This window comes from Oxyura jamaicensis, chromosome 5 (genome assembly GCF_011077185.1).
Source record: "Oxyura jamaicensis isolate SHBP4307 breed ruddy duck chromosome 5, BPBGC_Ojam_1.0, whole genome shotgun sequence".
Classification (NCBI taxonomy): Eukaryota; Metazoa; Chordata; class Aves; order Anseriformes; family Anatidae; genus Oxyura; species Oxyura jamaicensis.
Window position 1 is genome coordinate 47,357,528 of NC_048897.1, and position 286,031 is coordinate 47,643,558.

At 42.0% G+C, this 286,031-nt stretch overlaps 7 protein-coding genes and 2 long non-coding RNA genes across 36 annotated transcripts in view; 5 read left to right on the forward strand and 4 right to left on the reverse strand.

The window, feature by feature from the left end:
* Window positions 1–57,649, reverse strand: part of SYNE2 (spectrin repeat containing nuclear envelope protein 2) — a 187,877-nt gene extending 130,228 nt beyond the window's left edge. For 3 of the 6 annotated variants that reach the window (XM_035326789.1, XM_035326790.1, XM_035326787.1), the window contains exons 1-31: window positions 57,500–57,647; window positions 38,317–38,432; window positions 27,425–27,486; window positions 26,372–26,467; window positions 26,029–26,106; window positions 25,845–25,937; window positions 24,405–24,586; window positions 23,256–23,452; window positions 22,683–22,780; window positions 21,823–21,924; window positions 20,953–21,090; window positions 19,916–20,080; window positions 18,204–18,316; window positions 17,366–17,522; window positions 15,224–15,320; window positions 14,878–15,065; window positions 14,547–14,711; window positions 13,709–13,882; window positions 11,776–11,934; window positions 11,333–11,506; window positions 10,257–10,391; window positions 9,947–10,102; window positions 8,538–8,749; window positions 8,206–8,281; window positions 6,937–7,055; window positions 6,210–6,333; window positions 5,268–5,425; window positions 4,656–4,803; window positions 2,626–3,224; window positions 1,574–1,753; window positions 1,089–1,239 (exon numbers count right to left, since the gene is read on the reverse strand). In XM_035326789.1, the coding sequence (XP_035182680.1) occupies window positions 1,089–1,239; window positions 1,574–1,753; window positions 2,626–3,224; window positions 4,656–4,803; window positions 5,268–5,425; window positions 6,210–6,333; window positions 6,937–7,055; window positions 8,206–8,281; window positions 8,538–8,749; window positions 9,947–10,102; window positions 10,257–10,391; window positions 11,333–11,506; window positions 11,776–11,934; window positions 13,709–13,882; window positions 14,547–14,711; window positions 14,878–15,065; window positions 15,224–15,320; window positions 17,366–17,522; window positions 18,204–18,316; window positions 19,916–20,080; window positions 20,953–21,090; window positions 21,823–21,924; window positions 22,683–22,780; window positions 23,256–23,452; window positions 24,405–24,586; window positions 25,845–25,937; window positions 26,029–26,106; window positions 26,372–26,467; window positions 27,425–27,486; window positions 38,317–38,395 (4,575 nt within the window). In that variant the 5' untranslated portion in view covers window positions 38,396–38,432; window positions 57,500–57,647. Of the gene's footprint in view, window positions 1–1,088; window positions 1,240–1,573; window positions 1,754–2,625; window positions 3,225–4,655; window positions 4,804–5,267; window positions 5,426–6,209; window positions 6,334–6,936; window positions 7,056–8,205; window positions 8,282–8,537; window positions 8,750–9,946; window positions 10,103–10,256; window positions 10,392–11,332; window positions 11,507–11,775; window positions 11,935–13,708; window positions 13,883–14,546; window positions 14,712–14,877; window positions 15,066–15,223; window positions 15,321–17,365; window positions 17,523–18,203; window positions 18,317–19,915; window positions 20,081–20,952; window positions 21,091–21,822; window positions 21,925–22,682; window positions 22,781–23,255; window positions 23,453–24,404; window positions 24,587–25,844; window positions 25,938–26,028; window positions 26,107–26,371; window positions 26,468–27,424; window positions 27,487–38,316; window positions 38,433–50,387; window positions 50,506–57,499 lie in introns of those variants that run through there. The other 3 variants (XM_035326791.1, XM_035326788.1, XM_035326792.1) reach the window with 3 other exon arrangements.
* Window positions 57,650–88,101: 30,452 nt separating this feature from the next.
* Window positions 88,102–107,141, forward strand: SGPP1 (sphingosine-1-phosphate phosphatase 1). Its single transcript, XM_035328057.1, has 3 exons — window positions 88,102–88,791; window positions 98,930–99,019; window positions 100,986–107,141. Exons 1-3 carry the CDS (start codon window positions 88,213–88,215, stop codon window positions 101,535–101,537), a joined length of 1,221 nt encoding a protein of 406 aa, XP_035183948.1. The 5' UTR covers window positions 88,102–88,212; the 3' UTR covers window positions 101,538–107,141.
* A 1,458-nt stretch (window positions 107,142–108,599) lies between these two features.
* Window positions 108,600–126,802, forward strand: WDR89 (WD repeat domain 89). 5 transcript variants are annotated; one of them, XM_035328052.1, is made up of 3 exons: window positions 108,600–108,816; window positions 109,822–109,986; window positions 125,149–126,802. In XM_035328052.1, the coding sequence occupies exons 2-3, from the start codon at window positions 109,970–109,972 to the stop codon at window positions 126,347–126,349; spliced, it is 1,218 nt and encodes a 405-aa protein (XP_035183943.1). In that variant the 5' UTR covers window positions 108,600–108,816; window positions 109,822–109,969; the 3' UTR covers window positions 126,350–126,802. The 5 variants fall into 5 exon arrangements, with proteins under 5 accessions (XP_035183943.1, XP_035183942.1, XP_035183945.1 ...); XM_035328054.1 differs by lacking the exons at window positions 108,600–108,816; window positions 109,822–109,986 and adding exons at window positions 112,486–112,501; window positions 120,059–120,108; XM_035328051.1 differs by lacking the exons at window positions 108,600–108,816; window positions 109,822–109,986 and adding an exon at window positions 112,404–112,501.
* On the reverse strand, window positions 126,517–154,174 carry LOC118168023. Of its 6 annotated transcripts, XM_035328059.1 has the most exons (4): window positions 153,837–154,174; window positions 149,179–149,291; window positions 140,864–141,058; window positions 134,468–135,012 (listed from the first exon to the last, which is right to left on the reverse strand). In XM_035328059.1, exons 1-4 carry the CDS (start codon window positions 154,149–154,151, stop codon window positions 135,009–135,011), a joined length of 627 nt encoding a protein of 208 aa, XP_035183950.1. In that variant the 5' UTR covers window positions 154,152–154,174; the 3' UTR covers window positions 134,468–135,008. The 6 variants fall into 6 exon arrangements, 4 of the variants coding, with proteins under 4 accessions (XP_035183950.1, XP_035183949.1, XP_035183951.1 ...); XR_004751331.1 differs by lacking the exons at window positions 134,468–135,012; window positions 140,864–141,058; window positions 149,179–149,291 and adding exons at window positions 126,517–127,916; window positions 130,445–130,610 and having other exon boundaries at window positions 153,837–153,990; XM_035328061.1 differs by lacking the exons at window positions 134,468–135,012; window positions 140,864–141,058 and adding an exon at window positions 146,946–148,174 and having other exon boundaries at window positions 149,093–149,291.
* On the forward strand, window positions 154,114–228,735 carry PPP2R5E (protein phosphatase 2 regulatory subunit B'epsilon). 4 transcript variants are annotated; one of them, XM_035328049.1, is made up of 14 exons: window positions 154,114–154,796; window positions 157,397–157,560; window positions 195,240–195,436; window positions 208,082–208,183; window positions 210,120–210,212; window positions 214,528–214,658; window positions 214,745–214,804; window positions 215,412–215,520; window positions 216,514–216,567; window positions 216,669–216,719; window positions 217,601–217,720; window positions 218,774–218,901; window positions 221,391–221,477; window positions 224,210–228,735. In XM_035328049.1, exons 2-14 carry the CDS (start codon window positions 157,404–157,406, stop codon window positions 224,307–224,309), a joined length of 1,389 nt encoding a protein of 462 aa, XP_035183940.1. In that variant the 5' UTR covers window positions 154,114–154,796; window positions 157,397–157,403; the 3' UTR covers window positions 224,310–228,735. The 4 variants fall into 4 exon arrangements, with proteins under 4 accessions (XP_035183940.1, XP_035183938.1, XP_035183939.1 ...); XM_035328047.1 differs by having other exon boundaries at window positions 154,116–154,796; window positions 221,391–221,492; XM_035328048.1 differs by having other exon boundaries at window positions 154,116–154,796; window positions 157,400–157,560; window positions 221,391–221,492.
* Window positions 228,736–232,602: 3,867 nt separating this feature from the next.
* GPHB5 (glycoprotein hormone subunit beta 5) lies at window positions 232,603–253,218 on the forward strand. Of its 10 annotated transcripts, XM_035326863.1 has the most exons (5): window positions 232,603–232,760; window positions 234,094–234,328; window positions 242,674–242,767; window positions 249,033–249,237; window positions 251,066–253,218. In XM_035326863.1, the coding sequence occupies exons 4-5, from the start codon at window positions 249,034–249,036 to the stop codon at window positions 251,252–251,254; spliced, it is 393 nt and encodes a 130-aa protein (XP_035182754.1). In that variant the 5' UTR covers window positions 232,603–232,760; window positions 234,094–234,328; window positions 242,674–242,767; window position 249,033; the 3' UTR covers window positions 251,255–253,218. The 10 variants fall into 10 exon arrangements, with proteins under 10 accessions (XP_035182754.1, XP_035182751.1, XP_035182753.1 ...); XM_035326860.1 differs by having other exon boundaries at window positions 232,603–234,328; window positions 242,674–242,743; XM_035326862.1 differs by lacking the exon at window positions 242,674–242,767 and having other exon boundaries at window positions 232,603–234,328.
* LOC118167472 lies at window positions 245,618–247,286 on the reverse strand. 2 transcript variants are annotated; one of them, XR_004751155.1, is made up of 3 exons: window positions 247,132–247,286; window positions 246,836–246,912; window positions 245,618–245,758 (listed from the first exon to the last, which is right to left on the reverse strand). It is a non-coding gene; the product is annotated as an uncharacterized LOC118167472 (long non-coding RNA). The 2 variants fall into 2 exon arrangements; XR_004751154.1 differs by having other exon boundaries at window positions 245,618–245,938.
* Window positions 253,219–262,711: 9,493 nt separating the features above from the next.
* Window positions 262,712–286,031, reverse strand: part of RHOJ (ras homolog family member J) — a 47,846-nt gene continuing 24,526 nt past the window's right edge. The window contains exons 2-5 of the mRNA XM_035326856.1: window positions 269,498–269,556; window positions 266,084–266,248; window positions 264,729–264,824; window positions 262,712–264,174 (exon numbers count right to left, since the gene is read on the reverse strand). Of these exons, the coding sequence (XP_035182747.1) occupies window positions 264,028–264,174; window positions 264,729–264,824; window positions 266,084–266,248; window positions 269,498–269,556 (467 nt within the window). The 3' untranslated portion in view covers window positions 262,712–264,027. The remainder of the gene's footprint in view (window positions 264,175–264,728; window positions 264,825–266,083; window positions 266,249–269,497; window positions 269,557–286,031) is intronic.
* LOC118167474 overlaps window positions 283,293–286,031 on the forward strand; it is a 15,230-nt gene continuing 12,491 nt past the window's right edge. Inside the window, exons 1-3 of the long non-coding RNA XR_004751156.1 lie at window positions 283,293–283,754; window positions 283,842–283,902; window positions 285,747–286,031. The exon at window positions 285,747–286,031 is cut by the window's right edge and continues 4,021 nt beyond it. This is a non-coding gene — a long non-coding RNA (uncharacterized LOC118167474). The remainder of the gene's footprint in view (window positions 283,755–283,841; window positions 283,903–285,746) is intronic.

The window sequence follows — 286,031 nt, forward strand, 5'->3', positions numbered from 1 at the left end:
AATGGAATCTGAACAACTTGTCACACAACCCAGCCAGGGAAGGTGAAAACTGTACAGTAATGGCCGCAACGGAGATGCTGCTCTTCCCTAATCCATTAGCTGCGGACACCTATGTCCAGTGGTTGTATTCATGTGGCTAAAGAAGAATGTAGCTGGCAGCCAACTTTTTGTCTGACCAAGAGGTAACTTTTGAAAACGGGAGTGTTCAGCAGTACTTGCTGGTTCAGTCTCATCACCGAATGTATAAGCTACTGTAAATGTTTAACTGTTACCAAAGACAGCATGGACTAGATGTTGTTTACAGAGGCCAAACCTCTTACACAGAAGGTCTGTCTTATAGGTAGGTTTTTAGCAGAGGAAAGGAGGGAAATATGTTATTATGGCTTCTAACCGCAGCACAGTTTGGTCAGCAATCACAGTTACATCAGAGATCCATGTTGCCAACAGAGCCAGCTCAAGGAAGTACTGTATTGACAGCCCACTCAAAACTGTTTTGGCCTCCAGAAGCCCACATCCCAGTGCAGCACCATGCTGGCAATCTCGCTGGCTCTGAGCAAGGTGGCAATGACACGCAGCAATGTACACAAGTTCCAGCCCGGGAAGCATTAGAGCTGCATTACATACTATTTTGGCTTGAAGTGGTACAATGTTTTAAACTATCCATTTAGGAGTGAATGAATTTGCTGCTTTGGTATATTTGCAAACTACACACTAGAAGTAGAAGAAGGAAGAAGGTTTCTAACTAGGTAGAAAATAAAGAACTATTCTAATGAGTATGTGTGAAATAAGTCTTGCTGAGTTCAACGTGTGTTTTTGGTAGGTCAGGATTTCATCTTATTTTGGTAATAGATCAAAACAGATTTTCTATTTTAGATCAAAATCCCCTTAACAAGTCCTTGATTCACTAAGTAAACTTAGATATCAACTTAAAACCAGCGTATGGACCCTAAACGTAGTTTGGAAGCCAAAGTAAAAGCAAGGACTTCACATTTACCCTGAGGCCCAGACATACAAGGTCAACCCTCCACCTGAACACTTAGCTTGTTTGATGTGTTTTTTAAATTTCTCATTAAATGTCTTTTACTCACCTTTGTTATCAGTCTGCTCAAATTCTCTTTCCCCATGTAAGAATTTTGCTGTGAAAGGACAATCTCCAGTTTCTGGATGATGCTGGTCAGACTACTTTTGCAGCTTTGATACTGCTTCAGGAGCTCCAGAGCCCTTGCACACTGCTCCTGACTATTAAAAACAGAGATATACTATTTATTGGCTATGCATAAAGGAGCAGCCTAAGCTTCCTGTCCACTCCCTTCTCCTGTACTCAAACACGTGAGGAGTTTGACTATTCTGTTTGGAAGAAAGTAAATGGGTGGGATAAATTGCACTAGCACAAACTCTGTAACACTGTGTGACACCTGCTGTGGTAAATGGACAGGTTTTTTAGAAACAGAAATGACAGTCACTGTTCTATGCCTCTGATTCATATTTAACAAAGCAAACCTCTTGTACATATTTAACAAAGCAAACCTCTTACTTGTACAATACTATTTTAAAACACAACTTTGCTTCTCACCATTCAGCAAGCAAGAGTTTTGTATCCTCCCATAACCTCTCTGTAACTCTGCACTGCTCATTTGCTTCCTCTGCTTTTTCCTCTTTCATCTGCAGGAGCTTATTAGTGATTTCTCGCATAGATTTCATTTCAACAGCAGCACAATCTAATTCCTTTTCCAATTCCATTAATGATTTTACCCTTTATTAGAAAAAAAAATGAAATACAGACATATTAAAGCAAGTCTTTGATATTTTTTCACCAATGTAATTACTAAGTTCTCTAGAAATTCATCCTGAGCTGCACATACTTACTGTATTAAAGTACACCATAAAAAAATGTAATTTGACACAGTCCTGCTGATGAGTTACACTGACCTAAGAGCTGTTTGAGAAAGTAATCCAAGATCCTAAAGGCCAATAGGATTAGTTTGTTTTAAAATGTTTAAAATTTGTATTAGTTTGTATTAAAATGTTAAGCGCATTCTGGCTATCTTAAAATAAGGTCTAAGAAAGGAAGTTATGCCATAGTGTGTGGGATTTGACAACACACATAAATAAATAAATAAATCACAGCTTAAAAACTCCTTTCCCTTCCTATTTTCCCCACACACAGACAGTTTATTCATCCTTTGTGTGGCTGCAGAGAGCTCCTCTGAAACAGTATCAGAGTGACACAAGTTATGTTAGTGACTTTCTGAGGGTTTGGTAAAATAACACAAAGCTTCTACAACTCAGGGGTTTAGATCACGTCACTGCTCGGCAAGATCTGTCTCCGTTTGAGAATTAGCTTACCAAAAACTAAGATCATAACAATCAACTTCCTTCTATTTCTTCTTCATCAGTGCTGTTTCAAACAAGCACATACATAGTATTTTAAAATAATAAAAACCGGAGAAGGCTTCCTTATTTAGGTTGTAAGGCAGAGAATAAAAGACAAACTCACAATTTTCTTCAGTGCTACAAAGATGTTTTTAGACACATTCAGGTTTCAATGCTCTACCACAAAGGGGTCATAGGCCCTCTGAGTTCACTGAAATTATGCAATTACAAGAGCTTCGAAAAAGAATTCACCTTTGTTGAATCGCTGGAATCGTTGGATCCTTCAAGCCTATTTTGTTAATTCTCTCACGTAGATCCTGAATGTTTTTAAGGAGTTCACTATTCCTTGTGGAAAATATCTTGTATAAATCATTTTCCTCTGTAAGCATCTGATCACTTGATTGACCACAAGTCAGAGTTAGCTCTTCAGATAAATTCAGAACAAGTTTTTCACACCAGGTCTCTCCCCCACACTCAGCATCTTCCAAGCAAATATCAACTGCTTTCAGGCGTTCATCCAAACATTTAGCCTCTTTTGCCATATGAGAAACTTCTTGTGCAGCCTCTCTCAATGCTTTTCCCTGCATTTCAGGTTGACCCGAGGAATCTGTGAGACGTCTCATCGAATTCTGAATCTTCCTCAATGAGGCCATAAAAGCTTCCAGATCTTTAAGGACTGTTTCTCGGATCTGCATTTTATGGCTCATTTCTTCAAGCTGGCTTTGATAATAAAACATAATTTTACTTGCAGCTTGCAGATCTATTGGATTAAATTCATCTCTTGCTGAACTGTCTAGATGCTCCAATTGTTTGCACACTTCAATCTGATTTATTATGGACCTCTGGAGCTCCTGAAATTGAGAGAACCACCAACAGTGTTAGCAAGTGAATGAAAATCTTTATGCTCTATTCAAGCTGAACCTATGACTGAAAAACAAATTATACTGATCCAAATAGAATATATGTATACATTGTTAAAAGAGTAAAAAACATTTTTAAGATTTGGGTGTTTGGAATTTTCATTGCAATTCAGGACTGCGGGAGATCTAGCTATGAAAACAACATTAAAAGCAATCGAGTTTACTAAATCTGGATCATTACGCCTATACATTCAATTAGCCATTTGCTAAGAGATAATATCATATTACGAACACAGACATAAGCCACTACAAGGCAATCAGATTAAGGCAGAATGACTTTGTCATGGAAATACAGTAAATATGCTAAATGGGGTAGTTGAGAAAGAAAAACATTTTTTGTAGTCTGGATATTGGTGGAGCAGGGGGTAAAAAAGAAAAATCAAATAAAATGGTATTCCACAGACAAGGAATATGATCTGCACTATAAAAAAACACAATTCTCTTGCCAGCAACCTCAAAAACAGGAGAAAAAGATTATGAGAGTCCTGGGATTGAAACCAGCAAGCTACCATAGTGGATGGCTACTTCTGCCACCTCTTAAGTTCTTTTTTTGCGATATTCTTGGAGGAGACTTACACACATGTAAAAATCTCTCAGTGAAGCCTGCACACTATCTGGTTAAAGAATTACGCAGCCCTCAGGCAAACAGCAGTACATCAGCGTTGTGAAACTTAGAAGTGCAGTGCTAGGAAAAAATGCAGGACGCTTCCAGGCAAAAAGAGTCATTTCAGACAAAGAGTGCACATGCACTCTGCCCAAGAGCTTGAGAGACCTAAACCCTACTCAGCTTGAGAGCCAAGGGCAGACAAACACAAACTTTCAGTTTGTGTAGCAGTCCACGTGTTAAGCAGGGACAGAATATCAGGAAAAAAACAACATCCACTCTGCCTAGTAGACAGGCCAGAGTCTAGGCACAAGATAATGATAACAGCAGAATAAATTATTGCATACATGCAGACCTTCCAAAGCCATCCTGAGGCATGCTCAGATCCCTCAACAGATGTGACACAAGGCAGCTTAGTTTAGCTCACTAGTTAACACTGCATTATTTATATCACTCCACAAAGTGACAGGTGGGAACAGCATAAATCTGTAACGAAGAAAAGTCCTAACCTAAGATGAAATATTCACGGCTACACTTTTTACAGTGGAGACTATCAAGGGTGCCCGCCTGACTCTACAGGAGCAATGGAGTTTAAAGTGAATGGATTAAAATGCTGTTAGATGTCAGAAGTTTTAGGAAGTCCTGTGAATTGTTCCGAAGTACTAAGAGAGAAATCCCATGAAGTTCACTAGTTCCTATAGATATTAAGAACTATTCTGGTTAGGGTGTTGTCTCTGCGTCTCTGCCTTTCCCCTTACCTTTAGCTCCCTGTAAGCAAGATCACTATTCATCAGATTAAACTGCTGGATGTCCTTTTTGTTCAGCCGCTGATCTAATTCGTTTAGAAGAATGGATTCGTTTTCTATTGGCAAAACGATTTCCAAAGCAGTCCTTAAAGAGTTCGTTCTACAAGAAACATAAAGAAACACAAACTAGGAAAGCCAGCAAGAAAAGACACTTGACATTTTACAGCACAAAAAGCCATAGATATATTGTAATTGATTGTCTAATTGATCTAATCCTCCTCCTCTGGGGTCAAAGGAGTTTTTCTATTGATTAGTAATAAAAGCAGTGTGAATCCGGGTACATTTAACCAGAAGGTTGAAGGAAATAAAAATAAGCTTGGGAATACTGCACAACAATGTTACAAAGATCTGGCTCTGAATTTCTTGGGGAGATCCACACTATCTGCAAGATATATATGAACCATGTATAATTAAGAAAAAGATTAATTTTATGCAATTTTTTATAAAAAGAGAGAATTTAAAATACACAGATAACTTTCTCTAAACCACACTATTTCCTCCGCAAGCATGCTTCACATACAATGAACTATTCCTTTGCCAATATCACAAAATATTGTTTTATACCTGGTATTTATAATATCCTGAAGTTCTTTCCATTCTCCTTCTAGCTTGCTTCTTGTCTCAGAGATAGCAGCCCTCTCCACTTCATCCACAAGGTTTTCTAAGGTAGATGAGATGTTTCCCAATTGTGTCCAACCAGAAGTGATATCATTCTCTATCACCTAAAAGATATACACAGTTAGTTGAATTAATACGATTCTGCATTTTACAACAGACTGGCCAGTTCATAAAATGACAATCACAAGAGTTTCTGCAGAAAAAGTTGAACGTGTCAGCCTTAGTTAAGTTGTTGTTGTTGTTGTTGTTGTTTAAGACAATTCAGCTGTGTGTAAATCTCCATTAGCTTTTTATACTGAAATTTTCTATGTTAGATATATGCCTGGGCTACATTTTATAAAGGTTCAATAAATATGGCTCAGCCATTTTTACACAAGAGTGAATGGAAAATATCTCATTTTAGCTGTGTTCAAAAGAACAAAAAACAGACTTAGAACTAAACCAAGATCTAACATGCTAGATAACTTTTGTGCTCCATTCTGTAAAAGACTTGGAAAATTTTAATAATAAAAGTCCCAGCCATTAGCATTTGATGGTTCAACTTTGAAGACTTCTCCAGCCTTGGGTTTGGTCCATCATTTACCATTCCCACTGACAACAGAGCTGTTTTCCACAGTTATTTTTTCCATTAGATCCATTTCAGCCTGCAGACCACAAACTGATAGCCCCCAATTTCTTCTTTCAGCAATACTGGCAAAACTCCACTGCTAAGTTGCAATTCAGTTCTGCTAAATGCTGAACCCTTCATTCCCCTCTACTTCTAATAAATCTGGTTGTAAGGATGTTCCTTATCCCTCAGCAATACACACAACACATAGAAGGTGATGGCTCTACATGGAAAAGTAACAATTTAGGCACCTAATACATTTTTAAAAGATGAAAACTTACTTGTAGTTCAAGCAGTTTATTCTGAAGACAAGAAGTATCTTTTATTTCATCAGTAAAGCCAGATGCTACTTTCTCTCTGCTGATTTGTAACAGCTCCTCCAGGTTACTTCTTGTTGTGTTACAGCTAAAGAAAGATGTAATCACTTTCAGAGAGAGAATTACTCCTAATTTAATGGAACATGGCAGAGGTTGAGACTTGCTAACCAAGACTGCCATATAAAATAAGCAGATTCTATTGCAAATGCTTATCGTTACTGAAGTTCTAACTGAATGGGCATAAACTAGCAATATATATAAGCACTGAGAAGTTGCTCACCTGACTGATTTTCATCTGGGAATGCCTGCTGGCATTCCCCAAATTCAGTTTTATGAATGTAAAAATGTCAGTTCTTTAAAAACTTGCCACATTTTTTATTTTACACTATTTGCAGTTATTAGTAAGGCAGATTTTTGATGATACAGATTTTTCTGTCCCAATAAAAGAGCAGAAAAATCTTTTTTTTATAGATTTACGTTTTCTTCCTACAACGCCCTGATGTTTGAAATTTTTACCTACTACAGTGTTTCCTTATTAATCACAAAGCAATATTAAGTAAAATGTAGTAGAACGAGAACAGGTTTTTGCACAATTAAAGTGTGCCTTATGTTTGACACATTCAATTAATTTATGAATGTCTAGCACTGTATCATCTCTAAATACACATACATTTTATCCTTTAAAAATTACCTCTCTAATAAATCTGGTGAGGGCAAACCACTGTCTTCCTCAAACATCTTTTCACAGGTTTCTCCATTGTGATGTTCCACATCTGTCTCCAAAACTGTTTCTGCAGCAGGTATTGATGTCTAAATAAACATAAAAAGGTGACAATGACTTTTGCATCATGCTGTGTCAATACAGATCAACCTGCAGCTGTAACCTCCCAAAAGAAGCCATTGCTTCATGTCTGCCAAAGACGATGAGAGATAACCATTCACCAATACAAGATGTGTTTTAACTCAATGATGAACCAAAAGAACAGATCTTGGAAGACTTGCTGCCATTCATTCCTTCCACGCTAACGCTGGGTCTCTGCACACGCAACCACCCCATCATAACTTGGGCAATCACAAGCTGTGTGTGTGAATTTTTGCTGCAGCTCCATGGATATCTTTGAGCAACCACAAGGCACTGCCTTCTACAGCTTTCTCAGGCTGCTTACAGCGCATGGCTTTGCATGTCCCTAGCCCTTGATTCCAGGATATACTCTCCTCAGTCTGAGACCAGCTGATGTTAGTTACACACTTCATACTTCGATTATCCATGAGGGAACAGATTTACTGTTGAATCAGGGACAAATATCAATAGTCTAGCAAGACTCCCTTGATAACAAACACTTCCTCTGCAACTTCTACATAACATAAATGCAAAGGGTCCCTTCCAATAAACTACCAGTCCGGATGCTGTCTGATGAACTATTGGCAGCTGTTCTTCCATGAACGTTTATCCCAAATGAGACAGCTTCTGTGGCATCCAAATGATAAAGAGTAATATCTTCCCTCTCTGAAATTTGATCTAAGAAATTACATATATTCTGTTTTTTTTTTTTTGTTTGTTTGTTTTTTTTTTTCCCATATTTTACTAAAGCAAATGCCTCCAACTCTTCACTATTTTTTCTCTCTGTCCTTTAAAACTTGTTCAAATTACTGGGCCACTATGTGGGATTTACACTTGAACAAAGCTTCACATGAGGCTCTTTCCAGATGAAAAGCATTCTTTAGCAAAATATAATGCAAGGTTGGAGATTCTATCTTTTCAGGATGCCTAGGGCCATTCCCTGCATGTTACTTTTAATATTTACTTAGTCTAAGTTCCCACATAGAATGGGTTTTTGCTCTGTGACCAGAGGCCTGAAGTCCTGCCACAGTAAGAGTAGTAACGGAAATAATTAGTTTTTCCTTTTGCCAATGATCTCTCTAGACAGAGCAGTGTTTCTTAACACTGTTGACTTCTTACCTCCTGCACTGTAAGTCTGTCAATTTGTTGAGAAGAACCAGGCTCTTCTCCATTCTCAGAAGCAACAATGGAGTCCCTGTGGGTTAAAAGAAATTTCGGCTTAAGAACAAAATATGGAACACAAGGGGAAGAAATGAAACCTTAGCTAATAATTAAACACTAACAGCACAGCTGTGCAGGAAAGTTATCAAACATGCTAGTTTATGAAACTTAATGTTAAATGTTTAGAAAGTACAGTTGCCCGTAGTAATGTAGTTGTCAGTATATTTACATGTCACAACACCTACCGATACACCTGATTTCTATGAGGCTACAACACATCATGCACTCACTGTTTCTTAGACAGCTCTCTTTTTCCAGCACGAGACAGCAAGGCTGTGTGAGTATCTGACACAATTTGTTGAAGCTTTTCTAGCTTTTGTTCGCAGTCTGCAATGAATGCCTGTATGTCTGGGACAGTTTCTTTTGCTAGTCTTCCCAGTATTTTAAGGTCTTCTAATGACTTGCTAAGTTCTCTCAGGCTGCCTTCCTGTGAAAAAAAGGCCTAAACAAAGAAAAACAATACAATAAACTCATGTTAACCCATAAGAATATGCAATTATAATTATTCACATCTTATTTTTTTTTCTTTTTCTATTGCCTTCTTGGATGAATGCACTTAAAGTGTAAGCTGTCAAACCAGGAGAGGAACATTTATTTTCCTTGAATCTTTTTCAAATAAAGCCAGGAAAGAAACTGAGATTTCTGGGAATGTGTTCCCCAGCTGCATTCCCAAGACTATACTGACTCCTGCTTGATTTTTAAATTCCTTTTGTTACAATTCTTGCTATTTTTGATCCCAAGTCCTCTGCATGCTTACATTGAAAATACATGTTCTATTGACTAGAGAAAAAATAGAATTGGAAAATTTATTATAAGTATTCCCCATCAATAATTCTACTTTTCAGTGTAAAATTAAGCTATTAAAAAATGTAACAAACATATGAGCAGAAGGAATTGACCTAAGGATGCTTATTTCTCTTTTCGCTTGTATATGTAATATGTGTTCAGAATGAACTCATGAGAAGCAAACACAAAAACTACACTTAATTCAGCAAAGACCAGAATTTCAACAAGAGAGCATTTTCCTACCCTTCTAAGTGGTAAACTGGCCACATCAATGCGTATCAATGAGAGTGGAAGAAAATAATAATAGCAATGAAGTAGAAAAAACATTGCTTACAGAATATGTAAGATTCGCTATGGCTCACCCCAATAAGTAAAAAATGAAAGTCTTATGTCTAACTGGATAATTTGTATGTGGCACAAACACAAAGGTAAAGTGGGACTATTGCACTGTGAGAAGTCACTCTCACTTGAAGGCACCTAAACCAGCTGTACAACTGTAACAAAATAAGCATAGCAAATCAAGAACACAGAAACATTTCTTATTTTTACACTTTGCAGATCTCAATCTGTTTTGTGCTCCAAGGCTGTACTAAAAAAAAAAAATAATAATAATAATGAAAAAGATACCACGCATGCAACAAGGAGATAACTCTAACAAAGAAACTAATATCTGCAGTCAAAAAGGCAATGAGGTAATTTGGGTGGCCTCTTTGTTCTGTGTTTACATAACACCAAGCACAAATTTCCACAAACACAGGCTGCAACACTGTATATTAAGGAAGCAGGAACAGGAAGGACAGACAATGCATTCACAAAGAGAAGTAGGTGAGCAGAAAAGGAATGGGTCAGGTACCTCGTGTTCCTTGATAAGCCCTTTAGTTTTATCCATACTTAGGAGTTTCTTCTCTTTACCTAGTTGCTTATTGATTTTTTTTAAGGTTGTGTTAAATTTCTTTTTTTCCCTTTCTAACATGAGCTGGACATAGGACATAATTTCATGATGAACTGCCTGCAAAATTCAGAACGCATTATCAATATAAGATGGCCAGACAGTATTATAAAGCAAACAAAAGCCTCAGAACATACTGTGGAAAAAATTGTTTTTCCAAGATGCCAGGCCTAATGAGAACAGACAGTGGATTCTCCTTCCTTTATTATCTCACCTCCCATCTTTTACGGACATCTTTACTCTTTTCTTCTACTACCAGCTTTTCATGATCAGACGAAATATTTTTCAGTTGTTCAGCTGCTTTCAAAAATTTGTCTAGAACTTTGTTGTCCAGAGCATTAAAGGCTTCCTGCAAAAAAGCACCATAAAGAAAAATAAACAGAACCAAATGTAGCTTATTTATCTAGTTAAATGGCTTGACGTAACATATAAAAACCATGTATGGAGCATATATGAATGGCATGTATGGGCTACAATCACCCTTGAGTGGATGAATACAAGGGCATTCTCCACTCTCACGTATCTGCCAAGAAGCTGCACACGACAACATCAGGGTATGCTTTTTGGAGAAAAGCAGATGCTGTTCCTGTAATAACTTTTTTTAAGGGCAAATTTGGTAGCAAACAAGAAAGATTAAGGTTCCTGAACTCTGCTTCATTTCCAGGGAACATACATGGCCATGTCCCACGTCTGCCAGGAGGCAAGTGAAAGGTCTGCCCAGCTGCGATGTGACCCTGTGAGCAGACCCAGAAGCTCTGTGCTGCCCTGGCCCATGGCTGCCCAGGACTCGCTGTGCAATGTGAAGCAGTACAGATTTTGGGCACTTCAAATATTCCTGCCTCAATAAGGACCTCTTTAAGAGATCTGAATTCTGAGATCAGGCACTTTCTTTACAATTTACTCTCTGGGGAAAAAGAAAAAGTGGAGATTCAGCATTTATAGTCATGCTTCAATAACTTGTCCAACAATTCAGACATATGATTCAAGATGGGAATCTTATTTATTAATCAGGCAAAAAAATGGCTGTAGCTCAAAACAGGAATCTGTGGATGATGGAATAATTTAAGGCAGGGCACTGACTAAACTGGTATACAGCTTTTTATTTTCTCATTCAAATAGTGTGCCAAGTCAGTATAGGTTAAAATACTAAACCAAAAAGTTGAGAAAAAAACATTAATAGCTACCAAAAAAAATCTCTCTTATTTTTCTCACTGTGGTACCTTAACTTTTCAGATGCCAAATAACACAAAAAGAAATATTCCATTCAGCTCATTCAGAAAAGGAACCTACCTTGTATCTTGAAATATGCTCTTCAGGACTTAATTTTTGACTGACAAGTTGCACAGCCTTTGAAATGGAGGCCTCAAGATCTATCTGTGATTCTTCAAAATGGAGCAAAGCTTCCTTTTCTGAGGGACTCTTCTCAGATTTGGGCAGGATGTTGTTCATGTCACCCATGACAGCCTTGGAAGAAAGAGACTTTTCAGAATACATACAAGTTTCATTAATTACATAATGTGATTGCTTCATTACATCACTCAAGTTTTTCAAGTTGAGATACTGATCTTTGAAATGATCTAATTTTTGCCCCTGGCAAGAGTCTGGGAGTCTTAATCCAGTAGTCTGAAACCTTTTTTGTCTTACACGAAAGAAAACGACTCTTCCTAATCAGACAATGCTAAAATTAGAGATGTCTGTGTATACAAAGTCTAATAACAATAAAGAAGGAGTACCTCTATTTTATCTCTGGCTTCTTTAACTCGTGCCTGCAACCCGGTAGTGTGAGAATGCTGTTGGGACACCTGATCCGAAGCATTTTGCATCAGGGATTGCAATATTTCTTCTGCTGCTGCAACTTGTTCTTGGCACGAGGTTCCCCTTGCAGCCAAGCTCTGGTTAAATGAAAAGCATTAGAGTGTGCACAGTATTTATGTTAAAAGAAACTGAATGAAAAAGGCAGTATTGATCATGGACAGTCAATATTTGGTCAAGGAAAAATCTTGTGTTTCAGTTATGGTCAGTGTATCTCACTGCAAAATTTCAGTGTAGAGAGAAAGAAGTCTGCTGCCATCCACAGGGGATTCTGTTTGCTGACACATTCTTTCTGACAATGTGATATCTTCAGTACTTTGCCTCAGAGTCAATTAGAAGTATTTTTTAAACATGCACTCTCACCTGAACAGCTTTCCAAATGAATGTACAAATCACACATTTGGATATGCATCATCTGATTTGCAGACACCCAAAATTAAGTGCATATCAAGACTCAGATTTTGTAGTGGTATATTGAATCCTAAAAGGCAGGAAGCAGCTGGGTATTTTGCATGCAAAAGTAGTGTGCCATATTTGAATATTTATCATGACAGTCCCTATTAGGGCTGTTTTGATCTATGAATATTCAACACATTTTCCTGTTAGAAGTTGTCAGTTAGCATTCTTTAAATTAAAATCAGTGTTTTATTCTGGATCTTGACCTATTGTAATGCAGGTAACAAGGAACCTGATCTCTTCTGCTCACAGACACAAAGACACGTTACCACTCACATTTTGGAGGCTATATTTCAGGGTGTCTTTTGTTACACCCTTGTTTTTAAGGAACTATTGTCATACTGCAAAATGAGGCTTAATTTATAAACATATGCCCACAAAAAGATGAATATATTCTATTCATAACCTCATACCTCCTAATTCTGTAAACTAAACGCAGTGCAAGAAGGCACAACTCAAAGTAAACAAGCACAAGGACCGGTTTGCAGTTATTGTATGGGGATTTAATGTACTGAAGAACCTCTGTGTTTAATCTTAGCACTTAGACAGAGGAACTCCAATGAAACCTGCTTCTGGTGGTCACCTTCCTACCACTAGACTATACTGCCACTGTTGCAGAAACAACAAAAGGGAACATAAGACAATGCTTTAGCTTCCCCAGTGCAAAGCCTGGCATCTCTGTTCAATCTCACCTTCACTGGCTAGTGAAGAAAATAATATCAGACTTTGCACTGAAGTTGCTGAGTTCCATGTATATATTTCAACCTGCCATTTGCTGGGAAGGAACAATAACCCACGTAAGAGAGACAGGGGAGTCAACATAATGAAAGTAACAGAAAAAAAATTATCACTGCTCATTGTGGATGTTTAGAACAACAGCTTATAAGCTAAGATACACAAATTACCTAGCATGCTGCTGAAAATACTTCCAAGTATTCCATTTTTTTGACACAGACGCTTTGACTACAGCCAAGCCATTCCAAATCTCCTGCTTGAATGGGAAAATACATGATAGAAAGCACTGTATGACCAGGGGAAATTCTAGTCTCAGCACCTTGCAAACTTTTAGTCTGCTGTGAGTGCTGTGCTGGACCAGAGCAATTAATACCACTAGAGAGCACACTGATTAACAGCACCAGTGGCACTTCATTGGCACTTGCTTGTCATTTGGATGCACTGATGCTGGAAGTCACTTGTAGCTAGCTTGTCAGGGACTGATCCTGGGAAATAACATCAAAATACTAGAATTGGCTGACTTTTTACCACCTTGTGTTACAGTACGAAATCCACATTCATTTCTGCTTCACCAATGAACGTGTTTTACTCCAGCAACTAATCCGGGCCAAAAGATGAGAATCTGATAAATGAGTATTTTAAGCTATGTATTTCCATTTTCACCTGCAAATATTCCTCTGTCTGAGGTTCCATGGGCTCCTTGTGACCGATCTCACCAAGCAGGCATCCAACCTCTGCTGCCCAGCTGTCCACCCCTCCAAGAAGCTCTTCAATTTTCTCCACACTCCCCGGAAGCTCCCTGGCCTTTTCTGCAGTATCTGTGCTTTCTTCACCAAGCTATGAACAAAGAGCAATATGTTGCATTTTTTCACCACCATTTATCATCACAGCAGTAGCGTTAATAAATGTCACTGAAAGGCCCAATTTATAAAATTAAGAGCTCTAATAGTCCCAAGCAAATAAGTAATGTTGTTCTTGTGTAAGCATTCTAGGAAATGTAATATATGTAACATTAAGCAGATTGTACAGGGATTTACAGCCACCTAAAAACCTGTCAAGTGAACTGGTGTGAAGTTGCATAATCCTAGAAATACCTATGCAGCATTTCTTCTAGGTGAGGCAGAGATTATACAATTTAGAAAAGGCTCACAAGCTCTCAATATGTTGATTACATCCACCTCTAGAACTAGATAGAGTTTTATCCTGCAAAAAGATATCCCTTTGTAGGTGGTTTTAAAATTTCAATTTTAAAAATTGAGTATTTTCCAGAGTGTTGTAAAGAGCATTTAACCGGGTTGCAAAGACTCATGAGTGGGATGGGATGTCCCCAGGTATTCTCTGTTCCTCCTGTTTTAAAGCTGGCAATACTGAGTTGACTGAAAAACTTAGTGATGTTTAACTTATAGAGTTGACTGAAAGACTTATTGATAAGCTGGTAAGTTTAGAAAAGATGATTTTGAAGGCTGCTTGTTGAAAGAGTAGTATGAAACTGGTGACTTACAAAGTGTGTCCTCTTGATAAACTTAGCCCACCTCCTGTTCAGTTTCTTCAACTCTTTGGCAATATTCGATCCAACTTGCTCTTTGCTGACTTCGATGAGATAGTTTCCAGCTTCATTTAAGGAACCATGCACTGAATTCCAGCTTGCTAGGATCTCAGCAGGGATCTAGAGAGAGGCATTGAAATAATTTAAAGCACAACCCTGCCATGACTTTACTTCCAAAATGAGGAATGGAAAAACAACAACCATAACTATCATGTATAATGCTTTCCTTCCAGGAGGCTTCCAAGTACCTCTGTCTGCCAAGACAAAAACAAATCCAACGGTATACCTCTTTTGGATGCTCATGTCGTTTTTCTTCCAGCCACGTCTTTAGTAAGTGGAGATTTTCTGTATAATTACTCCAGGAAGACAGGACTTTCTGTAGGGTAGTATTTACATTGGAAATATAATCTCTGCACATAGAAATCTTTGACTCCACCATCTTAAAAAGTTTGCTAATTTCTTGAGGATCACCATCTAGGACATCAAAAAAGGGATACCATCACACATTTGGAAATATATATATACACATATAGACAGTATTTTACACAACACTTAAGTGGGAATTAAAACTGGTGATGGCACATCAGTTCAAAATAGAGGTTTTCATTATCAGTTTTTGAGGAGGAACTTACCTAAGTCAGGACTGCTTACGTTTTTATTTTTCAAATCTTCACAGATGTGAGTAGCAGTTTCTAGCTGTGTTTCAAGTCTCTTTTCTTCAACGAAATTCTGCCCAAAGTTAAAAAAGGAATTGGCATGGGTAACACTGACCCACATAAAATTTAATGGTAGAAAATACAGTACGGGACATTTTTTTGGGATATGTGTCTACAACCTGTAGGTTAAATGTAAACTGAGCCAAGCCCATCCAGCAATTCATCTGCACCTTTTAGTCTGAATTTGACCCGTTTGTTTTCTGCTCATGCAGAGAGTATCTTAAATGGGAAATATTAACTCCTGAATAGCATTAACTGAGTCACAGTCCTGAAGGAGTCAGAACTACTTATTTCAAAACATTAAGGATGTAGGGCAATGCTGAGAAATGACACCTAGAACAATTCTGGCACAATTGAGTCCCATAAGTTAGAAAAGTCATGAAAGTAAAAGGTGGGTTTTCCTGCATGCACAGAAATATCATTGTGCATAGTCCCTGCCGCAGATCAAATAAGATCCAAACTAGGGACGGAAAGGGTCAGGAAGGAAGGAATGGGAGCAGAGGAAGAGACTTGCGGTTTGAACGTCCACTCAGAAATAAGAGGGTTGGTCCTCAGCCCCTGTTAACCTAAGGTGCATCTCAACCCATAGCAAATCTTACACTCCTAAGGAAAGGTCCCTATGTTCTATCAGCTTAAGAAAGACCAGAAATTACACCCATAGAAATAACATGATAATAAGTATTTATGAAACCAACTGAATTAAGAAACTCAGCACAGGTTAATGCTGTACTCCCACCTCACCACAGGGTTAATACTACTCAAGAAAATTAAGATTTTATAACTTCACTTTGCCTCCTTCTACAGTTCTGATGCTGGTGAAATTCCACCTAGTGGATGGAAAATCTCTAGGATTTTCCAGCTCTAAAAGCTCCCAAGCAACTTTTTAGAAACTCCACAGTTTCAAAAGGACGTTAAAGTACTTGAACGCATTCAGAAGAGGGCAATAAATCTGGTAAAGGAGCTGGAAGGCATGTCTTAACAGGAGAGGGTGAGGACATTTGGTTTGTCTAGTTTGGAGAAAAAGAGGCTAAAAGACAACCTCCTTGCTGTCTACAATTTCCTGCAGAGCGCAAGTGGAGAAGGAGACGGGGGTCTCTTCTCCCTGGTAACCAAAGACTGAATGTGAGGGAACGGCACAAAGCTGCACTGGGGCAGGTTCAGACTGAACATTAGGAAAAGTTTCTTTAGTGTCAGAGTGGTCAAACACCGGAACAGGCTTCCTAGAGAGGCCCCATGTCTGTCAGTGTTCAAGAGACGTTTGGATAATGACCTCAGTAACATGCTTTAACTTTTGGATAGCCCTGAAATGGTCAGGCCATTGGACTAGAGATGATGTTCGAAGGCCCTTTCCAAGTGAGCTATTCTATGCTATTCTAAGATGGAATTCTCAAGGAGTCCTGTTAACTGGAGATGGGGAAATTTTTTTCATCTCTCAGCCTCTTGATGCATCTTTGGCAGTACCTGGGGCAGGGTAATCCATCCCCATCTATAGGCTCTATAGGACTACATGTGGCATCATTTTGCCGTATTTTTGCACCCCAGAAGCTCGGCTAAGCATAAAATATAACTAAACAAAACAACTTGTATTCACCAGGAAGCATAAGGAGGTAAGGAAGCTGGAAAAAGGAAGAGCAGAATTAGCCAGCACTGCCAATAATGGTTGATTTTGAAAATAGTAACTACTGAACTACTCCAGAGAGGTTTGTATGGATTTGAGCTAGGGAAGGGCTGCTACTGCTGGCTCTATAAAAAGCCCATAAAGAAAGAAAACTTCCCAGTAAAGAACTGAAAAGGGAAGTGAGAAAATTACAGTCACAGTTGTGTCCATTCCTCTAAACTGAAGAATGTTCATTCAGAGCAAAACTGGAGGACACAAGGGGAAAGAAAACTTCTATGGAATCTATGCGCCCTCTTTTGTCTAAGTCACAGAACTCAGAAACCTACCACGCTTCTACTAACCATCACAGTATCTTCATATGAGGACAGGCACATGTTTAGAGAATGGATAGAAGAGGAAATATTGTCAGGGTGTGATTATGAAATACGAATTAAACTTACATTCCAATTTTCTAGCAGTGATTCCACGGACTCCTTTGTCCCATATTTCATGTCCCAGATATTTAGCTTTAACATCACCTCATTGGCAATGGCTGAGCACAGTCCATAGTGATATTCAAGAAGGGTGTTGGAGTTTGTGAAACACGTATTGCTGAGTCTGCAAACAGTGAAATGTTCCAAAAGTTGACTCAAATCATTAGATGTAGGAGGCATTAATGTATAGGGGTTTTAGCCTAAAAACTCTGAATTACGTATATTATATGTAAACATCCATTTCGTTATGGTGGGAGTAAAATTTTAAGATAACTGTTCACTTTTTTTAAGTAATAGCAGTTTTGAGTCAATACTGACTGCTACATTTATAGAAAATCTTAAATGGTCAGAAAAGGGGCATCTGCTATTTGTACGTCAGCGGATCTCAGACTACAGACACAGATTCACTAGTAATTAAAAAAAAATCCCCCAAAAGCTTAATACGGTTGTACAACCTGTAAATCTTGGTGATTTGAAAAAGTGGAAATTTAAAATTGGACAGAGAATCTCCACCCACAGAAAAATCTTTATGTTCAAAATATTTGTGTTTCCTACCCACACTTGCATAGGGCACCTGAAAAGCTCCTGCTAATGAGCTCCATCTTGCACACATAATTAAGACTTTCATTGGACCAATGACTGGACATGTCTGCTCTGCATGCCAGTCAATCTGTGCTTAAATGGAAAATACTGTTTTTCTTCAAGACATAGATAAATTATGTGCTTTGTTCACAATAAAAGAGGAAGTCATTTGCAGAACTAGACCATAATATAGTCAAAGTAGAGGGAATTTGAGACTCATAACCTTCTTTTCATTTCCTCTAGCTTTTCAGGAACTACCAGCGGCATATTCTTCTCATCTTTATTCTCGAATGATTGAAGGGTGTCCAAGTGAGAATCAAAACAATCCATCAAGCCCTGGGGAGAAAGGGAAATAGTAAGTCATTCATTTCAATGCTAAAGTCACCTAGCATTGAACCTTATTTGACTCTGCAAGTCACCTGCCATTGGAGTAAGAGCTATTAAGAACCATTCAGCACAAGGCAAGCTTTCAGTGTCATTATTCATTAAAGTGCAATGAAAGTATTTATCTCATCCCCTTCTAAAGTGGGTATTTACAGCAAAGCATAATCTCGTCTATCCCTGGGCATCTAGTTAGATATAACGAACATGGAACTATTGTACCTATGCTATCATTTTTTCCCCACTTTTACTACCATCTTTAGAACAAAAATGAGTCATTTTAACAGTTTCAGGATATTGCTATTCTTTGCTATGCGATAGCAAATACTGACAGCAAAACCTGCTGAATAAATTTATTATGTCACAATTGCTTAATGTCTTATTTGAATGTCCAATAAATTCCATTTAATAGCATGCTGATAACATGTCATATTAATTAGTTGTGAGCATTGGTGGGTAATATCCTGAATCTTGAGAGAAAGTACAATTTCCATCATGAAACACCACTGTAGCCACAAGACCCATATATGAGCCATATTAATAAGGCTGGTTTAATGGAAGGAGGTGGAAAATCTCTCAGCAGAATGTCTTCCCATTCCATCAAAAGAGATTTGACAGAAATTAAGTATCTTGGGCTTCTTCTTCTTAACAAATTAATTATTTTTCTACATGTTCAATAGGGTAAAAAAAATAATCCTAAACCAACATCATCCTCTGTCTCATTCTTACAAATGCTTTAACTGCTTATTCTGAAAACAAAAATCATAGATCAAATGGCTAATGTATGGCAAAGCCGTTATCAGTAAAAAAGCCACCTCTCATACTAGGAACTAACTAGCAACAGTACAAAAGAGTGGTGTTATCAAGCCATCACAAGACCCTCTAGATCTCATTCTTTCAAAATCATATCAATGACATGTCACAAAAACATCCAACTTACCCTTGTTCATACAAAAACAAGTAGAGAACCACAATGATCAACCACGCATTGACACACCTATGCTTTTTAAAGTTTTCAAACTCAAAAGAACATTTAAAATATTATCAGTGTAAAGATTTCAAGATCAGAATAAATAACTTGCATGGTACTGAGGTATCAGAATACCTCCCAGTGCTTTAAATGGAGTAACAGAGTGATTCAGCAAATACTTAACTTTAAATACATAAGCTGTGTGAACTCAATGGAATGTAACCCTGAGCCCAAGTGCTTTTCTGAATAGATATGTATTAAGCATAGATTTGAAGATAAGGATGCAATTACCCTGTGTTATTACTTAACAAACAAGTTGCAGGAGCCACATAAAAAAGAATGCCATAATTTATTCATTCAGATAGTATTCAGTTTTAATCTCACTCCAGTGAAGTCAGAAAACTTCCTTATAGACCCGTGTAATTATTTAAACAAACTCATCAAAATCAAAGATATCTTCAGAAGGGCTTTTCATCTTCAGAAGATAAACACATCTATACTACTTCCTAAAATGTCAAACAGCAATTCCATAACAAGTGCTTTAGGTCAGACTTAAGCAGAATATTCCTTTGTGAGCTGCTTACCTTAAATATCACAATTATTTCTCTGAAGAAAGACATTGCTTTAAATGGGTCCTGCAAATCAGGCAAATCTTCTGCTTGCAGATGTTCTACCTCCTGAAGCCAGGCCTCAATACCATCCAGAGGCGGAGGCAACATCTGGTCCAGCTCTGCTTTCCATTCATTAATCTTTAAAAGGAAAACAAGTGATTAAATTTTGTCACCACTATTTTCTTCCCCATGCCCAATATGGAGACATATGTTCTGTAAGCTGATGCTTTAGACACCCCAGAAAATAAAAACAAAAAAATCTGTCACCGTTCAGAAAAGGAGCTTCCAGCTGAGTCAGCTGCAAATCGGCTATGTTCACCTGAGACCCACGTTTTCTCACCAGCCTGTAAACTCTGTAACACTACAGAGAGCTCAGCTGGTGGTCAGCTCAAGGCCTTGCAACAGAGATGTACAGTAAATTACTTGCAAAGTGGAGGGGAACAACGGATGCTCTGGATGGCTTTCTATCCTTGGAACTGACAGATGAACATCTCTTCCATAAAGAGCTATTGCCAGCAAGACCCAATGCATCCCCAGTTGCAACAGATGGAGGCAACACAGCCAACCTCACTGAAAAGCACTGACCAACCAGATCTAACTGTATCACTATCTGTGCCACGGGGAAGAGGGTATTATCACACTTCTCCTGGCTGCACCATTATCTGAGCCATAATTATGTCCCAAAAGAATTTTTTAAGCATAAATAGGCTCAAACCTTTGATCTGAAGACTGCTCAGAAATAATCAGACGCATGCCATTTTTTGCAGACCTCTCAAAATCTTGATGCTCAGGAGGCAGAAGGGTAATACGCAGCCTGCTTCTTACTCCTCTTGGGCACTGTACACTACTCAGCTTGTCAGAGCTTCAGGTTCAGGGTCAATATTGTTTTTATCAATGCAAATAAAGTATCACCTCCCCACTTGCCCCTGGGCATATTCCTGGGGTAAACTTAGGCTTCTTCACCAAACACGTTCACATTGGTAACAAGGTGAGCTAGAAATGCCTCTGACCTGAGCAACCAGTTTACTCCACTCTTCTCTCATCTGCTGCTGGCCTTCACTCAGCTCAGCTTCACTTCTTTTTGATGACAACAGGGGCAGGAACGCTTTTTTTTCTTGGTTAAATGCTTCCATAAATGACATCATTTCCTAGGGATAAAAAAGAACAGTAATCAATAGAAGAAGACTTAGATGGAAACTCATGAAATCAAGTACTGGCTTTGAATGCATTAGTATAAATTCCATTAACATCAAAGGTTGTGATGCATGGAAAGGCAAGAGTAGCTCTGAAAGTACAGGTGCTATTCACTAGCAAAATTTGTGTTTGACATCATGTCAGTGACATCAAGACCTGGGTCTCCTCTTCCACCAAGAGAAAGAGAAAATTCCTCCCTTAATGGTCCTGCAGACAATTTTATTACAAACTCTGACTACAATATAAACCAAAGGACATTTTACTTCAGGTACAATGTATACCTAGCATTTCTAGTAATCCTCTATTTCATTAGCTGGGAAAACCTACCATTATTGTTATCACAGGAATAGAGAAGCTGACTCTGAGAAGGGCCTAGGAGTTTGATTCGTGTCCAAGTCTTGAACTACGTCTTTAAATTAATAATACATTACCATACTCTCTCCGAAAACCCAGTCTTTGTTCAAAAACCAAACAGCATATATCTGTTTTCTAAGAGAAATAACTTTATCCTATCCTTCCCTCTATCATTTGAGAGCATTTACCAAATTCATTGTCAGGTTTCCAACTCTCGTTAAAAAGTTTATTTAAAATTTAGGCTTAGGCAATGAAAGAGAAAAGAGTTTGTTTCTGGGAATATTTTTTAAATGTATTTTTGCAAAAGCGGTTAAATACAAAATGCAACTTACTTTGTACTTCTGGTAATGTGTTTCATTTTCTGTGTCCATCAGCAACTTTGCTAACTTCTTCCCTTGAGCAGCCAACCAGCTCACAGCCTCCGTTAATTTTCCCTAGTAATTAGAGCAGAAAATTTAATGTTTCCATTTTGCAAGCCTTGTTTTATAATTCACATTGTGCCATGAAATAACACATATTGAGTATTCAAAGCTAATGAGAAACAAATAATATTTCCTGGGGACTCCAACAAGTTTGGGTCAGCCACTATTATAAAACAAGATCGAAGTCTTAAACTTGGCTCCTGGATATATGAAGGCATCTTAAATAAAAGAAGAGACTGATTGCAGTCCTGTCGAAAGGAGATTATCGGTATGAAAATATGTGAATAGGCAATTAGTATATAAATTCTAATAGGAATATATACAGAATAAGCATCTTGTTTTTCCAACCAGCGCAGTCTGTGAGTGACGACTTTTGTCTGCTCTCAGCTATTAAATTTAAAGCTGATTGTTCTGTAAATTTGCAAATCTGTCTGTCTCCTCCCCAGTACTTGCATACACACTTGAGAGAGCACACAAAGACAGCCAGGCTTAAAACTGTCCTCTTCAATAATTAAATGAGAAAAAAAAAAAAAAACACAAGCAAACAAACAAACAAAACAAACAAACAAACAAAAAACAGGCTGCACAGCATTTCCACCAGTACCATCAAAAATCTATCGCATTGAGTGATAGCTACCATACAGGAGCATCAGAAGGTTCAAGTCAATTCATCCCTGTCAGTGGCTAAATCAGAGTGTCCAACCATTATTCCTGGCATTCATGATGCACATTAATTAAAAAAAGCCTCAGTGATAAACCTCATGACATACCTGCATGTCTTCAGTCTCCGGCATATTTCTGGAGTATTGCAAAAACTGAGCCACGTATGTCATGATTGATTTTTCATCCGGATTTGTAATGTCAATATCTATGAGAGTCAATATGACATTTACATAATTATGCAGCCCTCTAGACTTGATCACATAATTACACACTATATTGCAGTTATTAAAACACATTACCATAAACATGTTTATTTTGCAGTACCTCAGTCAATATACCACTGACAGAAATTAATATGTAATGAACATTTTTTCCTTGGGAATACTTCAGTATAACATGATGAGCTAATGAACAAGTTTCTCCTATGAATGGGAAAAGTTTTATATTCTTTCTTCGTCATATTCCAGTGTATGCTGCCAATTCAAATATCCTAAAAATCCTAAGTACACTTTAAATTATATAATAAAGAACCACATTAGAGTTAGAGCATTACAGTAATGATCAATGTTTCATTTCAAACATGAACACAGGCTTACTTTTTCCTGTATTACAAGTCAAAACATGCAGGATTATATTAATCTCACTCCTTACAGCAAAGACATAAAAAGCAGATCACTTACCTTCAGGTTCAAGAAGCCGTGGAATATTGAGCTCCGATTCTGCAATTCTGAAAGCCTCATCCAGGTTTTCCTTATTACTTCTAGCTTTTGCCTTCTCCAAATCAACTAGACCTGGTCTTAAAGCATTGATGATAGCTAAAAAAGGCAGTCCGCTTCTCCAGCTTGACTTGAAATCAGTCACACTGATAGAACCATGCCTATCCCAAAAACAATTAGAAACAAAATGTCACAGCAAGTTTACTCAGATGGCCTAAGTACAAATTTAGAAATACAAGAAAAATTTGGTAAAATGGGGTACGAAACAAATCCAAGGAGTTGCAGAGAATCTTGCCACTAAATTTCTGCAGAGGTTGGGTCAGAAAAAAATACAGACAGTACTAACAATCATTGCAACCATATGTGTGTGTGTGTGTGTAGTTTTATTTATATGCGGCATATAAAAAAGAAAATATATACATTACTTTTTTGCAAAATTGGAGCGTTTCTATCCTACATTGCATTCTGAACCTACAGTCTTACTGTTCCAATATCCTTTCTGAATATCACCTTTGCTCTCACTGTCGACACATTCTATAATCTACAACGTCTCCTACACAATGGAAAAATAAGCAAAGCACTGAAGTTGCTGCAATAGATGTTATGCTCTTATCTTCACTAGAATCCTTCTTGGCAATCGTGCAGTGTTTTGACAGAATGTTTGTAATTCTGTTTGTCTCACGTTCCACATGAGATGTGGGAATCCTAGAAATGCTACAGTTTCCATTTTTTTTAATATAAATAATTATTGAAAGTTTGTTAACCAATGCCAACCATAAGGATTAAAACTAGCAAATCATGTAAGCATTCTGCTAGACTTATCACGCAGGAAACTAAGTCCCTAAAAGAGAAAAGTGAAACAAGCCAAGTTACACTGGGGTGTTTTATTAGTAGGATTAGCCTCACTTCATTATATTTAAAGGGCTTATATCAAAACATTTAGGGCCTGATTGATGCTAGAAGTGCTGATAACATCATACAAATCTGAAAGCATTTTCTGCTCATCTGTCACTAAGTAACATTAAAAAAAAGGCAAGGAAAAATACCACATTTAGAGAAAAGTAGTAAACACAAAACGTAACACACTGTTTGTAAGACTTGGATGGAACTTACAGTGAACACTGATCTTTTGCCCACAACAAAAGAGCCTTTGTAGCAGAGATCTTCCACCGTTCCTTAATTTTAGCACTTTTTTTAGCAGATCTGCTTGCCTTTGGAGAAGAGTCAATAGTACTTGAGCAATCAAGAGAAGGCTGATTGTAAGTGCAAGCAAGTGTCCTGGCAAGTTCTTCAATCTATCAGGGATGATGGGAAAGTTTAATCAGGTTTCAGTGAAAACTCACCAAGACAGCAATGGCAGAAAACCACAGAGAATTAGAAAGGACTCAGTTACAGCTGTAATAGCAGTCCTCTACCCCCAAAGCTCAGATCAGGTTTCCCAACCATTGCCAAATTTTATCTGTTCAAGATGAATTATTTCATGCTGAATCATCAATTGATTTTTTGGCAGGAAATATTCACCCACGACATCCATGGGATACTGTGGGTACCAGCACTGGCATCAAGACATCTCCTCAGTCAGTGCACTTTCCTACTTCTACCAGTGAAAGTAGCCCTCGGCAGCTGTGTTTTGTGCTGTCATGCCTTGTACTAGGCATGCTGAGATTTTGCCTGCTCACTCAGAGTGCAGGAAAACCTAATCAATTGGCCTCAGAGATCTACAGTTGGTTAGAAAGGCTTGGCTTAGGTAAAGATAATGTATACAGCCATGTGCAGCACAATAACCATCAGCACCAAAGTACCCTTACCAAGAAAAATGTGGGCTACGTCTACTACAGTCAAATAACTCTTGACTCCTTCCTGAGCCCGTCACCAGCTCATTCCCAGTGCGCCTATGTTAATTCACTGTGGGGCTCTTGCTAGAAGACAGTTTGGCTCCATCATTCTCTACAGTTCTACAACAGGACTCCAGTAAGGCCTTGTGCTTTCAAACACCCCTTCCATCCCATAACTTCATGCCACACAAGATGCACAAGCAGTATCTTGCGTAAGAAACAGCACTACAACAGTTTTCATATTATTTCAGGTACATAGTAATGAAAAAAACAAATAGCAAGAATTACAGTAGCAAGAATTATAAACACAGCCAACACTGAATGAAGAGGAGTCTGCCCCTGAGGGATATGGATGTGAACCACTTTGCACTACTTGCTCTATTTGGTGCTCTACTTAGAGCTTAATCATGACAGGCCTTAGACATATTAGGCAAAGTTTAGCCTATTTTTTAACTAGTTACTGAAAAAAATCTCAGTATGCTACCATTTTCAATTAGATGTTGTTCATCAAGCTGTAACGCTATCATTGCATTGGAGAAGCCACTCAGAGACACAGGCAAGATGCACTGGTGCATCTCTTCTCTGAGTTGTCACTTCAAGATGTCAGAAAATAATCTGCTTTGTACTAATTCATCTCTTTGGGCAACCACGTATGTCAACACATTTTTGTGCTCTTTCCGTCTACTGAAATATTCCCTTACATTGTTGAAATACTTACATGAAAATGAAATATAATTGTCCAAATTAGGCCAAGCACAATGGAAGGTTTTCCTTCAATAATGTCAGCAACATGAATATTTATGAGCTTGAGCTAGTGGGGAAAAAAAAGGACCATTGTTAACAAGGAAAATGTTCCACCAGCTAAGCGGGCTTTACTTGTGAATTTTTAAGTTAATACTCACTGATTTGCTCCTTAAAAATGTCAAGGCATTTTCTATGTTGCTTCTGCACTGAAAGGTATTAAATCCTTTTTCTCGTGGCTGTGAAGCAAAAAGAATTTGTTACAACCTCAGCCATAAAAATTAATCTTATTTTCATTTTGATAAGAAAAGTCTTGCAATGATTTATGAATGACTAGAATAACTTCTTTCAATGTATTTCAGTGTCAATGATGTAAGATTAAGTTACTTGCAAATAGTTCTGTGACTGTAGAGGGATCGCTCATGATCTTACAGCTTAGCATATCCCAAATTCTCTTCTGGGTTTGACAAGTACTGGGTTAATATTTTTATTGTTCTGTCTTACCAGTTGTTGACCTGAAAGCACTTCCAACAGATCCAAAAGCATATGTCCTTGCTGTATGTCTGTATACAGGTCTGAGATAACAGAAGGAGGTGTGTGCTGCAAAATAAATTTCAGTGCTGGTCACACCATCTTTAGCTATTTTGAATTCACCACACTATTGAACATGGCAGATTGTTCTACTTTATTGTTAAAATAATATTGTTAGCATCTTTTTGTTCACAATAAGCTGAAATATAAATCCTGCATCTAATCAGCTATACCCTGCTCATTCTAACCCACTATTACATTTCTTTCTTACTCTCTCTTGCCCTGTCTCTGAGTTTTTTTTAAGAGTTATATTAGGCCTTATTTTCCAGTATTTATTATATTTTTGGAGGAGGTATGTTGCAAAAAACAGTAATGTTGTACAAAAGGAAAGTTATGAGCAGCAGTTAATTCATTTTTTGACTTCCTAATCAATGTACCCTGAGTACAAATTTGACTATAGTGCTTAATAACTAAATCTTCACTCTTTTTACCTACTTGCAAACAACATAAACCTATCATGAGCTCAATGGCTTCTGCTCAAGTAGGGATCAAACCAGGATTTTTTACCTGAGCAAGTCCCAGTCCCAGCATATGCTGCTCAAATTGCTTTGTGAATCTACCTACGCTACTAGGCTGCCTGTCTTAATAGCTACTAGTCCCTAGGTCATCCCATTAAATTCACGTTCTTGGATTGCATAAGAGAAAAACACTTCTCTAAAGACAGTAAACTAAACATAAATATAGAACCTCATAAAACCCTGAGACATGTGCCACAATCTAGCTAAAGGATGTTTCTACACAGTGAGAAAGATACTGCCATCTATTTACAAACTCTCTCTTAAAAACAGCTTCAGACTACCACCAATGTAACACCTATTAAACAAATACTTTCTAGGAGCTTTTTTTCCAGACAGTACCTAAAATCTTTAATTAATTTTGTTTATTCCAAAAAATGTTAATCTCCACAGAACACATCTGAAACAAAAAGGCAAAAATCATGTGTTTCCTGAAGAATACCATTCTTACCTTTGACAATATTGAATTTATCCAGGTAGTGAAGGTTTTCTTCTGAGTACACTCTCGTTGCACTGGGGAAAAAAGAAAAAAAAAAAGGTTAGTTAAACAAAATTATTTGTTTTTCTTTTTCAAAAATCTAAGATCTCTTCTTCCAGATATGACACTAGATACAGTTTAGTATTAGTTTTCCTCAACTCTTATTTTAGTGATGATATTTTCTTGTTTGTGGAGATGATAACACAAGGATCTCCGCAACCATCGACATCTACTGGATACAGCAAAAATCTCAGCAAATGCGAACAGTGGTGTGAACATATCATCCTATAGAGCAATCCATCTAGAATAATTCCATTTATTCCTAACTTTTCCTTAAAAAACTCAGAACAATCATCGGTACAATATCCATTCTTGAAACTCAAGAAAATCTGTGCATAGGGCTGGGTGATGAGACCAGGAGGGAGGCTAGGGTTAGGTGATGCACATGCACATCTGTAGGTGAAGCCATATAATGAGATGTCTTAGCTAACTGAAGGGATGGAGAGAGATATTAGAATGTCGTTGGGATAAATACCCTCTAATAGGATTTATTTCACTGATGGGCCCTCCCTTGAGTGCAGAGATCATTAATCTGGCCAAACAGGAGCACCTGGAACCTTAAAATAGGAGGGAGTAGGACGGAAGTGCTTGAACTTGTGCTTTGGTAAAGAACAATGAAATGGAACACAGAGTGTGACCAGGCCACTGAGGGATTCAGCTCGTCACCAAGGTCCTATAGACTGTTAACGCAGTGAAAAACTGCCAGCAGTTGTGAAGGGAGATAAAAATGGTTTAAGCCCTACTTTCAAAAACTGGAATATTTAAACCATTTCTCACACAAAGCTAGAATTCAGAAGTGGAGGAAGCCTTTCTCTGTGGTTTGTGGGTGGCAGAGATAAAGAAAAGGGATTTCTTTGCCTGGTTTCACTTCACTGCAGATATCAAGCTGCCCATTCCCTTCCCCAGACAGCACAAAGGCTGAGCAGCACACAACCAGACCAGCCCCCTGTGGTGGTTTGACTCGGGTGGGCAGCCGAGTTCCACCACGGCCGCTCTCTCACTCCCCCTCCTCAAAGAGGAGGGGGGAGAAAATAGGACACAAAGAGCTCAAGGTTTGAGATAAGGATGACTGAATTAAAAGGAAAAGGGAGGGGGGAAAAAAGGAAAAAAAAAAAAAAAAAAAAAGCACAGGCCAGTATTGTGCAGCAGCAGATACAACACTGGAGTGATACCAGTGCTGTTCTAGCTACAAGTGCAGAGCACAGCACTCTATGGGCTGCCACAGGGAAGGTGAACTCCATCCCAGCCAGACCCAGCACACCCTCCTATCTGCCTCCTGACCATCACAAGACTCCCCCCCAAGAAAGACGCCCTTCCCCATCTCCACGAAAAGCCTAAGTCCCTGCTGTCACTGTGCACGCAAGGCTGAGGTAAGGGCAGGTGTTGGCCAGAAAGATGACAGCCTTTCGATCCTCACTGCTAAGCCAGGAGCTGCACAGGCCCTGCTGCCTGCACAACCCACAGCACGTCAGCGCCAGCCATCCCAGTGGCTCTGTGCGTGAACACAACCTCCTTTCTCTCTCCCTTTCCGCATCAGCGTTGACTGTAAGCATTAGGGTTGGCTGCTCAAAAAGCAGGCCAAAAAGCACTGCCTGCCCCTGGGACCTGCCTGGAGCTGCAGAAGGGCGGTTGTCTCCTCCCTCTTCCCTTCCCCCTTACCGTTTGAATAAACACCCAGAAGGCTGCACTGGTTTCACACAGACACTACAAAGCACATCAAATAGACTCTTAACTGAGGGAGGGCAAGCTTACACTGGTACACTGTGTCCCCTTCCCCTGCTGCTGAGGCAGATGACCGGCCTGGCCCCTCTGTGCATGGCTATACGGCTGCCCCAGGCACGGCTCCTGCCCCTCCTGTCTGCTTGCCTCTAGCCTTCTCCTCAGGCAGCAAGGAGGCAAGGTGTGCCTAATGGGAGAGGTGAAAAGTGGAGAGATAGCACAAAGCCTCTCCCTGCTGCTCTTGGCAGCCAGGAGCAGAGGATGGGGCTTTGGGAGCTGCAGTCAGTGCAGTCCTGATGGGTGGTGGGATGCCAGCCCACTGCCCGGCCGGGGAGACACGAGAGGACATTATTTGTCTCACCATGGTGAGAAGTCAGGGCTGGGTGCAGCTCTAGCCTCACCTTATAGTCCCCTGGGGACTGGCAAGCGGTGGGGCAGGGTGTGAGGTGTGTGCCTGGAGAGGTGGAAATGGCGGGCAAGAAGGCTGCAGGGTACTCACTGCCGGCTTCCCCGCTGAGGTAAAACTTCTCACTGCGGCGGTCAGGCAACAAGAGACTCTGGACAAGCAGTCACCTTGCAAGAAGAAACTAATCCAGGGGGATCGGGTAAGGCTGAACAGCCTATTCTGCCCCCAAAACCATGCTCTTGCACAAAAGATTAATGTGAAGGGATGTTTAACACTCTAAGAGAAGTGCAAAACTGCTCAGCAATAGATACATGTATTTGTGTAGGCTGGGATGGATGAAAGATACAAGAAACATCAAGCACCTTGGGGGAAAAATAAAAGCAAACAACCCGTCCCTGCTCCGACCATAAAAATGAAATGCTACTTACAGGGAAGCACCACACGTTTAATTAGGATCAAGGAATTTGGCAAAGACAAACCCCAGTCCCAGGTGGCTTCGCATCAGCCAAGACAGACTGTATGGCTGCGTGCAAACTCTTAGTTTCATTAGCTGGCAGAGCAGAGAGAGAGCTGCTTAAGGAGATGGCAGCGTCCTGCTCCTAACCTTCCAGCTGACCCAAAGACCTCCTGGCTCACCAGGTGGGTGAACGGCAAGAAAAACGTTCATGCATCACACGTATCAAATGCTGCTGTGCATCTCAGAGATGACACGTCTTTTAACACTTTTCCTTTAATCTATAATACCACAGTCCTGAGGGAACATGAAGCAGTCGATTTCCCCTGCTTGCTCAACTGTTTTATGCTTCTTTTAAATTACACAGAGATGGTGGTAAACATCAAGGCAGTCTTAAATACATGGTGACGATCAGGGCAGTCTTAAAGACATGGACAAAAATGCAATCTCAAAATTCTGTGTTGTTTGGAAAACAGAAAGTTATTGCAAACGTGCCACACAGGCCAGTCATTATCGCAATGCTAGCCTACAGGACACAAATAGCACGGAGTTAGTGCATTCGTGTTAGCACAGGACCCAACCACGCCCTTTGGTTGAATACCCATGTGGGAGCCATTCCAATTACCTAATGAGTGATTATTGAGTAGCTGCACTCAGTTTTTATCAGGAGGGCAAGGCTGGTATTTCTGGCACTTGAAAAGGGGCAGAAAGCAAATATTAAATACTTTGCCTGACGTCGGTGACTGCAACTTGCCAGAGGCTGATACTGATCTGGAGAACTTGCTTTTGGGGTTGGTAATAGAAAGACCATTAGGATGAGGATATTTGGTCTTGTGTTGGTTGAATCTCTCCATATTAGCATGCAGACACATTACAAAACGTGGGCCAGATACTGCAAGTGTTGATTCACACGGGTGGCTCTCAGGCAAACGTCTCACGTGGTGAAAGTACAAAGCGGTTATTTTGCTGCACACACCTAAGCACAACTTACACCCCCATAACCTACAGCTGCTGCTTAATGCAAACACCAGGCTGCCTTTCTGGCAGCCTCAGCTGAAGCCCGGCTTATTTCACTACCAAAATAAAAATATATACCCACATGAATCAATAACAAAACTCAATGCCTGCCAATACCTCCCCAGACTGCAGTGCAGCAGCTCGTCTCTTTCCATCTAGCCCACACAACACAGCTCATTACAGATGTGTTTCTGGCACAGCAGCAGGTGGTTTTATTTCAATTTTCAGGCTGAGTGTATTTTCCCCTCCCAGCTCCCCCTGACTTTACTCCTCGGAGGCTCTAATGATTTAATCAAGGTCTCAAATTCTTATCTCTACCACGTGGTTAATTAATACGGATTTTTATTTTTATGAGGATGAATGGATTCTTTGTCAGGCCTTTTTATAGGACTCTAAGTGACCTTGGTTTTATCTTGTCCTAGTTTATGAGATATCATTGACCCAGAATAGAAAAACTATCAAAAATCCTGATCATTTACTTCACTTTAGGCCAAAACTCACCAAGACACAAAGTAGATCTGAGAGAACAAAATAAGAACCTGCTAATCTGGAAACATCCAAGATCTATCACATTTCACTCTGCATTTTAAAGCTAATCTTCAGAACAACACTTCAGAAAGGAATGACATAGAAGAAGTGTGTCACATAGACTAGCTGAAAATCAATAGGCTCTGCTGGACAATGACTGTTTTATCCTGTAACAAGCTATCAGCCAGTGCTACAAAATAGGCTAATCGTTAAGAGCTGGAGCATGGGACATGACAGGAATTGCAGCAGGGACCACAGCAGTGCTGAGTTCTCCCAGGAGGAAGAAGAAAAGGCAGAAATGTTGCCAGCCATGGTTTCGCTCTCAGCCTTCCTCTAACAGTGATACAGAAAAGCCAGAGTTAAAATTAACCTCCTCTCCACAGCTGCCCTTCATGCTTTCTTCCCTGACCCGGGAGATGACTCCAAGGAAACTACTACCTCCTCCCTCAGCAGCAAGCTGGGGAAGCAAACCATGGCACTGCAGATGTAGCCTGTCCGTCCATGCCTGCCAAAAAACATCATCAAACAGCAAAGAGGTCTTCTTCTACCATGAGGACTGGTACCTCACTGCCAGTGAACCATTTACAACTGCATGGCCTTCTTTATTTTAAACTCAAGCAATTATTTGAAATTAATGAACACAATTCTGTCTGTCACCCTCCCATCTCTGTTTTGACAGATGGAATTACCACTTGTGTATGCTATTTTTGCATCTTCCTTCCACCCTTCAGGTCACCCGAGGCTACATCCACAAGAGCAAGCAGTACAGATCAATGGGGCAGGAGATGAGAAGGTGGTCAGAAGCTGGCATACCCATATCTGTCAGGGGAAGAAAGTTTGTGCTCAACCAGCTCTAGCTTGAATGCCCATAGATAGCCAGGATATCTTTTTGGAGCGTGTATTTCAGTTTCATCCAAAATAACCATTTCCACACTGATGATTCAGCAAAATAAGCTAGAGGATGGCCAGCAGGGGTAACTTGGAGAGCTCCTTCCAAACACCACTCCTACCATAATCTAAAACACCCAGCAGGTACATGAGTAAATGGTAGTAACTATCAGAAGGACTGTTACGTATTTGTCAGCCTGGAGACAGGGTGAGGAATTCACCCCTAGCCCATTACATTGTTTCTTCCCTTCCACCCCATAACACAGCTTCATTTACAGCAGACAGGAAAGCAGGGGAAAAAGAGTTATTTCCAGCACTTATGTTCTGTAATGCGGTGTTAACCAAACATGGTATTTTTCTTCCTCAAGATTTAGTGGTTTATCCAAAGTCCAATGAACAGGATGAAAATATTTCTACAGAAAAGGATCTTTTCAAATCCAAATATTGTATAAGCTAATTAACTACTACTTGTCCGTGCAGCAACTGGGACCTTTCCTATTTCCTTTCAACCTCCTTTTCCTTTTGAAAGCAAATTATCCAGCTTATCAAAAGTGCTGCTAACTCAGGAAGCCTGTTCGAATTGAATATTGTCCTCCCGGCTTTCTGAAATATTTTTGCTCCTCTCATTGCCAGGATCCTGGAGCAGCTCTGAGTCACCGCTGTGTTTACTACCGCAAGAGCCCCTGGAGTGAGGCACTGCAGTACTTGGGGGCACAGGCGGAGGCTGTAGGTGAAATTCTTCAAGAAAATAAGTCACATCATTTAGGTATCAACACACCTTTACAGATAAGGGCTTAAGTGGCTTTTCTAACATTTTTTTAAACAATTCAAGGTGGAGCAGGGACTTGAACGTAAGTGACCTTCAGCATCCTATAGTGGTGCCTGAGAAGCGACCCACTCCTTAATCACAGTAATGCCAGATTTTAACCAGTTACGCACCCAACAATGCCTTCAACAAATTGAAATTTATCTAACAGAGAACACATTTACCCAACAATGCCATCTACTTTTTTCATTAGGCATGACAGACAAAAATAATACCCACGAGTGATTTTTTTTCAAGCCAGTCTTATGTGTTGGCTGCCTCTCCAGTCCCACCAGCCCCATCACATGCCGTGACGCCGTGCAGTTACGGGAACTGCAGACCAGCTCCTCACCCAGGCAGCATAAACAGGGCGTAAATTGCAGTGCAGCTCCTTCGGGAGCTTTTTGGTTTGTAAAAGTCACCCTTGAAAAACCATAAGCATGGAGTTTTTTGATCATTCTGTTTTAAAAAACAACAAGAAGCAACAAACAAATGTGTTCACCAGCCTCAACAAATGAAGCATACAGCTGGAATTAAATTTAAAAAAAAAGGTCGGGTAAGAATTCTTAGTATCCCTGACCTCTGGAAGAATTAAGTGTGCCTCAGAGAGATATCCTCCTTTAAGTCAATTACTCGGAGATAAGGGAAATCTACTACAAGTTCCACAATAAAATCCATACATACATATCACTGCATTTAATTTCAGTTGAAGAGAAAATGGATTTTTGATCATTCATAATGGGTATGTCCTAACTGCATGAGAATAGCATAATGTACTTATCTCATTACACATTCTTCAAAAACAGTCTCACCAGCCACTTTCTTATGTTATCCTTTGGGTTACAAACAGTAACATGCACACAGGTCAATAAGCAGAGCCAAAATTAAGACCCCTGCAATTAATCAAACAGTCAAGCAGGTACGTGCCCCAGACTCTGAGAGCTAAAACACACATTCTTGTGTCTGAATTAGCTCAGCAAGTATGGAAAGAAAATGGAAAACAACATTCTGCACAGGCTTGATGGAAAAGGCCACACCTAGGGTCAGTCTGCTGTCTCAGGCAGGAAAGGGAAAGGATTTGAGCACTGGAGGGAAGGTGAAGGTTGCAACTTCCCCCAGGTAACAGATTTAAATCCTGAAAGCAAAAAATATCTCCTGCTCCAGAGCAGAACTAACCTGCTCAGTTTCTGATGCAGCTACTCACCCACGAGTGGCTGCACGGCCCCCTCGCAGCAGCCCCATGCTCACGCTTGTCAGCAAGCAGTCGTCGCATCCCCAACAGCTCTCAAAATGCCAACAGCCCTTGTCTTACCAAAGGAGAGGGATCTCCTCATTTCAGGTAGCTGAAAACAATTTTGGACCCCAGCCGTGCCTCTTCCATTCACAGAAGGGTAATCACCAGGCTGGACACCTCTTCAGAGGAAATTATGGAAGGAGACACAGGACAGGACTCCTGCGCTACTCCTGTGCTGACGGCCAGCCAGCCCCTGAGCTCCTGCCTGCTCCCTCAGTATCCGCAGAAAAAGTGGCTTCAGGTTCCAAAGACATGTCACAAAGGAACATCTCTCTGGAAAGCATTCTCTGTTCACCAAAACGTTTGCAGCCTGCCTGGCAGGAGCAACCCTTCCCTTATACATAATTTATATAATATTTCCCCATAGAAGGCACCCAGAGCAGGTCCAGCTCCAAGCTTTTTACCTGCACCGTTAGGTGGCTGTGAAAGGACACGAAACAGCTTTGCAGCTGCCCTAAGTTCCTCTGCATCAGAAAACTGGGAGAAAGCAGAAAGATGCTGGAGGAAAGGGCACAAATAATGTTGATCTTATTCTAATTTCATTTTATTATCTAGGAAAAAGGGAAGGAAAAAAAGAACAGGAAAAAAAAAAAAAAAAAGGAGCCCAAGTCCTGACATCATGCAATTTCAGTTTTCTTGGCAAGGAGGAAGGGGGGTAACTGTTTCTCTTCTGGCTGTTGAGATCATCTTGAAAAGCGGAAAAAAGAGCTACAAATAAATCTTAAAAGATATACATAAAGGTTTATACTCTTGCAGCTCTTACTTCAGCCTCATGATATTGCAACTACCATCATTTGAAAAAGCCTAGAGTTGGGAACATTAGAAACCATATTGCTTTCATTTCTTCACCTATTTTCTTCATGCTTTTAAAGCTTCATTACATCTCCTTAAATATTTACCTGGAAAGATGCATTAAGAACAAAATTGCATTTTTACTTCTATTCCAGTGACTTTCTTTATTGCATTTTTTTTAGGCTGAATACTATTAAGAAAAGTGAACGCTCATCCTTGAGAACTCTTCTACCTGAAAACCCACGAACAGAAATCCCACTAAAGCAGGTTTCTACAATTTTAAGCCACTGACATTAATTTAATAGGCTTTGTATAATAATTAGATCTAGTAAGAAGTAACCTCTTTATTAGGTATTTTAAGGTGGTGGTTCTTCCCCCTTTCCCTTCCTTTTCTTCCCAAAAGTACCTAAGTCTCCTCACAGAAGATTTTGACCTAATTCACAATCAGATCTTACCTAAACAAAGTGTTTGGTTTTACATACAGTAGGAAAAAAAGCTAACCGTTTTGTTACATTTTTTAGGCATGTAACTTCGCAATTACCAAACTGAATGGTTAATTAGGACAAGATCCACTGAATGTGCCAGACAAGCACGGTAACATCACTAGATGCCATTCAGAAATAACAGAAGATTGAAGAACTTAAATGTGGAATAAAATATGAGCAATCCAGACTAAATCTCATGCCTACTTTTTTCTCCTGTGTCAACTATTTACACATAGCTCCAGTTATGCTATTACACAACAATGAATATACTCTCAAGTTATAACCTAACAGCCTGAGAAGCAGATCGTAACCAGTATTACAAACATCTTTAATCACCCACAAAGTGAGCTGCTTTTCAAGATAAGAGCAGCCTTTTCATGAATCTGTCATTTCTCTAACATTTGTCCTGGTGAACCTGACGAGTTACAGTAATCAAAGTCTGTCTGCTTAACAAACCTAATCCCAAGATTCTTATCATGTGTACTGGGTCTGAGCGGTTGTGGTGTTCAGCTGCCTAGCATGGTAAAGCCACCACATCGTGTAAAAAAAAAAAAACAAAAACAAAAAACAGCTTTTCAATGAGTGACCCTATTATTATTTGATCTTTTCTACTATAGAACTGCAGGTAGGCTTACTAATGGTTTCTGTACGTCACGTCAGGGAACATGTTTTCTGTGCTTCATCACAGCTGCATTTCCATTTGCCTGTTTGACCCAGACACATGCTGCAGCATCACTGCTCCATACATCAGATGTGTCTGCACCATTTGTTGCATCTTCAGTCATCAGAAAAATTGCTTATGCCACCTATAAGGGATCTCTACAGCGTCCAAGCACACACAGCTTGGCTCTCCAGATTTGCACTGTGTTCATGTCAGCATCATCCAGGAGCTCAAATTATTACAGCATAGAACTATGATTTAGTCATTTCAATTTTAATAAACCGGGCTCTTTTAATTTAATTATTGATCAAAAACACTACTTTCACCCGACATATCTGACTTTTCACCAAATAACATAATAATTTCAAACTAAAACTTTTGTCTAAAATCCCAAGTAACTAATTTGTTATCTACTGCCTTAAAACTAGACGGTGTTTTCCAAATGCATTTCATGACTACCAAAAGCTGAGTTTGACAGGCACAAGAAACGTGCCTGTGTCTGTGCTTGGTGTTACGGCCAGACTAGTTCCTGTCTGCTAGGAGTTTTTGCTTGCTCTTCTGAAAACATAGCGCTGAAACAAATGGAAGAAAATTCACCATTAAAGACATTTGGCTTTAGACCACTGTTAACACTCACTCATCAAAACACATGGCTTCAATGACAATATTAGTGCAAATATGGATTGTAAGTGACTTGTAAGAATATTCTTTTGCACCATCTGTCTTAAACATATTTACTCTCAATTAAGCACCATAGTCATTTCATCGAAAGTGATCTAAAAGGAAATAGCTCTGTGGAAACATGACTTAGCCTATCCATCCTAAAATAACCAGGCTTTAAACACATTGAAAACAGGCTTTCCAGCAGTGCTCACCCTGCTGCCTAGACTGGACTCCCCAGTAAAACCTCCATGAATATTTTCATGAGTACATTCAGAGCAAAACCAGTCTTCCCAGGAAATTCTTATAAAATAAAATTAAACACAGGATTAAGGAAAATGCAGAAAGACTATGCGATAAGCCAGCTCTGATGCACTGATTAGCTCTTAACTGTACAGGTAGCTGCCATTAATATAGAACAATTAAAAATCACTAGGTGAGTGCTTGCTTCACTCAGTCAATAAGTGAAAGCAAGCGAAAACAAGGTACAGCTCATTGCAAATAAGGATGAATGATGAAAGACTTTGACCTGTAAGAAATTTGTTTAGAAGCCACAAAAATGTTCTGCTTGTTTTGGCCACAAGCTATCTTTCTACACGTGCATGTGATAAAATCATAATAAGGCTGAAAAATAAAGAAAATTAAAAGAAATGAAAAGAAATAGTACTGTAGTTGATAGCCTCATTAAGACAGCTCAGTGCAACCAACTAATTGTCAGCAAATTGAAAACAAGGAAACTAATCAAATACCACAAATGTTTTCATGCTGGCAATTCCCTTGAAAACAGTTTACAGTAACATGTATTCTGAGTAACAAAGCATAAGAACCAGTGAGAACATCTGCACCAAAAAAGGCAACAGCTCTGAAAATACCATGAGAAAGTACTACGAGAGCTGTAATCTTTCATTTCTGAGCTGAAATGTTTTTCACCAAACAGGAACATCAGAAGAGAAACACTGACAAGAACAAACTACGCTGATCGTAACACTAGTTTTATATTTTAACAGGTTTCTCAGAATTTCCTTCAACCTGTGCATGGTCACAGGTTTTACCAAAAGTCCACATTAAAAAGGCACAGAAATCTACAGTAACCTACCTTGCAGCGATAGATGGAGATCATCTATTTCGGAGGAAGCCTGCTCCTCTGTTGAGGGAGATGACTGCATTGATGCCATATTAAATCCTATGGAGATTCTTCACTCAGTTTCCAAACTGAAATTATAAAGAATAAATAAATAGACAAATAAGCCAGTACAGTTTTACATTAAAATTGCTGATATCAAAGATAAGGCATGCACAGAGACATGGGTTTTGTTTGGGGTTTTCTTCCCTTGGTTTCTGTAGCTCACAAGTGTCATAATGTTCCTACTGCATGAATCAAAGTTTTTGTCCCTTGGCTTGCTCACTTAATTTTAAATGGGGGCCAGCAGTACTCCACAGCAGTACACCACGGGCTTAAGTGCACCTAGCCATTGAAACAAAAGCACTATGATGAGGAGAATTCAAACTCTGTCACTTTCTTTAAGAAAGCCAAATTGACAAAGGCGCACAGTGCCTGCAGCAGATTTGCTACTGACAAACCTCCAAGGTTTTCTTTAAATTGTTGTATTTTTCTTCCTGCCCAGATGATAGCGGCAGAATGGAAACACTGAATGCAGAATCTGCAAAGATTCAGTTGAAATGAAAAAGCAGCAGTTAACACAAGTGGATAATCACAGCTGCTGATTCTACCTGGTACTTTTGTTACTTCTCATCCCCTATGAAGGAGTATTTTTTTCTCTTCCTGGATATGTTCCCTATCTCCAATGCAATTTCTGTGAATAATATGCTCTGTCTTTCTTAAAAGTATAACACCATTTCTGCTACTGCAGTAGCAATATTGTTCAATTTGCCACTGTAGGATACTGAACTAGAGGCTCTTTTTTTCTTTTTTTTTTTTTTTAAATGAAGAACTTTAAACAAGTTCAAAAATTAATAAAGCTGAAAATTAAATAAGGGCTCAAGTTAAACAAGCTTTGTTACCTAAAAATCTATACCCTTTCCATCAGAAGTACGAGGATTAATACACCAGATGCTAGCAATTCATTCATACATCAAAATACAGGGCGTGAATAGATGAGTAAAGAAATACAACATTAAAGAATGCCAGAGAAATTTTCATTCAGTCCCTTGTGCATATGAATCATGATGCAGTCTCTGGTTACTCCACTGTATATTACTTTTCCTCACTCCCTGCACAGAAGGAACACCAGTCATTTAACGAGGAGCTATTCAGTGCTTTGTTTTCCTCATCCTGAACAATGCACGTCCTTGTGCTTTATTCAAGAGCTGCTTTGATGACAGGATTGTTAAGTTCCTCACAAGATTCTCCGTGGCATTCATCACCACAGTATCTGCACACTTCACAAATATCAATCAATTCACATTTACAGCACCTACTGAATCAGGGGTTGTTGCCCACATTTTATCAACGACAAGCAAAGACACAGAGAGAATAAAGGGGCAAAAAATGCTAATTTGACTCTGGTTTTCCAGTAAAATAGATGCTATTTCATATGTACAAAGTACTGATTCCAACTGCGGATACACTGTTTCTACAAGTCATCACTAACTTAAAAGTAAAATTTAAGCCACCAGATACCAGAAAAGGGAAATCTAGCTGGGGTAGGTAAAGATAGGAGCTATCTAGATTATCAGAGAAAATGAAAAAATAGTTTAGAAGAGTTTGGCTTGCTTAGCCTAGCAAGAAGTGGAGGAAAAGGACTCCTTAATTTCTGGCAGGCACAAGAACAAAACAGTATAAATAAATCATGCCTTGAGGTTAGGATGGAAATCGGAAGAAGATTACTAAATACTGGGTTCTAACAAAGGCTCCCAACACATGCAACTGCCACAAAGGCCTGACATGATTTTAAGATTGGAATTGTTCAGAAACAGACAACATAAAGTAGTTGCTTTTATTGAAGTACACTGGTACTTGCAGTCATATAGATATCTCAGAAGCCTACTGTTCCCAAGCTATGAGTCTCAAGTCAGACAACCAGAAAAAAAGCACACAGTTAGCTGCCACTGATAAAAGATGGGGTTTAAGTGCCAGAGCTAGCATCTCACAGGAACTCAAGGGTAGGTGTTGGACAAGAATCCAGTTCTCCCAGCAGCACTGCCTATGCCCAAGGCTATGCAATCTTTCCTGGGAAACTCCTTCGTTTTCCTCTCAAGATCAAGCAACACAAAACCAAATCCTAAAAATGCAAAATGCCAGGCAGCCCTAGTATTTTGTGGTTATCACTGTATGTCTTGAATTTGATTTTGTGATTGCCACCTGGAAAGCTACCAGGTAAGCACAAAGAGCCAAATGGGGGGTATGTAAACAACATCCAAACCCACCATCAGACCTGTTGCTGTTTGCTCCCAGGGCACAGGCAGTTACCTGCATTCCCTCTGCCTTGAACTTTCCAGTGACAAAGTGTAGACCTTCAGAGATATATAAGAAATAGAAAATACTGGGCAACAATGAATCCACATGTGAAAGCAATGAGCTTGACTGAATTTGGACCTAGGGTGTTCTGGGTTTATGTGGCAAGGTTTTGGTAGCACTGGGCTGCAGGGTGGTCTCTGAGAAGAATCCAGAAGCTGCCCTGTGTTAGATATGGGTCAGTTTCAGCTGGCTCCAATAGGGATCCGCTGCTGGCCAGAGCCAAGCCAATAAGTGATGTTGTTTGCACCTCTGTGAAAGTATATTTGAAAAAGGGGAGAAAAACAAACTGCTGCACCACGGCAGCTGGGAGATCAAGGAGTGAGAACCCTTCCTGCAGCCTCTCAGGTCAGTGGAGCAGGAGAGCAGGAGGTGCTTCAGGCAGGCAGCAGCAGTTCTCCTGCGGCCTGTGGAGAGGCCCCTGGTGGAGCAGGCTGTCCCCCTGCAGCCCATGGGTCCCACATGGAGCAGATCTCCACGCTGCAGCCCGTGGAGGAGCCCCCGGTAGAGCAGGTGGATGTGGCCTGGAGGAGGCTGCGGCCCATGGAGAGCCCCCGCAGGAGCAGGCCCCGGGCTGGAGCTGCAGCCCGTGGAGAGGAGCCCACGCAGGAGCAGGGGGTCTGGGGGGAGCTGCCACCTGTGGGCAACTTGTGCTGAAGTAGTTTGCTCCTGGGGGATGGATGAACCCTGTGGTAGAGATCCATAGAGGAGCAGCTCTTGAAGACTTTGGGAAGGATGGCGTTCCATGGGACGGACCCCACATGGAGCAGGGGCAGAGAGTGACTGTGAAGGAGCAGTGGAGACAAAGTGTCAGGGACTGACCGGAGCCTCCATTCCCCTGCACCGCTTGGGGGGAGGAGGTAGAAGGTGGATGGGGGGAAGGTGTCTTTAGCTTGTTTTTAGTTTCTCACTGCTCTAGTTTGTTAGTAATAGGCAATAAATTACATTAATCTCCCTATGCTGTGTCTGTTTTGCCCATGACAAGAACTGGTGATCAATCTCCCTTATCCTTATCTCAACCCTTGAACCATTTCCATCATATTTTCTCCCCCTTTCCCTTTGAGGAGGGGAGTGAAAGAGCAGTTGTGGTGGAGCTTGGCTGCCCCGCTGGGTAAAACCACCACATAAGGTTATAACTCGGATTGGGTGCCCATGTAAAGGACGAGTGATAGGACTAGAAGCACAGACACTGACACACCAGCATAAACTACAAACAACTCCCAAAACCGTGAACCAGTCCCTGCTGCTCTGGGGCATACACTCAATATCAGTTACAATGCACATTTTCTTTCTCTTTAACACAAATTTATTCCCATTTTAACCTTATTTTCAAGTAAACACTGCTTAAGGGTTTTCTTTTACAGGCATGCAATGCAGCACAAAATCACCAGCGGCGAAAACACACGTTTAATGCATCCAGATCTGAGAAGATGACATAGGCAGAGCCAAATCATGTTCACCTGCCTTGCATAATACTAAAGACATTGGGAGAATAGTCCAGAAAAAAGGAACGGGATCTGGCATGAACATTCCTCTATGATAATAGGAAAAGATGCAAGAGCCATGAACATCACTGATGGAAGTTTCAGAGGAAAAAAAAGCAGTTTTAACGTTTTTGTGACCATTCCTCCTCTGTCCTCACCCCTTGCCAGCTACAGCAACCACATAGTTGGTTTTAAGTCCTTTTATGTCCTTGTATGGAACTTCATGTGATAGGACCCCAATATCAGTTCAGATCTGTGGACATTAAATTGGTAAAAGTTAAAGTTTTCAGGTTTTAAAGAAGAAAATACGTTAAATTTAAAGCATTAATGCTTTGAGCAGGGGATGTCAGACCAGATGACTTCCAGAGGTTCCTTTCAGCTAAATCATGGCACATGATCATAGAATACACATAAATGGGGGAAAGAAAAAAAAAAAAAGCATATGGTCCCATTCTGTTTTAAGGGCAAATGAAGGCCTGCCTCTTTATCCAGAGAACAGAATACACTTACACATCTTTTTTTAAACATAAAAATCCACTCACCAAATCCTCAATGCAGGTTATAAAATTGCAGAGCTTTCACTGCCCCTAAACCATCTTTTCACCATCTAACACAGCGCACACATCTTACCCTGCCTCCAATTCCTGCCCTGCCCCAGCAGAAGACTCCACAGCTGCTTTGAAAGGGAAGCACACACTGCTGGAGGGCATCCCTGCAAGGATTAGTATTCTTTAAAAGGTACAAGGGGCAGATTGTCTGAGACGGGATTACATAGGGACAATACGCTAGTCCCTTTGCCCTCCCACCCAGAATTTCATTCCAATAAAGCATCTTAAGTGTTAACTGTATCATATCCACCTCCAAAGAGTTTTAAACTGTCAAGATATTGGTAAAATTGCTTAGGAATGTTTTTCATAGGCTTTACAAACTATCGCCTTTTCTACTTCATATTTTAGTTTATTATATTGTTCTATAACAACTCAATGAACCTGAAGAGCTAAACCAAATCCTCCAGTCCTGTGAAACACCAAGTAACTCTAAAATATATATATCCACAGTGCTGAAAACAAAGCGCATGCTTTCAAATGAAAACGTGCCCTTTCAGGGAGATAAACCAAAGGTGAAGAGAATGCCCTCGTCTTTCCATCTTTCTGAAGAGGCTGTCGTTAATACAGGAAAGTGTTTAAGTGCTTATACCTTGGGATAGACTGTGAAATAACCTGTGAAGAGCACAGAGCCAAAGAGACAGCTCCAGGAATGCTGGGGCCTTGTTTCTAATGGATTTGTTTCTCGTTGATTAACTTTAAGTGAATTGCTCCTTAGCTGTTGTGTGAGCTCCTCCTGTCTTGGACACACGAGGAGTCACGCAAGAAAGCAGCATTACAAATGTCCTACTCAGAGGAAAGGCTTTTAACTGGTGTTTTCCAAAGGAGCAGTTTCTTGACCACCTGAGCTCAGCCTGTAGCTCAGATGGTTCAATCACCAACAAAAGCTTTCCCCATGACAAGGACACTTACAAGACTCAAACCCAGGCCTTCTGCTAGTGGGTATGGGTAGGGAACTTCTTGCCCTACCTCTCCAGTTGCTTGCACAATGGACACCTATGAACACTGGTGGAAATTGGATCAGCACAGTTATATCACATAATTTCAGCCTAACTTCCTTGGAATCTCTCTTCGTTTCTCAAATTCAGCTGAAATTATTCAGCCAATTAAAAAAATATAATGGGCATTAACACAGAGTCATAGGCACACTGACTGAGAGATAAAGAAACCTAAGAGGAGGGACCAGACTGGAAATCTCAAGAAACTAACCTAAAAATAATCATATCTCAGCCTTAAATTCCAGAGAGATCATCATGAGAATAAGCAATACTGATTTAAATACCACATCTCCAGTAAGACTTAAGTCCCAATGAATCTTAAGAGATGCTCTTCTTAATCAATCTTTATTAAACCATGATTGTCTCAGAAGAAAAGAGGGGGAAAAGCTTCAGATGGATTTTGGTAGATTGACTAGCAAGCATTTCATAGCATTAATGTTTCAGTTTGGATCAGTGTGGATTACAGATTTCATCCTTCAGTTACTCCAATCACAGAATTCAGTAGGATTTCACCATATGAAAAATTAAAATAAAATAGTTTAAGAGAACGCTCCTCTACAGTGAAACTACTGCTGTTTTCCAAAGAACATGTACAACTACAGTTAAAATATAAACGCACATTTCATTAATTCTGAAAACACAAAAAACAGTAGTGCACACTAACAAGGAAGCAAGATAAATTAGCTGGCATGATTTCCATATTGCCCCATGTCCACAGAGAGTTACAGCCACATCCCACACGTCCCCGTATACGCTGCAGCCTGCTGCACAGCTGTATGCTCAGAGTCCTCCTTACGAGCCAAACTTGAAATCCCCTTGCATGACTTTAGCTCACAAGCGCGCTCCTTAGAGCTGAAGGCAGCAGCTACTCTGCAAACAAGCCTGTCTAGAGGCTGGTGAGCATTCTAGCCCACTGCTGGTAAGTCCCTACTTCGACGTTTTTGCCTTTGCAGACACATGTCCTCTATTTCCTCAGTTATGTTGGCTACGTGTTCTCCATCGGTGCTGCAAGAGGGATTCCAGTCGTCTTTGCATGGCATCTCGAACCACTTGTTTTTACTTTTCCTTCTTTGAAGTGCCACTGATTATTTATGACCTACTCCGGGACTCCAAAGCCTTTCCCTCCATAGAGGCCTCTGGATGTAAACTGGAGGCTGCTCCTAGCAACAGATTATTATTACTCATGTCTTCAGTCGAGCCAACGTCATGACTCAAACAGCAGATTTTTATCTTCGGTGAACGGGCCCAAAGGAAGTGGAGCTCCACAATGCAGGCTGACTGAAGACCCTTTTCCGTATTAACAAAGATCTTAGTTTATTTTGCATTCAGAGAGAAGCAGTAATGTTCAAAACTGCAAGTCCTGAGCCTTGCAAAGAGCTGCTGGACATTCTTTTGGCAAGCAATCCTTCTGTAAGTCTGTCGCAGTCTCCATAAAGGCAAATTGTTGGGATCCAAATCGTGATAATGTGACCTGAAGAATTATCAAAGAAAACCTCTTTGATCAAGTTGGGGTTTGGGTTTTGGTTTGTGTTTTGTGGGTGTTTTTTTGTTTGTTTGTTCATTTGGTTGTTTTGTTTTTACAGTGTTTGTTATTACAGCGCACTTCCCACAGCACTGAAATTCGACGGCCACACTTCCTACCCAACCTCCTCAGTGGTTTCACCATTTTTAAGTACCAGGTTTGGGGCTGTGGGTGCCTACATTTTTCAGTATCTTTCCACTTTGACATCCTCTCTGCTGAAAGTCCAAAGCAAAGTTCATCACTTTCACATTTAAATTGCTTGCAAATGTTGCTCTTGTGGGTGGCCTCAGATTGCATACGTGTCCACAGCTGGAACGCGATCACCCTGCAAGCACACTGATCCCCTTCTCTTCAAAGCCAGATCCCCAGGTAGGAAAACTCAGAACACCACCATTGACAGATCCGTCCTGATTTCCACTACTCGAGGAGCTACTACTCTCATAGAAAAAAAAAATAAAAAAAAAATCACAGAATCACTGAATGAGGGAATGGCTGAGGTTGGAAGGGACCTCTGGAGATCATCTACTCCAACCCCCCTGCCAAGCTGGGTCACCTAGAGCATGTTGTACAGGATGGCATCCAGAGGGGTTTGAATATCTCCAGGGAAGGAAACTCCACAGCCTTTCTGGGCAACCTGTGCCAGTGCTCTGTCACCCTCCCAGTAAAAAAGTGCCCCCTCATATGGAGCCAGGACCTCCTGTGCTCATTTGTGCCCATTGCCTCTCGTCCTGTCGCTGGGCACCACTGAAAAGATTTGTCATCTTCCAGTAAGCGGCATATTCTCTGGGCTTTTCTGGAGGAAAAAAGTGGTCTTCCCTTAGGTTTCTGTGACTTTCAAGGTGATAGGGAAAAGAGGCTATAGCTTTCTGATCCCACATAATACCCTACTGCCATCAGACGGGTATCAGCCAGTCCTTTAAGAGGTGGCATTAGAGACACCCTGGACTGGGACAATGCTGAAACCAGTCCGGCCATGGGCGTTGCTAAGCTATCAGTACCAGGAGATGAAGGAATCAAGAAAGACAAAGTTTGGAAAAGGCTGAACAACTCTGCTCAGAAAAAAAAACAAGCCCAGAGAACATTGGATCTGCGAGAAATACAGAGATAGACACAGAGCTACACCCCGTTACCGCAGAAATAGTCTTAACTCATGTGAACCGACACACTGAAGTTATATGCACAAGTAAGGACTCCTCCAAACAGTAAGAGCTGAAAGACCAAGACATTTCTTATTAGTTTATTTATGACAACCAGCAACAGCACATTTTTCTTATCCAGGGACTTCCCAGTGATCTATTTATAATCTTGAAAATGTGCCAGGACAAGCGCATGAGTATACAAAAGCAACACCACTTTTTAAGGCCAGCAAATGTTGCTGGTTTGTCTTTGATTTACACATCTGTAACACTTCCTGCTACAGAAGCACAATGGAGCTTCTCATTGCGTTAATCAATTTCCAAACGTGGTTAGAAAAGTGTCTTTCTTGACCTTTTCTGTTTTTTGTGGGTGGCAATATATCAGTCATCCTGGTACAATTGCATAGTTTGAAAATGGCAGTAACTCCATGCTGTTGTTAACACACACAAATGCTGTTATTAACAGAGCTAAGCCTTGTTCACACATGCATCATGCACCTCCATGGGTCAAATTTTATGAATTTGCTTGCACTCGCAACAAGAGCCTGTCTCACATTTATCTGTTTCCAAGTGGAGACGCAACGCTGAAGCATACTTTAAGAAGTTGACGAAAACGTGAATTTTTAACTGGTTTCCAAGATTTCTGCATCATTAATAAAAACAAGAACTGCTTAGAACTCAAAGTCACAACTGTTCATGTAAAAAGAGAGACTGATGGGGCTCCGAAAGGGCTCAGAAGGCCAATGCATGCCCAGCACACTACTACGTAGGAAGCCAAAAATACCATGGTGACTTCATGCCTTTGCTGAAGTCATGGGCTAGGATGACAATTCAATCTCTAAGTCACAGCCCAAAAGCAATTCCCAGCCCAAACCTAGCTGTGCACTACCCCAAAGTCTCCTACCAGGTGCAAAAAGTCATACCCGTCATATGGTGCGTTGCTGCTGCTGCCACAGAGCCCGAAGGAAAAAGCTTTTCCAAAGCAGGGCATGGCTGCACGCTTCCCTGCCGCTCCATGGGCTGCCCGTGCCCAAGCTCCAAGGCCACCTCCTGCAGATAAGAGGGCTGCAGGGAAGGGTTATTGTAAAAATAACATGAGAAACACAATGTGGCCTGGGATCTGGACCTGGGAAGTACATCCAGTGCATACACACCTCTTCCTACCCTCGCTGTTTGCTAGCATGGCAGGCACGCTCCATCCGGCACTTGCCATGGCACCCGCTGAGGCTTATGACCACAGGAGGCCTCGATGTGACTGTTCTTTGGCCATGACCACGAACAAAGGATGGTGCTGCCTTAAAGCAGATACTCACTGTAATCTCTCGTGGGGAAATGATGGATCACATCAAAGTTCAAAAACAGCATGGTAAGGAATCCGAGTTTGACTGCAAGTCAATCATTTAAGCTTATAAATACAATGGCTGAAGAAAAAAAATGTGGTGGAGTGGTTTTTCCCTGACTCAGCTATGGTTCAGGATCAACTAATGCTACATCAGCCCTCCATTGTCAGCAGGCAGAATGGGTGAGTACCAATGGGCACTCCCTGATCGTGCCTTGGACCTTGCAGCCTGGGCTCCGGGCAGCACCAGAAGCGTCCGTGCCGGGAGGGACCAGAAGGGCAGGCTTGGTGGAAGATCCCTGAGGGGACGTGCGCCTCAGGGCTGACCCTTTGAAGAACAAGCTCGTCTGTGGGCAAACGCCAACGAGGGAGTAGGGTGAATAATTTACTGTAGGGGGTAATTTGGAAGCCCACAAGTGGATTTAGACACCTACGAGGACCCTGCAGGAAGTTTCGGGTGAACCTTGCCATTCTTGAATCTTTAACTCAGTTGCTGTTCCTATTGTAGCAAATTCTGTTTAAATCATGTTGTTAGATTTGCTGCTGATCAAACACTGATTAAGTGCTGTTAAAACCATGCAACCTAACCTTGCTATTTACAAAATAAATCCTAAATTGCTGCTACATTCAAGTTGTGTAAAATCTTTGCCATGCCCCACAAGATGAAAAGCACCATCGTTGTGCTCCTAGAAGCCCCTCTCCATCTGCAGACGAAAGCTGCCCTATGTGATGGCAGCCAGGAACAATCCCTGGGCTCCTTTCAGCAGTGGGTGCACTGCAGCCACAGCAGTCCCAGCGCCACGGGGCACAGGCAGACCTCTGACCTTCGGGCACGCTGCTCCCCTCCTGCGAGCAAACGGCTCCGCAAGCAGCTCATCACGGCCCTTCCTCAGCGCTTCCTGGACCCGGGTCGCTTCTCACAATTGGAAGGGAAGGGGCAGGGCATCGGCTGCAATCACAGCGAGTTTAACTCTCACCGAGGGGACTGCCTGGTCCGAACAGACCGGAAAACACTGCCTGCTCTGACCAAGTGCGCTGCAATAATTTTGTTCTTTGATTTATTTTACTCATCCTTCTTTCCTTCAGATTGCAACTGAAATTCTTTGCTTAGTGCCTTTGTAGAGACTCATAACCAGCCTCCCATTAACACTGAAACCACTTTACATGGTGTAAAAGGTATTTAAAATAGCACTAGGTAGTAATTACACCCACTTTGTATGAATGACATTATATTAATGAGAATCGGGCTCCTAGTAATATTCTGCCTTTGAAGGAACACAAATGTTTCCTTCCCACTGCCTTCCTAATTCCCTTCTTCCCTGAATAAAGGAAACAGTCAGATGGTTAACAAGCAGATTGCGCTGTTGAGTGAACCTCGCCTAAGCAGTAAAGGCCTGGAGTTTCCCAATTAAATCATAAGGCTGTTCTCAGTCAGGAGGATCTTTCTGAAAAGCAGTAAGCTGCTTTTTCAGGACACTAAGAGAAGGGAAAGGTGGGGACAGCGGTGATCTAAACGCAGGAGTTTTCGCTGGGGCAGGGCTTGCTCTTACAGCAACATCACTGGAAATGGCAGCGCAATGTTTGCACAACAGATCTCGGCAGACAGATCCATTGACGGTGTCAGGAGAGGGGAGGAAAGTGAAATGCAATGTGTGTTTGGGAGCCAAATGAGACAGGGCTTGTCTCATGCGAGTCCTATCTGCTTTGGCAGTATTCCTGTACAGATCACGGACTTGTTTTGATCACTAAATATAGCAGAGAAGAGGAATCCTGCTGCAAGTAGCTCTCCGCCAGCGCTTGCTGTTTTATGCAGACGGAAGGGGAACACAAAAGAGAGGTTTGTCCAGCAAACGGCAACTGAAGCTTGCCAGCATCTGAAGGGCAAATTACAATTTTAATGATACGTCCTAGCCTGGCAGCTGTGAATTCATCAGATTTTCTCTCAAGCACGTCCAGCCCGGGCTGCAACAAGGCAAATTGCTGTTTTCCCCCACATACCTCTGTTCTGACCCAAAGGGGCTGCCTCTCCAAAGGGCGAGCTTCTCTTTTCCATGTAATTCTTTCAACTGAAGGTTCCCCCAGAAATGCTACAGGGGGTCTTTTTAGACACCTACCTGTCAAAATCTGCATGCTCACATGCCTGTGTGGGTTTGGGACATGTGAAAAGAGGCCTTCGACCACACTGTCTCCCACACTGGACGTGCAGGGACCCTCCATGGTGGGAGAAAACCTGCACTTCGCTCAGCGAAATGGAACACTTTTGTTTTCTGCTTAAGACAAAATGTCTTTTGCTTTGCTTTCAAAGAATCGGTTGCTTTAGGAAAAAAAAAAATCCACACACAAGCCTAAATCTCTAATTTATAGCATAGTTCCAACCTTCAGAATAACTTTTTGTGTGCAGCGAAAAGCACGCCAAACACCCTTATTCCTACCAGTGCTGCTGCCAGAGAGGACCAAACAGCCAAACTGTGCAGAGAAAACCCAGGAGAAAGAACTTGGTGCTACGCGTTAGCCTGCTACAATAAATCACTATACCAACACAACACAGTTGCAATTGCAAAACCAAGGACTCCAAACTGGAAATAGTTCAGAATGAAGGATCCCTTACTTGTTCCGTGCACTCCCCCTCTGCATGTGCAGGATGAGAAGTCTTCTCACCAGGGCCCGAACCACGGAGCTGCCCAGCTCGCTTTCTTTTTGAATCAGGATTTCTCACACCGGAGACAACACAGGAGGAATGCCTTGCGAGCCCCGCGCATCTCCCTCGCTGAAAAGCAGCAAGATTACTAACACCGAGTTACTTATGGACAAGTTCAGTCAAGCAACAGAGAACGTGCGTTGCGCAAGCACCGCCGCTGCGCCACGGCCAAGCAGGTGAGGTAAGCCACGAGCCACGTCTGGCATCCCTGGCCAACTCCAGCACACCAGCACGTGTTTCGGTACAGTTTTCTCCCAGAGCCACCGTCCTGGATGAAAGTCCAGTAAGGAGCTGGCGTGTGACCACAAACACACATCCTTGGCACGGGATGTGCCTCGGTTTCCTTACAATCCCTGCACAGCTTTCAGTACAGTGAAATGGCGGACTGGCTTTTCTGAGAACCTTTCCAAGAAGAAACACGTTAAGAGTCCCTTCCAAACCATTCGAAGGGGAAGCCTTCACCTGCAGAGGATACCTACAAAGCCTGCCTGCAGCACCAGAAAGGCACAGCCGCTCTGCAGGAACACCGTCAGCTCACACCTTCGTTGCGCAAGTATCTGCTTCCTGCCCCTCAGAAACTGCTGGGGTGCCCCTGGCACACCAATGGGAAGAAAATTCTAATTTTTCCCTACTCCAACATGAAGCCAGCTGTGCTCTTACTTCCCTCTTACAATAACAAGCTCTGCCTCCTCCATCCCAGGGGTATTTCATCACCAACATCCCACCCAGATCTGCGTAAGAAACAGTTTTGCAAACAATCTATCTGAAACCTTTCTTTCCCACCCCCTTTTTTTAAAGAAAAACAACTGTAAACCTGTCAGTCTGCTATCTTTGAAACCACTTGTTACAGTCCAAGTGGTTGATGAAGCAGGATGACAATACCAGGAAATACCTGGAATTGATCTTCAACGTGTATTTTTGGAGACTGGCTTTTCTCCCAGCTCCTATTTAATAGGTTGCTCCTTCCCTCCTCTTCCCATTTGTGCTCCCTGGAATCAGATTGCAATCCTCTCAGAGTTCAACCGTGGACCCCCTATGCAGAACTTTAGGATTCAAATCCAGGCTCGTACAATACGCTCTTTCTATTCCCCTATCATATTCTTTCTCTCTTATCAGAAAGGATAAGGGAATGCTCTGGTATTTGTCTGAAACTGGAGATGCCGCCGATCCATGCAACGCTCAGTACTTGCCTGTACTCCCTGTCTCTGTTACACCAGCAAATTCCTTCAGCAAATTCCTCCCCAGACGCCCAGCTCATTTGGCAAAGGAAGCCTTTCTGCTGCAAACCAGTTCTCCACACAGGAGAAATTTCATCCTTCTCCTACATGGCTCACCTGTGCAGGGAAGTTAAGCTTTTTGCAGAAGAGATGGTGTTTTTTTATATCATGCCGCTAAATAACACAGCGGCAGCAGCCACGCTTCAGGTCACAGCTCCCCACGAGCCTCCAAAGCTCCCCAAGGTCCAACAGGGTGTTTGATTGCAAGTTTCATATAGGTCAGTTTAAAGAGTTTCCACAGACCATTAAATAATCCTACATGCTGCCTTATGCCGCTGCAAGCCTGAGGTGAAGCAAATTTAACCCTAAAGGTTAAACCCTAACGTTTAACCATTTTAAAGCACGCGTGCAATCATCCACACCAGCCCAGTGGACACACAATAATTCAGCTGTATTAACACCTATGGCATTTTGCTAGTCCCTTTTACAAACGGCACGGGTACCTACCGGGTGCCATCCGCCACCAAGAGCCGAGCAGGCGGTGTCCCCCCTGGGACAGTGGCAGGTTGCGAGGCAGCTGCAGGGCGCACGGGCACACCTCTGGGATCCTGCTGTCATCGCCACTGCCTCCACCCTGGTGGGCGACCTTGAAAAAGTGCAAATCCTCCTTGGCCTCTTATTTATAGCAGAAGATTGTCTCTTTCTGAATCCGCTGAGTGGCCAGGGGAGGAGGACGGCGCTGTGTGGGACATCGCTGCCCGCTCCCTGCTCCCAGGTACAGCCTTCCAGGCTCCACTGCCCCAAGCCACACAGAGGCTGGGTCTGACAGAAACGAGGACACGAGCAGCCCTCCCAGAACCTGTGCTGTGGTACGAGACGCTTTGGCTGAGGTTCAGCTCTCCTGACATTAAACAGCTACAACAGAGATGCCTCCGTGTGCCTCCATTGTTTGGACAGTGGAGAAACAATGGAGAGAAACAGGCACTTTTAGGGCAGTTTGTCCGGTGTATTTTTAGACGTCCAATTCACCGTGGATGAATCATGGCCCAGAAGTGTTTGTTCCTCTCTGGTGACTATGAAAGGAGTCTGGACAACTGTCTCCCGTGCAGACAGCTATGCTGTAGTTCGGCAAGATGAATCTCACACTTTTAAGCTGGGGGAAAGGACATAAACAGAGAAGCACTCCTGGCTTTCCACAGAGGTGAGAAATATCGCCTCCACCAGAGACACAAGGTGCAAGTGTCCCGTGATTCCCTCCCTCGTAAACATCTTGCAATTCAACAAGACACAACCACCTTCACTGAGAGTTTAGCTTTGCTGGAAGAGCCTCGTTTAATCGCTGAACTTCGAGCTTCCATGAAACGCTCCTACAAACAGAGCTCCACGTTGCTCACTGCACGAGAGCTTCTAAGAAGCAGGGCACGTTGCTTGTGGGGCAGCTTTCATTTCACTCCCTGTGTCAGTGGTTATTAGGTGGTTATTACCACCACAAACCAACCCAACAAAAAACAGAGCCCTCACTAGCACAAACCAACACAAAGCCATTTCTGAAGCTGTCCAGGTGCAGCGTCTTTACAACTCTTCGTGGCCAGTCGTACATTGGCCACTAGCCACAGACCCACAAGGCACAGTCAGCCATACGTTCCCCTCTCCGCCTCCACCTTTTACCTCATCATTCACCAACTTCTTGTGTTTCTCCTGGCAACCAACAAGTCAAATGACCCAGAAAGTAAAACTTCTTCCTGTACAATCCACATTTCTGCCTCCTCCCTACGCTTTCATGAAAGTAATTACAAGTGCTTTGTTTTCCATCTTAATTGTCATTTCCTTTGATAGAACTTGCAGCCTGAGCCTTAAAGCTCAAACACTTCATACTATTCTTTCCTCTTTTTCCCCATCCCCGGCCACAAATGGTACTGCTTGTATCAGGGTAAGCAATTCCTTCAAGTCGTCTCGAGCCAATCTGCGCGGCCGCATTGTGTGGGGAGTTATCAGCAGGCTGCAGGAAGGCAAGAAAGCAAACATGCCTCCCTGCAAGACACCAGAGGCCGGAGTTCAGTGGAGTGGAGCTCTGCCCGATTTCCCCTCCTGTGGGGAGATAACAGCCTACCCTGCACCAGCCCTTTCCCCAGCACAGATTTCTTTTCCCTTCCAGTGTGCTCAGCTAAGTGAAACACAGGTTTTCCCCCACACTCTTCTGCCCCTTTCCTGGCCCTCCAGCATCTCCATAGAAGCAGCTTTCTTCATCTCCTGCTGTGAAAACGGTGAGCCAGGTGATCTATAGAGGATGTCTTCCTCACAGCCTTCCCATCACCACTCTGCAATCCCTTTACAAACAAAATGCCCCAGACATCTTCCCCCTCCCGGCATTACCCCCAGCCAAAATGTGTTCATCCTTCACAGCAGCTACTCGCTGCTGACACCCTTCACGCTCTGCGGGACACGAGTCAGTCCAGGAAGGGTAGGCAGTCGGATCCACGTTCCGTGGGGTAATACACACTATCGGTTTATGATTCATGGTCCAGTAGCTGCAGGTGCTGCTGTAATTGTAATTTCCTCCTTCTCCCGGGCAAGCAGCAGGTCTGCACAGGAGGGAGCAGGGTGAACGTGGCCTGGACATGCCACTTGTACTCTCAGACATGCATTTGGGGTCCAGACCAATTCAGCCTTAGCTGAAGTAATAACCTACCCCAGACCTAATCCCGGTATCGACCCTCTCCACAGAGCACAGCTGACAAAACCCAGATAAACCTGATCTCCCAGCAGCTGCATGGCCACCTCTGTCTCAGTTACAGGAGTCTCCCACCCACACTGGTCAGGGATGAAACTCAGGAGAAGGAAGATTAGGTGAGAGGTATACGAAATGTCACCTTCCCTTTAATCACAGCTTATGGATCCGGTCCCAAAGCGTTACTCATACTGCTCCACACTCCACACGTATAATCCCACCGACTAATCGGGCTGCTTGTTCAAACAGGCACGTTGCTGGGAGTGTTCCCTTGCAATCGCTGGCTCCCTTTCCAGTGTTTCTCCAAGTTCGCAAGCAGAGACTACATCCTCTCCCACATCTAAAGCCCCGTGACAGTTCAAAACAAACTGCAGGAAAGCTAGGAAAGTGCGGTGGCACACATGGCACACTTTCAAAACGAGAAACTTCACAACCAATTGGTAGGTCCTCTCTCCACCGCTGCCAGATAACACTGGGGAAACACTTCAGTTGTGGTAAGCAGCAGATAAGCATCTCTTCGCACATATACATATAAGCATCCCAGCTGCTAGACTTTTAAAACCAGTATTCACCGTGCCCCAGGGAGGAAAAGGAATGGGGTAGACTGGCTGAAAGGCACAGCTTCGCTAGTAGGAGTCTGGATCATCCCTTCGCATCTCCCTATACAAACCCGGCCATTGAGAGCCCAGATCTAAAACAGAGTCGCAGTTGCTAAGAAAACAGTGCTGCAAACAGATGCCAGGAGATGATTCATGAAGTAAGGGCATATCCCTGTACTACAGATAAACCCAGATGAATGGGGCTCTTTATACCTGATCTTTCAAGCTGTGCCTCTTCTTGCCCTCTTTGGGATTTCTTCTTTCATTCATTTCTACGTTCAGATGGCGAGGAAACCAAACGGAGCTGAACTCACTGTTTATGGAATTAATTACTGGTAAGGGGAGGTTACAATGCTTACAATGAAATCCGTAAAAGGGCTAAACTGTGGCCCATTTTTCCACCCAAAGACTTAACAACACTTACCAACTTTGCCTAAAACCTGCCAAAAGAAGGAACATAAAATCCCCAGTAGAACACTGCAAAGGAGGGAATAGTAGCAATTTTGCTCTTGCTACTTTCATTTATAACACAAAACTAACAGCTAGGGAGATAAAGCATTTTAAACCTATTAGATCATTAAGGCATGCTGCTTCTTGAATTACTTCATTGGGTCTATGCTTAAAATCTTCGCCCGACAAATAAATAAAAAATAGCAAGCACACTCCGGGACTGACTGTGTGCTGACACCACCAAAGTTCTCCTTTACTTTAATGAACTTTTGATGAGATTTAATTAGAGAGAAGTTCCTTTGCTCCTCTTAAACTGTCCTGCTCGGTTCTTATTAAGGTCTGATATCAATGGCACTTAAAATGTAGTTTCCTGATGTTATTTGTAAATAGCCATTTAAATAAAGGAGCTTTCATACAGATAGCTGTATGGCTTTGCTATAGATAGCTACAGTAAAGCCAGTTATCATTCGTCACCCTTCGTGATGAGGAAGAGAAGAACAACCACCATTTATACACTTCTGAATACGTATTTGTACAGCATCTAGCACAAGGGGGACCCAAACATTGCCACAGAACAAATCAGCACTGCTCACTGCAGTCACTGCTAGTTTTTCCCTCCAAGCTCCCGTGTGCCACTGCCTATCCCCCTAGTCCTTGCAACCCATCCCCATCCTCGCTGGCAGGTGCCAGGGCCTCTTCCACAGCAGGTCCAAGTGGCCCCACAGCACCCCTCCACAACGTGCCCTGCTTTGTCCTGGAAATCTGTAACTTCGGCTGCCCTGATTCTGATGTGAGGTGGTTGTGTGAGTGCCCGTGGCGTGGCGGGTACTGTTACTGTCTGCAGAGTTAGCAGTCACCACCGTGCTCCTTCCTGAGCTGTACTAACAGCCACAGAGGGGTTAGGAGCCCGCGGCTCAGCTCACCAGGCACCAGAGGCCAGGAGCGTCCCTTTTTCAGGTATAACATTTCAACCACAGGCATACACAGAGGTTTGGTTAGTTTGACCAACAAACAGTCGCAATAACTAGCCAAGGTCCTGCATGTGGCACTTCTGTCTTTGCCTGTCCTGTGATGGGAAAGTGCTCCTGAAAGCAGAGATGGAGAAAAATGACTGAATGATGGAAAGAGAGGGCAGAGGACAGGTGGAACACAGGGCACCCTGAAAGGGGGAAGCAGAGGCACGAGGAACGTGCATCTACTGAGCTAACAAAGGATGGAGAGGCAGTGAAAAGCCCTCAAACAAACTCACCCAAAGTTTTTTTCTGGGTGTTTTGAGGAAGTCGAGAAGCACGCACCTGCTCTGCCTCCCTGCTCCTGTGGCAGCTCTCAGGCAAAGAGAAGGGGCAGGAGAAGGAGCGTTTGGGGGGACAGGGAGGGGACCGAGCCCTGGGTTTGTCACAGAGGAGTCTTCCCTCGGAGCCCTGAGCCTGTCACAAGTCAGTGCCAAGCCAGGGACCACCATCCCCACACGCTGCACCCCATGTGCAGCGGGGCAGTAACTAATGACTGCTGCAAAAGCAAGCAGGGGGTGCCTGGGAGCCGGGATGGAGGCGAGGGCGGAGAAGAAAAAGGAGCCCAGGAGCAGCGCGGGAAGCACAGACAGGGCTCAGCGCCTCACCCGGGAGAGCAGCGCTGCCCTGGCGCCGCTAACACAGCACCCCTCACAGCACATCGCTACTTTTCGCTCCGGAGACAACTTTGCCCCAACGAGCAGCCACAAGGTCTCTCCGCACCGACTTCAGGCGGGACGCCCCTCGCCGCTCGCCGCCCCCCGTCCTCCCGCCGCTCCCCGCCGCCTCACGGCGCCCCGGGACCCCCCCTCCCCGGCTTTCCTGAGCCGGGCTTTGGGGCGACAAAACCCTCCCGCGGCCCTCCGAGGGAACAAAGGCGGCGGGGAACAAAGGCGGGCAGGTACCTCCGCGGCGGAGCCCAGCCGAGCCGAGCCCAGCCGAGCCGAGCCCGGCCGCCGCTCCCCACACAAAGGCGCGGCCGCGCCGCAACTCGGGGTGCCCGGCGGGGCAGACTCACCGCGGCGGCGGGTCCGGGTGGCGGCGCTGAGGGCTGGGCGGCGGGACGACGAGGAGGAGGAGGAGGAGGAGGAGGAGAAGGAGGAGGAGGAGGAAGGGGAGGAGGAGGGCCCAGGCACCGGCCGCTCCCCGCCCGCGGCCGGGAAGGCGGCGAGGCCGCAGCCCCCGCACCCCCGGGGCGGTGCGGCCCGGCCCCTGCTCCGCCTCCAGCCGCGGCCGGGCGAAGGAGGAGCGGGGCCCCGCTGGGCTGGCTGGACACTGAGGGGGGGGTCTCCTGCCACCCTGACGGACAGCTGGAGCTGTTTTCGTTTCACGCGGTTTTGTTTTTGCCTCTCATCCCGGCCCAAGCAAGCTTGCTCCCTCAGCAACACTTGCACCCCTCAGCTTGCTCCTTCGCCTCACTTGCACCCCTCGCCAGCCCCAGCTGTGGGACTTGCCGGTGTTTTCCCTCCCAGGCTGAGCAGGGCACCGCTGTTCCCCCTGCCCCAGCCGCTGGAAGCGGGCAGGCAACGCCACAGTGTGTGTGTGTCTGTGTGTTTGGGGCGAAGGGTCGCGCTGGAGGTAAACAAGGGCACGAAAGACGTGTCCGTAATGATAAGCTGGTCTGGGATGGTCTGGGCTCGCAGATGATACAAAGAAGTAAAACATTTTTGCACTGCCACAAACCTGCAGCACCCTTAGATCATGTTTAGAAAATCAGAAACCCAAGAAGGCAGAAATTGGAGACCTTTCCAGCTCCTACTCCAACCTACGTGGCCGCAGCATCCTTCCCCGCGCTCAGCTCCCTGCAGCCGCACACGGACGTCCAGCCTGGTCTCAGGGGCACATCACCTGCCTTTGCCTAGCCAGAGCTCCCAAAGTGTAAATGGGGACCACTTATGTGAACATGGAGCAACTCAGGAGGTTTTTTACAAACTTCAAGAAAGGGTTTTAGTTTTCTGGGGATAGGGAGAAATTCCTTATTCCCTTTGGGACTGGGTAGCTTTTGGCTATAGACTTCATAAAGTGAGAAGATACAGCTAATGAGTACATTTGCTTTACACACTTGGAGTTCAGCTAGCTATCCAAAGAAAAATGTAACTTTCCAAAAGCCACTTCCTGTCATTGCCAATGCATCAGTTTTCTCATGAATCTGTGCTGATAAAACATTGACTGACTTAAATAAGTGGAAACAAGCAAGGTCCTATATTGAAAGGCTACAGAGCCAAACGTTCCACTCCTTCCTGCCCTCCTCCTTATAACTGCAGATGCATCTAAAGAAGCTCTGCTGGATTTGGACTCCTGATTTTTTTTTTTTTATTTTTATTTTTATTTTTTCCCTCCAGGCAGAAATGAATCTTGCACCTAAGTGCTATTTTAGTTGGAGTCAAAGAACACAACACGTTGCAGAAGCACCAGTCAAAGCTAGTTACAACCTGACTGCCCAGCCTTGGCAAACACCTGCTCTGATTCATGCTGCCTGTGTGACAAATCAACCCACAAGTGCTTTTTGTGAGGTTGCTGGGGTTTCTATAGCATTTGCATAACGGTGGTGTTGTCTTTGATATTCCATGCACACAGATTAAGGCAGAGGGATACATTCAGGCTGTCTGCCGCAGCTTCCTAACTTCTGTGTTATGGCTACTGTAGTGCATTGCTCAGAGTGAAAAAAGCATTTCCAACTTATTTACTACACTGCCAAATTTCAGTCTTGTGTTTAAGTAAGGGAGAGAAGAAGATGTAACATCAAAACTAAGCTCTGTTCCTTCAAGAGTTATTCCAAAACTCTTGCTCACTTGGAGACTCCTCCCCACCCCATCAAATTCAGCAGAAAATGTCTCATGGAGTCTCGACCTGTTGTGCCATGGAGCATTATCGCTCCATGCTTTTCCCGCTGGCTTAACCCCGACATGAATCACACAGCTCCTCGTTCCAGCTTACACAGTGCTGCAGCTATCTGTCATGCTTTGTCAAACACGAGCACAGGTCCCAGCCCAAGGTGCTTGTTTTCACTTAAATTATTCATTTCATAATTAGCTTGTAAAGCACTTTGAAGTCACAACACAAAGTATTATTAATGCTAAGTGGTATTATTGGACAGGCATAATGCAGGCAATTAAATAATAATACTGTCAGAAAAATGGTGTGAGACACAAAGGTAAAATTAAGTCCTAGATGTCTACTTTATATCCAGATCTTCCGGCTGTAGATTACTCGGTACAACCTGAAACTCTGAAAATAAGCTTTCATCTCTCCTTTTATACCCAGCCCTCCAGCTAGGAACTGGAAGAGCCCTGTGCTCAGACTAATGCTCTGACAGGTGAATGGGTGCTACCGGTGACACTAGCAAGCTGCTGCTGTGGATCAGTCTTACTGATGAGCAACTGCTGGAAGCTGTGTGATCAGGGCTCTCAGCTACCAGCCACGGGTGTCCAAAATGAGCTGACAGGTTCCTAGGGCACTAGAGGAAAGTCCCACAGAGCAGCACTGCAGGCTACAACCAGCAATGGTGAAGCTAACCACGGTGGGCACGATAAGCTCTCACAACTCCTGTGTGCCTTCTGGATGAGCATATCATCAGTTCTGCGGTGTGTCCTGCCTCAGTGTTTCCATACCACTCAGCCCAGCAAACACAGAGCTGGGTGCTGCAGGATATGTCTCACACAAGGCATCCAGGTATCTCACACTTGCAGGTTCCATGTGGGTGAGGGACACGAGCTCCATGGTAGGACATCCCTTCTGCAATGGAGAATTTGCATGACTGGAATTCTGCATTGGAGGGAGATTAAATTCCCTGAGTCCACTGGATAAAGTGTTAACTCTGAAGGATAGCAGTGGCTGTGTAAACTAGGTTTGTTTGGATACTACAAGTCATGTTTACCCTCTGGCGTGCCAGAACAAACCTTTGGCCTGGTGACCCTCCTCCTTCAGAAATTTCTGACCGGGGCCCCCCGGGCACAGTCCAAACGCTTCTTAAACTCTGACAGGCCTAGTGCAGTGACTACTTCCCTGGAGCCTGTTCCAGCGTGCGACCACCGTCTCAGTGAAGAACCTCTTCCTGATGTCTAGCCTAAACTTCCCCTGCCTCAGCTTGACACCATTCCCGCAGGTCCTATCACTGGTGACTAAAGAGAATAGATGGGTGCCTGTCCCCTCGTGAGGAAGCTGTAGACCGCGATGAGGTCTCCCCTCAGCCTCCTCTTTTCCAGGCTGAGCAGGCCAAGTGACCTCAGCCGCTCCTCATACATCTTCCCCTCTAGGCCCTTCACCATCTTTGTAGCCCAGTATCTTACTGACTTGAAGAAAGAGGCTTTAATCTATGGTGGTTTGTTTACTAACGAAGGAGCACGAAAGAGACGCGTGTCCTTGTCTCTGAAGAGGAGGTGAAGGAACAGCTAGTGCAAGGAACACAAAAATCAGTTGCACCAGACTAATACGTGGTTGTATCTGAGCTTGGAGACTGCAACCCTCTTCAGACTTCCACATCTAGAGGAACACTTTGGCTGCAGCCTAAAAGCCACATGTCCATAAGTTCCCCCAAGCCAGCCAATCTTCTTCCCATGACCTTCTAGGAAACAGCAATGTAGGCATGGAACCAAATTAAAGCCCAAACCTTCAGCCCAGTCCTTGACCTGAATAGTGAGTGAGGATCCAGATCCTGGCATTTATACGTGATAGTTTATACGCAGCCAAAGCAAATGGGGTAGTCAGAGGTCAAGGGGCTAAATTTTGAAAAGTCCTATGTAAAGAAGAGATCTCAGAAAAGTAAATTTAAATAACAATCACGTCAAGAAAAGTAATTCTGATTGCTATATTCTTTATCTGTTTATCTGCTGGCCCCCCCCGGCAGAAATTTATTCTCAGGACATTTGCAGATTTGGCAGGTTTTTTGGCACTTTGTGGAGCTTACCTGTACTTCAGTGAGAAGAATGTCTTCTGGTGTCAACTGAAATTATACCTCTATGCCACAATGACCTTTGTTTTTTGGGTGGGGGGTTGCGGGAGGACGGGGTCAAAATTCCTTGTGGACACCTGAGGGAGTTGCAAAAGAATAATAAAATTTAGGTGAAGGAGAATTTCCTTCTCTGTTGTTGTTGGTTTTGTTTTCTTTTCCATATAGTCTTAAAATGAAGGTCCCATTCTCTGACCTTTGGAAGACTGTAAGCGTGCTGGAACACTTCACATTACATAGATCGTATTTGTCTGAAATGATAATATCATACCGATAGTCTGCTGCAGGCTGAAAAGTAGCTTATGCCTCAGGTGCCGTTTTATGCCTTTGCTTTTTTTACTACATCCTTGTAAGTCTTCAAAAGGGAAATGAAATTATCCTATTCAGAGGAAACACCATCCAGAAGCAACTTCAGTTGTTAGGGCCTGAATTCTCGCTGAAATCAAAGGCGGGTAAAGAATCATAGAATAGCCTGAGTTGGAACGGTCCCGTGAGGATCATTGAGTCCAACTCCTGGCACCACACAGGTCTACCCAAAAATTCACACCGTGTGACTAAGTGCACAGTCCAAACTCTTCTTAAACTCTGACAGGCTTGCATGCAGCCCCTCGTGCTGTGCTAACATGCTGTGTGCTGGAGCTGGGAGGTAGATAAAAACTAGCCCAGAAGAAGAACATTTTGTTTTTATCTGGATCACGCCTAGGATTTGATGGTGGTAAATGCACACAAACAGGTACAGCTGAGGAGACAGCAGGATGCAGCGGAGAGATGGGTATGAACAGTACAAGCTGGAGCTGGGAACAGACTGGTACAGCAAGAGAACAAGGGGCCAGCACCATGCCAGAAATCTCTGCCTCCACGCCTGGCTGCACTCCTCTCACCCCATCCCTTGCAGGAGAGAGAAGAAATGGGAAAGGGGAAGGAGAGGTGAGAGTAGAAACTCTTGGACCTTCCTACCCTCCTCCCTGCTGATGCAGCAACAAGGAGGAAACAGGGTGGTTTTTCAGGTGTCATTTTTGGTGGCAGCGCTCTGATGGAGAGGTTGGCTTACGCTCCCTCCATTGTGCTGGTGCAGCTCTTTGTGCGGTTGCGTAGTCAACCAGATCTGGAGATGGCTTTAAAAAAGCAGCACCCTCCCCATCCCTGTTAATTTCACCCTGGCTCAGCGCCCAGGTGCGATTCACCTCCTCCCTGCAGAGGTGCAGCTGGAGCAACAGCGCTGGAGGATGAAAGGAGCTGGCAAGCAGCGGTCAGCCTAAATCCACAGTGCCCCCCAAAATGGCCCGTGGCACAGCCCCTGGAGGAAGGTTTCTCTCACTCAGCAATCACAGGCAATGTGTTTGTCAGAACTGGGGAGATCAAAAAAGAAGAAAGAATGGTTGAATCCACTCTGGCACGTGCAGGATTTGCATACTTTTTTCCTCTGCAAAACCTAAAAGGAAGCCTGAATGTAATCATGTTAGAAATGCTCCCTTTCCCCCTCCCATTTAATCTGAACATTATGTATGACAGAGTATAAACCCAGCAGACCACTTAGGCAGAGACTTGCCTTTAACACCTGACTGTTCTGCTGAAGTCAGTGACAACACTTGCATGTTTAAAGTTACACATGCTTAAATGCTGCGTGAGGTCACCAGCTAATTTAAGGACAGAGAAGCACAGCTCCAGAAGAGAAAAATAGGTTAATAAACTCATGGCAATTCTGTAGGAAAACTGGAGTAGGTTCATAATTATTAAATCTACACTCTTCAAGGTAAATACCTTCACTTTTTCTGTAGTTCCCTTTTCCCTCTGATTTTGCTCATAGTCTATGTTTCCTAACTAAATACAAGACTGTTCTACACCTAAAATGAGGAACTGAGCCTTATAGCAGCCTCCAGAAATCTGCACCACACACTTACATCTTCCTGTACAGTATTCTGTGTGAGATGTTTCAAAGGGGAAAAAATGTATCCAAGAGGAAATACTGAGCACGCTGGTCAGAGTGAACTCCCACCTTTCTCACATTGGAGGTACCAGTCTCTGCTCATAAGACACAGCCCAGGCTACTCTCATGAAGACAGGTACCTGCAATCTGAACTGATCAGGGCTCTTTTTGTTCCACTTACGATGCATGTCCTGTGCATGAATAAAGGTTTTCAGTCCACATTTTCCCATCTCTCAAATTGCACCAGCTCCTTGGTTGCAGGCAAGGTGGATTTGTTAGGCAAAGCGGCCCAATTTTAGGTTCCACCCTGAAAATTAGAAAGTCAAAGCCAAGCACTTCCAGCCCTCGGTGCCAGCTGAGCGGAGTTTCACATGTTTTTACTGAGGTACCTCAAACCCCTCTGAGTCGTGCTTTCAAGTAATCAAGTGCCTTTCTGGATCCCGCTAAAAACCCTGCATTTCTTCATGGTCTCCGTGGGCTGTTTTAGGAGCCTGTTTGACACTAAGACCTTGACCTTGTCTTATCAGTAAACTCAGGCAAGGTTTTGGGCTCAGAATCCCCTTATCTCAAACTCTAAAGTTTATCCACTTTTTTTTCACTTTAGTTAGCCTAATGAAAAATATTGCCTCTTCTGCCCTCAGCCTGTCGCTGCTGTAGCACCTGTACTGTGACATGTTTGCCTCTGCTTCCATTGCAGCACCTCCAGCTCTGGGGAGGCTGCAGCCCACTTTCCAATATGACTCAATGGAGAACAAAAAAAAACCCTCAATGGAAGGAAGTGGGGTTAAGGATTCTTTGGAAGCAGGATTCAGTAATCCCAATCCCAATCACCACCTTTAATAATGTGTGCCCTTGGGCCCCGGCCAGCCGTCCACTCTGTCAACATCTTCACTGCCAACTTTACTAACAGAGGTGCACAAATGTAAATCTAGTGTGAGAAGGGGATTAAGCCCATTCTGTTTTATGGCCTAAGAAATGCCTGCTGCCCTGCTGTCACTATACAGTTGTAAATGAAAAAGGGAATTCAGGTTGATATGGCATCTTCAGAATTGTAAAGGAAAAAAATGTAATCCCAGAAACTTTACCAGCCAGTAAATCATATATGCATACAAGGTTTCTTCTAAGTCAGAGGCTACAAGCCTGTATCGTGCCAGATGCTGGTTGAGGTACATTAATTTTTTTCCTGCAAAATAAGATTAGCAACACCAATTTTGCATGCATTCAAGTTTGGGATTTCATCTGCAAGGGGATTAAATCTCAAGCAAACATGAGTCTGCCTGGATACTACCCTACCCTATGCATGGCTCTCACTTGGGATGAGACCTGTACTATTTAGGAACCCCACTACAAAGATTATTTCTTCACCAATAACTCAGTTAGCTGAGATTTGCAAGAAGGACTGAGTGAATTAGTTGCCCAGTTTCTTAAATTTCAGTATGCATCTGACTCCCTTAGGCTGACACTTTTATACATGTGTAAAGACTAGAAAGGTTTTTGTTTTGTTTTGCTTTGTTTTACTATAACATTTATAATTGGATTTCAGGCAATATATTTTGATTCCAGGTTTCTATAATCTTAGCATATGGCTCAGATCTCATAGTAGGATCTCAATGTAAATACCACTAAATAATTGTTGTGATTATTAATAGTGTAACTCCACAGAGCTGTCAGCAGAAAAGCAGCCAAGCTTTGTACTTGTTCAATGAAAGGCACAGAATTATGAGTATTTATGCACAAACCTGAAAAGCAGACAATATTTAAAACGTACTCCAGGGCAGAACATATAATTAACGTTTCATTACCTTTATTGTTTTCCAATTTATACTGGTCTAGCTCAAAAGTCTCATTCAGTCCTTAAGTGTGTGAAGTTGCCATTGCCTTTAGTGTAGTATTTTCTGTAGGACCGTGGCTTTTTTGGTCACTGAGGATATGTAGGGACTCTGATGAGATATTACACCAATGATGGCATTTGCTAAAGTGAAAATCCAGCTTCCTGGCAGACACTCAGGTACATTCTACCTCTTTACTTCATTTTTCGATCCTCACAGCTAAAATTTTGTGCAGACCAGAGAGAAAACCGATAGACTGCAGTGAGCCCTTGTTTTGGTAGTTACTGCTGTTTATTTTGGCATCAGGGCTATATTTAGTAAACTGTCTTCTGTTATAATTTGTGTGGGGCAGCTCTGATGTTTTGAGAAGCGTTCACTCTTCGGCATCACACGGAGTCTTTAAATTGCTCTTTCATTTATGCACCCGTCTATTTTAAAAGCAGCTTTAGGGGCTGTGTCATCTCCCTTGAACCCTCTACAAGGATCCTGAGCTGCTGAACCCTTCTGCAGCAGTACAGCAAGCTGTTATCTCCTGAGTAAACAGCTTTGTATTTATTTGTAATTGTAAATAGTTTTCCTGAAACCAGGGGAAAAGTGTATGAAATAAGTCACTGACATGTTTTCTGACTGTGACAGACTCTCCCTGCAGCATGGCCCAGTATCCCCGGTGGTGTCACCCTTCTCATGACAAATCTAGCTATTTTTGGCCATCGAGGGCCTGGTGCTGGGCACGGGGGGACTGTCTGCTCCTCTTGGCCCCGCTCTGCCAAGGACAGCCACCAGCAATGTGCCAATACCCGTCACGTGCCTGCTTTCTCCAGCCCTCCCGGGGTTGCGTACGTGCCAGGGCCTCACTTGGTACTGGAGTGGAAAACAAACAAACATGTTATTTTGTGTTTTGCCTTAACTGGCTGTTGGCAATCAGCATCTCAAAGGGAGGGAAGGAAAATGACAACAACAAGAGCCCACAGCAGCACAAAGCTTGGGTTAAACCAGCTGCATCCACGGGCAGGACCCCATAGCCCCTGCTCCCCACAGGCCTCCTCACCACATCCTGCCCCTCAGGTGCAGTTTGCCCTCTGTGTGGCTGCCAGACCCTGGCTCATGGGGAGTCCATCGCCCCTTCTGAAGCCAGCTTTGGGCTTTCTCAGCCTGGTGGGGCAGCAGCAACCCCTTATCCCTCTCACTTCATCCCTAACTGCTCCTCACACAGGTTTGTCCTGTGGCACGGCCCAGGCCTCTCACTCAGGGATATGACCAAGGCCTTGGCATGCAGCTGAGCTGCCCCTTCCAGCTTTGGGCACCATCTCCCATCTTCTGTACAGACAATTTCTCATCCTTGTTCTGCAGAAATAAATATTTTTTTCCAAATTTCAGTTTCTGGAGAATATGTATGGATGTGCAGGCCAGCATGATATGCTACTATGTATCACATATACTGCTGGTGTGTAAAAAAAAACAAGGTCAAAGAGGCAGACTTTGCAGGCAGGGGGGAAAATTTGTGATGATTGCAGTTCTGGAAGTTATTATTATTAGGGTTTGTAGTGCCGGGTGTAACAGATTTGTTCAGGGTGCCTGTGCTCATTGCTGCTGGAGGTGGGCAGGGCTGGGACCGGCTCCAGCCTCTGCTGGTTAAAGCGATGCCGAAGCCTCACCGGGGTTTGGTGGTTAAAATGTTCCCAGGGAGCAGCCTGAGGAAGAGGTGTCCCTGGCAGAGCAGAAGCTCACACATGATAAGGAGCAGCAGAAAAATGAGCAAATGTGGGTGTGCAGAGTAATGAAGTCCTGGCAGAGCTAGGATTTGGATGTGGTATGGTTGACATAAGACCTCACTGCTGCTCCAGGAGGCATTTCTGTCCTTCCCCACCACCTCCAGCTGCATGGTCTTCATTTCTGCTCAGCACCAGGACTGGCACTTGTGGGAGCCATAAATCCCAGCCTAAATGAGCGAACATAGCTGAAAAATGGCCATGAGGAAAGCATGTAGGTGGTTTTTAATTGGGTGACCAGATCCAGCACATGGTTGCATGGCTGATGGATCAGAAAAGGGGGAATGGGCTGCAGCTCCTTGAAGCTCTATCCATGTATTTGAGCTTGAGCCACTTTTGTTCAAGATGATTTAAGCAGGGTGGTCACAGAGGGGGGATACCATGCCAAGCTGCCCCGTCTGTGCCCCCTCCTTCCTTCTTACACCAGGTCTAGTGATGAGAGGCCTCTGAGTGGGTCAGCTCAACCAGCAGATCCAACAGAAAACAACTCTTCCATGGAGGTAGTTTCTGGGATGTTTTCTGATCAATCTGACGGCACGTGTGGCTGAGCAGTACTCGCTAACCGCACTGAGATCTCACCACCCAGGGAGCTAAAACAGCCAACAGCTCCTTGCAAAGAATAGAATCAGCTTCTGGCTAGGCTGGTTTAGCTCCCTGACTCACCGTGCCGGTGTGCACCAAAGCAAAGTGGGGATCAGAAGAACTGGATTCACTGGTGGGTGGTTCGATGAGCTGAGCCATACCCTAAAGTCACCCCTCTGGCATGGCTGGGTTCAGGCACAGCAGAGTGGGACCACAGTAAGAGCTGCAATGCTGGCCAGCAGGAGGACACCAAAGGTGACAATTAGGCAGATGTGTCACCAACCTGGGATGAGGAGCCAGGTCAAGGTCTCTCCAGGTGATACAAAACAAGCTGCAGGCAGACGTGCACACTGTATTTCTATAAATAGTAACTGATAAAAGAAAATATCTTATGATAAAACTCAACTCTTTCCTGTCTAAGCAAAGGTAAACAGGATGTGGGGGAACATGCTTGTTGGAGCAATGAGATCGGTCAATTGCACGTGCCACCAAGAAAGCCCTGTGTGACACAGAGATGCTTTTATTCCACTTCTACCATGGACCAAAACAAAATGTAAATATATCTCAAGTATTTCAACTCCAAAGTATTATTCCACACTGTTTTAATAACAAAGTTCACTGCATAATTTGGCTCCGTGCTCCTTGTTCACTTCAGGCGAGTCCAGAAGTGAAATGGGAATGGGGTGAAAAGCCCGAAGTGCAAAGAGAAGTTGTTCACAGCTGATATTTAGTTCATGCCATTAAACCTTCATTTTCAATGCTGCTAATCCTTCATTTTGATGGCAACTTTGAAGATTGCTTATAATTACAATTTAATGAAAAGGCTGAATCCAGATATGTAGATGCAAAAGGGTAATTGCCTACTGTGCATTGTGTTTAGAAGAGGCAATTAACTGTATATTCCAGGGACAGATTGAAAAGATGATTTTGCAATGACAGAGTTCAACAATCAGGAAGCCTTGGTTAAAATAAAGATAAAAATCTGTCTGGTATATTTATTTTAATTTTCATTTTATGTTGAGTCTCCATGGTTATTTCAATTGTTAAAGAAGGATAGATTTCAGTGACAGCTAGCATTAATTAGGTGTGACTAACAAGGAGGGTAAATGTAGCTTTTACTTATTCAAGAGTCTGCATTTTATATGCATTTATTCAGATTCCTAATTATCTTTTAAATAAAACTATTAGAAATGGTGAATGGTGCTTTTTTTAAAAGGAAGATTAATTTCCACGTGGGTCAGACTGGGTGGAGGTTGAGTTACAATTTAAAATGAGCAAACATCTGCTTTAAAATTTATTTTTACTATACAACATATCTTAAGTGTCTTGAATATATACAGAAGTTACCCTTTTAAAATATTAAAACGAGTGGACTTATTAAATAAAGGAACATTTTCTGTAATCGGATTTGGACTTTTTTGATGGATTTCAGTACTTGAGAAATGATAACTCTCAGCCTCATCTGTCTTCCTTCCTTTCTTAGGTTAAGAGGAGGAAAACAAATTTTCTTTCTTTTTCCATTTTCAAGCACTTTCTTGAGCTCTCCTTAACCAGGTATCGAGCAAACTCTGATCAATGGACGGGCTCTGTCGGTTCCTGCCGGGCAGGCTCTTGCAGAAGGCAGCACCCCCCTCCTCCAGGACACAGCCACTGCAGACGTCGGGGTTTTACAGCGAGGTTAAACCGAGGCGGCTGTGGCTCGTATTTAGTTACAAACAGCCCCATTTCCAAAAGAGCAAATCCAGTTAAGAGCCGCAAGGATCCTGCTGTTGTGTCGGGTCCTGCAGTTTGCAGAAGCAACGCTGACACCTAGCGGGGCCGCGCCGAGGAGTCACCAGCTCTCTTGCTAGCTGATGGAGGGGCACCTACCGAAACGATGTAGGTACAAACCCAGCTGGTTTACAAGTGGTGCCTGGCCCTGGGTTCCTCCACGCAGTAAGGGAAGAAGGGCTGGAGGGCCGGTTCCCAGCACTAAGACGCACCACTCTGTTTTTTGCTCTGTCTGAAACAACACAGGATCAAACTTTCTTCTCCTGGCCTGAAAACTCACAGGTTAAAACAGAAGGAAGTGATCTCATTGATGAGTTTAAAGCTATCTTTTGCCCATTTCATGACTCCATGGCTTGTGTAAACAAGGACCAGTGGCACACGCTGTGCATCACTCCCCTGCAGTCATGTCTGGGATTAGCTGTGAAAAGCTGAGGCGGGATTTTTTATGAATGTGCTCCGTGCCTCCCTGGGTGCCTTTGAAGGATGACTTGCCAAGAAGTTGGATCAGAAGAGAAATTAAAGAGGAAGTGTTTCCCTAGAAACCTGTAAAAGCAAGAGGGGGATTTATAGCCCTGTAAAAGAGAACGATGTGGAAGGGAATGGGAAGCCTCCTGTGGCTCAGAAACGTGAGAGACCAAGGTGGGAAAGCCCACAGTGGGGTACCAGGAAAACGTGCTCCACTCTGCTGTCTGTCATGCCAGGGCATGGACAGACACCGAGAATCAGCAAGGGAGGTTGGAAAAACAGGACAGATCTGGGGTGTTTAGGATTTGTAGTGCTTTTGCAACTCAAACTGCATAAGGTCTAGCCATAAGCATCCTGCTTGGAAAATGCTGTTGCGTGTCAGGCCTTTAAACTGTATTAACCCCTTTCTGGTTAAATTTGCCTCCAAGCTCCAGATTTCCTACAAGAGAAATGCAGACAGATGCAGCTTCCACAGGCAGCACCAGGGGCTTCCCCAAGGAAAGGTGACTGAGAGGCAGAGGTGGTGGGGATGTTGGTCCCATGAGCTGTGCAAAGAGCATGGCCTGGGAACCTGTGAAAACTCTGTTTTTTTTTGCCTTGACTTGTAAGAAACCTGTAATCAAATAGGGCATACACTTTAACAATGTGTAGAAGAAAATGTCTGGCTTTCATGTATTTAAGGAATTCCTTAAAAAGAAGATTCTTATGGCAGCAAAGAGAATTTAGAAATCATGAGCTTTTTTTTTTTTTTTTTTTTGACAAATTAAAAAATAAGGTGCTATCTCCACATTTAATCACACATTTAATCATGGCCTTAAATAATGATTTCAGTTACACAGAGAGCTAAAACATTCCTCAGTTCAGATTAAAACCTAAAACAAATATAAAATGTTGGGATTACTCAGCATTACTATAGCATTCAGGCTAAATCTCTGGGTAAATACTTGACTCATGTTTTCTGCTCTGCAAGTGTATTAAATAGGTAATAAAGCCTCTCCCGGAATAAGGAGTCCTGAGTCTCACAATACCCCTTTTCAGTGCTGCAGCAAGCTCACAGACCCTGAAAGGTCCCTGCCTGCCTTTGAGAGCAGCAGGACATAAATACAGAGGGATGCTGCACCATAAATACAGAGGGATGCTCATCCATACCTTGTGGACAGCTCATGGAAACGTGGGCATCAGGAGGGGGTTTCTGAAGTGATTTCCACTGCAATAGCTTCTTTCAAAGCAAATTGTCCTCAATAGCAGTTCCCAGTGTCCCATGTCCTTGCAACCATACGTGTTTTTACTTGTTATATCCCCATGTCTTTTTTTTTTTTCTTCTTCTTCTTCTTCTTTTGTTTGTCTTTGCTGTTGGATGCTTTGTTAAGGCTTTACTGGGACACTGACCCAATACTTCATCAGCAAAACCTCACACAAAGCAAAGATTCAGCTGCTGAAAGAAGCCAAAAGTATCCCTGGTCCACAGCAAGTTTTGTTTGCTTGGAGCAGAGCAGAGTGAACTGCATGGAAATAGCGATGCACATCAAAGAGGCAATCATGCCTGCCTTTGAGTGCCTTATAGTATTCACTTCTGGTCTCAAACACCAGATCTGGAGACTGAACACCAACTCCCAGCATCGTCTCTGTGCAGAAAGGTGTCAGTGTTTCAGACGTACCATATACACTTCTGTGCTTTCTGTTTGCAGAAGCCCACGCTGGCATGCCAGCACCCACCCAGGCACACAGCAGACATACACACACTGGCACTGCACAACACAAACAGGGAGGCTGGAAGAGCTGCTGCCATCCTCCGACTGCTGGCTGGTGCCTCGCAGCTCCCCGCAGCCTGCAGGCAGCCTGAGCACTACTGAGCGAACACCTCTCGGTCCCACCCCTCTTTTCCATCGCTGTTATCGCTCAGCTCACAAATGCAGAGCTCCCCTTGCTTCTGCACAGCTGCTTGCACTGATAACTGAGTTGGCTGCCGAGAGTCAGGAAATCTCTCACATTTCCCGCTAGAGGTGGCCAAGAAGCAGAGCTCCTTTTTGCTTATTTTCATCCCCACCTTGTGCCCATAAAGCACAATAAATACAGAGTCCCCATGTCAGCGAGGGGATCTGCAGACAAGAGCATGGCTTAGCATAATGCTTGGGGGCTACCTGCAGCGTGTGAGGTTTCCTTCATGCCTCTGGTGCCCACGTGGATGAGACTTGATAATAAATCCCCCCATTTTGGGGATGGGAATGAAGCAGTTGTACTGAACGTGCAGCCAGGGCCTGAGGGGTTGCGGAGAGCAGAGGACCAGCTGCACGTGTCCTGTGGTCACGCAGGGATTTGGGCATGTGGGAAGTGTTTGTGGGGACAGTTCACCAAATTTCAGCTGCTGCACCCCTGGAAATATTCAGTGAACAGAAAGGTTGAGTCTGTGTACCGCTGCCAGAGCTTCCAGGCACTCTGACACACAGACACCCACACCCATCCCCTAAATTAGCCTCCCATTCTAATTAACTTAAATGAGCACAGAAAGCCAAAGGTGAGTGTTCTGAGAGGCTCGCGTGTGCCTTCTCACTCACACAAGTTTCTCTTTACCTCCATGTGGAAAGCAGCCGAACTTACTCCAAGCAATATACAAAGCTTTTGCACACAGGCTGGGAATGCTGCTCCTCACAACCCTACAAACGGGGCACATTTCCAGAATTTTCATCCCTGGTCCCTTTTATTTTTTGCCACAGATTTCCATCCCACCGGTTTAGGTTTCTCCTCGCCCACACTGTACCTGCCTCAGGACGCCTGAAGGGCTTTCTGTGGCCATGTGCTGCAGGAAGAAGAAAGAAACAAGGTGTCTTCAGAGCAACACCCCATGACCCTGAGCAGGTTGCAGTGTGCACAAGCCAGATGTTGGGTTAGTTTTCCTTGCTCCCCGCTCCCATATCCCGTGCCGGCCGGGGCAATGCCGGTGCTGCTGGATATTTTCCTACATGTCTCCCCTCCTCCTTTAGCTCCACTGATGCAATTCTGTCAGCACGATTTCATAAATGCTGTGATTTATTTGACACTGGGATCGGCACATTTTATGCACTTACTACCTGTAGCGACCATCGGGCCTGGGGTGTGTGTACAGACATATTTAAAAAACTGAACATTTACAGGTTAATTACTCTAATTGCCTAGCTTGACTTGTTAGGCCTCCCATTCTGAAGATGAAATTCATTTGCCTAAAGAGGTCCCATCTTCAGAGTCTCCCTTTCTGTGCTGCAATGTTGGAGGTAGGTGGCAGTGAGCTTTGCCGCATTCCCAGAGCTGGATCCACTTCTCAGAGGTTGCAGGAAGGTTGCTTGCATGATTCCACATTTCTAGCAGGCATACAACCAAGCTGCAGCTTGGCGTGGTGTCCCCCTTCTCCCTCCATCTGCCCCTACAGGCTGAAGGATCCTGCAAGGTCTGTCTGTGCAATTCGGGTATTTGCATACCTATGTGAGCTAATCCCCCCGTGTTTGCAAAACTCCCCAATCTGGCTGTTCACCCACAGTTTATGAGCCTGCAGATGAGAAAACAGTACAGTTTGAGCACATAGCTGCAAACACCTTGACATTATGAAAACCAAGCCTCCAGCATACAAGTTGCAACTTCACATTTTGACGATCATACACCATTTAGATAAGAGCACACCACCTATTCTGTTACTCTTTACAAAGGCTCGGGTTTAATCATTGATATACTGAGAGGGGTTGTTTGCACAAATGTGAAGAATTCCGAAGAAATGGAGCTGTTGTGATCATTCACTGGCTCTTCTCAGCCCCTCTTCAGAGGTAGACTTTCTTGTGCTGTCCTGATCCATCTCACCACCCAGCCTTCTGCTAGGAGGGTGAATTTGTTTTGTTTTCCCAAATTGGATGGCTTTCCCAATTCTCTTTAAGAGATGTAGAAATTATCTTCAAGAAAGTAATCAGTGGTATCCAGAGCTGGGATACAGCTTTCAGACAGTGCTTTTCCTGAGCTGATCTGGCAAAAAAATAAAATAAAATAAAATAACACAGGCTCATTTCATGCTCTTTTAACTCTCTGAAACAGATCTAAACAATTTTGTTGTTTACACAACATATTTAAATCAGGCAGCAAGCCAACACATGGCTTTGTAGTGCTGTCCTTTGGACGATTTATTTAACATGTTTGTGGGTTTCCTGTTTGTGTATAAGATGCATTCCAGACTCCAACGAGTAACAGCAAATAGCCCTCGTGGCATGCCAAGGCATGGTGCCCCTGTGTGAGACCCAACCTGTCCCTGTAGCTCAGATGCACGCCTTCCTGCTTGGCACGATGTCCCCGTACCACCAGATTCAGCTTTTCTACCCAGGGTTTTACCCTGCCTTCTTCAAAGTCCCTGCTCTCACATGCAGGCAGCAAACTGCTGAAAAGCAGAGAAGGAAACTGAGACATCATTCAGCACGTGAACACTTAAAGTCTCCACATGCTTATGGTGATATCTTCTCATATCCCTTGTCTGTCCCTCTGATGTTCTGTTTCATTAGTTAATAGCTAGCTAGCTATAGCTCTAGATTTTGAGTAGCACAAGGTATCTGCTCAGACGTTTTTCTCCAGAACTATGAAAATTTGCAAAGTATTTTATAATAATTTGCAAAAATTTTTGCATGCATCTAATATTATTATAGACATTTAGTAGTGCATCAGAATAAACCAGTGGGTAACACAGAAACAGGATGGGTACTGTTTAATGAACTGCACTGTCTCACTCGCAATGTACTCAGAATAAAAAAGAATAAATCTAGGCTTCATATTTCAGGGATTTTACTTTGCTGCAGACATCTTTCTAACTACAGAACTTTACTCTCTTATAAACCCTGAAAATGTCTGGTTTTCAATAGTTATCTTTTTTTTCCAGTTATACCTTTTTCCACTTGATATCTCAATATTTTTCCAAAAACAAAAGCTCTGATGAGCTCATTGGTAAGAGGTGAGGAATACAGAACAGGTCTGGGGGAAGGAGAAGAGCCAAAAATCCACATTCACATAAAAACTAAAACAAAACAAAAAATATTTTTTCTGTAAGTTTGGCCATGTCACATAGCAAGTATTTTATTGGAAGCACAACCCTGCTGAGTTGTTCACATAGAGACCAGAGAGACATCAAAAGTTTGGCAGATGAGTTCAGACTTTACCTTGCTCATAAACTCCAGATATATATATTTTTTCCTTTCACATATTTGACTCCTTTTCTATTACAAAAATGGCTGCACATTGGCAGAAAAGAAGCCCAGAGCACTCTCCTGACAAGTACACTTCAGTGGCATGGAAATCCGCATCAATAGCTCTTCGAGGCAGAACTCAGCGACACACGTGGGATTCACACGCAGATTTTAAGGGGGGCTAAGCCTGCAACTGATTTTACACTCATCAGGTAGCATTTCAAAGAGGAAAGCCAGCTTCTGCCGGAAAGGCTGGAAAGCTCCTGTTTTAGAAAATAGCACAGAGAGCAGGGTTTGGACTTGATTACCCACGTAATAGATGGCTCCCACCTCCAGATAATCAGCAGAGATGGGCACAGCCTGGCAAAAGAATGCAAAAATCTGAGAACTTCTTTGCCTTGATGCAGTGCTGCTTGCTGCGTGTTGCTGCGTGAAAGCTCTAACCAGAACTCAAACCAGAAGTCCTTGGCAGCTTTCATTTGTCGTGCTGGGGTCCCTGCTCCCCAGCGGGTGCCCTTGCTCTGCCCCCGTGCAGTTCCAGCACCTGCCCGGCGTGGAGCTCCTGGCTGCTGGGGTGCTGCAGCGCCTGGCTTCACTGGGGGAAAGGCACTGGCCGACTGGTGACTACCTCTGATCTCTTGGCTGTCCCTCCAGCTCTATTATCTCTGCGAACATGCCTTTCCCTTCATCTCCATATAATATTTTCCCAGACAGGGTAATTAAAAACCCATTCCGTGACTTTTCAATGCCTTCTTTTAGCTAAGCAATTTGTGGCTGCCCCCCTTGTGCACACAGTCTGCAAATGTTGTCCTGTGATTTTTGTTTTTTAAACCAGACTTTGCACTCCTCTGTCAGCTGGGCTCTTTATACCATTTATTTTATTTTTTTCAGGTGAAATGCCATCTTCTCCCTTCTCTACCTCACGGGGCTTTGCTCATGTGCCTGAAGCCTCCTTTGGAAGGATGTTGTGCTTAAAAACTCCTTAAGCAAGCTCCTTAAAACCCAGTTCTGCCTGGTTTTTAAACACTTCACGGATTTCTTCCCTGTCTTCTGAGCTGGTCATGGCCACAGGCCAGAGCAGATGGTGCAGGGAGAAGTGGGGCCTGCACGCCAAGGGCTGGCTCCTGACCCGCAGCAAACCTGGGTGTGCAGAGTTTGGTTGAGGGCTGTGGGGAAGTGTAAGCCCTGGGAGATGGATACTTCTCCAGAGAAACACTTCTCCAGAGGGACACCTCTCCAGAGGGACACCTCTCCAGAGGGACACCTCTCCCAGTGTGGCCAGGGCCACCTCCTGCACCCAAGGCCTGCCCTCTCCAAGCCCTCAGAGATGCCCACCATGGACTCTGTCGTTCCTGGCCAAGAGAAAATGGAGTACACTGCTGGGGGTTTGGTATTTCTGACAGCAGGTGTTCCTCTCGAAACCTCCCCTCCTGTCACCTTCAGAATGACCTGCTCTGGCTGTGTGCCTCTGTGAAGGATTCCGATGCCAAGCACGGGATGGGTGCATGCTCTGGTGCACTGGTTTTTATGGTTTTGGCATAGTTAGCTGGCGTGAATAGGAGTTTGACAGCAATGTTCCAGCACAAGGAACAAACGTTATAATCTTGTACCCTCTGCACTTCTCCTTCCAGTGCTGTCAGATCATATGGGGAAGAGTTTGAAAACTGCTCTTACCAAGAGCATTACCATTTTGTTTTGGACTGTGTGGCAGTTTGTACCTCAGATTTCAATTGTCGATGGCAAGGATACATGGGCAGTTTCAGTGAAATCATGTTTTTGTACAGGGGAATGAAGGCTCCTGTGTCTGAAAGGCTATGTGGAAATTATTCACAAATGTGGCTGAGAAATTGATTGAAAACAGCTTTTCTGGCAATCCTCATCAGCTGATCTACAAAGGAAATTGTGTCCTCATTTCCCTGCTATTGGCACAGAAGCACAGAGGGGAGAAAGCACTTGATAAGGTTTTCACCTCCTAGTAACAACATAACGCCTTTCAGAGGTGTTAAAGACTTCTGGCTCCTCTAAGCTTTATTTAGAGCTAGGAGGGCCCCAGAGGCCCATTAAGCAACTCTCAACCTGGGCCTAAATAATTTCTTTATATCTCAACCTATTTATAGTTCTTACCTTAACCATCTTTGCAGAGAGCATTTCAACACTAAGAAAGGAAATTGCATCTTCGTTCTCGCAGCAGGAGTCCCACGGGCTTCCCAAAGCTTATTTCAAACATTTTATGCCCTTGCCAAGGTTCAGATGTTTTCAGCCCCCTGGACTTCAAGGGGACCTGTGAGCCTGATGCATAAAGATAAGTCCTTGCAAAGGTAGGGCACTGGTCAGTATCTGCATTGGAAATTAAATATTTCATGAGAAAGTGTTACAAAGAGGTGGTGTCTATTTTTATTTTTTGTAATTATGCATGTGGGAACTCAATGTGCCTGCTGTACTTCAGACATCACGTTGTACTAAAAACCTACAGTGCGCCCCAAACTTTCAAGAAATAACTCTTAAAGTAAAAGGTGATTTTCTAAGTTTATTTATTTATTTTTCCTAAGGTTCACGCATACAGGCTTTCTCCATCTCTGCATGAAAAGAGCATTTGTATTACTAAACATATGTGGCCAAAAATGCAGCAGAAACCAGAAGGCAATAAATGACTATTTATATAAACATTTTAAACTTGAGTTTTTAATCCAGTTAAGCCAAAATCTGTAAGTCATGCCAGATTTTTTGAAGACATAGCCCAGGTTCAGGGATACAGATAATAAAACTTAGCCAGACTTACAGAGAATCTGATCGGAATTTTGGATTTGTGATTTACTCTGGTTTCAGGCTGCCCTGCAAGTATTTTGCATGCCCTGGCAAATACAGCTGCATTTTAGTTTAGGGGCTGATCTACTCAGGTTGTTGGGGTGTTGTAAGACTGTGTCCTGGCAGACATCGAGCTCACGTTAAGAGAGGCTGACATCTGGTAGTGTAACTTTTCCAAGCACTTGTTTCAAAAATCAAACCAGCTTGTTAAGATATAGAAAAAATACTGTGTTTTTGTCTAAACAAGAAAGCTAGAGTCAGCCACTTGGGCGAAGGGCGGTTTGCCAGGATTTTACTGAAGGTGGTGTGCAATAGCAGCATGATGAATGGCCTCTTGCACCATCTAGATGCCATTTCTTTCTGGGTACAAAAGTCCTGGTTCTGCTCTAGCAAGCATTCTGTGGGAGGGCAGTGGTTTTGCTGAGCTAAGAAGGTGTTCTTACTAAATCTGCATTTAAAAGAGGGCTGCTAGTCATCGCCGCGCTGGGTTTTTCTTGTTCTCTCCATTATTCTCTGGACATAACATAGAGCAAGCTGGCGTTACGGTGACCTCAAAGCTTGTGGACTCAGAGGCTGCAGGTTTCTCTAGGACAGGAGGGTCAGCTATTTTCATACTGGATAATGCGCACAAACCTGTGATCCTATCCAAAAAGCTTTATCATTTTAGTTAAGCTTTGTTTATGATTTGGTTTTGTAAATTATATTGGATAATTATTGTCATGCTCATCGAAGGACTCATGATTGTCCTCAAGTAACTGGGTCACTCTGCATCTCCTGCATCTTAACAAAGTCCAAGTTAAGCAGAAAAAAAAAGGAATATCCTGCCCCAGGCAGAACTTACAAGCCATAGCCAGCAAAGAAACAACACTATTAAGAATGATTCTGCCTGGATTTTTATTTTATGTTTTCCAGAACAAACCAAATTTTGCTCTTGCTGCTGTCATTGTCACCAAGGCTCTGCCAGTGCCCTTCTTCAGCTGGCAGTTAAGCAGTGAGAAAAAACATGATGAAATATAATAATCCAGCCCTGGTACCACCCTGTGACCAGGAATTTGAGTGCTCCACTGGTCCTGGTAGGACTAAAGAGTAGCACAGAAGTGGTTGTAAAGTTTGTATGCAAAACCAGATAGCGTGTTAGGAGTTCTCCTGACTGCACGCTTGGGTTAAGTTTCCACCAAACAAAATCAGGTGAGAAAGCAGATGGAGCTAATGATAATAAAACACACTAAAAGAGGTGTACATGCGTATGTATACATCTATATCTAGATGTAAAGAGGTGGACAGCAGGACCGCCATACAAGGCAAAACCACATAACTGAAAGCAAGCATTTCAAACTGCAAGAAATAAGGAGAAAAACATGAGGTTAGCAAAAAAATGGCAAAATCAATATGAGGTGAGTGTGATGACTCCAGCCCCTTCATGAATAGCATTTGGTCTTCCTTTTTTTGTCAGCTAAGCTGATTTTAAAAGCTCCTTCATCAACAGTATGTAGTTTCTAGCACAGTAAAGGTGCAAAACCAAACAATCCCGAGAACGCTAGCCTCTCATCTGTTGAACCTATATTCCAAGTTCCTCCAGTCATGGCTTGTTATTAACAATTCATTTCTAAATACAAAGATCAAACAGATATACAATCTCACACCCCCTCCAAAATGAATAACTGTTTCAAAATGTGCTTCCCTTACTGTACATCACATTTTACTGCTTGCTTCTCAGCAGCCACAGCAGATCACCAGGGGGGCATTAGAAGATGTGCAGGCAAATTAACGCAGAGCTCCCGCATCCTGGTTGTGCTTTAAGCACGGTTGCATCACAGCTCTGTGAATCAGCAGCCTTATGTTCTTGGCCAGTTCCAGCCACTTACATACCCTGACTCCAAACCTACGGCTGCTTAACTTTCTTCGCATGACTAATCCCAGCGAGGTCCAAGGGCAGGATTTAGGAGGGCTCCAATACAAGTATTGCAACTCCCAGTACCTGTTGGTTCACATCACCTAACCGAGTGTCTCCGCTCCCTTTTCAGCCAAAGGAATTAAGCTCCATCAAATAAGGAGCTCCTACATCCCTGATTGCCAAACTGCAAATCATGCACTGTCTTGCTGGATCTCCTTCTGGCCCTCTGCATTTTACAGCCAACAGTCTAAATTCAGGAGGAGGGATGCAAGATGCAATGCCCTGCATTATGCCACAGCCTGGTGGCTACAGCATTCTTCTGAGCCCTGAGTAGGTTGCATCCCATGAGGCCCAGTTGAAACTAAACTTAGATTTCCCACTCCCTAGGTGACAACTCTCACTAAGCTGTTATGAGAAGAACGATCCCTGGTGCTTCTCTTCTCATGGCTTCTCTAAAGCACGTGCTGAACTCCATGCTACGAGGCTCCGAGCTGCCCAGCCGAGGGGGATTCCCCAGGGTTTCAGGCAAACCATGGACGCGTCTTTGTTTTGTGCCTGGCCCTACCTGTCACTGCTGGTTGGGCAGTCCAGGGCACTACGGTTTAGTGACCTGGGCACTCTGGTTTAGTGACCTGGGCAGCTGCCAGGACAAACAAGTAGGTGGTGGGAATTCTCACTATCCCTGGGGTCAGGCAGCTGCCCCAGCAGGAGATTTCCAGGTAGTTTTCTTGAACCTGGCCCAGTGGATCCAACTGAGTCCCATTTCTGGTATGCAAAGCGGTACTGTGGAAGCCATCCATCGTGACAGTGCACTTAAGAACTAGGATGTCTGAGGGCAAGTTGTAGAACTCTCCTCTGTATTTTAACTCAACTACCCCTAAAATTGTAATTACTCACCTCGTTATTATATTTTAAGGCTTAATTTACATTCAAGGAAATATCACAGACACCCACATAATTCTAAGCACTTTCTGTGTAATTAAGAAAAACAGCAATGATCATGCTACCCGGAGAGCTCGAGCCTGCAGAACTACTGGCTACATTCAAAATACTCGTTACACAGGTTCTGAATTGCCCTGGGATGCGTGGGTTCCATTACCTGGAAAAGGGTGCAGTGGTAAGGCAAGTCCATTGTTGTGAGCGGCCTCGGGAGTGCTGAGAGCACCTGGCCTTTTCCTGAGGCCCTCCCCAGGACAGGGAGCATGTAATATCCCAAAGATGGGAGATCAAGAGGGGTGGCTCGCTGGCATTTTCAGCAGATTGAAGGAGAAGACTCTTGGTGGTGTTGTGGATATTCTCAATTCACCTGCAATGCACAGAACCATAGCGAGAATGAATTAATATTGGCAAGCACAGTTTTAAAAAGTCTTAGAAAGAGCCTTCCCAGGCAAGAGCTCTAGCCACCAAGCAGTTACACTAAAAGCGGGCATCCTACCCTGCAAAACAGTGAGGTCTGCCCAATTATTTATAAGAATACTCCTAACTAATTACCATCAGTAGTTGTGCTAGATCCAGTGTGGCACGTAACTCAAGTTATCTCATCTATAGCCCTGCCTGAGGTGTGGGACAGGGTTTCAGATCCCTCCTCATATCTGTTTTGCTATCAGCTGGCTCCCAGCAGCTCCCTCATCAGCCTGTAGACTGCCTGGACTGCCTGTCAAGGGACCTGCCTTCCCCTTTGCATTGCAGAGGGAGTCTACAGGCTTAACTTTGACCTCTAGATTGTAGTTTGAAGGTTAAATTGAAAATACTACAGTGCTTCATGTGCTCACACACTTTTTTTTGGCTGCAGATCAGATCTTTGTTATAATATGGATGACCTCATTTGTAATAACATCTATGGTTACAAATAGTGCTTCTGAAACCCAGGCGAATTCGTAATTAGCATGATTTATGAACATATTCCACAAATTGTGGCTTCTTTTTCACCTCTGAACAGAAAATGAACAAACGTTGTCAGAAAGAACCCTAGGGAAGCTTTCGCTCCTACTCTGGTGATGAGTAACTTGACACACCCTTAAACATGAATCCATTTCATAATCTCAGCAATTTGGGATTTTCCAAGAAAAAAGCCCAGAACTGATTAAAACATGGAACTGTGCATGCTAAGGCAAATTCCCATCTGCTGCGTATCTTACGCTTCACATCCCAATCCTCATATCGTGTAAAATCTCCCTTCCCTCCTGACTTCTTGCAGCGTACTTGCCTTGCCTAGTTTATCCCACACGAACTTCTGAGCTTGATGGCAGGATTTGAACTCACTGCCTTTCTCCTCCCTTTGATGTCCTTGGATGCCACTCAGTAAACTCTCCTGCTCCTGCGATGCAGCTTGATTCCCAAGATTTCCTTTCCAGCAGTGTAGCGTGGGGTGTATCCCACTGATGACTTCCAGTAATTAGAACATGTCTAGCCTCTTGAAAAGGCACCTCTTCTTTTTGGTGTAGCCGTAACTCCTGCAGTGTGAGGGTCTGACCTGATCCCTGAGAGCTCCAACAAGAAGCCGCTTCCCGCTGTCAGGGGTGCTGGGCAGTCATTTCCCCCACAGCACAGCACCGATGTGACCCCTGCTCTTGCACCCAAAATTCCACCGAACATGCAGGAATTGCAGTTGATGGGAGTATGCATGAGAGAACTGACCCGTCTTAATGAGAACAAAGATCTTTGAAGGATCTGCAGAAATTACAGCGATAGAAAGGCTGCAAGAACTGTATAACGACAAACGCTCAGATGATGTGCGGAAGAAGGAACCCTCAAATTCCGGGTTCTGGCTTGATTAAGAGTATTTTTTACAATACAAGTGTATTTTTTACAATACAAGAGTATTTTTTATTCTATCCCTTCTCTGATATTTTGTTAGTGACAAAAAAGAGCTATAAAATAATGTAGAGCTGGATGCTACCTACACAGGTGCACACACTGGGTTAGTAACTTGTTTGTCCCTCCCATGCACAAATGTTGTGGATAATAAAGGAGAACATGGGAACGAAGGCAGACAGTTATTCCAAGTGGAAACAAACAATTCTGCTGTTTAACCCCCGGTAGCCAGAGTGAAGAAACACCTTTTAGAAATGAGAGTTTCACATCCACCACTAAGATTATCCCAAGCATTTGAAGAAGCCAAAATGTAAACCTTCTCCTCTCTTTATGATTCCTTCTTTCTGAAAAAAAAAAAAAAGAAAAGAAAAAAAAAAGAGCAAACAAACCCCAACCACCACCCACAAAGCAACCAACCTCTCCCCAGCTTTCCCAAATGTAATTGTTTTGAGTCCCAAATCCTGGGCCTAAGAGGCAAAAAGACCCGGGTTTCTGTTTGTTTGCTTGTTGGTTGCTTCAAGACTTGCTAGTCTCTTTGAGACACCCCAGGAGGCAAATTTCCATTTTCCCACCACATTAGATTACACAGTTAAAATAATTAAAACTACGGGTACCTGGGAAATTGGAAGAAATGGAAGCGTAATGAAATTATTACAGGCCTGTATCTCTTTCCAAGTTGTAAAATGGAGGGGGGAGGAATTACGTCTTCCAATCCCTCCTGAAGTAGTTCTGAGGAGTCACCAGTAAAGGACTGAAAGACAATCTGATGCTACTGTCGAGGACATATAAGAATTTAAAATACTGTGAAAAAAAAAAATGAAATAATCTCATTTTTAATAAAACAGAAACATGCCTTACCTAATTTGAGTTAGGTTTGAGTTGGTACGTGACATGGTTAAATGCATGGATTTAACTTCACAAAAGAATGAAAACGAATATAACAGCTGCATTCCTAGAAGGACTTTGCTGAGGAGATCTGGTGCCACTGATGCCACCTTTCTCCGTTCCCTGGAAAATCCGGGCCTGTAGCTCTGAAGCAAAACATTCTCCATTTAAACACAGCTTGGGCTTTCTGCTTTTGTTGCTGTCACCAAGTTAATGTTCCTCGGGCCATCGTGACTCAGGTTATCTGGCCTGCCAACAGATCAGATTTCCCAGGCACCCAGTGACCTCCCCCTGTCATACCGAAATACGGCAGCAATTTCGTAGTGTGTGAACAGTGATACTCGCCTGAAGAATTCAGCAAATTTACAAAAGCCAATTGCGTAGTGAAAGTGTTTTAAAAGCAAACAAAGAATGAAAAGGCACTCTTACATATGGAACCCTTAGCCTCACCCATTGAGAACAGCATAGCCGTTACATGCCTTGTACTCAGGAATAAATGAAAGCACACTGTTTTGTTTGTTTGTTTTTGCTTACAGTAAGCCACATGAATTGGAAACAACACCATTTCCTTATTCTCCCATATATTTTTCAAGATTAAATCTTGTGAGGAATCAAATCTGGGTATTCAACTCACCAAATTTCCTAAAAAAAATAATAACCCTGGTAGGATTACCATATATTTTTTCATTTATATTTTAAATTACTTAAAAGGAAGCCTGCCTCTGACTCTAGGCACTTTAATATCATTAGCACTACAACAAAACCCTAGAAGCCTTAGAATAATCATTTCACCAGGAATCGAGCCATTTAGACCTCTACAGACACTCCGTTGTAACCTTCCTCATGCTGGGAAATGACTTTAATTCTCTTCAAAAATTGCTACCAAATAGATGCTTTTTGCACAAAAAGATGACCAAATTCGAGCAATTTCAGTTAATGACAGAAAACAAGTCCCACAGTCCTGGAGAATGCCCTGCCACCTGCTCCTTCAATTATGTTGGGAGAGAAAACCAGCTGGCTGCCGATGGTGCAGATAAACTCTTCCCCAAGTGTTAGAGCTTCATAAGGCAGAACCAGCACCTTAAATACAAGCAGTAACCAGTGGCCATCCACACGGATACCAAGCGAAGTTTTCTGCTTAATAAATGAAGTACTGATTCTGCTTCTGTCACGTTGGCAGGGTGGCCGCAGCAGCTGTGAGTGTGCCGTGTTCTGCACCTCCTCTGCCAGCCCTTCCCGCAGCTGTCTGGGCGAATACCTATGGCCCGTGGGAATGAGGCTGCGAGCACGCTGGTTTGCCAGGCATCTGTGAAAGTGCATGCTCAGAGGGCACTTGCACAGTAAGCTGTAAGGTATTCAGAACGGTTTTGGGGCCACCTATTGCAGCCAGCACGAGGAGACATTTTCTGGGAAAGCTCAGTTGCAGGGAGTGCTCCACGCTCCTCCTGAGTGCCCACTGCAGCAGTTACGCACTTCAAATACACAAAGGTAATATAAAAGCTTCTTCAGTTTCAATGATGTGCAGTTTTCACACTACTAGTTCAAAGACAAAGTAAACAAGTTTCAACCACACATGCAAACACTTCCAGCTTTTTTTTAAGAGGTACCAAGTGCATACCATAAAGACAAGTCTCACTACATCTTTTGTAACCACTGTGATTTTTTTCCCTGCACAGTTATTCAGATCTTATTCCAAAGTTCAGATCTCATTCCAGAATTCATCATTAAATTAATTAACAGATTTCAGTTTGTTCTGGGTTTAAGGGGAGATTGTGGCTTGACTCTGGGAAGAAAACACAAAAGAAGAAGGCAGCTTGTTTTTCAGCTCCCGTTTTTGCATTTTCTGCTCAAGAGCCAGAAAGAAGGGAAGCATTTAAATTAGGAAGCACATACGTCTTGCAGGATTAGCATTACACGTTTCTCAGGAGGCAGAGAAATTGGAAGATGGAAAAATTATCATGTACAATTTCAGGGCTTTTTTTTTTTTTTTTTTTTTTTCTGTTTCTCTGCCAAGCTGCTGAACTGAAATCTTACTTATATTTCATTCATCCCTCTTTCTGTAATAGCAGCTGCTCCGTTGGTAATATAATTGCTTATATCATGATAAAGCCTCAAGTGAGGTTAAGACTCTGTAATGCAAACATATGCAACATATATATAACGTACAAAACATGAAATCTATCAGGATTCATTTGGGGTGTTCTGAGTCTCTTGGCCTCAAGGCAATTTTACATAATTGATATGCATGGTGTGAAAAGTTTATTGGATTATTATGATACAGATTTTATATGAAATTTCCAGGCAACTATCTATTATTACTTCAAAAATTTAAATGGAAAAGGAGAGATTTTTTTTTTTTTTTTTTTTAAAGTAATCCCAAGAAGGTAAATTTGGGAATCAAATGGCCAAAACCTCCAGATCGTGTCTCAGTAAGTATATTCTGCAGTCAAATGCTTAATTCAGATCAGCTTTTTATGGAACCGAAGTATTTCAAGGGGAAAAAAAAAAAAAAAAAAAGTGATTCTAATGCTCATGGTTATTAATGAAATGTCTCCTTCTGGCATTTACAATTTAAACCATGAAGGTCCCACTAGATTAACCTGACACGATGCATATCATGGACCATCAGATTTCAACTCGTATTCATCCAATAAACTGAAATGTAACTTCTGCTTGACTAAAAAATGATTTTCAGAAATATATCTAATCTCCAGCAGAAGACATAAAACGATGGAAAATCCTCAGCTTCTCTTGGGAATGCTTTCTGGTGGTTAACCATATAAAATGTGTGTCTTATTTCCTACTTGAATTTGTCTGGCTTTTGCCTCCAGCCACTGCTGCTTATTATGCCTTTCTTCAATAGATTAAAGAGCCCTTTAATATCCTGTACTTTCCCCCAGGAATGTTCTTATACACTACAATCAAGTCACCTCTCAATCCTTTTAGATAACTTTTAACAGCTTGAGCTCTTAAAGCCTCCCAGTGTAATGCATTTTCTCCAACCACCAGAACATTTTGCTTCAGTGTTTTACACTCTCTTATTTTCCAATATTCTTCTTCAGAAAACGAAAACCAGAACTGTATGCACTGTCCCGCAGATGGTGTTGAGGCCAAACATGAGAAGTACAATAAACGTTGGTTTATTCCATTGCGTATACATCGATTAATCTTTTCTTTCTGCCACAGCATTGTACAGAAGAGCCCTTATTTAATTGCTTCTTTATTGCGACCCTTAAATCCTTCTCAGAGCCATTACTTTCCCAGGGTTTAATCTCTTCTTTGACAGTTACAGCCTTCACACTTGGTTCTTTGACAGACAGCTTTATGTTTGGCTGGGTTAAAGCTCAATAAGTTTGGGCAGGACGCTTCTACCAACCCTTCTGGCCATCATTATTTGGGACTTCACTAATCCTTGACCTGAATTTTTGCAGCAGCTCCCAGGCCACTGCTAGAGATGTAGTACAAGGTAGGGATCTCCTTGGGATCAGGCCACCAGCTTCACACACAGAATTTACTGGCACAGCATTAATGAGACAGCACAAAAGTTATTTTTGTCAAATAATTTTTGTGATCTCAAAGCAGCACAAAGTTATTTTTGCTATAAAACTGTGTAGACTTCTGTAAGGTTCCTTCAAATTTTTATTCATAGAATCACTAAGATTGGAAAAGACCTCCAAGGACATGTGGTCGAAAGATATTATTATTTGAATTCCACACCATATTTGAGTTATTATTTGAATTCCACACAGGAATTGTTTCGGTTAGGATTGCTGTTAGGCTAACTGTTAGCGTAGCAGACACATAATCACAGCGTGATTATATGAAGGTGCTTTATTCAGCGCTGGAAACCAGGGGCAGGTGCCCAAATCTGGCTTCAAGTCCCGTTACATCCCGATCGCTATTAATATCCTAAAAGTTACATATTCATTAGTATTTATTAATATTTACAACATCAGCCTCGCTTCGTATGCTAATTATCTCTCCTCCCATTTGCACATGCGTGGTGCTCTCTGGTGGTCATCCCGGGGGTCTTCCAGATGAAGTAAGGAGTCATCCTCAGGGTTAAACTTTTCACCTCTTCTCCTTGGCGCATGCTCCTTTTCAGTTCTTGACTTTAATTAGTTCTTGGCTTCAGTCCTAACCCACCTTATCCATCTTATCTTCCTAACAAGGCTCAAGTTGTTCCTGTTCTATCTCTCAAGGTCCGTCTTGTCACTCCTCCATCCTTCTATCATTTATTTATGTTTTCCTTTATTATATACATGATAATATTTGGCTATGAATCTCCCATCTCATTATCAAAAGTTGTTTCTTAACCCTAACATAACCAGCCACTTGTGTCATGCCTTTACACAGACGGCGTGAAGCGGCTCATTTCCCACTTCTTTAACCTTGTGATTTTAAGGCAGGGTACAGATGTGTTGGGATATCAAGGCAGGGAACAGAACTGTTGGGCAGCGGGGAGCATGGAGGTTAAGCTGAGGGAGAGGGGCTCGGCCTGGGGCAGCAGGAAGGACAATCGAAGAGCTCCTGGGCACGGCCGTGGGGACTGGGCGGCCGCGCCTCACGCTCGAGGCTGAAGTGGAGACTGAGGCACAGGCACGCCGCCCGCTGCCTCCCTCACCACCCCTTCCTGATTGGCTCCCCCTTCCCTGGCGGGCGGGACCGGCAGCCCACCACGACCAATCCGCGCCGCGAGCAGCTTTGGCGGGGAGCGCCCCACCCGTCAGGCCGGCAGTTGCGCGCAGGCGCCGAGGGGGGGCGGTGACGCCAGGCTGCGGGCGGGCAGGCGGGCGGGCAGGGAGCCGAGGGCGGCGGCGAGCGGCGGGGGGGTCCCGGTGCAGCGCGGTGCCCGCTATGGCTGCGTGCCGCCGCCTGGCCGCCGCGCTGCGGGACCCGCAGAAGGTGGCCGCCTTCCAGCGGCTGTGCGGCGTGGAGGGGCCCTGCGGCTGGCCCGACGCGGAGCAGCGAGCCGGGGGCCGGGGGCCGGTGGCTAACGGCGGCCCCGCGGGCGGCGGGCGACGGGAGACGGCGGGGGACGGCGGCCCTCGGGGGTGGCGGCGGCGGCCCCGGCGCAACTCCCTGTCAGAGGAGGAGGAGGGCTGCCAGGAGTTCTCGACCCGCAGCCGCCTCCTGTACTACCTGTTCAGCCTGGGCACGGAGCTGGGCAACGAGCTCTTCTACATCCTCTTCTTCCCCTTCTGCATCTGGAACGTGGACGCGTGGCTGGGCCGGCGGCTGGTCATCGTCTGGGTGTGGGTGATGTACGTGGGGCAGTGCACCAAGGACGTGGTCCGCTGGCCGCGGCCCTCCTCGCCGCCCGTGGTGAAGCTGGAGGTGTTCTACAGCTCCGAGTACAGCATGCCCTCCACGCACGCCATGTCGGGCACCGCCATCCCCCTGGCGCTGCTGCTGCTCAGCTACGGCCGCTGGCAGGTACCGGCTGTGCCCCCCTACCCTGGGGTACATGCACCCCCAGGGGGGCTTTATGGATGGGGGAGGAAGGGCTTGGGTGGGGCTGAAATGTGAAATCCCTGCTCCTTTCCGCTGCACAATCACTGCTTCGTTTTTCTGGCATCCCGGCGAGCGCTCGGGTCGGAAGAGCAGTTGTAATATTTCCAACCAGTTCCAGTATTCCAAGATTTCTGCCCTATTTCTGAGCAGTTCCAATATTTCTGTCTTCTGAGCCTTACTCAGAGCGATCACCTCATCTTTTAAGCCCAGGTCTTACTGCGAGCGATCACCTCGCTGTGCCCTAAATACGAGCCCTAGGAATGTGCACGCCTTTCTCGAGGTTTTCCAGGTTAGCTCTTGTAAGGCAGGGTGGTTTGCATGCACGCCGTTTGCATAGGATGTTTTTGCAGGCTTTTGGTCCTGCTGACTGAGAATGGGGTGGCGAGGCAGGATCTAAAGTTTTTTTTTTTTTTCTGATTCTTTTTTTCTTTGAGGCACTTTGTAGCTTGAATCAGTTTGCCTTTTCTTTAACTCTGTTTTTTTAGGTTAATTGCCTGTAAACTGGAGATGCTTATTTTTGCTTTGAGGAGTACGTGTACTTCCAGGTGGCTTTACACATATTAAGGTGTCAATAATTAGCAGGAACCGATCTCCGAACCTTTTCAGAGCCTTCATTCAGCGAAGTCTGGAGATGTGTCTATTGCACTTGGAGTCAGTGTGTGTTAAGTTGCAGTAACACAGAACATCTGGTGTATGCAGGCTGTGCTCTTGGTTCGGTGCTGGCCGCTCGCGGTACGGGCGGCACAACTCCAAAGAAAGCACAACACGTACATGGTTTTTCTAAATCACTGTACCAATTCCAGTAGTAAATGGAGGAGAGGAGAGCGTTTTCCAGGCAACGAATGTCAGATTTTAGCATTCTGTGCATAATGTTTAACAAGTGAAGCAATAAGTCTACTTTTAAGCTGTTAATATTTACAAATTCATATTAAAATACCTGGCTATCTTAAGTCCCATGTGTCACCTGTGCAGAGAACTCTTTTCTTAAGCTTTATGCAGGAGCTAAACCCTTATCTTCCAGTTATTACTAGCGGTCACCACTTGTCTGCTGTCACTTTGTGGCTTTATCTTAGTATATCAAATGGGTGCCTGAAAGGAAAGACAGACCTGAGGGTTGGACACTGAGTGGTATTTGGCCTCTATTTATCAAAGCTTATGTATCTGTTTGTGTAAGGTGATACCGTGTGCCCAAAAGAAAGCCCTTAGGGATTCGTATTCTTTGCTAGGAAAATGTGAAATCCTACTCTGCTACATCTGTGCAGGCATCGGGTGTCACAGTTCGTGGGCGTTTACAGAATAAATGTTTGGAGTTCTGTCTCTGAGATGCTTGCTTAAAATTGTTTTTTTATGACTGACAGCGATCTGAATATTTGATTAGTGGCGTTAGTTGTGTGGGACTGAAGTCACTTAAAGAATGAACGGGATTTCTTCTTGGCAGTATCAGTCAGTTATTTTGCACACGCTGTTAGGTGTACAAAGGACAGCCTGGCTTGATTGCTTTTATACAACTGGCAAACTGACAAAGTGTTAAATATTATTTTTATAACTTAACTAAATTATTTCTGTAGACTGCAGTTAAACTTACTGTGCTAATTACCCAGATGCATTATTAATGAATGCATATTAAGAAATTATAAATATTCAGCCTTAATGTTCTTCACTTAAAACCACACTTCAGAAATCGGGGAGCAATTTGATTCTTCAGATGAATTGATTTTTGTCTACGAAACAGGTCTGAAAAATGACCTTTCTGAAACAAACTTTCACTATTTCAAAGCTTCCATTTAATGCTTCTGCTGTTCTCCAGATTTCCTACATTGAAAAGGAGTAGAATCTATATGACAACCGTTGTGCCACACTGTTCTGGATTTAGGATTTAAAAAAAGAATGAAACAACTGACATCCTGCCTTCTTGGAAAACTATTAATGATGAGAGAGCTTGTCGCAGCCCTTCTATTAAATTGCAGCCATGCATCAGCACCTAAAGGTGGTGAGATTTAAACTTGTTGGCAGATGTTGGGGTGCAGTTTTCCTGACCGTTCAGGCAAGCATTACTTGGACTCTGACTGCAGTAAATGAGTCCACATCGTAGCATTATTTGTTCAGAAAAATCGTAGTGGAGTGAGCCTTAGTGAATTTAAGGAGATACAGCTATAACTCTGTGCAGAGATCTCCTGCTGGAGTAAAGGTAACATTAGTTGTGTTTGACAATTTAAGGTTTAGAATAGACCAAAGAAAGCCACTCTCTAGAAGAGATTACTAGATGAAAAGGGAATCACTTTCCTGTATAGCTTATTTGGAGCTTGCTTTCAGTGGGTTATGACTTCCTAGTATTGTGTAATAATTTTCTATCAAATGCAGTCTGTGAGTCTTTCCCTTGAACAATCTGGAGGACAAAGAAAATCTGCTCTTAATTTTGTAGGTATGGCCCAAATTACCCATTTAAAAACAACAATTTTAGTTTCCAGTTGGTTTTCTTTTAACCTGTTGAATTAAGTTTCTGATTTCCTATTTTTCAATGTCTTTCTAATCCTGTTACAATTCCATGCCTTTCACAAAGCATTCAGAAGGATGTGGGGCTATATGTAGAAAAACTAAAATATTTTCTAATAAATGCAATTTTTCAGGTGATTTTTTTCAGAGATTCTGTATTTTAAAGATGATTGTGATGAATTGCTTGTTAGAGACTTTGCACATAAGGTATGATCAATGTAAATGATGTGCTTTGGGATGAAAGATGTTAAGATAATTTTCATTACAGCTAACTGTTCTGTCTCTTGTAGAACGTAATTTTTCAGTTTCTCCTTGTGTTATGAGAGCTTGCCTGAATCGTTTGATTCTACTTGCATCATACGTTAAATATTATTTTATTATTTTCAAATCTCATCAGGGAACACTGCCTGTTTCAAAGACACTTCAGCAACCTCGAATTGCAAAGCTCAAGTCGAAAACTGACTAGAATTTATGAGCATTATAGACACTGATATTTTTCTTTCCATCTTTGAAGCTCTGATACCCTGAAATAAGAGGGCAAACACTTAAGACAGTGAGGTTACAGATCTTGATACGGTGTAGGAAACACTAAGCCTGTATCACAATGGGGAGAACCTGCTTGCTTTGAAATACTGGCAGCTCGATGCAGGTTGGCTTATACAGTGTGCTGAGCAGGGAGGAAGAGGTGGTGTGAGGTGCTAATTGTTATCTGCAGAATCTCCAAAAGCCTAAGTCTGAGGCTATTGGAAAAACCCTTTTTTGTTTGTTTTTCAATTTTATTTGATGGCTTTGAACTGCTGCCCTGGGATAGACATCAACTCGTACTTCATAAGAAGCACTGCTTGGGTTTGGATGGTACCTGAATGTGTCACAACCCCGTGTCTTGTTTTGAGGGGGGGGGGGGGGGGGACACAGAAAAGGCTTTTTTCTGCCTGACTTCCTGCAGTGCCCAGCCTGGCTCAGCAGCTGCTGGGCTGGGGCAGTGATGGGTTCTGAGCCCTGCCTTAATGAGCTGAGGCTCCTGCTGTAGGCCGCAGAACAAACCTCGTTAAGTTGATACTCACTCAGCAGGAGCCTGGAGCCTTGACTGATGAGCAGCTTGCCTCTGTAATGACATTAACCAACCTCTGTGGAAAGGGCTTATCTCGGGTCGCAGTTGAAAGCGTTGAATATGGCAGCATTGTCCTCCCTGTGTGCTGGCAAGCCAGTGTTTTAAACAGAAATCCTGTCCACGATGACTCTTTCCACTCCACTGAGGATAATGGTGACCCTAATAAGCACTGCAGCTGAACTTCCAGTAGTCATCCATTCTGTAATCATTTCTGTGACACATCTCCAAGTATTTTCCAGTTTTCATCTACTTAATGCTCTGATTCTTCATGCTCCTAATTGTGTATAATGTGGCACCAGGTCAAAAACCCGTCCAGAAGTCTTTCATCTGCACCGTGACTTTTATCGACCAAAGCTGATGAATCCAGTAACACGAGATGGGTTTGACAGGATCTGCATTGGGATTTCAGAGAGTTGGGCATCACTGTGATTGACCACTGCTAAGTTTTCCCCCTAGATTTGCCTGCCTGCTATCCCATTTCTAAAGGGTAACTTCTGTCAGGTTCCCCTGGGCAGGGGGATTAATTAGCTGTTGGGGTTAGATGAACAGTCCCATCACAACGCTGCTATAGTGGGAATTTTACAGTAAGCAAGTTGTATGCTTGTCTAATGAGTTTTTTTACATGGTTTGCTTAAAATGAGCCAACAAAAGCTCTTCTGCCTTGAAAAGCGTAGAAGAGGTGATCTGAAAGCCCCAGATACCACAGTCAGGAGGCCTGGAGAAAGAGCTGGGAATTGGAAGGGTCAGCGTTGGCCTTGTGTAGTTGAATTGTGACGTCGTGTTTTCTAGGCTCTGTTAATATTGTCAGCGTATTGGTAGGGGAAGCTGGAAGAAATGGTGTGTCTTTTTTGATTCAGGTACTCTGACAAGTTTGAATTACACCGAGCAAGCAACCTATTACAAATCCCACCGGGGAATATCTGCTTGGGCTGCGCACCAGCCTGTCCTATTGAGTCGTGTTGATTGGCATTTAACATTTTTCAGTTTTGCATAAGCAAATCTTTGAGTGGAGCATCTTGGGGGACTGTGCAAAATCAAATATGGTAAGGTTAGAGGCCGAGTCCTTGGTGCAGAAGGGATTCAAAGGGAACACCTCACTTCTGAAGCCATTTTTTTTTTTCTTGGTGGATTTCAAACTCCTGCTTTGACACAAAGTCTTTTGGTTGAACTGAGAGAGCTTCAGTTTGCAGGAAAACATTTCTAGGTTTTGAGGGCATAAAAAGAGGAAGTTCTTGGTGATTCTTACTGGGTGTGCCGAGGGAGGGACTGCTGCTTGTGATGGTTGCGAGGAGAAGCAGTAACAGGCTGCAGCTCCTGTTGCAACTCTTGATGTCTTTTCAGATGTGTAGCAGCAAATTAAACCTTTAGCTCTCTGCGAGGCTGGCTTTGAAATGTTTTTGTTGGAATTTAAAGAAGAGGCATGTATCACTCAGATTTTTGTGCCTTTTTATGTTAAGGTTGGTCAGTGGAAGAAAGTATTGACAAATGTAGCTAAATCAGAGTTATTTACCCCTTAGCATCTTCTGAAGAGACCATTTTTTTGTCTTTATTTTTCCTAAAATGACTCTAAGTGGTATTTCCTTTTCTTTTAAACATCCTTTTCTCCATTTTCTGCCTTCTCCAAAAACTGTGTGTTGTGCTCAGCTGGCCCAGCAGTGCCTCGGTCATCTTGTAAACATTGCTAACAGCTTTTGGACAGGCTTTTTGCCCACACACAGCCCAAGCCTCTTGGTAAAGGCACGATGCTCCGAGTATTGCTTGGGTTCTTCCTACTAACTGTCCCACTATAATTGTTTCAAGCTCAGGCTGAACTTCTTAGTCGATCTTTTCTGATCATTCTGCAGAACACTGGGAATGTTTGGAACCCGTTGTGGACATGGAAAACTTCTCTGGTACAGAATGTGCTCGAGGGGTATAAAAAATGAGCATCCCAAGCAGTGAACGAATGTTCCGTTATAAAAGGAGGAATTTTCTGACCGAGGTCAAAGCTTTTCAGATGGATCGTTTCCTTATGAGCATTTCTAAACAATGGTTATGTTATTAAGACTCTTGGCATCAAGTCAGATCAAGGGGAGGGAGGAGGACAGGCACTTCAGGGAAACGCTTGCTATGTGATTCAGTCAGATGCTTGCAAGTTCTTTTTAGAGGATGCGGTTGAAGAAAATGGGAATTTCTCACTTAAAAACGTAAGGCTTGATGACCTGTTCCTCATTTTTACGTATAAAGACTGGAACGCTTCCCCTTCAAAGAAATGTATCAATTCAAGCATTTAAAAGCCCAAACGTCAATATCTTCCTAATCTATATGTTGCATTTCTTTATCTACAGTCTCTGCATTGCTGTCGATTCCAACTGCCTCTGCTGCATTTTGTAGCATGCTATGTGCTTATGCATATTATCAAAGATTTATTCTGACCTTTGGGGAAAAATATTTGTGCAAGCTGGTTATCAGTGCTTTGATGTAATACGAAGTGTGGGTACTTTTCTCAAGGAGAAAAATAGCAGGTTAATGTTGGTTTTGAGTCAACATGTGATTTTGAAGTTCAGACTGAGTACTATGTGAGTGTTTTTGTAACAATTTTCAAATCACAAGGCTTCTTACTGTATTATAAGGAACACCATATGAAGTTCATTAAATGTTCCACATACCTCAACTGTTGAGGTGGTGTGGAAGTGATTGAGATAGAAGTTTTGGGGGATGGTCTTAATTATATCTGACCCTAAGTGACTTGGAATATGGTCAAGATTGAAAATGTGTCAATTCTGTTCTTAGAAGGAATGAGCAATGCCTTCTCAATAAGAATAGCGGTGACCTGGGAGAGAGGCTAGAAGTGAACTTGTCACCTTTGGTGCTTTGTGCCTTTGTGGTTCTCGTGGTATGTGAGGAACCATGGGACTAGAATTGCTGGAGTTCTGTATTCATGATTTAGTCTCTTTCATTTAAGTAGGAACTGTCAGTGTGTGTATATACAGCTGTATAGGCAAGTTATATGAGTTTATAACTCAAAGCTAATTGATAACTCTTAACTCTGAAATTTGTGAATGCAATGTTTTCCAAAATAAGAACTTAAATAAGATTTATGGTTTTCTTCCATGAAAACTTGAGATTGATACATTAAAGCTCTCACGTTAATCCTTCATACCACATCTATTAGCAGTAGAAGACATAGTAAAAGTTACTTTATCTTTGAAGACTTGTCTGTGACCGGGAGAGAAGCTTTGTGAAACACAGTTTCTTGCAAAGCAGGGCCGATAAAGGTTAGTACTTGTAAGGCATTGTGCAAGTTGGTTATGGATGGTGTTTGGGGGTTTTCACATGCCCAGGCAGTGGGAGGTTGTGAATACCTACAGCCATGGTGTAACAGCCATTGTATAACCCGTGTGTGTATGTACATGTAAAATATAGCCAGGCAGTCATCTTCCAGATGCAACAGCACTTAGACAATGCTTGTTAGTACTTCAGTACCGTGTTATTTTCAGACAGTGATTTGGAAATACCTTTATAGCATAAGCTTTTTTTAAGGATTACGATGATATCCCCTGTTGGTGTTACGACTTGGCACGCTGCTGAGCAGCTGTATTGTGAGCTGCGAAGTGTGTGGGAGTGTTAATGTTCTCCTTCAGTCACCTGGTGTGCTCATCCCTTATGCGTGAGGACAAAATTTGCAACTGCCTTATCACCTTGAGGCAGATCTTAAGCAGGCGCTACCGGTTTGGTGCTCGAGGAATTCTTGAACCCGGCGGTTGCTTTTAAGAGGCAGGCGCGAACACCCAGGGGAAGCAGGGATTGGTGCTGTGCCTTGTAGCAGGGCGGTGGTTCGGCTTGATTTCTGCCTGCACCTAAGGAGGTCAGTGAACTGTGGAGCCCAGAAGCGTGCCTACGGCTTTGTGATGCTGCCCAGGTGGGTTCTGGGGTTGTGGGAGGAAAACCGGAGCAGTTGGTTATGCGGGCTGTGCAGGGGGGTGTGGACGTAACGCTGGAGCGGACCAGGAGAGAGGAAGGTTAAAACCTTCTGTAGGCTAAACATTACAGACATCTTCTCTGTATCAGCCACTACAATAACTATCGTTTTAGATAAACTGGTAGTTGTCCAAGTGTGCATGGTGGGAGCATGGGAGAGAAAATCTGCTTAACTGTTTCACTCTGGAATATTATTCCAGAGCAAATTAAAATAATTGTTACATCCATCTCTTCTTTAGGGGATTTGGAGACACTACAGCTAGATACCCTGTGCTCGTTTGGGTGAAAAGAAACTGTCTGGGCTCAGGACTTCTGCTGTTATCATCATAGTGCATTAAAAATAACAAAAATCAGAATGTGCCTAATGCTGCAGACACACTTGTGGGCTGGTCATATGAACTCTATCCCAGTTGGAGTAATTTGTCTGTGCTTCAGTTAAAAACTCTTCTGCACTTCAGATTGTGTCAATCAGTGTAAAATGTATCATTAGCTTTTTATTTGGGACATGATAGGGAAGGTTTTGAGCTCTTGGATACAGATGCTTTGGTGCAGAGGCACTGAGCTGGTGAGTGGTTTTGGATGTTTTAATGGGCATCTGTTTGCAATAACGTCTAAAAAAAAATGGTGTGAGAGCCAAATACTCTTTCCAAAGTTTCCCTCGAAGTAGTTTGTCACAGTTTATTTCCTGAACACCTCTCCCTTTAAAGTTCCTAACAGCCATCACTTGGTTTCCAGAACTGGAATGAATTTCCAACTCTCCCTGCTGTTTGTAATGGCCTGCCCAGGACTCCTCACGCATGCCTGTTCCTTTATGCTCCTTTTTAGGCTGTTGCTGTTCCGCTGCTCCAACATCTCCCCCGCAATCCAAACTTATCCCAGTATCGTTAGCTGCTACAGCCTGCTGATCCTGGCACTTGGTTCATCTTCCTGTCAGGGCTCCAGCTCTGAGCTCGTTCCTTCATCGTTTCAGCTAAAAATAAGTTATTAGGAATGTAATTTTATTCAGTTACAGTTTCTAGACAATTGCCATAGCAGAAATGTATTGCTCCATAAATCAGTGTAAAGCAGATGCAACACAATTGTGAACTGGGCACTTAGAGCAGATTTTAATGTGAAATCTGCTTTTCCTGTGAAATGGAAGATTGCAGATTCTGAGAGATTTTTTTCTTTTTGGTTTGTTGTATTAACATGATCCTGGAAATGAGAATTCAAAGAAAAATGGAATAATACAGAAGGCTGGTAACACTTTCTCAAACCTCTTGTTGAAAGACTGCTTTAGAAGCTTGTAAATCCATTAAATGGCCTTCACAAAGGATGACTTTCTCCAAGTAATTTAAATATCTTTTTCTCTAATGTGGTGGATATTCCGCCTTTCAGCTTGCCCATAAAAGCAGCAAGGGAAAAGGCAAGAAAATTGCCTGTAATTCTCAAGTTTTCTTTTATTCTGAGATTCAAGTATATCCAGACTTCTTGTTTAAATTGCAAATAATAAGTTTATCTTGATATCACTGCTTTTTGCGTAGGAAGTGAAACAATTTTGGAAATGTCATTTTTTTTTTTGCCTTGTGACTTCTTCTTTTATAGAACTGATACATATTTTTTGAAACTGAAAAAGGAAGTTGTATCCGGTCTTGTACAACATCTTGCAATACAGTAGTGGGGAAGTATTTCTTATCGTGGTGTAAGATGTAAAGTTAGTAAAGTATATTTTATCCAAAAAGCTATAGAAGTTAGCAGAATGTGTAGAAACTTAGTATATTATGTACAAAGTAAATTGTTCTTTCCCAGTTAAGAGTCGTTATAGTATCTTCTTCTACCAGAAGGTGTTGGAAACGATTATATCATGTTTTGATACATTTCTCATACCAGCCATGGTAATTAATAAGGCTTTATAGGGATCAAAGAGGATTACTACTTTAGGAGTTTCACACTGCTGCTCAGAGACTGAGTCAAGGACTGCAGAACCTCTGAAAGTCTGTAGAAAAATGAAATAATCAGTAAATTATTATGAGTTGTTTCCTCTCCTCAGCAGGAAGGTATGACTGCTAGATTCTGCCCAGACTGCTGTTGACAGTACTAATGTGTTACGTAGCTGCTTCACCCAGAGTAAACTGTTCCAGAGTTTATAACACAAGGGTTGACCCTGGCTATGTTCCCTATTTGGGATACCATAGCACAGCAAGTCTGTTACAGAGCTCTGTCAACTTGTTACTGCTTTGTCTGGTTAAAAAAATGAAAACAACATCCTGAAAGTCATGTATTCTGAATGCAAAGGCGGACAAGGAAAAATGAAAAAGTTTGACTTTATAAAGCTCTGACTTTATAAAAAGCAGACTTACTGATAGGCTTGGGTAGGCTAGGGCAAGAAAAAGGGTAAGCAGAAGTCGTGTTAATTGGTTGTTGCTAAGTTCTTTTGTGGGGTTAACCATAGAATTTTTATAGTGATTTTTTTTTTCTCCAAATTCTAATACGATCTTTCATTTTTTTTCCTACCAGTACCCCCTTATATTTGGACTGATCCTTGCATTCTGCTGGTGTTTATTGGTTTGCTGTAGTCGAATTTATATGGGAATGCATTCGATTTTGGTAAGATATCCTAATTTCTTATTTCAACGATTTCTGTTAATTCCTGGTTTCATAAACTTCCATCACTTGTTTTTTACGGTACAATGATTGTATCTAGCTTTATTTTAGAATATGCTGTAATATAAAACACAGGATAGATACGTAGGATGTGTAGGGTACATACAGGAGCAGAATACTTGTATTTCCTTAGCAGAGAGCATACACTACAATGTGATCTACAACACGGAGGTGCTTTTTCTAGGCCATCCTTACCATGCAGCAATCATGTATTAACAGGAATGAAGCATCCAGACACATTTAGCTGCATTTCTTAGCTTCCCCTAAAATAACTGGGTACTTGACTTCAGCGATTTGGGTCAATTTTCTAGCAGGTTTCTGCGTTACTATTATTTCCTTGTTTCTGTAACTGTTGTGCTGAACTTGTGATCAATACAAATAACGGTGTTAATACCCAGATGCAGTACCTGAGTAGCTGATTTGCTGTTTTCTGTACAAGGTCTTCTAGATGACAATACTGCTCAAAAATCTCAGAATCTGTCGTAAGAAGTGACAGCTAAATGAAACAAAATGTAAACAAATGCCTTACCAAGATTTACAGTAATGTGTTCCTCTCATTCCTAAAAGTTTTTAGAAAACCGGTGATGTATTGTTGCAGTATTTTAAGACTGCATTTGCTCTTGTTGCATGGCAAAAAGAAAGATACATCGAGCTATACTGAAATGCTCTCCAGTGATGTACTAAACAAAAGGCAGAGTCACTGAAGGTTCTTCTTCCTACACTGAAACTGCATCGTTCATTACAGCAACTTAAATGAATTAAAACATAGTAATTTAAACTTTGATTATGAATGTGGAGCCCTAGGAACTCCTGTTAGCATCCAAAAATTGAGGGAGAACAACCTTGGAAAGTTGTTTTTCTGCAAACTAACTCATGTGTGGGTTTTTTCATTGTCAAATTCATTCAAACTTGTGTTTATTGTGAGCACAATGTGGTGTGACAGACCAAAGCAGACTGAGTTAGTTCTGGTAACTTGGTTTTATGTCCACACCTGTAGTCCATTCGAAAAGAGGTGCATTGCTTGAAGCACGTTTGGAACAAGTTTGACATCTCTCCTGGAGGAAGACACAAATCTCAGACCAATTTCTTGAAGTATTAGTGGAATGTCAGATGTATTTATTTAATAATTGCTTTGAGCAGCCTGGTCTAGTGGGATATGTCCCTGCTGAGGGCAGGGGAAGTGGAATTAGATGACCGTTAAGGTTACTCCCAATCCAAAGCATTCTGTGATTCATTGTTCTGAAAGTTTGTATATCAAAGGTTTGCATTTCCCATGCTGTATTCCGTGCCTCTGTCTCGGAAGGTATTCCTTCAAGCTGATCACGAAAAAGATCTCTCCTCACACGTTAAAGATAAATTGTATGTGATAGGTTAGAAAAACTCTTAAAGAATTGATACAGTAGCTAAAAGTGCATGTCAAGCTTCTGTTAATTTATACTCCAGCAGTCTTAGTGCAGAATTGGGTGATTAAGGTTACAAAGTGTAAACTGTCTTTTCCTCCACAGAGAAGTAATTTTTACAGGATAATGGAGTGGCTGTTAATGTACTCTCAGGTTTCATGTCAGCTACTCAAAGCATGTGCTAGTGTTTTGCTTACCAACGTTTCAAAAAAAAAAAAAGTTGTAATCGTTGAAAAACAATTTCTATTAAAAAGATTTTAAAACACATTTGTGAATGCATGTAATACATAAATGGGAAAAACAAGAACGCTACAAAATGGTGATCTGAAGTGTAAGACCACAACTGTGGATGGCTAGACATTTTTTTGAAGATCACTTCGTAAAAGAGAGAAGAGCTAACAAAGTGATAAACGTTGGTAATGAGTAACTAAATTGGTGGATGAAGGAAGTGTAAAATTTTTGAATTTTGAAATAGTTATTACACTGAAAACATCTTTCTCTCCTCACAGGATGTTATTGCTGGATTTCTATATGCTATTCTCATCCTGATTGTCTTCCATCCAGTTGTGGACCTGATCGATAACTTCAATCTAACTTACAAGTACGCACCTTTAATTATCATCAGTCTCCACTTAGCCCTGGGCATCTTCTCTTTTACTTTGGACACCTGGAGCACATCGCGAGGAGACACAGCTCAGATACTGGGCTGTGGTGCCGGAGTGGCCTGTGGCTCTCACGTGAACTACCTGATGGGCATAGACCTAGATCCTCCTCCCAGCACGCTTCCTTTATCTCTTTCCTCTCTCACTGTGACTGTGTTTGGAAAAGCCATACTGCGGTTGTTGATTGGAGTAATAATCCTGCTACTAACAAAAGTAGCGATGAAAAAAGCTACTATTCCGCTGGCATGTAAAATATTTCGCATACCGCTCGATGACGTGCGGAAAGCAAGACAGCGCATGGAGGTCGAGCTTCCCTATCGCTATATTACGTATGGAATGGTTGGCTTCTCCCTCGTGTTCGTTGTTCCTTGCCTCTTCAGTTTTATGGGCCTGTCTTGATGCAGATCCATCACTTGAAAAAGGAAGAAGAGAGCTGGTTGCTGTCGGAAGAGGTGCACTAGTTTGTTAAGGGAAGGCCAGCGAGCTTGGCTTTCGGCAGTCTTCACTTTAACAGCAATACCTAGCAGGCAAAGTATTTAAAGGACATTGCACGTCTCTGGTGTGGTATGGGGCTAGGGGTCTAGTACCAGTTCCTGAGAAGTGCTGAACTCTGTAAATGCTATGTCTGGCCTTATTGCTGTAACAAAGTCTGCGTGTTTGTGTGCAGGATGCAGTGAATGTACCTGGGATGTCTGTCACACTGTACCTGTACACACTGATGTTTCAACAGGTACGTCTGACAGCTAAGCAGAAAGCTCCACTCACTATTTGTTTGCCATTTCATAGGAACTTAGTCAAGTTGTTGGACCATACGCTGCCAAATTTGTTTCCCTCAATTATTACCTGAAGCCCTGCCTCATGATATTTCAGCTAATTGGCATTTTAATGGACCAAACTTGTAATGAGGTAAAATTTTAAGAAAGAAAACAAAAAAAAAGAGCTTTTTTCTTTAGCCTCCCATGCAGAGTAACCTGTCTGGATTGGCACTGGTGATAGATAGAGAATGTATGATTCAGGTACTGTATCTTATGGGTTAATGACTGTGCCTTTCTGTTGTTAAATTAAGAAATGCCATACATACTGTGATGTAAAAAGACTAACTTTGTTTAAAACCATGCGTAATTAGGCAGATACTTTTAAATGTTAAACTGTCCATGTTGCTGGCACGGTTCAAGTTAACCGGAACGTTCACAGTTCAGCCTGTTTAAAATTGCGTAAATGAAATGGCCCAAGAATTGTGCTCTTGAGCTCAAAAGGCTGTAAATGGACAATAACCTATTTGTAGGTATTTTTAATGTGTATTGTAAGTTCCTGGAAGAGGATATATTTTTCTGGAGATTGTTTCTACAATGGAGAAATGTTCAAAATTAATTATCTAAAAATATAAAATACCCCATTCTATTAAGAAGTGGACCTTGCATACGATTCCAAACTGATTGAGAAGGACCATTGTTTTTAGAATGTGCTTAGAAAATCTTTATCCTTGGAAAAATAGGTATTTTTATTCATTAACATACTGTATTAAAGGTGGTAATCGCTTTTACCCAACTTAGCTGTAAGATAATATAATGATCAAAGTAAATTTTTAAGCGTTCTGACAGGTAGATACGAGCACTCAGAAGACACTATGGTCGATGCATAAATGGCTTCTGCATATGTAGATTTTGAGTTGTTATGCACTTTTCAGCTTTTCACGATCCTTTTTTCCAGTGATGAGTATAGTATATGACATTTGAACTGTAATTTCATATGCTTCTTTTTTCATTTTTTTCTAGTTTACTGTTACCTAATATGTTGTTAGCAGGATCTGTTGTGTTACAGCAAGAGGTACTTAACTGTCTGCCCAGACAATAACTTTTGGTTTTGTATCAGTGCATTTTCTTTTTTTTTTCCCTGGAAAAAAAAAACTTAATTTGGATAGGAGGTATAGGGAATAATATAGTTAGAATACAAAGCTTTACATTTTCTTGCAAAATATTTGGAATTGAAAGTTTTTTTTTTTTTCTGTTGGAAATATGAGCTCCAAAATATTAATTTGTAAATTAGGAAAGTAACTTCCCATTCCTGTCTTTTCTCAAGCAGTCGAAGTTATTGTACACTCCTATTAGATGATGTGAAAATCTGACTTTCTGATGTGCATTCAGAATACACTGCTATGGATGTATTCAAAAGAACTGAAGTGTGTTCAACAACTTCTATAGTTGAAAAGATCTTACCTTATAGAAAAAAATCAAACCCAGAGATATGCACTGAAACAAGCTAGCTGTCTTCTATCTGTTCCTTTATTGCAGTTTTATGTGGAATGTGTAGTAAAAGATAAACTTGTTTCTGGGTTTTTGAGGGAGGGATTTCCACTGGTTTGGCTTTGTGCACTAAGGTAGTGGTTGAATAAATAGCTGGGAGCAATGTACACAAAATGCCTTATGTTTAAAGCCCTGAGCAAGTGTTTGTAGCTCCAATTACATTAGTCTGAAGCCTGATAAAAGCGATGGGATGATTTCTCTGAAATTTAGGGCATAGTAAATATCTTAGTTTTACATTTTATAGTGAAGAATGTTTCAACTATAGCACAGAAAGGATGGGTCAACAAATCTCATTTAAGGTACGTATTTGATTTCTAGGAACTTCAAGTTTACAGAACTAGTGTGTTCTTAAATGTGTCTTCTCTAGCCGCGCTTGCTCTGTTGTACTATTAATGGAAAAGCAAACCTATTGTGGAGAATGTAGAATGGGTGGGAAAAATAGGTAGGGCTTTCACCGGGTTAAGGAAAATTGCACTGTAGCTTATTCTACTGTTACTCAAATATATATTTTATATTTTTATACATTACATTGGGTAACTTCGAAATGTCACGCTTTGTGTACCACATTTAGTCTGCAGGAAATATATATCAGAATGTTGGTTTCTCCAGCACCAACCCTATTTGTAAGACTGCAACTACTTTGCTGTAGTTCAGGTGAATAACTTTTACTATTCTATTTTCATGTTTTATAAAGGACTTGGCTCAAGAGGGCAGTTTAGCACAAAATATCATGCAGTGTGAATTACTGTTACAGAGTAAAGAATTGTAGAAATACAAAAATTAAAACAAAAAGATATATTTATTTTAATAATTTCTTGGTTAATAAGATTTCTCCAAATCAGTCTTAACAAAACAGGTAAAACTAGAGCACTTTTTCCCTAAGCTATTGCTAGAATTGGACATGAAAAAATGTTTCTGGTGTGAGCATCAGCTGCTGCCGGATTAGTTATAACTAAATTTAACATAGCTTTAAAAATGTAGTTAAATGCCTTTTCAGAAGGATAATACACTTGAAAACTCTTGTGAAGTGGTGCGAAAACATTATTCATGTCACAGTGAACTTTCTTAATTGCAGTTCATAAAGTCCTGAAGGTAGAAATACTGTGTTATTGAAGCAGATATGGATACACACTTACTACAAAAAGATATGAGATAAATTTGTTTTATGTAATTAGTGTGTGAAATACAAAACTGATACTAACATTAGCATAGAGTGTAATTTGGCAATAAGTTCCGTTTTCCAAGAGGCTGAAGAGACAGGAATTTAGTCTTAGACTGCCTTAAGCATGAGAGAGACTTTTTTCCCTGACCTGGCCCTCAAATAGACTAATGTAGGCATTGCATCTTGGGTTAAGTTCTGCAGTCTAGTCTTATGAAAAAGTTTTGTGTTTACAGTAAAGCTCTTGCTTTTGCTTCCCATTCTGTGAACGGGGTTTGAAGCATCTTTCTTTCATGTCATCACCCGCGAAGCTTTTCAGCCTCTGATCACATTTGCCTTATTACTTATCTTACAAATTAAAAAAAAAAAAAAGAATAATCAAGGTAATTTGGCAAACCAAACGGAGGTGTTTTTTATTTTTTTTAGAAACTTGTAAACTTTTTTCTTAAGCTTACATACAGCTTTTCTTGGGGTGGAGGGACAGACACCAACTAGAAAGATGCATTTGTTTAAAAATGGTATCTATAAATGTGATGTGTAGTTTTGTTTTCTACCAGAACAGTGTTTGATTGTCTGCATTTTAAAAGCTGGCATGTTTTCCTTTGCTCCTAGATTTGACTATGCTTTCACTGAATTTTTTACACATTTGTTGCTTCTTTCCCGGGGAATGTCCTGAGCTTCATGTAAGCAATTGCTACTGATGTGAAGATTGTTGGTTTGAACTTGTAAATGCTTAAGGGCTGTTAGTGGCTGTTAGCTGCTCAAATACATAAAACAAACCTTGCATGCTGTAAGTAAATACATCTGCTGTGTTAAAAGTTGCTTCTATTTCAGCGTTTGCTTTCTCAGTACAGAAGAAGGGAGATTGACATGCAATATATAAAATATTTAATACTTTAAGTGTATGAGGGGGGCATTGCTGTCTAACCCCCAGTAACTTTGCTCGGAGTTCTGCACCTAGTTCCTTATTTCATTTGAGAGTGAACCCTGAAGGTCGTGTCCACAGTCTGATGTGCATCCATGAAACTGTGCATTAAGTGACTTACTTTGTAAGGGACTGTTCTTTTTAAAATCACTTAGCCCAGTTTTTACAAGACTTTTAAAGGGCTTACCTTGGAAGATGTTTCTTAGTTGCTGGAACTGCTTGTATATTTGCAGCAGTTGATTGATTCTACTTCCTCTGTACCATAGTGGTGCTGAATAACAAGATCACTGAATGTTAGTAGATGAAACGTTGGCAGGAGAGTTGATTCTTGGGGGATTCATTTTCTGTAATTGTTTGCGCTGTTTTCCTTAAATGTAGAATGTTTCTGGGTTATACAATTTACTGCTATATTCTACAAGTGACTTTGAGGAAACTTTGACTTCTTATGTGGGAGGAATTCTCACTGAATGACTTCATGCTAGAATAAAGTCCTGGCATGAAGCTTCAGTGGTATTTTTGTTTCCACAATAAAACATACAAGCCTATTTAAAATCTACTGTAAATACTGTCTTTGTCAAATGGATTAGTTGGGTCACTAAATTGTTTTCTTTCTGTAATACTTTGTGAAACAAGGGCAAACAAAACTTAATTTGGAAACAGAGAAAGGTGTCTGGCAGAGAGGATATTGCTTTTTAGGTGTTCTCGAATTCTAACCGCATGCTGGAGTTGAAGCAAATTTACTGTGCATTAGAAAATGTTTTGTGCTTAGTTCTGCACCTGAAATAACTTGCATATTAGTAAATGTCCATTTGACAGAATGAAGGGGTACAGAGGAGAATACTACTATCTTAAAGTGATAAGTGTAAATAACGTGCCCTATCAATCTAGACTAAACTTTGTGACTAAATTAGTCACTGAGTTTTTTCTGACAAATTGATTTTGTTTGATAGTCAAGGCTGATGTGCTGGAAATGAGATTTAAGACAGACATTTAAAATACTGTAACTGAAAAAGAGAATTCAGTAGCTGGTAGCTTTAAAAACAAGAGCAAAAACTGAGGGGGGTTTTGTATTAAACTTAATGCACTTAAAATTATGCCAAAATTTGGCCTATAGTTGATTTATATGAAATCTGTAATACAACATAGATATATATAAAAAATATAGTGCATACTGCTATTTAGTTTTTTTAAAATATATATGCATATATTTTTCTTGTTACTGCATTCCCTGATAAAAGCAAATACCCATAAAATATAGAAGAGCTTTGTCCGTATTAGGTAAGGCTGTATGTTGATAGTATTCTGGGAAATAGTGCAGTTGTAACCCCCAGTCTCTCAACCTCTTGGAGAACTTTAATTTTAAACAAAACAAACAAAAATGCTTTCAAGTGCAAGCCCTGATTTTGGTTGAGGATCATATAGTGATTGCTGTATAATAGGATACAACTGATGTGTAAAAGTTAATACATTAGAACATTTTTGTTATTGTTAACGATTTTTTTGTATTTGTATACACTTTCTGCGGTTGTCAACTAATATTTAAACTTGTATTTACTGGTAACTGAAGTGTCTAACTTCATCTGCAATGAGCGTAATAAACTACTGTTGGATTCAAATGTCTACCGTTGTCTTTATTCCTTCCTGTGCTGAGGAGCATGGGGTTGGAGGCATATCATGAATGTGAAACGCTTACCACAAGAAAACTTGCATCATGTTATCACAGCAATAACTTAGAACAATATTGTCTCTTAAGATCCGGGTCTAGATGCAAAAATTGTTAGGAACAAAATGAATTTCATCTCGATAGTCTTAGTAACTTTTGAAGTTTTTTTTTTCTTTGCTTGGTTTTGCTGCTTTCCTTAGATGATATGCAATTACATATGGTTGTACCCTGAAAAGGGACTGGTTAGTCTCACGAAGCTGAATATTGGAGAGCTAATTTGGCTTGGAAATTGTGATCATATGGTAGCTATAACAGTCCATTGTCTGCACTAATACTAGTGTAGCTTGGTTCCAGGTAGCCTCAGATTTGTTTGTAGACAGATTAAGCAAAGAAGTGTTCCCATAATTTTCTAAATAAAGATAAAAATAAAAACAATTCTAACAGGTTTTTTTCCCCCTTACATGTGTGAGGCTAATTAAAATTCATAGCAAGCATTTGAAGAAACTGTTGTACTTCCATGTCAGTTACAGACAGAAAATATAACTAGTATTTAATCCATCACGTTTTATCATCTGTCCTGGTATTTTAGTAGCTGTATTTGGATAATTCCTGCTGTAGAGAATTCAGTCCTAGTGGCTAATCAAGTCCACAACTGCTTTGGGAAGATTGCCAACAAAAATGCCTATATAAAGAGTTGCTTTGCAATTGCTAATCTCATGCTGTTAAGCAAAGGGATGTAATCATATTTGCCGTGCAAAGAATGATTAAATTTCAGAACATGTTGACCCAGATTTCTACTAACCTGCAAAGATTTTTAAGCTGGATAGTTAGGAAGCCTGTTACTTATGCTTTCCCTAGATAGCACCCACTTTAATAATTCATTTTTGGTAATTCTCTGTTTAGAGCATTATTCATGTTGTAACAGCTACTGACTGCTTAATGGTTATTGCTGTAGACTACAGTGGATCGGTTACAGATGCTGGAACTATAAATTAAGTGAAGCTGTTGCTCAAATGGACACACGCTGCTTTAAGAATGATTTTCTCTGGGCTCATGTCCATAGGACATAATGCAGTCTGACAATTTTTATAAGTTCTGAAGGGATAAAAGTTGCCGGCATCTTTAAGACAGTGGTAAAAGCACAAAGTGAACCAGTTTAGCATTCAGACTGATTTCATACCAATGCTAATTAGTGCACTGCATTGTGCTTGGCTTGCAGCAGCAGCAGTTCTTTTCTGGTGCCTTGGCCATGTGACAGTATTGGTATTGTGTCTAGACTTCATGCATAACATCACTAATACATAGCTGAAAGAAAATAAAAATTATAGTCAGGTTTGATTATTTTCATTTACAGGCGTGTCCAATTATCTTTTTTTTATCATCTAGTTGCTGAGATCTTTCTTGTCAATGCAAATAGATGTCTATTAAAAATTTATGTACAAGATACTTTAGCTATGCAAAACAATATTGACACAGCAGTGTTTAAATATGTATCTGCTCTGAAGACCTTGGGCTTCTCTCTCTCTCTTGCACAGACTTGGATGTTTGTGGGCCTGGTCTTACATAATTGATCTAATCACCAACCAGTTTCGGTTAGAAGACCAGACCTTGAAGCAAAGCCCAAGATGGTAACTCGTTCTAACAACAACAATAAAGTACAGCATGTGGAATCTGACATATATCCATTCTCTTAAGAAAATGCCAAAAATAAATGAATGGGTAGCAGATTTCACCTGTTTCATACTACATGTCAGTGGTATGTTAGGAACCTCACGCATCCATCTGTTGGTTTGATAATGAGGTTCTCAGGAAAAGCCAGGAGAAGGGAAATGGCTTGAGCTATGCTATCCTTTTTAGTATAAAATTAGAGCTATCCTCCTCTGTACAAATACAAAAAGGACTGAGAATGTTACCAATGAGTCCTCTAGGTGGTCTCTGGCTAGCAGGTATAAAGAGGATTCCTCCTGTTACTTCCACTTTGATCCTTCAGGGAAAACATAAAGAGTCCTTGCCACTAACAAAATGGCTGCTTAAAAATAAATCTCAACATGTAAGCCTGTAGTATGGGTGGTCAGAAGAAGATGAACAGGAAGACAAAAATATTCGTCTAAACTATTTCTTGTATTGGAACTATTCCTGGAACACCTCTTTAGGCTTTTAGGGGTAGTTAAAAAATAGTTGGGGGGGCTGAAGATGAGCCTATACTGCATGGCTTAATTTTCCTGTGTTCAATAGGATCATAAATGAAATCTTAAACTGGCACCCCATGCAAATTATGAGTACATGCTAGCATTGCTACCAATAGTAGCAGTGCTGACGTAAACTTCATGTAGAAAAGAGATGATAGCTCTTACTAGAGGATGCAGAAAGTTAGTTTATGTCTCAAGTCAGAAACTGGTAGCTCTGAGCTAAACTTTAGTAAAGGGTGTCTTTATCAAACAGCTTGACCTTGCTTTCAAAATATGCTTTTACTGTTGTATATAATTAAGAGTACATGAGTTGTTTTGGTTTAAGTATCAGTGGCAACTGAGCATTAAAATACGTTCAGTAATCCAGGAGCTTGATAATCAGTCATAATAAACTTGCCTCATTTTACATTTTCTCTCCAGTTCTGTTTCTCTTGAGTTCTGCAGGTGTATCTGCAAAAAGTGATGTAGAAAAAACTCAAATTGAAACACATAAGTGAGATGTAATGTTTCAAGATGTTCTAAATCAACCCTTCTCTTCAGCAAATCCCATTATCTTCTAGTACTTGAGCTGCAGAAATCTGATGAAGGAATTATGTTCGTTGATCCCAGGTATGTAACAATTCATTTATGTACATATGCAGATTAACTACACATTGAAATTGTACAAAAACGTACAAGTTGGCATAGCTGGCCAAAATATACTAACACATAAATAATCTTTGTATGCTGGAGTGAGCATACAATGAAAGAAGAGACATTGTATGAAGCAGAAAAGTATGAAGAAGCTTATACAATAAAAATTTCATTGTAGCTTTGTTTGTTTGTTTTTATTATAAACAAGTAGTTAGCATACCACTGCTTGATTTGATAGACGTTGCCTAGTTCCAGGAATAGTTCCAGGTAAAACTGCAACAGGCAATAGTCATAGAATTATCAAGCCTTACGAACATTATTTGACAGGGAATAATTGAAAGCATTTTCAACTTTCAATTGAAAGTAATTTCATTTACATCTAGATATTCTCATTTCTTTTTCTGCTTTGAGTACTATACATAAAATAAATAAAAATAATGGAGCTTTCATTCTTCCTCTCTTTTTAAATTCAACTTTACTGTGGGGGGCAGAAACACTTTTGAGCAACCTCCATTTGACAGAACACAACCCAAGCAAGATACTAAAAATATTTATGGTGCATTATGGTAATGTCTAGAAGTTGCTGGCCATACTTGGGTACAGTCACGTGCAAGCATACAGCAAAAAGTTCTTGTTCCAGAGAACTTACTGTTTGAGTACTTGATCTTAGTCCTAGGCTACATGACACTGAACGTAAGCTTTGTCTAGACAGCTTCACTTTCTTTTAAGGTGGGAATCATAAAGATGCCTTTCTAAAAACATGTTTTAAGTTCTTTCTGTGATGTAACTGTCAAGAGTTACAAGCAATCTCCAGAGCAACTGCCATGCAATTACTGTGGTGAACTTCACAGATATATTTCTAACTAATATATATTGTGACTCAGTGCTTTCTGTAATATAGCTGGATTCATCTGGGAGTGCTGAATACCAAATGTGAGGCTGTGTAACGATGTCATTTCAGTTGATCTTGCAGCTGTTTTCACTATGTGAACAATGAACAGAAGGTATTTGTTGAATTTGTGGCAATACTAGCCAGCCCGGGAAACTCAGATGGAAAGCTATTAACTAAAAATATTTCTCACTGTATTATTGAGGTTTACCATACAGCCTTAAGTATTTTAACGTATATTGTATTAAATTCAAGATGGTTTTCAATGAAACAATATAGATCTTGTTTTTGAAATCCTCAGAACAAGTCCCCAGTCTGAGCAGTGATCGCGGCGCTGCGTGATGGGATGGACTTCAGCAGGAGTAGCATTCACAACCATGATGGGAAGTATTCACTGTGAAAACAGTACGCATGTAATTTGTCTTTGTGCTTTGCTGTCGTGTGCTTTTAGGCATTTCAGGAAAAAAAAAAAAAAAAAGGCCCCCAAACTCACTAGAGCAAAAATTAACAATAACACAAACAAAAGACACTTCATGGCAGGTGGTGCGTTGGTCTGTCCTCTGTGATACATGCTTGGCTAGCTGTTTTCTGTCAGCTGTGCACCTGAGCCTCCTCCTGAATACAAACAGCTGTGTTAAACCTGGTTCTAGTAAACCATTTAAAGAACAGACTTTAAGCTGAGATCTAGGTGTATCTGAAATGCAAATTGATTAACAATTTTGCAGTGATTACAGAGAAGGGCATTGTCTGCTGATAGATCATAGTGCTGGTAGGTACTGAAAACAACAAACAATACTTACACTGGAATATGGAGAATTAATTAAAATTTTGCACAGTAGTGTCAGGCGACTGAAATGTCAGTACTTCGAACTAGCTTTTGACTGATGTTTTGCTTGATTTACGTGCTAGGAGTTAAGAGGGCCGTTAAACTGAACTAAAAATGTTTTTTAATTACGTTCTGTGGTTATTACCCATGTGACCTGATCTCATTACTGGGTTTAGTTAAAGCTCCTTTTTTATCTTACTAGAGAAGTATAGTTAGTCCAAATATTTGTATTTTAGGTTTAAAAATGCCTGTGGAAATCAAATATATTTTCATGTTTAAAGATGCTTATTGAAATAATGCATTTATTAAAAACTAGGTCTTTATGACACTATTATGCACTGTAACTTATAGCATTTGTCAAAAAAGACCGCACGTTGTTAACGTTGAGGGGTACAAAATAAATATGCAAACGGTATTTCTCATTGAAGTCCATTTATCGTACTTGTCAGGGCTGGAAAATTCGAGAAATGTGACGACTGAAGGACCAACTCTGCTGTCAGCCCTCAGGATGACGCGTTAGCCCTGTAAAACACGTCATTTTCTTTTTTTTTTTTTTTTGGCGGGGAGGTTCCCGAGGCCGCCCCCCTCCGCCCCAAGGCCGCCTAATGGCGGCGCTGCCCCAGCTGCCTCACGCCCCTTCCTGCGCATCACTTCCCGCCCCGCCGCCCGGCGCATAAAATGGCGGCCGGCGGGGCGGGCGGGGCGGCCAATGGGGTGGCCGGGGAGGGCTGCGGGGGCGGGGCTTGCAGCAGGCGGGGCTCGCGGCGTGCGCTGAGGTGAGGGGCGGAGGGGGGGGGGCGCTGAGGGAGGCGGTGGGGGCGCTGGTAGAGGGGCGCTCCTGGGGCTGCCTCTTATCTAAGCCCGAGCTCCTCTCTAGCTGTGTGATAGCGCTGTTCGTGCTGCTGGGGTCCTGGGAATAAAACCACGCTGCCTGCACCGCGTGTCCGTGCTGCTGCTCGGGGGGCTGTCACTGCCCGGGCTGTTTTGGGGGGCTCCAAGTGTCCTGAGGGGTGCTTTGACCCGGGGCCGCGCCCTGCCCCACAAGGTTTTTTTTTGTCCTTTGGGGGAAAAAAGGGGGGGCAAAAAACTTTTTGTTTATGAAGAACAAAAGAGTACTTAGACTATTGTCAGAGCTGTAACGCTTATGTCATTACGTGATGATTTGTATAACCATCGGGTATTTTGAAATACACTGTGCTGCAGAACTCAGCTTTTTCCTGGGGAATATGGGGAGTGGAGTTGTTAATGCTGTGACATGTTAAGGGCTATCATAGTTACGTCGTTCCAAATTCACTTTCTCTACAAACTTCCATTCAGAAGGATCCAGAAACGTGAGATCTTCCCTTAGTATGCCACGTTGTGGGTCTGTAAAAACTTTATTCTAGCAACTAAGCCATGTTTATGCCTTCTATTCCCTATTACTGCAAATGAATTTCCTGTTAGAGAGTAATCATCAGATGATGCAGAGAAATGTGCACAAAGCAGCTCCTGTAAGATAACTGTGGTCATCTGCAGAGTAACCAGAAAGATTTCTGCTCATGTGCCTCCTGAGGATTGCTTTATATGTGCTGATTTTTCTTTAAAGCTTACATGTTGGTTTCTGTTTATTGAAAAGGTAGCAAATAGGGTAGATTTTTTTTTTTCATTTTCCTCCAAATACCTTTTTATGGGGCCGGGGAGCAGCCCTGTAGGGAAGGTAGACCTGGTCTCTTTAGCATGCTCTGTGTGTGGAGTGATGTGGAGCCAGGTCAGTAGCTTTTTAAATGCCATAAGTATAAGATGAACATTTTCAATGTTCAAAATATTTTGTAAGTAGTGGAAGGAAGCAAATACAGGTGTGCAGCTGTCCGTTTTGACAAGTTCGCATTAATATTTTCTTAAAAACTCTTAAATCTGACAAATTTTGGTTATCTCATTGTGTCAGTCCAGAAGGACTATTGCATTATCAAGTCTGATTTCCTTTGCAAGACAAACCGTCTGTGCTGCAGTTTATATCCTTCACAGCTTTTACGTAAATTTCTCTCCCCTTTTGAATGAAAATGCTTTGAGGTGCCCTTAATGTTTAGTTTTGGACTAAAAGTTGCAACAAATGAAGGAAAAAAAATATTTTCAAACCTATTCATCCGTATTAGTTTTATTATTTGAGACTTCTTATGTAGTCAGACTTCACTGTGCCCTTATAAAGGTGCTTGCTATTTTTTCATTCTCCAGTTTTTCAGCCATTCTGGTAAACGAGAACTCACCGCAAAATGAGAGGATTCTGGGAACCCTTTTCCTGATACAGCAAACTGAAGCTGTGAAAAGGCAGAGGTGCATTAAATAAAAAGCAAAAGGCAAAACTTTCCTATTGCTCAGGAAAAAGACGTCAAGAAAAGTAAGATGTAAAGGTGCAGTCTGGTTGGTAAGCAGTTAAATGGCTGAACTGACAAGCCAGCATTAAACTGAAATTGGCAGAGGGCTTGCTAGCTGCAGTTACGCTGGCAGGACGTGGAATGGGAAGCTTCAGATGCTGGTGATTTTTCAATAATTTGAGGATCTTTTAGTAATAAGCGTGTACTTAGGTTTGTTGCTGTGGGAATGGTTGAGAACTGGTGTTAAGTGCTGATGTTCCCTTGTGGAATCAGGAGGGACGAGCAGATGGCTGGGAGAGCAGTAATTCCTGTTCAGAAACATACAGCTCTCTTACGAGCGAACCTGACTTACTCAAGCTTTTAAAACAATTTGTGGGGGATTTTTTGAGGTAAGTGCATTTGATTTTAGCTTATTTTAGTTTACTTGGTACGTCTCAATAAATTTAAGGAGGTGAATGACCTGGTTATGAACGGGGAAAATGGATTTAAGGAAAAATGCGTTTAAGCACTTTAATATCACAGGTACATATCACCAAGCTATGGTATGTGTATCGAATGTTTTTGCTTCAGTAGTGTTCGTGGGACCCAAACGTGAGCCTCTCAGATTGCGAGGGGCATGGTTCCTCCCCCATCATAATAGACAATGTAGCGATGGGTGTTTCTGGACTTCGTACCTGTGGGATGCTTAAAGAGCAAATATGCATGTAAAAGTCACTAACTCTGTGTGTGCTGCTTTGTGTGTTGGTTGGAAATACAAGATCTGGATCTGGGCTTGTAGTGCAGGACCCACCTATCCTTGTGGGTCCCGTGCACTTCAGGACATTCTGTGGTTCTGCAAAGTCCAGAAGACCAAGGGCGATGAGCTGAATTCACAACAATGGGACTTGGGAACAGTCTGTAACTTAGTCTGATTTGGGAAGGAAAAAAGTCACAGTGCAGCTGAATTTGAGGTGTTTTTCTTGAGTTTTTGGGGCTACGCAGCTATAAATGAAAGCTGTGAATTCTTTATTAATATCCTTATTAGAGAATCTCTAGCATTTAAAAGGGAAAAAAAAAAAGCTGGGAACTAAATGCTGTTGCTTGTAGTACTTCAGAATTATTTCCTACGTCTTACGCTGTTAATTTAGTTTTTATTTCTTTTCAATGTCCCTCTGTCGAGGAGATGATCAGCTTAGCATAAACGAATGAAACCAGTGGAGGAATACATAGATGTAATGAAAAGAGTAAGCGCTCTCCGGTGGAACTGCGTGGTCCAGCGCCGAGCTGCGGGCGCTGACTGATGGAGCTGTCTGACTGCTGGTCAGGGGTGACATCAAGCGGGCTGAGTGCGAAATAACACATCCTGCATGCCCTGGGAGCCCCAGCTCCACGGGGTTGGCTGCGTGTGGCTGTTTGGGGGGCGCACTCCAGCCCTTGGGCTCTCGTTCCAAGAATTTCGAGGGCTTGAGGATGGAAACCCATCGGTGGCTGGAAGTTGGGTGCTAGCTGTGTGCCTGCCTACCCTCTTGGTGCGGGTTTAGTGCCGCTTCCGAACTGCCCCGAGAGCAACAATTGCTGGCTGGCAGGCGATTTGGTATCCTCCAGAAAGAACTGATGAGCCTGCTTATCTCGCAGCTGCTCGCTTTTCAGTCAGCTTTCCTGTTTGTGCGGGGATGGTTGGAGGTGCCAGGCTGACGAGGCTATAAAGTAGATAAAGTCAGCCAGACTTTTTTGCCCCTGCTGTTTCAGTTGGAAACTCTTGATGGTTACACTTGATTATAATTTCTGCTCTAAATTTTATTTACAGTCAGTTTATAGTCTCAAATTGTTGTGCCAGTATTGTTCTTGAGCAGTTCCCCTCCCTACCCAGCACTTACTCCTTTGATGTCTGTGGAGATAGTGATCGTGTGCCCTCTCAGTCTCTGTCTCTGCCAAGCTATACAAGGCAAAGTATCCCGGCTACGTCTTGTAAAACAAACAGTCCATTCCCTGGATCATCTAACCCGTCCTCCTCTGCACTTGATTACAGCTTAGTTATCAAGAGATTGGCTTCAGCAATGAGTCCTGCTGGCAGCCTGCCGTGACCCTGCAAAATTTGGAGTGACTAAAGCGTTGAGAACAAGTAGGGCTTGAGAGTGGGGTTATTAAAATGCATGAAACTTCTGACTTGCCTTTTTGCCCTTGTCTTGTTTTGGAGCAACGTTTTCCACTGAAGATGTTGGAAGGGTCTTTGTGGATCTCTGGAAAATAAAAATGTCCTGCGTTGGTTATAAAAAGCATGTGGTTTTTGTTGGGATTTGCCAGCACACTTGATGCTTCAGCATCTTTTATATGGAGACTGGAAGGTAAATTCTCCTCAACAGAATAGAGTCAACATAGCTCTAAGACCTTTTATTTCAGCCTCTTCCATCCCACTGTTGTTGCTTAGATGGCCTCTTTTTCCTTTTGTCTGCTACACAGCATTGAAAATTGAGCTTCGAGCATGGTAATGGTTCACGAGAGCCTGCCAGCTGCCAGGCTCTGCACAAAGGGCATGTTTTGGAAACTGATACCCCGTGAGCTGCCACAGGCACGCAAGGATCTCCACTTTCTCCTATTGCTTTGATACTGGAGAGGCTCTGACAAATCATCTCGGTGTGGTGCTGTTCTGGATTAGCTGAATAGCTGCGGGATGTGGTTGGGGAGGATGCCTGAGGGACCTGCGCGTGCCTGGGGAAGCAAACGAGGAAAACAAGGAGATGCCATTTCCCTGCTTAAGCTCTGCAGTTTGTGCTTGCACAACGCACCTAGAACCGGGTGCAACGGCGTTGGCAGCGTGGTGTCACATTGTCACACACATCATGGTGTCACATTGTCACACACATCATGGTGTCACATTGTCACACACATCAGTCTGCCTGGACAACACAGGGACACGTCTGCACCTGCAGGGGAATATTTCTGATCGGTTCACCGGCAGCATCCTTAGTGAAGATGTGAGCTGTAGTAGCTGATTTGAGCTTTTTTTTTTCTTTTTTAAGAAAAGTATCCTGAAAGCATAATAGCCTCGTGTTTTGACACGTGTGTACTTAAGCTAAATTACTGTTGTGAAAGAACTTCTAAAATATCCTGGTAAATAAAGCGTTTTATCTTATTATAGGTATTTTGGCACCAATGTGTGGTAGCAAGAGCTATTTTTCCTGCTGTAGCTAAGTTTCTTTATATCCTTTTATTCTGGTTGCTGCTAAATTTAGGCTGAAATTTCCCAGGCTTCCTGTGGTGTAGAAACAAATTCCTTGGAAGAATTTCAGCAGAATTTACTAATCCCTGGGAAGGCTCTTCTTATTTCCAGTTTCTAATACGAGGCAAGTGGCAGTACCTAATCCAAGGGAAATAAATGCTCCTATTTCCGAGCCACTGAATTATTCATGCAGCTGCACAAGTAATTTTTTCTCTCCCCTTTCCCTGTAGGATGGATCGTTGGGGTTGCCCACTCGTGTGGTGGTTTTGTTAGGTTTGAAGTGGCACAGAAAGTCATCGCTCCTAGAGTCCTGTGCTGTGATCCCAGACTTGAAAGGACATCGAAGCACTTGACTGGGGAATTGGAGAGTGCGTTGCAGCGTTACTGTGACTTCTGCGTTTTATCTGGTAGCACAGACGTTCAGAACAAGGATTTTTCTTTGAAAGTCTGCAGCTGGCTGCACTTCGTAAGGCTTCTGTACCTGACTATTATGAAGTAGGCAAATACCGTCTTTGTTTCACTGATTAAGAAGGGAAGGAGTGAATGTTGTGGCTTGCTGGGAACTCCTCAGTAAGGAGTTCCAGGATTCCATTCTTCCAGGATTGGGACTGGAAAGTGTTTGAAGGCCAAGGTCTTGTCCAAATCCAGCCTTCCACTCAGGTAAATAGCATCACTTCTGTCTTCCTTCTATGTGAGATGTCCGTCTTGGTGCGTAGCTCTGGTGCCAAGTCACACACCTGCTGTGTCCTTTAACAAAAGAAAACTCAGTCAGTGACAGGCAGGCGAGAAAGAGTTGAGGGGAAGCTGTGGACCTTCTCGTGGCTGGTAAGTTGTGTTGTGGAAGTGTGAGCGGAGACAAACGTAACGCTGCACCCAGCAGCACATCGCACCCTGCACGTTTGGCTTGCAGCAGCGCTTCTGGCTCTGTGCAGAGGGATGAGTTCCCTCTCTCCTGCCCTGTGCTGGTGACTACAAAAAGTAAGGTTGCTTGGTGTCTGCAGTGGGAGGTGCTCACAGGAGAAAGCAAATGACTTCTCTACGGTTGCTGTGCTTTGAGAAAAGCACAAATGCAGAAGGCTGAGACTTGGATTCCCGTCGAGGTTTGCAGCGGGCTGGCCGAATAGCCGTGGTGGTGTTACAGGCACCGGGACACGAAGGCGCTGTGCTGTGAAGCTGGGAGCTGCCAGGCGTGCCCTGGAGCTGTGAGCACTGCTGTTCGCACAGCACCCGGACTGTGCAGGCTGCGGGAGCTTCTGGGCACCCATCACCCGCACTGCAGTCTGCCTGCAGGTGTTAGCTGGCACCCCGGGTCCCTCCCTGGGTGAGAGGTGGTTGGAGAAAGGGTCAGCAACACAGCTGGCTGCAATTCCCTGCTGGATGCCTTCCCTTCTTTGAGAAGGTGATGTGGCTGCTTTGGGCTAGAGGGCACTTCAGGTGCTGATTGTGCCTGGGGGAGAAGGAAGGAGCTGTGGGGACAAACCTACCTTGGATGTTTGCTGTGGTCCAAACACTGGGGCCCAGCACTAGGGTGATTTTCCTGGCAGCTCTTGCCTGTCCCCTGGCATCCCCCTGAGGCTGTGGAGTTTCATCTGTTCAGAGGCTGTGAGCATGCAATTCACGCCTAGATCCACCACCTTCGTAGGGAGTTCTTAAATACAGTATTGTTTCCAACAGTAAAGGGAAGGAGAATAAATACAACTTGCAAGATAAATGTCCCAGTAACAACATGTGTCTGCCATTTAACCTTTCCTTGGGAATGTTTTGGGTCTGCCTTTCTAAAATAGGAGTGCTTCTGCTGCAGCATCCCTCAGCTTGTTCTGGGAGTAGCCAGGAAGTAAAAGAGCATCTCCTAGCCTCCTGTTCATCCGCCTTCTCCTTTCGCTGGACCACCTCAACGCGTGGATGCAGTTACAGCCTCTGCCTGGTGGGGTCACTGAGGAAACCTCCCTCAACGATCAGATCTCTTTTGGATCCAGCTGCTCACATCAGCTCGAGTTCGGTGTCTGTGTCACCAGCATGGGAGCAGAAGAACAGAGAAGATTAAAAATGGAAAACCCTCAAATTTATTCGAAATAAGGGTTGATACATGTTCTGGAGTAGGTAGCTTAGCTGTCTGAGCATCAGATTTTAGTAATTTTGATGTAAATTTGAAGCCAAAATAAATAATTTGAGCATTTTTACAATTTGTACAATGTTTTCTGGCTTAAATTATTTATTTTCACATTTATTTGTACATCCAGTGGATATTGGCTTGTTCTACACTTAAATTTTCTCTTGGTTCGTGAGTTTTTGTCATTAAGCTTTCAGTCACTGAAGTTTAAATACTGATTAGTTGTACATTGAACCTGAAAGTTCTTGCCTAAATCTTCACCTGCCTCCACCCTATTTTTCTAGTGTTGGATACTAAATCGGAACCAGGTGGTAGTATGTTGAATGCAAAATCTTAGGTCAACAAACTTATTTAAAAGTTTTGTTTTAATGGAGATAATCAAATGGTGGATTTTGATTTCTGCTTTTAGAATCAAGCTTAGTCAAATACAGAAGCTGTTCTCTCTGGTCTAGTTGAAAAAGAGGCTTTGTTCCTGTATTGCCATGACCGTTTGCTTATGCCCTCCAAAGATAAGTACACAGATGCTGCAGTTTCCTTTTCTGCTGTTGCTAATTCTTAAAGCCTAAAGCAGGGAGCTCCTGTGATGTTTTCCCTTTGCTCTCTCCTCGTTCTAATTCATGTTTTTCCTCTCAGCAGTACTGTTTAAGGCTGTGTCCTTGGTTCTCTGCCCCAGCTACAGATTCCATTCCTGAACAGGATTGTAGCCCTGTAGCTGGAGGGAAGGTAGGATGAAATTGAGTTCACGGGATGCAGAAAGTTCATTAGCTCTGTTGTTGTTTTTTGTTCTTTTCGTAGACTTGGGCAGTCATTTTTATCATTTTTTTCCTCCTTTCTGTTCCCTTGATATATTTTTCTCTGCTACAAATGCAAAACCGAGGAGTTCTTTTCTTGCCATGCTTTATTTGGAACCTAGATGTAGCTGATCTGAAAGGATGAAATAATTCTGGCAGTTTACATCTTGTCTCTGCTCTTTAGCATAGCCTCTCATGCATCTTAGTCCCTTCCTGCGTGGTGGGCTGAGTGCTGTTCCCTTTGCCTTAGAAAAGGCGTTATGGGAACGCTGGAAAAACACCTTATCTTGCCGCTTTGGTAAAAATAACAAAATCAGCCACGGGAGCTTGTATCCTGCAGAAATTATGCATGCCTGATGGGGTTTCTGCGCTTCCCCTCAGCGCTTAGATCGTTTGGCTGATCCATCTTCTGCTGTGAAGCGGTGCCAGCGAGGAGAGGTCTCCGAAGACGTTTTGCATTAGTGAAGTGCAGCGTGCTAATGCGTCTCCTCCACCAAGGCTGTGCTTTGCATTTTAAAACAACCCTGCAAAGCACACGTAGCCTCGTGTGCGTGAATTGCTTCCACTGTCCAGGGCCTGAGGTTTATTCCTCGTTTGTTCTTGAACTTTCAATAATCATAAAAATAAAGGGAGGGCCTCTTTGCATTGTTTATAGTAGGAAAGAGCAGTGCAAGATTTCATCTACTGCTGCTCAAATCCCTTGCTATTTTTGGTATTTGACCTCTGCATAGAAGATTGCCAAAGCTACAGGTTGTTTTCATTTTTATTACGCGTTTCTCTTCTCTTACAGGTTACTCTCGTGTATTGGCTAAATCTTTGAGGCAAAGTTCCATTCCTTCCACGTTTCCCGTGGTGGTTTTCAGAGGTAATTTTATGTTCCTATATGCAGTTGAGCTAATGTTCCCTTTCAGAATTGAGACCTCTGCAATTTCGCAGCATCTCAGGTGCAAAACTAAAAGGAGAAGGAAAATCACTTATGAATTGCTGATTTATTTTTTTTTCAAAAGCTTTCTGGATTATAAAGGACTCGGGAGCCTGTTGGCTTGAGTTTAGACTGTGATGTTTGGAGTGGTACACAAAGAGCCCAGCAGTACGTGCTCACACAAAATGAGAGGTTTACTTAAAGGGTGGCTTCGCCTTGTTCGGGGCGCAGGTGAGGGATGCAGCAGCAGTTACGGAAGAGGAGTGCCACCACTGCGGGTGGCGGTGGGCATTTGTTTCAGGAGCAGGTGGCTGGCGATAGCCAGACGCTGCAGCCAGTGCATGCACTTGTGTAAATCCACGTGGTGTTTATTGCTTTCCTGGCACATTAACAGCACTGCATTTTGTCTGTGGTAAGACTGCACTCGGTAGGTCCAGACCGTGGGTCACTGTGAGTTGGAATAAAGGAAGAACCTGAATTTAATCGAGTGCCTCATGCCCAGAGCACCAGCCCAAACCTCTTCGTTTCCCAAGGTCTCTCTGCCTTTTCTTCTGAGACAGGAACGGTTGAAGAGCAAGCTCTCTTCTGCACGGCCTCTGAACCCTACGGCCTGTCAGATTGATCCCTGTGATTGGCGACTGTGCCGTGTCCAGACTGTGCCACGCTGCGAAGAGGCTGACCTTGCAGGAGGCTGCTCGGTGACCGACCCAAACCAGGTGCCAGGGTTGTTGAAGTCAGAGTGCGTTAGACTAAACGTGCTTCCCTTCGGCAGCGCAGAGCAGTGTGTGCTCTGAAGGTGGCAGCTCTCCAACGCTTAGTTATCTCCTATTGTGTTTGGAAGACCATTGTTTCCTATTTGTCTCATAAATTTAACAGAGATCCTATTCCTGCCATTTAAACTTTCCCATCAAAATACAACAGCGACTTCCCCTCCTGCAGAGGAAGGGCTGGCAGCTACACCCTGAAGTTTGAGCATGAGTTGTTTATGTAACCTTCAATCACAATTTCCTAATAGTCTGAAGACTTTCGTGCTCAGGCAGACATTTTACTGAGTTTTTAGCAAAAACCTGGCTGCCATCAAATGCGCTATTACAGCTTCTTAGTTGTTGCAGTGGAAATAGGATTGAGAACTGTACTCTCCAGCCTCCTGATGATAGAGAAATTGCACATCATCTGTCTGGAAAATATGAAGAGCGTTTGCTGGTACTTTAACCTAGCCGTACCTGCGTCATTTGGGAGTGAAAGCTTAGGAGCTATCTTGGGCTAATTTTATTTCCCAGCGAGTGTTATTAAATCTGAATGAAACATGGCTTTGCAGTCTGGCCTTTCACAGCTTCCGAGAACCTGCAGAATTCCCTCACCCTCCTCTGACGTCAAAGCCCTGACACGAGAGTTGCAGAAGCTGCTCCCTGAGTAATCTTCCTCTACCACGGCCGGTAATAGTGAACAACTGCAGCCGTCTTTCCAAATGGACAGCGTTTGTCAGGAACGTGTCTGAGCTTACTTGGCCTTCTGAGTATAAAAAAAAACAGGTCTCAATATTTTGAACTTGAAGCTTGGGTCGGTCTGGAAAAGTACCTTTTTCTAACAAAGTTTACAGACCCCTCCCCAGATTTTCTGTGACCTTGGCAGTACGGGATAGCGGGCTTATAAAAACGCCTTTCTCCACATGCCAGCACTTGCTTGGAAACTGCGTTTTATTGGAAGCTTCCCTTGTGATTCTTCAGACTGATTAGGTTCTTCAGATTAAGTAAAAGTTGTCATGATGAATAATACTGTTAACAAAATATTCTAGATTTCTAAATGTCAAAGTAATTTACATGGAATTTTAATAGTTTTGTACTTTTCTTGCAATTCTGTCTCTTGACATCGTGTTGTGATCTTTGAGGTACTTTAATTAGCCTGACAAAAACACTGTACAGTGCTACGTGGTGATTTTTCAGAAACGAAGTTCAACAAATCCAGATAGAATTGGGCCTTAGCCTTGCGTGCAGCTGAGCTAGCGGTGTTTGACAGCCGCCTGCTTTTGGTTCTGCTAAAAGCTTGTTCCATTTGAGGACAGACCCGGAAAAGTGGGTAAGAAGTAGGCTCCGTGGGTAGGTTGTACATGGGCTAGTGCCAGAAAACATGTTGAAATTCTTGGAGGGGAAAGGAGTTTCCACAGGATGTCTGCATTTTATGGCAAAAATTACTTGTAGATGTGCTCTGGAAGGCGGCTTTGATGCAGGAGATTAACCTGGGACCTCGTTGTCGGGATATTACCGAGTTGAATAGCCCCGTCACATTATTTGTGACTTGGGAATTAGGCTTTTATGAGTGTGCCTACTTAAGCTGTTTTTTAAGAATTTGCTCATTTGTCACAGGGTGTGATGAGTATCTGCGTGTGCCGAACAGGAGCAGGGAAAGCAGAACCTTGAAACTACCAACAACAGGGTAAAAAAAAAGAGAATGCAGTTTTGTCATGGCAACTTTTCCTTTGTTGCTGGTCTCTCTTGGAACATAAAATGATTTGCCAAAACCAAGGAATCGCGGCAACTTGCTCGTTCCATCCCTAAAAATCCAGCCTGAAGAATTAGCAGAAAAAATTGATGGGACAGCTGGAAAAGTATGAGGACCTCTTCCAGTGTTCTGGGCCTGCCTGGTTGCTCTTTGGTTTCTGTCTGGGTGTTCTCAAAAAGAATCCTTCTGTGTATGTGCTGGGTGCTGGCCTGGTTCTTAAGGCAAAAAGGAGATTTTTGAACACAGCTTTAGCCTTATTTACGTTAGTTGAAATATCTGCACAAGTGAGAACTTGAGAATTGAATCCTGACCCTACTCTGATTCCTTTTTTTTTTTTTTAAAAAAAAAAAAAAGAAATACGGGGTCAATGAGACTACTATTCTGTAATTTGAACAGGAATCATCCATGTGGATGGTTAGGCCTTCTTTCCATACCCCAGCTACATCTTTTTGTTGAAAAATGGTCAAAGTTTGTGAACCCTGCTAGGGCTCAGAACACAGGGTCTGAAACCACCTGCTGTTTGTGGTGCTAAGTGCTGCATGTCAATTGAAATATTTGAGTACTTTTTCTGACTCTAAACCGATGGAAGCCTTCACTGCAATTGCAGAATTGAGTTTTCCTTTGTGCTGCACGAAGGAGAACTTTTATTTTCCCAAGGACTCCTCGTTCTTTATATGTTGAGGACTGAGAGAATATGTTTGAATGCTGGTTTTGCTTTGTAAAAATTTATTCTTCCGTATCTCACGGAAATACTGTCGGTTTCTAGAAGAGTTCAGTAATGCCAGATGAAGAACTGCCTCTGAAGGAAAGATTTTTCATTTCCAGCTGCACTAAAAAAAAAAAAAAAAAAAAAGGCTATGTATTTTTTCTTTAGGAGTCTCAAAACATGTGTGGACTTTCAGGAGAATTGATGAAAATGCCAAAGCCGCTCAGCTCCTGTGAATTGTGTTGTCCTGCCACCCGTCCTGGTGGTCCGTGGTACACTGCTGACTGGTGTTGGTGTGTGCCATTGGGCACCTGAGCACTTGTACAGTTTATCTCATCTGACTGTTTCAGGCTGTAGTTCTTAATTTTGCCTTGTTCTCTGCTTACGCTTTGCATGGCTCCCAGCAGAGAACTTGACCCGGGAAGTCTCTGCCATTGTCCCGGTGGAGTTGTCTGCGGGCTGTGCCTGCTAGCAGCCAGAATTGTTCTTCAGGTGGTGATGATGCCTTTGTCTTCCCACTTGTGGAACATTGCTTTGCTATGTACCTCAGAAAAACAATAAAGCAAATGTAGCTAAATGACTCAGAACATTCGCAGACTGTAATCTTTGAAGGGGATTATACGATGTAGTGCTAACAGTCAGGAGAGACTGAGCTCCTTTACTTGGGAAACCCTTGCTGGTTTTCTGTTCCTGTAAATGAAGCTGTAGGCAGAATATCAGGATAATCAGATTTGATTTCATACGTGACCTCTGTGCAAGAAACTTCTTCATATATATATATATATTTAAAGCTAATATATCAGAATTTTATAATTAAAACTCATCTTGGGTTTTATTTATTGCAGATTTCTGACAACCCCAGGAACAGCGTTTGAGATGTCCGCACTCGAGAAGATTGAGGAGCAGCTCACTCGTCTGCGCATAGCGAAACGTTCCGTGCTGAGGGAGGAACCCGCCTACTTACTGGACATAGACGTTTCTCGCTCTGCCCCATCTGACGGCAGTCGCTGCGTGGCAGTTTCATGTTCCAATCAGTCCATTAGGCTGTACAACAGAGAAACATTAAGCTTCCTGCGGGAGTACAGTAGCCGTCCTGGGATGCTTAATGGAGTCAGATTTGCGCACACGTGTGACAGCCTGGTGTTTTCTGCCTGCAGCGATGGCACAGTAAAATGTTGGGATATCCGTTTAGCGAGTCAGAAGGCTGTGCAGATATTCAGCGGCTATCCTTCCAACGTCTTCATCAGTTTTGGTATCAATTGCAGTGATCTCATAATTTGTGCTGGAACAGAAAAGGTTGAAAAGGATACGTTCCTGGTGTTTTGGGATGCAAGGGGCAACACAGACTGTGCTGGCACAACTAAAGAACCCTTGGGAGTCTATTCTGAAAGTCACAATGATGATGTCACCAAAATTTGTTTTCATCCCGTCAAAGCCAGTTGGGTAGTTTCCGGGTCAACTGATGGGTTGGTTAATGTGTTTGACATCAACAAGGACAACGAAGATGATGCTTTGATATCAACTTGCAATTCAGATTCATCGATAAGTTTTATTGGCTGGTCTGGGAAGGGTTATGAACAGATCTACTGCATGACACACGACGAGGGATTTTGTTGGTGGGACCTTGCTCAGTTAGATACTGAAGAGCCCATAACTCTGCTGCGTGTTCTGGACGTCAGAGACGCGGTCTGTATTGAGAGCGACAGCTTAAATTACCTGGTAGGTGGTGTGTACCACGAAAAGGCAGACAAACTCTTTCTTATTGGAGGAACATCAACAGGAAAAATTCACCTGCTGAGCTGCGGCGCTGATGGGCTGAGCCTGGTGGGCACCCTTGGTGGAGGACACTCTGCCACCGTTCGCTCTTTCTGCTGGAACCTGGCAGACGAGTCGCTGCTGACGGGCGGAGAGGATGCTCAGCTGCTGCTCTGGAGGCCCGGAGCTGTGGAAAGGTCCCTCGCAAAGAAAGAGACTATGAAGATTGCTTCCTCTGTGCAGAAGAGAGTCAGAGTTCACAACAGCTCCCTCAAGAGCAGGAAAAAGTGAAATTCTGACAATGGGAGCCAGCTCCGTGGAGTTCTTCCGTTTGTTTAGTCTTCTGGGCAATACGTGGCCGTTGTTTTATTCGGAGGTGCTCTTTGGAAAGAACTACGATGCTTGAATTCTGCTTGGGAATGAACATCAGTCATGAGATGAATGCCTTTTATTTAAAAAAAAAAGTTGCTAATATTAATCTGAAAAGAGTAAACGTTTGCTCTTTAGTTCTTGAACAATAGATCTTAAATCATTTTATATACAAAGGTTTTTTTATGGTTGTTTAATGTCTCAGCCCACATATTTAGTGCATAATACAGGCCTGTGGCTTGCATAATTTGTTACTTTCCCAGTGAAGTTCCCTGGCATGTTTTTAAAAGCTCTTTTATCTCAAGCTGTGTTTTTCTTTCTTTACAGAGAACTAAATGAAATTGCTCAATATATTAAAAGATTTTATGTCACTTCTTAATGCTGGAGGGAATTACTTCTTGATGAAACAGAAAATAAGTACTGTTCTTGCACTGTCATATTCCTGGTTTGTAACAGGCTCATAAAGCAGCACTTGACAGAGTCATCTTTTTCATAGCAAAGATACAAATGTATTCAACTAAACAGGAATATGCCATTCCACACAGCTAATTTTTTCAAGTGTATGAGAAGAGTCAAACTGCTGTTATTTAGGGCATATTTCCTGCATGAAAATACCCAAGGATCTCCCCAGCAGCTTTGTTCTGTCCTGGTAAGTGCATCTCAGGGGGTGCACCTGGCAGACAGGAGATGTTCAGCGAGTTAAAGATGGGCGTAATGACACCAGTTGTGCTTGAAATCCCCAGTCCTGCATTTGAAATCAGCTAGTGTCGTGTGCTGGGTGGGAATGGTAAAACCAAAGCGAACACTGCCTTCTGAGAATAGTTACTGAGTAACGGACCGACATGGGGGAGCTTTAACAAAACCTTTTAGAAGTCAGTGCCTGTCCTTTAAGAAATAGGTCTCTGCAGAGTTTATGCATCTTGCTCTGTGATATCTCTGACTGCTTTGTTTCGATGTTCCATCAAAGAGCCATTAAGTGGTGCAAAAATTGCCCTGCTCTGAAAGGGCTGAGTTTTTCTGCTAATTCTGCTCCCCTGGCAGCCTGCGATCTGTGCGCATGGCTCTGCACACACAATTACCCTCAGCCTTCCGAGCGCTGCTGCAGTCAGATTTCGGGTGGTAATTACACTGCGTTGAACATATGGGAGCCACAACTGGAACCAGCAGAGGAGTATTTAAGGATTGTGATGTTACAGAACAGCTGGCAAAAGAAGGGAGAGGTTTGTTCACGTGAGCCTGGACAGGTGATTTTTCCACAAGTTCTGAACCTCAGGCTTAGAGGATTAGCTTGGAGTTCAAAAACAGTTTCTGAACTACAGAAGATACCTCGTACCTCGAGTGTACGGTCACGGCTGTGCCGAAGATGCCTTAATTATCTCTGGAAATGAATCCCCTTCACACAGAAGTACCGAGTTTCCACATGGTGTGTTTTGCAAGCTGTTAATGCCCTCCAGCCACAGCTGTGCATCCGTCGTTGTTCTGGGTCTGCCTGTTGGTAATTAAGATGTGATTCACTTTGCTTTTCTTCCTGCTGGTTATTTAAATGTGCGGCTTCAATTCGGAAGTCACATCTCTCTGAACTTTATTTTCTTAAACTTATGTTAAATGCAAGTTACACCAACATCCTTACACATGAAAGATCACCACAGTCTGTTGCTTCCCAAATTACTTCATCCTATTTTAAGATAACCTGGGCGGTGTTACGGCTGTGATACACCTGCACCACATGCCCTTTCAGGTGTCGTTTCCTCTCCGATGGCAGGTTATTGCCAGCTTCTGTGGGCCTGACAGTTTTGTAACTGAGCGGGCCAAAAGATTCAGACCCCTCTGAATTCACCTCAGTGGCCAGATGTGGGTGTGGGTCGGTACCGGTAGTTGGAGCTGGGGAGCTAAAGGATTTTTCCGAGACCTGTTTCATTGCAGGTATGTGCAGCTTGGTTTTTGTGTTTACCCGCCCTTTTCCTGGTATCTTGACGCACTCTGTGGAATAAGGTCTTTTTCTTGAATGAAGTTGTGTGTGTGTTGCAGAAATGCAGAGAGGGAGCTGTGGGTGCTTTCGTTCAAGTGTCCGAGAGATCATTTGTGTGTGCGCTGTCAGCGGTATCTCAGTGAGAGCAGCGGAGATGGGAGTTACGGGATGGGCACGTTTGAAGTTTGCAACCTCTATCTGTTAGTTAATTTCTGTATTAATTTGATCCATAACTAATCCATACCCATCACGGAAGTTAATTTCTATATCAAATTGATCCAACAAATCCATACCCATCACAGTAGTTAATTTCTATATTAAATTGATCCGTAACTAATGCATACCCATCGCAGTTAAGCCATGCTTTCCCTGAAAAGTTCTCCCTTTTACGAACGTGACTTCAACAAACAGCATGAGGGGAAAAATGTGTGTATTCATCTCAAAATCCTTCAGAAGCACAGCAGCTGGCCGGAGACTTGGGCTTGTGTTGCCCCTGAAAATCCTTGGTTGTTCTTAGTTTTCTTTTGCGTTGACTTAACCTGAAATTAATATCCACTAATTAGTGCTGTGTGCTTTTGTGAACTGAAACTTTCTTAGAGCACCAGCAGACTGTGCCTGGAAGCATACAAATAACAGACCTGAAATGAGGCCGGTTAACTTGTCTGGGTGCACGTCAACTCTTAGGTCAGTTCTGATGTCTGTGAGTTGACTTCAGTATTGTTAAGAAACAGATTTGACCTTTATAATTGAAACTGCAAGGAGCCAGCATTCAGAAATTGGCATTGTATTAATTGCTTGACCCCGGGGGAAGCTTTCATTCCGGAAGCAGTATCAGATTTTTTTCCAGTAAATGAAAATTAAAAATCCAGATAGATTACCTGAGTGAAGAAAAATGTCCATCTTTATTCAGAGGTGATAGCAAACCCATGGTACAATATTTCCGAGCAGCAGGAGAATGTTTAGTGAACACATGAAAGAAAACAGATTTACATCCAGCGTGTTCCTAAATTTCTTCTCTGTTTATTCTTCTGTCCTCTGCAGGTGAAACCCAACACTGGCACGCCAGCCCTCGTGCTCCTTGCATGTGAACTTCCCAGAACCAGAGAATCACGGAGTGGTTGGCAGGGACCTCACAGCCCATCTAATCCCAGCCCACGTGTGCTGGGGTTTGGCTATTTGCAGTTATTCAGCAGAGCTTTTATGCTCGTGAAAGAACCAACGCTTTTGGTGCCCCTCGCAAAGCTCGTCTGTGTTCATCATTGTTAATTTGGAACGACTTCACCCCCTTCCACGAAAATCATCTCCTGTTGTTTGGCTCCCTGGTCTGTTCCGGGCGGTAGCAGTGAGTTGTGCTTTGGTGTCTGCTCTTCTGGAGTGGGAGAGAGGGGCAGCAAAGGCAGGCTGGTCCCTTCCAGCCCCTGCTCCACCACTGAGTCAGACCTTTGAAGTAAGCTTAACGGCTTGCTTTGGAGCTTGATGGGAACAGGATAGGGCCTTCACTAAATTATGCACAACATAAACACCCTTCGAGCATAAAAGCCAGTTCCTGTTTGTCCCTGGGATGAGCAATTTGCCAGTGGAGTGTGCAGGGGAGGCAGAAGCTGCTCCCAGGGCTGGGTGTGCTCTCAGCCTCTGCTGGCAGGGAGCAGAGCCACGGCTCCAGCCAGCGCCACTGCCGTGCTTCACAGGGCAGGGAAAAGGGGAAGGAAGGAGTGAGCGGGGAGGTGACAGAGGTGGCAATTTGGTCTGTGAGTTTATAAATGTCTGTTTCAGAGAATCACACCATGGTTTGGGTTGGCAGGGACCTTACTGCCCATCTAATCCCAGCCCCTGCCATCGGCAGGGCCCCCTGCCCCCAGCCCAGGCTGCCCCCAACCCCATCCAGCCTGGCCTGGGGCACTGCCAGGGATGGGGCAGCCACAGCTCCTCTGGGCCAGGCATCGTTGTACTGTGCTCCACTTCTTGGTTCCGTATCAGAATTATTTGCACATAACCCGGTCTTGTGAAGATGTTTGGTAACGTCTTGTTTTCTCTACCAGTTTACTGACCTGCAGGGGAATGGTGGGCTGACAGGAGCGGAGCGGGGTTAACTTCAGTTGCTGCTGTCATCATGGTCTGTCCTACTGGGATTTCAGCACATGCATTTCTTCAAGTCGTACATCTTCATGCCTTTAGATCCTTTGCAATCTGTATTTTGAAAGTATTTCTACCTTTCTGGAAATTGAGTGACAGAAAATACTATTTCATTTTGATGCTGTATACTCTTGCTGCAATTTCAACACCAATATTTTTATGGGAACACGTTCTGTTTTCAATTCAGTATCAATTTCAGTCTCACCCTCTCATGTTCTGAATAAAGATTTGGTGCGGCTAAAAATCCCATAAAGGCGGCACTCGAGCAGCCGTTGCCACAGGAAATCAGAACTGGCAATGGGAAATGCGAGGAGGGACTCCAGAGTTCTCTGCGCTAATTTAAAGCGATTGCTTGGGAAGGTTAAATATTTAATAAAAGTTTGAAAGAAAAATACTCAATTTCAGCAGATCACCAGAGGACCGTTGCATCCCAAACCTGCTATTATTGATGCTGGAAAGTACATTACGCGATAAAGCTGAAGCACAAATGCGGACTTCACTTTTCTGGGTGTTTTTTATGCAGGAATTCTTATTAACCAGTGGAGCACAAATCATGCCACCATTCACTACTTTGGACCCAGAGTAAAACCACGGGACACACGCACACAGGTAAGAAAGCTGGAAGTGACGGTAACTCAGCCTTTATTCGGACATCTCCCTAGTGATGGAGAGCTCTGCCTACAAATTCCTGCGGTTGTTCTGATTTTTTTGTTTGATACCATTCTTGTGGATATATAAGGAGTGAAAGCATAAAAGAAAATCAGTAAAATGTTTGTTACAGTACCTTACATTGTAATTATTCGTGCCACAAATTATTCTTTGCAGGATGTTGTGAAGTTTGATTTCACAATTTCATGTCTCTTGCCTTTGGAAGAAGGAAGCCTCAAGACTTCACCGCACCGGTGACCTTGGTGAACTGTGTCAGTTGAGGACTGGTACGTGAGGGACCGGGGGAAGGAGGCGGATTGTCCCTTGCTATGAAGTACGGTGTTTTATTTATTATTATTTTTTAAGGTTTATGTAGATGTTGATGATGTTGCAGTAGGAACACAGTTGCATTTGCTATGCTACACTTCCTCAAAAAATGCATACCGACTACACCTGAACTTGTAAATTGAAAACTTAGGCTACCAAATGAGCACTTGGCTGCCAGGCAGTTGTATGTTTCCACATTAGAGACCTCTTCGACAAAACTAAATGGGGAACAGCAACGTTTATCATTATGCCAGCACGGCAGAGACAATACCCGGAGGGACAACAGTGTCTTGGATCAGCCGGGATGGTGTTCGTGCTTGACACCCTGAATCAAAGCCTAGCTGAGGCCAGCGCTAGGCAACCTGTCCTTTACTAGAAAGAAAGGAGCACTTCATGAAAGTGCTGTTTTGCTAAGTGACAACATACAGCAGTGCATGGGTTAGAGGAGTACCTCTAGCTACCAAACCAAGGTAGTCATAGGTAGTCATAAAGATCTCAGATAGCCTTCTACATGTGTATGTCATTAAAGCGACAAGATTAAATGATTGCTGGGGATAATTCTTAGGCTGAATTTGTGAAGCCCTGACTGTTGCAAATAATAGAAAATATCGAGGCGGCAAAGGATTATAACAGGAGCACAGAGGCATCCCACTCCATCCCATGGAATGAATGGTGGCATTTTGTTAAAACATCTTGGCTAAAACATGCCCAAATCCTTATTTATTTTTATAAGTGTTATTATTTTAACATTTCTATTGTGGTTGATTGCCAGGATGCATAAACAGAGAGCAAATGAGCTCTTGGTTGTTATGAACCAGCTCGGAGGCACATGCAACAACCAAGTGCTTCTCATCCTTTTAGGCATTCTCCTGCTGCCCAGGACATTGTGTTTCTTAGTTTTCACCTCATTTTTGCTCCACCTGTTCTAAGCCTGAACATGTATTTCATTTAAGAATTTGCTCCCATTTGTTTTCTAAACTGTTCATACCTCATGACTGCATTCATATGAGACTGAAGTATTTGTGGATTCTTACAGGCATGTGTAATAAATATATCTGGCTCATTTGCTAGTTAACTAGATTGATTAACATGGCAAAGCGGGCACATGGAGAGTCACCTAGTTATGCATTAACATGGCAGTTTTGATTGTCTTATCAATACTCCTCAAATATAATAATAATAATAAAAAGTTCCAAGACTTGATTCTAGTTCACAATTTCTGTAGGTCTGGGTGTTTATAAGGACTTGGGTTTGTGAAACAATTCAGAAAAGCTCTGTAGTATTCTGTAAGGGAAAAATCAGTGTTTCTCAGATGGCTCTTATAAATAAATTTGGTAGCTTCAGAAATAAGTGAAGGTATTTCGAGAGCTCCAGGCGTGTTCTTGCATATAATGCTCTGGTGAGCTAACAGAGGAAATGAACTTCCTCTAGTTTGCAAAATAGAAACCCCCTCAAGTTCTTAACATTTTTTCCACGCTGCTCGGAGAGTTAAGCTACGACGCAGGTTTTTCTTGTCCATCGCAAGCTTCCACACCTAGCACGTTCCTGAGCCCTCCTACAACTCCTCAAAGAAAGGTGACAACGTTAGCTAGTGAGGATGCAAACCAGCACGCTCAGTTAGGTCAGAATCAAAGGAACAGGAGAATAAAGTGTGTTCATATAGCCGACATATAGAAGAAAATAGGAAGAAGAGGTAGTGGTGTGTTTGTGCCATTTTTCCATTCTTTTTTTCCTTTTTTTTTTTTTTTTAAAAAAAAAAGTTGGTTTAATGTACTATTCAACCCAGGGTCATTTAGCAAAGAAGAGAGAGCTCTCTGGTATCTCCGAGAACCTCCTGTCCTTGTTCTCTTCCTGACCTCGCAGTATTTCTGCCATTAGACCACTTCTGTCCTTTAGGCAAAGGTGAACTCGGCAGTTACCAGGACAATTTCCAACTGTACGGCTCCCAGCACAAGAGCTGGGACAGCACCAAAGAAACAGGAAACACCGTTTTTTTAAAAAAAAAAACAGCACCGTTTTTACTCACCAACCTGGAGAAACGTTACCGAGTGCTCTACAAGCACTGCTTGGTTTGCTGACGTTCTGGGCCACGTGGTCTCCCTGCAGCATGCAGAGCGTGGTGTCTGTGCCTGGTATCAGGTGGATTGTGCAAAGGAATCTCGTGTTTGCACACACCTGCTGAAATGATGCTCCAAGCACTTTGGGTGACAGAGGAGGTGGAGGAGCTTGCAACTTGCTTATGCAGGTGATCAGGCAGCTATCAGAACTGTTTTAATGTGGTGGATTCTAAAGCGGCTACGTAAGCGGAATATTCTAAATATACGCGTGGAATAATAAACCACTGGTAATCTTCTGGAAGGAAATGGTGTTCTGACATTGAGCTTTTCCCAGATTTGAGACAGGATTGGAACTTTTTTCCATTGACTCCAGTACAACTAAAAATAAACCACCTCATTTTTAAAGGCACACCTTTACGCTTTACATAGTCACGTGGTTATCCTCAAGGAGCAGCTTTGGGACTGCTAACCCTTACAGCCCAAGCACAACTTGGGTGTTTAAAAATGGATGTCTCAGTTTTTGTTTCCCAGCCAGGGGAAGCAAAGCAGAAAGCTCCCCAGTGGCACGTGAGAGATCTGTGCCAGAACTGGCTCGGAGCTCACTCCTGCTCTCTCCTCCAGTTCCCCTGCACGAGGCTGCCACAGCTTTGGCCTCTTCTTCCGGAGCTTATCTTATTACTTTTAATTTATTCTGTCCATTTAATGCCTTGAAACTCCTGCTAAGGTCTAGACCCCCCAAAGACAGAGATGGTCCATGCCACAAGGAGCATGCAGACGATGTACCAGAGGGAATAAAACACATAAAGAGAAACAGATGGGTGAAGCAGGTAGGCAGGACGTGGCCTGAAAAAAGAGTTTTATATTTCAGTAGATGCATTTAGCAGACATGGTGGTAGGATTCCTGACAGTTCTGTTCTACCAACGTTATTTTCCTTGCTAGGAGAAGGCAAGCACGGACAGGCAACTGCTTGTGCCAGTCCGACAGGCAGCTGCTCTTGGGCAACCAGGGATGTGGGGCCGACAGTGTGCTCAGCTCAATTTCTCTCCTCTGAGCAAGGATCTTTGCCAAGCTCTGCCCTCAGACCTCTCACGCCTTGCACCTGTACAGACGTCGCATTGCTGGAGAACAAACTGTCCCTGTGAACCGTCACAGAGCTCGGCCTGCTCCGTTCCCCCTGCCCCAGCCCCACTACTGCGAAGCCACATAAGGAATGCACCAAACGTCGTGTGTTGTGCTTCAGGCGCTGTGCACAGGTCGGGGACTTACAGCTCTGAGCCCTGAGGTGGGATCTGACCTCAGCGTGGCTGGGCAGGCGCTGCAGGCTGCGCTCAGAGCATGGCTCCGTGGTGGGTGGGCTGCGTCCAGTGCAGGAGGCAGGGGTTTGGAGCTGGGGAAGCCCGGGCTGTGATGGCGAGTAGCTCCGAGATAAAGCTGCGTGAAGACTCTTCACCTGGGTGAGATTAAAGCAATCTTGTTGGGTTTTCTTGTTCTTTTGTTGTCGAAGAGATGGAGGGGAGAGCATTAATGGCTAGCCTGAGGAAGGGTGACAAAGGAGGTGGCTGAAGTGGGAGACAAGGGGGCACACAGGCTGCTGCCTTCTGAGCCCTGTTGGAATGCCTTCATCTGCCTGCTGTGTTCCCAGACGTATCTCGTAAGCTGCAGTGGCTCTCGATCATGGTATGACCCACGTGGGATGGCAGCACGAGGTGTGTGACGGAGCGAAGGCTGCGCTCGGTTCCCTCTGCAGATTGCGTAAGAAGCAGAGATGATACAACAAGGGTTTCGTCTCACTGAAGTTTGACAAGCCCATGGAGCTTTCCTACCAGGTCTGTTTGGTTAGATGAGTATTGTTGCATTTAATGCGCTAAAGCCACTGACAATGCCTTTAAAATCTTTCTCAGAAACCACGGCAGGTCTTCAAAGGCTGTGATCGTTCTTAGCCTCCATTATGAGAAAGTTAAATCTGTTTTTAGTACACGTTTGGGCTTTCCCCAAGCCATGGAAAACACCTGGAAAGCATATGAAACACGCCCTAACACCTTCTGAAAACTCTTAGATAATGTCGCATATTGTCTCTGTCTCCCTTTTATTCTTGAATAAGGTACGTGAGGAAAACCTCCACGCAAGGCAGACCTTTTGGAAAACTGTACAAATCCCCTGGGGTGACGCTGCCCCTGAAGGCTGTGTAATGCAGACGAGGAAAAGCTGCCAGGGCAACCCAAGGGCTTCAGCCACCACCGTCGGGGCCGGTTTTGCAGGGGCCCACCTGCTGATGCGCTGCACTGGTGGGAGATCCACCAGCACAAGAGGTGGTGGTGGTGATGTTACTGCAGCACTTGCACCACAAAGCTGCTTGGAAGGCTGCTGAGCGAAATGTATTTCTTTAGTCGCGTGATGTTACCAACACTGAATGTTCCCAGGAATAAGAGCTGGCCGAGCTGCAGCTGCTGCAGCAAGGCACAAGTGCTTTGGATTTAAAACAAAACAAACCAACAAGAAACCAGCACACGCTGTAAAAATTATGATCTTACTTAGATGGCACTTCTGGTGTTCTGTAAGCAACGCAGGGATATCGGTGGCTGGCTTTTACACCTACAGAGTGGCTAGGTAAAAGAGAATCACATAATACGCTTTTTATGTGGGACTGACAATTCCCTAATTTCTTCCTGTCTCAAGTTAACTTAGCCTGATTCAGATCCAGACCCAGCTCCATAAGGTAACTTGTTCATGAATTTCAACATTGTCTGAATGTTCGGAGTAGAAATTTGTATTTTAGTGTTTTCCCTGATGTTTGTTTTACCATTGTTTCATTCTTACTGCAGTTTTTGCATTTGTTGCTTTCTCTGTAAGGAAACAAACACTAAGTGCCAATATCCTTACCTATCTGTACGGTGTAACTCCTCAGCTGGCCAGAAACGTGCACATAGCAGCATGGCCTCTATTAGTAATGTGGAAATACACGCAACAAGCTGAACTCTACAAATAATTGTCATTTCTCTAACTTACGGTTAGACTCAAGTGCAGTATGTAATTATAATCCCAAATTAGATGTGAGTGGTGATCTGCTGGAGGGTAGGAGGGCTCTGCAGAGGGATCTGGAGAGGCAGGACCGATGGGCTGAGGCCAGCTGTATGGGGTTCAACAAGGCCAAGTGCCGGGTCCTGCATGTGGGGCACAACAACCCCATGGCACACAATGGGCTGGGGGAGGCGTGGCTGGAAAGCTGCCTGGTGGAAAGGGACCTGGGGGTGTTGGTCAGCAGCCAGATGAATATGAACCAGCAATGTGACCAGGCGGCCAAGAAGGCCAACAGCATCCTGGCTTGTATCAGGAGTAGCGTGGCCAGCAGGACTAGGGAAGTGATTGTCCTTCTGTACTCAGCTCTGGTGAGGCCACAACTCGAGTACTGCGTTCAGTTTTGGGCCCCTCACTACAAGAAGGACATGGAGGTGCTGGAGCGTGTCCAGAGAAGGGCAATGAAGCTGGTGAAGGGCCTGGAACACAAGTCCTGTGAGGAGTGGCTGAGGGAACTGGGGTTGTTGAGTCCGGAGAAGAGGAAGCTCGGGGAGACCTTATCATGCTCTACAGCTACCGCAGAGGAGGTTGTAGTGCTGTGGGGGTCGGTCTCTTCTCCCAAGCAACAAGCAACAGGACAAGCGGAAATGGCCTCAAGTTGCACCAGGGGAGGTTCAGGTTGGCTATTAGGAAAAAATTCTTCACTGACCAGGTTGTGAGGCACTGGAACAGGCTGCCCAGGGAAGTAGTTGTGTCACCATCCCTGGCTGTATTTAGATGTGTAGATGTGCTTTGGGACATGGTTTAATGCCCCGTGGTAGGCTTGGCAGCACTAGGTTAACGGTTGGACTTGATGATCTTAGATCATCACTGAAATGATTCTATAATACACAGCTTCTGTGCAACTGAAACCTACTCACATATTAAAAAAACATTTCTTTCAGACCAGAGGTTTCTGTGAATGCATTAGAATCAGGGTAAAATTAATTAACAGCCAAGAATGTAAATATCTCATTCTGCAACACATCTGTGAGAACTGCTGAATTCAGATTCGGTAGGATGACTGCACCGAGTGGGAGCTCAACTCATCAATATTTTCCTTGCAGAGGTCATAACGCAGAGAGAAAACACCCTCTGGCATGTGGCAGTTTATCTGTGTGTATTATAGAATTCAACCTTTTAAGATTTTTTTTTTCTATGTAATTACAATTATAGGAAGCTGACAATCTCTCTGAAAGGCACGTGAGTGTGGGCCCTCTAGATGGGGTGCCTGCACTGTTCTGAGGAGTACGTGCTGCTTTGGGACCTCAGGTGCAAATAGGATCCCCTAGAAAGGAGGAGCCCTGGCTCCACGGCCTCTCCTCCACTGCCATGCCCTGGAGCCCTTCACCTCTCCTCTGTGCCAGAGAAAGCCACAGGAATGAAGTCAGAAGGATGTACGGAGGCTGCTTATCCCACCTTCAACAGCCTGCGAGTACTGCAGACTCTGCTCTTGACTCCCACGTAGGATAGAACTCGGTCATTGATTACAATAACCAAAGTGCGAGAGGATGAACGCCTGCGAGCTGAAACGACACCAGTCAAACTGGCAATAAGGTAAGTTATAATGGGGGGTAGGAGGGAGGCACAATTAACCATTCCAACAACTTCCCAGTATCCAAGCAACACCATGGCACTGGAAGTTTTGACTGGATTATTATTATTATTTTGAGAAACGGTTTAATGCAAGTGCCAATTTGAGTCGTATCTCTTACCAGACTAAACGGTCACAACAAATCTCTGGCCTTCTCCCTCTACAGTTTGGGCTGCACCCTGTCCCAGTTAAAATACTAACTAGAATAAATGCAACCGTTAGATGTCTTGCGACATGGCTGCTCCGTCTGGCAACGCACATGGACTCAGCATAATGCATCGAGTCTGACTTCAGCCTGCACGACTATTCCACTGGCAGCTGCTTTCAGAGGGAACTTGGGAGATTTGAAGGGACGTTACAAAAAAACTTTCCCAAAGTGTCAAAAGGACGTTTTGTAGAGTCAAGAACAGAAATGGCTTACTGCTGGTTTTGGTCTGTGCTGTAAAAGTCACGGGGGCGCTCCTCTTCGCAGCCAGCAAGCCAGCTGGATCTGGGAAGAAACACCGTCTTTTTCTTACGTGTTCTTGGTGCTTCTGAACAAGCAGAAGCAATGAACTTGTCCTCTCCAGGTGACCAGAAAAGTCTATTAATGTATCCGTTCCCATTCCAGAAGCAAAAAGGTAAGGTGTTTCTGACTGGAGGTTTATTTCCAAAGAACTGCTGGCATTATTTCCACAGGCAGTCTCAATTTCCAGGTAGGGTCTGCTGTGGCTGATAAATGAGCTGGATTGTAATCTGTAGCCTAAATTACCCAAGCCCAGTCTCCACAATTATGGCTGTAGAGCTCTTGTAGCAGTCAACTTTGGCTACGATGAAGTGTGGCCGGTTTTGGATATTGGCAGGAGGAAGAATTTGCTCTGAAAACAACCTCAAGTGACTAAATCGTGATTGGTGGATAATAGCTTTCGGAATAGTCCTTGATCACTTTACTGACCTTGATTAGTATTTATGAGCTAATATTCTTAAAGGGCTTTTCAGCATTTATTTTGCTCTATCTTTTATTTGCCAAAAGAAAATAAATAAAATTGTCCACGAAAATGTATGTTCTTAAGCCTTTAAGTTGTAGATGGATGTTGTGAAGGCTGCTGTGCCTTGTTTGTATGGTACAAGGATCCAGATTTTCTCTTAAGTGTTGGATTGATAATTCTAGGTAATTCTAGTGATAACGCAAACTACAGCACCTCGCTGCAGCATCGTGTTTAAGCACTGATAAATACTCTATTTTTCCCCTCAAACTTAGTTCACTGAAAAAAAATCAGGAGAATTGATCTTTGAACTTGTTAGCCAGGAGTAGCAACTTTCATTGAATTCTACTCTTTTCCTCTGATAAGAAATTCTCACTCTCTTTAATTCAGTTTAATAGTTCTGTTGAAGGCATTGTGCCCTCTACACTCCCATAAATTCTCAGCTTTCCTTAATTTGAGACATTAAAAGTTTGAACTTCAGATCCAAACGCTTAAAAAAATGAAGCCAGCTCCCTTAAAATGCAAGTGCTAGCCCGGCCTTTCTAAATTGGGCTCTGAAGTGAAACTTAAGCTGTAAGCAACACAGGTTTCAGGACTGCTTGTATGGTCCACAATGCAGGTGCAGTTCTGCAAGTGAAAAGAGTTGAGTTTGTGTCTTTGTCTTAATTCCAGAGTACTTTTTGTAATAAAACTGCAGACGAGCTCCTCTGAACAAAGGAGGGAGCCAAAGGAGCAAGGAGCTTTTGCAACCACCTCCCTGCTGTGGTTGCCTTGATAGTTGGCATGGCGTGGAAGCACTAGAAGCTCTGAATGCACATTGGAAGGATTTGGCGAGTGCCAAAGGAGCAACTGGTGTAAACAGAGTGGAGCAATTACCGAAGCAGCTGCTAAGGATATGCCAAGCAAAGAAGTCCCTGTATCTCCCTGTATGCTTTAGTAAAGAATCCCCACATGTATGTGTGTGACCCTGAGCCAGAAACCTCTTGGTTTCACCTCCCAAAGCAGAACCAGATGCTCCATCCTGCAGGAGGGGCGAAAGATGCTCTCATGGGTCAGATGAGGAACTGAAGGAAGGGTAACATCTTCAGTTGGGCTTTCAGAAAATGTTCATCTGTGCTTCTGGTGCATTTTCCCTTTGTTTAACTTTGGATGTATCATTTTCTTACCCATTTTCAGGAAAAGCCTGCAAAGCTGCAGCAACCTTGTGCATCCTGGGACATGGGAACGAAAGAAACTAGTAAAGGAAGGTATAAAGAAAAGTTTTTTCCTCCTCAGAAGCCTGATGAATGGTGCATAAATACGCATGAAGTTTTTAAATTGCATTTGTAACAGGGATGAGAGCAGCAGGAACAAAGATATATTTAAATACACACTTATGTATTTCATAACTATATTTAAAGGTGTTAAAGAATAACAAAGTTATGGGAGAAAATGATACTGAGAAAGAAAGGAAATAAGCGATTCACAGGAACAAAAGAACTATATGATGAGAGAAACTTATCTGCTAAATTGTGTCGTGCATTGCAGACACTGAGTGGTTTGTTTTTACAGTCTAATAGGTGTACGTTTGAGTACAGCATTATTCCTATTTCCCCCTAGGTTACAAGATCCAAGGAAATGGTTCTGGTTGAGCTAAAAAGAACAGTGAAATGGGCGACGTTTCCAAAGGGGAGGTATTATTCACTGACTGGGAAGGTTTGAGAATTCCTCTTGCAACGATTGGCCCTGGTCCCTCTCTCTTGTTTATATCTCGAATTAGCAAGTCACATACTGAATTATGCCAAGTGACAGAAGGGAAAATTTCTGTGTGTGGAGCAGAGTCATGCTCCCACAGGGAATTGGCTTCCTTGGCATTATCAGTGTTTTCAGGCACTGGTGACCCTCTGAGTGAGAAATGGAAAGAAGAATGATGAGCCAGATTTTCAGACAGGCACGCACAATTAAACACATTTGAATGTGCCTTATTTATGCTCATAAGGAGTTGTTTGTACTTCTCTCCTGATAAGTTTCAGCCTACTGTAACCTTTGATAGCCACGCAGCTTGCTGCCCTCCTAAAGGGCTTGATTAGCTTGACCTTGCTTTCATCCTATCTAGCAGCAACGTAGCCCTGGCTGGCTAGAATAGATTTCAGCCCGCTGCAAAGGCATGCACAGTAGTTACAAATTAACTGGGGAGGAGAAATGAGCTAGGTGTAAGCGATTCATATAGTGCATCTTTCTGTTTCAGGCTATGGAGCAAGAAGGTGAGAGGCTGCATGCGTTTACCTGGGGCTTAGCAGCATGTGAGGCTGTGGCTATGATCAGTACTTTCATATGAAGTTTCTTTCCCAGTTAAAATTTATAAGGCTGTAAACATGGTCTTTTGTTTCTTAATGTAACAAACATCAGTAGAAATTATATATTACCTAATGACTTGGCCTACACTTGAACCCAGCTTTCTGGGTAGGGAGTAACAGATTTAGATGCCTCGTGTGACCACTGGTATCATTCATGATGATTTTACTCGAGCACACTTGTGTGTGAACCGGAAATTTTTGTACAGGTGGAAAAGTTATCCTACTTTTGGGGTTCTTGGGGTTGTACTGTTGTCCAGCTTCCCAGACAAGAAGGGAATTCTACGTACATAAGCATGTGTCTTACTGTAGCAGGCAAACGGGTTCAAGATGCTTTTGCTGAGTTAGTGGAAAAGTTGAATAAGCATGGCTGCAGTAAAAAAGTGCAGAATGAAGATAAGAAGTAGATAGATTCAACTTTGCAGTTCACAGTTTATTTAAAAGTACTTGCAAGTCAGTACAAGCAGTCCTGAAATCTTTTTTTCTAGATTAAAAAAACAAAAGAAGAACTGGAATATTGCGATTAATAAAATGTAAGAAATTCTTGGCAGAGTGCAGTGAATGCAGGTAGTCCACCCAATGTCAGTACTATCTTTCTGTGGCCAGGGTATGTGGTAGGATAAAGCAAATGGAAGCTCTGCTCCATGTAGTGGAAAGTGCTGACAGACAGGTTGTTTTTTTCCATAATATTGATTTTTCTGAGCACAATCTTTTTTTAAAAAAACAAAACATCCTCTCAAGAAATTCTCTGGCTGTGTACAGCAGTCAATGGCACTTAGTCCCATTAGTGGGAAAATGGATGTAACCACCTAGGGAGTCTCTGTTCAAGGAAACACGGGAAGGCAGACTGAATGGAGTCTCATCTTACTCAAACTAGTTACACATTTTGACCAACAGTGTACTCTGTTTAACCACAGAAAAACTGCTCCGAGAGGATGTTGCCATTACTGGGAGTTGTATCAGAAACACCATCACCGTGATCACAACTCCGGTGAGAAACCTTTAAAGTCTCTGGTTTCACAGTTCCTGCCTCCTGGGTTGCTCTGAAATGATCAAACAGTGAATTGAAGGATGAGATAGCTAATGATAACGCGATACGATGCAAAGGTATAAAATACCTTAAAGCACAATGAAAATGGGCCTAACGGGTCAGTTTGTTAAAAAAAACACCATGAATTGCAAAGGTAATTGGAAGTATAAATGACTTTGATTTTGTAAATAGAAAAGACATGATGGGTTTGGGAGTGTGGCCAGTCTACTGGATTCTTAATGAAAGTAGGCATTTTATAGCCACTGGAAACTTTTTGTGTTGGCATGATGGAAGAGAATATCCCCTGAGTACCACACATCAGAGAAGTTCTTGGTGATGAAGGTATACAAGGGTAGCTAATGCTAGATTAGCTTGCACTCAGCCATTTTGGTAAACAGTATTTTTAGAGGAAAAACATCAGGAATTTCATAATTCTTCAGAATTAAACTGGACATAAACATTCCTAAGCAAATGGCATAATTCTTAGGGCCACAGAACACAGCAGAACAGACAGATCTTCCATGCAAAAAAAAAAAAAAGTTAGTATACAGGGTCTAGAAGAATGCAAAGTGGTCTTCAAAAAGCTTTATCTTTTCCTTAGATACTTAATACAGTCAGTGGAGAGTGGTCACAGGCAGCTCAGAGCAAGCCTGCCATTCAGTGGAGAAGTTTTAATGGAGAAAAGGTGAAGACTGTTCCCCCAAACTGCCTCTCCCTAGGGACAAAGCAGCCTCATGATCGTTTTAAGACTTAAATAGAGACTACTTGCCTGGACATTAAGCCACAGTAGCTCACTTGTTGATTTTTTAGTAAAAATAACCGTAATGGGAATGGGTCCATGATTAAATACATACATGCACACAGGGGTTGAATCTCAAGCTGGCATTGCTGCTAATTCACCCAGGCACTGAAGCGCCCTTGCTTCCAGGATGGGTGTTGGTACAGACCACATCAGCGTTGTGTTGCTGCAAGAATATCAGGCTAAGACATACCCTGTGGTATATGTTGGCTGAACATTAGCTGAGGTAGAGAAAACATGCACCAGTTCCTGATGATTCTGACAGCATCCTGAGCAGGGACTGGCTCTGAGTGTTAAGGAGAAATCACTGTAAGTCATTAAGTCATTCAAAGAATATGACAGATCTCCAAAAACCACTTAATCACTGGGATAAAATAAACACTTAAAAGTTCTGGCAGACGTACTGTACAAAGGACCTTTAGGCTTGATTACCAAGGCCATACATGGGGAAGCTGTTACCAGTCCTCCTGCAGCTTTGGATGGATCAGGAATAGAAGGTACGTCCCTCTGCGCGTCCATTGCAGAAAGCAGGAGGATCTGAGCTGTGAAGAACCGCCACACAGGACTGACTAGGGCTGAACTGATTTGTGTCCGGATCTGTGCTTCAACCTGCAAGAAGTATTCTGGGCTGGGATTTCAGAAATAAAGACTTTTGCATAGGAAATACGAGCCATCCTATTCAGCACAGTTTGTAAAAGTAGCAGCCATCTGTTGGGGTTTATAGAAGGCTGAGAAACACAGGATGTTTACTTTCATTCAGATGTGCAGTGGATGTGCCTCCTATGAGCAGACTTGTTACAATACTAATAAAACAACTGGGACATTAAGCCCAAGAGAAAAGCTCGTTAAATGTAGCAATTACATAAATTGAACTTGAGCAAGATAGAAAGCATCGCAAACATACATGCACGCACATATGTACATAATCGCTTAAGTAAAGGGTCAGCAGAAAGCAGGTCAGATAGAAATTTGGAACGAATGCAGCACTAACTTCCAGACTAAATTGATTGCTTTCCTGAGTGCTTTATGGAAATAACAGGGGAAAGGTAAGATAAAGGATCTGCTTTCCAAATAAGCCCACACAGTAGAATGATGAGCTGAGGTTCATGTAGGTAAACTCCCCCAAACAGAATCTGGTGTTTGCAACCACACTGAAATAGCGGCCATACAGCACATACAACGGGGCGGAGGGACCTCTAAAGGGGAGACAGCGGCATTCCCTATCACTGAGGGAGACCACCAGGAGCATGTAAGATACCTGAGAGGGGACCAGGTCCAGGTGTCTTGAACTCTAGGAAAATGTGACTCATAATGTGAATAACCTGATGCTACTGTGAATTTAACCACTAAACGGGAAAAATTCCCACGAGAATTCAGAGACGCGAGCAGACTGCTGCTTGGATTCTTTCTCTTTCTAAGAGAAAGAATCCAAGAAGTAACTGAAGATGCAGATGGAAACACTGGCAAACAGCATTTGCAACAGCTACGGTTGTTTTTGCCAACAAATGAAAAAGTTAAGTATAGTAAATCAAATCAAATTAAACATGTAGCAGCAATAGATGCACTACCTTCTTTTTCTTCTGTTGTTTTTTTTTACATTTTTTTCCCCAGCAGGTAATACAGTGTCTTTGTAGATCACAGCGGAAAGCAGACTACCTTACCTACATTTGTTTAATGGTTTGAATAAACAAGGAACATTTGGGATGGCAAATATTTTTGCTAATGAAATTAAAATATGCATGCATGGCATTCTGGTGGAAATATCCTGTTGACGATTACCAGCGGGAGCAACAATAGATGACAATTTTCCTGAAGAAACAATTTGAAGGGGATGATGGGCAACGGTAGTGTGCGACAGCTTCGGCATGCATATTTGCTATAATTCTGTCAATCTGTTAAAAGCAAGGCAGTGAGCTGTGGTGGGGACCAAGATGCAAGAAGTTAAATTGCTTATATGTATATATCAAACACTGTGCCAAGTGTCATAGCACCAGGAATGACAAAATCTACAAAGCATGTTCACCGTTGTGTATCAGAAGGGTTCTGCATAGCTTCACGTAACATCCCCACCCCCTGGAAATAGATGGATCAGGCTGGGAAAGGGCCTAAGGTGTGTTTGAATGGGTGCACAGTTAAATTTGGTGGGAGCAGAACAGTCTGAATGTTAAGGAATGAAACTCTGGATCAGAAGCAGTGTACTTTGGAAGGAAGTTCAGTAACTCAGAAAATATGTTTTATGTAGAAGCTGGAGCAAATTTATGTTCATATTTTCCAGAATCTGGGTTATGCAGTATTTTAAGGTCTGAAACGATGCTGCAGTGAGTTTTCAGAAAAGGAACCTAAGATCATAATATGCATTTGATCTAGGTATGAAATCAGTAAAAAGAGAAAAAATCTCATTGTAAAATTGTTCTCAGCCAGCCATTGAACTTGGACTCAGCCAGGTGTTGCCCTTGGAGCATCTCACACTCAGACTATGAGATGGTGATAACCTTTCAAGAACTACGCTCATCAAAGTTAACACGACAAATAAAAAATGTCTCAAAAGCTCATCACTAAAACCCAGGAAGACACAGGAATGATTCTAAAATAACTTTGCAGGGGAGAGCTAATTTGAAGAGCTCTCATTAGCTATTTGCGTACCGAAGGCTCTCACGATTAGAATGTCATAGTCTGACATATTTTTGCTGGACTTAAATAAATGCAGTGCAGAGAAATAGCAGTTAAGAGGTGAATCTCCTTAGAGGTAGGAATTCACTTCGAAAGGCACATACCAGAACTAAACATGACTCAGAAGTGCACAATTACATTAAATATTTATTTATTCAGGATGAGTGAACAGTCTATGTGGTCTGATTATTTTTTATCTGTATTTGAGCTGATATGGCTCAACTGGGAGCCACAATTTCTTTGAATGTACTAAATATAGCTTAAAATGAAATTTCCAGAGGTGTCTGGTGGTACTTTTGCAAATCATGTTTTTAACTCCTACTTGCGTTCTCTTAAAAAAAAAAAAAAAAAAAGAAAGAAAATCTTTGCTCTATTTTTGATCTTCTCTCATTCAAGTCTTGGTTATAGATTCTTGCTATAAATCCTTCTGGGAACTACCTGACACTGAAGAATGTTGAAAACTCTGTAAGTATGGGGATTGGATAGCGTACTAAAATAGCCACTTAATAATGGTAATAAGCCAAATCTTACGTAACACATTACAGATTTTATATTGGTTCAAATTCTTCTACGTTTACTGAGTTATCCTACTTTAAATCTGGCTTCTAGACTTCTCTATAGAAAGCTTATCGTGCGTGGTGCATTTTTATTTAGTGGCAGATAAGCTTCTAAAGTCATTAATGTGTTGTATATATATGTCGCAATTATGCTAGCGTGTTAAAGTCCAAGGACAATCTAATCTCCTTGGTGTTCTTCAGCATGTTTTTTTTTTTAATCTGTTCCTACCTTTTGCCTCTGTAATGGGATGTGAAAGGTCGTTTATTTCATCTTGTCAGATAAGAACAAATAATACAAAACAGTTTTGAAAAATAAGTCACTCATTCCCCATCTCCACTCCATCAAAGATATCTACAGACCTCTGCCAAATTCAAACTCGATTTTTTTCTTCCAAGCTCAGGATTCCCAGTATATGAATCCCCTTCTCGCGTGGTAATTGTACCAAGCCATATTAACTTTCAGTCTTCTCATATTCTTTTTTCTAAATACAATCTATACCAAAGTAGGCGGCATTAAAGATAAGGATGCATGATGGATTTGTACAATGGTATAATGATGTTTCCCATTTTATTCTCCATTCCTTTCTTAACATTCTAGTCTCTTTTTGTCATCAAGTATGTGAGAGGCTTGAATACTATTCCTTTTCAGTGCTTCCAAAGAAATCAGTTATATCAATATGCTCATTTAAAGTGAGAAATTCTCGTTTCTTCAACTAAGTTTTTAAACTTCCAGCACTTGCACAGAACACCATTTCTGTTCTTGTTCCAATTACCTAGTTTTGTGTGGTCTGCTTAGTCAGGTGTTTGCTATTTTTCATATAAATCTAATCGATGCCTGTGTTTTTGCAGGATTCATAGCTTTCTGATTTCAATTCCAGTTCCCGTTCTCATTTGAAGACAATCCCTTTCTTGCTCATCATTTATATGGCATCTCTAATTCCTGTAGAGGGTCAATAAAAAACTACAAGCCTTCCTATTCATGTATTTTTTTCAGGGGTAAAAGTACCCTATTTGTTTAAACTAGACAGTGGATTTGGATTTTAGAAAATGCTCTTACAGCCTTTCTTTTCCTATCCTTCCTATTCCAGCAGTAATCACAGATTCCTCTCCAGGTAATGTTCCTACTGCTATACCTGCCAGCCAGGGAACAGACACAGCACTGAGGGGCTTGCACCTATTTATGGCTAGCCCTCACAGTGGGTGTAGAGGGGACTACTTGAGTGTAGAAAACAGCCAGAGCTAACAGTTATACGGCGTGGATGTTCAGGAGTCTGGTTCTCCACCTTTGATTTAGCAATACAGCTCCAGACAAGATACTAGCAACCACTTTAGCAGCTGCAGGAATACCACACCATTGTCCTAACAAAACACCTGCCTGTATGTCCAACAACCCAGGCTCTACCAGGCATTTCCTCTCTGCTGAGATCACTGCTCCAAGGAAAATATCCGTATTATAAAGTGGTATTTCTTATATGGAAATACGGGATTCTGCTCACCTGTTTTCCTCCCTTCTCCAGGCCAATGGCCCCTTTGAATTAAAACCCTTTCCTTCACTGTAATCTCATCACCACTCTAAAATGTTCCTGCGAGTTGCTCAGTATCTTGATTTTCTGTGCAAAGAAATCATACTTTATGGCCTCCACTGACTGTCTCTTAAGTTGCCTCTACAACATGCACCACTAAGTGAACTAAGCTTATCCCACTCGATTCCTGCCTCCGCTGCAGTTTATTTGTTGTGTTCTCCCCCCTGCCAAGTTTTAGCCCATTATTTTTCTGAAAAGGTAAGGCTGGAAAACACATTGCTCCCTCCCAAACTCTTTGTTTTGTTTTGCTCAGTGTGAGGGCAGTCCTGCGCATGCAGCAGGCTCCCACGAGGATTTGTGTTTGTACCTGTAACTAACTCTCAGCCATTTCCTTCTAAGTATTTCCGCTCCTGCTGTCTCTAATAGTTTGTTCAAAAAGCCTGTGGAAATGCCCTCGGCACCTGTACAGCCCCTTCCTCTGCCTAGCTTCATGTTGCAAGCTTTGGAACCCATCAGGACTTACATTTTAAACTTATTTAAGTGCTTTAAGACTCCCCATGATGTTAAACATTCCCTACAATGCTGAGCTACAGAATATAAATGTACACTTTTATTTGCCATTGTTTGAAAACTTTAAATTGAAAAGTATCTAAACGTTAAAGCTGTAACATAGGACTGTACTGGGTTTATGTGGCAAGGCTTTGGTAGCTGGGGGCTGCAGGGGTGGTCTCTGTGAGAAGAATCCAGCAGCTGCCCTGTGTTAGATAGGGGCCAGTTTCAGCCGGCTCCAAAAGGGACCCAATATTGGCCAGATCTGAGCCAATAAGTGATGTTGAGCCTCTGTGAGCACATTTCCGAACACTCACTTGTTCTCTTTCAAAAGAAAATTATTCTATCTTAGCCTACTCAGTCCTTAGTGCCTCTGTGCTTCGGGAAAATCTCTAGTATCAGCTGTGGCTAGAACCACAGATACGCACTAAGCCTGGGAGGGAAACCAACAGGTACCTCGCTGGAGCTGCGGGAAGCACTCTGAGAGCTGTTCATACACGTGAAGCACTGCTGGACACCTGGACCACCCACTGGTATCGTACCCATTTTGTTCGTTCTGGAGTGTGATGATGTTGGAAGCCGGGCCAAAAAAGAGGTACTCATCTGGAGAGGCTGGCAGCTCATCAGAAGAGGACAGCCTTATCCTGGGAGATAACTGAAACGAGGAGACTTGAGCAAAAAGCAAAGAAACGGAAGGAGAAACAGGAGGAGGCCTTCTTTAAGCTGGGATTCAGACATACCCCGGTGCAGGGGACAATGTAACACGGGCTGGTGCTCTGTTTCCACGTGTACTTCCAGCCCCCAGAGGCAGCGCCGCGTGTGGCTGCCCTTGGGGAGGGCTGCGGAGCGCTGGAACCCCCAGAGGCAGTTGGGCAGCGACCGTTGGAGAGGAATCGGCTGAGGAGGGCACCGCCAAACCCGAAGCAGGCAGAGGGAAACAGGCAGAGAAGGGAAGTTAAAACACCGAAAACTACGCCTAAAGGAGCACCTGGGGCTAGAAGGCAAGTAAAGAAGCTGGGGGAGGGGAAAGATTTAATCAAATTAAAAAAAAAAAAGAACAAAAAAGGTAATTGGGGAGTAAGCGAAAGCAGCTCACTTGTGCTCGGAGGAGGCAGCTAGCCAGCTGCAGAGGCGAGCAAGATCCTACTTATCTTACCATGTTGACTACAGAAACAGACTTCTAGTGACGCAGTGTCTATAAACAGAGAAGAGTTAGCTCCCTTTCGGGTAGTTGTGTCTATGACCCTAAAATCCTCACCCCACAAGTTTATCAGGAATTCGGCTCCTGAGGGCACTGACAGTGTTATCGCAGAGCTGAGACGTGGGGGAGCGGGAGGCAAAATATCCATGTGATAACACAGGCTTCTTATGCCAGAAATTTGGCACGGCAATTATATACGTTGGCCAATAGCTGGTTGTACCTTTCCTCTCCAAAACGTGAAACATAAAAAACAGAAGTCAACTGCGGTGTAAACAGCCAAAATAGAATGTTTTTTTTTCATTACAGACTGCTTTGATTCAATAGCAAACAACAACTCTCAGATTGTGCTGTTTCAATCAAACTGATGCAGCAGGACAGTCACTTTGATGCAGTATTCCACTGTGTTCATTTTTGTTAAAAGATGCATCAGAAAAGCCTTGTGCTCATGCTGATTTGCCTCTTCAAACAGCACTGCTGCTTCCTCCATAATACTTTCTCTTTCTGGTCTTTTTCCTGCTGGTCTGAATAATTAGTTCTCTGGGGAGATCATGTCTTTTCTTGCTTAGTAGTATTGGAACAGGGAATATCTGAACTAATCCCATGGTACCCCGATAATGCTCCTTTTGACATACAGGAGATCCTTTATGGAGCATTGTATGACCCCTTCTGTAGACAAACACACATTGGATGTGCTACGTGAAACATTTACAAGCTCCAGCTAAATCCATTTATGTTTATCATTCAGCAGAGCAAGACTTCCACAGCGTTACCTATTTAGCAATCCTGTTTGAGAAGTTTCTATGTAAAGAGCAGACAGAATGCCAATGTGGATGCGAGCTCCGTATTCCTGCCTGAGTGGCCATAGCAGATGGTCTATAGTGGAACTTCTGTCACAAAAAAAAACGTGAAGCAGAACAAATCTGAGTCACTGGTACAAAAACTCCGTTCTGGAGGACTCTTGACTGCTGTTCTGACTGCTAGGGGGCTAAAAAGGACCGTGCATAGCTGGTGAGGAGCTGGCCCTGAGAATTCCTGTCTAAGCTATTTTTAAAAATCCATTTTGAAGACCAGTAAGGCAGTGTAACTTTTAAAAGGTAGGCTCGTCTTGTGCCTTTGACAGCAGTGGAGAAATACTGATCAAAAAAACATATTACTGTTTGGAGATCCTCAGGAGAGGTTACAGGTATTGCATGCATGACCATAGATAGGCCCACTGTATGTGAGCCATCGGTTGTGAACTTTATCTGATGACAGTTCATTTTTATTCTTGCAAATTGATATTTTATATATTTATACAGACACATATAAAATATGCAGATGTGTAAAATATCTGTAGTACTTTTTCTTTTTTCTTCTCCATCACCGCATTCTTCTCCATTACCCTGGGACCTGTGTAATCATTTTTAAAATACTAAACTTTATAAAATATAGACCAATCAGGGAATAGGAGAAAGACAAGTAACTGAGCCCCTTTTAAATATTAGGAGTTTTACATTTGTATCTTATGTTGTGATCTTAAATCTCGTTACAGATGGAGATCTTACACACCAAAACAGAAAAAAGAAGGCAACCTGGAAAAAAAAGGGAAGGCAACTCTGTAAACTCTGCTGACCAAGTGATAAAAAAGAGGTAAGATTTTTCTTTATTCACTGATAAACCCCATATATTTCTTGAGTTGTTACCATACAAATATCACCAAGTATAAAGCATCATAAAAATGTTTCACACGGTCCAAATGGACAAAACCATAGCACATGAAGCATTTTTCAGAGAAGACAAACTATCTGAATGCATTTTTTACCACCCTGTTCAGCAGTACTGAAGAACTAATTCCATAGCTATTTCTCAACGACAGAATGACAAGTAGAAAGCCTTGTGTGCAGGGCAGCAAACTCACACTGGGAGATCCTCAAGAAGTCTTGAGTTTTATCCCTTCTATTGCAGGGACCTGTACCTGCAGGGACCCGTACCACGTGCTTCAGTTTTAGATTTTTAGCATTTTGCAATGATTGGTCTTCCCATTGTGAAATTAAATCCAAGTACAACCACTTAACACGCCATGCTCAACTTCACCTACAAAGCCTGTCTAGCCATCAGGCTGTGCTACAACTTCCCTTCTACAGAGTTTGCCATCAGTAATTTTATGAGCTGCTTGCTGCACTATTCAGTCCAGACCAAAAGTACACAGGCCAGTGAATAAATCTGGGTATTACCGTGTGAGGCTGACAAACAAAACTAATGGCATTAAGTACACGTAACAAAGCCAAATATGTGCATCTGCAGGTTTGGTTCCACATTGATCAGAGCAACAGGAAGTTAAGTGTTTTTGCAAAATTTTACTTGATGTTGGTATAAAAACCAAACTGACCTACATTCTTTGTTACAAGCCACTGCTAGCATTTAGGTTATTTCAGCAATGTTGGTTTGAGTGAATTTAATTATATACAAATATCTCCTTTAAAATCAGTTACACATTCTGTAACCATGGTACAGCTCAATCTCTGCTGAATTTTGGTCTTCCAACTACACTTCTGAGGAATGCAATTGATTTACAAAGATGACATGTTTACAGTTTTTCTCACTTAAAAGCACACAGAATTTTATTTTAAAAGATGTCTTGACTGCTTGATTGTCCATCTGTCCGGTAATAAAAACAAAGGGAAAGTATTAGGACTGCTGCAATAAATCAATTCTCAAGTGGCATTACTGTCTACTCGAAGTAGAAATATCTGGCTTGGTAGGTCAGCAGAAATGGATGCTGGGGTAAAACAGCTCAGCAATATTGTGAATAAATCACACTGTCTGAAAAGTATTTGTATTGGCATATGTACACAGGAACATGGTCTGTGATGGGCATGACAGAGCAGATGCTGCTGTTTATGAGGCCTTGGCTGTAGTGCTATATCCAGTCTTGGTGCTGCAGGTCAGAATAAGATGTGGATGTTTTTCAGAGAACACAGGGAAAAGAAATGAGCGTGTTCAGAGGATTAAAAATTAGACCCACAAAGAAAGACTGAAAAGAGGTAGAACTGTTTAGTGTATACATAGTAAAATTTAGGGGAGACATGCTTCTTCTGCTATTCAAGAGGCATACTGAGAGATATGAGGTAAAACCATTCATGTCTATCACAGTTACCCTTCTGTGGCAGTGAGCTTTTATTTAGTGTGTTCCTTCTTCCTCTTACGGTCACAATGTGAGTTGAACCAAGGAACTTACCTGACTGAAAATTAGTATTTTTGAAAGCAGGTTTACAAGAGCTTAAAATTGATCTCAAGTTACCTCTACCACACTCCCAGCTCCTCCATTATACCTGTGCTGGTGCTTATGTAGCAGGGGAGTCAACTGAGTGGGACAGAAACTGGGTACCTTTTTCAGGATTTTGTAGTTTTCAGGGTACAGTCACAAGCAGGGACATGACTGACCCACCAGAACAACCAGCCCTCAAACTGCCCTCAAGTTCAATTCATGTAAAATTATTGTACATCAGGGAGTTCTGGCTGTATCAACCCAGAATGACTGCAGGTAATCTGATTCCTTTTTTTTTTTTTTTTTTTTTTTTCTGCCAGAAATACAGGGGCAATAGCGGATGGTATTTTAAACATAGCAGCCATATTAACACCATTAGTTGTATTCTGAAAAAAATCAAGCCATCACGTAAACAAATCTAAACAAAACGATGATAATCCTCGATGCCACCCACAACCGCTCATCGTGCTGGCCGCTATATATACAAATACACTCCATAAAAATAAAAAAAGGAAGCCAGACAGATCGTTCCCCTGACAGCCACCCGGTGTAAAGGGGCCCGGGGGTGCCGAAACCCCGCTCCCGGAGGCGGGCCGGGTCCTCCGGCGGACCCGCGGCGCTCCTCGCGAAGAGGGCCGGGGGCTTTATCTCAGGATTACGGGGTTTTACCTCTGAATCACCGGTTTTTACCTCAAAAACATCGGTTTTACCTCAGCATTACCGAGTTTTACCTCAGAATCACCGGGTTTTACCTCAGCCGCCGGGCCTCGCTCTGGCGGCGCCGGCCGCCGCTCGTCCGCCTCCCCCCTGCCCGCCGCGGGACGAGGAGGGCGATGGCGGTGCCGCTCTCCGCCACCGCTCTCCCGTCGCCGCCCCCTTCTTTTCCTCCTTCTCCTTCTGCTTCTCCTCCTCCTCCTCCTCGTCGTCGTCGGGCCGCTCTCCCTTTTCCCGGCTGTCCCGGCGGCGGCGGCGGGCGCCAATGAGGCGGCGCGTCCCGGCGGCCGGCTCCAGTGGGCGGGCGGGGGGCGGCGGCAGCAACGCTGAGGCTGTGAGCGAGCGAGTGCCATGGCCGGAGCCCGCTGAGAGCCACAATAGCAGCGAGCCGGAGCGCGACCTCGCCGCCCGCCGGGACCCCCCCGCTTCTGCCGAGGCAGCCGCCGCCGCTCCAGCCCCGTTCCGCCCCTCGCAGCGCCAACCTCCGTCGCTATCCCCCCTCTCGGCCGCTCCGCCGCTCCCCCTCGGCTCGGCCCGCACTCCTCCTCCTCCTCTTCCTCCTCCTCCTCCTCCTCCTCCCCCCCCGAGCCGCCTCCTCAGGGCCCCCTCCGCCAGGGCTCCGCCGGGAATGTGAGAGCGAGGCAGCGGCCATCGCAGGCAGGGGCCGCGCCGAGTGCATGGGACTGAGCGGAGCCCGCGCCTGAAGCCGCCGCCAAACGCCGCCCTGCGCCGGGGGAAGGCCGCCGCCAACGCCGAGGCCTACAGGCTGCGGGCCTACTACGAGGCTGCGGGCCTACTCCGGGCTCCCGGCGTACCGGCTGCGGCCGTACTACAAGCTCCGGGCGTACAGGATCCGGCGCCGCCGCCGCCGCAGGGAGCGAGCCCGGCGCCTCCCGCCCTCGGGCAGCCGCCAAGCAGCGGCCGCGCTCCGCCGAAGCCCGGCTCAGGCCGCCGCCCGCCCCCGCCCCGTCTCCGGCTTCTCAACCAGGAGGGTCAAGGTAACGGAGCCGGGGGGGACGGGTGCCCCGGGGGGGCTGGGGGGGGGGAAGGCCGATGGCAGCGGGCAGGAGGCGGCCGGGGCCCCCTCGGCTTCCCCCCGGCGGTGTTTGAACCGCTCCCCCCCCCCCGGGTCGAGCGCAGCCTAAATCCACGAAACGAGCCCCGTTGCTGAAGGGAACATCCCCAGCCCTGCAGCTCTCCGCCCCACACAATCAATAACCTCCTCTTATTTATTTTATATATATATATATATATATATATCTGATTTTTTCTCCCCTTGTTGAAATAGCGTGGCTCGCCGCCGTGCTGTATTCAGGGGAGCGAGGGCTCGTTTGGAGGGATGAAAAAAAAGAGATCAGTGTTTACTGTAAGGCTGTTAGCCGGGATGTAGCCTGGTTGAATTGGAATGAGGTTTTAATAATTTATCAAGCAGGTTAGGGAAACTGTTACTAAATTTACAGCAGGGAAGTGTCAGTAAAGCTGCTCGCTGACACAATGAGCCTGCAGTTTAAGTGATCAGCTTGGGTTGCTGTCCATTATTATTATTATTGTTATTTTGGTAATTTTGTTTTGTGAGAGGGTGCAGGCATCCCTGCAGAAATGGTTACACTTCAGCGATGCACGTGATGAGGAGATGAATCTTTTTGATGAGATGAAACAAGGCCAGCAAATTCAGGCTCTACGTATATGTTTTTGCTGATATCCCCAGCATTTGCTTTATGTAACAGGTAACTTTGGGCTCCTGGTTTTTGGCGGACTGCTGAAATCTTAGAAGCGGGCTGCTGAAGTACAGGCCATTCTATTTCAGTTTATCTGACTTTTTCATTTATTAATCTTGGCTGGGGCCTGAACGCCCTGGTGATGGTGGCATTTTTTTCCCCCAGATGATAAACAAGGCTGGTTTAAGGTACGGGATCGTATTGCTGATAGCATATTATATTTAGAAACTATAAATTGGTGGTGGGGAATATCTCAGGAAAAATAAAAAAGATGGTGTAAGGTTTTTGTCGTTACTGTAATGCCAGCTGCACACTTCAGCATCTGGGTGCTGCACATGCTTCCTTGAAGAAGCTCTGGAGCTTGCACTTCCATTTTTGATAGATTTAGTGCACATATCTATAATTTTGCATTAAACACTTCTTATCTTTCTGAACTTGTTTACGCTTGCAGTAAATCCTGCTTTCCAAAGGTTTTATTCTAAAAGACAAATCCAAATACCGTCTGTTTCAATGGATTTAATAATTTCTGAAGCACACGAGTAAACAAATATTTTAATAATAAAAGTACTTGAAAGTGCTCTCGATCTTGGGGGATCAACTTCTTTCAGGCTCCGAGTCGCTTTGGTAATTGAAGTCAACAGACACTGGGGATGAGTAATGCTTTCCAAGGACACGTTCTAAGACCCTGATCCTGCAAGTGCTTATGCCGATGCTTAACTTTGCACAAGTGCGTGGCCCTACTGAAATCAACAGAACTGCTCTTGCTGCTCGTCGTGCTATTGATGCAGTTCTGTTGATTTCAGTAGAGGTGCACGTGCTGGTGAAGTTAACTGTACACGGAGCTGCCTGAAGTACGTAGGCCGAAATTCCTCCTTTTCTTGTTTTCCTTGAGTATTGCTCACGTATTGCACCAAGATGTGATAGGCCTCTTTCCTTTTTAGCAGCCGGAGCAAGACTGGTAAATACAGTAGCTGGATGGCTGAATCCACTGTTTAAATATTTCCTTTCAGTTTTTCTGAGGAGGACAGCAGCATTACCAAGGCCTGCTTTATAGGAAGAAGCAATGCTTATTTCTTAGACCAGCTGATAGAGTTGGGAAACAAACAAACTTTTGCTTGCAGAAACCTTTTCTTGGCTCTCTGCCTCTCTCTGCAAACCTTGTCTGGCTTATGCCCTTAGAACTATTATGGCTACCACGCTGCTATTATTACAGAAATGCCAGAACATGGAGTAACTGTGTGTTGAGAGACTTAGTACAGAAACTGAGAATTTTTAAAATGGAGAGTAAACAAGCAGTATGTAAACTTTGTTAGCGCTAATGCAACTCTGCAGCATAACAGGACTTTTTGCTGTACTTTATTATGTTGCTGCAAAATCTTATATGAAGTTGTGGTAAATAAGCTTTTTTTTGTCTTTTTTTTTTTAATCCTAAGCATTTTGATGACTACCGTGAAAAAGACATTCCTACCTTTTTGAGTACCCATTATTTAGCTTGCATGGTGCCTCACAGCATGAGTTCAAGGTGCTCTGTCCCAGACAACATATAGTTTAAGGCTTCAATCCTGTATCAAGTCTACAGGTTTATGAAGTTCTAGTGACACAATAACGTCATCATTAGGTCTGAATTTTTCCTGTTGCAGGATTTTTGGCAAGTGCGAGGCAGATAAAACAAGGGAGAGAGAAGAATAATTACGGTATTCCATTAAGGTTATTCCATAAAGCTTTCTTATACATTGGTGGATTCTCTCTCCTAAAACTCCGTCTGCGTAAATTGTCAGAAGAAGAATGGTAAAGAAAGAGCGAGGGTTTGGGAAAGTTTAAATGAATTTTTATCCTTTTTATCTGTTTGGAATATGTTTGTAATACTTGTTTTCCTTCAGTAGGGATATGTCCTCAGCACCAACTACTCCTCCATCAGTGGATAAAGTAGACGGATTTTCTCGGAAGTCCGTCAGAAAAGCCAGACAGAAGAGGTCACAAAGCTCCTCCCAGTTTAGGTCTCAGGGCAAGCCTATTGAGTTAACTCCCCTGCCTCTGCTGAAAGGTAAGATCAAGAATGATTTTTAATTCAAAACCAGAACAATTTTACTTTACAGCTGACTTCTGAACTCAAAGTATTCTCATACCAGAAATTACAGGGAAATTTTGCCAGTAATGAGGAACGTTTCATGCCAGAAATGTATGTATTTAAGCTCCACAAAATATTTTATCTGTGACTTGAGGGTGTGGTAATTGTTTGCGATACTTGTGGAAGTTTTGAATGCTAATGTTAACCCGTACCATGACTTGAATTTTCAAGGCACACAGACTACTCAGCAGTTGAGCTAAATGAGCAATAATTTTGGCGATGGCAGATTGGTTTGTGAGCAGAGGGAAACTGTGTGACTAGTAGGATCTTACCTTGTGTGGGCCTGCAACCTGTGACCCTGGTGCCAAATTTAGCCCGCAGGCAGATCTTGAATGATCTACAGCAAAGCATTACTGAGGAGATAGCATTTGTGAGTAGGTAACTCCCAGCTCCTGGCTTCTGCTGGGTTTGGAAATTGAAAGGTCCCATGAGCTGCAGCATCTCAAGAGGAAAGAGTCTGCCAATCAGGTCTTAGGCAAGACACTACTGCTTGGACAGCCTGCATATTCCCGCTCCAGATGAGTTTCTGCTGGCAAATTTAACCTCTAATTTGGGAAAGAAAATCGTGATCCAGCACACAGCTCTTAAAAGGATGCCAATATCTCTGTAATATTTTGAATGCTTCCCATAAATCCTAGTTGTCACTGAATTTCAGCACAAATCCAGGGGCTGACAGCGCCCCTGAGAATTGCATCTGGCTGGTGTGGAAGAGGGAATCACCTTCCAGATGCGTTTCCTTTTACTGAATTCTTAAATGTTTTACTTGATTTTTAGATTTTTTTCATTGCTATTTTTTCCCGTTACAAGTAATGAAACTAAGCAGAGTTGATACTGATAATCTTGGAAAATAACAAGTTTAATAGGTTTAATATGAGGCCTGTCCCATTTTTGCTTTGCGGGCATGTAGATTTCCCATGTCCCATCCTCTCTACCTGTTTGACAAATTTGGTAATCAGTGTACAGAAATAGGTATCAGATGTGTAATTGCATTTGGTTTGGTTCTTAGCCATGCTACTTCAGAGGAATACAGAAGTTGAGGGAAAACAAATAGGCAAAACACAACAACAAAAACCCAGCATATACCCCTTTTATGTGTCTTTTCAATTAAATTAATCTTAGACTGTAGGATTTGTTCTGCTGGAGTTGTCATTGAAACATCTGGGGCTTCTTTCTGTGGGATGTGTGACTCTGGAGCACAACGCTTCCTCTCTTCGCCATTTTTCAGCCTAGGGTCTATCAGCACTGGTGGATTTTTGACTTTGTAGTCTGCAGCAAATATTCTTTTATGAAATTTTCCAGTTGTTTAGTGAAAGTATGATAAAGAAGCAAATGCTCCTTTAAAATAATTTGAAAACTCATTTTTGTACTTCTGCAGGTGGTTTTTGATAGGCAGGTCATTTCTCTGAAATGCATGTGAATAGAGTTTGTCCTTTGGCTTAAATGGATAAATGGCGAACATTTAGATTTATATTTGTATAAATGAATAAATCAATGTTAAAATTATTTTACTCTATTTTGTAGCCCGGTGCGGGGAACACACTAGATGTTCTCAAGCATAGGAAAAACATTGGCTTTGTCTGAGGATCTGATCTTGCAGGAACACGGTCATATGCAGGTGCTTAATTTGACTCCTGTAGCTAGTCCCATGGATTGAGATATAAAACTCTAATAAGATAAAACAGATGGGGCACAGGGAGTGTTGTTGAGACATTTATGATTAGTGTCATAATGAGTTACAGTGGTCCAGCTTCAAACGAAGGATCTGATCCTGTGAGTTAGTTTTCCCTCTCTGACTTAATGCAGATTCCTGCAGGCACAGGGATCTACCTGTGCAGGTCAGTTTGTAGGATTTGGGCCTAACAATCTGAAACAGTGGGGTTGGTCCTTCCTGAAGGGACACTGGCAGTTAAATGGTACACTACTCTTTAGAAATGTTTTTGACTTGCCTGTCAATGTTCTTGATATTTGTGACAAGTAGGAGTATTTAACCTGAAAGGAGTGAGAAAACAGAACTCTTCTGCATTTTTTATTCTTTTCCTGGAAAATTGCCTGGAAGTCCTAATCTTTTAAAGTCTTAGGATTGCGCTTATCTTCAGACAAGTGACCAGTCCTATTACTTTATTCAGTAACCATGTGATTTCCAATTTTATCCTTATTATTTGGGTCTTTCAAACCAAAACAGAAGAGCTATCAGCAAAATTGCTTTTTTTTAAGACCCTGGAGAATGAGATCAGTTTAGAGATCTACAGTTGCTAGGTTTATTTAAACTTCTTGTTTTGGGTTAGTTTCAAGTTTAATCAAACCTCTAGAATTTCAGTACAGGAAAGTTTTAGAGGACAGACCTTGAATTCAACCTCAAACATATTTTATATTCGTGATGGAGGGGTTTTGCAGACAAAACTATACATGCTATGCTCTTTTTTTTATTACTAGAACTATATTGCATATTGACAGTTGCAGGCTGTCTTCTCTCAGAGAAGCATCTGCATGGACTTCAGTATCTTTTTCTGAACACAAGAATCAAGTATGCAGCAAACCAGATAAATGCTTAGTCCATTCTTTGCAAGTTCTTATGCTGCGCCTGTCACCATAATGATTTGAGCACCTTCCAGTCGTGTATTAAGTGACGTGACTACACATCTGTCACATCTTATCTGCTCTCATTCCTTTCCCCAGGGGCAGAGTCATATATAGTGAAATGGCTTATTTTGGTAGTGTTTTAATGCAGCCTGCTGCTTTCTGTGAACATGCATGAGTGTGTTGCAAAAACAGATAAGTCAGAGTTGTTGTTCATTTGGTAATAAAAATATTTCAGGAGAGAGAAATAGGAGACAGAATATGTTTCAGTGTTATGGAGAAGTCTGAATGATAACTTGCTATTTAGGAAATGTAGAGAGAAGAAGTAGAGTTTTCAGTGTTGCTTCCTCCAGGTAAAGAAAGTATAGGAAAATGAAGTTGTTACCATGTGTCCTATTATTTTCTTAATTGGCAGAAGTGTGTGTATTGTTTAGCGCTGTGTAAACAAACACTTGATATATTTATAAAATGCAAGGTGTCTTTTGAGGCTCTCTTGGGCTCTGTTCAGACTTCAGAAGGCTCCAAGCCAAAAAACTCCTGTGATCTCCTACAGTCAAGACTTAACATTTCTGGTAATTTAATTATTTTGTTATTTATTGCACTGTAACTCAATCTAATTTGGAATTCCCTTTTATAGCGTGACCGATGTTGAGTATAACATTTTGAAAGCAGCCTTTGCTCCTTTGTTTTGAGCGTAGATGAATGGGACAAGAAGTGCTGATGGAAGTTGTGATGCAGTTGTCCTGCAATTTCAATGTGTGAACTCTTAAATATGTCTCACTTGTATTTAGATGTTTGCATGCACTTGCCTGGTGTATCTTGCAGTGTATTATGGTTTCACATTTTGCCTTTGCTTTTAAAGAGCCATCAGGGCTGGCAGGTCCCTTAGGAAGTTGGTTTGTGGCAGAGCAGTGCTGGTGAAGGGCCCTGTTCTGGGAATGCCTACATCCACCTCTGTGCCTTAGCCAAATCCACACCAAGTTTGTTAACCAAGTTTGTGGCGTGCCTCAAATCATGCTTGGTCTGTCGTGGAAGGTAGTACTGTATGTGCACTGGCAAGGGGTGTTGCTTACTGGCAGATGATTTTACTTTCATTTTGTTCAGATACTCTTTTTGCGTGGAAGTCTTGAGCAGAAGAGCAGTAAGAGCGCAATGCTGGAAAGCAATTAGGTGGGAAAAAGTATATTGTAATACCAGACACGTGAAAACAGACCGATTTCAGCATTACCTGTAAAAGCAGAAGAGGGAGGTCAGTCCTGTTTGTGCCGGTACCTGTAACAGTAAGTAGTTGAGTGGCCAGGGGATGAAAACTTAAGTGCAGGTGACTGAAAAGATCATACAGCTTATGAATAAATGTTGAGCATCTTGAGAAACTGGGCAGAACACTAGCATGTAATTCACAGTATTCCCCCCTCCTTCATATCAAAAATACATGAATAAAAGCAAGCGATACACAAGTACAAAAGGTTTTTAGCAAATTTTAAAACAATCTATCCCATTTTTTTAATTTCAAGGTATACCTCTTGCTTCCTATCCTTCTACATTTACCAGTGGTCTAATATCAGTGTAGTTACTTTCAGGTTTTTTAAAACTAGTGTATGTTTTTGTTGAAAACAGGCCTCAGCTCAAGTATAATTTTTATTTTTAGATGATGTTTCTTCATTAAAATAGGCACTCAGAACAGAAGTTCTCTGTCAACAATACCAATTGCTTTGCTACCTCAATATTATGAAATTTATTGAGCTTCTAATACATTTATCAGATAGTTTCCATGGTGTTAAAGAACTGCTGTAGTGCCAACAAAAGAGCACTGCATAGTCAAAAGGGGAAAATCTTTCACTTGCTGTTTGCTTTTGATCATTGTGTTATTTCCCTATAGGTGAGATTTTATTATAAGCGCTTCGTAAGAATCCTGTCTGTAGGTCAAATGCTGGAGGTCCTAAGTAGTCAAAAATCCTATCAACTCCAGAAGACTTTTGCTTAAGTGAGAACTTCAAGATGTGTACCACCTTTTTCAAACATAACTACACATTTGATTTTTTTAAAAAAATCTTCTTTATCATAAAACTTAAGTCCGAAAAAAAACAATTTGTTTTTAGAATACCACCTTCAGAATTGTACCCATGGGAAATGATTATTATTGTCTGAGCTGCAAAAGAAGAAAACCTCAATTTTCTGTTGACTTCCATGGGGGTTTGGCTGCTTGTCATTTCTGTGCTGGTCTCCATTTGTGAAATTTGGAATGCTTTACAAATACCAACCAACTATGAATAAAATATCTAAACTAAATACTTTCTCCTAATTTATAAACAAGAACGTGGGTTCATAATGGCTGTGACTTTCCAAAATCAAATTTTGCTTTATTTCCATAATTGGTAATAGATCCCGGGACTCCTCATTTCTTGTCTGGAAGAAACCCTGGAACTTGGTTTGTTCTGTACATGATCAATGGTGAATCAAACATCAATCCTGGAACTACCATAAAGAATTTTGCACTTGTTCTGGTTGAAGTAAATCTGGACGTAATAGGCCCTCTCAGTGTAAGATTTGACAAAAGGGCCCTAATCCCAAAAGTGAGAAGGATTTATCCCTGTTCTTTGCCTTCAAATGTGTGGGGATTCTGTCATACATAATGAAGATCTTCACTTTTTTCTTGCGCTGCTGGCAAATCTTTCTTAAAATTAAAGAGGAAGTTAATATAAATTTGTAAACATCTGGTGCTTGTAGAATAATTTCCTCCAATGGTCTTAAAGATTTGTTTCTGAAATCTATTTGTTTTGTAGTGTTTAGAGAGAGCCATACACCAATTCCATTCTGTCTTTTTGAAATTTTTGCTGCTTCTTGTTGTCTCCCACATCTGGAATGTGGTTTTGTAGAACTACACTTGTAGAAAAAGTGCATTTGTACAAATGTTGACTTGGAAGTTAAGACCATATAAAACAAACAAACAACACCAACATAAAACTTCTTACTCCAGCAATGTATTAGTGAAACTTCAGTTGTTGAGAAATGCTCTCTACTTAGCCCCAAATGGTCTTTGTTGCTGTTCAGTTGTCTTCATTTATGTGTTTTTAAGTCCATTTAGGTCAGGAGGTTTTTCCTTTAGCCTGCCCCCAAACCTTGAGTGTAGTTGCCTTACTTTCTGAATTTCTCAATCCACCCCCTGGAAGCGTTAAGGAATGATTGTTCCCAACTCTTTCTTTTTTATTATTTCATTTTTTAAAGTGAAGTGACTTGCAATCACTGCGTAGGATATATTTCTGTACTATTCATAAGATCAAGTCTAAAATCTTGATAACTCTTTGCAGGAATGTCTAGACTTAACCACCATCAGAAGCATTTGTTTTCAGTCTGTATTTTTCCTGCATGTCTCTGTAATATGCTTACCAGGATTATTTATTTCTTTAATAATCAAGTTTTCTTTTCTGTGCCCAAGTGTATCCTATGGGTCTGTAGTAGAACCTACTGTTTCTGTAATAAGTACCTCCTTTATATTCCTTTCCCAAAGTACTTCTGACAAATATAAATTCTAGTTTAGCCATGCAGTCAGTTCTGTGTAGCATACGCGATTGTTGAAGTACAGTGCTGCCTTGATAATTGATGATGATATGGAGCTTTGCTGTTACAAAAGGTACGTTTTCCATAGTTTTGGAATCGTGTGTGTTTATTAAAAAAAAAAAAGTGAGTTTGTGTATTAAATGTGTATAATACCCATCTGTATATATAAACAACTTGCATGTTTATTTAATGTAACATATAAAGTTTAGGTGTTGAATTTATTTCATTTCTCATTTATTTATTTATTTTAAAATTCAGTACTTGTGATGGGACACTACTTCTGTTCATTGGTAAAACCCTGTCTTAGGGATTGAGTCCCTTTGTGCTCGTCCATCAGAAGCGTGTGTCTGTCTGAAAAATGAGCATTTTTATTTGTGCTTCCTGGGGAGTGGGAGGAGGATGATCAACTATTTTTAGGTTCAGGGTAACTTCCTTTCACCTACAACTTGCTCATTCAACTGCTGCTGTTTCTTTGGCTTAGTCGTGCAGAAGTTCTTAGCTGAAACACACGAGAGGACTCGCCGAGTTCAATGAGCTTTGGTAGGGTTAAGCGTTTATGGATTAGTTGTGGAACTGTGTGATCTTGATAACTGTCTAATTCAAAGATACCAACAAATGGACGCATGCTGGTTCATAAAAACTTCAGGAGAATCTGTTAGAAAAATTGTTTCAGAAGGCCATGGCAAGGCTTACCTTAGTTTGAGCCCTCTCTGATTGTGTTGGTGGTTGTTGCAGATGCAGTTAGGTGATTTTTTTTGTTGTTGTTTTTATTCTGGTTGCAAACCTCCTTTGAGAAGTTTCCAAGAGCATGCCCCAGTGCGCTGCCTCTCATTTGTGCTGAGGCAAGTGTTTCTGGGGCCACAGTGTAAACCGGATTGTTAAATATGTTTTGCCTCCTCCCTTCTTGATTTTTTTTTCTTCTTATTTTAGCCATCATAATCTCAGTGATCTGCTTTATTATCCCGTGCCCTGTCAAACAGTTGAATCAGCGGAACTTAAACGGGGGTGAACTTCTGCGTAGGGTTGGCGGCTTCTCTGTGTGTGGTTTTCTGGGGGGAAAAATGCTGCTGCAGTCTGAGGATTTTTATCAAGTGTTTTGAAAAGATATGGTAGCTGTCCAAAGAACTAGTGTAAAATACTTCTGCATGCTTAGTCACTGCACTTGATTGAAAAACTGTCTGTTTGGAGCAAAGTCTTGAAGTCGAGCTATAGGGAAATCAGTTTTGTTCAAAAGCAGTAATGATTTATGATAATGGCTTGTTACAGGGTTCTTCAAGAATAGGTTTCTCTAATTGATGGTGATGTGTGTATAATTTTGAAAATGTATATGTTCTTAGATGTAATTAGTGTAACAACATATTTTCAGCCTATAGGAGGTTTATTTTTCCTATAGGAATTTTATTTTTGAAGTCACAGCATGTCTCGTACCGATTAACTGTTGTATTAAATTACATTACTTGAAAACAAAGTATACAATAATTTCATTTAAAAACACTTCAACAGTTCATGATGTTTTTATTAGGATCGTTATTTTGCATTTACACAATTTATTAAGGTTTGACACTGTTTTGCCCTTTCTGATCCGCATGTCAAGTTAACTGGGGACGTTTTCTCTGAATGTGAAGTGCTTGGCACCTTCCCCAGCATCTGCAGGAGTTTGTGGCAGAGAAGGATCACAATGTAACGGGGTTGATAAACCTGGTTAAACGGTCAGAAAGTGAGAAAGAGAAAGGGGTCCTTTCTGGGTAGCTTCCTGGAAGGAGAAATAGAACAACAGATTGCTATAAAGTCTGTTGAACATCACTGGACATACTGCTAGCTCTGTTGTAACAGTGGCTTCATGTGTTCCTTGACCTGGAGAGTTTCTTTCAGTAATTTAGTGTTGGACTTCATTCAGTACTGAGCGAGTTACAAGAGAAGTGGAGGCAAGCAGTTTGTTCTTCTAAAAGTTTGTGCATAATTCAGTGATTTTGGACCATTAAACGTTGAAGACTTTAGGAATTTAAATAAATGTTTCTGCTGCAAAACATCAGTCACAAACTTAGCCTTCCTTAGTTGATGGTGTTTTGCAGAAGTTAAAATAAATCATCAGTGGTATCTTCGGGATGATGAATAAATGCAGATAACTGTGTGTACCTAATGGTAAAAGTACTCATTCTTAGGACTTGACCCCTAGCTGGAGATAATGGTGAAGTACTCACATACAGTCATTTTATTAAGAAAAATCTAATACCTTTGTGAATAAAGGTAAGGTAAAATTGTATCTTGTCTGCAGAAGTACTTAACTGTCAGATTTTCATTAAAACAATGAAATAAATGCAGCTTGCATAGGCACCCATTTCATGCCATTCATTATGAATGGTGCTTAGTTATAAAATACACTTCATTGTGTAATGGGGGAAAAACTACTTCTTTAGCTATTCTTTTATCCTACAGTTAAGAAGATCTGTCATTGGCGTTATTATTTTAATGGGTCTGTAACTTTTTGAGGAGCATGAGAAAAGGATTAGTGTTATTAGAAGAAATAACTGTGTTTTGTGTTGGATGTGGTCTGTGGTTTCATCCCTTACACTTCTCACCATGCCTGTGATACCTATCTGCTCCAGGCTGGCCTTCCTTTGCTTGGGGTTTCTGTGCCTCTGTCCAGTGTCATTACTTAACATCATCTTTACTTTCTTTGATTCTTTCTTGTGTGTGCTTGTACCAAACTTAGTTTGTAAATGCAGGTTGTGATAAATTTGTTGCCTTCAAGGTTTTGAATGTACTGTCACTCGGATTATGTTGTAAAGGAAGACTAGCATAAATAAAATTTCTAATGTTACAAATTGATACAGGGGATAGTCAGAAACAGAAGAAAGGACGATTCAAGACTTCAGGGCGATTAAATATTCTCTTCTGTTATGCTAACCAGCAGGATGTAATGTGAATGTATGAACTCTCATTACTTTGCAGGTTTAGCTCGTGTCTTCTCCGCTGTCAAGTTCCAAGAGCAGGACATAGATGTTCCATGCAGTCTATTTTTAAAAAAGAAATTCGGTCTAGCAAGTGTTTTCTGAACTCAGTTTAGAGCAGTTAACTGTGTGTGTTTATACAGAATACATTTTTCCATCCAAAGATGGAAAAGGTGCAAAAGATGATGACTGCAGCTGAGGCAGTGCTTGAAGCCAACGTAGTGTGCATGCTTGTTGAACAGAATGAATGTTACCAAGAGAGTCAGTTTGGCAGCTGGTTATCTTTTGGTGTTTTCAAATAACATTTCTGGGATAGCTTTTGCAGACCAGAGTTGAGATGGTGCTATCCAGAACCGCTGAACAGCTTGGGTTGGACCTTACAGATCACCCCGTCCCAGCCCCCTGCCATAGGCAGGGACCTCTCCCGCCAGCCAAGGCTGCCCAAATCCCAGCCAGCCTGGCCTTGGGCACCTCCAGGGATGGGGCAGCCACAACCACTCTGGGTTGCCAGTGCCTCACCATCCTATACCCAAACCCTGCATCAGTAGCTATCACCGTTCCCTTCAATTTCTCTTTATTCCACCCACCCCATGCTTTCCTTTTTATTTGCTTGTTCTCTATCACTGTCTTCCTTACTCTTTCTTCTTCCCCTCTGACAGATACAATTCACTTACATTTCCACAAGAGGGTGATAAAACTCACTCATACATATGAAACCAGGCATTCCAGGTGGAGGAGATGGCAGAGCTTGTTGAAAATCGCCATATAATAAAATCAGCTGTATTTAGAAAGAGAAAAAAAAAGTCTGTTCATCACCTTAAGCTCCGTCAGCGTGTTACGGCGGTTGTTTGTCTGCGCTTTTGGAGGCAAGACGAGACCCGTAAGGGAGAGCGTGCCAGTGCCGTCCTGCCTGTGCTGCAGACCCTGCGAAGAGCGTGCCAGTGCCGTCCTGCCTGTGCTGCAGTAAGCAGACCTCACTGCAAGGCAGGCTTCTGCTCCTCGTGCAGTTGCTCTCCTCGGCCTTTATGCTCTTTGTGCTTTCTTGTTTTTGTTTTTCTGTTTATTATTAGAAGGAACAGAATCTCCACCCCCCAGTGCTAAGAAACTGCAGCGGTTGAAATTTATTCTCACCTTTCAAAAGCGCAAAAAGCGTGGAAAAGGCAAGACAGAGAGAGAGAAAATAGAAATCTCTATCTGCTTTTGATCAAACCTAGACCTTAGGTATTTTATTAAAGATTAAAATCCTCTCTGGTGTGTGTTCTTAGGATCAGAAAGGGCCTGTTGGTTACAGGGCTGATGGAGAGAAGCGGTTATTAGTCCTTCTGGGAGCAGTAATGGATATATATTGTGCCTAAAGCTCTGACACAGGGTTTGGCTCATGGAAGAGTGGTTTATTTGTCTCAGAGTACGCTGGATGGCAAGGTGCAGTAGCAGACCCTGTAGGTATGTGTGGGAAGTGCTTTAGGGCACTTTGAGGAAGAGGCAGTGTATTGGGGGTGCTCTTAATCTGTGTTTTGGATGCCATAAACTCAAAAAGTGTCCATTGCTATAAACTAAAGAACATTAATGCTGTAAACTTAAGAATATCAGCTGCCAGATGGTCTTGTAAGCCACAAGTGAAAAGAGCTGCAGCAAGTCCCTTAACATTAGAGCAGTGAGCAAGTGGGATCTCTGCTGTAGGCCAGGCATAAGCTAAGTGGTGGAAAGGCTCCTGGAAAAACTGTAGACACTTCATCGTGGTGAGTCAAAAGGAGTCCTGGCAGGGAAGGAGAAAGGAACAAAATGCTGGAGGTTATGTTTACCCCGGCCTCCCATTACTGTGAACTTTCATGTGACAGAAATGAATTTCTTATTCCTCCTTAAATTCAGGAAGGGAAAAAAAATAATGCCCCCAAATAACAGGTTAAAAATGCCATCTTTTAGGAAAAAGACACTCATAAAGCCAGTGGTCCCTTTAGAAAATCTCAGTATTTAGTCTCCTTCTCACAGTAGGAAATTCTAAAGGCAGGAGGAAGGCGTCCTGTTTCCCAGGACAGGTCTGTTCCTCTTCTTTCTGTGTCCGTCTTAATGAAGGAATTTGCAGAGAGTAGGACTGATGTGCTCTTCGGAGTAAATTCTGAGGCGACCTCATTTGAGGTGAGCACATCGTTGGTCTCAACTTGTTTCTGCGCAGTTGATCCTAGCATTAAGGCATCGCAGCACAGCAGAAATTCAGTTGTTTGGCTTTGAGTTGATTCACTTGGGGTGAACTGTGCCAAAGTTTCATGGTTAATAAAAAGCAAACAGTTCAGAAGCGAATGTATTCTCATGTTTGGTTTTGGGTATGTATTAGGCTTCTGAATTAAAAACCCTGATATTTCAAAGACAGTTAATTGAAAAGTTCGGTGTTGGTATGCACAATAGAATAATACAGTCCAGACATTTTTTTTCATTACAGTTGGGCTCTTTAGTAAAGCATTCAGTGCTTAATGATATTTTTGCCTATGTAATTCTATGTGTTTCAAGCACCAGCACCCATCTCATGTCTAGAGATACAGCAGGGATAGCTGGATGGAGCATCTACCTGTGCAAGGTTTGTTTGCGGAGAGGAGGCACAGGGGTTGAAGGAAGCAATTCAGCCTTCGGCCAGCTCAGGGGTGGGATAGGCAGGATGCCTCCCCCTCTGTGAAGCTCGTGCCGTGTTTGTGGTTCATGCAGTTTCTTGCATTGTTGTTTCCCAGGTTTCTAGTGCATGTTGGGTATCTATATTTGGGATTATTTTTTCCAGACATATTAGTTGGTGTTTTTCCGAACTGAATTTCACTTTATTTTCTGGCCGTGTAAGGAATTTGCTTAGGTTCCTTTGTATTATTTCTGACTTTACTGCTATTCAGTGTTGCTTGTTCAATATCCTCAGAAGATGTTGTCTATATGCTATTTCAGTCATATAAATCATTAAGGAAGTTATTAATGTCTGGACTAAATTGATTCTTATATCACACTGGCATTGCTTTTCAGTTGGATACGTTGAGAATTTTCTTTTTATTTCCAGACTTTTCGGCAGTACTGAGTTTCTCTCTCTCCTGTCCCCCCTGAGTTGGAATCAATTTCAAACATAGGACTTTGAGATAAAGAGAAGTGTGATATTTCTGTTTCTTTGCTAGAGTAGAACAAAATCTGTAAGTCTAATCACAGTCAAAATTGAAGCTGTATGACCATTGCATGTATATCTACACATTGATTCCAATCTGCTGTTTTTGCACTTTAATTTGTACAGTAGTAGTTCGTAAATGATAAATTATTAAGTAAATATTTTCCTAGCGGAATGTGCCTTCTATTTTTATATATCATCTCGAGAACAGAATGTGATCCCTTTCTGTAGGGTCAGCTGTTTGAAATAGTTGCCTCTGTTTGTTCTAACTGCATAATCTATAATCCTCAGTATGTCTTTAATCCACTTTATCTCTTACAGAACTCTATCTTTGGGATAAGAAAGAATATAGTATGATAGAATTTGAGGGTATGAAACTTAGATGAATTCTGTTTCTGAAGTCAGTACTGATAGACTTTGACAGAGGCTGCAGAGAAGAAATGACTAGTTAAGAAAATTAAGGTATTTTCATTCCTATAGAATGAACAAATAATAACAAAGAAGTTTTATGTTATTTCATATCTAGAACTATGATAAAAGATGAAATTTACCACTAGGCTAATCTGAAACATCTCCTGCAGTGTTAAGGGAAAGGAATTGATTTATTTTATTTTGACTCTTTAAGGTTATTGTGTGAAATTGAATTCAACTTAAAGATGTTTACTTTCCTGTGCATGGCTAAGGTAGAAAACAGGTTTTTTAGCACTGACCTCTTGAGATTGAGTGAATCCATTACCTGGAATAAATGTAGTCACATGTATGCAGGAGAAAAACTTTTTAGAAATAAACTGCCTGTAACCTACATGTAGGCAAAATGTGACCTTTAAACAAAATTACTGGTGCTGTTAGGGGCATCTGTTTTGATGGACTTGGTAAACTGTGCCTTTTTCCAGGAGGATTATAAGGGAAGACCAGGCATAACCAACCAGCAACCAAAATTTCAAAAGATTCATTTAAATCCCAACAAAGATTTACTTGAAATTTATACACATAAACAGTTATTTTAACTTTTTTTTCTGTGTATATTTCAGGTAGAGTACTTTATTAGATGCACATTGATTTCCAGAAGTAGTAGGTGCAAATATAGTTTTTGTTTTATTTTTTTTCTTTTCCAAGTGTTGCTTTTGCTTTTGTATGTTTTGATAATCGACAGCAATTGAAAATTGTTAAATAAAATAAGTTGTCAAAGGTCAGGTTTCTACGTTTGTCTAATCCTAAGGTATTAGGTACCGTTTGTCAGGGGATGATGGATTTCTCATTTGTTTAGTGACAAATAATCTGATGTTATGAGGTCTTTGGTTTTGAGAGGGTTGTGCAGTGATCTTGTTAAATGACAAACCTGTGCAGCACAAATACTTGTTAATTAAGCCACACCCCAGAGCAGGCCTGGCTACAAATACCACCAGTGCTTCTCCTGATTTTTGTTAAACGTGGTCGATGTTAGACATGAATGTTCCTAGTTTCATATTGTAGAATAAGTTCAGAGATGTTAAGGAAGCCTGGCACTGCAGTCCTAATGTTTGTTGTTCTTCCAAATGTCTAGGAACATGCATAACACCAAAAACCCCACACTCTAATAACACCAAGCAGGAGGAAAACGTTAGTGTGGAATTTTGGGATCACACATTTATAAAACTTTGGAGAGCCCTGTGAGGAGATCTGAATTGCACTGAAGCTTGGTTTTGTGAATAGAGATTTCCTTTATAGGAAAAAAAAAAAAAAAGATGCTATGTAGAGCATCATGGTCCCTGTTCACTGCTTCCATGCCCTGGCGGGATGGGAGGGCCAGCAGCGCCGGCAGCGTGTGAATCTCAACACCCAAATGTCAGTTCCTGCACCTCTGTAATGCCATGCCCTGTGGTTACGGGCAGAGAGGGCCTGCAGGACTGACTTCCACTCCGACCAGAATCTCATTTTAATTTTTGCAGTGAAATAAGTCAGAATTTGTGTTTTTCCTTTTAGACAGCTAGAGATTGTCTACCAGGGCATTAGCTTCGCTGCTTAAATTCATGCTGTGCTTTCTGCACTGCCATACCATTTGCAGTAAAAGAGCAGTTGCATGGAGACAAAGAGACTGCTGATCTAAGTCTCAATAGAGAAGTCTGTTAGGCTTCAGCTGTGGGAGGATACTAAATGTAGCTAAGAGGTTGGCAGATGCTACCTGGACCAAAACTACTTGAAAATATTAAGCAGCTGTTTAGGTTTGCTTAAAAAACGTGATGGCTGGAAGAGATGCTGGGAAATATATGACAGATAGAGGAGTTTGGGTTTAAAAATGTATTGTTTGGTTTTTATTTGATGATTGTGTTGAATAATAATAAAAAAGTAGAGTTCGGCTGCAAATATTTTGCTAGAGTTGATGGGGGGGAGCAGCCCAGTCTTCTTCATCTTTCCACCTGTCTTACAGTTTTTTGTGTTGGCTTATGCAACATCCTTTCTTTCATTTTCAAAGGGAATAATACTGGGTTTGATTATGTAAGTTAAGCTTAAAGCTGCCTAGTGTTGTCTTTTGAAGTTTTCAGAAAGCTCACTCTATCTGCTGATGTTAATGCTATTTTTCTAAATTTTAACACTAAAAATTTACCTAAGGGGTTTTCTTTTGCTCTGCCACCTCTGAGAGCACACAAGCAGGGTGATGGGACTGCTGAATTTCTTCTGCACACGAGCTGTGCTGCCCAAGAGGGGGAGCTTTCTTCATCTGCTTTGGAGCACGATGATCCTGGGCGCTGCCCTGGTTTCTCACCTTGGTGCTGAGCTGGAGCGTAAGCGCTCCTTAGCTCTGTCATTTCTGACCCGGGAGTGCTGTGTGGGATGCTTGAAATGTGCCACCCCAGCATGTTTGGTTTGTTTTTCCTCTCGGTGGGTGGAGAGGGGAAACGAAGAAGTTTTGCGAAGCTGTTGTGCCGCATGCCTAAACGTAGAGGAAAGGCCTGTGGAAGCCATTGCTCAGGACCACAGTAGTTAATTTAGGAAAGTGTGAACTTCTAATTAATTTCTAAGTGCAGTTCCCTGTATGATCTGTTTCATGGGTAGAGCTGATTACAGGATCCCTGGGCTGGGTCATTAAGCAGATAACGTTAATGGATATATTTATGCTTTGGAAGCCTAGGTTGGCACACGTGTGAATATGTTTCCAGTAGAAAGCATTTGATGCTTAACCTGCAGAAAGCCAAAAGAGGTGATTAATGCTTTGTGCCTTTGGAGTATGTCTACTTTAGTACGCCTAAAGCTTTTAGCATGTGCTATAAAAACTGGAAGAAAAAGCTTCTTGGTATGTCCCAGCCATACCTCGCATAGAGCCACAAAACAATGCTCAGATGAACAAAAATCTCATGGTTGAATCTAAACGGAAAATATGGTTTTCCATGGCTTAATTATCACAGAAATGGTCATTTCATTGTGGGCAAACTTTACTGAAACCTAGAAGATTTCTGCAAAATTGTCTAAAAGAAGAAATACTTTTCACTTCTGAAATGAGAGAGAGACAAGGCAAGAGCTTTACCCGTGTGCTGGTCCTGCTTCTGATGGAAAGGGTTTTTGGGGCTCCATAAACATTCCTTTTCATTCATTTACTATTGCAGTTTACAGCAACTATAGTGGTTAAAATTTCTGTACACAAGTATGTTTTTCTTGTAGGATTTCTAAAAGTACTATTTCCGAAAGAGTAGATAGGAAAAAAATGCACTTTTGTCCACTTTAAATGTTCACTTTAAAACCTACCTGCGGGCTCCTTGCCATTTGCCAGAGGTGTTTTTTGCACCCTGTCTAAGACTTTTGCTTTGCCCATAAATACCAGCCTGAATTTGTCAGTGTTGTGAGGCGGTGGAAATTTTGTGCGTAACAGCTAGATAGGGCTGTCATCATTAAGCATGATGAAGCATTTAGCATCTGTTATTAACCAGAGTGTGCGTGTGTCATCCTCACAGGGCAAACAAGCGCGGTCTGTTTGCCCTTAGATGTGAGAAAGGCGTCGGTGTTACCTCTGTGCGTGGTGCTGGGAAGATCGATGCTAGGAGGTGTCACGGAGTTTGGGAGATGGCATGCTTGGAGAAGCTACAGGAGAATCACAGTGACAGAAACCCATTGAACAATTGGAGAAACAGCAAATGTCTTATACAGTACGTTTGGGGGAAAGAAAGGCTTTGAATTGTTTATCCAAAGGTTGAGAGGGGATATAGTTATAATGTCTTATGTGGGGAAAGTACTGGTCAGATGTGAGGACTAATACTGTTGGCTGAAGCCAGAAGTGAGGCATGCGTTTTTAATAGTGAGGACAAATGTGTGCTGGCAGGAACTTCTTAAAATGATATTAGGATCTGTGTTGTGTGCTTCCATATCAAGAGTGATGACTTTCCTGAAGGTTACGGTGTAGTCAAACACAATTTACAGGACTTAATTCAAATCATAGAATTAATTCAAGCCCCTTAGAATTAACCCCCTTAATTCAAGGGGGTTGCTTCACCGTGGATCTTACAGACAGGTTCACTTACATTAGGTAGTGCCTTCTGGTAGCCCCTTCCACCTTTCAGTTTTTAAAAATGTGTGTAAAATCCCAGCCTTCTCCATTTCAGGAGCTGCGAAGGTTTGTCAGAAATTGTCAGGAAGGCACTAAGGGATTTGGGAAGAAAAAGCGAGGCTTTCGTGAATAGAATGGTAGGGTATTTCCTTGGAGGAATTGCACTTTGTTGTTTCTTCAGCTCTGTGCATCTTGGGTGATGCTCTGCTAGCTGTTCAAAACTGCTTGCTCTTTTTGCTGCTCAGCCTGAGCCACCGGGTCGTGGCTTACAGAATGGATCATGACTCAAAACACGAAGGAGCTTGGTGGGAACTGGTCCTGAATACTACACGGTGCCACATACACATTCAGAAAAATCCGGATGTCTCAAATTGGGCATTGAAAATTAATGGAGGATTTTAATCAGAATCTTTTTATTTCTCAGTGCACTTTCAAATTAGTATCTTGTGTGTAATAAAGCATAAAAATGACATTCTTTAGAAGAGTTATTCTTGTTTGGTTTGAGAAAAACAAGAAATCAAAATCAAATATGACATTATGCAAACTCTTTAAGATTGGCTGCTTTTATTACAGCTAAGTAACTGGAAGATTGCTCTAATCTTTACTTAAAAAGAAACAAGTCTGATAGAATTTGTTTTGTTTTTCTCTTCAAACATCAGACTGTCACCAACACTTTTCAGAAGTCTTGGCTAAAAGTAATGATGCAGCCTAGTGAAAGGCAGATTATGATCCAGAACAGAGTGCTGTTGCTGCATTGGCTCATCTGGAGAAGGAAGGGACTTCACGCTCAATCAGCTATTTTTTTTAGCAATAAAACTTTTAATTATCTTGGTTTTTAATTCATTGTTTTAAATCATTATTTCATTATGCAGAATCCTTAGGAGTAGCATGCTGTGTTAGTGTTTTTACTGAAAACCATAATTCATGTTGTTTCATCAGATGCATTTATTCTCATTAAGCATGTTCTAGCAAGCCTCGCCGTGTTCAATAGGAGTGTTGCTGTCGTTTTAAAATAATTTCAAACCGCGATCCCACCTGAGCTCTTCTGTTTTCTCTCTTCCTTCTGCTTGCCTGGAGTACGACTAACTTTACTGTGCCTTCTCTCCTGTCTTTCTAATGAGAGCACCGCTACCACATGCATCTGTCATGCTCATTGTCAACTTATTATTCCCTTCTTTGGCTCAAAATCTTAGGGAATATCAAACAATTTCTACCAGAACTATGAGTTGATATTGCACAGAGCACACAAGTTCATCCGTGAGGACATGTTGTCGGTGCCTTTCAGTATCATGTTCTACCACTAATTCCATGGTGTCATGACTAATAATTTACTGCAATGTGTTACAAGTCCTTGCACTAATCTTTGCCATTCTTGGCATTTGCCTTCTCATTTCCAAGCAACTCTCTTAAAATTAGTCAAAGCAGATCACTAAAGGTGAAAGGGAATGGCTGCCCTTACCGAAATGAGTGTGAAACCTCAGAGATTCTGCTGAGGAGATTAAAAAAATAAATGTGTGGCTGTTCTTAGACAACCTTCTTAAAACTTGCTTTTTTGCTTCTGTCGTTTTGTGAGGTTTGGGAAATAAAACACTGTGTGCTGAAGAACCCAAAGTTTGTGGAGGTTCGATATGTACTTACATATAAGCGGTGAATTGTCGAAATGAAAGCTGCTTAGCACCCCTTCTTGAAAAATTATGCTCTTCTCTGAAAAAAAAGGAATGTAATTTAAGGCTGCCTTTTTAAAAGAAGAGTTTTCTCCTGAGTTGTTCTAAAGTAGAGCGTGAAAAAGGAAGTAATTTGTGAAATTCTGAAATACAGTTCGGTGTCAAAGCAGCCGAAGAACAGAATTACTCAAAATAAATAGTTGCTCTTATTTTGAAAGCGTGTCAGTGTAGGAGCTTTATTTATGCATAGTTGCTATTGGCTGTACAAAACCCTCATTTCTGTGGCTAATGATAGATAGGAATACTAATAATATAATTCATGCCTTGTCATATTTTGCTGCTTAATCATCTTGTTTGGCACTCCCCCATTCGTGTTCTGTGCGGACATAATTCAGGACCGAAAGCTCACTCAGGCACTGGTGTGACAGTGAAGCAATCACATGGGCTGGGATTATGCAGATAATGAAAGGACTCTGACTAGCCTCTGTTTACCTGCTAAAACCCGAGTGAAGTTGGGGACAGCAAACAGGCAGTGTGCCGGGAGCAGCCTTCTCGGCAGGACCATGGCCACCTCTCTTGCGTCACAACTGCTTTAAAGATCCAGGGTGGGTAAGCAGAAACCGAGAGCTCTGGCAGGCTCGGAAGCATGTGTCAGCAGGGTTGCTTTAAACTTCTGCCACACAAAACTTTGCACTGTGCAAGCCTTAAGGACTGCTCTGCTCTGCTTTCAAAAGCAGCATTTGAAGGACATCGCTAGCCTCTTATTAAAAACATTTGATTTATAAGCAAGCAATTTCCTGGAAATCAACATATATTTGAAACATAAAGGGGGGCCATAGCATGAGTTTGAGAGCACATAAAATAGAAAAAATGTTCTCTGTGTGTGTTTTCCTTAATTTTGTGTTAACAGCTTCAAATTTAAAATCTAAAACTAACATTTTCCTAGATACTAGCACTGAACCTCGTGAATTGCTTGTGATTCAGAGCCTTGCTGTCTTGGTTTGGACGTCAAGTTTTTTTTGTGTGTGTGTGTGTAGAAAGCAAATCCTTGGCTTGATACTGAGGGTGGGTGCACTTGGGGCGGGTCCTGTAACAGATAAAATGGTCCTGTAACAGATAAAACAGTGAGAGGATAAAAGGAAGCATCTAAAAACCAAATGGGAAATAAATTTTATTTATTCAAAATCCCTTTTCCTTCTTTTGGCTTTTAAATAGCATTTCCTCTTGAAGCGCTGTAGGTTCTTCCAAGATAGCCCTGATTTTTTGTGAAGTGGTTTCCATGCTCTTGTGGATGCATGAATAACAAATAATAGAATGGGTGGGGAGGAAGTTGATTGCAATGTGACTTAAAAGCATGCATGTTTTGACCTCGACGACTGGTTGTTTGAAAAGAGTGATTTGCTGTGCTGTTTGTTTGAGCCTCGGGTTGTTTGGTGTTAATCACCATCCAGTTATGAATATAATTCAGTAGTTAGACTAGTGAATTAGACCATAGGCTAGCGTTGGACTTTTAAACTTCAGCCAGCACTCGAGTGAAGAGGAGGGATGTTGGTGGCGGTGCTGTGTTAATGGAAAGGAGCAGTATTCCACCTGGGGATGGCATGAAGGTAAGGCTCTTCAAGCTGAAGAGGAATGGAAAGATAAGACGTTTGTAATTACTGCTATGGTTGCTTATCTACTTCAAAATGGATTTCCTGAGACGTGTTGTGAGTTCACTGTGAAATGAGGCATAATAAAAGGGCAAGTTCTTCTTACTGCTTGTTCGTTCTATGTTGTTTATGGTGTAGGTTCTCCTAAGTTTGGAGTAGGAGGCCTTTTTAATTTGCTTTATAACTTCCTATGTTTTCTTGTCAGACTTTTATTGACAGGTATCATTTAAAAATATTGTTCATGAATGGTGTAGCAAAGCAGCGGACTTGGAGGAAAGCTGCTCCTTTTTTTTTAAAGTGATAAAATCACTTGTATTTACAACTTGTATATTCACTTGTATTCACAGATGTGATCTTAATGAGAAAGTGAGTGGAATTTAGATCAACTTAGTACCTGGTCCTATATTCTGGATTCCTCTGGCCTCTGACGGAGAGTGAGATCAGTCTCTGTGTTATAACAGTTCTTCCAAAATTTCAGAATCAGGACCAGATCTTGCGTTACTCAGGAACAAATATAATTTGATTATATTAGCACTTTGCCCAATTAAGGATTGCTGAATAGGGTTAAAAATGTCTAAGACAGGCAAGTAAAGGGAGATGGGTGTCAGTGTCAGTGGTACTCTGGCCAGTGTGTTATGTGGCTGGTCTCTGTGCTCAAGGATGTTAAGAGGAACATTTGTTTTTTAGTTCAAAAGAGATCGCATATATTTTATTTTTTGATTTTTTTGCTGAAATTAAGACTACTTTTGAAGTTGTCACTGAACATGCGAGGGCTTCAGTTGATTCTCTTCCTGTTGGATCCAGTTGGAGGTAGAAAATTATGTGCAGAATGAAGGCAAAATTGACTTTTAAAGCCAAGGTAGGATTCCAGTTTCCCAAGCTTTTATTTGAAAGTTAGAAATCCTGAAGATTTCTTACCAGTCATGTGTTCTGAACATTTCCATAGGAAAAAAATACTGTTTCTGTTTGGCTTAAGGAAGGACACTGGCATTATTCAGTATGGATAATAAAGGAATCCGTAGTGCAAGAAGCTTAATTTTAAAATACCAGTCTGGCAGGAATTTTGTAAGCTCCCTTCTAGCCTGCGTATTCTACCCCTTGGACATTCAGAAAATGTTAGCAGTTTAAATTATCACAGTTTAGCCACTTGTTCTCATCATCAGCTTTGTTTTGTTGTTTCTTATCAGTCTCAGATAGTTCTAAAATTCTTACAGATGTCAGTCATTTAGTTGCATATTTTAAGGAGAAAATATTTTCTGTTTCTTGACTTCCTGAACCTTAAAAAAATAAACATTAAATCAGCTGTGGTGGTGATCTCAGACCTACCCTTTACCTTTGTGAAGGGTGAATGGCAGCATATTGGGTAGTCAAAAGAAACGGTAGGATGGTCACTGAAGGGGGAAAACCAAGCAGAAGATGTTGCTCACTCGCAGAACCAGGAAGTGAGGAGGAACTGGAAAGACCTGTTGTATAAAAAGACTGGGGTTATAGCTGGTGCAGAGCCCAGCAGAGGTATTAGAGCTGCCTAATACCGGAAACTGGGCGCAGGGGAGGAGGGAGAGCTCTGCTTGAGCTCATTTATTCTGCGGGAGAGAAGAGGAAATGCTGCTGCAGGCGTGCTGTTTCCCGTATCTGAACTTGCTCTAATATCTTAAACCGCTTTCTCCTCAACTTCTTTAGCTTGGAGGACTTCCTAGCGTTGAGAAGTAAAAAAATAAAAATTGAAGGAGTACTTAGCATGCTGCTACTTGGTGACACTGAGCATGTGGAGAAATTCTAAGATTTTATTCCTGACAAGGGTGGAGTACCGTATTTTATAATAATACGATTTTGTTTGCCTTTACAAGTGCTTCGGTCAAAAATACTGATGCGTAAACATGCACCTGTCTATAAGCTGGTTTAATTCTAAAGGATTTTTTTCGGGTGACCTGAGATACTGAAGGGAGGGCCACAGGTAAATAAATACTTGCACCGTGAGTGCCCTAAGGTGGTGCTGCTGCTTGGAGGAAGGATTATCTCATAGAGGGAAGAGTAGTGCCCAAAGCAGAAGAACCTGCCATTTTTCTCCTCATTGCACAAGCAGCCTTTTTGCAGTTCTCTTGCCTTGCTGTATCCTTGTCTCTGCCTCACAGTAAAACGAGGAAACCTGTGTCCAGCCATTCTCCAGGGAGGGCCTTGTGCAGGAAGAGAGGACAAACTGGGGGCTTCTTATCCAAGCGAGGACAGACAACACGGAGAGCTCATCCAGCTCTGCTAGGCAGGTCCAGATGAGTGCAGGAAATGACCCTAAAACATCAGAAAAGCCTCATGGGCACTGGGGATCTGCGGGTCCAAGCCAGGAGGGGAGCTGGGTGGATGCACACCATGTGAAGTTGGTGGTGTCCTCCCCAGGGCTCAGCCCAGCCAGGGGACTTGGGCTGGCTGGAGCTGAGTGCTGCCAGTGAGCCCCAGAATCTCCAGCTGGTCACAGATCGTTGTAGCTCTGAGACTGCCTCACCTGCCTGCCACACCTGCCTCGGAGCTCAGGGAAGAGGAGCCTCCTCTAAAGGAATAAACAGCTGTCAGGCCTCGGTCTGTGCAAAAAGTGCCTTGGTTGTGCCTGTACATCCCACGAAGAATGTGAGTACAGAACTGGGAATAGCCATGTCCTGTCCCATCCCAGCTGCTTACACAAATAGTACCCCTCAATGTTTTTCCAGAACTCTGGATCAGCAGGCAGGAGGTTTGAGAGCTGGAGAAACAGAGAAAAGGGACACTCTTGAATTGGGTACTTGGGCCCATGTTGCCTGGTGGGCTCTGCTAGTCTGACAGCGACCATCTGTCCCTCAGCTCACCTCTTGCACTGCTCAGACAGCAAGTGTCCCTCAGGTGCTGTCGTGGGAAGCCAGGACTTGTTGCCTCTGAGGCTACATTTGAAGCCACCTAAAAAAGAAAAAAAGACAATGGATCTTTTCTGTAATTGAAGTTTTTCTTTGCCTTATTACCTGTAGCCTCAGCCTGTACCAAGGCTGTACACAACCATATAGAACACTTTTTTTTTTTTTTAAATCTAATATGGAAGTGGGAAGTAGTATGTACCAGGGTTAACAGTGTTGATGGCTTCCAGGGGAAGGATTGCAGTCTGCTGTATGAGTCAGTTCTTTTTGGCCGTACCCAATTCAAAGCACATCCTTCTTGCCTTCATTTCAAGCAGAAGCTCCTTTCTCAGAGATGCAGCAAAACAAACCATCACAGAAACATGCAGCTTCCCATGTGCAGAGTAAATGATTTCAAGTTCTCTTGGGTCCACATGGAAAAAGTACTCCACTGTTTTGCCGGATGCTGTGTTCTCCAAAACATCCCATTTTTTTAAATGGCTGTTTCTTAATGATCCACAGCTGAAGGCCCTTCCCCTTGCTCTTGGCAGCCTGTGCAGTATTATGGGGTGGAACAAGATCTTTCTTTCGTCCTCGGGAAGAGCATTAATCCTGCCAGTATTTAACTGAATCCAGGATTACTAATCTGTTGAAAAGCTCTGCTTTTAGTTTTTACAGCTGATGTACAGGACATCTGATGTTGTGTTCGTGTTATCGAAAACGCGTGATGTGTGTGTTTGTGGTAACCTCAGAATTTTGAGAAGGGATTCATTAAACTATTATTAAATGATTGCGGTCTTCATTAGTAAAAATGAGTCAAGTTCTCTTAATAAAATGCTAATTTTCTCATTTATGTTCTATATTTCTGAAGTAATGGCTTTTAAATAGTCAGCATTTGAATTTGCCTTTCTAGTGGAATAATAAACTATCATAATGACTAAAGTAATTTAGGACAAATTTAGATCATTTAGCTATTTACTTTTCCCACTGTTTTCCTGGTAAAAGCTGCCTAACTAGTCTGTCTTATGATCTGTTTTTCTCTTCGTGCCATCTTGGTTGCTGGCTATGCAGAAGCAGAATTCTTGAGAGGAAACTCTGAGATTTGGTAACTTTTCATTAGCAAGGTGATTAAGAAGCACACGGGACTCCCAGGGTTGTATGGCTGGTATCTGTGAAGCCTGCTGTTTAGTATCATGTATGTAAGAACGGTCTCAGTGGAAAAACACCTGTTTGAGACTTGGGTGTTTGTATGCTTGTGTTTTCATTGTTTATTTCACTTTTTACAAACCTAGCTTTGCATAGGTTTTCTGTCGTTTTGTTGGAGGAGATCTCTGCATGTTTACGTATTTATCTAGGTAATACGTGGAAAAAAAGACTGGTGAATAAGTAGAAAACAGTTGATAAATACTACAGCATCTCTTGTTTTCCGTGGTGCTTCCTTACAGGATTTACAACGTTGAATATTTAAAATTCTCATGCAATAATGTCATTACTTTAAAAAGTGTTTGAGTGAAGTCACTGTAGAATCTTACAGGCTGAAACTCGGTTAATTTGTATTAAACTCTGGGCTTCCTCTTGCTTGGGAACAAATTTACTGGCAGTTCGCTCATTTGAATACATGCAGGTATGAGGCATGTGTATTCCTCAATGCAGCAGCTGAGAAAGAGTTACTCGTTGAGGTTACTTTTCCAGTTGTGACTAAGGGGCCAATTAGCAGCATCCGGAATGAGACGGCAGCACCTAGGTAAAAATAGATGGCATTTGGAGAAGCTGGGGGCTGTTTGGGAGAAGGTCTTCAGCTGCAGACTGAGAGAAGCGAGACAAAGAGGCGAGCTTCAGCAAGGAGTATTGCAGACATGATTGTGAAAAACTCCACGAACAGGCAAAGGTAGGAGCAGCCGTGGAAGTGGCAGGAAGTAACACGGGATCAGCTCCCCAAACCAAGGGGCCTCAGCTGCAGGAGGAATGCTGAGCTGGGCTCTTCGCTCCCTTCTGGTAAGAGGGGTAAAGCTAGCGTTGATATTAATGCGTAGCAAGCTGTAACATCCTCTAAATGCCAAGAACCAGAGGAGTGGGTGTAAAGCTCACTTGATTTTTAGGTCTTATATTAAGGATTGATACTTGAACGCTTCTGTCAGGGGGAGAAGTAATGCACACAGAAGTGCTGCTTCAGTAGGTTTGCTTGAAGGTAATTAGTTGTTGCCTGACACTCTGAGACCAAATAATTGAGTAACCTGCCAGATACAGGGAGGTGAGCTTGATGTTACGACACTGTATTTTGCTTGCCAGCCCTTACAGTTATAAATTCATCCTATGACTGCAGCAGTTTCAGTGGTCCTTCTATGTCGTTCCTGTAGGATACAGAAGCTGCTGGATCAGTGTAGTTTAAAACTCTTTTGTTCTTCGCTGACCTGTTTTGACTGCATGCTTGCTGCTGGACTGGGAAAGGGCCATCTGCACATGCTCACTGATAGAGCCTAAATGTAACATTAAGAGAATGTAGAAGGCTGTCTGCCTTCACTTGATAAACTTCAGTCCAACGGAGGCAATTATTTAAAATACTTGTTTTCATTGTAAATGGCATGCTCTACATGTCATTTAATAACGGATCAGTGAATTTGATATTTCATGACAAATAAGGCAAGGAAAGATGCACCTGAAGTCCTATTTTGTAAAATCCAGCTAAAAGTACGTTTTAATAAACAGGCAAACGATGTGTGAAAGTTGAGAGTTCTTGCTCGTGGCCTAGTAATGGAGCTGCTAATCCTAAAATGTAGGATTTATTAATATTTGTGCCAACTAGAAAATGTACAATTTCTGTATTCATATGGTCAGGTACAAAGCATGCTTGCTGTACTATACATGCTTTCTTGATCAGTGCTCTTAACTTGCAAAGACTGTATAAATTGCCTTTTAGAAGTTATGCTAATTCCTCAGTAGCATATTTGGATAACCTCACTTATGAAGAGGTCCGTTTAGATTTACCTAAGTACATTTAAAGCTGCAAAGTATGCGCTTCTCCTGTTGAGTTTTCCACCATTAGTTTATAGTGGAATGCATGAGTGATGAGATTGCTCTTCCTTTTCTTGATTACTAAGCAATGAGCTTTCTGCCAATTAGAGCAAAGGTGTAATTGCTGTTCTGATGAACAGATGTAACACTCCCATGAGTTCAGTTTGAACAAGATGCCAGCTGAAGATGAAGTTTGCAACCACAGTATGGCTGAGGATAAATATTGTTGATAACCTAATTTCCAGCTTATCATCTTCATTCAATATAGAAGCACCTTAACTAGTGAGTAGTTTGGGAAGAGGTAGGACAGAGGGTAGAAGTTGCCAATGAAGTGTAATGTTAGGTAACCGCAGAGGAGAGATTTTAATTAAGTGTATTTAATGCCTAAACAGTTATGTCTGGGTAGCATTTGTAATTGGCTAAACTAATCAAGTTTTGCAGAATGACTCTTGATGTGCAGCAGAGTACCTTCATAATGTAAAACCTTCAGTTTTATTAGCTGTCTGACATATCCTTGTCTGTGTAGTTTTCATTTTTCTCGAGCTTGTTTATGAATCTTAAGAACTAAATGTAAAACTCTGTTTGACCCACTGTAAATATTTTACTGATAACATCCTGTTGTAGACTGATGGCCATAATGCAGATGTGCTAAATAATCTCTAGTGGAATACACTTCAGGTGCAAGATGATCATTGATGATCAGCAATATTTGTGCAGTAACAGGTGAAGTTTCTGAAGGACAAAAAATACCGTGACTGATACACATGGGTGCAGGTAATACATTCTACCAGAAGAAAACTGCGTGTTTTTTTTTATCTAGCATATTCAGAAGAGGTCAGAGGTAAAGATGATACAGAAATAACGTCCATGGACATTGTGGTAATGCAGAGCTGTGATAAGGATTGTTCTTTAGACAAATATTCAGAAATTAGGTCTTTGCTCTCTAGAACTTCGTGTTAGGGTGATGTGATAAAGGGTATACCCTATTTAGTACTCAAGCAGGGGAAAAAAAGTTACTATTTAAAAGATAGAGAAGTGTCCTAATGTTCTACTTCAGTCAGATTTCCAAGTTCTAGCAAAAATACCCCATTTAGGTACAACAGAGCATTGAACTCAAAATGTGAATGCTAATTACTCGTAAGTGAGCATCTCAGATGTGGTTTTAAAACTGGTAACTTGAGATGTGCTGTTCCGTGATGGAAAAGACACTAGTTTTGAAGAGAGAGCTGGTATTTTTACCCAGAAATAGATAATGATAATATAAATGACATAGAATATCCAGCATGACATGGGCTAATGTGGCAGGTTACTGGGGAATAATAATTGTCATTCTTTCTCCCTCTGTTGAACTGTTCCAGATCCTGAATAATCTGAAGATGAAGAGGTTGCTGGGGGAAAAAACAGGGAATGGGGATATATTTCTGTGCCCTGGTGTATGTGGGAGAGCTCTGCGGGAATTACAAAAGCAAGTAGATTTATTTAGTTAGTCAGATAGATCTACGAGGCTTGGCAGTATGAGAAGGGACATTCCTGTGTCTTAACAGCTTGGCTAATTTGAGTTACTGTCATAAGACAGTGAAAAACAGTCTGAGCCATACAGATGGCCCTATCGGAGGGGTAGCTGGTTGATCCTAACTGATGGGGAGCCGTATGTGAGGGAAATATCTTGAAGGAGGAACTGATATGGTAAGCTCCTCTCTTGGCAAAGACCCCGTGTAGCATCTTTGAGTACTGCTTTCTAGCTTCTCAGCTGGTGAGGGGATCAGCACATGCCCTCAGGGTTTTGGGATGTAACGGGGAGAGCAGTGACTTCTGTGGCTGCCTTCCTGAGGGATGAGTGCCCTGCAGCCCCGCGTGGCGTTGGTGTAACGCTGAGTGCAGCTGGAGGTGTTGATTCTCATCTCAGAGCCTCTCAGTGGGTAGAGGCGGTATTTAAAAGACTGAATGATGAAGGCCAAACCTGGTAATTTTGCTCTTCCATAGCGCTGGAGCCTCTCCAAGAAGAAGGGAACTTGTGTGAGGAGGAGAGCTTTCTGGGCTTCCTTCGGAATGAACTCTCAGCTTGCTTCTGCACTGTACATTATAACTTTGAAGGGTATTTGGTCTCTTTCTTAAACGTGTGCGGTTCCATAAAATTCTTGCTCCGTTACACATGTTGCTCCCTCTGTGGAGAGCATGAGAAGGCAGACATGAGGTGGACGAGTCAGCTTGTGTAGCGCGTTACTGGAAAATGCTGAGAAACTGGCATGCTAAATTACTGTTGAGTAGAGTATCTTCTTGAGGAAATTTGTGCTGCCAAATGAGAAGAGAATGGAAGTTGTGCATTCAGGGTTCAGTTAAACTCTTCTAAATGTATAAATGGGGTTATGTGACTTTTTTTCTTTTATATGTATGTGTATTATTCAAGTAAATAAATGTAAATAAACACTTAAAAACAAGCCTGATCTCTTCAACAGTGGGTTGAATATGTGGAATAGCTTTCACTTAATTACTTCTCTGACTGGAGAATGAAGTACTGTGACTTCTGGTATGATTTACTGGGTTGGTATTAAGCAGAGCAGCAGTCCAGGCCCTTGTTCAGAGCACATCTGGGTGAGAGTTATGTTTTGGCTTTCCGGTGCTCCTGGCTCTGTGTGTGTCTGTGTGCGGTGGTGGTTTTAAAGCATCTGTGCGTTTCTGAAGAAATTTCATAGAGAAACTCCGTGGTTCGAGGAAAAGGAGTATTATGTGTTTTTGTTTGAATGCAGAGCAGTTTCAGAGCACTTACGAAGCCGGGTATAATTACTGCACTCTTCAAGGAGGCATGTACAGTGATGCAGTTCTGTTGTGATTTCATTGTGCACTTAATGTACCAAACAAGTAAATTCCAATGCAAATCCTGAGCTGCCTTGTGACCACAGAGTGGAAGGTAGCCATTAAGACTGCTGGGACTTGTTTGTGTTCTTGTATTTAATGATCATTACAGAGCAGCAGCTTCTCGTGTCATCTAGAAAAGAAAAAAGTGATCTGATAAGAATCTTATCAAAAGAAGACAATAATCCTCTTAAGGATTCTTGTGTCTTAGGTCAGTGGGCCATCTTTTTTCTTCCTGCACAGGTGTTTGTTAATAGCCTGGAACATAAAACCTTCTTCAGTTTCTTGTTCATTTGCTTTATTTTTTTTATTTTTTTCCCATCCAAGGAATGTGAAAACCACGAGGAGTTCGTTACAAAATGCTTGTTGTGCCATTTTTCTGGTATTTGTCACTAATTTAAAATACAGACAAAAGAAATGACAAAGTTGAAGCTGCAGCGTCATCAATCACTCCTACCTAGTACTGTGTTAATTTTAGGCAGACACAATGCTGGTCTGGCAAAGTGGAAATAATCAGCCAAGACTTGCATCTGGATTGACACTTGGAATACCAGTGCTCTCCTAAAGTCTCTAGGAATGGGGAGAGGGTGGCAGTAGTCCTAGAGATGAGCTAGGCAATTAAAAATACACACTGAAAACAGCTCAAAGGGCTCTAAGTGTCTTTAAATGAAAGGAAGACAGCAGGAGCAGGGTGACCCAGAGGAACACTGAGCTACCAGTGCAGCTTTGCTCTACATCTGTAACTTGAGAAATCATTTGGAAAATGAGATGTGTTTGTTTACTGTGTTCCTGTCTCAGGTGCTTGTTATGTGGTTTAGCATAGAGGAGCTGAGCAAATAAATCGAAGGAATTTTGTAGTGAAGTTCAGCTTATTTTGTACCTGCTTTACCTGTAGCTTTTGCGATTTAAATGTGTACAGAAAAGCCTGAGTTGTACTGAAGTGTGCAGCTCCTCTGGTAGCAGCTGAAGGAACCAGTGGAGGGTTCGGAAGTCCGGGCAACTTGCAGCTAGCATTGGGCAACGTGTAAGGAGTGGTACTTCCTAGTTACTGATGGTGGGGTCTCGAGATCTTTCATGTAGTCTTGTGTTTGTAATGGAGTATAATGTGAAAAATAGGACATTTTGGGGTTTGTGAATATTTTAATTCTTAGTTTAAGGATGTTCTAATGCAGCTCCAGGAGCTCCCGAAGTGTGAGCTGTTTGTTCCAGGTTTTACTGTTTTCTTCCAGCATACAATTGGGTTGGAGGATTGTTGTTGTTTGTTTCTTCCATACTTAGATAAGTTACCAGGCTGGTGCCTAAAAAAATAAATACGCAGTAAGCAGACATACTTGTTTTTACATAAACTTAGAAAACAGAAGATGAACTTTTTTTTTGGGGGGCATGTTCAAAAAATGTTTAAAACCTATCCACTATTTTGTTTCCTTGCCCTTGGAGAAGACTTTGAAAAGAACCAGTTATGTCTTTCTCATCTCATGGTGGAAGATGGTTAGGCAGAAGGTGTGTGGCAAATGTGTTCCAGTCTTTTCTTTAATACCTCAGTTTGGTATCCCCACATAAGCAGCAGGACAGTCATGGACAGCAGTTCCCTCTGGTAGGAGCTGAGAATATCTAGTGCCTATGGCTCTTCTGAAAGGTTAGCTTGGACTTTGAAAGTGCAATTTGGTAATAATCTACTTAACACAACTAGCATGAACTTTCTGAGCCAGTATAAAAGAAACTTGACTCAGCTCAGGAAAATTGGCCACAATAATTCTTGGTGTTTCAGCAAAGTATTTTTGTCTTATTTGGGGATTTTATGCCACGTATTCAATTTAGGAAATTGAAATAACATCTGTATTTCTGCCAGCCTTTTTCACCTCTGTTAAAAATAAATAAGCACACACATAAAAATTACTGGTATTGAAATATTAATAAAACATGGGGGGAGGCAGAAAGCAATCCACAAAATCTGTGATCACTTTAGGACTAAAAAAATGTTATTTGACATTGAGGTGAACTCAATGTAAATATTGTAATGGGATTATTAAAGTTGTCACAGTGTCAGGAACCTAGACATACATAGTTGCTTAATCAAATCCAGACCCTGAGCACTAATTCATTCATTGTGTTTTGCTTAAACACTTTTAGAAAGAAAATATAGGAGCTCCATTATTCTTCTCTGTTAATTGCGTTCCCTAGTCCCCACACAACTTTTTCCTCTGTCTTTTCCAAGAGTCTTGCTCATGCCTTACCTCATTCTGTTTCTCTCTTGGTCTTTTAATACTTTTTATGCTCTTACTCTGCTTCTTTGGTTTCCCACTCTCCCCTTCTCGTAATACTCTAAGTTGTTTTGTCATTCTTCCATCTTTTCCAAAATATTTTGGTATATTTATCCACTCGCTCTTCATCTATCAGTTTTTCCTCGAAAATTCTTGTTATTTGAATTCTCTTCTGTACCTTCTCTGCTATTTTTTTGACCTGTTTTTGGTTTTGGTTTAAATGTAGTTGTAGGTAGAGTAGGTAAACTCTGCCAGTCTTGCATTACTTTGTTAGTCCAACCTTCCCATTCCTTGAAGAGCTAACGAGGGAAGGCTGTCAGCTTAAGGAAGAAGTTTGCTGTTTGGTCATGGAGAAACACGGTGATTATTAGTACTGGCATCAGTGTTGCTATATACTGCCGAATGTCTCGTGAGTCACTGTACTTTCGTAGGACCCAGAACAGCAGCTGATGTACCCAAATACCCTGATAACCTCTTGTTCCATGAGGTGCTGGAGTTCTGATTTCTGTCCACTATGTGTTTCCTCAATGGCCTATTACTCTCTGAGATGTTCGGTATCACTTTTGTTTCATAAAGGTTTCAACACGTCAGGCTAGTGATAAATAAGAGTACTCAAACTTAAAAACCTTGTGTGCTTGGGAAGCTTTCTGCTCGCATCATTAGTGCTAATTTGCATTACTACAGGCCTCTTGCAACACATGTGGATGCAATAGTGTTTTGCTATGCCTCATCAGTAGCTTGACAAGTGAGCTCGTGGTCCTGGTCCACTTCCAAGCTGAGGGATGTCCACAGCTCAGGCACCACTGGCGAAATCAGGAGTGGGAGGAACAAGTGTTGGTCATACCCTGACAAAGCATAGCCTAAAGGCATCTTTTCATGGAACCCTGGACTGCCATGGCTCTGGATTGAGCTGTTTCGGCAAATGTGAAGAGGCTTGATTTGTTGCATGCACCCTGCCTGCTGTGGTGCAAAGTTTGGAAGTTTCATAAATGATTAAAAAATACAGTTTTTAAGAAATACCTATTATTGAAATTATTCTTGTTGTCAATTTCTTCTTAATTCTGGGTCCTGCAATGAAGGAAACAGCCCCCTTCATCCATGTATTCTATTAAGGGGTTAATGTTTCTAGTACTTTACATGCACGAATAAAGGCTGAATTGTGTTTAATAAAGTGTACCTATGTCAAAAGATTCAGGCAGTGTACATAGCAAAGAGTACATCCATACAAAGTACCCCCTGTTGCTTGTAATGCTATTCCGTACACACACGGGGCACTCAAATCCTAGATCTGTGCTGTTTTCAGACTACTTCTCCCAGTAAATGTTTGTTAAAAACCTTTGTAAAATGATCAGCAAGTATCAGCAAGCACTAGAGGGATTCGCAGTACCCAAGATCCCTGAGAAACCACCTGGGAGATTCCCACCTGGTAAGAACATGTTCGGTTTAATCAGGGAGATGTTTGTGGTCAGGTGAATAATTCAGTTTTGCGATGGATGGTCTGAAGGGACACCGATTAAGAAACAAGGTGATGGAGCATATCCTATGTTATATTTCTGCTGTGCGTTTTGAACGTGCTGGAAACTGTCTCTTCGCGTTGTGCTTTTCTTTTTGTGCGTGTTCGCTCATGAAAGACAGCTTGAGTTTGTCCCACTGTGTTTATTGCTGTGTGAACAATGTTGGTGCTGGTTAGACTTCGTGTATGTTGAACACAATGTCTAGCTGCTGCCCTGCCTGTTATAATTATTTAGTAGAGAATGGATTGGGAAAACAGCTTCCAAAAAAAAATCTTTATTATGAATGAATGATTACTGACTTCACAAAGTATTCATAATATTGACAGCCAGTCATGAAAATTAAATGAATGTAATCAGAACAGTGATTACTTTCCGTAAGAAGTGTGTGTGAGAAGCTGGAGGAAACATTTGTACTACTTGGCATCTCAAGACCAATTCTACTGTGTGAAAAGCGACTTATGGAAATGTAGCTCATTATATACTGGGTGTACATATGACAGGACCTTGAGTTAGCCAGAGCTTTGAGCTGAAGTTCACTAGGCCTTCTTCTGAATTGATCTCTTCAAAGAAGACCAACAGATGTTTACATTCAACTTCACAGGTTTTAGTTGAATAAAAACTAGGAATTTTGCTTCTCTAGCAATAACAACTTCATAGTGACGAGGGGGCACATATTGCCAACAGTAATACACTGGAAGAGCTAGTTTTTCTAAGAGCATTTAGATCTTATTTTTAGTAAGTGTTTTGATAGCACGTGTGGGCATATCATGGTTTTACTTAATATTTTATATATAATCTGCAGCATGTGTCTTGTTTCATTTGAACTGGATGCCCTCTTCTGTCTTTCATCTAACTTTTCCTTGCAGTCGCAGTGCTTGCTTATTAATTCGGCACCCCATTGTCTTCATTTCTTTGCTTCCCAGCATTATACCCTTCCCCGCAAACTACACCCTGAAGTGGATCACGGGGCGATGATCGAGGTGTTCAGTATCTCTCTTCTTCATATTTCATTGTCACTGAAAGCAGTATATTCAGAACCGTAGCTCTCTGTTCCATGGATGCAGTTCTGCTAGTTTGCATAACTTCACTTTTCTATAATCCAAAAATCTCTTACCTGTGAATTAGATTTATTAAAATATGCATGTAGTATAAACATTTTTATTTTCTTCATGCTATAAAGTTGCAGTGAAAGTATGCTCTCAAACTTTTATTTCTTCATTTGGTAAAGGAATCAGAAGGCAGAGACTGCAGAGATGATTGAGAAGGGATGGGCTGGTTGGATTAGGATTGTATTGGAAAAAGGCTATTGAGAGAAACTGAATTGCTTTGGCCATTTCAGAATTAGTATTTGAGTTGTTGTAGCACTTACTGGTCCATGCTTGCACAATGATGGTACTTTTAGGTCAATTTTTCTGATCGCTTCATAAAATACTTGATTTTGTTAAAGGTTTTAGAAGATGTTTATTGTGATTGTTCAGATTTAGGAGTAGTTGCTGTCACTGAGACAGTTACCTCTCAGTGTATTTCAGAAGGTCTGTACTGCATTTAAAGGGCTAAAGAGAAAACTGACAAGCTTTTCAGCATGAAAACTTAACTTTTTGAGAGACCTTTTTCTGAAAATGAGGTAGGTTCTCACAGTTATCCAGACAGAAGCTTACCAGTCTTTACATTTATTTTTTAGGAAATGTATACTCTCCTGAACATGTGTAAGTCACACGTGACGCTTAGTAAGGTCGTTTTGATTTTACTTTATATGTAATAAAAGTATTCCAGATCTTTATACAGATGTATTACTGCAGTTCAACCTTGTGTTCTTTCAGCAGAAGCGGTTACAATGGTAATATGGAAGGTTACTAAATTTCAGGTTTTATATGTTTTGTTGCTTGTTAGCACAACAGTAAAATGTTGCAGAATTCACAGAAATCTCTGAGTAACTGTTTGCTGAGAACAAAACGATTTGCTCTTTTACATCAGGAAGGTGTGAACAAGTGCAGTGAGCTACATGTTGCATTTCAGGCTGTTGCACTGAAGAGGTAAGCTCTGCTGTGGAGCTAGGTAACACCTGTACCCCACGTACTAACTAGTCTGGGAGGTCTCTTCTTAGTGATCTTTCAGTTAGGTTTGTACGCCAACTAATGACGTGGTTGTGGAGGGAAGGTTGGGAACATGGAATACCGACTTTATTTATGCTGCCCCATATGTGGCTGCCAACAAGTCGACTCTCAGAGACTTTTCCTGCTCCCAGGTAGAAAAATCTAGATACTAGGTGTTACCTATTCCCTAAGTACCATGAATCCCCAAAACATTGATAAATGTTATTACTTGAAACTTCTTGCAGTTTTATTTTGCAGGGTGAATGGCAAATTGCTTTGTAAAGAAAAGCAGTTTTGATCAGAACAGGTTTGGGGCTTTTCTTTGGCTTTGTTTTGTTCTGAAGAGTTTACCCATATAGTTTGTGTGGCTTGCTGACACTAAGTCTGGCATGAAATTCATGTAGTAATATTCTATGGTAACTTTTATTGAGAAGAACTTAATTATATTTTTCGTTTCTTTCTCACACCCCCAGATATTTAGCTGAAAAAGGAAAGTAAGCTTTTATTAGTTATTTTAATGCTTTAATTTCTAAAAAGTTCTTTATTTAACACTGACACTACAATAAAATTAACGCAGTCTCGAGTCTGGTTATAACTGGGGTTGAATTGAAAAATCTCAATGGATTCCCATTTGATTTCAGGCAGTGTTTGTCTCTGACTAGGGGTGTCCTTGTTGGCCAAAGTAAATGCATGCCAGCTATGTAGGACAACGCAAACAAAACCCCATTATGTTTATGTAACATCATAGATTTTATTGATGCCATTTACATGTTGTAAAGCTATGTGCTGGGCTAGCATAAGGAAGCGTGCAGGTTAGAATTGAACATAATGCTATTGAGAAGTAACCAATGGCACTTATCTCTTTTTTTAGTTTGTATTTACAATCTGTCTACTGGGAGAAGTATTTAATCAATGAATTGTTGATTGATTGCTAATAACAGTGAATTCTGAAGTCCATTTTCCTTTTTCTGTATCATTTGAGGGCAAAGAATGAAGAAAGCAATAACACATTAGTTCACAAATACATATGTTCCTCAGGCCTCTCATCTCTTAGACTTCCAACTGGCTTCTGCCTTAGAAAGGACACTAACAGAAGTGATCTACTTTGTAATGAGTAAGGGCTAATGACTTTCTCTGACTCCTTGACTTACCTTAGGTTTCAGGACAGCCTGCTGTGAAAGAGACCTTGCCAGTGGAATGACTTGAGGGTACCCTGATTTTTGTTCCTTTCAGTCTTCCAGGATATCTGGGGGAATTCTTTTCCTGCATAGCTCTTCTTGATGAGTTCTGCAGGACGAGGTTCTTTCTGTTCCACAGATGAATAAAACCTTTGGGAATGTGGGGCGAACAATTAAGAGGAGGATCTGAAATGTGGTGTCATAATTATACCATTTTTCTCCCCCTTAATTTTCTTTAGACGGAGCTGTTGCTGAGCTTACTCAAGCTTAAAGAATAGTTAACAGATGCACGCTACCTGGTTTTGTTAGTTAAATTTCTGTGATCTTGGTTGTTCTTTGTGGGATACAGTTTGATAACTATTGAATCCTGTCACAGCTGCATTGCTGTCTGTGGAAGAAGGTTAAATAAATTATTGTACTTCACCTTGTCAGTTCAAAAAGTGTCTAGCATATTTACTTGTACTGCAGTCTATATTTATTCTTTTCAGTGATTAAGCAATGCTAGGAGTTGATGTGAAGTACATATATTATGACCTTTTAATATTTCATAAATCTTATGATTTGAAACTAGTAACTGTTGTGTATGTGGTTTTCAATTAGACAGATTTGTGGTTTAAAACAACTGCAAAGCTACTAACAACTCCCAGTGTTTAGCAAGTACTGCTTGACATGATGTGCTCTGCGTCTTAAGGATAAGAAGTTCGATCCTAGGTTGATTTTTATACTAGTGTGTCCAAGTTTTAAGGAATAAACATCAGTTCTTTACCATTTAATTTCTTTCTACTTGAAATCAACAATATTTTTCATTTGCCTGTTGAATTATTGCTTAGAAGGTCACTTGCTGACAAACCATTGGTACCTTAAAAATAAGAGGTAGATCAAAGGAAGTGAAGTGCTTTCTAGTTTGAGGGCATATTTCAGAATAAAAATGCATATTTAATTTCTGCACCTCTTCTGCATTTGTTAGCTTCTTACGTACGTGAACACTGAATAAACTGAGCTTTCTGTGCACTTATAAACTTGGTAAACTGACAGACCACTAAGAGAAGCTGATGTTCCCTTTATTATTTTATTGTTGCTTATCTGCTGAGAATTAAGAAAACAAAAAATTGTACGTAGTACACTCTGCTTACTTTATTGGGCAATTAAATATTAATATTTTGTGTGATATTTTTCCTATTAATGCATACTGTGTGTTTGTAATACAGCAAAAAGGCCTCACTGTTGCAGTAAAATTGCACTTGATTTTGCTATGGAAACTGTCAACGTGGGGGTAATGACTGAGTTTGAAAAACTGTCTGCGGAATTAGTCTTACTGTATGTTCATATAGAGTTCTATATTCATGTATATTCATACGCAATTCTAAGTGACGCAGTAATTTTGGAAGCAGCTATTAATCAAATGTGATCTGACAGTTCTTTCATCTTTCTTTGGTGTGGAAGTTAACAATGGTGAATGTTAGCCTCCTGTGAAAGTAGTGGTGTATTGTATTAAGTCCTGAATGCTGCTGCATTTGTATTTTCCACTCAAGCCTGGACTTCTTTTGTGAACCTTATTTTCTTAATAGCGGTTGATTAACTTACTACTGCAATGTGTTGTTCAAGATCGCAAACACAAAATAATAATACAGTTCCTACAAGGGGTGGGTGCATTTGCTTATCTGAGCTCTGTTTTATGAAAACTGCATGAATGCCGCTTTTCTTTGAAATTAATCTTCAAAAAGAAAGCCTGTTTCATATAAAAAGATGCCAGACTCACAAAGATTTCCTTTCTTGTTTCATAGACGTTCCATCTTCAGAGCAGCCTGAACTGTTCCTAAAGAAACTTCAACAGTGCTGTGTCATTTTTGACTTCATGGACACGCTTTCAGACCTTAAAATGAAAGAATACAAGCGCTCCACTCTTAATGAACTGGTGGACTACATTACAATAAGCAGAGGCTGTTTGACAGAGCAGACTTACCCTGAAGTAGTTAGAATGGTGAGTTTCTTCTTTCTCATGGTCTCTTCAAATCCACTTGCAGTTCCAGTTACACATTGTGGGCGAAAATTGAACCCTGGAGTAGGTGGATTAAATGAGGCCTTTGGTTTGTATTTTCTGCTAGACATCGCTTGGGGATGATTCTCCAAAGACAAAATTATTAATTTTTATATATATACTTAATTAAAGTCAAATAGGTGATGTTTATTATAGTGTAAGAAGTATATGAAAGGAAACCTGGCATGTTTCCTGATCGAAAAGCCCAGTAGACATATCAGAGCCTGTCTTTCTCCCCTGTGCCCTTCCCTCCCCAGTATAAATAATGGAATAATTTTAGAATTTTCTTTCTTTGAACTTTATACCAAGCATTTGAGTTTATACTGAAGCTCTGAGATAGCTTAAAGTGTGCGCGGGTAATTAATTTTAAATAGTAAATGGTAGAAATGTTGTAATAGGAATGGTGTGGAAATTTTAAGGGTGTATTATGTAGTCATAGTGGCTGCTGTTAGCAAGATTACTCAACAATAAAGCCATACCTTTTAAAAGCCATACCTTTTATATATATATATAAATTGTCAAATAATGGTACTTTCAATCTAAAATGATAACAGAATCAGATGCTATATTGTGAAGAGCATTCATTATAATTGGCAAAATCAATCTATGTTTTGAAATGTTTATTCTGTATTGCCATACAGAACTCTTATAACCTGCTATCTAAATGAAAGGACAATTAGTTCAGTGTCAATTTGGTGATGTTGGTTTCCTCGTGGTGGTACCAGGTGATCATGGAATCTACTGGTATGTATATGCTGTGAGAAGAGAAACACGAACAGATCTTATATTGCATAATATGGGCTCCGTATTTCTTTCCTGGCACGCAATTATATGCTGTACTGCTTGTCTGCAATACTTAACATTGTGACAGGATCATCCAGCACTTAATAATGAATTGAAAAGCAAACAAACAAAAACCAAAAAAAATGTTAAGGTTTGTGTGGAAAAATCTTAATATGGTTTCTTAATCTGTATGCATTTTCACAAAGTCTACAATTACATGATGAGACTCTTCCTCCATCTCTCCTGCTCTTCCTCTTTCCCTCCTGTGCTGGACCACTCTTCTGAAGGAGCTGCTGCTTTTCAGTCATTTGTGTTACAGCATGGGGTCTAAAGCACCATTCAAATACTGTCTGAATACAGAGTTACTAGTCCATTGCTGAATTCTTCTGCTGGTGCTGCATTGTAGCATTTAAATGGCTTGCACATGGTACTTTATTCTTCCTAGTACCCCTGGAAGTGAATGGATGAGATCATACTTCTTGTATAGACAGGACACTGGTACAAAAATAACCCCAGTAAAATTGGGTGCTTCTTCTGTACATAGAAGACACCTCAAATCTCACTTTCTGGAAGAACTGGTATTTATTTCAGTGTTTCTGTTTTTGAGATTATATTTTCTCTTTGACTTTGTTTATTGCTGTTTTTTTTACCATAGCAAGAAATAAGAAGCATCTGATCAGTAACTGCTCATAATTCGATTTGGAAAATATTAGATTTGAGTAATAAATCATAACCTGTGAAGCAATCTGAATATGAACCCATAATGAGACCCATTTGATTGTGTGTTCTACAGTCCCTGCAGTCACTAGGGTTGATTCACAGAACTGTTTTTATCTTAAGGAAATGAGGCATTGCCTAAATAGTTTCAAAAGCACAGTTTTAAATAATTTACTTAAGTGTAGTCTCTAACTGTGATATAGAGCAGTCACTGGAAGTGAAGACAGCATGATTTTTTTTCCAGTGGATTTCACAGATATTTGCTAATGGAGATTCAGGAATTTCAGTCCATCATTTTTGATGGAAAACTGTTCTATCTTCTGTATTCCCATGTTCCTTTCACTGCATCCTGCTCTTCCTATATTTGGGCTCTGGTGCTGAACTCAAGCCACATTTTACCCTCAGTGCCACATAGTACTTAAGAATGGGAAGACTGAAGATATTCTCATGTCCTGTAGCTGGCTAGTTAGTGGCCAAGCCTAGATTATTATTATTATTATTTTTTTTTCAAATAAAGAAGATGCCTAACTAACTAGGGAAGTGGACGTATTTTTTCTGAAATAATTTCTGGAGAAAGTTAGAAACATAGGCCATCACGAGCTGGAAGTGGGGACCCACAAGGATCACAAGTCCAACCCCTGGCAGGTTGGACTGCAGGGATTTTGTATTTTACACGTAGGCTATGTGGTACAAGTGCTATTTTCTGCCTGGTCTTTGCCTATAAAAAGCAAGACTTCTCAAATACTGAAGTACTGAACTGAGTACACTTAGTTCAAGGGTCACAGAGGGAAAGGTGAGACTTCTAATATTATAGAAAATAAGTTTTTAGCCTACATTACCTGATAAGCAGCGAATTCAGAGACAGCAAGTGCTGTGGTGTGGTGTATGGTCTAACTTTTCTATGCAATAAATGTGTTCTTGCTTCAAGCAGAAGGTGCTTATGCTGTAGTACTAAGACAGACTTAATGTACACAGTTGACACCTTGAGGTCACCTGTGCAACTGCCACTATTGTCTGCTCTTGAGAATTTTCATCTAGGTCTCCAGCTGGGTTCACAAATGACTTGTCAAATTGACAAGCTCTGACCTGTCACAATAGCTAAGAAAACAGCAGCATCTGTGTCCTTACCAGATCAGTGTCTGCACTGCCTACCTGCCACAGTTGTCGTGGGAGTGTTGTGGTTGAAAGACCAGTGTCTTAAAACATACCGTAACAGAGCACAAATGTTCTTTTTCCCTTTCGAATGCCTTCCTGATTTTTTTTTTTTTTTAGCACTCAGATCCTAGCTTGTGACATATGAACACAATAATTAGTTCGGCTGCTGAAATTTGGAATAGAAAAGAAGAATTCTAAACACGGGAAAAGCAAGCAGCTGTTCTGCAAGTTGTGGCATCATTTAAAAGCAGAAGAGAAGGTGCAGCAGTCTGAAGCTGATACTTAAAAAATTACTTATTTATAAAGAAGAATTAATGGTGGAAATACTTTCTTACCTTAGTTATTTAAAATGCCAAAATAATTAATATCTCTGGAAGAGCCTTATCTTAAACTTTTATTAAGTTCATATATATTAGTGTTCTGCTTATGACCCAAAAATTCAATTTTACAGATACTAGGATAGAGGAAGGTTGCCTATCAGATTTATCAGAAACTCTGAGACTTTTAATTACTTTTAAAATGTGGTACTGTCATGATATAAGGATTTGAAAAAGTCATTTGGGGTGGCTAGCATGACAGCACCTGGGTGTTTTTACTGTTGGTCATCTTAAATTCATGCTATTAAAACCTTGATTCCTAATCATAATATCACATTTTCTCTTCTGTGTATGGTATGATATTGTTTATAGCTCGGTGTGAAATCACCTGGCTATTTCTCAGCCTGTGTGCCTGTTTTTATAAAGCACTCACTTCAGTGTGGTATATATAGAAGTGCTGTATTGGGTTTTAAAATAAAAATTGCTAATGGTCACCAAAGCAAGTTTGCAGCAGCTTCATCGCTGTCATCAATATGGCTTAATGGGAAGAGCTGCTGGGATTGGTGTTAATGACGTAAGCTGGACAGATTTATTCAGAAGGGTGCTGCTCAGTGCACATCCCCTGCAGTTCGGAAGCATTGTTCAGAAGGGCACATGACATTCTCTAGAATTAGGCTAGCCTTAGGAAAAAAGGCCCTTGCCGATTAAAACACACTCTGCTAAGAAGGAAATGCCAGTAATGTGACTTTATGAGCCAGTAATTGGACACTTCGGCTAAAATTTGATCCTGTCTGAGCAAAATGTGGAGGCTTAAACTAATGATGCTGATTTTGCTGGTAGATTAAGCAATGGTAGTTGATTGAAATAAATGTTTGTTATTATCTACAGTATCCTGCAGGGTGTATGTAGTACAGCTTTTTGTGTTTTCTGGAGATTAAGGAGTAGATTGAGGAAACTGACTTTGTTTCATTTGAAAAATCAAAAGACCGTGGAAATTAGCAAGCTGTTAAACTGAGAAATCTGGATGAATCTTCTCGGTGGTGAGGAACACGTACGCTCTCCTCCTTGCCTTTTCAGAAACTGGGAACTCAACCCAACATTTACTGTGATGGCAACATCCATGGATCCTTGCCAACCCATGAGAGTTGGCTAATGAAACTTTTTTGAGATGTACCTTTTAGAATAGAGTATTACTTCAGTCTCCTTTCTTTTAGGTGCAGTTTCCTATTGTACTCTCCTTTCTATGTAATGAATAATCAAGTAAAATAATCTGTAATCTCTATAACCAAAATCAAATATGTTAGATGTCTTGTGGTTCACAACACAGAGAAGGAAACTTGGTTAAGTGAATATCCAAATAAATACCACAAATTAACTTTGAGAGATCAGATTTTAATTCTTTTATATGGACATAAATCCAGAGGGGTTCCATTCCTTTTCCTACAGGATCTTCTCAACAGCTGTAAGACCAGATTCTGTTTTGGAGCTTCTTGTGACTGTTCTATTAAATATAAAGAGTACCTTACTAAGCTTTAAATTTGCTAGCATTATAAAGAACTTTTTTTTTTTTTTTTGGCCATTTGCTGTCTGTTGATGGGCATTATGAATATCTGTATATTCTGTAACTTTTGCTTATCTCTAAATGGTTTTGCTGAGCTGGGCAGCTGAGATCCACCCCAGCTGCTCTCTCACTCACCCTCTTCAAAGGGGAGAAGATACAATGCACAGGGCTCAACGGTTGAGATAAGGACAGGGAGATCTCAACAATTATTGTCACAGGCAAAACAGACACAGTGGAGGGAAATTTATTGCCTATTACTAACAAGCTAGCGCAGTAAGAAACAAGAAAAAAACAACAACAACAACAACAAAAAAAACTAAAGACACCTTCCCCCCCATCCACCCTCTTCCATCTCCTCCCACCAAGCAGCACAGGGGAAAGAAATGGGGGCAGCTGTGGTCAGTCCCTGATGCTTAACCTCAGCTGCTCCTTCACGGTCCCTCTCTGCCCCTGTTCCACGCGGAGTCCCTCCCACGGGATGCTGTCCTTCACCAACTCATTCTGCAGGGGCTGCCTACAGGCAGCAGCTCTTCAAGAACCACGGGAGTGGTCTACCCCCCGGGAGCAAACTGCTCCAGCACAGGTCCCCCACGGGCGGCAGCTCCCCCCAGACCCCCTGCTCCTGCGTGGGCTCCTCTCTGTGGGCTGCAGCTGTGGCCCGGGGCCTGCTCCTGCGGGGGCTCTCCATGGGCCGCAGCCTCCTCCAGGCCACATCCACCTGCTCCACCGGGGGCTCCTCCACGGGCTGCAGCGTGGAAATCTGCTCCATGTGGGACCCATGGGCTGCAGGGGGACAGCCTGCTCCACCAGGGGTCTCCTCACAGGCCACAGGGGAACTGCTGCTGGAGCACCTGGAGCACCTCCTGCCCTCCTGTTGCACTGAGCTTGGGGGCTGCAGCACTGGTTCTCACTGCTCAATGTCCCAGCTGCTGTTGTGCAGCAGGTTTTTTTCCCTTTCTTCAATCTGCTCTCACAGAGGTAAAAACAGCATCACTTGCTGGCATGGCTAGGCATCGAGTCCCTTTTGGAGCAGGATGAAACTGACCCATACGTAACACAGGGCAGATTCTGAATTCTTCTCACAGAGACCACCCCTGCAGCCCCTGCTACCAAAACTTTGCCACGTAAACCCACTATAGTGTTATACCCTAGTTGCTAAATACTCATCATACTTTGTGGTATTTGTTGTTGTTGTTCTTGGCTAGAAATCTTTATGCAAGTTTACCTATATTCAGTCTTACCTTTTCAGTTCAGCAAAATCCCTTTGCGTTTTCTCCTGTTGGTTCAAATATTTGATTTAAACATATAATGCTGAATGTCATTTCTAGGGAAATAAACAAAACCAGTTACTCTTCTAAGAACTGACAGATAATGCCTCTTGTCTAATACGGATTTGATATATCTTCTCAAAGTGTGTAAAAGAGTAGGAGTTGATCTTCAGCTTGAATCAGAAGTAGAAAAGATTGTTTTGAATCCATCCCAGATGCTGAAAGGAAGATGCAGTGTCCTGTGACACCCCCCAATGGACTTGGAGTGAAAATTGTCACATGGATGCAGCTGTGATGAAACAAGCACGCCACTGAAGTTGACAAAAATATATAAAAATCATTTCATATTATAACTTATCTCGTCTTTAATGTGAGGTTTATCAATTCTGTAGAAGCAAGAAAAGAATCTTTTTTCTTTTATGCATTATTTCTAAATTCCCTTGTTAGATGCTTTTTAATATTCACATTCTTTATACGCTTAGTTTGTTTAAAAAACAATTACTTACTAAAGGAAGAGGCTCCAGTATTCTCTGTTCCTTTCAAAAAAAATCCTTCGGCGGCAGCTCCTCCTGCAGCAGTTGTCCCTAATAATTTTTCTCGACAGTCTGTAATTAGGCTTACCCGTATCCATTATTCCTCCCGTAGGTTACATGGGCCTCTCATTCGTCAGACTTTATCTGCATAATAGTACAGTGGCTAGGTCTCAAGCAAAGAAATAAACTGGAAAAATATTTTTGTTCCAAGAATTACTTGTGTCAACTGCAGCTTTTTTTGTTTTGTTTTGTTCTTGTTGAAGAGGGGTGTACAATCCCACCCTCTATTTTGGCCGTGCCATCTTCTTGAATGCCTTCCTACCGTTGCACCTGCCAGCAGGCTCAATGTGAACCTCCTGGGGGACTGTTTTCTTGGGTTTTGAAGTTCTGTTTTGTTCCTGAGATTGGAGTCTGAGACAGTATGGGTTTTGTAATACTGTCTAGAGTTCAAGTTCATGCATTGGCAGGCTTCTTGCTCTGTTGCCTGCTGTAGAGACGAGCGTACTGCTGGTGCTGTGTGCTTTGGTTTGTCCAAGATAATTGTGTTATTGCTATGATATTATGCTAGTATAGAATTAGGTGGGCATGCGTTAAATAAATTTTTCCCTGGATCATTACAAAATACATTTACGAGGCGATAGTGATGGAGTTGTTACTAGCAGGGTACCCTGCTATGGTTTGGTCTAGGTGACCTAGAGAGGAATTTCAGAGCTCTGGTTTCCAGCAGGCAGAAGGCGTACCTGTGAGCCTGGGGATATGTCAGTGTTGGCACTTCTAACTCGGGTCGTGAGTGTGCTTTCAAAGTGCATCTCCCATTTGTTCTCGCTGTACTTCGATGCTTGTCATAGAGAAATTTGGGGGTTTGTGAATTAGATTCATTCTGGACAAAATGTGTGCTTCAGGAGCCTGCCTAAAGCTCTCCAACTTGCTAATGGACTTCAAGGCAAGAGATCACTAGAAAATAAGTCCTCCCTCCAAATAGATGTAACGTGGATTTTTAGGACCTGAGCACCAGCCTTCTGTTGTACAAACCTGCTCCAGTTGCAGTTCCCTGTTTGCTAACACAGTCACATCCTAAGGATCTCAGTTCTGCCACTTGCACATCTGTATGGGCGGAAGCTGCTACTACTGCTGAAGTGGGTGAAGGGAAGTTAACAAGCTTAGGAGCCCTGATCTAGAGCTAACATCTTGCATGTTTTTGATAGAATTTTTAGATAAAACATGAAGAGGACCACCTGCCCAGTGGTCCAGATAGTTGACTTTGTTCATGGTCCATAGTTCACGTAGCCTGTCCAAAAATAACACTGCTGGGCAGAAAGAAGGCATATAATAACAAATAATATTAAACTCTGACTATTCTGGCAAGCAGTGGTGCAGAAAAAGACTTGACCGTTTTGGGTGACTATTTTGACTATCTTAGTATGAATTTTTGCTGCAGTGTATGGTTCAAAAAAGGGAAATAACAGGGAGATGGTCAGGCTTTTTATACATACCCAAACTCATTTGGTGTGTGGTATTTGGAGGGGTTATGAAAATACAGGTGGGAGCTTAAAGGAAGGTAGCAAAAACAATCACAGAATTCAAAACCAACATCTGCCTGGGTTCAGGAGCTCTATCTGACTATTTAGCAACAAAGAGATTGAGAGGTGTCATTCATATATATATATATAAAATGTATGCATAAAATAAAAATACATACAGATGCGTGCTGCGTATGCAAATATGTGTGTATATATATATGTGTATGTTGAAGAGATCTGATGGTTTAACAGGAACCAGTGGGACTCAGGCTAGTTCAACCTTGAAACCAGAAGCAGTGCCCTAGTCAAATTAATAGTAAAACTTCAGGTTGTGAGAGCTGGTGACGTATTGATATGTCAAAATAAAATTGGGCTTTTCTTTTTGTAAGATGTGCTGTCAAACTTCTGGGAACAGTGTAACAGGATATAAAGAAAGATTACAGCTGAGTGACTGCAGTAGTCACATCAGGCTCTAAAACATGTAAATCCATGAGCAATACTAAAAACAAAACAAAAACACAAACCCATGTATGCTGATGTGTATCAGAAGGACAAGTGCCAGTGCCTGTTCCATGAGATGATGTTGGGTCTCAGTTCTGAGAGTTTCACATATGGTCTGATTACATTTTGTTGTTGCAGCGTGCAGGCGAGCTTAAGCGCTGTGTGCGCACAGATATCCAGTTTCAATCTCATATACACAGGGGGTTTATTTGGACAGTTCCACATACTGCTAACAGGTGTTCCCTGTGCACGAATTCATTTATCCTGTTTTATATAGCTAATGTATTAAACTTCTCTGCATGCGCATTGTTTTCATTTCAGGCTTCATTCAAGAAAAGTATTACTGATAAAATCTTTGTTCCAAACAGCATGGAATATGAGCACCGAGTTGAAATTGAATTTGTGAAGGGTTTCTGTTATAGCACTGATTTTATTGTGCTCCAGTGAGGGGCAAAAAGAGGGCTTCTCAAAACAAACGTGTATTCCTGACTTCAGACTTAAGCTTCTTAGCACTTTATTTTCGAAAAGTTAATATAAATAATAATATGTTTACATTTCAAATATACATATGGTGATAAAATAAGAACTTCCTTGAAGCCTGTTACTTTTAATTGCATGTTCATATCGTTGTAGATTGCCAGGTTCCAACCCTTGGATCTGTCCAGAACTTATGGTTCGTCCTTTGTCATGGTACCAGGGCAGCCTTCTCTATCTTTTCATGTGATTTTAATGAGTTGACACTTATTTGTTATTGCCTGCAGATCTTTTTTGTCAGAATTGTGCCTGAGTGACGTTGGCATTGAGCTCGGAGGTTTCTGGGCATCTCCAATTTAAAAATCTGTCATATTGGTGTTTCCCACTTGATCCTGGAAATCTTACTTGTTGCTGATGGATTAATTTCCCTGACTTGTTAAATTGGTTTCTGGCACTGGGGTGTTCAGGTTGTGCATAGTGGGGAAGGAGCAGTGGGCTTTTCTGTGCCCGCTTTGATACGGTCTCCTGTAAGGAGCAGTCCTGGAGAGCAGCGTGTGGACAACTTGGAGCTCACGGTAGGGAAGATTTGTCATGGCAGAGCTTTCTAGACTATTAGGCTTCAGATTTCCCTTGCAAAAATAACATCAGGGCTTGGAGGCACTCCTAATCAGGGGAAGATGGAAGTCGGTATTGATCGGTAGTCATTTGTGTTGGCTGTGGGAGAGGAGTCATCAAGGACTGCGTGCGCAGCCTGGCAGGGATGTCCTTTGGCTTGATAACCAGCCGGGGTCAGAAGGGAAGTGATTCATCTCTCTAGCTGAAGGAATTTTGGCACGCTGCTCGGGCCCAGGGATGAATACTAAATAGCTGCCTTCTGCCTAGTGGAGAAAAATTACTCCTTCCAGCTCTGAGGTGGCACATCCCCATCTCCGTGTGACGGCTGTCAGTCCGTGACGCACAGCTGGGCAGCTCGAGGACTTGGTGCCTTCGGTTCTCCCTCGGAGGCTTGTAGGCATCGGCCACCCAGCGGCTGCTGATTCACAGGAGCGTGCTGCAGATTGGCACTGCGTGTAAACGAGCTGTCGTGCCGCGTCGGGGTGATTAATGGGACTGTAATGGCACGCATTATCTTTGGAAATCATGATTCCCCTGGGAATCACCTGAAGATAACCCGTTCTGTCTGTTCTCCTCAGGAGAATATCTGGATTTGGGCTCCATGTAACTGATCTTTGCTCCTCGTGCAAAAGAAAAAAAGAAAATTAAAGAGAGCAAACTGTATACAAGGACTGTATTCTACCTTGGCTTGCATTTACTTCTAGATATTTCTTATTCAAAATGCTGCTTTTGAGCTGCCTTGAGACTGGTGTCTCTTTTTAATGCCCCCTCCCCAAATCATTCTGGTTCTGTTACAAGCTTAAGATTCAGGTGTCAGTGCTGGCGCTTCAGTCATTGTTGCTGAAAACTTCATTGTTCTGTCATGCTGGTAAGGCTCTGGCACTAACTGCATGAAACTTGGATTGACTTAATTTAAATTTCACAGGAATTTTTATTTGATTAACTTTTTGTTCTGGTAGTACGTACTTTTCCTTGCGGGTTTTGCTTGTGCCATACTTCAGCATTTGTTCCGGTTTTAAAATGTTAATACTTGATAACTACTTACCTTTTCTCTGATCTGTTGGTACAAATTTCATTAGCTGTATATCACTACATTTATATATCACAAGAATTTCGTATTCCAAATGAAGTTTAAAGCAGAACAAATAGCTGCAGACTGCTTTTGATTTCGCTAGTTCCCTATTCTTTTTTTTGAAGTGCTGAGAAAGTTGGCATTTTCAAATGTGAAGCATTGACCAAAAAGGCTTCAGTAAGTCTTGCAGAATCCCAGGTGTTGAGATGGCAGGTGTACCTGTTGGTGCCTTCCCCTTTTCGCTTGGGAGTCTTTAGGGCTTTCTTCCCTTTCCTTGTGCCCTAATACAGAAACAGCTCTGCCCTCGTAATTCACATCACTTTCCTCTTCTGCCTGCTTTTTCATGTCAGGGATATAGAAGGGAGAGCTTGGGAGTCCCCAGGGAAGGACAGACTGAAACCTGTGTGTTCCCGGAGTGCTTACCTGGTTCAGAAAAGTCTTCCCCTGGGGGTGCTTGTGAGAGAACTGAAAGAATCGGTGAAAAAGATGGAGAAGGAGGATATCTGCCATTAAATGCTAGTAATCACCTGGCAGGTGTGCATACAGGACTCGCTCTCTATATGTATATTCAGTGTCTATAAGCATGGGCTGGTAAGTGCCGGAGTAGGGTTGAAAGTCATGCAACCTGACAACATGAGATTTGCAGGTACCGTGAAGGCTTCTGTAACACTGCTGTAACCGTGGTGAAATACTCCCTCTTGTGGCACGATGAAAAAAGTCCAAGCAGAAAACCCGTATGACAAATATTTTTCTGTACTCACTGGCCTGTCATATTTATTCTTCAGTTAGCCAGTTTTGTGTTTTCCCCTTGTGTTCAGCGAATATTCCTCACTGGTACGTACCACATGTGCTTTCCTACAGTTTTCTGTTGCTTTATCTTTTTATTTATGCAGTGCCTGAATCCCTTTTGTCTGTCTTGCAAGTTTTAAAACTTCGCCCTAACTTATAGTCTGTTTTCATCAGACTGGATTGTTTTAAACTCTTGCCTTTAAAGTGCCCTTTTGTATTAAGTTGCCAACATACTGAAAGCATGCCTTACGGACTGACTTCAGAATATTTACAGGAGTAAAAGGCTGGAAAAATAAATTAGGATGCTGAAGAGTCTATTAGTTTTGTTTCTTAAATAGACTAATTTGTCTGAACTACTATGTAGGGGTGATGTATAGGCACGGTTAGGAGGTAACATGCTGCTTTTCCCCGCGGTTTGATTAACCAGCTTAGAGATGGGTCAAATGCAGTGGCAGAGTGCTAAGAAGGCACACCACCACCTTCAAAGCGCAGAAGAGGCCCTGCAGCATGTTTACAGTTTATCAGATTTGCTGCATAATAAGCTGTACACTCCATTCAGCAGTATAATTAACTCGGGAAACCATTCCAGTTGTCTTTGCTTTGTGAGGCTCGTGCCATCAGCAAAGCAGCCTCAGCAAAGTACCTCTAAATGAGATTAAGCAAAGTGAAGCAACCATGAAGTAAAATCTGGGATAAGTGACAAGCAAATAGTATTTGTGTAGCATTTAGTACCAAGTTCTGTACTTGGCACCAAGTGGCCAGGCGTATAATGTGCGAATTGCACTGGCATTTAGAGCAAGTGCTGACAGATGAGACCTTAAGCAGGTATCATTAATGTTTTCCCTGTGCAAAGGAAAATAACTAAGTGTTGTATGAAAACACTCGTAAATGCACGTTGATGGCATTTCCCACTCCTCCAAAATGCTGTTCCTCTTAACTAGCAGGCCTGTTGGCCAGCAGAATGGGGAATAAAGTGGTGAGCTCATGTGGAACTCGGTGGAGAGAAATGATGGCAGACGAGGATGACCACTAGAAAGGAATGGGATGGGATGATCACTGGGAAGAAGTGTGGAAAGCTGGAGAAGGGAAATCCAAGGCTGGTGGCAGGTTTGTAAAGTGATGGGTTCCTTTGACCTGTACCATTGCTAAAGACCTTTGTCAGGCATAAGTAAAAGAAATACTGCTTATGTGATAGAAGACATGGAGAGTAGGCATAGACAGAGTCCTGAAATCTAGTACCTGTTTGAAAAACAGATCTCATTATTCTTTCTTTCACCTTTCAGGTATCTTGCAATATCTTCAGAACTCTCCCACCTAGTGACAGCAATGAATTTGATCCAGAAGAAGATGAGCCCACCTTGGAGGCATCGTGGCCACATTTACAGGTTTTTGATCATTTATCTCAAAAGAAATTCTTATCATTGCTTAATGTATCTAATCATTTTCAGCAGTTTTTTTTTTTTTTTTTTACCTGTGAATCAGAACTAGTCTCTGAGATGATACAAAAAAATTCTATTTCTGCTTTTCTAATGTTGCTCTTGGCTTATAACACAGTACCTACAAAAATAGGAGAGTACTTGGTAAATTTGCTCCATGTTAGAACTTTATTTCAAACTTAGGTTGACAGTGTCTCATATTCTTGTTTTCCTTCATTGATTTAAAAATTACTGTTTTCCAAACTGCTCTGATGCACAGGTGTTTTTCAGCAACATCAGCAAGGGCATTGTGGGGATGCTGCTGCAGCAGCTTTGCTTTATTCAGGATAGTTAACTTTCATAAAGAAAAGCACACAGGTGTTGACTGCTGATCAGAAAAACAAATGAGAATCTGCATCCCTATCTGTCTCCCTTCCTCTCTGTGGGTTGAAGTTTGCTTTCAGGTGGTCATAGCAGGATGTGTGCTCACTGCTGTCATCACTTCCTCTGTTTCTCAAGTGTCAGTGGAAGGTATTTTGAACAAAAACATAAATCAATTTTGGAAAAAGACATCATCATTGATACTAGTGCAGTAATTCCTTTATAGACAATATGGATGCAGATCCTGTTTGTGTTATCCAGGGCTATGACTTATGCCACAGGTAAATTTAGAAGAAGTTTGCCTGAGTAGCAGTTCTGGAAGTCTAGGAGTTTCTGTGAGCAAAGAAGTATGATTATCTCAGCTTGAAATGAGTGTTTTATTTGACAGTTGCATGCACGCATTTGCCTACGAGCAATTTGTTTCACTCTTGTTCTCTCAGATTTATAATCCATCGGAATGTAGGTTTCACCCCTTATTGATAGTAAACTTCACAAAACAGAAATCTTAAAATCTTCAAGGAAGCTACAAACAGCTCTGCCTGCCTGGAAACAGCACAGGCAGATGCGTCTGTTACCCTGTTCATGTCTGTTACCCGTTCATTGACACGGGTACTGTAGTTTTAAAAGTCACTGTTTAAAAGGAAAGGATGGAAAAGGAAATATCAGGGAGAGAGGTATCTCTGAATTCATTTTTGTTTTGATATTTAAGCACGACACTCAAGTTTATGCCAATGTTCATGCTAGTTTAGGATGCTGAATAATTTCCTGATAAAAGAATACTAAGTAGCAATCCCCCAACACTGAAAGGTACAGTAAAGAGAATTGCTAGCTGGTAGCTCACCTCATCAATGACAGGTCAGTGTTGCTGTCCTATGAAGCCACTGGAGTGCCTTTCACTTCCTTTTTGCCTGTTTTTATACTCTTTTTCTATATTGAATAAAAGGTGTAATGCTATCCCACTGAATAGTTTAGGCAGAGATGGAATTGCATGAAAGCAAGCAGGTTTTCCCCATCCCTCTGCCTAATCTTTACAGTAAATTAGGAAATTCTGATTAAATTCTGTTTTGTATTTTTTTCCACGTTTCAAGTTGTCATAGAATGCCATTCTGAGCAATTTCTAATTTAAATCAAATATTTCCAACTGTTTCACCAGCTCTTTCAGAATCATAAATTTCTGTATTTGGTATGACTTCAGCAGTTCAGAGGCAGTTTAAATGTGCTTTCCAGTTACCCTGGTAAGCTTTATGAGATGATAACAAGTTGTACAAGATGGCAGTTTCTGTTCTTGGTGGTGAAATGTCTCTGACTGGAGTTAAATAAGCAAAACTAAATTACAAAGCTTATGTATTTAATTTTAACATTAAGGCAGCAATTTGATAATAGAGAATAATATTTTTAAATCTTTAATCCTTCATCTTTGTGGAAAAATAAGTATTTTATTTTGTATGGAAAGAATTTAGTGAAACACTTAAAAATACGAAGAGTAATGAAGTCACAAACTAAAACATTTTTTTCCCTTTTGCAGCTTGTATATGAGTTTTTCATACGATTTTTGGAAAGCCAAGAATTTCAGCCCAGCATTGCCAAAAAGTACATAGATCAGAAATTTGTATTGCAGGTAAGCTGATCTGTTTTCTTCAAGGCTTCATTTTGCTTTTGAAAAAAAATGGTTTGAAAAGATGCTGTTTGGAATTTCAAAGTGAAACTGTTTGCATCAGAAAATTATAAACAATGCTTACAATGCAAGTTGTCAAAGTACAGAGATAGGGGAAGCGTGTGTGTGTTTGTATGTAGGGCTCTGTCACTGTAGATATGTACAATACTTGGATTGGCTCCAGTTTTAATATGTTAATCAAAGTATTTGACTAGCTGGAAGTGAGAGTGAGCTGAAAGGATAGCTGTTGAGAACTGAAAGCCTTTCTGTCAAGTCATCTTAAAATGCTGCCATCTAGGGAGCCTACTTTAACCCCAATTTTAATGCCTTAATATTGTGAAAATATTTCTATTGGAAGGGGAAGCTATTTTTCTCTACAGGAATGCTGGCAACAAGGGCAGAAGTTCGTTAACAAGCCTATTCCCCGAGTAGCATTGAAAACAGCGATGCTATAGTGCTGGGGGAGGAAGTAAATCAAAAGGCCATACAAAGTTCAAGCTCTATTAAAAGCATAGAAGTAGCATCAGTAATAAACAACATGGACAAGGAATGGGAAGCTTTATCTTTGAAAGTTGCTTGCCATTATGCCTAAGCGGAAGAGAGCCTCAGTCAGTGAGCTGGTAGCCAGATAGTTGGCACATTTCGTTCTCCTCCTGCTTCAAGTGGTACTATAGTAGGTAGATTTCTTTGCTGGGGAAGTTTCTCCCAGGCATCAACAGAGGCCAGAACAGAGATAGCTGAAGGAAGGTGTTTTCTGGGATAAGCCAGGAAACTTCACAGATCCTTTGCCTTTTTGTCTTCAGCTTGCAGCAATAGGCCTGTCTTGTGTTTCCTGTTCCCATGGTGAATTAGGGGTTTCCATTTAGAACCACTAAATCAGAACTTTGTGTTTAAGGCAGTCTGTAGCTTGCTTTTGAAATCATGGAAATTTGTAAAGATTCCTACTTAGTTGGAAAAGGGAGTTGCCTTGGGGAGTGAGACTTTAATAAAAACCAAACTAGATAGAGCAGGAGAGACTCAGCGTTTCTGAATACCCTTCTCTCACCTCTTCTTCATGGAGCTTTTATTTTTCTCTGTGATGCTCAGGCAATAAAAGCCATGGTTTTGCTGTCCTTGTACATTATTCATATAAAGAATACCTGAGAAACTTAGCCAAGAAAGCAATTTCAATCCTTAAATTCAAAGAAGGGACTTCAGTTTCCTTCCTTAATATCCCAAGACCTTCTTCACTCTAGAAGAGCATTAGAATATGCATGTTTTTATTTTATCCATCTTCTAAATGTGAGTGTTTTTATGTGGATCAAACTTGTGTGGTAGTTTCCTTTTTGTTCATCCAAATATTGATTTAAACAAGGGGTTGCAACAATCTTGTCATCCAGTGCCTGGTGGAGATGTTAGAATGTGACTGGGGGAAGTCACTCCTGACAGGTTTTTCCAGACTAATTTTATTTTCTTCAGGTAGAGCAGGATTCACGTAGAAGGAATGTTTGTGTTCAACTTCCAAATCTAGAGAATAAACATTTCCAGCTGCTCCTGTTACATGCTGCTGAGTTTGTTTGTGACTGGTGGTATCCTACTCACTCAAACCTTTTCAAGGCATTCAGTCCTTTTATGATTTGGCACAGGAGGTGCCAAACACTTCTAAATAGGTCTATAACAAAGATTTTTAAGATTCTATTAGTCTTCAATAAATCTGCTAAATGACAGAATATATCTCCTGAACGGGGGAAGTGTGATATTTTAAAACCTACTTATCTGAAGTGTATGATACAACAATTGGAACTCAAAAGAATTCTAAGAATTTGAAGCTCTTGCCATATGGTTAGGTGATGCATTTTCATATATAGTGCTTTGCATAGTGCATCAATTGAAAATTCATATTTTTCTATCAAAAGTTCTGCGGAGCCTTATATACACGTGCAAATAGATGTATTTCTGTGTCTATCGGTGCTTCCACTTGGTCTATAGGAACTGGAGTGTGCTTGCACTTCTTGCTGTATTTTTGTGTGCCCAGAGTTAGGAACCTGTGATTACAGATGACTTATACTGGAAACCAATTTGAGCCTTAAGAACTTTAAGCATGTTGGGTGTTTCATGACACCGACAATACAGCTCTGACAATCTTCCTAATCAGCTTTCTCTCTCTTTTTCTTTTTTAATTTGATGGACTTTTCTGAAATGGTCATTTTTCAAGTTTTTTCTTGCTTGCTTGTTTTTGATTTTTTTTATATTATTTGTTTGTTTTATTGAAATATAGTTTTGTTGCTGGCTTTCAGCTGTGTGTTTTGCTAAAATGTTGTGCACTAACAGTGTAACTGTTAATTTCTAAAGGCTGCGGGTACACAGCCTGAAATGGTTGGCAGTGGTTGCTAAGAGACATGCTGTTGAAATACCTTCACAAGTATCTGGGTTGCTGTAGGTTGCTATTTTGGAAATTTTATTTCCCTTTTCTGTGTATGTTTGATGTCAGAGTAGTCATGCAAATTATGGAAGTCTTGCAGCTTGTCCATAAAAATAAGACTTTATTGTTGAAAACCGATAACAAATTGGACAAATCAAAATAATTTTATTTTTTTTTAAAGGACAGACTGAGTCTGACTTCAGTAATGTTTCCACAGAGGACCTGTATGACAGAACTGGAAATAAAAATATTTTGCTCCTAAAAACAATTCAACAAGAAAATTAAAAGCATAAGTGCTTCCAGCTGTTTGCTGTCTTTGGGTGAAATTTGCTATTTGGGGAAGGATGAGGTGACTTTATTTATTTAACTGCAGAACTGATTTAACAAATGAACGTGTTTATAACCTCTAGTGGACAGCTGACAAACCTCATAATTTCCTCATGAAATTCCCACCGTAGATCCTTACTGCAAGGAGAAGTGGGAAACATTCAACACAATGAAAAAGAACACACACATCAATCCTAAACCTGATTGTTAGAAAGCAAAATCCCAGAAAGCTTAAGACTCTTTAATCATCTCTTTCTGATTTTTTTTTTCCTCCTTAACCTCCTCAAAATGGAGTAGCACTTTAACAGAGATAAGGTAGCATACATAGACTTACATATCAACCTATAATAGCTGCTTATAATTTATCTGATTGTAAAGCCAAGATAATTTTGTTTTCTACCATTCCTGTAATGATTTTCTGCTAGCATCTTAAACATTTGTAAGGCCTCTTTGGCATATTTAATTTCTCTTGCAAGTTAGGTCCTAGTTGACGGTTCCTTTATTTCTCATGTAAGAGAGATAATGGTTCCTTTTGATTGCTGGCTTAAATTTCATTATTTTCTGTGCAGTTGTTTCTTTTTTTTTTTTTAATTTTAAGTTTACCTTTAAGTTCATTCCAGGTGTCTGCCAAAATAACAAATGTGGTGTCAGAAAATATGGAGAAGGGCTGAGGTGAAACTCTGATATTTGTCATAGAGGATTCAAGGGGGATAGAACAAAGACATGTAGCTGACATTCCTGCTGCTTGTTTTGTGCCTTAATTCTAAAAGGCAGCTTTGGTAGCAGTGTTCTAGGATATATTTTGTATAGTAAAACACAGGAGGATATTCTCTTTTGACTGAGTACCACATAATTATTTTGCTGTTTTAAAATCTGATTTAACAGTTTCTTAGTAAAGTTTTTTGTGTGTTTTTGCTTTGTTTAAACTGCATTGAAGATAACATTCTGTTCAACCTGGAGGATTAATTGTCCTTGATTCTTTGATTCATGTTGAGATTAGTGGAGATCCTGTGACAGCAGATCCAGTGCTGGCACAGATTTTAATGTTGAGTCTTTCCACATTGTGCAGGCCATGTAGTCACTCGGAAGACTTAAGAGATCATAATATAAATTACAAGCAATTAGGAAAAATGTGACTTTGACACAAAATTGTGGGAGCAAAACACGGGAGCAAATGAGCAATGTCTTTCAATTCTGCAGGGTGAGGGAGTAGGCAAATTGTCTTAATTTGGAGATGCGACAGCATCACAATATTTATTTGGGGGGAGGAAGAATGCAGCTTTTTAGAGCCAGTTAATCAAAAGCGTCTTCGTTGTTGGAAAATTTCCAAATTTTTATGTCAGAACTGAAGATCAATAAGCTGAGCTTCGTGATGTTGTACCTGGATTGCAACAGATTTTTTTAATACTGTTTTTCTACACCTTGGGTAATATAGATGTCATGTTCTTACTTGTATATACTTGCAAGAAGTTAACTGTCATATAGAAGTCTGTGTCATACTTGTTGAATGTAAAGTCAATATTCAGTTTTCATTCTTTTTCTTTTACACAGCTGTTGGAGCTATTTGACAGTGAAGACCCTCGAGAACGGGACTACCTAAAAACAGTCTTGCACAGAATTTATGGCAAGTTTCTGGGTCTTAGAGCATTTATCCGAAAACAGATTAATAATATTTTTCTACGGTAAGTTGTGGGAGAATATCTTTTTGTCTTATGAACATGGTAGGAAACTGATAATACATTAATGATGTTTAACTTTTTTTTTTCAGATTTGTTTATGAAACTGAACACTTCAATGGCGTAGCTGAACTGTTGGAAATTTTAGGAAGGTAAATGAGTCTTTATTTATTACCTATCTCAAACTTCCATTCTTAATGTGTCGGAATCGTGTCAGACTTAGAAAAAAGTATTCCTATAAGCCCCTGTTCTGAAAACAAATGTGTGCACGTGGTCATCTTTAAGCCCATGTGCAAAATCCATCACATTTTTGCCAAGTGTATTTAACTGGATGCAAGTCACAGCCAAAAGTGTTGGATGTATTTGTGTGTGTTACACTTCATCCTTGAGTGCTATGGATTATTTTTAAAGCATGCTAACAGTGTGAATGTCTCAAATGTAATTCTGGTAAGTTAATTACTGAAGAACACCTTTTGTATATGAATATCCAGAACAACAAAGACAAGTTCTTATCTGTTTGGCAACAGGTTCGTGCAGCTGTTTATATCATTGTTCTTAAGTCAGAGCTTAATTACTACATAGATATACTGCACTGATAATATAAAGGAGGAGAAAATTTAGCACTTGTTAAGATAGCATGATCCTGCTATTTGTAAACAGGTGCTGACTGCTGAATGATTTGAATGTAGAAAGATCTTGTTCAGACCTTCAAAATGTCTTCTATGATAACACTAACAAAATTTCTCTTCTAATTTCTAGTATTATCAATGGTTTTGCTTTACCTCTTAAGGCAGAGCATAAACAGTTCCTGGTGAAGGTGCTGATTCCTTTACATACTGTCAGGAGTTTATCACTCTTCCATGCACAGGTAGAATTTATAAAAATATTTTCTGATCAGTTAGAATGATATTTTTTTTGCTACTTTGGAAATTTAATTGCCTATCACATAAAAAAGATGGAGGAAAATCTTTGTAAAATCTTTGTAATGTGGGAAGATACAGTAGTTTTTTATTAATTTTCTATGGTTTTTATGACAAATACCCTCTATTCTGATTAGGTAATTAAAAATGTAACCTACATTTATCATTTTTGTTGTTTAGTAGTTTAACTCTTCAGTTTTCCTCTCTGCTGTTTTCCCATTCTCACAAGGTTGCCTTTCTCACTCTATCATCCTGTTTCCTTGTCCCAAGAGGATATCCAGGTTTCCTTAGTCTTGTCCTGTCTAGACTCTTCATCACTCTGGCAACTTTCTGAGTAGTAATCCCCTCACTTTTGCATAACCTTAAACATTTTCCCTCACAGACCTCTTAATACCACATTTATGCTCTCATACGTCCTTTTATACATTCAGTTTTCATGATGATATTTTTCTTCTGTTCCGTGATACCTGTTGCCTTTCTGTCTGATTTTCAGATAGCGCAGTCTTTGTTCTGCTTTTCAAGCAGCACTTGCTGACTACGTTACAAGTTTTAGCTGTGCTAGCACATCTTGTGAGTTTTCATGATTTTGCCAATACACAAGAAGTGTAAAAAGTTATTTCAGAGAGTAACAATCTTCTAAACTTCTGTTATATTCCTGTTTTTAGAATTCAGAGCTGCTCTGATTTTTGAGTGTGGTACTTTGTCACCTTAAGGTTTTTGTGATGTGTTACCTGTTGTTCCTGTGAACTGGACTTTGAATGGATTTGCACAGTGCAAACTATGCATCTCAGTTTAAAACTGGATACATTTTTAGAAAGCTGTATAGCATCTTGCCTTGAGTCTCTCTTTTTTTTTTTTTTTTGTGGCTTTTAAAAATGTTTTTGTGATATCTTTATAGAAATGTTCTAACTTCATTTTCTTAAATCTTTGTCTTTTCACAGCTGGCATATTGCATAGTACAATTTCTGGAGAAAGACCCCTCGCTCACAGAACCAGTAAATATTTTTCATACTTTTTTTCCATCATAAAAAGCTTATTTTTTGTGAGGAATGTAAAAAAAATAAATAAAATCTAATTTATTTTTCTTCTAATTTAGGTCATCAGAGGCTTAATGAAATTCTGGCCAAAAACCTGCAGTCAGAAAGAGGTAAATGATATGCTCATATTAATAACAACAACAACAAAGTTAGTTTGCTCTGTGATATAATATGCAGGGAATTTTTAGGTTTCTCTGGGTAGATTGCACAATGTTGTGTTGGATCTTGGTGTTAGTTCTTGTAGAAGATTTTTCATGTTTAAATTCTGCGCTTTTTTGGTTTTATGTTGTTTTCAGGATAGTTTTGACTATGAAGAGAAAAGCTTCTGATAGCCATGGCTTCTACTCACAAAATAAGCACTAGTTTTTATGTAGAGAATATGATTTTTTCTTTTTTTAGAAAGGAGAGAATAAATATATAGAGGATAGACTGGAAAAAAAAATGTTTGATTTGTATTTGGTTATATATGAGGATAGTATTTTCCCAGGGTGTATGAAGAATGTGTTTTTTTTTCTGGCATTTATCTGCTGAATATGTCAAGAGGCAGTTAATTCTTTGCATTTTTGCTTCAAATTCTTAATGCAAATCTGAATACCCTTGAGATTTTATGACACAGCACAACTCTTTTTGAATATTACTTTGAAAAAGGAGACAAAATTATGAGACCTTCCTTAATTAACAGAGTTAAAGACTTGGCCATTCAAAGTTTATGTATGAGGCAAGGTTTTTCAGCATAGGTATCCTGGTGCAATTCTGAAGTTTGCTTTAAGGGACTACTAATACAACATTTGCTCATACTTCTCCTTTCTTTAAGAGACTAGATCCAGAAGCTGCCAAAGCTAGAACTGATTACATTTTTGAGCAAGAGTCTTGTTGAACTAGTGGGAGCTTCAATTTTTCCCTAAAGCAGTGGGATTTGAGGGTATGCAGCATTTTATTGATCAAGATAATTCACAGACGTTGAATTCAGTGCTTCATTCCTTGTCTGCAGGTCATGTTCCTAGGAGAGCTGGAGGAAATCTTGGATGTAATTGAACCATCACAATTTGTCAAAATCCAGGAACCCTTGTTTAAACAGATTGCCAAGTGTGTCTCTAGTCCTCATTTTCAGGTCAGTTTGTATAGGAATGTATAGCCTCAATTTCAAACATAAACCCCCCTCAAATGTAAATACTATTTTACGTTATGTGGTTTTAAATACTTGTCTTCTGGATTTCTGTGGAAAGGTAAGCAAGCAACATGCAGTAGATGTTTAGTTCTGAGTTCCATTATAACATTTTAAATATATTTGGGGTTACAGCACAGAACTTAAGCCACATAAGAGTTTAAATTTTATTCAGGCAGACTTTGAGCCCTTATAGGTATAGGTGATAGTACTCACTGTATGGCCTTTGGACTGATAGGCCAGTAAGATCTATTTGCTTCTTTAACGTGGCTCTTGTTTTACTTCCTCCTTCCTTCTCTAAAGAGATGTCTGGTTAGAGGTAATTGATCCCATAAACTATTTTATTTCTTGCATGATGGCAAGAAGGGGGATGAATAGGAATTAAGTTTAATCATATGTGAAGATGAGACAGGATTCGTGGCTTGTATCATCTCTGTATTAAGTTACGTGACCTATCCTAGCACAGAGGCAGGTGGGACTGCTGTAAGCTCTTCCTTGAGCTATATCTGTTTTAAGCACAATGTAGATCAGTGTCTTCTCTCCTAGTTCCCATCTCCCTGCCAAGGTGATTCTGTCATTAGTACCTTCCCCACATTTAAGATCTCATCTCACATATTCCCTGCCTCCTTTCTCTTGTATCCTGGTGCTGTTACTTCTAACTGGGAAGTCACAGGATTGAGAGAAAGGGGAGATGGTAAGTCCTTCCACTTGCCCTTCCCTTCCAGAGCTGCGGTATTGTTGCATCATCTGCTCTTGGTCTTCAGTGAGTCACAATGTATTGTTCAGGGGAAAGAGGGAGTAGATGCTGTGCGATCTGAATTACAGTACAAAAATTCCATTAATGCACATTATACTACTGATTAAAATGGAGTTTTATTTCCCAAATTAATGATTTCTGTTAATTCATCTTAATGAAATTTCTATGATTTGGTTTTGCTTCAGATTATTACAAAAAGTGTATCTGAATTCCCATTAATATTTTATTCCTTTGACTCCAAGGTGGCTGAAAGAGCACTGTATTATTGGAATAATGAATACATCATGAGTTTGATAGAGGAGAATTCAAACGTTATACTTCCCATCATGTTTTCCAGCCTTTATAGGATTTCTAAAGAGCACTGGAATCCGTAAGTTTTTGCAATTAAATTTTAAATTGCCTCTTGTCAAACTGCTGATCAACTTAGGGAAGTGTCTGCTGAAGAATGACAGAACAGGAAAGATCGAGATTCAAAGCTGACGTGAGCAGGTGCAGCTCTGTTCATGCCAATATAAATTAGACCATGCTTAAGCTTGGCTCAAATTGTTATTAATTATCTGGTATGTAAACAAAAATCAGTACCTTATGGGATAAAAATACCTTCTCATAAATTGGAAGGAAGAGAAATTAGGTGTTGCGTTGTTATTGAAGAAAAAATGTTGCTCATCAAGCATTTCTTGTAAACAGATTTGTACAAACTAGTTAACGTGTTAAGTGTCTTCCTAAATTATCTAGAATAATATCACTTGGCATTAATAAAGCTTTGTGGCTGTACTGTGGTAGACTTCTGGTACGAGCATTTTTCTAAACATTTATGCAGCATATATTCACCAGTGTGTTCTTAGGTTGGGTTGTTTTTCTAAATGCATTTAAATACAGCTGTTCTCTATTATGCACAATTCTAGAGCAGTAGCTTCCTACTGATATCCTCTTAATTTGGCTTCTTGATTTTTAAACTTGGTGACATTAGGAAAGTTTGTAATAAAAACCAGTGTTACTGTTGGATGTGACACAAACTCTACTTTCATTGAAATGTGTTTCTAAGCCAGGGTGGTGACTGTTCAGTAAACCCAGTGTGCTGTGGTCAGGTCCCAATAGATTTGTTATAGCCTTACTGTAAAGCATTTGTAAAACATGTCATCTTTTAAAAGGTAAAATAGCCGCATTTTTTAAAAGGTGATCTGAGGGGAGACCTTACTGTACTTTGCAATTACCTTAAAGGAGGTTGTATCAAGGTGGGGATTGGGCTCTACTCCCAAGTACCAAGTGATAAGTTGGGCAGAAATGGCCTTAATTTGTGCCAAGGGAGGTTTAGTTTTGATATTAGGAGAAATGCCTTTACTGAAAGGGTTGTGCAGTGCTGGAGCAGCCTGCCCAAGGAGGTGGTTGAGTCACCATCCCTGGAGGTCTTCAAGAAACATAGATAACAGAACACAACAAAAGACACTTTCCATGGCATTAATACTGCATTGCCAGTCTCAAACCAGCCTGCCCAACCTTGTGTGCTATGTGCCGGGATGCTTCTGGTAATAAGAATATGCCAGTATCCCAGATCTCGGAGTTTTATACCCACAGGAATGTTGTACCTTTGACATGCAAACCAGGTTAAGATGCATGTAAAATAAAGAAGGTATTTAAGGAATCTGTTTAAGAACATTTTTAAATTCAGGCAACAAAAATGAAAGCTTATTGAAAGAAGTGAATAATAGATGGGGATGGAGAACTGGCACGTTTTCTGCGTAGGTTATCTTTAAATGTTCGTAGCACCTGTAGTGTTCATTTACTTTACTGGATGAATAGTTGTTTCATAAGCAGACCTATATCTGTATACGATAATTGTAGTATTGGATGAGGAACTGGGATTTCTTGATTGATAGTCTATTCAAATTCTTTGAATGTTTTCAGATTTTTTTTCTTTCCCTTTTCCTTTTTCAGTTGTGTAGTTGTTTCTTTATCTTCAAGTCTGCCACAAAAGAATTTTTGAACTCTAGATAATGAGACTATTGGCAGACCCATCTTACTTTGGAAATTCGGTTATATTTTAGGTTAGTTACCTAGTCAGATTATGGCAAAGAGTAAACTGACTAGAACATTCTTGAATCTTCGTGGGACAAGAATGCCTTTGAAACCTTTTTGGAATTAATAGGATTATACATCACTTCTTATATGAACAGGTCACACTTGTCACGTTTTATGCAGTTAAGCAACTGGAATTAAAATAAGCAGTGGTATATTGGCTTTTGTTGTAAGGTCAGGAACAGCAAAAAGCAAAGAAGGCAGAGGTTTATATAGATGCTCTGTACTGCCTTGCATAGGTACTGCAGTATCTCATCCATAAGATTTGTAGGTTTTGTTTTTTCTTAAGGTTTTTTTTTGATGTACAAAAGTGAAAAAATTGTAATGGTACAAGGAAATCACTCTTGAAATGAAGCCTTGTATTTTGCAGAGATGCACTGAATATTCAGCTTCCTAGAAAAAAAAAAAAAAAGGGTTAAGGAAATATGAATCATTCAATTTTTTGTGTTTAAATTCTGTTACTTCTGCAAGCATTGATGATTTTAATCTCCGGAGTTGCATTCAGAATTGCTCCACATCAAGAGCTATTACATCTTTAATGTAATAGCTTTCTGTTGTTACCTTTTACCCTAGAGTTTTAGTTTATGCCATGTAAGTAGTCAGTAGAGACATGAGAGCTGATTCTCACCTTTAAATGTGTTAATCAAGAGTAGTTCCATACAAATCAAAGAATTAGCATACTTGCAAGAGCAGAAATGATGGTAAGAGAAATACTTTTCTTTCATGTTTGATTTCACCTGAAACTAAAACTCCTTTCTTTTTTTCTTTTTTAATGTTTCACAGGGCTATTGTGGCTTTAGTCTACAATGTGTTGAAGGCTTTTATGGAGATGAACAGCACCATGTTTGACGAGCTGACAGCCACTTACAAGTCAGATCGTCAGCGGTAACTTTTTAAAGCTTTTTTTGTCAGCTGTGCATAAGGCCTGCTGTTTAGTTTATTCCTTACACTCAGCTGCAGTTGCATAATCTCATACATAATTGACAGTGCCTTGTTTTTTCCTCTGTATTCTCTTGAGCCTTCTGTTTCCGAGTTGTAAGATAATGTCATGTAAATGTTGTTCTTTACTCCTTATAAAATACAGTACCTGTTGCTTAGCTTGGGAATCTGTACAGAATTCCTTATTCCCATATTCCAAGAGAGTTAAATATATAAAGCTATTTTCTGTGTTTTCTGTCTAAACATCAGGAAGCAGGTCTTTAGTGTGCTCTTGACAGAACACCCTTCCAGGTTGCTCAGTGAGTTTGTGGAGTCTGCCTTCTTGGAGATCTCGAAAAGCCATCTGGCATGGTCCTGGGCAACCTGCTCTGGGTTTTCCTAAGAAAGGGGTTAGACCCAATGACCGCCAGAGGTCCCTGCAAACCTTAACCATTCTGTGAAGCTTTTCAGCAATAAAAGAGAACAAGTGTTATCTTTAAAGATAACACTTCACTTATCAACTTAAAAAAAACAAAAACAACAAAAAAAACCTCACACAGTTAGGAAAAAGGCATAAGGAAAATCACAAAGATTTGATTTTTCCAAAACACTGCTCATAGGCTAGATATCTTAAAGCAAAGAGGCATCTCTTTGGTTCTTATTCAGAAGTCTTGCTGTAGCTGAATATTTGAATATACAGGATCCATTAGGTGCACCACTCATACAGTCATTTAGTTCCACCCTAATGATATTATGATACGGTATTTTTATTTTACCTGTTTTCCTGTGCTCCTTAATTTTCATTTTCCAATTACAGTGCAGATTCTTTTCTCAAGAGTTTTAGCTTACCCAGAATAGCAGGTACAAAAAAAAAAAGTAAAATGCAAGAACTCCGAACAGTCTGTATCTTTAAATCATACGTTTTATGTGACTTGGAGTTCCCACAAGCAAAGCAAAGGGTACTGTATGTACTGTATGTCATCAGGAATTGATATGTTAGTACAGTCTTTCAAGCGTCTTGGATGCCATACGTTTTGAATTGTGTGGCTGGAGTCGCACCGTCCTTTTGTTCTGCTTCGTTGCTGTAAAATACAAAGTTTTATACACGTAAAATCCACAATTGACAAGTTAATACAGCATTTTACTTTTAGAGACTTAGAGCTGTATTTTAGCTAAGATGCAGGTGAATTCTAGATAGCTGATGATAAATAAGGCTCAATCGGCTAGATTGAGCACCGTGTGGTTTTCTAGCAGAAAAGGCTGAGGGTCTGGTCATCTAATCCAGCCTTTTATGGAGGAACCTCAGTGGCTTAAATCAATGGCAATTTCACTTTGTACCTTAAGATGAGGCACTTGGCTCTTAGCAGGATCAGACACTGGTGTAGTATGTCCTGTGTCTGGATAACTAATTATCATCATAAAACATGTGAATACCTTCTAGTATAAACTATGATAATTACATTAATTTTTACAGGAAAACTTGATTGCTTTAATAAAAGAGCATTTTTTTTGCTAAACTAAACCAGGAGAAATATGTTCAATGTTAATGACTATGATAGCTCAGTTAGGAAAGTTGAATGAGGTTATCATCACCGAAGAGTTTTACTAAGTAGGTATATGTTTCATGATTGGATGATAAATATCTGGTAAGTAGCCTGAAAATGTTGGGCTATTTAATTTATTTTTGTATTCAATTTTAAATGCATTTTAGTGGCAGTCAGCTCTCTTATTCTTTTAACTGTTCTGAGACTTACCTAAGAGTTGCTTTTATTTTTTGTATGCATAAAATACTGTTGTAAATTAGAATTTAAAATAAATGGGCTAGATGTTGGCATTGTGACTGAATTAAGATGTGTAGGAATAATATTTCTAATCTTCTGAAATATTTTCAAGAATACTGTAACTTGACAGGCAGGGAATCTGAATCTCTGTAACTATTAGATTTGTACTTCGTCCGAACCTGCAGGGTGATGTAATAGAAATTTGATGCATTTTGTACCTTGCAGTATCAGGGAGTTTTATTCAAAGTAAGCTACAGCAGAGGCAGAAAATTTAGAAAGCAAATAATGCAGGTTAAGCAATTACTAGTTTAGCTGTTTAATTTTATCAAATCAGCCATTTAAAGCCTGTTGTTAAAGCACATGCTACGTAGAATTTTTTAGGGAAAAAAAAAGGAAAGCACTGATCAGAAGACAGACCTTAGGTCTGAACTTTCTCTTTCGTGATGATGCCTAAGGTGTATGAAAGTAATGTATGTAATAACAATGAGTCTAAAAGAATAAAGGAGCACTTGTTCTAGAACGTGGCTGTTATTTTTAAGATTAAAAATAGCTTCCTTAAATAAACGTGAAAGTTATTCAATGAAAATTAGTACTGGAAATATTATTTTTTACTAGTCGTGATATATTTGATCCATAATAAAAGTCCACTGCATTTTTTTCTTCTGTATTACAAGGTAGTGCCTATGAACGCTTATTATGTTCAGTTTATGGACGTACTGCTTTTTTTTTTAGTGATACTTAAAGAGGTAAATGAAAAAAGTAATTTACAAAAATTAAGTATATGTTAGAATTGCAGATGTGTTGAACAAAATTAGTGTTGCTAATTAATGTCAAGTGTATCTTTTTTATATAAGTTCTCTACAGTCTTCTCTCTTGCTAACTTTGTTTTATTTCATCTGTCAGTGAGAAGAAGAAAGAGAAAGAACGTGAAGAACTGTGGAAAAAACTGGAGGATTTGGAATTAAAGAGAGGTCTTAGACGTGATGGAATAATTCCAACTTAACAAAAAAACAAAACAGCATTATTAACCTGTGGAGTCACACATTTATGTAGTAGAAGATGGAGCAACAGTTTTCTGTATTGTGCAACTTTACAGTAGATTTCACATTTGTTTCATTATTACAACAGCACTGTATATACCTGTCTCTAAGTAAAGGAAAAAAATAAGGACTTTAATCCAAAGTTTGGACAGCAGATGGACTTCTCAGAACTTTGCAAACATAATCATTGTTTTAACCCTTCTTTAAAACCAGTCTTCAAAGATCTGTTGATGAAAATTGCAATGTCAAATTCCATTGTCAGGACCTGTTCCTTATTTATCGTTAGCAGAGAGTATAATACAACTTTCAAATGTGAACAATCTTAAAATTTAGCTTGTCTTTCTGCTAAACTGTTAAGTGTATTTATAGTAAAAGAGAAAAAAAGACTGTCATTTCCTTATGAGTTTGTGTAACATCCTCCTTCTCTGGATAACTTTACTGTAATTTGACTTTTTTTTTTTTTTTTTCCTTTTGCACATCTTCATAAGTTGAATGTCCATTCAGATCAGGACCGTGAAAAAACACAGGTCCTGAATAAAAGTTTTGTTTACTGGTGTGAGCATTTTTTAGTACCAGGCTGTCTCTGGTGCTTCTTTAATTTGAACATTAGGAGTAAAAAACTAGTAGGTGATAAACATAGCAGAAAAGGGAGCTTTGGATTCACGCACCTATTTATTGCAAATCCAAATTAGTGTCCACAATCCTTTAAAAATGGGCAGTGGTAACACCCTAGATTTCAGTACCTAACCAGTATTAGTGTTATGGAATTGGACACACATACCAGACCTGTTTTAGAAATACTAATTGCTAAATTATTACAGTATGTTTTTATTGGACCATTTCGAAAGAATAAAGACAAACACTAAACAGTGCAAGCATGAAATTGATCTCCAGTGGTCGTGGACCTGATTGGAAAATGAGTTGAGATAGCTGTTTGGGCTGTTTGGAGTTGTTGCCTTACTTTTTAATATGTATTTATAAAGTGTTCCAGCAAAAGAGGATGTAGCCTCTAAGAAACATACTATAGTGTTTTTGTGGTTTTAGTACTATTACTCATCACAATACCAGCCCTATGATCTTAGCTGGAAAGGATTCTGGATAATATACTTCTGCATTCTCATCTGGATGCTCATTCCTAACTACTGTATTTGTTACCAAAAGTGGTTCTACAAATGCTACTGAAAAAATTCTGGAAATCCTAATGTTCTGAGTATTAATAATAAAGTTTAAAATGCTTTTATATCAAAGGTGCATTGTGACCAAATTGTTTAAAACAAAAGAAAAAAAAAACAAACGAAGAAGAGGGCTGTATTATAAGTATACATTATTGGCTATCTGCTTTGTATTTGAAAGTGGAATCTTACATCTTTGGTAGGTAAAATGCTGATAAGACTTATGTACAGTATATATTTAGCTAATGCAGTTGCATTATTATATACCGAAAGGTATGTGTTTTGGGATTTTTCTCCAGGATGCTTTTGAACTGTTATAGACATATGACAACAGTGAATTGATAATCCTAAACCATCAATCCAGCAGTATTTACAGTATAAAACTGAATTGGTGTTCATGAGTCTTTGTGATAGTTGCAAACATGAATTTATGACCTGTTGCCATTGATAGAAGTACAGTATAAATACAAGCTTGTATATTTTTCTTCCTACCATTTAAACATACAGTAGGATTTGAAGTTTTCTTGTTTCCAGGCACGGAAAAGATAAAAAAAAAAAAAAGAATTCCCTCCTAGACTACTGACTGTTTCAGGATTATCAGGTCACAGTTTGTACTCCTGGGTCTGCGCACACAAATGTTGTAAACTCAGCAATTTTGTAAAAAGTTGGCACTGTTAATTCTGGAAAGAAAAGGTGGAACTAGGCATATGCAACACCAAACACAACATGGTTTAATGGGATTAATGAGCTTCTTTAAAGAACACTGAGTGGGACGCAATGTAAATTAGGCAGTTACTGTCATAGTTGAAACATTTTATTTTAAAGTGCTGAAGCAAAGGTGCAAGCTGAGATACTGAAGATTAAATAAATTTATAACAAATCATGTCCCTTAGCCCATTGATTTTGACAGTCTTTTATTTCTGTTACAAAAAAAAAAAATACTAGTGTGATTTCTGTGTGAGATGATCACGCTTTGCAAGAGGGTGGACTTAAACTCATGCTTAAAGACTGTTCAATTGTGGAAAAATTGAGATGTAACAGAGGGAAAAAAAAATGTTTTCCACCTGGTGGAGTAAAACAGAACAATGTGAAATTAGAAAAAGCACCTTGTCCTGTACTTAGAGTTTAGGTGAGTGTTGTTTGTTCATAGCTTTTTGGTTTTGACATGACATTTTGGTATTGATCATACAAAACTGATGAGAACCTGATGGGTTGCAATATTTTGTTACCTCTGATGTTACCTCTGATGTGGGGATAGTGGGGAGTATCTAAAGTTTATAGATGATTTATCACTTCCGAGAAGGAATGTTTTCTTTAAGCTGAACGAGACGATGTGATATTAGTCACTTGACTCTAAAAGGCTGACACGACGCTAGGTTGCACTGTGCGATGTATGCGAAGAAGCACTTGCCACAATGATCTGACCGTACCCCCGGGATCCGCTGTTTGCCGCAACCCAAATGCGATACTCTGCCGCTGCACAGAGCTCCCCTGGGGATCGATGGGAGCTTTAGGCAAAGAAGAAGGCAGCATATGGGCCCAAGTGTGATCAGTGCATCTATTTAATTGTGCTTTTCATTTGCTTCTTGAGTTCCAGAAACTACCTTTATTTGTGTAAATGTTTTTATGAACTGCTCGCACAGCAGTTGCTGGGTGACCGCTCATGTCCTGTGCCATATTGGTTTCAGGAGCAAGGATTGAATACTGTCTGGTAAAAGGAAAGAGCTGCATTTTCAATACTAGGGCATTGCATCAGGTCATGGGGATGTAACAGCTGTAAAAGTGAAGTTCCTCTCAGATACTTTAAATTGAGCACATATTGCTTTCTTCATCTTGCAAGTCTCCCTTATTGTTTTCCTTTCATTGCTTTTGAGTGGTTTTTGTCTTTCTTCCAAAGGTTGGAATGCTTTAAATAAAAGTGTTCTACTGCCATTGGAGCGTTCACTAGTAAATTTAATCTTGGTTTTCTTAGCACAAATAAAAGGATTTAATTTATTTTTATCTCCTCCTATATATGGAAAAATCAAGGCTGTTGGAGCCAAGAATTGCTTGAGCAAGAAACGCAGCAGCTGTACTTATATTTTACATGTGTAAGTACAGCCTCAGGCTCTTACTCCACGGAAAGGAAAATAAATTAGAGCTTTAAAAACCTTTTTATTGTTTTGTAAGGAAGGAGAAAGAACTGAACAGATTCTTCTCCCCATAAATAAAACCAAAACGATTTGGTTTGGGTTCTCTTGGAAAACAAAGATGGCCTTTTTCTCTTAATTGTGTAACTATCATTGCTAGCGGTGGCCCTCAAGCAAGATAAAGGTGACAGTGCAAGATTGAAGAATGTTTTTATTTACATGTGACTTTTTTTTTGGCTCACTTGCTTCCCTTAGCAGCTAAGTTGTGAGACACAAATTAGTTTTTCTAGTTGGTATCTGCAGCAGATTTTGTATTGCCCAGTTTTTCATTTAAGGTCTATGAAACAGTATCTTGAAACAGGATGGAACTAATTTTCATTGAAACCTTTTATCCAAGTGTTGCTTCCCATCCACAGAAGTGTACACTTTTTATTATGACCTCTCTGAATACAAGTTTTTGTTATTTGGATCACTTACTGTAAATATGTTGTATTCATAACCTCATGTAAAGATGAGGAGTTTTCAAATATAAATAGTACCGATACATTTCTTGTTGTTGTCCTATTTTTGATTGTAGTATAGCGAATGACCTGTCATGCTTTTTGTTTAAAGGTTAGCATTAGATTCATAGATCTTAATATTTTAGCATTTCATTGTTTAAGCAGGAGAGGGCAGCAAAAGTTCATTTTTCCCCATAGGAATGCTCTGGTCCATTATTGTTTTTAAATTTAGATGCATTAAACTATCTGTGGGTAGGGGGGAAAAATGAAACATTTTTTATATTATATTAAAAGGTGCATATGAAAATATATAGACTGGTCCAACCAGACTGTGAAAATGTCTTCTACCTACATCAAAGTAATAAGAAAAGAAAAATATCTTCCACCTCTGGATAAAACTACAAGCAGGTCTTAAGCTCTTGGGTTCAATTGTCATTCTTTGGAAATAGTTTACTTTCTTAAAAATGGTATCAAAGAAACTCGAACTCAATGGTGCTCCCAGCTATAAATGTGTAATCTTCCTCTTCTGCACATGCTCAAGAGGCTCTGTACTGTGGGTGCATCTAAATAAAGAAGCAATGAAGTGTTTTCCAGGTGCTTGGCTTTTTTTTCCCACCTCCTCCCGTCTAAACTTCATCTACCTTTTCAACAGTGAGCTACCAGCTACCCATTCCTATGCATTAAATGTAAGGACACTAGTCTAAGAAAAAACACCCAGTGAGGTGGTACTTTATGTTTCTGGCAGAATTACCAGCATAAACTTCCAGTTTCACTAGTTTTTTTTGTTGTTTTTTTTTTTAAGGTCTTCTCATGATGATGAACATCCTCGTACTGCATGCTTGTGAGGAAGGTAGAAGGAGTGGCTAAAGGAAGACAGGCATTAGATCTACACAGTGTTTTCATAAGCCCTTTGAGCCGTAACACAGCAGGTGAAAGAACAAGACTTACTCTTTGTAGTATCATTCTACTGTTTCAGTCCTTGTGCTGCTCTGCATTGCGTTTTAGAAGCGAGGAGAAGGGTTTAAGATGGTTACATGCATGGGAAACAGCTTCGGGAGGGAAGGGCAGGTGGAACCTGGGAAGGGGTAGTGCTGGTGAACGGCTTTAGCAGAAGCACGGCTGCTGTGGATGCTGTGATGAAACTGGGGACTGTATATATTAAACATCTACTGCTGGTTTTAGAAGGTCTCTTTTCCTAGGTGAGTTATTCCAGTAGCCTGATTTTAAAAAATTCTTTCCACTTTGACTTTTTTCCAAATTGAATTTTCAGCAGTTGGATCTTGCATGCCTTCATTAGAAGAGCTTATTATTGGAAATCTCTTTAATACTTGTAAGACCGTATTCAGATCACTTATCATCTTTCTGTCTCTTTACTTTCTTATTGCAAGGCAAGTCTTTTCCAAGTAAGTTGAAAAAATGAAATTCGAACCCTCAGTAAGTTGGCCTTCAGGGTAGGATTTGTTTTGAGTACTTGCAAGTTAGAAAGCAACCTTTGAAGGACTGGCATTAATAACTTAAAGCAGTTTCCTACTTCTTGTAATGATAATTGCTTTGCTAATTTTTCACTTTGTCTTTCCTTCTCAGGAGTGTTCTGGTTTCCTCATGTAATAGCAGAGCTCCTAGTTTATCTTGCATTAAGTTTGGACCCAGATCACAAGTCTGTGGCCTACAAAAGTGGTTTTGCATGCAGGTAAAGGCCCAAGTCTATTCAATTATTGCTTTAACGTGCAGTGAAGCAGTAGTCTGGATATTAAACTAGGAACTGATACGTGCTCTTGCAGTATGAATTCAGAACTGTTTGGTTTTGAAGTTTAAATGCTGAAGCCAAAGTGAATATCTGGAATTTGTTAGTAAATACCTTGAAAGGAAACATACTAACCCAAAGCGAGTAATGACTTCAGGCTTCTCTGGAAGCTCCCCATCACATAAAAAATGATATACTGAAACTTTATTCTTTTTCCTGGCTGTTTCTTTTATTATTACCAATATTATTCATTTTGTCTACTCAATACTTTTCTTTCCTCAAACCACTGAAGGTTCGAGATGCTGGAGATTGCTCAAGAGGAATGGAAACCTTTTGGTATATTTAAAAAGAAAAAAATACGTTCTGTATTGCTGGGCAGTGGTGCATGCCTTTGATAAACACTTGAAAATGTCTGGGAACTTGTTCTGCATTATCCCTGAAAAAAAGCACAGGGAGGGGAGCGCAGTCAAAATATTCTACGTGGCTTCTGAACCTTGGTTTTGAGCTTCTTATTTTGACACCAGCAGAGACAAGTTTTTGATGTTGTACAAAGGCTGCACTTCACTGACCGAGCTAGCAGCAACCCAAGAGGCAGTATTGACAGAGCATCTGGCCAGTGGAGTGGTGTGCCGAGGATATGTATGCCAACCTGCCAGCCAGAGCACAGTGAAGCTCAAGTGTAATTGGCCTGACAGTAAGGAAGGAAAGACACAGTATTTGTACGAGTGTCTGTGCAGGCTTCTAGCAACAAATTCAGAGGTTACGTGCAAAACTTTGCTTGGATTGAGCAGGCTCTGGTCAATTTTGAATCTTCACCTCCTGATGAAGCACATAAGGGTCAGCTGGGTGAGCCTACAGGTCAAACAGCACCACTCAGTTTTGTTTATCTTTTTAATATTCATTCTGTGAAATGTACTGAGTTGGACTACAGATTATGTTTATCTGTTGTCCCTAGGATTATGTAATGACTCCCATGCATTTTCTGGAGATTGCTTTGGTTCTGTAGATAACGTGCACGAGTGGAAAACAGCTGTACACATAAATATATTACATCAAAATGTGCATCTGTGTTCTACAATCCTCATTTTAGGCATCTTGGAGGCAGTAGGCTGAAGTCTGCTGTTGATACATCTGAAAGTAAACTGAAATTTGGCAAAATACCCTCGATTTCTGCAGCAAGGAAATGTGGAATTCAGACAGTGGTAATTAATTTATTAGCCCACAGACTATTTCACAAACACAAAGGAGTATTATCGCTATTTGCTGCGCATGACACTCATCAGACAGTAATTGTTGATTTGGTTAGTGATTATTTCAAGTGTCAGTTCTGGCCAGACTAGAATTACCCCGAGAAATACAAAGGAGAGAACGTTTCCCGCTGCACCGTGGTGCGTCTCGCCACCCCCGCTCATGCCATCCTCCCGAGCGATGCCAGCCTCCTGCTACAAGGCTCCTCCAACGCAAGCGTGAGGACTTGCGACTTGAGCAAAATTTGTTGTTCTGGTCAAATTCTTCCCAAGGAAGACAGGATTGGTGGCCTGGGCCGGTGAGTATTTTGGTGGGAAGCCAAAGCAATGGCTTTCCATGTGGTTAGCTGAACATCTACGAATTTTAGAGTGGCCCTTGTGATGTAGCTCTACTTTAGCAGAAACTATGTTGAAACTTTTTTCAAGTGAAGTTCTATTTCTGTATTGACCTTCAATCTATTGACTCCCTCTAAAATTTCCAGCTTGAATCAGTAAATAACCCACAGCCGGCTTCCAATCCCGTTGCTCCCTCTTTGGTTATTTGGAATTGGTTGGCAAAGTATTTGCAACTGTTCAATTCTGTAAATTTGCTCCAATTATTAGAAATGCAGTAGAACAGCTAAAGATGTATGTAGGACGTAAGGGCTTTGATTTGACACATGCAAGTAAAGGCCCACACAGGGACTGATTTTCCCCTCCCATTTTTCTTCTCCCATCTGACCTATTTCTATTTTCTTTTGCTCTAGAGCTAATTCTGCTGATGGTAAATTCGAATATGTGCAACACAGAAGCCAAATGAGAGAAAAAAGGAGCTGCTTTCAAGATCTGTTCTTCCAGAGAAGATTTGTGAGTTCCCCTTACAGCACAGCCTTCAGTGTTCCTCCCTCATGCTCTTCTCTGTGCATGAAAATCCATGTCCACCGTTCCCCAAAAGCTCGTAGAAGCACCATGCCTTAATTTAGAGAGTACCCATGGTCAACATCTGCAAAAATCAGATTCTTAAAGGTTGTTAAACCTTTTTGACTCTTCTGCTAAAGCAGTTCAGTCAGGCCAAGGGTATGCAAGAATTCTTGCTGGTTTGTAGGTTTTGTCAGCATATGGGAGTGTTAGAATATGGCATTTTAGTCTATCAACTCATTTGTCTTCCCTCCCCCCTTTGTTGCAAAAAGTGTGTGTTAGTAACTTCATGCAGTCCAAATGCACTTTATTTAGTAAAAGGAAAAAAAAAAAAAAGGCAGTTCCAGGAGTGGCAGCAGAAGCATTCACACCTGGCTTCCCATGTCTCTATGCCTCTTGTGGCTTCCTTGGTACAGCTTGTGGCACCTACAGCAGCTACATCTGAGGCAGCAACTCCTCTGACACATGGGGGGACTCAACCGTGCCAGAAGCTGGGGAGAGAAGAGGAGAACTGCCAGCAGTCAGGTACACGTGGCGTGATAACACAGGATTTGTTTCCATAGGAGACTTCGCCATCAAGGGATATTAGGCTCCTTGCCTGGATCAAGAGGTGCTGATCCAGCAGCAGCCCCTGGTTTCTGCCAAGTGCTTTGGACTTGCTTGGCCAAACCAAAAAGGCCCTAGGATTCACTTGCAAGAGCACGCGATCGTGCTGAAGCTACCAGGTATGCACAGAGTCTGCCTTTTACTTGATGAATTCAGTGTCTAGGAAAAGAGATTAACTAAATCAGTTAGATTGTTAAGAAACTCTCCCACTCTCCCTTTTTTCCTTTTACCCCTTTTAATCGAGCATAATTTATATTCCTGCTAAATCCACTGTCATTACACTCCTTTCTCTTTTCCTCTTCTAAATTACCAAGCCAGTTTCAAATCCTTGGTGATGAAATGTATGCAGTGTGTAACTTAATGGAACAAAAATTAACCTATTATTGGGATTTGAAATCTAATAATTAAATGTAAATGCTTGGATTCATTGTCTAGGGAAACAACCTATAAATAAGCCATTTAATGTCATACTGGTATTTTCTTTTGATCAGACTTCAATTAGTCAGTGATGTAGGATATCCTGTTTTGGTTGCGTCATTATTGCAGCAGGGAGTGTTAGCATGAAATCCAGATCTTGCACTAATAAATAACAACTCATTTTCCAAAGCTTAAGTAGTCTTTTCTGCAGGAACTTGATTTCATGGGATAACTGTTCAACCAACCTTCGTACATTATGGTAGGATAATCCTGAGACAGAACTGGGAAAAGTATTATATCTCAGTGTTTTAATGGCAGCAGCAAAAAGAACAAAGATCAGCTAAAAGGGAAAGCATTTCCCTTAACAGCACCGTTTTCCAGTGCCCAGGATGGACTTGGGGTTAGTGATACCAAGCTTGCTATGGAAATGCTGGCCACTGGTTAAAAATGTGACCTTCCTTCCAGGCTGGCTTTTCTCCCTGTGTGCTGCCTGACTTGGCAGTGGTTGAAGCTTTGAAAAGTATTTTCCTTTGCTGTAACCTTGAATCGTTTTCCATGTGTTCGCATTCTGTCAGTCGCATCCATTATCCTCATCAGTTTGTTCGTGATAATCCATTTTCTAAGTAACATCTGGAAATGTCTCTTCAGCAAAGTACAGAATTGGGGTGTTTGTCTTTTTGCCTGCACAGAGAGGACTGAGCAGGTAGGGGAGGAGAAGGGTTTCTGGTATCCCTGTGCCGGTGGGATGGGAGTGTGAGTAATGCAGGGTGGACAGGCCTCTGTACGGGTGCTGTTCCTCCTTGCCCCCAGGTCCTGGGGTGAGAGGGCCATGGCGTAATCCTCATCCACTCCCCTGGGCCTCTCTGGTCATCGGGTTTCCCATCCCATAACACACTTCCCAGTGCTTTGGTGAATGGACACCTTCTGTTCTCTCCTTGCCCCAGGCTGGCACGCACCCTCTCTCATTCACAGCTTTCTTTTTCTTCCTCTAAGAAGAGACATTCATCCTATCCTAACCTCTTTCTGCTCCCCCAGGTGCCACCATTACTCCTTATCACCAAACCCACTGCAGCCCCAGACCACATGCCTGACCTGAAGCTCGTGTAGGCTCTTGTGGTTTTGTTGGGACCTGTTCCTCTTGCTCTCCAGAGCTCACACCCTCATCAGCCACCCTTCTGTTGGATCCCCTGGCAGGTCAAGTCGAGCCTCTACCTGATTCTTCTAGAAGGAAATCTGCTCTGCTAACACAAGGATGTGAAAGACGTAGCAAGTAAGTAATGGTCCAAAATCAACCAGTGCTTAGAGGGCAGGGTGTGTAGGTAAAAGGAGTGTGTTGGTCCTGAACAGAATTTGTCCCTGTGCAGGAGGAGATTCTGTTTTAATCTCAAAAATAAAAAAGCCATAACATGTTTTTCTATCAATGGCTAAGTTAAAAAGAATAATCATTTGAAAAGAAGAAATATTTTATGATTTTTCCTTGGGTGCACTCATGCTTGCTTGAATGAGGGAGAAATCCCTCTTCTAAGAACAGAAACATGCTGAGGCAGGTAAGGACTGTCTCTGGGAACTGCAAGACTTAATTGTGGTCTTGCTGTGTTCATTGGTGGAAGTCCCATTGCAGTCAACAAAAGTAAAATAAAGGCTTGTGAGGCTTTTGGACAAATCTGCTGCGTCTATATGGGAAACTGGACAATAGTAATATGAGTGATGTGGTCTCAGTTTCCTCTTCCTGCAGTAAATTTATCCTATTAATATCATCTGCTGTTTTGTGTACGTTAGCTGCATGACCTCTAGAAAGCTTTTATGCCCGTAAGCTTCAGAGAGGAGTTCAGTCCCACTTTGCTTCCTGTACGTCTTAGAAGGATGTACCCATCGCCTCCAGACAAAACTTTAATAAATTTACGCTGCATGATTTGTGAATAGTATGTGAGCCTGCAGTCAAACATTTAAGAACATATAATAAAACCCAACCCCCTCATGTTAAGTAGAGTGATTTTTTTTTCTAAGACTGTCTAGACACAATGTCTGTGTACAAAAGAATTTTGTTCTGAATAGGGCACCATTGTTAAAATGATGATACTGTGCTAATGTGGAAATTGAAAGGGAATTTTTGCTTTCAAGGGTAGGGAGCTATCCTTTTCTCTTGTGCAGTTGTCATCTTAAAACCAATGTTACTAAGATGCTGTCTTCTCTCCTCTGAGACTTTCCATTATTATTACTTAAAACATTGTTTTGAGCAAAAACTGCTTACCTAATCACTGAGGTGAGGAGAAAATGGAAATTAAGCAGTGTAACTTCACTTTCTTGTCTGGAGAGTACCAAATGCATACAGAAGAGGTATTTTGTGCGGGTTGCAGTGAGCATCAGTGTGATGCTGAGAAGCAGGATGCGTGCACATCGTGGCACCCTGTAAGGAGGTGGACTGATATCTAGTAGACTCTGGAAGAAGTTGGCACACATGAAATGCACTGCTCTGAGTCACAACAGCAGAGGTGAAAACGAAGACTAGGCAAAATCCGTTGTAACATTTACCTTCCTTCAGGGTGCTCAGATGTGTAAGAAATCGGGGAAACAAATTATTTTTGAATAATGAACATGTAAAATCCATCCACATCCAGGAAAAATCTTTACTCCAGTCACCCCAGTGTATCAGGGCAGGGTTGTCATAGCCATGGCAGTCACGGGCTAGTCTGGATCTCTTGCTCTTTCTGCCCATGGCATTCTAGTGGTTGAAAGTTGTAGCTTTGTCTCATAGGCTAATAATTTCTTGGATATGTACAATGGCTGATGCAAGGTTAGGGCGCCTGATGTCTCCCCAGGAGTAGCCCAAATGAAAAAAGATAAAGCCATCTCTGGATGAAATGCCACGAGCCTTCTTTAGGCAGATCCTTTATGAAGATCCTGATTCACTGCATGCTGCTTCAGGGATTAAAACTCCCCCTTGACATTAATGGTAACAAGGCCAAACCACAAAGTAGGATTCTTTGGATGGTGAATTTCCCACACTTCTGTGATACAAAGAGCCCTTCTCATTCCACAGCTGCCCTTGGGTTGGGGTAGGAGATACCCTTGCTGCTCAGCCTGGAGTCACCGCCTGGCTCTTGGGTATTAGCAGGAGGTTTGCAAAACTTTTGCCTCAAACTGAAACCGGTCTGGACACGGTCCTGCACGTGTAATCAAACAACTGAAATGGGGGAAAATAACAAGTTAACCAATTTTCATCATTCTGTCAACACTGTAGCTCCTTGGATTAAAAATAAATGAAGTACTTTCTCAGTTGAAAAAGACTGTGAAACTCAGTGTGCAGAAGCTGTCATTGTCACTGATCTCTTCAGAGACACATTGCTAGTTCCACCAAAACTCTCTGTACGAGGCAGACAATATCACCTAACACAGGAAAATGTGCAAACCCAAGTGTCACAGCCAGTTACCCAAGTATTTATCCCTTTTCAGCACCCTGGGACCAGCCTGTGTGGGGTGTCTTTTCCAAAAGGCCTACAGGCCAGCCTCATTGGCCACTGTCAGTGTCGGTAGGGCATTGCCTAATGCTGAACTCTTGAAAGTGCATGTTGCTCTTGAGTGATAACAAAGGGCCATGGGTTCAGAAATTCAGTTCCATACAGCTGGAGCCAGCAGGCCATCTGATGCCTTCATACACTCATCACTGATACTAATTAGGCAAACCTTTAATTTTCTAGCCATGCGTTTAGGTTCAAACCCAACATCTTATTATCTTTACAGCTTTATCTGTGAGTCATTTGTGATGCATTTTCCTTATAAAGCAACATCTGTATGTTGTATTCTTTCCTTGTTGATGGGGTTCAGAGTCTTTCAGTATTTCAACTTGAGTGGGAATCCCTGGGGTACCATTTGGCACACTATTCTGAAAACATACCTTTTAGTCATTTCACTGCTGGGTTTCAACTTAAATGGCTGATTGAGGATTTAAACAGCTGGATTTCGGCATCTGTTTGCCACATGCCAGCTGCCACCAAAGCAAGAAATTATTACACTGGGTCATGATTTACATATTTGACCTTTGAGCATAGGAGAATATAGCAGAAATTGTCAGAATCAAATACAGTATAAAACCCTGTGAAGTACAAAGCTTGTCTTGTCAGACCATGAGGTCTTTATAAATTAATCTCTGGTTTGGAAGTCTCTTTAAATGACAAAAACATTTTGTTTTTATCTGGATTTATCTGTCTAATCTAATTAAATTACACACATCTTACAAAGGCTGCTGAATATAAAGTGCTTGAAGAAAAGCAGAAGTGTATAGCAATAGCACCATGAAGTTGAGTTTGTGGTTCTCTTTCAGTTAATCTGTATTGATTAATCTGTATGCAGAAGACTACTGGCTCCTACTTGAACTTGCAGCTCAAGTAAATATCAACATCTTTTACTAAATTATAATTCCTGAACTCGTAAACAAGTTATAAATTATGAGTGATGTGATCCCGATGACAGGGAGCTATTCCCCTCGGGGGCAGAGCTGTGTTTTGCAAAGCCCTGCATGTATGAATGCACTCCCAGGGACTGGACATTTGATTGTCCTGTGCTGGCATTGGCATCTCACAGGTCATGGCATGTGTGGAGGCATGAATGATTTACAGTGCAGTACTGTGTCTGCTGTTGGTTTGGTTTATAAGGGTGGTTTTGAGATGGATTGTGGCTAAGAGGTGATATTCAGGACTGGTCTATGATAGTCGTTAAAAAAAGGGTGCTGTTGTGGTTTAACCTGGCTGGCAGCTAAACACCACACAGCCGTTCGCTCACCCTCCCCCCTCCCTCTCTGGGATGGGGGAGAGAAACGGGAAAGTGAAGCCTGTGGGTTGAGATAAAGACAGTTTATTAAGATAGAAAATAATAATGATAATAATAATAATATGTACAAACAAGTGATACACAATGCAATTGCTCACCACCCGCTGACCGATGCCCAGCCCAACCCCGAGCAGCCGGCCCCCCCACCCCGGCTAGCCACCCCTCTATATTGTTTAGCATGACGTCAGATGGTATGGAATGCCCCTTTGGCCAGTTTGGGTCAGCTGTCCTGGGTTTGTCCCCTCCTAGCTCTTGCTGCACCCCCAGCCTGCCCGCTGGCAGCACAGAGCGAGAAGCTGAAAAGTCCTTGGCATAGTGTAAGCATTGCTCTGCAGCAATTAAAACATCAGCATGTTATCAGCACTCTTCTCATCCTAATCTAAAACATAGCACCCTACCAGCTACTAGGAGGAAAAATAACTATCCTAACTGAAACCAGGACAGGGTGCTAAATTCAATCTCCGTATGGCCTCCGCGTTCTTCTTTCACAAAGAATGTGCTTGTCCGTCTCCAAATACATTACAGAAGAGTTAAAACAGAGATTCCTGCAGGAAGGACATGGGCTTCAGTACAATGACACAGTTGCACAGTGATGCTAACGTGTGAAAGCAGGAGCTTTGGCATCCCTCACTCTTCTCATGGTCCTCACCAGGTCAGTCTTCAGTTTCTGGCAAGTTGGTGCACCAAGATAGACAACAGCAAATGGGCAACCCTCTGGTCACCTCAGCTGGCTCTGTAAGGTTGTAGAGGTTGTTTCTCAGGCCTGATGGTTCCTGTATTTCTGTGTCTCCCTGTGTTTATGGGAGCCACGCTGGTTCTGTGACATGGGATGACTGCACCCATGAGGAGCTTGTTAAAATCAGTGGGAACAGGGTGATGAACTCAAACTTGAAATAGTCTGAGAACTCAGAGTGTTGACTAAGATCCACATTTCCCCAGAGGGTGAAAAGAGTTCAGGCTGCAGGGTTTGATTCTGTCTGCTGCCGAAACATCTTGCTCATTACTGTCTGGGTCTAGGCTGTAATGAGCTTTGATTTGGACAAGTGCCTCTCTGGGGTTTGGGACTTGTGTTGTATTTGTTTTCCTGACTGGATTTGATTAGTTCAGTAGTTCCATGAGCTTATTCTAACAGGATTCACAGGAAGAGACAGTAGCTTTGTTTCAAGAGACTCCGCTTCTAGCTTTGTCTAATTTGTAAACTTCACTCATCACCGAGGCAATGTTGAAAACGGAGCATTAGCACTGGTGGTGATGCATGTCAAAATGAGAAGTCTTTTTTTTCCAGTGCACTGGACACAAACAATAGGGAAAATAATGAATTAAGATAATACATCTTTGAACTTACATAGTTTTGACTAAGAAGCTTCATCTTCCACTTCTGAGCCCAGAGGAGAGGATTAATAGAATTATGTCATTGCCCGCTAGTCTGTCATAAAAGCCTAAAATCTCTTTTCAAAAGACCATTAGAGGAAAGTTATGAAATGCAGAATTGATTTGAGTTAAATTGGTTATTGCAGTCACTTGTAATTTACATAGTATCTAAATTTATTGGAGAATCTTTTTCACATTACAGTGAACTGAGGGCAGATCTGCAGACCATTACCTGGTGTGCAAATAGAGAGCCCAGCTCTCCCCTATATCAGCATTTAGCCAACTCCATTGGGTTTGAATTCTTGATTTACATGGGACTGAATGTGATCAGAATCATGGCCACAAACAGTCCAGCAAGCAAGAGAATGTGTCCACAGCTGAGGACAGTTGAAGGACGTGCACATTTTCAAAAGAGGGTTTGAGAACTGAGAAGCAATTGCAGTGTGATATTCAAAGTCAGTTATTCACTACAGGTTTGATAAAGGCAAAAACAAAGCACAAGAGTAAAGTGCTGCACATTTAAAGCTTCCATTCTATGCCCTTAAAAATATAAAGTGAAACAGAATGCTGTCATCTCAGAGTAAATGTCTACTGTTCAGCTGCTTTATAGCATTTCTGTCCAGGTTCTCTGAAAAAAAATAAAGCAGGGCTTTTCATATATCAGTCAAACCTCCTATTCACCTTAATTCGTATCATTTCTGTCAAACCCTTTGGCTGTTTATAGGAACTTTGACAGATTAGTATCACTGTAGTGCTTATTTATTAGTTTTTATATTGCTTAGTGTTTTTCAGATATTATAAATGCATCGGTAGGGTCCATGTTACTGCCCACCTGAGCAAAAGCTGCAGAGCTGGTGCAATCCTTACCAAACACCAGGAAACCCAGGTGTTAGTTTGGATACACATGTCCACAGGAGCACAGATGTTATGTTTTGGTGATCAAAGAATGACCTTGTTTTGTGAAAATGTTTTAATATCAGTTAATGTTTTATTTTTTTCCCCATGCATTACAATAACATATCAATGTTGTTTCTGTCAGTGGTTGTTTTGCCCATTTCAGTAGCTTCCTTTGGCCCTAGTTCTGCAGGTGTTGCTCAGGCATTTTTCCTAGTTGAGTTTCCCCTGAGACAAGGTGAAATGTTGAACAGAGAGGAAGCTAATCTTGGAAGCTGTCATTTACAGGGTGCCATTTATTTTTACATTCACCCACGTATTGCCTTGCCTTAGAGATGTCAAAAGAGCTGAAAACTTGGCAGGAACCAGGGATTGACTCACGGACTTCATGCCAAGCAAAAGTCTGTGTTCTCTTGAAAAGTTTGCACGTCTCTGTATTGAGGATGAGTTTGGAGTTAATTAGACTCATTTTCATGTTATTTCAGGGCATGTTAGTCATACATGGCCAATTGCATGTTTACCTGGTGGCTGTTGTTTTCAGACCCTATTTTTGGCTTTTTTTTTGGTGTATGTCTTAAATTAACACGTTTTTCCCCAAATATTTTTTTCCAAGCTCTTATCATATCATGTATTTGACATTGGCAAAAAAGAGAGCTATCCGTTTTTCCCCCACTTAGTAGTGTTTTCTTCCTTATTACTGGGAGCTATGCACCTTTCCAAAGCAAGGAAATGATAGCCTTAAGGAAGGAGATGCCTTACTTTCCTAGGGATCATGATTAAGGACTTCCACAGCCTGAGCCTGAGGTTGTGCATTTACTCTCTCCTCCTCATCCATTCTAGGTATCTAGGTATGTCTTTTTTTAAAATTTATTTTCCCGGATATCACTCTATATGTGACAACTCCTAAATCTTCAGTGAAGTCCCTGAGAATGTCCCTGTTCCAGGTAATTTCTTCCTGGCAGTCACTTCTTGAGGAATGTGTCTTAAGCTGATCTTAATCTTTGCAATGCAACTCACCAGCACTGTAGAGAGCAAGCTACAGAGTCAGACCTTCACCTCTGCTGATAGCATAAAGACTTTCTATTGCTAAACCATGCCAGCCAACACTCTTGATACTTCTACCCTTTCATTCTTCATTAAGGCATAAGAGACACCTGAATTAGCATTTGCATGACATGGACTTAGGCAGACTGCTCTGCTTTATCACTTTCTGGCTATCCTTGCACTATTGGTATTTTGTTGGGTGTGTTTTGTTGGAAGGTGTCCTTTTCTTGAGCATGAACATTCTTAACTTCCTGTTTTCCTTTCCATTTTTCTCTCTGAGTTTTTATTCCCAAACATTTTGCTCAGAATCTAAAGTTTGATATATTATTTTTTCTGAAGTACCACTTATATAAATATGCCAGCTGTAATGCAGGCTATCCTGTTAGCCCATGTTGTATAAACCCAGGTTATGATCAAGATCCTGAACTGAACCTTCAGTTCTGCTATGGATTTGTCTTATATTGGAATTATTGTGTGTGTTAGAGATGCTCACTACCAATTTTCAGAAGCTCTGGCTCTTATAGTGGCTTTAAGACCTCCATTACCTCTCCTCTGGATTGAATCCATCATAGCTACAAGCCCTTTTCAGCAGAACAGTGTTATCTCACTGAGTTTGACATGCCTGAAGCAAACTATAGATTAGCATTTTTCTCTTCCTGTTTAAGCTTACTCTTGGACTTCATTTTCCAGGACTGGATGCAGAGGGAGATGAATGCTGATTGATAGTCTCCCTGCAGCAGCAATGCTAGAGAGACAGTGTCTGTGCTGGAGCAGCTATGGTGCTGCTGCATTTAGTGCTGTGTTGTTTCACAGCAGATCAGATCTCCAGGACTTGACTTCGCAGTTTTCTTCTCTGGGCAATCTGTAACACAAGCAGCACAGAAAGCAGCAGAGAAATAATTATCTTTTTTTTTTTTTTTTTTTGTTTTTTTCCTTTGTAGGATAGCACTAAGCATGGCATGATTTATGTCCACAGCAGGCTTGACAAATCCTCTTTTCTGACTCCATTTTTCTCATCCGAACACTCATTCAGCTGGTGCCAGTTTGCGCTGTGATAACCTCGGGAGGCGAAATGAGCCTCTTAAAGCAGGAGAAGTGGATTTGTGTGCCTGAGACCTTCAGTTAGGATTGGTGTTCCATTGTTAATGGGCAAGTCAACATTTATCTAATTACCATTTGAGAATACATTTCCTGACATTGTGCTCTCTCTGCTTACATTTGGCAGTATTTCTGTCAGAGCTTTTGTATGAGCTTTAGTTGCTTCCTCTGATTTTAATTTTTAGATCAGCCATGCCGTCTCAAGGTTAAACCTATTTTGTCTGTCCCTTTGCAAATCAATTCTTCACATTCTTTAGAAATTTAGCAAATGACAGAAAGCCACATTCCAAGACACATCTGCAGCAGCTGTGAGGATAGATTAAAGAACTGTAACGTACTTGTCTGTAATGCTGTTCTCAGGACACAAAGTTTTTCTTTCAGAACTACCAGCAGAGAGCAAACAACCTGTTAAGGCAAAGTCTGATATTAGATAAAGCTTCTAGAGGAAAAAGTGAGTCTGGTGCTAATTTTTCCAGTGAGTACATCAAATTACCTCTGCTTCATCTACCTGCTTCAGAAACCTGGCTTTCCAATTCCATTCTAACCTGAATCCTAACCTCTCTTCAATGCCTACTCCTGGGGACTTGGCCAGCAAACCTTTCATCATCCATTTCTCCTTCTCTGTTACTTTTGCACACACAGCCACCCTTCTCACCCTTCTCACAGTGGTGAGAGCCATTCTTAACTCTTCCTTATTTCATATGTTTAGAATGACTACAGATTTTACAACCTTTTTCTCTGTGTGACCCTCTTGTGACCAGTGCATTAAGATCTGATATCTAGTTACTGGCTTGGCTTTCTTGAACAGCAATCAGTTTCTTCATGGCCAGACAGCCTCCTACCTGTCTCAGTGCAGTACTTATGGTGTGTAACCACTCAACGTTACTGTTTCCCTTGCTCTGTCTCATGAGGTAGCACATCCTGGTACCTTTCTTTCTTTCCAATGGCTGATCCCACTTAAGCTTCTAGTCTGTTAACTCCCTTTTCCTTACTGTACCTTATTGGCTGGCTACTTCTACAGCCTGCCTCCTCCAACCTCTGTTTCTACAGTAATATTAACTCAGCCTCCTGCTGACCTCTCCCTCCATGCTCTCTTCCATGTCTTCACTTGCAGGCATCTTTATAAGACCTCCAGCAACTCTGGTTTTCAGTTCCTCCTCCAAAATCAGTGATGCTGTTGATATCTACAAGAAGTCAATGAACTGAGCTGAGGTAAAAATGTCCTTTTTTTTTTTCCTCTTCTTTTTTTTTAATCTGTCCCGCCACAAAAATTTATAAGAAAATGTACTTCTGATAGAAAGAAGTAGAATATTGGGCAAAACCTAGATGTTTTTGTAGTGCTAGACTGAGAAAATCCATGTTGCCTGAAACCAGGGATTTGACATCTGATGTGAAAAATTATAATTTTTCATATTTTCTTTTTTGTTAGAGTAGTGTTGATAACTTTTTTTTTTTAACCTACTCCAAATGTTACACAAAATGCTAACATAGTCATTGTCAGTACTTTGCTTGTGTATATGCTCTCACTTTCCTCCTCCACTCTTTGTTTCTCTCTCTCTTTCTGAATTGTGAATTAATCAGGATACAGACAGATTGCTCATAGGAGTGGGATATCTTGAGACTGGGCAACATAAAAATAATCCATATAGGTTTTTAATACTAGAAAAAATACATTAGGGCGTGTTTGAAGTTGAGAGACTCATCGCTGAGGGACAAGAATGGAATTTAAAAATTCTTGCACAGCTGAGAATTAGGGTGTTAATGTTAATCTCTTTGGATAATTTTAATTTTGGTGTTTTATGGAGTGTTGAAGTGAAGAGCACCTGGTATTGCTCTTTTTTCTGTGCATGGGATAGGGAAAGACTGAGCATGAAGTTCGCATCCAGAAGGCAGTGAAGTGCCTACACACATCCAAGCTCTCTTGCAGTGATGGAGTTCCCCATGTTTGAGGTTGAAAGCCCAGAATTCTTTTGAACAAGAGTGCCTGTTTTCGGAAAGCCTCTTGGAGGGCACAGGCTGTATATCGAGCTGCATAGTGGGACCTCTGCCAAAGACAGGTCAGCGAGGGGATAAGTCAGGAGCAAAGCATTCTCCCTGCTGGCAGAACCTCCCAGGACTGCATCTGGGAGTTGTGCTGTTTTGCCAAAGGAAAGTGGAGTCACTGGGATGCCAAAATGGGCAAAGCCCTCCCAGGTTTTGCTGGGAACTGGTAGAATTAAGCCCACAAATACTTTATAACCTCAGAGGTTACACATTGTGGAGGGTTGCTGCGTGCTTCCACGGCAGTTCTTGTGCAAAGCCTGTGAGATTCGCCTGAACTTGAGTGATGAGCAGACAACACTGTGCTGATAACCCTGACACCTTGAACAGCATATTGATTTCTGTGTTCTGCCCATCCAGAATTCAGAGGAAAAGCCACACAAGCCTGAATGGATGAGTGGATACACAATCCTCAACAGAGGTCCTCCCTTGGTCAGTCTGTTCCTATCTCATTCTGTGTCTCAAAAAGGGAATGTGAAGGTAAATGGTAGACATAAAGATATAACTTTTAAAGATGAATATGTCACCCTTTATTTCAAATGATTTTGAAATATGTGGGGAAAATAAAAATACACAGCCTTTAAATTTCTGATGTACACTGAAGGCCAAGTGTACAGGTACACAGTATAGTTGTTAATCACCTTAAATAAAAAAATAAATAACAATAATAATAACAATAATTAAAAAAAGGCCAAAAAAACACTAGCTGGAAAAAAGCCAACACTCATAGATTTCATGAGACATGATGCAAATCCTTCAGAAATCAGTGTCTGTCCCATGATTAGACAGGACTTTCAAAAGCGAAAATAAGCGAGAGGGGTCAGTTTGCAATTTGTCTCATTTTGCTTCGTGAGGCTTTTCAGTACAAGTGAAGACAGGAGAACAGAATCTCAGCAGAAGTCAGTGAAACAAACCGGATTACACAAACCAAAAGTCCAGCCCTTGTTTTTCTAGTCCATAGAAGAAGAGGAATCTGTCAAAGCTGGTTGATATGCCATCTGGAATGTATTTCCTGTATCTGTCTGTAATCTTGGGATGATTTTTGAAAGCACATTTTCAGAATCAGAGGAAAATTTACAACCAATATTTTCACTTTTACCTGGTTTCTCTGCAAGTAGGAACTTCTAAACTGTACTTAAGAAAATAAAGTCTAAAAGTTCCTTTTAATAGCTTTATTTTTGGTCCATAATGTCAAAGAAACAAGCAGAAAATCAGAGACTTTTTAATGGAAAATTGCTGATATTTTTAGATCAGTGGCAAGACTTCGGCTGTTTCTCTTGACCTTCCAGTGATCTTGAGAATGGTCCATTCCCAGCTGCCTCCCAAGATCTCCATGTGCAAGACTCAGCCTCTCATACTGCAGACTCTAGGCAGATCCTTTGGATGACTGATAAAGCCTGAGACCCGAGAAGGACCTCATGTGCTGCTGCATTAAAAATGCATAAAATGAGAGTAACTTTGGGGAGGGAAAAGGTGGAAGGAAAGAATTAGGATGATGGTTGTAGAACAGACAGCATCTCTTAGCTATGCAGAATGTCCTGAGGTCAGTGTGAGACTGCAGACAACAGAATTGCCTCCTCCTTTCAGTTCTTCCAATCACCATTTCCTAATTTAGACAGAAATGGTGAATCTCAGAGGCAAATAACAAGACTTTTACAAGTCAGCATGTATGCATGCAATCAGTATAATTTACTGGCCAGGGAGATAGCAGGGCCATGCAGCGGCAAGAAAAACAGCCAGGCAGTGGCTGCTCCAAGCTGAAAAGTAACGTGAAGTAAGAGCTCTGTGGGTTCCCAGGAGGTGTTTGACTGAGTCCAAGTCCTGCTCCAGATTTATACTATTGACCTTGGAAGTGAAGCCAGGACCCTGAACAATGGGTTAGTCACCCTAAAACACCTATAGCACCTATATAATTTATCTTGTTTGTTCTTGTGTGCTTCAATAGCACATTTGCTCAACAGTTAATTGCTGGTTTCCAGGTCATACAACAGAAGGCTGAAATACAACCCACCAGAAGAATACATATTTCATATTTGATAGGAGATGCATTTTCTGGACAACAACAGATGCTGTTTTGTTTTGTTTCTTTCAAACATCATAGGTAGAAGTTGATTTAAATCAAGGTTTTCTCTGTCATTTTCTTTTCTCAGGGCCAGGTCATATTGCTGTGGCCACCTGTAGCAGCAGCACCCTGAGGGGTGCATAGTTGCTGACACTTACCTTGACTTTTCATTATGTGCCTGGGTATTGAAACATTCAGCACTGGGAATTCACTGTTCAGCAGTGAGCCAGTGGCAGGAAAGGGAGGTGACTTTCTGAGGTTGCAGCGTGGGCATATGGCTTGCACTTTCACCACTCGTGTTTTACAAACTCACTGACCAGTGAGTTTTTCCTAGCATCGTGGTTCCTCAGCTTCTTTCTGTCCTAAAAATAGCTGAAGTTGTATTTGCATGGTGAAGGCAATGGACACATTTCCACGTTTCCTTTGCATAGTGCTGCTTACCTGTGTGACAGCTGCTCATCCTCCCCCCATCCATTGCCATTGCTTGTACAGGACAATCAAATAAAAAAGGTCTTATGCTGTTGACAAAAAAATCAGGGTTTTGTTAGCACAAATGTTTGCAAAGTCTTTCTTCAGGGCGCTTACTCAGGATTTGTTAAGTGTAGGGGGTAATGATTATTTCAGAAGCAGCCTACAACCTCTTTGCAAAGGTACTGCAACTCTTCTATGGAAAAAAAAAAAAAGATCCTTTTCGCCCCAGTGCGTGCTCGTTACTTCGCAAGCACGATGTCACTCACCAAGAAAATCCTTTTGTTTTGGGGCTGGAGTTATGAAACAATATGCTGTAAGCTAATTGCTGCTGGAAAGGAGAGGCTTACTTTACAGTCAATGACTTCGATGCCTTGGGTAGTTCATGTAAGGATCTGCCTCAGTCTTGCCTTGATTGACAAGACCCTTTCTATAAATTCGAGCAATTAAGCAGCCCAGTAGCAGCTGCTAAGGAGATCTGGTGAGCACAAACCTGACAAAGATTGCTGTGCAGGTCTCCTGCTGCTCACTCTGACACTCTGAAACACCATCTGCAATTTAAGCCTGCTGAAGGAGATCTGACTCCAACAAGTTAGGTGAGTGTGCTTCTGTGTTTGCTCCATCGTGGCTCTGACTCATGAATAAAGCAGCGGGTTTTGCTAGGGTGGCAAAGAATAGATGTTCAATTTGTTCTGAAGTTTGTCTCTTTTGCTCTCAGAAGCTTGTTATTAAAAATAAGGAAAAACAACTTTTTTCTTTTAACTCTGTTGAAGCTTATATATAAACATCTGTTCATTTAATCACGTGTAAGACAACAGTGCATGCCTGGCCACATGCATGAAGCAAACTCCACTGTAGCAAACTCCATGTGCTGATCTAAAACTCTGGTTTAGCAAATTTAAAGCATCTGGTTTAATGGAAGCCTAGAGACTCGGCTTCAGTCAGGCAAAAGGCAGGCTGAGCTCATTTTCCTGAAATGTATCCAGCTGAGGACACAGCCCAATGCACACAAGTCTGTGCACCGTATTCAGCAGCTGACCTTCTCTCTCAAAGTTAAATGTCAAGTCTGGGGTTTCTAGGTGGATGTTTTTAAATGCAATGCAAGTATGGGAGGTATGAAGTGGATATTGTGGCTTAGAGCTCAAATTACTTTCAATTTCTTTCTCTTTCTGACAGTTTTCCAGAGAGACTGGTTGCTCTCTTCACCAAAGGTTTGAGATAGAAAGGCAGCAAGTAGCAGAGGGACTTGGCCTTTGGCAGGCTGTGTGGAGGCATGAAGAGGCCAAGCCTCCTCTAGTCATCTTGGCCACGTCCCTTCTGCCTAACCAGCTCTTCTCACTGGCTTGGCAGCCTTGGTTGGGTTTGAGCTGGCTGGTAGGGCAGCATTTGGGAGGGAAAAACAAGGGTTTCATCTGCCTCTCTGGTGGCAGCCTAGGGAGTGACCCAGTGCCAGCTGAGTGCTCAGGGTCTTGGTAATGGTAACACCAATGCTGCTTTTGGGAGGTGCTTGTCTCTCTCCAGAGCCTATAGCACACGCTCAGGGATGCTTGGCTCCTGACTTAGGTTGAAAGGTAAGTAGGGTAAATCCAGAATTAGGTGCCTTCAGCAAAACGCTGGTGTGCTCTGCAGGCCTAACTCTGCTGAATGCAGCAAAGGAGGGATCCTGCTACCTCCTGTATGCATGCATGGTGGACAGACAGCCCTGACAGACACTGCCCTGACAGACTGTCCCTGCCAGGGTTGGTACTGCCACAGCTGTGCCCTGAGAGGGCGACCAAAGTCCTATCTGCCTGTTGGCCTGGTGCAAGGCCCAGGAGGCCCATCTGGGGTGGCAGGAAGACATTTGCTGCATTGTAAACTTGCAGTGTGGGCATTTCAGTGGGTCTGAGGCACTGGCAGGTGGCTGTTTTCTACCAGAAACCCCACTGCTTTGTGGAGAAAGCCTGCAGGCTGCTGCTTTATAATACAGACTGTGGCAATAAGACTTCCCTTCTCTATGGGAGCAGGTGACCCCTCATCTGCCCATCTTCTCTTAGGCTGAATGAGAAAGGGAAAGAGGGGAGGAAGGGTCATCCTGGTTCTTGTGCTGAACCTATGAACTTGGACTTCTTTCTTCCAGGGCCGTGCCACTGTCCTGGCTCTCCCTTCACTCCTCTCTCTTCTACCACAGCATGAAGCTCCAGTGCGTGATCCTGGCCACTCTGCTCCTCCTGCTGCCAGCAGGCCGTGGTGGCATGCCTGAGAGCTCCGCCATTGACCTGCGCACCTTCATCGGCTGTGCCGTGCGTGAGTTCACCTTCCTGGCCAAGAAGCCCGGCTGCAAGGCACTGCGGATCACAACAGATGCTTGCTGGGGACGCTGCGAGACCTGGGAGGTGAGACTCCAGGCTTTTACCCTCTCCCAAGAAAAGCCCTCAAAAGAAAAGCATTAAGTGGCTTGCGGCTACCTACAGGGCAGGCAAGAGTTGTGTCCTGCTCCATGAACCCCTTGCTGTCGGTGGCAGAGTGCCTTGCTGCAGGTGGTTCCCTCCCACCTTGCAGGGTCTCAAAGGGCGATGTGCATCATCATGTGTTGATACTAACAAAGCACTTGAGTAATGTTCACATTTTGGAATTTGAAAGCCTCTTGCAGCTTAAAAACTTAAGGAGAGGAGGCCTTTATTACTTTACTTAGAAAATATTCCTTTGAGGTTAAAATGGAGCTCCCAGTTGAGGGCTAATATCTTTTGTTCCAAAAAACACATCCCAAAGATAATGTCTGTTTCTAAGTTGGCCGTGTTTTAAATCACAGCCCTGTGTAAAAGTGAAGTAGCTGTCTTTTGGGGGTGTAGGGAAAGAGAGCATAAGTCTGCACACACTTCAGAGAGCAAGTTTCTGACTCTCATTGCCTTTCTGCCACTGAGCAGCTCAAGGGGCCAGACCCAGACCCTAGACCTTCTTAAGGGAAGCTCCAGAGGGGTTATGTCCATGTAAATACAAGGACTCTGTATAACTGAGCAAAGCAGGAAGCAGTCTCTGACAGCCCACCTTCCCTGCTTGGTGGGACAAGGGAAAGGCCACTGACTGCCAGATTTCCCCAGTGGAATAAGGTTCCTTCAAGGGACCTCTTATCACCCAGTTCCCCCCATCCTCTGAGCACCTCTGGCAGCACAGACTTTGTAGGCTCTCGTACTGCACTGCAATACCATGGGGATGCAGTTCAGCTGAATGCATCTGGCAGTAGACTCAGCAGCTTCTAGAAAACCCCTTGGATGGGGGAGGTTGGTAAGAGGGAGGGTGTCTGGATATCTTCTCACTGAAACTTTGCATCTGTTCTTTTCCATGCCATCATTCTTGGTTCCTAGCGCAAGCTCTTTCCAAAGCAGAGAGGGAAAGAAAGAAAATGCTAAAATGTCTTCTGGCTGTGTTACTTCATGCTTTTTCACATCTGTGTGAGGAAAAGGATTACAGTGGGCTCCCCCCGCTCCTGTCTCTGCTGCCCCTTCTTGGAGTCTCTGGAAAGCACGTGCTTCTGTTGAGGAAAAACTTACTTTTCAGCAAAATTTATGCCACCATCATTCCATGTGGGAGTGCAGGATTCAGGGCCTTCAGGCTCCTGTCTCTTGCTGGTTGAGGTCTCTGGCCAAGCTATTCATCGCATGAGAAACATCACATGAGTGCAGCCCCCATGGCAGGCGGGGGGGGAGGGGATGTGGCTAGGATCTGTAGGACACCCAGCCTGACTGGGGGGACTGGTCTGGCTGAGAGGGACCCAGCTGCCTGGCACCCATGTGGACCTCTGCGGGGATGTAGTTCAGCTGAATGCATCTGGCAGTAGGCTCAGCAGAAGGGTTTCCAGCTGAATGTGCTTTCTCTGATGGAAAATCTTCTGGGAGAAGGCAGCTGCTTTTGGCAAACCTGCATTTGGTTGAAACACTAGTATTCTGCTGAAAACCAGCTTTTTGGGTAGGCTTTTGTCTTCCTTCAGGCGGCTTTAATTGGAACTTAAGGCTTCAGGCTCTCACACACATGCACATATGCTCATTCCCCTTCATGGCTGGACCCAAGGGGCAGGCATCAGAGGTTGTAACATAAAACTTATTTCTGTGGCCCCTTCCATCTTGATCCACTGGTTGCTTTACTTACACTAAGTCCCCTTGAGGAAACTTGGACTCTAGATACTTGTTTTGCATCTTGCCTGATGCCAGCATTTGTCCCCCACAGAGGCCAATTCTGGAACCTCCTTACATCGAGTCTTACCACCGCGTGTGCACCTACAATGAGACCAAGCTGGTGACGGTGATGCTGCCGAAGTGTGCCCCGGGCGTGGATCCCTTCTACACATACCCCGTGGCCATCCGCTGCGACTGCGACATCTGCTCCACTGCCACCACCGAGTGTGAGACTGCCTGAGCTCTCCTTCCCCAGGTCAGGTGAGGGAGGGTCAGATTCTTCCCTGGCTCTACACCCCTGGTATCTCCAGGCTTACAGAGGGTGTGAGTCAGTCCAGAATTTGATCTTAGCATCTAATGCTCCTAATCATTGATTTTCATAGGCAGATGAGGCTTAATCCCTTCTCCCCGTGCTGTTTAAAGCACTATACCTGTAGAAATGTAGTGCGCAGCCTTACAATAGCAAATCCTATGGAAAAGAAAAAAAGGATGCTGTTTCCCTTCTTCACAGGCTTTTCACAGTATGTGACCTTGCTTCACGTACAAAATGCACATGGACTAAACAGTCACAGAGCAGTTGGAAACAGGCCATGAAGGCATTACAGCTGGTGGAACAGCCTCTATTCATTTCAGGGTTTAGCGCCTTCCCAGCAATGTAAATGTAATTACCAGCATATCCCCTTCTCTCCCCTGTTCTTCTTACACTGAAGTCTGTCAGGAATAACTGTCAAAGAAAAGGCCGTCAGGCCAATTAAATGGAAATGGGTATCCAAATCACCACCTTGAACTTGGGTGAATGCATCCTTAGCCCTGACTCAGCAAAGTACTTAAGCTCATGATTAAGTGCTTTGCTTAATATCAAGGGACTTAAGCACGTGTTTCAGTAATTTGCTTAATTGGAGCTATTCTGTTGAAAAAAATCTTGCCTCACAAGGGACAACTCTTTAAAAAAAAAATGGAAAGAAGCACATTAAATCTGTAAAAACACAAAGATGCATTTCTTCCCATCCTGCTTTTTCCAGGATTGTCCTGGAGCAGAACTGACCTCATGTAAAATCAGAGAGGCTCTGCACAGCCCAAGGCACCTCCCTTGACAATTTCCAGAGTTAGAGGGACCAAGCCAAAACACGTTGATGATGGTTTGGTTTCAGTGAGCCCTGGCTGAGGTGATGGGAAGGAGGGGGCCATGAAGGGTGTTCCCACACTTCTCTGCACTGCTGAGCTCCTTGGAGACCTGCTCCTCAAGAAGGAGGTGCACACAGAGCCGGAGGGCAGCCAGAAGTGCTCACAGGAGAGCTGTGGAGTTGTCTGATACCCAATAGCATGGCCACCAAGGGTGGGATAGGCCCAGGACCAGGAAGACAGCAGACGTGTCAAAGGTTGGTTCACACCTCTTCAGACCCACTATTTACAAACTAGGGGACATATGGGAGCTGCTGCAGCAGCCCCCCCCGGTGACCACGGCTCTGTAAGTGCCTCTGTCCTCTGGTTCCCACCTGGAGAAGGACAGATGCACGTTTGTCTCTCATTTCTCCCCTGAACAAAATGGGAAAAGATGTAAAAGCATGAAGATTTTGGCAAGTGTGAGGGGCTCACAGGAGTTTACAAAACAAAAATATGACTTCTCAGCCATTAGGAGAGAATTGCTGCTGAGAGAAATATCAGCACCTGACTTCCTCTCTGATTGTCTTCTGGATGCAGTTGCCTTCATTTCCAGGGTTGCATGCCTGAAACTTCCCCAGGTGTCCTGTCCTCACTAAGACAGATTATTTTTTTCTTTTTAATTTAACCTGTAATTTATTAGTTGCTGTTATGTTTTGTCTGGAATTGTGAAAGATGCGCTCTGGCTGAGTAGGAAGGAGGTAATTTTATCATCTGCCCTCAGTAATTCTGAATATAGACTGCTATATCAAACAGCAGCAGGAGCGGTTTTCTGGTGATGGTGAGTTTAACTGCCTTAAGAAGTCCTTGTGTTTTCTTTCAAATTACATCTCTCCAATCTTGTTATTGTTCTTACCAGCATAACAACTCCTATGGGAAACCTACAAAATATTTTGTGTCCTTAATAAACCCCCAAACTGTAGTATGAACGCAATTTAAAGCAACGTGTCCTTCTTTATTTATGCATAGAGGTTTCTCATATAGAACATGTGTAAGCTCCTATAAACTCTTTGCCAGAGTTGTGAACACCTGCAAAACATCTCCTCGATGCTGATGTGAAGTCATTTCCTTCATTGGATTTCTCTCACGGAGTCTGGCTGTGCTATAATCTCAGGATTAAAAGTAGGGTTAGAAAGTGGCAAACGTCCTTTGCAGCCAACGGGAAATACAGGCAGTACCCAGAGATGGTGAGGCAGTAGAAACTCAAATGAGCTTTTAGAAGAAAACACTGTAGGCTGTGAAGGAAGGTTTTGACTGACGTAGTAGCAACCAAACTTGGGAGGCAGAAGAGGAGGAGTGGGAAGAATGTATTGACTGAAACCAAGCTAACACTTCTAGATGGTCTTTTAAGGAGAAGCGCCAAAATGAATGGAGTTGCTGTGGTTTTACTGTGGGTGACAAAAATACAGTGAATGCCAGATCCCAGCAACCCATTTGACCTGCACATCCCTTTTTTCTAGAATCTCAGAATAGTTTGGGTTGGAAGAGTCCTTGAAGCCCATCTAATTCCACCCAACCTCCTGCCATGGGCAGGGACACCCCCCACCAGACCACATTGCTCAAAGCCCCATCCAGCCTGGTCTTGGGCACTGCCAGGGATGGGGCAGCCACAGGTCCTCTGGGCAGTCTGGGCCAGGGCCTCACCATCCTCAGAGTGAAGAATTTATTCCTTTTATCTAACCTAAATCTACCCTTTTTAAGTTTAAAGCCATTACCCCTTGTCCTATCAGTCCACCCCCTGACACAGAGCCCCTCCCCAGCTGTCCTGCAGCCTGTTTAGGCCCTGTCAGGCCGCTGGGAGGTCTCCCTGGAGCCTTCTCCTCTCCAGGCTGAACACCCCCACCTCCCTCAGCCTCTCCCCACAGCAGAGGGGCTCCAGCCTCTGAGCATCTTTGTGGCCTCCTCTGGACTTTCTCCAACAGGTCCCTGTCCTTGTGCTGGGGGCCCAGGGCTCCAGGTGGGGTCTCACAAGAGCAGAGCAGAGGGGGACAATCTCCCCTCCCTTGTCCTCCTGCCCATGCTGCTGCTGGTGCTGTCGAGAGATTATATGATTGGCTTTCTGAACTGCAAGCCCACACTGACAGCTCATGCATGAGTTTTCATCTACCAGTGCACCCAAGTCCTCCACAGAGGTGCTCTCAATTCACTCATCCTCCAGTCTGTGCTCGTGTTTGGGATGGCCCTGACCCAGGTGCAGTACCTTGCACTTGGCTTTGTTGAACCTCATGAGGTTCACATGGGCCCACTTCTCAAGCCTGTCCAGGCTTGAGCACTCATTTTCTAGCTCTGCTGAGCTCCCACAAGAGGGGCACACGACAGAGTTTCAAGGAGCCAGCTTGATTCCTGCTCCTAGGAACTGCAGATCTTTTTTTTTTTTTTTTCTCTCCAGAAGTTCACATGCTATTAGGCATTTTCACCAGTTTTAATACTTGGAATCAGGTCTTTTGGCTTTCACTTCCTTTATGCTGCAGCTGGGAGTTTATGTCCTGCTCAGAATTTGCAGGCAGTCAAAATAGCCCACGCAGTTCAGAACATGAGGATCCCCTTCCCAGGCTGCTGCCTTTTCCCTGGGGGCTTTTTAATGCTCCTTAAAGCCCTAAATCTGTATCTCACCTTCCCACCTGTCCAAAGCAGTTAAACAGCCCTTCTGTCTTCGGTGTGCAAGTTTGCAAAGGAGAGTTTGTTACAGAGGCCATCACATCCCACATCTTATCTCAGCAGTGGAGCCCAACCAGCACATGGGTTGTCCCCTTCACCTGGACACTGAGCACCACCACCAGACAAAAATCCTCGAAATACCTGCTGCAGTGAAAGACTTTCTAAAGGAAGGGAGGTGGTTGCATCTACCTGCTCAGAAAGGAGAAGGTGCAGGTATGGAAAAGGCGTAACTGTACAGCTCTGAGTCTGGACTTGGCTCTGCCATAAACATACCAGGTGAACTGGGGCAAAACAATGGGTTTCTTTGTGCCTCAGTTTCCTTTCCGGGCACTGGGAGTGACGATACAGCCAGTTTTTTCTCCCTAGTGCATTCTGGAGTAGGCTGTAGGTCTCTGGTGACTCATGTCTTCATCCTGCACAGCTCTCTGTTTCTTGGATTTGTTGTCACTCTTCTAATGTGAACAGCAATAGTCGCAGTCACGCCATGCTTTCATTTTTGACAATACTTTCAGAGTATTGTCAAGACATCTGCTGTCTTGAGGCTCAGCTCCCCTCGTTTGCATGCAGCAGTTGGCGTGTCCAGCAGGACCAACCCCGTCAGAAATCAGTCAGGAATATATTTTACCGCATCTTCAAACCTGAGTTACAGAGAGAGGGCAGGATGCGACCCTGGGTGTGTTTCCTGCACCGACTGGCTTTCTCTTTGTAGGATGGGATAGGCAGCTCCCTCCTGCTCTCATTGTACTCACAGGAAAACAGGAACCGCTGCCCTGGGCCCAAGCTAAGGGCTGTCTCACCCAATATCCTGCCGCTGACCCTAGCGAGGAGCGGATGCTCAGGGAAATGTATCAGCATTGGGCTGTATAGCAGTATCCTTCCCTGGGTATATCCAAGTTTCTGCTCTGGAGGATGCATTCAGCATCTTGGTGTTAATGGCAGCACGTCCTCTGTGCTGCTTCTTCCTGGGTATAGCCTGGCCATAGAAGAACTGGTGATTAATAACAGTTTCCTTCAGTGGCAACCAGTCATATTCTTGATTCTAGTCCAGCATTTAAGGGCTGTCCTTGTAATTTTTTCAGCCCTTTAACCATTTCACTTTCCCTCTTGCCTCTCCCTGTCCTATCTGTTAGGCCAAATGTTACACAGCTCATCATCTCCCTTGCCCCCCCTAAGGATTTGTTGGAGGGTTTTGTTATCCGCATGTTAGGTTTGCCCAGGGGTAACAAACTCCCCTCAAAACTCTTGGGCTAATGCTTTCCCTAGCTGCTTTACCAAGAGAGCTCCCGTGTTTGCAAAGCTGCTGCACGCTGGCTTCTCTCCAAAACACTATAAATATTCACTCAGGGGAGAAAAAAAATCCTTTAATGGTGCCATGATATCTCAGTGGAGAACACAGTAATACCAAGAACCCTGTATCTAAAGGCTTGGGGGAAGTAATAACTGAACAAGCAACAAACCAGGCACCTCAATATTGTTTGAGGATGGGAGAATAAATATTTCCAGTCCAGTCCTTGTGGGATGTGCAGGGACTGAAGTGAGCTGAAGGCTGGGGGCCAGCAGGAAGCCAGACCTGCAGGTCCCACATCTCCACCTTCCCTTGTGTACAGGCTGCAGGGGGTTTGCTTAAGCACCATTTTGCCCAAACAGCCATCCTTGAGACCTAGCAAGCCTAGTGTCACCTCCTGTTTCACTTTTTATAATGTTGTGGGGGTCACTGGACGGTGCAGGTGGTTCTTGGACCATCCAAAAGCAATCAATCCTACGTATCAGTGCATATTTTTCCTGCCTAAAATGTCATGCTGAGTGTAAGTGCTTAGCATCTGGGGAAATACGTAGTGCAGCACACCTTCTTTGAATGATGCTGTCAAAATACTTAGTAATACATTTATTTTGTTAAAATAAACTATGTACAATAGAGGATATTAATATGCAGTTACAATATACAATAATTACATGTTTAAAAGAGGATAAGCAAAAGAGTACAGAATCATGTGCAGTAAATAGGAAACTAATACTGTTTACATGATTTTTAAAATACGCAAAACAATTGCTGGAAAACTAGATTTCCTTGGCTTGAAATTGTATTGCTCCGACTTGAATTTTGAAGATTTGGTTCATCTTTAAAAAGAGATATGCCACTCAGAAGTCAGACGTAACTTTTTAGTACTCATCCTTTGGTTTTACCAGACCCATACTTCAGAGATATTGCACATAGCAACTTTTAAGTGAAGAAGCTTAAGTTGCTCACATCAAGTAAATGATGCTCTTTCTTAACTTGCTAAGAGCTGATGGATGATGGCTCTGATTTGGGCTGAGGTCATTGCATTTGCTTCACCAATGAACTCAATGAGAATAACTTGTTGCATTGTAACTGTAAGTATTGCTGAAGTACTACGCAAAAAGAAAGGAAAGAAAAATTTCTTGTCTTTATGTTCTCAGGGAAGCAGAGAATCTCTTTGCAGCGAAATGCCTGTACGTAACAAGTGCGTCAACATCATGACAGGTTCAACTGGATTCAGTTATCCTTGCACTCGAGGACAGTCCAGGTCTGTCTCCCTGCTCTTCCTCTCTGCAGCCTTCCTCTTTGAAGCCCTCCTTTTAACAAGGAGGAGGCTGGGGCTGGGGCAGCACGGCTGCTGTGCTGTGCCCTGCTCTGTAGCACATCCCACCCGGCAGCCTGGGCTCTCCACCTCAGGTTACCGCTGCTGAGGAGTGGAGATGACTGCGGCAGTGTCTTTCCTCTCTCACATAGCTTTAGGTTAATGCTTGTTAAGGGGTTAATATTTACAGGTTTGGGAAAGGTTTGGGCTCGTTTACTCCATATCGACAGGGTGGTTTGGTGCCTGCCAGTTCAGTAACGTTGTTAGAGCAGCTGCCTGTTTTGGGGAAGTGTGCTTTGGGGAGAGACGGTATGACAGTCACTTTGTGGACATGGCTTATGTCCAAACTACTCTGACAGACATCAGACAAAAATCTCTACACGCTATCAGTACAAATAACTGTTGTGCTGGACGATCTGGTAACTGTAGACTGGTGACAACTGTTTGCTGTGAATTCATTAGCCTCTGATCAAAGTCAGAATTTGCCAGAGCTGCTATCAGCGTCAAAGTGATCTTTGGCACAACCAAATGCAAAATTCAGTCTGGCATGCTGAATGCTACCACTCCACTGGGATGAGATGAAATTTAATGACAGCAATGAGTGCAGTGTCAAACTCAGCAAAGATACCTATTTGTCTTGATATTACACTGCTAATGTAATCATTTCCATCTTCAGCTGCAGTAATGGTTGAAAGCAGGAGTTACAAATCCAGTCTCCAGAGCTTGAGCTAAAGATCAGATCAGATCAAAGTCTCCAGATGCCTAACTTCTTTAGGGAATCAACAACCAGCAGCCAAAAAGTATAACAGATTCTTGGACCTGGCTCCGTGTATCTGTGTGCTCAAAGCTTGGTCGGCCACAGCCAAAACACAGCACCTTAGAAAATCCCAACCTGAAATTGTAGTGAAATGAGGCAGCCAACCACTATGGCATTATGGTCTGTATGTTCTGAAAGAAGGAGAGGGGGGATCATTCTCAGAGCTATTTTCATTAGCACGTGTTTTCAAAGTCAAAGAGATTTTTCACCATTGACAGCGATTCATATGAGCTTGTCCCTCTGCCATATGTGGGTCTGTGAGCTCATTTTGCTCTTGCAGTGAGGTTCTGACTCTCTTTGTTGTTCTGCTGCGGTTCCTGTAACTGCCCAGGAAAAATAAATTCTCATTCACAGGTTTCTGAAAGCTTTAACTGAAACAAAGAAAGCAGAATGAAAAAAAAAATCATCCTAGTTATGGGCACCACCTTAATATCGTAAAATGAAATTTACATTTCAGGATCAAACTGACTGTTACTCTGGACCTTGATCTTGCAGCTATTCATGTTTTGTTTTGATAGGTGAGGAGAACTGAGGTCACAAGGCACTATTGAAGTCAGTGGGAGGCTTTTTCCTGCCCTCAGAGGGTCTTTATTCACTAAGAAGAAAACAGGCATTTATAGTAGAGACTTGTTTTCATTTTTACACAGAGCACAACTGTGTCCAGAAATTATCTGACATAGGCTGCTCCGTGCTCACCTCCTGTCACAGTAAAAACTCCTCTAGTCCTGGAGAGATGTGAACCAAGAAAATGTTCTGTTTTCCAGGATAAAACAAATCGCACATACTCTTTAGGCAAAAGGAAAATAGAGGAGCAAGGCATATGCAGCCAGATCCCTGCATTCAACCTGTTCATTAAGCAAATGGTTCCTGGGCTTAAATGAACATATGTTGTATTACTGCAGTGGAGAAGGCACATTTGCCTTCTCCATTTGTGTTTGTGTTTCAGACCAGCCTGCCTTGAGACTGATGCCATTGCAATTTATTTTTAATCTGGATGAAGTTTCAGTACTGTGAATCAGGAGGTATTTGCTGTGTCGCTGGGGAAAGAAAGCTGAAGAAAAGGTCATGGACTACAAGTAAGCTTTCATATCTGAATTAGAGGGACGTTTTTGTAAGGAAGTGCCAGCTCCCGTGGTGAAAATACATCTGCTAGACACATATTCTCAGTGTAATTGGCCAATGTATCCCTTGCTGTGTCCAACACTGGGTGTGATGAAAGGAGGCAGTGGTAGAAATTGTTTGCAAGAACTTCTACAACCTTTTCCAAGCTCCTGTAAAGGGCTCTCAGATTGGGTCTCTGGAGTCTTGGGACAGTATCTTCGATGAGATCTTGACAGCTGTGTTTGTTTTGAACCAAAGCAGTGCTTTAAAAGGGAAGAAGGGTGAGAATATCAGTGACAGCTGCTGGAATGATTGTTTCAGCAGTCCTGCTGGACTCTGTGTGAATTCTGCAGCTCCCACTTAGCATGAGAGACTTCCTTTCTTGCCTACATGGACCCTTCGTGTCAGGCACTCTCCAGGCATATTGATGGTGCAGAAGATTAGTGGCAAGTCCAGCAGGTGTCAAAGTCGAGGAAAAGGCCCACATCGTGCCTTTGGCACTAATTGAGCCTAATTCAAGGCAGCGTGAGACAAAAGCTTTTTATTTCTCAGTCTGATGCAATTGATTGTTCTCTGTGAGCTACATGCTGCTGTGACAGGAGGTGTTTGCAGGGCAGGGAGGGAAGGTCTGGGAGTGTTTGGCACACAGGACAGTCAGGGGAGCTCAGCTTGAGAACTGCTCCCCTCCATTCCTGGAGGATATAAGCACACAGAGCTTACACCTGGCTGAACAAATTCTCCTGTATGGAAATGTGTAGGGTTGGAGCTTTGTTTCCACATCCTTCTTTGTCCGAGAAATTCAGGTTAACAACTCCCGATAGAACATTAAGGTTTCAGAAGAGGCCAAAGGAGATGGGTTTTCTAGGATCCAGCAGACTTATTTTAAGTTGTGAGTGCTTTAGGAATGGCAGCAGACTATTAGCAGGGGCAGCTCTGTCAGGAAAGGCTTTGACGTCGTTTGCATTAAAAGGACATTGTCAAATAGGTTCCTGGGGTGGTTTATAGACTTTATGACTGCCCTGCCTCTGCTCCTTTGAAGGTGAAATCAGGGTCTGATTTCCAGCTCGTTTTACAATGAGAAAACCTATCTCCTTTCAGCTGGCAATCATTTATTGATTTTCTTTTCTTGTTACTAATGGTGCTTGAAAATAACTTGAAGTTTATATCAGTTGCCTTATGCCTGTGCTTGCACTGTGCCTGGTGTGTTGATATTTCTGAAAATAGGCTTTGCTGCCTGTTCACACACCATCTGTTGGCTTTTAGGAAAGGTATTAGGTATGACTTGCCAGATAGTCAGTGAGTCTCCTGGCATCTGTCTACAATGCCTTTCTGAAGCCTGTTGCCCTGTGCTATTCCATCCTCCCCAAAACAGCAGAATATCAGGGCAGATCCTTGAAAAATTGTCACATTGCATGGATAAATGTGTGTACATAACACAAGCTTAATGTTTATGGGACCTGCGTTAGCCATGTCTATTTTAAAAAACAATTATTTTTGTTGGAAGAGAAATTAAAAGGAGTACAGAGGTGATTTCTCAGTGGATTGTGACCACCCTCCCTCCTTTCCAGCTCCCAAATGTCAAATTTTGGTTACAATCAGCTTAAAAAACTTGTAATTGTACTGCTTCGCAAACTTATGTGCTTCATTTTGTAGATATGAATAAAACCCTGGTTAGTCTTAATATTTTTTTGCATGTATCTGCTTTCACAGTTATATGATGACTTGTGCAGGGTGCTACAGTTTAATACATTAGGATAGGAGCATTTTAGCTTCTGTATCACCATATGATTTTTTAGTTAATTCTCCTCAAACCACCATAGTTATGTTAGCACTACAACTTCCTATTTGATTTTTGATTTTATGTGGCTATCCTATGCCATCCCATTAGTATTAATAGGCAGCCCTGATACTGGGTGGCACACAAAAATATCATTTCAGTACTGTGGCTTTCTCTGATGCATGCCGGGAATGCTATATTGCACTTTGCCAGTGTGCTCATTATTTTGCGATAAGCTCAGCTGTCAGTCTGGATTTTTGTTTCCTCTGTATTTTGTGAAGCTCTAAGAATATCTGGCAGCTCCAACCTGAGTGTTTGCTTTGCACTTCAGCTACAGCAGACTTCACTTACTTCAACCCGAGACTTGTGTACAGGCTAGTGCTCTACAGCAGCCTACATCAGCTGTAACAAAATCATCACCTATTTAATTTCCACTGAAGCAAAGAGCAGCACAGTGAAGCTCTGATTGTTTTCTCTGATATCTGTTGAAACCTTTTTTTTTTTTTCTTCCCCAGTGGACTTTTAGTCACTCCTAGTTTCCCTCATAGTCTTCCAATACCTTTTTACACGTTTTAGTTCAGCTGATTGCCGGTGTCCCAGCTGTGTGAATGCTCACTGCTACGCACGCTTGGGACAGCAGCACAGCCTCTGTGGCATGACGTGAGCTCCTTCACCGGGCTTCAGCTCTGTCCTCACTCTGAGCTGTGTTGTATCAGGCAGTCCATTGGAAGCAAATGTCTGGGACATGACAGAACCACATGCAATGTATGTGTGGACAAGGCCAGTGGTAAGGAAATCTTTCTTTTGTATAGCTTTGAATTAGTGCAACTTTGTTTTCATCCATACTTGTGCACAGCAAGGAAGAGGTGGTGAGTGAAAGCAGCAAGGCACTTAGCCCAGATTTGATTGCTCTTTTCACTGAAAAACAATGATCTCTGCTTAGAAATGTTTTCGGGTGTCTGATCTGGTTTCTGTTGGCATCCATGTCAAATAAATTTCATGCTGGAGTGAAAGCAGGAGCTTGCATCCATAATCTTCAGAGGCTGCAGGACTGGGCACTGCAGCATGCTCATTCCCTTCTCTGCACCAGTGGTGCAGTTCCTACGATCCCACTGAAGTCACAAATTCCTCAGATTAACACGGGGTCTGTAATTCACTACTAATCGCAAGGGTTTTCTGGTTGCCTGTGTGCACTCAGCCACATTACAGTGCTTCTGGAGAGGAGTGGAGCAAGGGGGCACGATACACGCTGCGGGGTACTCTTCTGTTAGCTACTTACTCTGAGCAGTTCTGGGAGCACTAACTGCAGGTGCTGCTTTTGCAAGGAGTTACATTTGAAGTCTCGAAATCTGCATTTGCTGGCACTGTGATTTTCTGCTTGGCAAATGAGATCCACAACAAAACAGTCTCATGGCATCGCCAGGGTACCCGAAGGCAGGTCCCCTTCGAGTTCGCTTCTGAGCACCTATGTTGCTGTGACGTGCAAACATAGACGCTCCCTGGAGAGGCTTTAGTGGAAAGCACACTTTTTTCTTTTTTTTTTTTTTCTTTTTTCTTTTTTTCTTTTTTTCTTTTTTTTTTTTTTTTTTAAACAACACTGGGAGCTTACAGGCACCTACTGCTCCCTCCAGGTCTGGACTTCCCACCTCTGTGCTGTGGGCTGCAGCCCATCACCTGCACCCCTGCACCCTGCCGGAAAGTCTACTTCTGAGGACTGCGACTTGACCAGCACTTACCATAAGGAGAACGGAAAGTGGGAACAAGGAAAGAAGTAATGAGAGGAGGGGGAACTACAGTAAATCACCGTGTTTATAACTCTGTTTTGGTAAGTTTTTTTACATGAGATACTCTAAAAAAATCTTAAGGCACTTGGATCACCTTAAAGCACTTGAGATCAGCCTGACCTTTGGCTTTTTGGTTTTTGCTATTTTTGTCTGCTGGGTGAGATGCAGAAATCCAGCTGATCTATAAGGTAATCTGTCAGTTGTCATGGCAACATGTCTCTTTCATGTGCTCACTTTGGAAAGGCGATTGTTGCATGCTGGGATTTCATGTCTAGGGCAATACTCTTTGGTGGCAGAACGTCTTTGTTTCAGTACGTAAATGCTACAACTCTGTTCTTCCTTTCCCAGCTTATGGAAACATGGCTCAGCCTGAACATTCCCCTGTAAAAACACAGTTACTTGCATTTTTAAGTTGTAAGAACATTCCTTAAGTCTGGAGGTAAATGTTGATCCATTTTGATAGCTTGGGTACAGCAACATACGGACGCTGTGACGTTTCACCATTAAGTGAAAATAAACTGAATCACTCCACCTTTGCTTCCATGTAGTTTGAACAAACTGAAGTATATCCTGACCTAGCGAGCTTTATAAAAAGAAAAGTAATTTAAAAGTACATCCTACCTAAAGTGTACATCTTACATATTAGATTTCTACAGATCTCCACGTGCTTTCAGTCAGTTCAGATTCAATTCTTGTATACTGTAAATTCCTAATTTTGATAAATTCTTGCTTAAGGCCACAAATGGAGTTTCTCCTGTTTCTTTTTACCACCTTTAATTCCATGTTTGTTTGTTTGCTTGTTTTCCAAACACCTTCCCCTTATCCCTAAGGTGAAGAAGAGTCGAGCAGGAGCAGGCATCCTGGTTTCTGTTGGCTCAACGCAGTCCGCAGCAGTGGGAACAGGCTGCGTATGACTCTGGAGGTTTAGGAAAGCACATAGACATGAGATGGCCTAGCGTGATACAGCTTGGAGGTTTCACAGAATGGAGGGCTCCTATTTTGGTAAAATGGACCCCTTTCTGGTCATGTTCCCCATTTCAGTTGCATGTGACTTTCATTGCCTTTCTAACCTGCTTGGTTTCACTGAACTCATCTCACTTTCCTTTCCAAGTGGCTTCACAAAATGGTGCAGCAGCGGTGGCACTTTGCACAACGCTTCTTCTTCTTTTTGGGATGGAAAATGGTCAGGATTGCTTCATCAAAGACAGTCTTAAGGCCTTTCTGCGTGAGCGCTGAGCACTCCAGATAGCATTGTGCTCCAATCTGAAAGAGGAGAGGCAAAAAGTGAGTACCCACTGTTAGGAGAGGCAGAACGACCCTGTTCCAGCATCTTTGTATGTGCATGTCTCCTAACCATCAGAAAGGGAGGTGAGGTCCTTGCTAGGTTTATATCTGACTGCCTATGGGATTGAAGGACAAGCTCAGTGGCCGTCCTGAGCAAGAGAGCAGGGATGATTAGGAACACCTGTATCTCACCACAAAGGGTTAAGGGAGCATGGAGCCCCTGGGGGAGCTGCATCCATGTCCTCCTGCTGAACTTCTGAACCAGGGTCTTGGCCTCCCAGCTGTGCAGCAGGGGATCTTGAGGAGGTGCTGTGTTAATAGCATCTTCCAAGTGTAGTCTAATTTATCAGTGTGAAGAAGACCTGCTCTGTCCGTGTGTTGTTACTACCAAGCATGGGGAAATGCAAGTTCCAGAGTGCTGGATCTCTGGCCGGGACCAACCAACAAACCCGGGGAAGCTTGCCTTGAATGAAAGACACCCAGTGGAAAGCTATGATTGATCGATTTCCTGTGACCCCAGAAAAATGTGTTACCTCCTTAGCCAGCTTCACTCCATGCTCGTAGGTGAGTGGTTTCTCCTTCATGTAAAGCAGCCGAGCCAAAGTTTTGGGATCATCTCGAAGATCAATCTAGCAGAAAATACACAAACCCCATGCTCTGTACCACCTTGCTGTAATTCTTGAAAGAGATATCCATAGGTTTATAAACTCATTGTCCTATTTTCCTAGCCTCAAATGGTAATGAAAAAATGAATTACATATGTATTTTCCTGTTATTTTTCCCTTTGCATTTTCTGTTTAGCATGAACTAGTTCTCATTGGCCAGTTATCAGGGCACAGCTCAGGTGGCTGCAGTACAATAAAGATGCATTTCTCATTGGTTTTCACTATGCATCTTGGAAAGTGGTGGTAGAAGCCTGAGCCACATTGGAAAGGAAGGCTGCTGTGATCCTGCACTGCATCACCTGTAAAACACCATGACAGACCAGGCACACAAAGCTTTGGCTGGCTGACGTGAAACAGAATCCTTTATTTCCATGGAAAATACCAAAATGAAACGATCTGGCATTTCAAACTCATCCATTGTTAGAGATTGTGTTCCAAAGGATAATACAAATATTTTTAAATTGGTGTTTTAGATTATTCCAGTGTTTGAAACAGTTTGAAAACTAAGCCAGTGTTTGAATAACTGGACTTTGCTATGGCATGAAGATTTTGGTTTTGCCCAGATTTTGGTCTCTTTCTCTAATTTGGCTTAGGTTACTCTCCAGTGTTTGGACATTTTCCAGGCTGTAGTATACCTGCTCCAAACTCATGTTTAAGGTATTTTCATTTGACTGATAGATTCATAGGTTTTAAGGCTGAAATAAAGTGTTTTGATAATTCAGTCTTAACATCCACTAAAGCACAAGAGGGACAATGAGTCAGTAATTATGGTGTTGATGTAAAGCATGAGGGAGGCTGTTTCCTTCCCATGTCTCCAAGTAAGTTGTTTGGTTAATTATTCCCTTTCTTTAAATTTAGTTTAAAGTTTAGCTTCTGCTTCCAACTATAGATTTTGATGTGTGTGTGTTGTTTGTTTTTTTCCCTGCCATTACAGTCCTGCCAGAAATCTTGTCTCACTATAGGTATTTATACATTGATACCACATTAATACAGATGTGAATAAAGAGATGGGATGAGTTTTGCCAGTTGTGACTAGCACGAAGTGATATCTGCACGTTGGTTTCCATTCTTAGTCCCTGTGTTTTCTTCTAAAGCTCAAGGCTGGCTGATTTTCACATAAGAAGTTAAATAGGAAGCCTTTCCAGTGAACTCATCCTCCACCCCCTGGCTCAGAGGTTGTGAGGACCCCTGCGACAGCCGGCGGTGCCCCAAAGAAGCATTACCTGTGTTCCTATGAGGACGTACGGCACATTGGGCATGCAGACTTTCAGCTCGGGGACCCACTCCTCCTGGACATTGTGGTACGAGGCAGGGTTCACCACCGAGAAGCAGATCAAGAACACGTCCGTGTTGGGGTAGGACAGGGGTCTCAGCTGGTTGTAGTCCTCCTGCCAGGGGAGAACGGCAAGTGTGTTATGGGATGGGGGATAACTGTGGATGGGGGCAGCCCTGGTTTACAGCCCTGGCTGCAAAGTCCCTGCTGTGCTCTGCGCACTTCAAGGGACAGCACATTTCTGACTGGATTTAGTTAAAAGTCATCCTCCTTTTGACCCAACCAAAGGGAAGGAGATTTTATTGTTATTTATTTATTTTTATTTATTTATTTTCTGGAGCTGTTTGATATCAGAATACTTCATCTCAGACCTCTGTCCTTCAGTGAGGATGCCCCCTTGGTGCATTGGAAAAATCAGGTAATGGAGATAACCTGCTGCTTTCTTCAAGCCAGAGTGTTTGTAGAATGACCTGCCTCACCAGTGCCACAGAAAGGGTTGGTTTGAAGAAGGATTTACATGGTAAGAGGAGGTGTTTGGACTTATCAGCCAAGAAAAGGTGGATACCTAGGTACAGGGAATGGCAGGAAAGGAAAATCAGAGACACAGGTGGGACCATTGGAGACTGAGGCTACGAAGTTATGTCAGTGTGGGCTGATGCTCGGTGCCTGGCAAAGGCCTTTCCTGCATGCTTTCAGTTTAATCACTGCAAATCAGCCTCCTGAAACAGCCACGTGGTGGCAGCAAGCCCTCGAGGAATCTTGCTTGATTCAAGATTTTTTGGAAAGAAATTGGCTAAATGTAAGCGGTTTCCATATTCCAGACGTGTCTAATTAGAGGGGCTGGGACTTACTGTACCATTAAAATTACAAACTAAAAGCCACGAGCGCTCTGCCTAGTGGTGGCAGCTACAGAAAGTGTGCATTTAACTGGAGTTTGCTTGTTCCTCCAGAGACCCCAGAATATCCTTTTTTGGGAGGAAAGGATATTCTTTATTCTTGATAAGCCTTCCTGATTTGTGCTGGCAGCACAGAGCACTGTATAAGCCATAAGGAGGGACTGCCACCTGTCACATAGCGGAGGTCAGGGCACACGAGTGCTCTTATGGATGTGCTAATGCACAAGCACAGATGTCATGAGTATGAACTGAGCCCATGCATCCCCGTCTCTAGGTTGCAGGAGCCTCCAGAGCACATCAGGTGAGGACCTTGTCTCTGTTCCTGCTCACTCTGCTCCAGGAGAAGGCTGCAAAACCTTGCAACAGACCATTATGAAATAGAGCACATCGGGATCATTTCTCATTCAGAGACAGTTTGTTGTTGAAGTCAACCAAATAAATAGCGTAACAAAGGCACTGGATGTTTGCCTGGGTTCGGGGCATATCTGGAGGTGTTGCAGCTAGCCATAGTGGTGTTTGGGAAGGGATGTGAGTCTTCATGCATGTGTGCTGTAGCTGATCATTAATTCGTTTTGCTGGCTCATGTTTGCATCTTTCCGGCTGTTGTTTGGAGAATGCAGAGCTTCCAGCCACACTGCCTGGCTACTGGTTTGGCAAGGAAAGGCCAGCACCAGGCCTGGCCTTGCTCTTAGGTTCCTGTGACTTGCTGTGCCTGAGAAAGTACAGCAAAACCTGTATTTATTTTTTTTTTACTTATTTTCCCCATTTTTATTTAAATCGCTGTTGTTTTTGTTTGTTTGATCCCCTTGCATATACTCACTGTCATTAAGGCACTCCACACCTGAGTCCAGCTTGTAGAAAAAAAATAAAAAATAGAAAAGCTATGTTTTTTTTTTTTTTCTTTGTAGGACTGTTTGTGCCAGGGAAGCAGAAAACCAGATACCCCAGATCTGGGGTCCCTGCCAGCTCTCCCTCCAGGCTGACGGAGGGTCCTGCTGCAGGAGTACATTCTCCAATTGTTATTTCATTAGCATGTGTTTTATAGCATTGTAATGTCAAGTGCTATTTTTGGCTATGACTTCACACCAATGCCTTTGGAAAGCCACACAGCACAAGGAGAAGGAGGGAGGAAACAACCCAGATGATCTGTCGTTATAGCTCGAGCATGTGGGAAGCATCATCCCTCCAGCCTCCACGCAGATACAATCCAGTCATCGAGAAGTGATTCACGCTCCAAGTTTTGACTAGATGGCCACGTCTGCTGGACTCAAGTCTGAGATGGAAACGAGCCTGAGGAGCTGGAAATGTCTCCTGGAGGCAGGTGGTGCTCTGGCTAGTTTGAAGCAGGAGATGGCAAGATGACTGTGGAGGGACGGAGGGAGGGGTAGGGTTTGTCAGCCAAACAGATCTATGTTTCTTTTGGCTCAGAAGGACAAATAAGAGGATGTGTTGCTGAGGAAATGGGTGGCAGGTGGAACTGTCAGCCCTTAAAAACACATATAAGTATTAAGGCACTGGGTAAAATCTGATCGAGATCTGAATGAAACTCCGGTCTCATTGGCAGGGGCTTGCAGAGCTGCCAGATCATGACAGACGCACTCTGAGCTCCACGTTTGTGAGTGCAGAAAAGAAAGTTGCACAAGCACTTTCCGTGGTCTTTTCTTTATCCTATAAGTTTGCTGGCAGCTTGGAGGTAGGAGAGAAATTTTTCATTGTGAACATGCAGTGCTCCTGGTACCTTCCCTTGCCCTTCTTCTGGCAGAGCAAGGCAGTGAGAAATTCTGCCCCTGTATCTCCAGGGGGTGAACACAGTCCCCAGACCAGGGCTCTTCTGCAGCCTTGCAGTGCACCCACGCTGCACCACAGCACGGGCAGTGGGAACAGAAAAGGCGTTACTTCTGCAAGTAAGCACTGGGTACAGGCTCTTCTATAATGGACATCCTTGGTCTGGGTGTTGGGATGCTGGGATGGGTGCCAAGCTGCCTGGATTAGCGTTTAAAAAGTTGATAGCTGGTGACCAATAGCCTGGTGCTATGTTATGTTACTTTTCTGGTCTTGGAAGCTCTAATTCTTCTCTGTATCTCCAATGCCACCATGTGGTAAGTGGAAGAAAATACTGACTTTTGCAAAACTCTGTACCTGCTGTAGGGGATAGGTGTATGGGAGGCTGAACAGCCTCATCAGGCTTTGTTTTTTGCCTAGACAAAATTCCATCTTGGGGATGCGTGTATGTTTTACTGCTGAACCAGGACGAAATCTATATGTAAAATAACAAAAAGTAGGGCAGCAGTTCAACCATTACAACTCACAAGCAATTATTAATATTTGTTAAACAGACAAATATTTGTTAAACAAACAAACAAACCAGAAACATAAAAGCCCAACAGCACAAGCAGCAAAACCTAATATGCGACAGTAACAAACAAATCATGGGACAGGAAACTTATAAGGTATCTGTAGTAATTTACCTGCCCTGCAGTGTCATAAAGTCCCAGCAAGTGCTGCTGTCCTCCCACAGTCACAGTTACTGAAAGAGAGAAGCAGAGAGATGTTGTTTATGCACAAGCCAGTGGACTCGTTTTTGTAACCTTTTAGTCCTAAAATGCCAATACACCCCTGTGGTAGACATTGATGTGTGTCTTACAGTATGCACCCTAAACCAAACATACAGATTCAACCCAAATTGAAGGACACCTGAAGTCACAACTAAAGCAAATGCTTTTGCAAATGTATTTGCTGCTGTCTCTGCAGCCACCAGCTGATGCCCCCATGGTGCTAGGACTTGAAAGCAAAGGATTCACCTCACTGCTGTGTGTGTTGGGTACATTTGTCATGGTTTGTTCAAAGTGGTTTTTACTCTTTCATTCTTTCCAGGCTGTAATACAGTGAAGCATTCAGAAAGGGGTGATGCTCAGTTGATTTTGGAGGTGCAATGCCTGTCCTGCGTTGTGCAATCACAGGTAAAATGTTAGTGCTTAACACAGAGATGTGTGATGGATGCTTTGAAGGACAGAGAGGAAGAGGAACACTAATGTTTGCAGGGATGTTGAACAGATTCTGTTGCAGTTGAAGAAAAGCATGGCTTGGTTTATTGATCACCCTCAGCACGTTTACTCCTTCAGTTGAATTCACGTTGAAAATCATTTTGAGCCCATCAGCATAGATGAAAATATTTTGTTATTGCTTTTGAATGAACCCTGTGATTAGCTGATCTCTGTAATCAGGGTTATTTTGTATCATGGACATGATCAGTGTTAATGCCATGTAGTTAACCAGTGAATCTCCTTAAGTCATTACTACTCAACAGGAAAGAAGGGGGGATCTGGTTCCACCCAATAACCAGTGGAAGATGTTAAACATTCATTAGGAAAATTGCTGAAAATAATGTTAGTCTCACAGCCCATGGACTGTTACTTGTTTTAAAGTCAGATAGATTTTTTGTTGATTTTTTTTTAACTGGTAAGAGCTTTGTAACAGAAAAGCACCTAGCAGTTTTTAGAACTTAATAGCTCCTAAACTGGCAAACAAAGTCCTGCTTGAAATTTCTTAGACTTCAAGTCTCTGTCAGTGTGTGTCGGACAGACTGATTATTCAGCAGCTTTACTTGCTTGCAAAGCGATGCAGTAATTTTGCCAGCATATATACAGAACAAAACTGACATCCTGAAAGTACAAAGGCTCAGCAAGGACCAAACTTGCAGATGAGAGTACAACAGGCCACTATGGGGCCTGCCTTGTAATTGGAAAGAGGAGAAAGAGAAGATAGAAAAGAGTCCAAGAATTCTCCTTCAGCTCCTCATTTTGGGAGGTAGCTCATATGCAGTGCAGCTCCCATGGGAACTTGAAACTGGGGTAGTTGTTGACCATGGAGGTACCACAAATGCATGAGGGCATGAGGTCCATGCCATGGGTGGAAGAGCTGTTTTTTTTTTTTTTTTTTTTTTTTTTTTTTTTGGTGGTGCTTAGGACTGCAAGTGAGCATCAGTCACACTGTCCATCCTTGGTTGAATTTGTATGGAGTCTGCAGACCACCTCCAAAGACGGATGTTCATAGGGCAGCTGCGTGGAGGTGCAGATGATCTAATGAGTGTGAGGAATATGAAGAAGCATTCGCCATTCGTCAGTAATGGCACAGTTATCCAGCTTTGTTTCTAATGCTGGCTAACTCTGAACACAGGCAGAGTGAGCGGGGTTTTGCTTGCAGAAGATCAGCTCAGGTCTTCTGTGTTTTAAAAGCTTAAAAATTACACTGAAATTCATTTAGGCTGATGTGAAGTTTTACTTGCCCATCTCTTGATGCCTTCTGACCAACAGAGGTACACTGGCAAAAAGCCCCAGTGCAGCTGCAAAGTGCTGCCTTGTTGCAGCAGTTGGTACGGCTTGGAGATTAACCATTTGGATAGAAGTCCTGTCCATCATTGGTATGTCACATATCCAGAAGTATGTGCTGCAATGGCCCCTAGATTATTATCTGTCCTCTGTGGTCCATGAAGTTACGGTGAATAATTTTCCCCCTTAATCTTTGTATTTTGTTTCTTCTTGTTGCTTGTTCTAATCTATCTCATCATTGGAAGATATTCCTCCTACACACATCACCTCTCCAAGTTCATTGCTATGACCCCAGCAGAACAGTTTTGCTGGCATAACTCCAGCAACAGCCAACTGCTGTATTTGGATCCCTGGCTCTGTATGTGGAGGAGACCAAATGGCCCACACTGGCAATTCAAGTAATTTCTGGCTCTTGCAACAGTGTTGTCTAGATTAACGTATTAGTGCTGAAATTTCTACCACAGCAAAACAGATAACAAAATAAATGGGTTTTGCCTGTGAAAGCATCATGATCCTTTTATACTAAAAGTTTATCAGTCTGTCTTTGTCAGGCAGAAGACCATTCAGCATGTTGGTAGGTCATAATTATTAGCTGAGATTTTTCTGCTAGATCCATAGGTCTTGCTTTTGGCTTTATCTTGGCTTACTTTTACTTACCCTGTCACTATCTTTTCCTGTTCTCCAGTGGCCAAGCCTATAGGAAGCCAACAGTGAATTCTTTTGTGGTCATGGGGGTAACACAGGCTCATTTACAGGCTTGTGAACTCAGCTTTATGAGTAGTCTTGGAGTAACCAGATAAATATGAACTCTTCTTGCCATTTACCGGCTGTTCTGATTTAAACAGATCGATGAATCAGAGTGTATATTCTTAGGATTACAAACCTGGAAGACAATCTTACAGCATTTTGGTTGTATTGCACTTAAATGGCATGGCCTTTAACAGCAAGTACAGTGGGGTCACTAATAAAACACGGCCAAATACTTATGCAGCCCTGGTTCTGATTTAGTTCCAGTTTGTGTGGCATCAGACTACACAACTGTGCAGACATTTTTCTCCTTTCACTTGGTGGTTTTATCCAAGTGCAAGATGGGCAAAACACTGCTTTAAAAATGTTAGTTGAATCATAACTTGGCTAGGTATTGCTTGCTGGAGTTTGAGTGACTATTTTGGGTTACCTTCAGGGCTTTGTTGCAGGTCTGTACCTGTTTTTTTTTTTTTTTTTTTTTGCCAATGGGCCTTAACAGGCTGTCCTGCTTGGAGGCCACAGCAGAAAGGTAGTGCTAGATGGACTTGCTGTGTGTGGGCTGGGTCTGGTGTGTGGACACCAAATTGGTCTGAGCTTGGAAGCTCTGTTTTTAAATAAGTGATTTGTATGGGGATAATCTGACCCTCTTTTTCGATGTTCCTGTGGCCTGTGTTTCTCCAGATTCACTTGTCAATGGTCAGTCTTTACCAAGTTCTTTCCCTGCTGTGTTTCATTTCCTTCCAGAAAAGCTCTTGCTACTTTGTGGGACTGAATCATGCCTTTGGAAGAACCCTTCAGCAGTGCTCATGGTCTGCACTGATGTAAATGGTCTGCAGCCCTCCCAGAATCTCTTCTGCTTGATTAATGGCATGAAGCAACAAGTAAGTCTCTGGTATGACACCAAACTAGGATGCAATAGTTCAGATGCCCTTTGCTTAGGTACAGGGAACTGGACGTGCACATCACGAGGAATTTTTCCATGCCTTTGAAATGCTCGCAGAATCAAATGGTTGTGAAACCAGTAGCCAGCATATATGCTATAGTTTAGGCAATGTCTAATGTGATAGCACATGGGAGAAGTCATCTATTTATTCTAATGACTTACTGCAAACAAATTAAGGTCCAGCTGCTTTGGAAATTGATGCCAGGAGCCTGACAGCAAGCAGAGACAGCAGTACCTGCCTGGATGGAAAGACTTTCTCATTTTTGGGGGCAAATTAGTCTGTCAAGCCTTGAATGTTCATAGGAGCCATCTTATGCCCTTGCTTTCATGCTTTGACATTTAAATTTGTGTATTTTTCTGTTTAGTATGATCGTATGTACCAGATGCACGTTACTTTACATAGACTAATGGACATCAGTATAACAACTACAATTCAGGTTGACCTGCTGGAAGTAGAAATGCCCAAGTTTTTTTTTTTTTTTTTTAATTTAATTTAATTTTATTTTATTATTTTTATTTTTTTAATTTTTTTCCAGCCAGGAAGGAGGGTAAAAATCAGTAAGATGGAAGAGCAGAAGTGCAGGTTTTGGTCAGCTGCAGTGGAATTTAGATGGAAGTTTTGAGTTCTTACAGTTTTAAGGGATGGGTAAACTCTTGATCAAAATTTTCATTTCTAAATAGAGAGGTCTTCACAATGTATGCCTTATAGATTTCCTTTCACTTCCAAAGGCCATTCTTCATGCAGGCCTTGCTCAAGAGGAAACAATACTGTCAACTTCAGCTTGTGTTCAGTTTCAGAATGCTACTGTAAACCAAACTTCTTTGTTTATAAGTCTTCTTATTTTAATTCATAATCCCTAAATCGGGGTCTTTTCGGCTGAAATGTGAGGATCTTTTGTGCTCCACTTAGGGTTCAAAACCCAAACATGCCTCAAAGCCATTTAGGTCTCTAATTCCCTTTGTTTCCCACAGAAGTCAGGCACCTAAGTAGCCACTGGGACTACATGTCAAGTGTATTCATGAATCCTGGTTTTTATCATATTTTTGTCCAGAAATATCTTCCCTTAGCTGATCCACTGGAGGAAAATATGAACAGTTGTGAGGGATTAACCTCTCGCATGCTTCTTTGATTTTGGTTGGGCCATTGTCTGGGGAACTTCATTTTAGCTGTTGTGGGCCTATCTTCAGGAGATGTTACTCAGCTGTATCTGAAGCTGGGAATGCTAAAGAAATCTGCAAATGAAAGCCCTAAGGGCTCTACCAACTGACAACCACCAAAAGAAGCCAGTCAAAAAAAGATTAAGAAATGCCTTAATGACATATCCCCATCATTCAGGCTAGGAATGACAATCAACTCAGCTGAGCTCTGTCTTCGCACCTCTGTAGCCCTTCTCCCTCAGACATACTCCCTTTGCTTTGACTGAATGCAGTGCTGCAGCATTGTGTGGCCAATGCACAATGAAGATGAGCTGATGGAGTTGGGGTTCAGCCTGCAGAGGAAAAGACTCTGGGGAGAACTGATAGCGGCCTTCCAGACCTAAATGGGCCTACAGGAAAGCAGGAGAGGGACTCTTTGTCAGGGAGTGTAGTGACAAGACAAGGAGTCTTGTCACTTTTTACCCCTTAAACTAAAAAAGGGTAGATTTAGATTAGATATTAGGAAGAAATTCTTTACTGTGAGTGTGGTGAGGCCTTGGCACAGGCTGCCCAGAGAAGCTGTGGATGCCCCATCCTTGGAAGTGTTCAAGGTCAGGCTGGATGGGGCTTTGAGCAACTTGGTCTAGTGGGAGGTGTCCCTACCCATGGCAGGGAGTTTGGAACTGTGTGATCTTTAAGATCTCTTCCAACCCAAACCCATCTGTGATTCTAAGAACACACTCATGGCAGATGAGAAGCAGTGTTACGGGACCCCTGGCTCACCCTGGGCCTGCAAGTGCCCTATGACTCAAGCCTGGGTCATTTTCTGCTCCCACATGTGAGCATTGTCTCCGGGAAATCAAGTCACACGTCGCTCATGGCATGTTCCCTAATTTCCTCCTTTGTGACAAACAAGATCTGATTACAGGAAAACTGATTTCTACTCAAAATTACCCTGCAGCTTGAGTATATTCTTTCTGAAAGGAAAGTCAAAAGCATGCTGTTTTGCCCTGTAATTGGCCTAAATACTGTACTTTACATGTAAATTGTACTAAATGCCTTTCTTTAATTACTCCTGTAATCATCTACTACCGACTTGTACAGGCCTTTGCTAGCCAGCATTTTTCAAAAGAAGGGCTCTGAGTAAACCTCACCATTTGCTGTCACCTCATCAATGGATGAGATCTATGTTCTGCTGAGCAAATATTTTTGCCCATCTGATATTTACAATATCTGAAAAACATTTCCAGTCTTCTCCCTGAGGTGGGAGCACAGAGAGGCCTCCAGGGCCAGGATTCAGCTGATTTTACTCAGTGGAGCTCTTGGTCTAATGAGGTGGTGAAGAATTCGCTTTGTCTGTAGGCCACAGACATTTAATGATTTTAAAGCCAGATAGGATTTGTAGCATCATTTTTTCTGCTCTAAATAGCTTATCTAGTGTCTTCCTACAAGGCATATTTTCTTATTCTTAGATCATTCCTGTAGCTCTTTTCCAAATTCTTTTTTTTTTCAAGCAGTCACTAGGATGAGACAGTGTGGTCTAGCAATGGTTTCACTAACGATCTAGCCAGCAGTAACATGACTTTCCCATTTCTACCTGTCATTCCTCAACTGCTGATCTAAAGCTTGCATTGGTTTATTATTCTCGTTATTTAATGAGTCTTGCAGTAGTTTTTTTTTTTCTCTTTTTTTTTTTTTTCTTTTTCTTAAGGCCAAAGTCAAGTAATTCCTGGCTTTTTAATATTTAGTATTTTTATTACTATTTAGTATTTTAAGTCTGCAATTGCATGGAAAACCTGGAGACTGTGACTCAAATGCCCTCTGAAGCTTCACAAGGTGGGAGGCAAATAGCCATGTGGAGTCCTTCAAAGTTCTAGTGTTATGGAAGTCAATGTTACACATTTTTGAAAGTCTGGGTTTGACTATGGAGAGACAAGCTTTATCAGCAGGATGTTTCAGGTTCTTCTGGAAGCATCTGAGATGCAATATCTAAATGTTTTTCAAAGTTCCATTTCCAGGCAACTCTCCACTACCTCTAGGGATTGCTCTTCCCCTTGGGCTCTAATTTGTCTCATGTGCATCAACAGGCATACCCTCCCCTCGAACACCATCTGTATGAAGATGTATGAGGATGAGGATGTATTAGGATTCCAGTAGAATTAGTGGGAAACCCTGACCTGCATTGGGAAAGCAGTCCAGCACCAAGTGACAGGTCTATTGTCCCATTCTGCAACAGGAATGATGGATTCATCTAGACAGTGCCATCCCACAAAAAGGTTTATGATTTACTTTTTTGTTGTTGTTTCATCATCTTGAGAAGAAAGAGGCCATAGATTAATAACGTGTCCACAGCTCTCCACAGCTGTGTATTTGCTGTGAAGAGACAGCTAACAGAAGAGAGGTACCGGTCCACCAATCACTTTTATTCAAACAGTTGATATGAGGTGCTGCAAATCTTCCAAAGTGCATTGAGAAGATAGATTTCAGTTGTTAGCCAACCTACATGACAAAGAACACAAAAGCAGTGGAAGTGGATTAGGAAGATCAAGCAGAGTGAATCTGGTCCAGAAATGGTTGAAGGAAAATGGAAATTCCCAGTGCTTTCAGAACAAGCACAACACTAAAATGTGAGCCAGCTTCTTCCCAGTCTGGGACGTTACTTATTTATAGACAGCATGAATGAAGTTGATTTATCGGAATCATTGACCTCATTGTTTGTAAAATCAGCACTGGAGGATTTCCCCTGCTTCTCAGTGAGTTATTGCTCTGCTAATCAATCTTTGAACAAATTCGGCTTTGCCGATAGCAGAGTCCAAGGGACTTTGGAGTCTCAGCAAGGAAAGCTGTGCCCAGTTCCTCCAGTAATACAGTCCTGAGGGAGCTGTTGGGACCTCAGTGTTGTGCATAGCTGTGTTAGATGGAAAAGACTACCATGATTGTAGTGCTTTGGGAATTGAGGAACAACTGACATTGTGTCTGAGAGTGTTTTGTTAGGTTTCATTCTGTCTAAATATAGGGCTCTGCACTGCAGCAGACTGGTAGGTGCTTCCTGAGTAGTTCAGCTCCCTGTGCATCATCAGCTGTCCACATGGAAGGCAGTTCTGCTCCTGAGTTATGAACTAGTAATAACTGCTTAAGTTATTACTTAATGCACTAAATTTGCAGGCAAGTAGACTTTGTTGTGTGCATTTCAGTGATACTGTAGTTAAGGATCTTTTTACTCTTTCCTGAAAGTAATAGCTCTAAATCCAAGCAAATGTTAGACAGAGGAACAATGTAGTATTAAGTAGTATAAATAGAAGGAACCTGAACATATTATTAAAAATATTACAATCACTCCTAAACAATGAAGAATTCTAGATGTCTTCTTAACCCTGATGGAGGGGAAGTGCCCTTCATGATATCATGCGGTTGTTGTGGCATTGAGATGAGTGAAAGAACAAAATTTTGGCTGTGACTGTAGTGTGAGCCTATCCAAAAAATGAAAGGCAGAATGTAGATTATTATCTATAGCTATATTTCTAGCTCTACTAAATATTTTTAAAGTTTCCATTACCATAACACTGTATCTAGGAATACATGTTTTGCTGGAGCTGGGGTTATGGCTCAAGTCAATAGCAGAGGCTATGGTATTAGAGCTCTGAGATAATTAAGAGTTACTGATAATTGGAATAATCTTATTAGTATTCTATCTGTTTGTGCTGACCTGTCTTGCAAAAGACCAGATGCCATGGCATTTTCATTTATTTTAACACAGATGAAGTCAGTCAAGACTCTTTAAATCAGCTCTTTATTGAAACCTAATTCTGCAAAGAATGTATTTGGAGACGCTTAACAGTGCTGCTGAGAGCATGGTAAGTAGAGCAAGGAGTGTGAATTTTTCTCCAGAGAGAAAAGGTGGGAACAAAGGGAGTGTTTGAGTGTTTGCTGAGTTCCTCTCTCCTGTCATGTAAGGCAAAAGTCATTCCTCTAACTATCAAGTGCTGGGGAAAAGACTATCTCCAAAATTATGACAAGCATCTGGTTATCAAGGGAACATGAGACTTGATAAATCACATTGGAATAAATGGAAGATTAGTGACAAAATGAGACAAATCTCACTGAAATGTGAGCAGGCAATTCACAGGTTGTTTCACAAAATAATTCCAGAGGCTGGCTGCGCAGTTGGTGGAATCAAGACAGCTCTCTGCTACTTCCCTTCTTGCACTGCTAGAGGGTCAGAGACAAATTTATTTATTTATTTTGCCTGGGAGGCAGTGAAAAACAGTCTGGAGAGGCAAAGCTCTCTAACAGCACTGTCTGTTAGACCCTGCTGTCTCCCTAAAAACAGTGATGATCTGCCGTTGTCTCTGTTAGATGGCAGCAGGAGCTGAGCTAGCACTGATGGAAGAGCACAAAAACCCTGCTCTGCAGCCAACAGCTTGTCCTCACTGCAGGCTAGATCACGAGGTGATAGAACAGCTATTTCACTCTGACTTACACTGGCAGAAGATCCTATGCTCTGAACTTGACAGAGATCCCAGGTGCTTTCTAAGAGGGACTTCAGCAAAGGCATTTTAATCCTCAGCAGCTATGACACCAGTGGGTTGCATTCTTTGAGGACTGAGGCTGACAAGTTGGGGATCTTTCATTTCTAGGACTGCTGAAGAGTTCCTGGTTAAGAATGGCCAAGGAGCATCTTGGTGTGTGCTGGCCAAGCTGGTTCTCAGGACCACCCCAAATTTTTCAGCATTAGTAATTGTGGTAGAACAGCCAAGGAATGAAGGGCATGGAGTTAAGATGGACCTTTCCTGGAAGCTGAAAGCTGGGTCATGGTGGTGGAGAGATGCTGCCCTGGCTGCCTTGTAAGTGGTACAGCTTGCAGCATGCTATGGCACATCCTAAGGCTGCTCGACATGCTTCAATGGAAAAATGGGTTCTCTGTTTCCTAGCATGTTCAACAAAAAGTACAGATGCCAAAGCTAGCAGGGAAGAAAAATCTAACTTATGACATACACAGAGGGGGACAGGAGTATATTTCCCATAACAGCCTGATATTAGGGGAAATATAATTGATGTGCAGGAATACGAACAGGGAAGCAAACACCAGTTTGGCTGCTGTGGGTGCAGCTGTCTCTGGTGCAATAGGTGGCATGACACGCTAAGGTAAGTGAGAGAGTTCAGGGCCATGGTTGCCAGCTTTTCCCATGCTTGTTTCCCCATGAGGAACTGCTTGAAACAGCTTGAAAAGCAAGTACCTCATTCTAGGACTATGGAGGGCCATGACAAAATTGCTGCTTTGTATTCCCAGCAACAAGGTTGGGAAACAAAAATTGTGCTTAGCTTCAGGTACCAAACTTCAGCTGCTGTTTGCCTGCAGCTTGCTAAGATCAGCCAAACATTTGTCCAGAAGCTCTAAACAGACATGACTGAGGAAGCAGAAATGTTAAACACCATAAGCAGAAATCTCAGAAATATTTAAACTTTCTGATAGGAAAACCTGAAGTTAGAAGTGTTTTTGTTTTTGTTTTTGTTTTCCCTCTCCCTTGGCAATCATGGTGGTTTTAAACATTGGTAATGCTTTCTCTACATCCTGCTGAGATGTCTTCCACTTTCTTCTCAGTGTGGCAGCCGCTGTGGACAATGAACTGATGGTCATGTTGGAAAAACAACAGATGCAGATGGATGAAATACCTGGTCTTAACTCTCTGCATGTTTGTGTGTGAGTACATGAGAGAAGGTGAGTGCAAACCTGAGCCTATGAAGTCCTTAACCTTTATGAGAGTGTGATTGCACTCATATGAAGCAGAAGATGGGACAGAGTGAGATCCAGCCCCCATGACCACAGAAGGGTACTTCCTACCCTCACATCTGTGGGATGTTTCGTGGCCTTTTCAGCCCAGGCTGGGTCTTGCAGGACCCAGCTGTGTAGTGGCTGCAGCCCAGCCCTGGATGTGCAGAAGGGGCTCTGAAAGGCCTGAAGATTTTGTTATTTGAACAGAAAAAAAAATATATATCTAAATTCCTGCATAGAGCTGGACAGGAATTTTCAGCTAGAAATACCGAGTCAAAATTTTGCAGGTTGTTGCAAACCCATTAAAACTAAGGCTGATGCAAATTGGTGTGAGCACCCCTTTGGTTTAAAAGTCTTGAAATGAAAGAGGTCAACTTTTCCAGCAGATCCTCTTGCTTATTTATTTGCGGGTTTGCTCTTAGCATGTTTTATAATTTTTAACCTCTCATCCTGTTTTACACTGAAAATTAGTTCTGAAATGTGTGGCTTTTTCAAGAGAGAGAAATTTGTAATGGGTTTCTGCTCTTTAAACTCGTAGCTTTTAGGTTAGAATTAATGCACCTAACCTTTCCATTAATCATTCCATGCCTGAATGCTATTTTTGAATCAGGTCACACGTAGCAATTCGACTAGGTTTCCAGGAATATCTTGCACTCCCTGTTGGCTGTAACTCCACTTAGACTGTATTTACTCTTGAAAAAAAATTAGTAGGCTTCATTCACCTTTTCTTCTACCTCATGAACAGCAGAGGCAGCTCTGCTGAGCTCAGAGGAATGACTTCTAGCTGGGAGGAACATCAATCATTATGTCTCCTGGTTGGAAAAATAACTGAATGAATTTTGAAACAAGCAATGTATATTTTTATGTAAATTGCTCTTAAAAGGCTTTATTTTAAAAAGCAATGGTCACTTTAGTCCCAGAAGAACAGAAGTTTATGATGAAATGATTATTTTTATAACATTCCCTTTGTTCGCTTACACAAGAAAAGAACCTCGTCAGCAAAACACAGCATAGCAGCATATACCTCAATTAAAAAAAAAAAAAAAAGTCAAAATATTAGCCAATATGAAATTGGCTTCTCTGCAAATTGTTCTTTCATCTGGCAGAAATATTATTTATTTTCCATCTACCATGATTTAAGGCTGTATTTTCTCAATAATTGACTGAAATAGAGAGCTCTTAAATCAGGCATTCTGAAAGATAGTTTTCAGCATAATGCCTGGCAGTTTTTTTCTATTTCACACTGCTCTCCTGAGAACTGAGCAGTTCACACCACCCCACCACCCCCTGCCTTGTTTTCTGGGGCTTTAATCTGTATTGGAAAATGTTGACACACTTCTTCAGTTACATGAAAGCGACACTAATGGGGATCAGATCTGACTTCAGAAAAAAAAAAAAAGGACTTTGAAGAAAAATCACATTGCAATGTGTAGCAAATAAAGGGGAAATTAATCCAGGTAGAAAATCCATAGCTACTTTCTGCAAATTATTACCAAGCATGATACAATCTGTGCCTTTGATTTGAGTCGCTGGCTAGTACGGTGAATAGAATTTAAGCTGCCTATTTTACACAATCAGATACATTAAAAGCCTTGTTTTTAAGGAAGACATTGTTCTCTGGTTCTATTTTTATAACGGCAACACCTTGGATCATGACTCCATTGTATCAGGCCTGTGCAAACACGGGCAGAGGCCTGGCTCTGCAGAGCAAACACACTAACAATGAAGGTGGAGAAGGAAAATTTCCTGTTTCACAGGAAGGGAAGCAAGGTGCCCAGGGGTGATGCAGCTCCTCAGGGCCACAGCGGGCAGCCCGGGGCTGCTGTGGGTGCACAGCCGGTGTCTCCTGAGCCTCCATCCAGGGCTGTAACATCCCACACCCAACCCTCTCGGCTGGACCATCAGATAACCTTTTCTCCCGGTTCCTGCCCTTTCAGAGTAATGTGGCTTATGAACTTCCAGAAATTCATTCTGAAAGTGCATCCACGAAGAATCAAGCTGTCAGGTTAAGTAAGGTGGGTAGGGTTGTTTCCCTGTGCCAGTGGGTGAGCACTGAGTTATCCCAGCCCGTGACTTGCCCCTGCATATCCCCATGGTAAAAGCAGGTAAGAAAAGGCTGGTAAAAGCAGCTCGTGAGACTTTTGGTTGGGTTCAGCCATTTTGTGCTGTGGCTGTGGAGCTGAGCGTTGATTTCAGAGTGCTGCAAGGGAAGGAGCTCACAGCTGTGTGGGCTACAGCAATGCCAGGGCTCTCCTATACCAACCCTGGGCTTCATTTCTGAAGCCTTTCCAGTTGCCACAGACTGGCATTAGGAAGGATATCCCTGTGGCTGCTTGTAACCCCACACATACAAGGAACACAACCACCAAACTGCATCGGGAGGAAAGTGCAGGCTGGTTTTAAACCCTCTCCGATGCTGCCTGCAGGGGGTGGAGGAAGCACCCTGTCTGTCTGGGATGTGTAAGTCTGTCTGTCTGTCTGTCTGCTGGCACTCTGACGCAACGGGGCGCTCTGCTCTGCAATTAGTGACCACATTGTGTGCTCATTATGGCTTACGGCAAAATGAAGTGGAAGGAACGGGGAAGCAAGTGTGGACAGCAGAGCTTCAACGTAGAACCTGAAGACATTGTGGAGAGAAAATTTAAAAAGCATATTTTTTGTTTTAGTTGCTGGTATTTTTAGTGCTTTGAGCAAAACACCTTTTCTCTTTTCCTGCTATGTTTTCCTGTTCTTTTTTTCTACCTGACGTGTTTCACAGGGAGGCTGGGTGAGTGTGGTGGTTTTAGGAAATGCTTGCAGACCTCCGGCACTAGCAGTGGTGCCTGTCACTGGAGTGGCCTGGTGGCTGTGGGATAGACAAGTTCTGCTGTACCCGTGCTGACCCAACACTGTAACAAACATTACGTGCTGTGGGACAAGAAACAGTTTACATATCCCTGTCCAGAAGGCCACCATGCAGCACAGACCGCAGAGGACACTTTCCTAGCGCAGCTTGCCAACAACAAGCTCTATGTGTGTGTGTGCAGCATTTGCTTTCGTGTTGCTTGCTCCTGGGCCAAGTGACATTTTCCACAGATGCTGGCTGAGATCAATCTGCACCTGGACATGTGTGTGTAAACGGGGCCACAATTATCCAGTTTGTTTGAACAACTGTGGTTTCAGCCCTAAGCTCCTATTTTTTTTTTCCCCATATGCTTACAGCTCCTGTTTCTAGCAGTTTGATGCCTTGCATGTACTAAATCTTTACTGCAATAGATGCACTGCAGTCACTGTCCTCTCCCACTGTAAAAACCAAATTTGCTGTTCATTTCTTTCCCCTCTGGCATACAGCCACTTTGTCTGTTGTTGTTTTCAAAGCATTTATCATCATAGCCAAAAGTAAGCTGCAATATCTGGAAGCTATACCTACATTATTAAATAACTCTGAGAATACTCATGGAGAGCAGGGCTTTCTCTGGCTTGAAAAACATACCTTTGTACTGGAGGGAGAGGGTTGAATTTCATTTTGCTAAGGTTCTTACAGGGATGCTAGAACAAACGGGCAGCTCTTTCAGTGTAATGTAAAAATAGCAAGATCTAAGTGCTTCCTGATCCTCTTAGAGAATGAGCATTCAGAGACACAAGTCTGGGAGTGGCTTCCTGGGTTGTTTCATCCTTGGAGTTAACTTAAATAGGTTGGAGCTAGAGGTGGCTACGTAAGGTCGTTGGTTAAGTGACTTTCACAATATGTAAGGATTCAGGATCCATTGTCAGTCAGAACTGGGATTTGGAGGGGGATGGAGAGATCAGGACACAAGGTAGGGTTGCAGCCTTCTCGCATGGTAGAATTTCCCCCTGCCAACTGGCATAGCTGCTCCATGTGTCTTCGTTTTAAAACCAACAAGTGGAGCACAGATCGTAAGCAGTGATGGAAATCCCTCTGCCCAAAGCGAATGGAGGCAGCAGGTATGTAGCAGAGGTATGTGACACAGCAGCCTGGCATGGAGGGAGCTGTCTCGCTAGCTGTGATGCACACAGCTATTTTTGGCAATTTGACTGCCCAGGCAGTGATGATTCTGGTCTGATGCAAACTGGCACGCTTCGCTGCTGAGGCTCATATGGCTAACACTGATGCTTGGCACATATTATTGAACTCTTTCCCTCTTAACTTGCCATACGTCTGTCTTTGCTATCTGTTTTTAATCCTGTGCCTAGTCCTCACGCAGTGAGATACCTGCAAGGCAGTGCTGCCTGTATCTGTAGGAAGGATGGAATGACACCTAGCAATAGATGTGGAGACATTGCTACACCTCCTGCCGTCCCTAAAATCCTGCCACAAGTCATCGTGGAGAGCAGGAGCCCACTGATGCTCTCTGTGTCTGGACAGGCTGGTAAGGTACTGGTGCTGGTTTCCACACGCACAATTTTTGGTAAACTTCTACTGTGGTGTCTTTCCCTCTGACTAATGTAAAAAGATAAGGTGTTTCTAATCTAGTTATTAGAAGATCCACAGCTCTGCAGGTCAATGGAGACTCAAAAGCATCATTTAATTGCTGAACTGTGCTGCTGGCCTCTGACTGTAGCTGGTGCTTACAGGGAATCCAAAGCAGCTGCTCAGAGAGGAGCTGTGATGTGTCTGTGCGAGAGGCAGCCCGGGGCCAGAGGCCGATTGTTTCTCTGAGTCGGTGGCATTTTTTCTTCCAGGAATTTTGCTGCATCGTGACTGAAAGGTCATCTTTCTCCTAGCCAGCAAAAGAGGCTGACCTCGATCCCACCACTGCTCTGGGGTCCTTGCTTATAGGGACTGCTCTCATGATGTGGACACAGAGGAGGGGAGGGGACACTTCCACTGGATTTATTCCCAGTTCAAAACATTACCAGGAAAAACCCTGATAAATCCCTGCTGGGGAGGTTTCTCTTCAGTTGCTGCTCTCTCATTTCCCCCTGTCAAATTCCCCACGGGCTTGTCATCAGCATTAATCTTGCTTGTGTGGTTCGTTCTGCCCTGACCCGCGCTGCTCCCCATCCTCGTCTGAGTCAGCCTGGCCACGGGGCCGGGGCGAGAAGCGGGCTCTTCTCACACACCACATCCCTCTGTGCTCTGTCCTGCTGTGTGCTCTGCAAGCACCAGCCCTGCCCAAGTCCACCATGCCGCACCTGTCTGCATGCTGCACGCTGACGTTTAGGGAACAGCAGGCTGACTTCCAGCCTGGGGGATCTGTGGGACTCGTATTACAGAGTTTAGGAAATACCCATAAAATATCAGCTCATTAGACGCGCTCCGTAACAGAGGCACATCAACAATGAGTCAGATTTGCTGTTTGTCATGCAGCTCACGGTCAAAGCACGCTGAATAATTGCCCGGCCTTCCTCGTGTGCAACAGGGAGAGTGCAACAGGGAGGTGGGTGATGTGCTTACAGTTCGGTCTCACGCTGCCCACCCCTGGCAATGTGCCTTCTGACATCCCTCCTGCCGAGGAGGTGCCCGGAGTGCCAAAACTTGCTTTGCTGATGAAGGCTGAAAAAATCTTTCCCTGCATTTGATGCCTGATTTGTATAACAGGTGCTTTTAATGGAAAGATAATTTCAGAAGAAATTTCCTTTTAAATGAAAGCCTGCAGAAGAAGATGTTGTACTTGAAAGGTGAAACTGGCTACTTTTCTCTTTAGAGAAAAGATAAAGGAAATATTGATAGACATTTTAGATAGGCAAAGGAAATATTGCATCAAAATTATAGGAAAAAAAATACTAAAGCCTGGTTTAAAGCAGTTGTGTTGAGTGTTGATGCTAGCACAGTTTCTTTGATCTAGGTCACAGAAGGAAGCAAGAGCCTCCTTTGGTCCTGTATGGAAGGTGTACGATGTCCTCCTCCCGTGACACAGGCTGCAACTGCTGTCTGAACCGAGTTCATCCACAAACTGCTTCTGCACGCATAAACTTCAAAACTGCTCACGGGAAGGTTAGTTACACACGGGGACTTGCAAACAGCTGACACTTGTGCTGACAGGAGAGTAAAAAGATGACGAAATGTATCTGACAGGCATGCTCTTCGCTTGCACAAGACTAAGAAGAGAGAGCATTTGTCAAAATGGATG

Coding starts and splice junctions, on each gene's coding strand:
- SGPP1 (XM_035328057.1), top strand. CDS start 88,213: ATGGCTGCGTGCCGCCGCCTGGCCGCCGCGCTGCGGGACCCGCAGAAG. Junction 88,792..98,929: donor TCAGCTACGGCCGCTGGCAG/GTACCGGCTGTG, acceptor TTTTCCTACCAG/TACCCCCTTATATTTGGACT. Junction 99,020..100,985: donor TGGGAATGCATTCGATTTTG/GTAAGATATCCT, acceptor CTCTCCTCACAG/GATGTTATTGCTGGATTTCT.
- WDR89 (XM_035328051.1), top strand. CDS start 112,404: ATGGCGGCCGGCGGGGCGGGCGGGGCGGCCAATGGGGTGGCCGGGGAG. Junction 112,502..125,148: donor GGCTCGCGGCGTGCGCTGAG/GTGAGGGGCGGA, acceptor TATTTATTGCAG/ATTTCTGACAACCCCAGGAA.
- LOC118168023 (XM_035328058.1), bottom strand. CDS start 154,151: ATGGCACTCGCTCGCTCACAGCCTCAGCGTTGCTGCCGCCGCCCCCCG. Junction 135,013..153,836: donor AGCGAGGCCCGGCGGCTGAG/GTAAAACCCGGT, acceptor AATCTCACCCAG/GTGAAGAGTCTTCACGCAGC.
- PPP2R5E (XM_035328047.1), top strand. CDS start 157,404: ATGTCCTCAGCACCAACTACTCCTCCATCAGTGGATAAAGTAGACGGA. Junction 210,213..214,527: donor ATCAGAAATTTGTATTGCAG/GTAAGCTGATCT, acceptor TCTTTTACACAG/CTGTTGGAGCTATTTGACAG. Junction 218,902..221,390: donor TCTAAAGAGCACTGGAATCC/GTAAGTTTTTGC, acceptor AATGTTTCACAG/GGCTATTGTGGCTTTAGTCT.
- GPHB5 (XM_035326857.1), top strand. CDS start 247,956: ATGCAATGCAAGTATGGGAG. Junction 247,976..249,032: donor ATGCAATGCAAGTATGGGAG/GTATGAAGTGGA, acceptor CTTCTACCACAG/CATGAAGCTCCAGTGCGTGA. Junction 249,238..251,065: donor GACGCTGCGAGACCTGGGAG/GTGAGACTCCAG, acceptor TGTCCCCCACAG/AGGCCAATTCTGGAACCTCC.